Source organism: Rhinolophus sinicus, chromosome 17 (assembly GCF_057876585.1).
Source record: "Rhinolophus sinicus isolate RSI-liver-muscle chromosome 17, RSI-T2T, whole genome shotgun sequence".
Classification (NCBI taxonomy): domain Eukaryota; kingdom Metazoa; phylum Chordata; class Mammalia; order Chiroptera; family Rhinolophidae; genus Rhinolophus; species Rhinolophus sinicus.
Genome location: NC_142517.1, coordinates 61,718,004 through 61,980,000, shown reverse-complemented (window position 1 = coordinate 61,980,000; position 261,997 = coordinate 61,718,004). Strand labels below are relative to the sequence as shown.

The 261,997-nt window shown below is 43.8% G+C and overlaps 3 protein-coding genes across 14 annotated transcripts in view; 1 reads left to right on the top strand and 2 right to left on the bottom strand.

Moving 5' to 3' along the window:
- Nucleotides 1-29,521, bottom strand: part of HSPBAP1 (HSPB1 associated protein 1) — a 39,864-nt gene extending 10,343 nt beyond the window's left edge. Inside the window, exons 1-5 of one of the 5 annotated variants that reach the window (XM_088794599.1) lie at nt 28,663-29,521; nt 19,583-19,750; nt 17,075-17,272; nt 7,956-8,137; nt 1,673-1,809 (exon numbers count right to left, since the gene is read on the bottom strand). In XM_088794599.1, the coding sequence (XP_088650725.1) occupies nt 1,673-1,809; nt 7,956-8,137; nt 17,075-17,225 (470 nt within the window). In that variant the 5' untranslated portion in view covers nt 17,226-17,272; nt 19,583-19,750; nt 28,663-29,521. The remainder of the gene's footprint in view (nt 1-1,672; nt 1,810-7,955; nt 8,138-17,074; nt 17,273-19,582; nt 19,751-28,662) is intronic. The other 4 variants (XM_088794595.1, XM_088794597.1, XM_088794596.1 and 1 more) reach the window with 4 other exon arrangements.
- A 612-nt stretch (nt 29,522-30,133) lies between these two features.
- Nucleotides 30,134-100,361, top strand: SLC49A4 (solute carrier family 49 member 4). The gene is made up of 9 exons (XM_074330911.2): nt 30,134-30,639; nt 40,805-40,898; nt 56,039-56,304; nt 60,601-60,730; nt 68,374-68,482; nt 76,193-76,260; nt 79,422-79,549; nt 91,259-91,441; nt 99,700-100,361. Exons 1-9 carry the CDS (start codon nt 30,276-30,278, stop codon nt 99,813-99,815), a joined length of 1,458 nt encoding a protein of 485 aa, XP_074187012.2. The 5' UTR covers nt 30,134-30,275; the 3' UTR covers nt 99,816-100,361.
- A 26,580-nt stretch (nt 100,362-126,941) lies between these two features.
- SEMA5B (semaphorin 5B) lies at nt 126,942-245,438 on the bottom strand. Of its 8 annotated transcripts, none has more exons than XM_074330886.2 (22): nt 244,978-245,438; nt 166,106-166,308; nt 160,887-160,986; nt 156,106-156,151; nt 145,312-145,374; nt 144,850-144,948; nt 144,106-144,319; nt 143,100-143,385; nt 140,672-140,807; nt 139,298-139,505; nt 138,983-139,190; nt 132,857-132,974; nt 132,539-132,720; nt 131,249-131,392; nt 130,909-131,056; nt 130,540-130,765; nt 130,164-130,382; nt 129,534-129,704; nt 129,275-129,424; nt 128,897-128,941; nt 128,286-128,491; nt 126,942-128,056 (listed from the first exon to the last, which is right to left on the bottom strand). In XM_074330886.2, exons 2-22 carry the CDS (start codon nt 166,257-166,259, stop codon nt 127,898-127,900), a joined length of 3,282 nt encoding a protein of 1,093 aa, XP_074186987.2. In that variant the 5' UTR covers nt 166,260-166,308; nt 244,978-245,438; the 3' UTR covers nt 126,942-127,897. The 8 variants fall into 8 exon arrangements, with proteins under 8 accessions (XP_074186987.2, XP_088649888.1, XP_074186997.2 ...); XM_088793762.1 differs by lacking the exon at nt 244,978-245,438 and adding an exon at nt 244,295-244,467 and having other exon boundaries at nt 139,007-139,190; XM_074330896.2 differs by lacking the exon at nt 244,978-245,438 and adding an exon at nt 244,295-244,465.
- Between the last annotated feature and the right edge of the window lie 16,559 nt (nt 245,439-261,997).

Genomic DNA, 261,997 nt, shown 5'->3' with positions numbered 1-261,997 from the left:
TGCCCCAATCCCTCTGTGTCCAACACACAAGTTACACTGGACCACTCACTCACAGGGTGCTCTGTACACCCCGTCCATCCCCAGGGCTCTGCTCAAGCTGGTCCCTCTGCCCCTCCCATCTGTGTCTTTTGAACACTCACCCATCCTTCAAAGCCCATCACAAAAGGCACGTCCTCTCTGAAATCTTCCCTAATCTTTCCAATAGGAACGTTCTCTCTTCTACTGTTCCGTTCCACAGCTCTGTGAAAGCTTCCTCAAGAGTATGTTCATTCTGCCTTACATCACAGCTCTCTGTGGGCTTGCCTGCGCTCTAACTGTACACTCTGAGGGCAGAGAGGCGTCTCCCTCACGTCTATGTCTGCTGTAACACATGGTACCTGCACAGCAGGACACTCCATGAATATTTACTGAATATTTATTTATTACTTCAGAGCTATATAAGGCCAGAAGACAGGCTCTATTACAAAGTTAAAATAAATCTACGTTAATTTTATATCATGGAAAGAACCTAGGTATTTTTGGTAATGTTTTTCCAACCTGAATTTCTTTGGCTTATTTCCCAATTCAGAACACATGGAAAGTGGCTACTTAAAACGATGCCCTCTCTTACCAAGTTCAAGGTTAGTCTATTAGTTTCACAAGGGCAGGGACCATGTGCACTTCATTTACTGTTGCATCCAGTGTAGGACTGCACCCAAGATTTTCTAGGCCTTTTAATAAAGACTTGATGATTCCAAGAGTGGACTACCTTCTACAATTTTATAGTTTTTCAAAGTAGTTCACATGTGAAATCTATTCACATACTTTCTCACTGTTTCTCTTGGATCCACTCATAATCCTTTCGTGTCTAAAGGGTTTGAGAAGTTGGACATGGTCATTTCTGGTTTTCCCTCTGTGCTGTCCTATAAATGTCCTGAAAGGCCAGGAGAGGAGACTGATGTATCATTAATTTCGGGAAACTAAGACTGCACGTACAACCGCTGGAGTACATCCTCCAACTGGGAGAAACACTTAAACCCTCACATAACTCCTAGAACTCGGGACTATCAAAAGTATTACCTGGCTTAGCTCTTTTATCTCTTAGGGTTCACAGATAGGTGGAGGTAGTAAAAAAAAAAAAAATACTGCATTGTGTCCATAAGTAGGTACAAAATAAAATTTAGAGTTCAAAGAGGCCACAAATACCATCTGGTCTAGCAGTTCTCAAACCAGGCTCCCTAGCATCCCCTCAAGGGCCTGGGGGTAGCAGCAAAGCCTCTTGCTTTCAATAAACTGTGCTGCTCTTAGTTATTTAGGTTTGAAGAAAGGGTGTTCCTGCTTTTAAATAAAAGTTTAAAAACACGAATGCAGGCTTTGGTGTAAAAGAGCAAAGCAGAGAGCTGTCTAGCTGAGCTGGGAGTGGAACCCGAAGGTTCTAGGACGAGCTTTCAGAGGGCGATCCTGAACATGGCTAAGAGACACTCAGGGAAACCACCATTTAACTGTTCTCCTCACGTCACAAAGGAGGACACTGAACTGGAGGTCAGGAGACCTGCCTGGTCATAAGGCAGGCCGTCAGGACAGAGCTGGGACTAAAGCTTGGGGTCCTGCCGCCTACTCAGTACTCATTCCTCTTCCTGCGCACAGACAGCCTCTCTCCCCCCCCCCCACCCCCCACACACGTGTGTATTACCTTCCTTGTACCTGGAATACTAAGTTGCAACCATAGGAGTCCAGATGACAGGGTGTATGGGCCCCCAGGGAGCCGATCCACAATGTACTTTCCCGTCCATTTCTTCCAGGAAACCCGAAGTCAGACCATATCACATCCTATTTTGAAAATAAAGTTACAGTCCATCAAGAACCAACCAAATCCTCTGTATGGCAGTGTTGCACAATTTTACTTGCTCGTCTTGTTTTTGGCTTTTGGAATACTCTCTTACAAAAAATGCTATAGATGGAGGAGGTTAGGTTTCCAGGGCAGTGTAAGACATCTTTTTAACCAATAACATGCCTGAATTACCTCACTAATACTAGTTATTCAACAAATACTTACTGACGATCCACAACATGCCAGGCACTGTTCTAGAATCTTATGACAAATCCAGGAACAAAACAGACAAAAATACTCACCCAAACGAAGCTTACATTTTAAAGGTTAGAGACAGACAATAAACAATCGACGTAATTATGCAGATATCTAGGGTGTTTCAGGCAGTGGGAACAGTGACTGCAATGGAAATAGTATTTCAATATCGCTGACGTTCAACTCAGGAAGACAGAAAGCCATATTCCTTCTACACAATGCAGGTATGTCTGGGCATAAATAATGTATGAACTTTGTGCACTTCGTATGACCACATAAAAGAAGCCTTCTCTTAGGTTAGGGGAATTATTTAAACTATAGATGGTGCCTTAGTTCAAACCTACTAAATCAGAGTCTGCAGGTGAGGGTGCCGCAGCATATCGTTTGAAATACATATCCATAAATGACTTTTGCTATCATCCCAAGTCATGAACTCCTTAAGTGTAAGGAACTTGAAAACAGAGAGAGCACAGCATTCTAGACTTTGCTCTCCTTACGCCTGGCTCTCTGGACAGATCATGACCAATTCAACTACTGACCCACAAATACCATCTGGTCCAGCAGTTCTCAAACCAGGCTCCCTGGCATCCCCTCAGGGGCCCAGGGGTAGCAGCAGAGCCTCTTGCTTTCAACAAACTGCTCTGCTCTAAGTTATTTAGGTTTGAAGAAAGGGTGTTCCTGCTTTTAAATAAAGTTTGAAAACTACAAACATAGTTTGACATAAACCCAAATCCGTGGAATTAAAAATATGTGTAAGCTAGAAAAGAATAAACTAGTGAATGAGACATGAAGGTTTTGTTCTTTTTTTAAAACCTCAAATTTTTTGTACCGAGTTTTAAAAAATGAGACAGAACAAAAAACACTCCTGTGTGCAAAACATGGTCCTAAACGCTGACATTTCTTTTATCCGTGTCTTCAATCTATATTTTCTATTTTTAGAAGCAAACCATTAACAGCTGTATTCAAAGAGAAAGGGGGTTTGGGGGAAACATTTAATAGATGGCTTGGAGGAAAACTAGAAAGAGGATTTTCATTTTTGTTTCACGTGATGAAAATTGCATAATGTGCACATAATGAATGTCTGTCATAGAAGGGGTAGTTTTTGCAAGGTCGGCACCATTGTAAATGCACATGACTCATGTGCAGCAGCTCTAGGGAGTGGCAAAAATCATGCGCCCTCTGGATACAGCCCATAAACTCAACGCTGTGAGCTTACCTCTGCATCTAACACCTAACATAATACTTGGCTCAGGGTAAGTGCTTAAAACATCATCTACCTGGGAAGGAAAAAGAGCCTGCTGGCTGATTATAGGTGAATGGCTCAGGTCAATCTACCTGAATACCTAGGAAGCATCTACCACATACCTAGTAAGATGCTGGGTGTTTGGAATACAAAAAAAATAATGCAACACAGGCCCATCCTTCAAATCTACTAAAGGGAGACAGTCCCATAAATGGACCCTTTCATCATAATGTGGCAAATGCTCTGACAGAAGTGAACAGAAGGTGCTCTAAGATCACAGAAGGGCTCCTGGTCCCAAGCGTGGGAAAGGCTTCCAATTAACCTGGCTCTTGTTGAACAATTCACTACACCTCAGTCTGGAACTTAACTAAAGGAAGCTTAAAGACATGCAGTATAAAAACAAAAAAGTAGGGATTTGCCTTAGCTACAAGGTATAATCAAACAACATGGTGAATGTTTAAATAAAAAAAATTATTATAGTAAAATACACATTGCCGTTAGTCCCCCTCAAATACTCCCCCTCGCTTCAAACACTTATCCCACTGTCCTTGCCACTTTCTGAAGCAGTTCTGGAAGTCCTCTTTTGTGAGTGTCTTTAGTTGCGCTGTCATGGCTGCCTCGATGTCCTGAATCTTTTTGACTTTGGGGAAGAGCCAGAAGTCACATGGTGCCAGATCTGGTGAATAAGGTGGATGAGGACACACCATAATGTTTTTATTTGACAGAAATTGCCGTATGCCAGAAGCGATGCGTGACATGGAGCGTTGTCACGATGGAGGATGATTTATGGCACACTTTAAAACAAACCTTCTATCAACCATACAGCTCTCACCTGACTGATTGCACCGAACAAGTTGAAACTTGTCACACAGTTACTAAGGTTCAATGTGCCACTTCCTGTATTGAAGATCCCTGCCTTTCCACTGGATGGCACTCGGCAGCAGCATTCACTATATTTTGTGACCACAACAGAAAGGCTTCATGTCACACATCGCTTCTGGTATATGGCAATTTCTGTCAAATAAAACCATTACGGTGTGTCCTCATCCACCTTATTCACTGGATCTGGCACTTTGGCTCTTCCCCAAAGTCAAAATGACCATGAAAGGTAAATGTTTTGAATGGATTCAGGACATCGAGGCAGCCACAACAGCACAATTAAAGACATTCACGAAGAGGACTTCCAGAACTGCTTCAGAAAGTGGCAAGAACAATGGGATAAATGTGTTCGAAGTAAGGGGGAGTGTTTTGAAGGGGATTAATGGCAATATGTCTTTTACTGTAATAAGTTATTTCTTAAATTTAAACATTCACCATAGTTTTTTATCACACCTCTTAAGAAGAGGCTGGTTTAAGTGATTCTTAATCTCCTTCTAGATGCACTCCTTTGGGAAGCTAATGAATGCCAGCACCCCTCGCCTCAGAGAAATGCACCCACACACAAGAATTTTATATACACTTTGAGGGAGTCAATGGACTGACCCCAGGTGAGAAACTGCTCTAGAGCACTGCTTCAGGAAGAAGCATAGAAAAAAGATTTTTCTACAGGGTAGGGGTGGGGATGGAGTTACTGTATGAGAAACTGACAAGAGGCTTCCCTGACCTCCTATCTAACACAATAATGACCAAAAAAGGGAAAATTATTTTGGAATGATTAGATCAAGGTGACCTAAATTACCTAAAATTTAGCAGCAAACTGGCTGGGAAAACCAAAGGATTGGCGTGGGGGTTGGGGTAGGTAGACTTGCAGGGAGAGAGAGTCAAAGTAAATGTGTCAGAAAATAGACAGCATTTGAGGTACCTATTTTGTTTCTTTTCTCATAGGCTCTTAAAGAGTTGGGTCTTTCTTGCCAGTTGAGTTCAGCTACTTACAGGTAACCAAATGTTTGAAATCAATGTGGGCCCAGGAGGAATCGGCCTTACGTCTTACTAAAAGCAAGTCAGTGAGACCAACCCAGGTGATCGATGGGGTGATCCATCGATCTCCCCTATTCTCTCATCTACCTCAAGAGTTGGAAAATCTTTAGAAATAGCTATATTAAGAAAATTCTATTCTAATACCACCCCTGAAAAGAGCAATCAAGTGTCTAGTTAACTGCTTACTACAAACACACCATCTGCTTTCTTGTAACTTCCATAAGAAAGTCCTAGATTTGTTTTCTACAGACACTGAGCAGTTTATTTTCTCTTCTTCCAAAAACTGCTGTCCTAAATTATCTGAAAAATTGTCAGGTCTTCTCCATTATCTTCCTTCCTTCCCTCCCTTCCTTCCAAAAAGTTCCCTCTTACTCCTGTACAGTCAATTCGGCTGCTTCCACCCTCAGCCCTTAGCAATCATTGATCTACTCTCTATTATCACAATCGTTTGAAATTGGATTCTTTTAGGTACACATAATAAATAACAATGAGGTTCAGTTTTGAAAATTGCTCAATTAAAAATGTCCCCAACATTTTAAACAAAATTAGAGACTCTAAAAAATCTGGTTGTAATAAAAAAAATTCAAGAAAATATATGCTTCAGTATTGTTGATCATGTGTAATATTCTAAAACTATTACAACATTTAAGTGATAAAATAATGTCAGAAACAGTATTGAACTACTAAAAGCACAACTGATATGCTTCTACCTTAAGGCTCAGCTTCTGCATTTAATATTAAAGTCCCATGGGGTCCCAATTTCATTCAAGTTGGCATCTCTAGTACCTACCTAACACAGTCAGCATAACAAATGATAAAAAATTGCTCAATTACTGATCTAGGTAACTCGATCTATTTTTATCCTTAGTATTGTCTACAGCTGTTCCAATTAACAAGTTAAATAATTGTTGCAGAATCAAACACCATTTTTAAAATGCTGTACAAATTCTCCATAATTTTACAGTTTTAACCAATAACTGGTAAGATGCTTATAATAGAGAACGGTGGCTTTTTTTGGCCTAATCATCAAAATAATTAATGCTTAAGTTGTTTAGTTCTAGAAGATGGTACACCACTTGGTAAAATATGTATTTATTCCTGTGTCACAGATAAGAAATCTAAGGTTCAAACGGGTTATATTGAACAGCTCATACTGAATCTAGGCTCTGAGAGCACCCCAACTCAAAAGTATTTGTTCTTTTACCTACAGCACGCTATTTGGGTAACTTGTGATCATGGTTAATTTGAGTCCATCACATTAAAAGTTGTCTTCTATTTTTCTCCATGCCTACCTAAATCATAAATACTATAGGAAAATTGATTACACATAATTCTGTAATGAACTTATATCTGAACAAGGAAAAATAAAAAAAACCTAATATGGGTCAAAACAACTAGAATGGAACTTGAAAACAATGTAATTAACTATAAATATTATGTAAAACATATAAAGGATAAGTACTTCAATTTAAATTTCAAACAACCCTTAAATGGACATTACAAATTAGTAAGCACTTGAAGGTCTTTTTACCTTAGGAAAATTATCTTAAGTAACATAAACAAAAAAGCAGGTAATTAATGCATTTCCTTTGTGATTTTGAAAATAAAAATATATTTTCAATTAACAGTTATGAAGCAAATGATATATTTTTCATTTTTTTAATAAAAGCAAAATTTAAGTAGACATTTAAAAAATATAATAAAGGAAAGCTACAAAGTACTGACACTTGTATTATAGCAACTGTGTAAACACCAGCATCCACACCTGAGTCAAAGTGAAAAAGAAAAATATAGGCTGAATGAAAAACTAGTCAGGAGTCCGAGACCTATCCGCCTATGTGAGAGGGAAGTACTGAGAGGGGGTGGTGGTGACCATCAGGAGGAAAGGAGTGGGGTTAACAGCCTGCAGTGATGGCGAAATACTTCTGTCCACAACGGATTGGGGGCAGGATATAGGGCTCTAGAGCCTTCACCTAACTGTGGGCAAGGCAGAGCCCTCCAAACAGCTTCCTGGGACTATTCCCATTCCTGTCCCAGGCCTAAGACACACACAGAAAGCAGAGCAGGGAGTTTGCAAAATCACCCCACAAAATAAACTGGCAGTTTGAGGTAGCAAACACTGAAAAGCTAAAAGAGGATATGGTAGTCTGCAAACTCTGCCGTCAGTTATGTGAAAACATGGCAGAGAACTTCCACATTCTTACTTCTGCAAGAGTTCCCACATTTCTGCAGGAGTTCTACAATCATATTCTGGATCCCAGCATCTGACTCAGGCAGTAAACCTGTACTAAACCCCCAGAGCAGGAAAAGATGGAAGCAGCAGCCTGGAATGCTTCTAGGATTCTAGGAGTGCTTCTTCATGTAATCAGCTTTATGCCTCCATCGGCCTCACTGACAGAACACGAACTTACATATAGGTAAGGAGAAAATGAAGTTTTATGCACATCCTATGCTTCTAATATACTCCAAACCAGCTCAGGCGCTGTTTAAACGCACAGGAGGAGGCGTACAGGAAATTTGGTGAGTAGAAAAACAGTGAGAAGGCTACTCATCGGTGTGAGCCAAACGTTACGCTTCTCTTGAGCAAATCTTTTGGATAAAATACTCAACACTCACAGTGACTACTTCTGAGAGGAAAAGACAGTGAAGGACAAAGATACCGACGGAATTCTAATTTGTGATCTTTTCTCAAAAACAATTACCATGATTAAAAGGAATGTATTGACTTACCTGGAAAATATCTGTCTTGTCTTCAAATAGACTGACAAAATATTTATAGTCAGCATAAGCCCAGAATTCGGAATGATCATAATCTCTGAACGGTCCAGAAATACCAGAGTGGTCACAGTTCCAGGCCAGAAACTCTTCAATTGTAGCTTCTACGTAACTACATGTAGTTTCAAACTGAGGAACTGCAATGTAAGAGAATCCAACGTTAAATGTGTATGGAATACAGTTTCCAAATATTGGTGTTTTTTTTAAATGAACACAATTTCAATCAAAAATGTTAACTATCATTTAACATTAATTAAAAGCTAATTTTGTACTTGCCATATAATTAAAACCATTTACAACACTCATAACACCCATGATTAAATACAAAAGTAACAAACACGGTTTTAACTTTAAAGGCACATTCATATTAAAGATAAAAATCTGCATATTTAAGAACTGATTAAATCTGATATATATATATATATATATTTTATTTTTTTTAGATTTTTTTATTGGGGAAAGGGAACAGGACTTCATTGGGGAACAGCGTGTACTTCCAGGACTTTTTTCCAAGTCAAGTTGTTGTCCTTTCAATCTTAGTCGTGGAGGGTGCTGTTCAGCTTCAACTTGTCCTTTCAGTCTTAGTTGTGGAGGGCGCAGCTCACCTCCAGGTCCAGTTGCCATTGCTAGTTGCAGGGGGCGCAGCCCACCATCCCTTGCGGGAGTCAAACCGGCAACCTTGTGGTTGAGAGGACGCACTTTAACCAATGGAGCCATCCAGGAGCTCAGTGGCAGCTCAGCTCAAGGTGCTGTGTTCAATCTTAGTTGCAGGGGGCGCTGCCCACCATCCCTTGCGGGAGTCGAGGAATTGAACCGGCAGCCTTGTGGTTGAGAGCCCACTGGCCCATGTGGGAATCGAATCGGCAGCCTTCCGAGTTAGGAGCATGGAGCTCTAACCACATGAGCCACCGGGTCGGCCGAAATTTGATAACTTTTGAGAAGCACTTAGAACAGTGCCTGGCACACAGTACCCATCAATATGTAGAAGCTCTTAGTATTGTCAACATCATCAACAATTTACCATAACATAGTTTTTTACATAGTTTTTCTTACAAACATAGTTTTTTAACAAACAAAAACCTATGTGGCAAGAAAGCTGCATGATGCTGATAAATAGAAGTCATATCTAAATCATCAGTAAGTTCCAATGTAAGCCTGAAGACATTGCACGGTCTTGCGAGTTTTCACTTCATAGAATTCAACCCCACTGATCCCACTGAATGCAAAAGCCATTACTTGAGCCACTTGCTCTTGGGGTGGACTGGCCGCACTTAAGGCCAGTTGTTAGGCATGTCTGCACTGCAGCCTCATCAGGGGACTTCATTTTCTGTCACAGCTAGTTCTGTACTTTAAAAAATGAAAATCTAAAAATGCAAAAATTACGCATAGAACTGTTACTGTCACAGGGGAAAATTGCAATGAATGGAATGAATGGAAGAGACAGACTTTTTCGTTTACATAGTGATTTCAAAACAGAATCTTTTCACTCCTTTCTGGTAGTAGCAGCACCAAAGGTACTGTTTTCATTTTGCTATCATGACAATGTCTGTCTGGGTAATACAGTTGTTTTCTTTATTTATTTTATGCAATGGAATTGTTCCTTTCTAACTTTATTATTATTGTTCTTTCATTTAACATTGAAGTAGCCTAAGCAGCTGTAAATCCCACTTACTGTCAAAGAATTACGAAGAATCTCAACTGAGTTTAGTTTGGAAATAGTGTATAACTGAGTTTGCTTTTAACTCTCATAAAAGGGAGTCTTAAAGTATTTTTTGTACAACAGGGGAACAAATACTTCTCCATTTTGTTAGACTTCTTCATTCTATAAGCAAGAAACACTGCAAGGAATATAGGTACTGAGTAGGACTTTTGATCATCAATCCACCCCCTAGCTACAAATATTTAGTTATTTCTAAAATTGCTTGCCTAATTACTGCCAGCTGAGTTATAGTGTTGCCACTGAGCACTTCTGTTGGTAAATTTGATCCACATGGTTTCTAAGAGTTACGTGATATCACCTACTTCCTAAAATAAGCTAAGAAGTACATTACATTCAAATACGCTAATTATTATTAATATTATTTCAAGCATTCTAAACCAAATTCTAACCAATGCCTAAAACAGAAATAAACTCAATAGAAAGGGAACTAAGTTATCATTGCTTATAAAATTACATGCCTGTGCTCCTAGAAAACCCACAAGAATAAACTAAAAAACTATGTATACTAATAAGTGGCTGGATAAAAAATAAACATACAAAAATAAGTGGTTTTCATTTATGCACCAATCACAACTAGTTAGGAAAATATAACAGGCTAAAAACATACCTCATGACAGCTATAAAAATTTTCAATGTCTTAAGAAATCTGTAGACCTACATGAAAACTCCAAATCTTTTTACTGAGAGATAAAATAAACTTAATAAGTGAAGATAACATGTTGTATAGAAAGACACAGTAGTATTACAAGGTAGATTTGTTACTGTAGGCAGAAAGAATAGGGCTGCGGGGTGGCGGGGAGAAGGAGGGAAGGAGTAAGTGTGGGAAATGAAGGAGGAGATGAGACCATTCTTAAGAAAAGGTGCAGCTACAGCAAATTGTAATAGATTATAATACTATTAGCATTGCGGGCAGGGAAAAATCTCCACCCCCTGTGTCACCGTGACAGTCCTGATAAGGGCCATGTAAAAACAACGGAATCCTACCTCCCTATGGGAGGGAGTGCTCAACTAGGACCGGCCTGGGAACACCTGCAATGCCACCCCTAAAGCTTGAATATTTCACGCCCTCCTTAGAATAAAATCCTAAGCTTCTTTGTCCATTGGAGCAGTTGCCCTCTTTCGGGCCTGCCCACACCCACTATTTTGGGAGTGTACTCTTTTTCTTTACTTTAATAAATCCACTGCTTGCTTGGCTTTGTTCTCGTGGCTTATTTGTACATCCTAGAATGCCTTCCTATGATGGTACAAGAACCCTTTTTCTCCGGTAACAGATTCTTCCCAAATTAATTTACAGCATTTAATAAATTTTCATTTAAAATCTCAACAGGATTTGTTTAATGTGAATACATTATTTAACTCTAAAATTCATTCAGAGGAATAAAATTCAATAATATCTAAGAAAATACTGAGAAAGAAGAGTAATTTAGAGAGGATGAATTGTTCTTTCAAATATTAAAATATATACCAGTTGCTAAAATAGTTTTTTAAAAGTGTTTTTTAAAAACTGATAGCTCAATTTGTGGTCCAAAAACATGCTAGAATATATGATATAGTAATATAATAAAGATGGTTTCAAAGTCAGTATGGGAAAAAAAGAATTATTCAGTAAATGGTACTGAAATAAAAGGTATTGATATTTCCAACTTAACTATTGGAAAAGTCAGTGAACACCATATACTGAAATAAATATGGACTAAATAAAGAGTAAAATGTAAAAATGAAATCATAAAGTTTTTAGAAGAAAATATTAGGATAATAATCTATTCCCAGGATACAGGAGACATTTTTAAACAAATAAAAATAAGGTTAAAAATGTTAATGAAACATTATTTAATTTGACTATATAAAAAGTAAAAATGTGAAGCAAAATTAAAAGCCAAACAATAGGGGCGGCTGGATTGCTCAGTTGGTTAGAGCGTGGGCTCTCAACAAGGTTGCCGGTTCAATTCCTGCATGGGATGGTGGGCTGCACCCCCTGCAACTAAAGATTGAAAACAACAACTGGACTTGGAGCTGAGCTGTGCCCTCCACAACTAGATTGAAGGACAACGACTTGGAGCTGATGGGCCCTGGAGAAACATGCTGTTCCCCAATATTCCCCAATAAAAAATAAAAAATAATTTTTTAAAAGTTAAAAAAAAACACACCAAACAATAAACTGAGAAACATATTAGTAACAAATACAGTATTCTTAATATATAAAGAATTTTTTTTTAAAATCCAGAAGCCCCCAATAAGGAATAGTCAAAGAACAATTACCAGAAAAAAAAAATACAAATGACTAATAAACATGAATACATGTTCAACATCACCAGCAATCAAAGGACTGTTAATTAAAATCATGAGATACCATTTTTCACCTATCAGCAAGATTATTTTTTAAAAAGCGCTTTCTGCAAAGCATTTGACCATAGTATGAAAGACCTTTCAATCTTTCCCTCCACAAATATCCAAATGTCCACTAGGTGCTCGACCTACGATGACACATGGCCCTCACAAAGGTGACCTTCTTGAGGGGAAGAGAGACTTTAAACAGTTAATACGTAACCAACCATGTGATTATAACTGTGCTAAGGGTTACTAAGAAATATAAGGTGCTCTAAGATAAATAGTCAAACTGCTTTGGGGCGTGGGAGAGGGAGGTGTGGTCAGGAAAGACTTCCATGAGAAAATGACATGTGAGCTAAGAGCTGAAGGAAGAAGAGGAATTAACTAGCACAAGCAGGGGTAAGGGGAACTGGGAGCAGAGAGAATGGCGAGACTACATATGCAAAGGCCCTGAAGTAAGAAGAGCAACCTCTGGAAATACAAAACTTAAGAAATGTATGCTTGGCCTGGGCTCAGGCAGGGGGATTACGTTGAGGCTCACAGAGCTTTCCACGCCACCATGAAAATGTTGGCTCCAGCCTAAGGGTAATGGGAAGCCACTGCAGGGTTTTAAGCTGAGAAATAAGATGCAATTTGCTTTTTAAAAACTGTCTCTGGTTTCAGCATGAAGAATGGCCTAGGAGGGGAGTGCAGGCCGTGCAGAGGGACAAGGAATTTGGCTACTGCCACTATGGAGGTGACAAAGCAGGGTAACCGAACGAGAGGATGGCCCTGGAGAGAGAGAAGCAGGTGAACACCAGATATTTGGGGTGTACGTTACTGAGTCACAGCCACCACTTAGGAGAGGCATTCAGAACGACTCACATGTTTCTTGTGTAAGAAGCTTCAAGGATATTGCTGCTACTGATGATAATAATCAGACCCGTTGACCCAGTCATTGTCCTTCTAAGACTCTATCCTAGAGAAATAATCGCAAGTTGGACAAGATTTATTTTCAAAGATGTTCACTACAGTACAGTCTTATTTATAAATTTAAAACTTCTAAGCAACTTAAAAAAAACAATAACTAATAATGCCAAGTGCTAGAAAAGATGCAAAGCAACTGGAATACTTCATTGATGGGAAAGCAAAATGGCACAGAGACTCTTGAAAACAGTTTTCTAGTTTCGTATAAACATACATTTATTTATACATAACCTAGAAATCCCACTTCTGGGTACTTACCCTAGGAATAAATGCTTATGTGTACTCAGAAACCTATACAAGAATGTTTATAGCAGCTCTACTCATAGGAGAGAGGGGGGGGGGGGGAGAGAGAGAGAGAGAGGAAGAGAGAGAGCGAGAGAGTGAGAGGCACCATAAATATACATTGGCAGGTGAACAGATAAACAAACCATGATGGATAATATTTCATAATATGATGGAATGTTATTCAACAGCAAAAAGGAACTACTGATAAGTGCAACAATATGGATGAATCTCAAAATCATTATGCTGAGTGAATGAAGTCAGACACAAAAGAGTACATAGTGCATAATTCCATTTATTTGAAATGCTAGAAAAAGCAAAACTAATTTATAATGACAAAGCAGCAGATTAGTCGCCTGGGGATTGGCAAGTGGGCGCTCTTTGGAATGATGGGAAAGTTCTATGTCACGATCACGGTAGTGATTGCATGGGTATATACATTCATCAAAACTCAAAGTTGAAATGTTTACATCTTAAGACTTAGTCAGCTCATTTTTAGGTATAGAGCAATAGTTATCAAACTGCTTATAGAGACCTATTATTAGTGAACCATTAAATCAATCTAGTGTGTCTACTCAGAGGGATATTTAACCTAAAACTAATAAAGCTTGTTTCAGGCCCCTCTCACTTACAAACCTTTTTCCAAGGCTTAGTTACTAATTTTTCATTTATAATTCTGTATTATTTTTCTAGAGAGGGCCCTCAAACTATAAACATTAGGCCCCCAAAAGCAGGATCTGTATTTGGATGACCAGAATTTTTTTTTTTTTAATGAAATGGAATAGAAAATATAAGAATGTTTTGTAAAACTTGTTTCAGTTTATATAATGGATCATAAAATTTTATTTTTTTTTACCAGGGTTTGTGTTTAAGAAAATAAAAACAAAATGAAATTTGGAAAACAAAACAAAACAAAATAAAAAACTTCTAAGCAACTAAATAATCAAAATCGAGGATTTTAAAAATCAATTATGATACTATCATCCAATGGACTATTAGGTAGCTATTTAAAAGTCACATTTACTGTCAAGAAAAGCTGCTCCGAATATGTTAAGTTAAAAAAAAGAAGCAGGTTGTGAAAATTAATAAAGCTTTATTTTTAAAATACAAAAAGACTTGCATGGACATACATACACTTTGGTAATAGGAGCAAGTGTCTTTATCTCTTGGTAATAGGACCAAGTTTTTAAAGTTTCTTTGGATCTTCCCATTTTTTCAATGTTCTCTACAATGAGGAAGTCATACCTTTTTAATGATTGCTAATTTTAAATAACATTTGTTGAGCATTTACTATGTGCTAGGCATTGTTCTAAATGTTTTATGCATATAGACGCATTTAATCTTGAAAACATTTCTAAGATACAGAAAAGTTAAGTGATTTGCCCAAAGTCACGTGGTAAGGCAAAATTTGACCCAGTCAGTTCTCTTGTACCACACTGTCCTATTTTGTTTGTGGAAGTATTGCATTTGTACTCAAGTAATAACTTTAAATAGAACAAATTAAGACAACCCACAGAATGGGAGAAAATATTTGCAAGTCATCTGTCTGATAAGGGTCTAGTATCCAGAATATATAAAGAAACCTTTTACAATTCAACAATAAACCAAACAAACCAAAAAAAACCAAAAGCAAAAAACATCTCAGTTAGAAAATGGGCAAAGGATCTGAATAGGCATTTTTCCAAAGAAGGTATCTAAACCAGTATGTCAAAACCATACTGAGATAATACTTTACACCCACACTAGGATGGCTAGAATAAGAGAAGGAATAAGAGTTGGCAAAGATAGAGAAATTGGAACCCTCAGACATTGGTGTGGCAATGTAAAATGGTTCAGCTACTTTGGAAAGCAGTTTGGCAGTTCCTCAAAAGGTTTAAACAGAGTTACTGTATGACTCGGCAATTCCACTTCTAGGTATAAACCCAAGAGAAATGAAAACATATGTCCATACAGAAACATGTACATAAATGTTCATAGCAGCATTATTCATAATAGCCCAAAAGTGGAAACACCCATAAGTCCATCAAATGATGAATGAATAAACAAAATGTGATACATACATACAATGGAATATTATTCAGCAATAGAAATAAATGAAGTACAGACACATGCCACAACATGGATGAATCTTGAAAACACGCTATGTGAAAGAAGCTAGACACAAAAAGCCACATATTGTATAATTCCATTTATATGCTATTCCAGAATAGGCAAATCAATAACAACGGAAAACAGATAGATTAGTGGTTGCCAGATGCTGGGGGAAAGGTAGAATAGAGTGACTGCTTAAGGGGTACTGGGCTTCTTTATGGGGTGATGAAAATATTCTGGAATTAGAATTAGATTAGATGGTTACACAACATTGTGAATATGGTAAAACCACTGACTGTAAACTTAAAATGGTGATTTTTAAATTATGTGAATTTCATCTGAATTTTTAAAAAGGGACAAATTATCTTTAGTTAAAAACTCAGCGGAGTTGCTCACAACTGCAGAGACTTTCTACTTTCTTTTTCTTTTATGCTTAAGTATTAACTTGGAAATGTCAAATGACTGTGCCTCATCTATAAAACAAGATAATACTAGTACATTCTAAGAGGGTTTTTAGAAGATTAAGAGAGTTAATATGTATAAAGCACTCAGAACAGTGCCTGACACAATAGCTCTCAATAACTGTTAGCTATTAGTAATATTATTGTGTATTTGGAGTCTAACCAGAATACGAAAAAAAGTTACAATTTCTACTTTTCCCCAAATTATTGTCTAACAGACACTTCAACGAGTGGAAGATTTATTTCACTACAATCAAAAAGGAAAAAGCACACGCTGATTTTTATGTGGCTGCTGCTGGTCTAGCATTGAATTTTAAAATACAATAACCATTTTGGTCTGTGATTAGAATGAGATGCCAAAGAGTTTCAGGTATATTAGTCCTGATTTACCTGTCATTGGAGTATAAGGGGGTTCTAGACACCGAAAACCAAATCATTCTAAGAGATCTACTAGAAGGTGAACATGAAAGAAAGAAGCTTGGAGAAGCCCCTTCTCGGTTATTAATAGATATTCACAGAGCCACTTACAGCAATACTTGAAACCCTGAATTGCCAGACTACCAAACTTTACCCATATTTAAACAGGTTAAACATACATTCTGAAGCCAGACAATGGTTATGGGCTCCTTTAGATTAGAGACAGCACTATTTCTTTCCTTTAAATTAACTATTTTTAGAGTTAACAGTAATTGTTTTATCTGACTATAAGGCAAAAAATCAAAATGTTACAAGTCTTCAGGGAAGAAGAGGGAGCTGGCAAAATCTAATTGCTTAAGGGAATGGAAAAACAGCTTTCCCTATGCTTCACAGTTATGCAATGCAATGGAGGTCAGGCTGTTGATAAAGCAGATAAAATTACAACCAAGACTGAGCACTATAAATAGTGCTTAAAGCCACTAATAAAAGGACACATTCTACATGAGTCAAAGCAACTATTAGGTTAGTATTGGTCTTTTTCAATCACATGGGTACAGAAATAATAGCACATTAACAAATATTTATTAAGTGTCTACCACATTCAATGAATCAGGATATGTGAACAAATACATTTTTATTTGAGGTTATAAACTACAGACTGTTTATTCTGAAAAGAAAATGTTAATAGAAACTGTCCTACTAAAACTTCCAATAAAATATTCCCTATGTGCAAAGGATTCTCTAGAGATAAAGAAACCACTGCTGGGAATGTGGAAATGTTATTGAAGAGACATGATTATTACGATTACCTGTGGTCCTACCTGTATCTGTGCTTTTCATTCCCATCCTGAATCGTATCTGCTTGCCATGAAGGACCTCAGAAAGGTGTTTAGCAGTCCAGTGTCGTGCTGGCCAATCAAAAACCATGTTACAGAAGATTGCAGGTTGTTGTAAGGACATGACAATTTCTTTTGCTTTCTCTGGCGTAAAAGGTTTGACATATTCACCTACAGAGAGAAATAAATAGAGCAATAGGTAGACAACTATAAAGTTATTTCATATAATATTAAAAAACAGCAATATTGTTTCTATTATGTCAAATCTTTCTGTGTAATTACACTGCATTTTATGCTTCACTTATTACTATTTATATAAATATTTGGCCTCAAAGAACTGTAATTGTTGAATGATTTTTCTCATATTAAATTTTAAATGTTGGAAAATATTTACAATTTTCAATGTCAAAAGTGTTTTTAAAGAAGGCTTGCCAACTATTTAACTTTAAAAGACGCAATTTGTTTGACAAAATTATTTCCCAAATAGAGGAGTATATAAGAAATGCTGATGGAAGCTACTCTAGAACAGTTGGAGTTGCTTGAGTCAGCAACAATTCTACTTGCTATATCACATGTTCATGCCAAAAAGACCACTGAATTAATAAAAACACATCAGTCAATGGGAAAAGGGGAATTACTTTTATTGCAAGATTTTAAAAGATAGAAAATGTGCTAGGATGAGTATCAGTGTTAATCCTTGGCTTCAATTGCACCTACTCGTATAAACAGTGAGGGGGATATGCACAAACTGAGTACCTCACTAAATTTCACAAAAGCATAGAATAGTGATTCTAGATAGGATAGGAAAGATTTGTATTTGTTAAATAAAAGAAAAGTAAGTTTCTCCTTAAAGATATCTTAAGATGAAAGTTTTGGGGGAAAGTTAAAGAGTGCTTCATACTCTGATCCCCAAAACATATAAGGGGAGTACCAAAAAAATGTATACAAGTGGATACTTTGGTCAACGTTGCTCAAGCAGTTATTAGCCGTTATCAGAAGAAACCACTTTGAGCACCTCTATGTAATTGCAGAAGTCAAGCGTGACTTGTATTCATCTTTGGTTATCAATATATATTGAGTACTACAATTTTAATACAATTTTCCTTTCTTAAAATGTATATACATTTATTTTGGTACCCTCTGTATTTATGATTCTCTAGAACAATTAGCTAAACCCTCTATTTCAGTTACCTTATATGTGATTATACTTAATTCAAAGAATTAAGAAGAGCTCATAAATAACCCAAATTCTCTCATCATCTAACTTTCTTCTAAACTTTCTGATAAAAGGAAGAAGGAAAGGAAAAGATTCATCGAGGAACTTGAGTAATTCGTACTTGCCTGAATGTAAGGCTTGTTTTTAAAGAAAATGAAATTTTAAGTCAATCTGGCCTCCTTTCTCAGACCAGGGCAAGAACTCGGGATCCTTTCCCAAACCCTTGGTGAAAGGGAGCAGGCTCTCAGCCCTCTGCAGTTGACATTTGAGACTGGTCTGTCACCTTCTATATAGACAGGGCTTCCAAGTGAGATCAGTGTGGATGCTTAGAGGGAAAGGCCAGGTAAAAGAGCGGGGGACTATGTGAGAGAGGGAAGGAGAAGGCACCATAGGTCTGGATGTAAAAGAAGCCCCAAGTCTTATTTTTAACTGACCTTTAAGTACTAAAGAGCCCAGTTAAGGAAAAGAGGATGTGACCAAGAAGAAAATTTTCTGTCTTTCCTTGGGATTTTTTTTTTACTTTTGATATACATGATAAATTCACATTAAAGACTGAACCCATACTAGCCTATAAATGTAAATACAAGGTTAAGGAAGACTGCAATGCCCCAAATCTTCCTGGACTTTGGAGTGCCTGGATTGCATATGTATGAAAATGGACCAGTTGCATTTTTTATTATATATTTTTAAAGCTTTGCTAGACCATGAAAAGCTATAATACATTCCTGATAATCCTTTGTTGTTTGTGACATATAAATTAGAATTATCCTTTGGGGAACAACTAGGAACATGAAGAAGTCGCCAAGAACCACCCATTAACCTGCTAACTCATGTTATAGGAATTTGCTTTTAACAAAATAATTAATCATAAGCTATATGCATAATCACATATATTATAAATGTATACACATACACATAAAATATATACTACCACAATGTAAAACTCAAAATATAAACAACCTAATGTCTAAAAGTAGAAAAATATGTATTCAATATTTTCCCCATGGTACATTATACCCATTAACAATTAAAATGAGGGCTACATAGAAACGTGTGGAGATGCAGAGAGCTACTGCAATAGCCAAGTGAGACGCGTGATAATAAGGCCCTGAACAGCAATAAGTAGCAGTGAGGAAGGCAGAAGATTGTAGAGATGGAGAAATACTAAGAGAATAATACCAAAGACTGTTACGATCAAAGAGATATGGGGTGGGAGGCAGACGCAGCTGTAAGGAAGACTGAGGTTTCCTTACTTTGTGACTTACCGTAAGAGAAAAGTCAGAAGCAACAGCTGGATATGCTGGGAAGATGAAGCGTTTGGTTTCGAAAATCATCATCCTAACAGTACCATATATATTGTATAATGCATTACTATTTCCCACATATTTTTATATACATTGAAATAAAAGTGCTCATGTGACGCTCTAAGAAGCCTGTAAAACAGAGGCAGAGAAGGTATTTTATTACCATTATCCAAAGGAAGAAATGGAAGCTCAGATGTCAAAGGTCAACACCCCAGTGATGAACTGGACCTATAAGTCAGGTTCCCTGATTCCAAGTCCAGTGCTCTTTCTACCGCACAATCCTACTTCCGGAGAGCTAAAACTGAAGGCCTTACACTAGCACTGAGCACTCAGGAGAGAGTACAACCTGAAAAGATAAATAGGTTCGGGAAAGTTTTAGATCAATTCATAGATAATGAATCCATGTGTGCCACTGAGAGGGAAGAATGCTTTGGTTTGCATGTGCGAGCCTATGTGTGTGTGTGTGTGTGTGTGTGTGTGTGTGTGTGTGTGTGTGTGCATGTGCGTGTGTGTATGTGTGCGTGTGTTGGGAGAAGTACTAATATCTGCAGTAGAGACTGCTAGTTGCCTACCTTACCCAATACCCATTTTCTTCTTCCTTACTAACAGAACTTTGGGCACTGGAAGTGGCTGAAAAATTACATTTCCTAGACTCCTTTGCAGACAGGAGTGGCTAGAGATATGTATCTAGAAGTTGCTGAGTCAGCCTTTTTGCCCTTATTCTCCTCTCCTATCTTCTGCCTGGAAAACATAGTGGTTAGCCATGCTGAGAGATAAAAGAAAGACCCAGGAAACTGCAACCTCAGCTTGCAAAGATGTCCATCTTTGTGTCACTGAGCCAAAACCAGCAAAATTCTACCTCCTGGATCCTTTCACAAAAAACTAACTCTTAGAGTTAAGACTCTGGTATTAGTTCATAACTGGTATAACGTTCTGAGGCTATCATTTTCAAGGACAACCATACTCTCCCTGTTAGAAACAAGACAACAGGCCTAAGATAGAGCTGCTTATGTAAGCCCCACATCACCAAACCAAGACCTACAGTTTCGGCCTCTCTCAGAAGTGGAAACTTAAACCAGTCCGTCAGGAAGCGTCTGTTGAGTACTAGTGCGGTAATCTGCCCAGGAAAACTCTGCCACCCCCTAAAGGAAAATGACCGTGCCACAACTAACCCACTTTCTGCTATAGTATAACTTCCTTGTTCCCATTCCCTTCTGCCTTTCATTTTGTACAGCTCCTCGGAGCTCCTTTCTATCTGTTAGATGGAATGCTGTCCAATTCAGGAAACTTTGGATAAAGCCAGTAAGATCTTGCACAGTTGAATTTTTTTTAAGCATAAATTTTAATAACTATTACATTTAAATTACTAGTTTTCAATCTTATTCAAAAGCATTCAGAAGGTGACATAGAGTAAGCCACAAGTGATAACACAGAAACTCTCCATAGTGACACAGCATGAATGAAAAACTGGGTTCTGGCATGGGGAGCTAATTTATTTCTAAATATAGAAACATGCCTATGATGGCTTTATCAGTCTGACAACTATGCTATAAACATACAAGAAATTTAAAAACCTTTGGAATGGTAGATATTAGGGTGAAAAATAATGAATAACATTGGGGCCATGTCAGAAAAACACGGATGGGATTATTCAAGTATTATTTAACTAAATGACTGCAGTGTTTGTGCTAAAGACTGAATGGTAAAACTTATACCGAAGATAATATTTTATTTTATAGTCACTATTTCAAAATGTCAATACAAACTGGAAAATTCTACTGGAAGTTAGCTTAATAAATAAAATGATGAAGTTATAAACCCTTTGAATTTCAAGATCTCGAAGGTGGTGCCACTGAAGAAACCACAAAAGAAATGCTGAGATGTCATGATGTGAACCGGCCAATACCAATGCTTGGTGTGGTAGTGAACACCCAAGCAGATTCACTTGGGGAAAGGAGACAGCTACATGCTGGACAGCTACCATCCTCTCCTTATCTCCTTACACATCACTCTCGCCCAGCTTACCCAGAAAATTGTCTCATCCTCCTCACTTCAATCCATTTATGAGCCAGAAAATGGCTCCTAAATATTTATAAGTTCAAAGTAATACTGGTTCTAAACCTAAAGCAAGAAAAAGTAAATCCATATTGTAAATGAAGTCAATACTAGAAAGAATGATGTCTCAAAAGCTAAAGCTCTTTAAAATGTTCCAAAGTATCTTCAAAATTTCTACCACATGTTTCCATCTTTTCAGCTTCCAATAAGTAAATTTTCCACAATCCAAAATAAACCGGTTATTTCATCTCACTTGTCATAACCAACAGTGGAACCTGGAACAGATATGGGCACACCTACATTCATAGCAGCACTATTCATAATAGCAAAAGGTAGAAGCAACCCAAATGCACATTAATTGACAAACGGATAAATAAAATGTTTATCCATACAGAGGAATATTGTTCAGTCTTAAAAAGGAAGGAAATTCTGCCACATGCTACAACATGGATGAACCTTGAGGATATTATGCTAAGCGAAAAAAACAGTCACAAAAAAGCAAATACCGTATTATTCCATTTATACAAGGTATCTAAAATAGTCAAATTCATAGAAACAGAAAGTAGAATGGCAGCTACCAGAGCTGATGGGAGAGGGGAAAAGGGAGTTGTTTACTGATTTATAAGGTGCAAAGGTCCTGGAGATTTGTTTCACAACAGTATGAATATACTTAACACTAGTGAACTGTACTCTTAACATGATAAACTTTATGTTATTTGGTTTTTACCACAGTTAAAAAATATTCAACAGTATTGTTTCACTAACGGTCTTCATTATCAAATATAAAGTGTTTTAACCTACATACGAATTACACATGTGCTCTAGAATGGAAATTTTTTTACTTTTTGAGGTCACAGAGGCTTCTGTTTTTCTTTAAACTCCCCTGCTCCCCCCTACCCTTTTAAAAAATGAGAACAAGAATGGCATGGAGAGTATGGCATCTCAACTGAAGAGGAGTAAATCCAGTTAAGTAGGAGTGTCAGCTGTATATGAAACTCAAGTCTGTACAATCCCGGAATGAGACAGTTCTCTGGGAAGGACTGGAAGGACAGTTACAAAGAATTCATCCTTTTCTTCATCAAGGCAGAAACCTGGATATAACTAACGCTATGAGAGCCCAATAGAAATATAATAACCACCGTCTGAAAGACAGAATCAGATTCAAAGAACTGCAATTTTTAAGTTCACCGAAATGCTTCAATCAATGTACGATCCTAGAAGTAACATCTCACACTCAGAATTTAAGTTGATTCTTAAGAGTAAGTAGTTTCATGTTTGTTTGAGGTGATTTTTAGAGTAGTTTTAGTTTTACAACAAAATTAAGAGGAAGATTTCCTATGTACCCCCTCCACTCATACATGTACGCACCCCCCATTATCAACATTACTCACCAGAAAGGTACTTTTTTTTTAACCAAGGATGAACCTAAATTGACACATCATAATCACCCAAAGTCCATAGTTCATCTTAGGATTCACTCTTGGTTTTCTGCAGTCTATGGATTTGGACAAAAGTATAATGATACATCCATCATTATAACATCATATAAAATATTTTTGCTGCCCTCCAAATTCTGTGCTCTGCCTACTCATCTCATGTCTGTTTTTAATAATTTCCAACCTGTAGCTTCAAACAAAAAATATCACATCCTTGAAAGCAAACCTGTTACTTTCATATATTTAGAGCTTTTAGCACAGTGCTTGGGATAAACTAATGCTAAATAAATGTTTCCTGAATTCACACCTTACTATTAGCAATGTATAAAGATTTCTTAAAACTAACCATTTGTTGCCTCCACTTTTGCATAATAAACTACTAAGCACAATCAGAAACAGTCTCAAAACAAAGGGATCAGGTCCACAATTTCATGCTCACCTCTGCAGGTTCCCTTTCCTGGTCCCAACCACACTATCATTGATTCCTGATCACCCTCGCCCCTACAGCAGTCATTCCAAAGCTTCTTCACTCCCCAATCCCAAATCCCTCTCTCCACTTCCTCACTCTAGGTGGTGACTTGCTCGATTTTTCTGAGAAAACTGAAACCTATGATTTCACTCTTTTCACTTCAACATTTCTGGCTCACGTTGCTCTTCTTTGGTCTCAAATAACACAATCTTCCTCCTTTTCACCTGCATACTCTGCCACACTTCCACTCGAATGGAACGAGTCTGTCTCCTCACTCCCCTCCCCTGCCTGCCCCTACATGCCTCCCGCCTTGGGCCTCGGCCTTGGTCTTTTCTCCCCTCACTTTCACTCCTGGCCTCGCTTCACCAGAAATTGCCTCTTTCATTCATTTCCATAGTCAAATTACAGTCTTGAGCCACATAACAATGTTTTGGTCAAAGAAGGATGGTGGTCCCATAAGATTATAATGGAGCTGAACAATTCCTATCGCCTAGTGATGTCACAGTCGTCTTAACATTGTAGCGCAATGCATTCATTACTCAGATGTTTTGGGATGCTGGTGGAAACACACCTACTGCGCTGACAATTGTATTAAAAGTATAGCACATACAACTCGGTACAGTACATAATACTTGATAATGATAACAACTGACTGTTACTGGTTTATATATTTACTATCCTATACTTTTTATCGTTTAGAGTGTACCCTTCCTACTTATAAAAAAAAAGTTTGTTGTAAAACAGTATGCCATGTTACACCAGCAGCCGCCTCATCCATCTCGTTTACCGCCTCTCTTGATCGTATCGTTTTCTCTTGTGCGTGATTTAATCTCATGTTGATTTGTACAGTAACATGCTATGCAGCCTTGTAGTCTAGGAGTAATGGGCGCCATGTAGCCCAGGTGTGAGTAGGCTATACTTTGTGTGAGTGCACCCTGTGTGTGCAAAATGACAAAACTGCCTAACGATACATTTCTCAGAACATATCCCATCGTTAAGTGGTGCATGACTTTATACCAAAATCTTCAAATTACTCTAAGACGCACAGACACAATCCAATTTTTATCAGTTCTTTCTCCTCTCAGCCCCCAAAGCACTTAATGTGTGTAATATTTACATCCCATCTAATTAATGGCTTCCTGCCTTGTGGATACGTCTTATACTACAACTCTTTTTATCCGTGTCTTTTCTCCCCAAACCGTATTTAGAAGCTATTTTGGGGCAGGACTGTCGTCTATCTCACTGTATGAAAGCATCTCCTGTTTATAGTGTACATACAAATTTTTGGATAATGGTGTGGTAATGAATTTGCTCAAAAATAACTTTTCTATGACTCCCATAATATTCATCATTATACTGACCACACTGACCATTTCACAGGTATTTGATTAGTGTATGTTTTTGTACCTTTTATTCATATAAATCTTTTCTAATTTAAAAGAAAGCTTTTATCTTCCAGTAGGATTTTGCTCATTTCACTTACTTCGTAATGGTAATAAGTAGTGACCCCAAACTGGTGTTTCTGGAAAGGATGAGATTAAAATAGGGCTGTAGCTCCACAGATAGGATTCAGAGAATCCTTTAATACAAAAATTTGAAGTCACTTGCAAAAATATGTGTGCATGCTGCATCTTTCAGGGAAGCAAATCCATACTTACATCAGATTTCCCTCCTTAGGACTTCAAGATTAAGAATTACCAGTTTCCTCAAAAAGTTAAATATAGAATTATCATATGACCCAGAAATTCTCCACTTAGATATATAACCAAGAGAATGAAAACATATGATGCTCATACAAAAACTTGTCTATGAATGTTCACAGTAGCACTAGTCATAATTGCCCCAAAGTGGAAACAACCCAAATGCCCATCAACTGATGAATGGATGAACAAAATGCAGTATATCCATACTATGTATGGACCATAAAGGAATGAAGCATTGAGATACGTGCTACAACACAGATGACACCTGAAAACATTGTGCTGTGAAAGAAGTCTGACACAAAAGGCCATATATTCTATGATTCCATTTATATGAAATGTCCAGAACAGGCAAATCCGTGGAACAGAGAGTACATTAGTGATTGCCAGGAGCTGGAAAGAGGGGCAAATGGGGAGTGACCGCTAATGGGCAACAGGTTTCTTTTTGGTGTGATGCAAATGTTCTGGAATTATAGTGGTGATTGCTGCACAGCTTTGTGAACATAATAAAAACTACTGAGTGGTACACTTTAAAAGGGTGAATTTATGGTGTGTGCATACCATTAAAAAACAAAACAAAACACTTTCTCTTCCCCTGCTGCACGTTCGACATCTTTTGCAGCTTCCTTCCAAACGTAAGATACATTAAACCTCAACAGTGCTCTCCCAACCAGCTCCTTTTCTTCATGTTGTTTCTCAGGCTGGATCAATTTCAGATATCTCTAATTTCTTTCCTTTCAGTTTCAACAGCAGTCAGTCACCAATGCCAGCTGGCACTTTCTATTAATAATAAAAATGCTTACCATCCCTGAATACACAATTCTTGCCAGATACCATGTTAGATGATCTACAATTATCTTTAATTTTCACAATAGTCATGCATTTTACAGAGAAGAAAACTGAGACTAAGGCGGATTATGTACCTCGTCCTTCAAGCCTTTCTCCCTCTAAGCTATCCTCCACCCTTCAGCCACAGTGATCGTCCTAAAACTAAATTTGATCATGCTACTCCCCCACCTAAAGCTCTTCAAAGGCTTCCCAATGTCACAGAGTCCAGACTCCTTCACTTGGTATAAGATGCCATTCGGGATCCTTCTTCTTCCACCACTCCGCACAACTTCGTTCAGTTCCTGGGCCATGCCAAGCTTTTTCTTCTCTTGCCTATGGACTTGGCACAGGGTTCCCACAACAAATATGTATTAAGTGCCCACTATGCCTGGCATTGCACTTGCTGCTTGGGCACAAGCCTTAAACAAAATAGATATATGTCCTGACCTCAAGGTACTTAAGATTCTAACAGAAGAAACTATAAACAAGTAATTACAGGTTGTGGTAAGTGAACTGAAGGAAGCAGTGTGATGTCTTATAGAACATTAAGATTAGGGGTTAGGAGAAAACTATAATGACTATTTTAAATAGGATGGTCTGGTAAGGTCTCAGGTGGGAACATACTCTGAAACCTGAAGATTAAGGAACCAGCTATGTGAAAACAGGTAAGAGGAAAGGGTGTGTGACAAGAGATGATCCTGGAGATGACAGCAGAGCTCAGACCAACAATTTTTGTAGGCCATGGTCAGAACTTTGGATTTTAGTCTAAGTTTTAAGGGCAGTGGAATTCAGTAAAGAATTTTAAGGAAGGAAGTGTCACTTTTTGCTGCTGAATGGAAAAGGGATTGGAGGAGTACAAAATAGGAAACAGGGACACACGGCCTGAAGATATACCGTGTTTCCCTGAAAATGAAACCTAGCCGGACAATCAGCTCTAATGCGTCTTTTGGAGCAAAAATTAATATAAGACCTGGTATTATACATATTGTTATATTGTATTATATTATACCCGGTCTTATATTATAGTAAAATAAGACCAGATATTATATTATATAAGACCTGGTCTTACATTATAGTAAAATAAGACAAAGTCTTATATTAGTTTTTGCTCCAAAAGACACATTAGAGCTGACTGTCTGGCTAGGTCTTATTTTTGGGGAAACACAGTAGTAGTCGTTTAAGTGAGACGTGGATAATTTGGACAAGGGTCTGATAGTGAAAGAGGAAAAAACAGATTAAATGCAGAATTGACCAGCCTTACAAAGTCATCAGCTGAAAATGAGACGGAAATGAAGAGAGGACATAGTTTGGGGAATTGTCACTGGAAAAGAAAGTAGGCGTACCACAGAAATGGAAGACCAGAAGGCTCTCAGGCCCATTCAAGACATTGACCATTTTTATTTTACCGTGTCATCAATTTGTCCAGGACTTTTTCCAGCAAAGTTCAGCTATACAGGTGCAGGTGCAGAAGGCAAAAAATTGGGTTCATCCAGAGACGGGGTTTTGCCAGAAGAATAAAAGGCAATGAGGGATAAGAGATAGTGTATTTTCAAGGGAGAGATCATAATGATATAAACTATTACATGCGCTCTCAACTGTCTTGGGGGTACAGATGGACAGAAAATGGAAGGATCAATGAATTGGAGGTACAGATGAAGTTCACGAATTGTCTCCTCGGGGTACATAAGTGAGTTATAAAGGTAGGAGTTCAGAGAGTTAAAAGTTATCATTTGTTTTTTTCTGCTTGGAATGGTCATCTCCTCCTCTAGACAAACACGATTATTTGATCTCCAGCCATATCCAACCTGTGCTTTCCTGCTCCCCGTCTTCCCAGGACTCACCATTACTACCACCTGAGATGGTCACTATCTCATGCAACACAAACGCCCACCTCAAACTATTCTCTCCTTGAAGCATTTATGTTCTCCCCACGGGGATCTCTCTCCTGGTGACAGCCCTCACTCAGTGTGTACTACTGATAGTATCCATGTTACCACGTATATTAGTCATTGTTTTTCCTTTTTAGGCCTCTTTACTCAATTGGGAAAAAACGCTGTTATAAACAGTCAAAGTCTCTTGATCCCCTATAGGTCCCCAGAACAGTTCCCGGAACGGAGCAATCATTCACTAAATGCTAACAAGGATCTCAGGCTCATGGGCCTCCAAACCTCACTCCTTTTCTAACGCAGGGTTCCACCGAATCCAACAAAAGCTTATAATCCCTGTTCCAAAGGTCCCAGATAGCTCCATTTACTTCAAGGGTGGGCTCCAACTTCACAAATTAGTTATAACCCATTGCAGCATTCAAAAACACCGTCATGCGTTTAACAGCACCGGTAGGATGCAGGGATATGGGGCCTGTACAAAGGATCTGGATGCTACAACTTGAGAAAAGCCACAAGAAAACAAATACACGTAATTTTCCTCATAGCTTAATGCAGGGCCAGACAGACTTGGGATAAACGGTAGACCAAACGGTCACATGAGAGATGCCAAGAGTAAGTTGGCACAGGGTCGTAATCATTCATTGGTCTGACTCAGCCTGGCACCTACCTTCCTCCTCTCCAGCTCCAGCTGCAGGGCCCGTATCAGTGGTCGCTCCCGGGCCTGCCGCCATGGCTAGCAGGACGCCAGCACCGCTCGAATCCCAGAAGAGGAGTGGGGCGCGAGTGGGGTCCGAAGAGGATCAAAATCCCCAGTCTGAGGCTGCCACACAAGAAGCAGTCGCACAGGTTGCCGCGCGGCTCTCCAGGAAGAGCCGCTCGCATGAAAGTCATGTGACCGGCGCTGGGCAGGGCCACGCAGGTTTGTTTTGATTCCCGGGTTGTTGAAATGTAAGCACGTGGTCTCGGTTGGGGCGGTTTTTGCCTTCCCCAGAATCTACTTTGCCTTCTTTGAATGTAGTCTTTTCTTAGCTTCATTTCTGCTGCTTCTCGTTTGCCAGCCAGTCAGGTCCTTCCTCTCCACCTTGGCGCTTTCCTGATCCAACTGTATTGGAGTTTTAGGGAATGTTTGGTTTTTTTTGTGGAGCTAGGAGCAGTGGAATGAGTCTCTATGTTCGTTTACTCTGCAGCAGATCTTACTGCCTTGGATCCCAAGAGAGCTCACGCTTCTCTTCCCACTTCTTTTGCAGCAACATGACTCCATCTGGTTTTCGTGGCTGCCAGGGTATATGAACCTCAGGCAAATGTCCTTTAATTGTGTTCCTCATGACTCATTTACCCGCCCAGACATGTCAAATCACTTAGGTTTTCAAGGACACTAACCAACAGCTGTCAGATTTCTGGATTTGTGTATAAAAATAAACAACCGGCTGCTTGATCAAGAGATCAACAACTCTCACCCTTCTCGTTTACTCTTCCTCAGGTCAAAACCGTATTAACTGGAGCTGGATCTAGGTCTTTTGGGGGCAGATATCTTCCAGTCTGAACATATCTTTACTGGTCGCCTATTAATGACAGGCAAAAGAGTAGAAACATATCTATAACTTTTATATATATGAATGTAATTGGCTGGTTTATAATCTCATCCGGTATGTAAGATAAAAAGCTGGTCAAACTAGGCAATATTTACTGTACATAAAAAAAAAAAAAAGCCAAACACCCAAGATTTTCAAGCGGCAATCCTCTGGGTCCCTACTAAGCCTCGATTTTATACTATCTTCCCCCATAATTTCTGAAGTTATAAACCCAACAAAAAAAAGGAAACCAAATATAGAAGCAAACATTAGCTTAAGTGACCGGAGGCCACCAAGTTGTTTATTAGGCACATGATGTAAAACTTGGACACTTCCTCCATCAACACAGGTTCCTTGCCCAACAGCCTCTCCGGGAGTTTCCTTTTCCCTGGGCTCAGCCGCGCTGCTCCCAGCCTTTCCAATTCCTCCCCATCCTCCCTTGGGACGCCGGAGCTATTCCGTCTCCTGCCTCCCGGGGTGTTGGGGGCGGCCCCAATCCTGCTCCCCAGCCTCCTCCTAGCCCCGCGGCACCTGCCGCCCCTCCCCGTCAGGGGCCTTCTCGTTCCGCGCAGGCGTACTAGGCGCGGCCGCGAGGCCGAGGGCGACCGGCGCAGTCTCGGCCTCCACCTCCTCCGGACTCATCCGCGCGGGGCTGGTCGGCGGCCACTCGGATCGCGCTGGGCAGGGGCCCCGCGGCCAGCGCGTAGCCATGGGCTCCGGCTGGAGCAGCGAGGAGGAGCGGCAGCCGCTGCTGGGGCCCGGGCTGGGGCCTGCGCCGGCGACTCCTTGGCGAACCCGGGAGGCGGCGGCGGGGGCGGCGGGGCCGGCGGCGGCTGCACTGCCCGCGGCCGCCCCGGGTCCCGGGCGGGTGTACGGGCGCCGCTGGCTGGTACTTCTGCTCTTCTCGCTGCTGGGGTTCGCGCAGGGCCTGGTCTGGAACACCTGGGGCCCCATCCAGAACTCGGCGCGCCAGGCCTATGGCTTCTCCAGCTGGGACATCGCGCTGCTCGTGCTGTGGGGGCCCATCGGCTTCCTGCCCTGCTTCGCGTTCATGTGGCTCATGGACAAGAGAGGTGAGCGGTTCCGGGGAACACCGGCCGGCACTGTCACGCCTGGGGGAGCTTGCCACCTCACCTGCGCCTTGGGGGCTGTGTGAGATGACAGAGTGTTGCCGGCATCCCATTCCTGACTAGGAACCCTCGGTACCCAAATCGACAAATACGGGAATGCTTTTTTACAGCTATTATGTTTTGATCAGGGCCCAAAGCAACAGCCGGGATTAAGCCTTCTCTGAATGTTCATGTTGATGCATATCGTGGACATCAGAGCACTCCCGTGCACGGGCTGTGTGTGTTTCTTACACCTCCCAAACGATGACTGACGCTTTGACTTCAAAAGGATTTGGGAATGTTCAGGGTGATAGGTCAGAAAATAGACAAATGATGCCCAGATATAAGGAAGTAATGAGTTGGCTTTGAATAATAGATGACTCCAGCCCATAAAGAGCTGTTGGGAAACTTGGATCTGTCTCTTTGGTTTCTGGGAAATGGTGCTCGGCAGCTTTAAAGTGTGTGAATGTGACTAGGTGGATGTGTTAGTTGAAATTTATAACTGGTAAAGCTTGCAGATGAATGAAGACTCTTCATACAGGAAGACTCTGAACAGACATCTCACTTTACAACTTGCCAGTGTGATTCTGTGAGGGCACGAAAAAGGTCATAGGATTGAATGGTAAGGTATTGGATTCTACCACACAAGTGTGGGTAAATGATGCGTGATCGATGTGATGTAGCTGCTGAAAAATGAAGGACAATTTTAGGCAGAGAAGCATAGTGTCAAAAAGAAGAGAAATAATTGGATAGGCTCTACTTCAGTGTTCAGTTCTGAGCATTAATTTTAAGAAGGCCATTGACAAATTTGAGTACTTTAAAAGTTGTGTGACAAGAATGATAAAGAATGTAAAAGTCAAAATGTGTAAGATAAAGGGAACTGGGTGTGTCAAGCTTCAAAAAGAAACTTGAGGCAGAAAATAAAATATGTGGAGATCAAGTAAAAGAGGAATTAGACTTCATGTGTGTAGTTCTAGAAGGAAGAACTAACGCGAATGAAGTCACAAAGGGATGTAACTCAAAGCTGTACAAGGAAGAACCTTCTAACAATGAAAGGCACCCAGCCCTGGGACGTGTGTCATGATTGGCGTGGAACTTCCAGGTAGAGCAAATACTTAGGCAGAGGATGTGTGCTAGATGCTGGGAAAGAGTTTCTTGTGCTGAGGAGGTTTTCTTTGTTTGGGTTTTTTTGTTTGCTCTTAAGTTAGATTATAGACTTCATTTGGATTTCACCAGTTTTACCACTAATGTCTTTTATTCCCTGTCCCAAGGATTCAGTTGAGCGTCCCAAATTGCATTTAGTTGTTATTTCTCCTTAACCTCCTCCAATCTGTGGCAATTCCTCAGTCATTTCTTACAAGTTTGGCTAAATTTAGGGAGAAATGCTATTTTGTTGTTTCTTTTTATTTATCTTTTTATTAGAAACATTTTTCAATATTATACACTAAATTTAGCAAATCTTGTTTTTATGGTAGAAAATTGTTAGTTTTTACCCTTGTTATAATTAGGGACTGCCTATTTGCTTTGTAGAATAAGTTACTTTAGGAGTTCTTTCAGAGTTCCTGTGACTACATGGTGAATTCAATTTTGTATTTTCCATTAATTGAAGCAGCAAAAAATAAATTTAAAAATTCCTTTCAGTAGGGGAAAGCTAATACACTGTCATATGCTGGCTGTCCTGCTACAGAAGTTCTATCTGCATACATGGAGAGTGAGTTCCCATTATCCCTGGGTACTGAAGTATCTTTCTCCCTAGAAGGTAGGTAGTTATTTGGCCTTCCTCCTGTGGTGGGTCCTGGCCAGCTTAGAGTAGAAGACTGCTTATTTCCTGAGATTGGTTTTATACTCTCTCACCCCTTTCCATTTTCCAGCAAGGAGACAAAAAGGATTAATAGTGAGCTAATAGGAGAGCCAAAAGTGAGTGTTCCCTCGAAGTCAAGTGAAGAAAGATTCAAGAAGGAGATAGCACCTAAATGTATGATAAGCACTGGGGAGAGATAGTCCTCACAGAGCATACATTCTAGTGACAAGATCCAGGCACAAAACAACAATAAAATTAAACATTTAGTGTGTCAGATGGTAATAGTGCTTTGGAGAAAAAGAAAGGAAGGCAAGGGAGAAAGGGGGTGTGATTCACTGACACTATATAAGTGTCAGGGATGCCTTACTGATAACATGTGTTTGAGCAGAGTTCTAGACAAGACTGTTTTGGGAAAAGACAAGGGTCCTAAACTTGTTTGGCATATCCAAGAAAGAGCAGTGAGGCCTGTGTGGCTGGACTTCAGTCACGAGAGAAACAACAGCAGGAGGTGAGGTCAGAGGTGGTGGGAGGCTGAATCATGCAGGGCCTCCTAGGCCACTGTGGGGACATTAGCCATTGAGGAGCGAGGAGGGCTGTCTCCACTGGAAGGCTTTGAGCAGAAGAGTGAGAAGATGACTCTGCTGTTGTCTTGAGAACAAGAGCCAGAGCAGGGAGAACAGTAAGGATTTAGTGGAATAACCCAAATGGGCTGATGGTGACTTCCAACTGGGGTGATAATAGTGGAGGATTTGATAAGTGATTAGGTTTCTGATATATGTGGAAAGTAGATTCACCATCTACTAGAAAGTCAATGTTTCTCAGCTTTTTAGCATTAGTAAATGGGAGAATCAAGCTGCAACTTACTGAGATACAGAAGACTATAGAAGGAGCAATTGGGGGGGCAGATGGTGTGAAAATGAGGGGTTCGAAATGCCTATTAGATACCCAAGTGGACAGGTTAAATCGTCAGTTGGATTTATAAATTGGAGTTCAGGGGAAAGGCCTGAGCACTTAATTTGGAATTTATCAACCTATAATGGTATTCAGTCTTAGGGCCGAAGGAGATCACCTGTGGAGATGGGCGTTGTTTCAGGAGAGGGCTGACCATGGGGGCATTCCAACATTTAGAGATTGTGCAGGTAAGGAAGAACCAGCCTGTGATGGCTGACAGTAGAACCTTGGATTTAGCAACGCGGAACTCTTTGGTATCCTTTAAACAAATAGCCTCACTGGAGTGGTGGTGGTGAGTACAAAATAAATTGCAAGATGATTGGAGACAGTGTTTATATTTCTTTCAAGCAGTTATGCTGTAAAGGGCAGCAGAGAAATGGGGCAGTAGCCAGAGGGAATGTAGCTACTGAGAAGGTATTTTTAAAGATAAGAGACGTTAAAGCATATCTCTGTAATGGAGTATCGTAATGGATCTAGTAGAAAGTGGGAATTTAACAATACTGGTGGGAGAGGGAAGAACTACTGTAGCCATACCCTTGAGTAAGCAAGAGGAGATGCAACCCTCCAGAGCACAGGTAGACAGGTTGGCCTTAGATAGAAGTGGTGACAGCTAATTGTCCAGCAGTAACAGAAGAGAAGAGTGTATAGACACAGATGCAGATGGTGGGTGGTAGGAGCTTATGGAAGTTATCTTTGCTTATAGGTCTCAGAAAATAGGAAGCAAAATTATCACCTGACAAGTGAGGATAGGAAAGCAGATATTGGAGGATTGAAGAGAGATGATAAATTGTGAAACTGTTTCCTAGGAAAGTGGAGCACACATGGACTAGGAAATTATAGTCATGCACCATTTAACCATGGGAATATGTTCTGAGAAATGCGTCATTAGGCGATTTTATTGTGCGAATATCATAGAGTGCACTTACACAAACCTAGACTGTATAGCCTGCTACACACCTAGTAGCCTATTGGAGTAGCCTATTTTCCTAGGCTACAAGTCTGTACGGCACGTCACTGTACAAAATAACATGAGATGAAATCAAGCATAAGAGAAAATGATGCAATCAAGAGATGTGGTAAATGCGAGATGTATGAGGCTGCTGCTGCCCATATAACATAGATACTGTTTTACAGCAACCTTTTTTTTTATAAGTAGAACGAATACACTCTAAAATAACAATAAATAGTATAGTAAATGCATAAACTAGTAATAGTTGTTTATTATCATTATCAAGTATGTACTGTACATTATTGTATGTGCTACACTCATATGACTGGCAGCATAGTAGGTTTGTTTACACGGGCATGACCACAAACATGTGAGTAATACTTTGTACTACGATGTTACAACAGCTATGACATCACTAGGAAATAGGAATTTTTCAGCTCCATTATAATCTTATGGGACCACCATACATTGTATATGTCCGTCATTGTCCAAAACATCAATACGTATAGTAGGATTGTTGGGCACTAAGGGCCTTCTTTAAGTTACTGGGCATTAATTTCAGGAGAGACCAATCAGCATGGTTGTGTGTTTTCCTCCAGCCTGTTCTGTCAGGCAAGCACAAGCATGGATAGAGTTGGCAGAGATTTAACCACAGTTGCATTTTACCAGGTGAGTAGGACTAAGAAAGTGCAGAGCAAGAGTAGACAGTTATGTATAGAGTGATATAACAATAGAACATAGAATATCGACTGGGTAAAGGATAAAAGGAAACGTATTGTGTAGATGACACAACATAGTAAGATCCAAAATTGTCATCCCCAATTGGTTGAAGATTTAGAGTACTAGAGGGAATGAGTGGGAAAGAAAGGTCATGGTTGAATAATGGAATGCTCAAAATTGAGATTATGTCATAGATGCAATTATTGTCAAGTTAAGGTCAGACTGTAACCAAGAGAGTGAACAACTAAGGTAGAGTAAAGGACATGATCATGGAATAAGAAGTCAGGGGACCATGGGGCCAGGATATTGAAAGGACCATCTAGTGGATATTGAAGTCACCAGATTTATGAAAGAAATAGTATCCTAAAGAAGAAGAAGAAGCCAGCATATTTTCAGGTAGTGAGGGTGAATGACCTGGAGGCAGGTATGTGGTGGTCTATAGACAACTGCAGCAATGAGTGGTGAGTATTACAGTCAGATAAAATTAAATCAAAGGCTGTTCTGGCCATGATGGAGTAACAGGGACTGGATTTATCCTTCCAGCTTAAAAAACTGAGAACAAAAATCAAAGTTTATGAAACAGTGGTTTTCAGACATTGGACAACAGGCAGAGCAGGTCAGTGATCCCTATGATTATTTCAGCTTACTGCCTGGAGAGACTTTCTAAGCAGCACTGAAAAGATGGGGAGCCCAAACAGAACCCCGCAGTTTTCTTAAGTTAAGGAGACAGTGAGAATTCAAAGAGGACAACATAGCTAGAATTTTTAGGGTAGCATACAGAGAGGAAAAAGCTTCACAGAGAGAAAGTTCTAGATCTACCGTGTTTCCTCAAAAATAAGACCCGGACAATCCACTCTAATGCGTCTTTTGGAGCAAAAATTATAAGACCTAGTCTTATTTTTCTATAATATGAGACCAGGTATAATATAATATAATATAATATAATATAATATAATATAATATAATATATATAATATAGTATAATACCGGGTCTTATATTAATATTTGCTCCAAAAGACACATTAGAGCTGATTGTCCGGCTAGGTCTTATTTTCGGGGAAACATGGTATTGGGAGTTCCTCTTGAGTCTTCATTAGTGGATTACATTAGTGGATACATGTGAGGAAACTACCCAAGTCTAGAGAAATGACCACCAAAAAAGGAGCAGGCAAAACAGTTCTCAAAGATTATACAAGGCTGGGAATAGTTCACTTTCCCAACAGCCAGAATGGAAAAACCTCACATTACATAGGCGGTTGGGTTGACTACCCAGAAGGGCCTCAGTAGTAAAGACAGATGATCCCTAGATTAAAGCTGCTGTGGTTCCACCTAGTAAAGCTTAAAAGTACTCCTTGAAAAGATCAAAGGTGACTTAACTGTGTCCTAGATCATTGTTCAAACGTATTTAAAGAAATGGAAAAAAAAATCCATCACCCAACAAGGTAAAATTCAGAGTGCCTGACATCCAAATCAGAAATTACTACGCATGCAAAGAAACAAGAAAATTCAACGCTTAAAGAGGAGAAAAAGGTATCAATAGAAACAGACCCAGAAAGGGCACAGATGATCGAATTAGTAAACAGGGACATCAAAACAGCTAGTAGTAGAAATATAGTACCGTGTTTCCCTGAAAATAAGACCTAACTGGAAAATAAGCCCTAGCATGATTTTTCAGGATGCTTGTAATGTGAAATAAGCCCTACCATATTTCCCCAAAAATAAGACCAAGTCTTATATTAATTTTTGCTCCAAAAGATGCATGAGGGCTTATTTTATATTACGAGTATCCTGAAAAATCATGCTAGTGCTTATTTTCAGTTAGGTCTTATTTCCTGGGAAACACGGTATATGTATTCAAGAAGATAGAAAAAGCATGAGCATGTTAAAGACAGGAAAAACGAGCATGTTAAAGACGGGAAAAACAGACCAACATTAAAACTTATAGAGATTTTTTGGTCTGAGAAAAAATATATACTGGACAGGATTTAACGGCAGATTAGACATTTCAGAAGAAAGCGTAAGTAAACTTGAAGACATAGCAGTAAATACTATCTAAAATGGAACACAGAATAAAAAGCTAAAACTCCCACAAGCATCAGTGAGCTGTAGAACAGTTTTAAGTGGACTAATAATATGTATGTAATTAGAGTCCCAGAGAAGAAGAGAGAGGTAATGGGAGAGGGCATGGAGTGAGATGAGGTAGAGGGAAAAATGAAATAATGGCAGAAAATTTACCACATTTCATATCTATAAACCCATAAATTTAAGAAATATAAGAATCTCAGGAGAAGAAACTTGAAGAAAACTACACACATCATAATCATATTGCTTAAAACCAGAGAAAATCTTAAAAGCATCAAGAGAAAAGAGACTGGAGAGCTTTAGGAAGGAGAGAGTAAACTAATCTAGAAGTGGCTGGGGAAGCAGTGTCCTCAGGAGAGAGGCTTCAGTGGGAGTTAAAAGGTGAAAAGAATGTTTAGAGAAGACCTTGAGAATATAGGAATTCTGCTCTTCTACTGGTTCTGAGTACTCCAGACAGATTTCAGGAGTTGGGGAGGTGGCAAAGATAAGGTCAGATTATGGGATGTATGAACCATGATGGGATAAGGATGACCTGTGAATCTGGAATCTCTCATGACCCATGTAAACAGGGAAAACAAGTGCAATGTGATTAGTCCTGATGAGGTCTCCAAGGCAAATTGTGGTGGCAAGGATGTGACTTGGAGATAGGAAGACTAGGGATCTTGCCAGGAACAAGCAGTTTGTCTTCAGTCCAACAGATGGAAGTATGCAGCCTGGGAAAGGGCAGTCTTACCAGATAAACTTCGGGGCTATAACTCATTTCCGATGTATCTGCTGTGTGTGTGTGCACGTGCACATGTGTTTAACTTTTGCATCCAAGTAACTTTGCATCCTGATTTTCTAGGCACCTATTGCACAGACTCCATTCCTATAACCAAATAGGTTCCCAGCAAGCGGAGTTATCTCATCCATTGGAAGGAAGTTTCCTGCAGTGTCTAGATGCCATATTTGAATAGAATTTATTTTTATTTTCAATTATGTTTGCTTTCCCCAAATTGTTCTAGTACCTTTCATCAAATGGTTTTTGCACTCACATCCTAATAATCACTTGGGATCTATATATACAAGGTATGATCGAAAAATACGGTGAATGTTTAAATTTTTAAAAATTTATTACAGTAAAAGACACATGGCCATTAATCCCCCTCAGAAGACTCCCCCTCGCTTTGAACACACTTATCCCATTGTTCTTGTCACTTTCTGAAGCAGTTCTGGAAGTCCTCTTTCGTGAGTCTACTTCATCTTCCGTGTCATACATCCCTTCTGGTACAGCAATTTCTGTCAAATAAAAACATTATGGTGTGTCCTCAGCCATCTTATTCACAGGATCTGGCACCATGTGACTTCTAGCTCTTCCCCAACGTGAAAATGACCATGAAAGGAAAACATTTCGAATTGATTCAGGACTTCGAGGCAGCCATGACAGCAGAACTAAAGACATTCACGAAAGAGAATTTACAGAACTGCTTCAGAAAGTGGCAAGAGCGATGGGATAAGTGTATTTGAAATGGGATGGGGGAATTTAGTTTTTGTTTTATTTTATTTAAACATTCACTGTATTTTTTAAATCATACTTCATATATAAAGGTCCCAGATGTCTCATAAGCCTGTTTTCCTGGGGTCCTCATACCTCTCCTTCCCAAAGTCATTTGTTACCTTTTTGATTACATGCAATTGTAGAGTGCTGCCTTGTCAAGATTTGAATGAGACAAAGAAAGCATTCTATTAAAACTGAGCATCAGCTGGGGTGGGTTAAGTAATACTTGGCAACAATTAAAAATAAGCAAGAAAGCCAGAAACTACCTGAGAGGTTGCTTTAATAATCAGCTTTTCACTTCTTTATCCTTAAATGTTTATATTAGCCATTATATTGTCATTTGTTTGATAAAAAGCATAGTTGAGTAGAAAAGTGTGCTAGCCTGTAGTAATAGGTAACCCGGGTATTTGGACCATATGGCAATAAACAATGCTGCACTGCTCACTTGGTGGCTGCTTATCTTAATTACAAACCAAATATTTAGGAAAAAAATAGACATCACATAGAGTATAAGCCTTACAGTCCCAAATCTGTAAAATTTTATTCAGTATTTCAAGGGCATCCAGTATAACCTTATAAGAGCCACATTTTGCAAGTTTAAGGTATTTATGACCATGAGTGTACTTTTTATTAATTACACTCTATTTCCTGTGGCTGTAATATGGTTTTCAAATCTGTGTTCTTTTAGTAGAAGCAGTAAATGAGTAGGATGTATGCATTACTTGTTACCGAGAAGCACAATTTTCTGTGCTATTCCTTTTGCCAAATTGTATTAATCATGTTTGGATCATATAAGAATATTACAAAGTTAACTCAGTTCATATCACAAATCATCCTCAAAGTAGCATGTGTGTGCCTGACCCAGATCTCAAGATTGTTTTCCTTAGTAGGTTTAATCTGCATAGTTACAGTTTTGTTGATTTTCAGTTTCCTTCAAGCAGAGAAGCCCTTTGAAAACCAAACATTTAACCATCTCCCCTTTGCCAAAACAAGACAGGTCTGAAAAAGAAAAAAAATGCATTGTAAAGTTTACGTCTGTTCACTGTGAAATGGTTTCAAAGAGATGTTGAGTTTGGGAGAAATTAGAAGAAATGTTGCTACCTTTGCCACCCACTCAGTATGAGCCACCTCTGTGATGTGGCTGCCACAGGCAGTAAGGTAGTATTAGTTTAGTAGTAACAGAAGTACAGCATGCCAATAGTATTAGGTTGGTGCAAAAGTAATCGCGGTTTTTGCAATTATTTTTAACCCTTTAAACTGCAATTACTTTTGCACCAACCTAATAGGAAGCTATAGCCCCGTTATATTACTCTGCCATAACCTGACTATTGTGTCTATTTTTGGTTACCTTATTTTTATATTCTCTTTTATCTTGTGACCGGCCATTGGTACACATTTTGAAAATAATTGGTCACACTGGGATACAAAAGGAAAAGCTGTCGGATCCACAATATCTTGTAAAATCCTAAACCGCGTTTTTTTTAAATGGCATCATTCTATAAGTTGAAAGCCATCTGATAAGTCAAATATAAAAAGACCATTGTATTAATAATCAAAGGGTTTTAAAGGACTACCACCTATGACCCTATAACAAGGATTCGCTTATCCTAGTTATAACATAATATACATAATTGGCCAGCTGTCATTTTTTGAGAAAACTTATTAAAGTAATAATCTATCACCTTAAAAAACATTTTAGAGGCAGATTAGAGTTTTTGTAACTTGCATTTGAAAATTAAAAATTTTGTATTGGAGATATAAAACTAAAATACCTAGTTTTTTAAAATTATTTTTGGTCTTACATGTGAACAAAACATTCTAGCCATTTACTGTGAAAAACTGGAGCTAATGGAACTTCTTTCTCTATCCTTGATGTGATCATTCAAGTTTTCTATTAAAGTTAGAATAATTTCATTTTGACCATGTAGAGGACTTTTCCCCCCATGTTAGGCATTATAGCCCAAAGCCATAATATTAGAACATAGTATCAGTATGATTGAGTAATAAAAAACAACAACCTTTGTTCTTAACATTGGACTTACTTGAAGAGAAAATAGAAAATAATGCAGATGTTTATGTTTCCTTTTAGGTCTTCGGATAACTGTGCTTCTGACATCTTTCCTTATGGTTTTGGGAGCTGGTCTAAGATGCATACCTGTATCAGACTTAATGCTCAAAAGAAGGTAAATCCTATAAATAACTTAAAAATGTTCCTACATTTTTCCTTTTGTTATGAGTATATTATATATGGTTGGTTATAAACTTTTAGTGAACACTTCCATTTTTAAGATGATCAGTAGAAGGTTGTATTTATAGTAGTATTTATTTTATTCACTATTTGATGATTCAATATAGATATTTATTAGTTGTCATAGGGAAGATACTATACTAGTTCCACAAATAAAAAGAGAACAAGTTCATCTTCATGGTATCCAGCAGCATAATAAGGAAGAGTAATGTATTTAATGCCATAGAAGAGGTATAAAACTGCCCTGAGAAACTGAGAGACATTTTGGCGGAGGGTATCAAAAAGAAGAGTACTTAAGGGAGGTGATAATTAAACTAGGCATTGAAGGATGAGTAGAATTTTAATAACTATAGTTAGGGAAAGGATATTCTGGGGTAGAGGAACAGCAGGAGCAAAGGCATGGAGGCAGGTAAGCATAGGCCTCTTCTGGGATGGGTACTGTGTCTCCCCAAAAATAAGACCTAGCCAGACTATCAGCTCTAATGCGTCTTTTGGAGCAAAAATTAATATAAGACCCAGTATTATATTATACCCAGTATTATATTATATTATTATACCCAGTCTTATATTACATAAGATCCAGTCTTATAGTAAAATAAGACCGGGTCTTATATTAATTTTTGCTCCAAAAGACACATTAGAGCTGATTGTCCGGCTAGGTCTTATTTTCGGGGAAATACGGTAGGTAGTTTCATTTCTGCAACTGGGGTCCTTGGATTTATTCTCAGGGGGTGCAAGGTCCATGAAGATTTTAAAATTTTGTTTTTCTTTTGGTTATAATATTAAAAATTATTTTGCCAGTAATAATCTGTAATTAAAAGACATTTTTATTCACCAGAACGTTTTTTGACCATAATTTCTTAAATTAGTGTTTCTCAAACTGGGATCCTTGGATGTGACCTTGAAAGCCATTGAGAAGTATTTTTCCCTTAAAAAGAACCCATAAATTATGCAAGTTTGGGAGACAGGTCTATAGAATAAATTATAAGAATGGGATATAAAGAGATGAGTGTAGAGCAGGGACTCCAGATTATGAAAGATCTTGATGCTATCCTATAGAATTGTATTTTCCTCACTAGACAGTTGGGAGCCACTTAGGTTCTGAATCAGAGTAGCAATAGAATCAGACCTATGTTAGGTAAACTACTGATTTGAGGTATGTAAGATTAATTACAGATACTGCCAGCAGGAGACTAGGAAAGATGCAATGAGAGCCAAAGCTGGAGTCAATCTTTTATTTGTTTATTCATTTATTAGTTCATTCATTCAACACAATATACAGAGCTCCCACTGTGTGTTCTGGGCATGGGGAATACATCAGAGAACACAGTAGACAAATCCCTGCCTCATGGAGTTTACTTTCCAGTTGTGGAGACTCACAATAAACTAGGTAAATAAGAAAAATATATATTATGTGCTATGGAAAAAAAAAAAGAAAGAATGATTTAAAATGTCAGGGGAAGGATGGTAAAATTTCAAAAAGAATGGCTGAAAAAACCTGGAAAGATCACGTTTTCAGATAAAAACCTGAAGGAATGATGCATATCTAGGAGACAAGAGAGAATAGCAAGGGTAAAGAGTGGGAAGGAAAGAGCACAGCTGGCAGGGAGGCTGGTATGGCTGGAGCTGAGTGAAAGACTTTATGGGAATGGTGGTAGGAAATGAGACCAGAACTAGTATGCATGGTAGTGGGAGTATGAGGCGAGGTCCTTTAAGACTGTCATCTTTTTCTGAACTACGAAACCGCTGGAACCTAGCTCAGTTTTGAGCTGAGGAGAACCATAGTCACAGTCTGCTTTATTGAGAATAGACTGAAGCTAGAGGTCAAGGGCAGGAGTAAGGAGACCTGTTAGGAAACCAGTGCAGTAAACTAAGTGAGAGATGATGGTGACTTGGGCCATAGTAATGGCAGTGGTGGTGGTGAGAAATGGTCAAATTCTGATTATATTTTGAAGGATTTGCTGATGGATTGGATAAGGGGAGTAAGAAAGAGTGGAGCGCTGCAAAGTGGAAAACATACCATAACTTAATAAAGGCCATATATGACAAGCCTGCAGCTAACATCATACTCAAAAAGAGCTAAAAGTGTTCTGTGTTTTCCTTAAGATCAGAAACAAGACAAGACTTTCACCACTTTTATTCAACATAGTTTTGGAAGTCCTAGCCACAGTGATCAGACAAGAAAAAGAAATAAAAGGCATCCAAATTGGAAAGGAAGAAGTAAAATTATCATTATTTACAGATGACATCATAATATATAAAGAGAACCCCAAAAATTCTACCTAAAAACTATTCGAACTGATAAATGAATTCACTAAAGTAAGAGGATACAAAATTAATGTTCAGAATTGGTTGTATTTTTGTACACCAATAATGAACTGTCAGAAAGGGAAATGAAGAAAACAATCCCATTTACAATTGCACCAAAAACAAAACAAAACATAAACAAACCTAGGAATAAATGTAACCAAGTAGGTAAAAGACCTGTACTTAGAAAACTGTAAGACACTGAAGAAAGAAATTGAAGAAGATACAAATAAATGGAAGCACATACTGTGCTCATGGATAGGAAGAATTAACATCATTAAAATGGCCATACTACCTAAAGCAATCTATAGATTCAGTGCAATCCCTATCAAAATACTAAAGGCATTTTTCACAGAACTATAATAAATAATCATAAAATTTATATGGAACAAAAAAAAAACCCAAATAGCTACAGCGATCTTGAGAAAGAAGAACAAAATCGGAGGTATCACACTACCTGGTATCAGACTATACTACAAGGCCATAGTAATCAGAACAGTATGGTATTGGCATAAAAACAGACACAGATCAGTGAAACAGAATAGAGAGCCCAGAAACAAACCCACTCCTATATAGTCATTTAATCTATGACAAAGGAGGCAGGAACATACAGTGGGATAAAGCCAGTCTATTTAATAAATGGTGTTGGGAAAACTTGACAGATACATGCAAAAAAACTAAAGAAAGACACTGAATCACCTTCTTATACCACAAAATGGATTAAAGAGGTAAATGTACTCGTAAGATCTGAAACCATAAATTTCTAGAAGAAAACAGAAAGTAATCTCTCAGACGTGCTCTTAGTGATATTTTTTCTGATCTGTCTCCTTGGGCAAAGCAAACAAAAGAAAAAAACACACAAATGGGACTACATCAAACTAAAAAGTTTTTGCACAGCAAAGGAAACTACCAACAAAATGAAGAGACAATACTGAATGGGAAAAGATAGTCCCCAGTGATACATCTGATATGGAGTTAATATACAAAATTTATAAAGAACTCATACAACTGAACACCAAAACAAACAAACAAATAAACAATCCATTTTAAAAAATGGTCAGACGACCTGAATAGACATTTCTCCAGAGGACATACAGATGGCCAGTAGACATATGGAAAGATGCTTAATGTCACTACTCATCAGAGAGATGCAAATAAAATCCACAGTAGGATACCACCTCACTCCTGTCAGAATGGCTATCATCAATAAATCAGCAAAGACCAAGTGTTGACGAGGATGCAGAGAAAAGGGAATCCTTGTATACTGTTGGTGGGATTGCAAATTGGCACAGCCACTTTGGAAAATGGTTTGGAAGTTCCTCAAAAAATTGAAGCTAGAACTACATTATGACCCGGCAATTCTACTTCTGGGTATTTATCCAAAGAAATCCAAAACACTAATTTGAAAAGATATATGCACCCCTATGTTCCTTGCAGCACTGTTTACAATAGCCAAGATATGGAAGCAATGTAAATGCCCATCAATAGACGATTGGATAAAGAAGATATGATACATACATACAATGGAATATTACTTGGCTGTACAAAAGAATGAAATCTTACCATTTGCAACAACATGAATGAACCTAGAGGGCATTATGCTAAGTGAAATAAGTCAGACTGAGAAAGACAAATACCATATGATCTCACTTATATGTGGAATCTAAAGAACAAAATAAACACACAAACGAAACAGACTCATGGGCAGACAATAAACTGATGGTTGCCGGAGGAGAGGGGGATTGGGGAGCTGGATGAAAAGGGTGAAGGGATGAAGAAATACAAATTGATAGTTACAAAATAGTCCCAAGGATGTAAAGTACAGTATAGGGAATATAGTCAATAATGTTGCAACTACTGTGTGTAGTGCCAGATGGGTACTAGACTAATAGGGTGGGGGGAGGGTCACTGCGTAAGTTATATAAATGTCTAACCACTATGCTGTACACCTGAAACTAATATAATAGTGAATGTCAACTGTAACTGAAGAAAATTTTTAATAAATAAAAATACCTTCTTCATTAAAAAAACAGGAGAGGGAGGGGGAGAGAGAGAGAGAGAGAGAGAGAGGAATTAGAAATGACTACTTGCTCTGGGAAGTTGTGGGAATGGAAAGGACAGCACAGATGTGTAGAGTAATGAGATGAAGAGATTGACGGCAAGATGATTGAAGTTTTACTCCAGAGACTCTGAAATTATTGAATCCATTCACAGAGACAGGGGACACAGAAGTAGGAAGGAGTGTTTCAAGGACAAGATGTTGACTTTTGTCTGAAACAGAATTTTTCAGTTTCAAAATAAATGCTGTTCATTTTCAAATTTTCAAAATGTGTTATCTTTCCAGAAAATACAGAGCACAAGTGTTTTATATTTTAAAAGGAAGACAGCAAAATCATTTGGGTTTCTCTGGAAAGCTAGTCTTCATTTCCTATCCTTCTGAGTGAGGTTTAAATGAGGCATTTCATTATTGTGTTATAGATGGTGTTAATTTTTCAAACATCCAGTTTTTTTTTTAAGTATCTACAGCTTTTAAGTACAACTTTCAGTAAGCTTAAATTCAACAATGCATTCTTTAAAAATGGCTATTAATATTGTTAGCTTTTCTTCTGTTTTGGGCCATCATACTATTACTTCTCTCTAATCTTATATCTTTCCATATATATACTTTCCAGATACATACTTTCATATACTTTCCAGATAAAATTCCAAGAATAACAAAGAGTTGACTCTGCGTTAGTGGAGAAGATGGTATGAAAAAGAAACAGAGTTCATAAAGAAATGTAAACAAAGATAGGAAAGTGAAGAAAGAAATAAAAGTTCAGAGAGATTGACTCCTTCCTAAAAAGAGGATATAAATTGAATTTCAATCCTTGTGTGTTCATCTATAAAGAATGTAGGAATATTATCTCCTTGAGATGAGACTTTATTTTATGTCTATGCAGTATTTAAGTAGTATTATTGACAGTGCATATGCAGCTGTTAAAATGAAAATGCTACAATTGGAATATGTATTTTTGACTAGTAGGTTCAATATGTCACCCGTTTAAAGCTTCAGTCTCCACCTGACACTCAGTGGAAAGGATTAAAGACCTTTAATATGCATTTGCCCAGCATTGAAACAAGCATTTCGCCATTTGTATTTTTGTGCTCCTGTTTTACTTGGAGTTTTTTGAGTTTCTGGGCTCAGTCCTCTGGAAAGGTGTCTTTGTACCCTCGGCTTCCTGTATTTTAGCTTCTGTAAGTCTTAAGACACAAGAATAGCAGCTTCCTGACAAGCGCTTTCCTCAATCCAAACAACTCTTACCACCTTCCTAATGGTGTTCTAGCTCTGCATAATATTATTTCTTTTATGTGCATAGTACCAATGAAAATTCAGGAAAAATTACTTTGCCACTTTTGTCTTATTAATATCATAGATAAATAAGGAACTTAGAGTAATGAACTATAAAGCATTTCTTCTTCTATGATAGAGAAGAAATCACACCAAAAAAAAGTGTAGAGGCAATGCTCTATAGTGTGAAATGTTTTATTGTATGCCCAGTGAACAATTTAAAAATTTCTGAAAGATGAATTTATAGTAAATTATATCTGCTGTCAATCATAAGAGTATCTAGTTACTTCCATAACGCGTGCCCTGTTATCTTTCAATTTAGTGTAACTTTTATTAGTACAAACAATAGATAACATTTACTAATGTGTGTTAAATAAATAGTATGGATCTAGTAAATACAGATTTTCTAGAAATGTACTTCCTTATGAAATGCTTTGCAGCTGGCAAAATTACATTTAAAATGATTATATACCAGAAAAGATAAATTGTGTAGTTTATGGTTTTGTAACAACCGCTTATCTATCTGAAAAAGAAAAATGAAGATGAACCTTAACTCTCTACCTTATCACTTAAGTAAATTTTAGTTGAATCCAAGATTTAAATGTAAAAACATGAACCATAAAAGTATTGGAAAATAAGACTGTTCTTTAAAAACCTTAGAATGGAGGCTTTCCAACTACAACACAAATCCCAGAAGCCATAAGTGAAAGGCTAACTACATTTGACTACACAAAAATTTAGAATATCTGCATGGTTGAAAATACTATAAACCAAAGGGCAAGTTAATAACTAGCAAATGTTTGCAACAAGAAGAAACATAGCAACGCAGTAGGAAAATGCATGACATGAGCAAGTAATGGAAGAAATTAAAATACAAATGACATAAACTTAAGAAAATACTTAACTTTCCATCATAATTAAAGAAATGAAAATTAAAACAGCGATTAGATGTGTGTTTATTAGCAAAGATGAAAACATATGACAATGTGCTATGTTGCTGAGGTATAGAGAAAAACAGTCAACTCTGATGTGTGAGTAGTTCAGGGCATCCTATTTGGAGGGCATTTTGGCAGTTTCACCAGCTTCAAAATGCTCCTGTCCTTTAATCCAATGTTTGCACTACTAGAAAATTAGCTCACATATAAAGCTCTACCAGTTTGCAAGGACAACCATGTTTGTTCAACTTTGCTGCTAATAGCATATGGCTGGATGCAACCAAATGTCTTCAACAGGACTGGTTATGGTGAAGTACTATTTGGTGGAATAGTATGCAGCTGTGAAAAGGAAGGAAAAGTTTTGTAAGTGCTGATATGGAGTAATCTCTGATATATTGCTGAGTTTTATAAAAAGGCAAAATTTACATATTATATACCATATTATCTTTAATATCTTCCTGCATAGAAAAAACTGGTGTGGATATATATGCCATTATTTGGCAAGGACTGTTTCTGAAAGAAACCATTACCTTTGGTTGTTTCTCGGAACCAGTAGACTAGGTGGAAAGGAGATTTACTTTTTATTTTATACTCTTTCCTACTCTTGGGAATATTTTTACTGTATGTATATATTACCTTTTGACTGAGAACACTAGTTAAGTGAAATAATGAGAGCTTCAATAATGAGATTAAGAGAAGGAAAGGCAAGAAAGGGTTAAACGTAAATTTCCCCAGTACAGAAATATAAATCTTTTAATGTAAAAATGAACAATTGGTAGATTTAAGAATTCAAGACTCTTCTCTGTAAAACACATAAGATTCATATCCCCCTAGGTCAGTATTTCTTTAAAAGTATGACCCACAGACTACCTGCTTATGACAACTACAGCACCTTGGGCCCCACTCTAGTCCTATTTATTTAGTCTCTGGAATGAATCCCCAGAATCAACGATTTTAACAAGCTCCTCAAAGGAGAAGATCCACAGCCCTGTCCAATTATTGCATCTGACACAAAATCCAGAATCTCTGGAGTCTGTCAGGCCTTTGTGGCTCGGAAGTGACTCCTTTCATTGTTCTCGTGGCTTTTGGCTTTGTCGTCTGGAAGGCTCTTTTTTGTCCGTTATCCTCAGTGGCCACACCCATGACTATCAGAGGACATGCGCTTTCTTCATGGGGTCTGCAGAGCTTTTGCATTTCACGTTCTGCCTGGTGCTGAGTTGGGGACCTGAGGCTTGCTTTAGGGATCGCAATCTTAAACCTTTCTAGAACTGTTTTGTAGTGTCTGCCCTCTAGAAAGGCACATAGCTGTGCCAACACCTTGATTGTGGCCCAGAGAGACCCACATTGGACTTCTGATTTATAGAACTGTAAGATAATAAATTTGTATGATTTTAAAGCTACTAACTTTGTGGTAATTTATTATGAAAGCAATGGAAAACTAGTACAGCAAGTTACTTATGGGTATATATTCTTTAGTGATACTCAGTGTCAGGAAGGCAGGTCCTGTCAACCACTACTAATGGGAATGTAAATTACTGCAAACCCTTCTGAAAAACAATTTGGGAGTAGGTTTCATAAGGCCTAAAATGTTCATACCTTTGATTTATTGACCTTAAAGAAATAATTTGGAAAGTGGCAAATATTTACATACAAAGATTGTCACAACAGCATTATTAATATTAGCAAATAAGTAGCAAACATTAGGAAAATGTTTAAATAAGTTTTTGTACATCTGTATAATAGACTTCATGGAGCCAATAACAATTATAATTATAAACTATAAAGAATCTTTAATGAAATGAGAGAATGCCTATGATAAACTATAAAGTTAAAATAATTTAGTGCATAAAACTGTATATTCAATATGATATCTGTGGTTACCTATGCTTAAGTATTGATTGAGAGATACATTGGAAAAAAAACTAAAAGAAAAAAAGACTAAAAAATCAAAATATTAGTCATGGTTGAGTTATTTAATTGAATTATTGACTGTATGGATTTTTTTCTTTGCACTTCTTTTCTACTATGAGTATATATACTTTAAAGCTAAGAGTACAAATAAAAGTTTTAAGACAAGAAAAACATTATGAGACAAAGTGGGGGGTGATAGACATCTCTCAGATCTGTCCATTTTTCCCGTGTCTTGCTGAGAGATTATTGCATTTGGCCTTAGTAAATACCCTGCAAGATAGATAGAGTATTTTTGAAGAAATTGAAACAGAAAAAGAATAAGTGATTCACCAAAGATTATATGGTTAATATATTTAGCTAAGACTGGAAGCTGAGTCTTCTGACATCTAATCCAAAATTCTTTCACTGTGTTTTTTATGTACTTTCTATAACCGGTACTTGATAAATTATTATAAGCTTCTTTAGGGCCAAAGCTGTAATGCTCATCTTTATATCCCCTTTAGTGTCTAGTTGCAGGTACCTTGACTATAGTAGATATTTAATAGATATTGTTAATTGAATCATAATTGGCCAAAATTTTTAAAGATACAAAAATGAAATAGATTTTCATAAAAGAAAACTGAAATTACTATAACAGTCTTTAGAAGGCTCATTTCCTTTCCACCATCGTCCGTGTTTCTCCCTTCCTAACTTCCCTTTCCCTGTAATAAATTCATACCATCTCTGACCCTTTTTATTGCCCTATCTTTTCTTGGGTTACATAAAGGAAAACTATTTCTAGCACTTAACGCCATTTTTAATATCCAGGAAATGCTGTAACACATGAATTTAATCTGATGCAAGATAATTAGGAATTGGGAATGGGGAGAAAGTTTGTGAACCATTAGCATATTCTAAATTATTTCATATTAAAAATATATAGAATTTAAGTTAAGACTGCTAAACTTACACTGAGGAAGTATCTGCTAAGTTTCTAAAAAGCCGACTATCTAATGTTATCACCAATGCTAGTCATAATAAACTGAAGGTTTATAAACTAGGTCTATACACAGAATAAAAATATGCTAGCTACAACATGCCTTTGGATCTGAGAACCTTGGGTTATCTTAACAATCAATGATTTTTATCACTACTACTAACAGAGAATGTTCAGAATGAGACCAGGTGGAAGAGTAGAGAGATTTGTGGACTGGTGAAATCAGTTCTAATTTTACTTTCTAGTCCTGGCTTAGCCATTAGCTAGGTTTATAACTGTGGAGCTCCCCCCAACAATTTTTGTTATAAAGGGGAAGTTATAAAATTATAAGTGTGATTTTTAAATGTGTTGTTAGCCTTTCTGGAACTCACTTTTTATATCTATAAAATGAGGAGAGTGGGTTGTCTAGGTGAGGTTTGACATCTTTTCCAGCTATAAAACTTCTAATGCTAAAACATATTATTCTACGTAGAAAATAATTTAAGAACAATAGGTGTTTGTTCCAGGATGTCAGGCAGCAAAAGGTTAGGATATCAGAATATCATTAAATACAAACTGAAATGTCAAGTACAGTAGAAAACGTGAACTATAGGTCTTTAGTTTGAACTTTAGCTATTGGCATTTGTTCGAAAAGCTGTAGTATATTGAACAATATGACAAAAAATGCAACTGTGTGCAAAGCCATACCATGTGCCCTGAGGCCTCAGCCTCTCTATGGGAAGGGGCTCTCACTGGGGCTGGAGGGGCACAGGGCAAGGGCAGGGCTTGGGGAGTCCTCAGTAGGTGCCCCCTGGCCTACCGCAAGCCCCAGCAGTCTGATGCTAGGGGGCAGCAGCCGGCCTTCCTAGTCTTGGCCATCTAGTTCTGCTGATGCTGGAGAACCTGGACTTTTAATCTTTCTCGCTAGGGAAATGACCCTCTCTTTGATCCATTTTCCCACCTGCCTGTGGGGATGGCACAAACCAGGCCTCCAAAGTACGCAGAAGCTAGGTAAGGAGAAAGAAAGAGAAAAGGAAGAAGACCAGAAGGAGGAAGAAGGGGTGGGATGGAGAGGAAGTTAAGGAGTCAGTGAGAGGAGACTGGGATAGAGAGCGTGACAGTTGCCCCTTGGCAGATCTGTCACAGCTTGACCTACAGAGGTCAGACTTGGCAATCCCCTAACTGCGAATATACACTGTCTTCATCAAGCATGAAGTTTCAAGAGAGGAAGCAAGAGTTAGACCCCTGAAATTAGTCAGTTTCCAGAGAGCTCCCTTTCTGCTACAGAGCTGATTGCCCAGGAGACAAAAACTGCTTCTTTACACTCCTAATACCTGCCTACCCTTCCCAAGTCCATTATTAAAGACAGGACTAAAGTGCTGCCTCGCTTTTATCACCCTCAGTGTCTTTTTTAAAAAGCTTTATTTCCAGAATATTTGTTAATCACCTTGTTTTTTGTATTGCTGAATTTAAACTCTTTAAAATCCATTTCAGCCCTGATGTGATGTATGTGTTTAGGTAACTGAAGTTTTAAAGCGCAGGCTAGTTGTGTATTTCAGTGACCCCACTTCCCTCCTTTGAATTAGTCCATGCCTTCCTAGAGAGCCTCCACTCTGCCCTAGCACTTCGTGAATCACTCTGGGGAATTCAGAAGCCCTGGTCCTTCCCCACAAGGAACTTAGCTGTTACATGCAAAACAATACTGCAGCGTGGTACGATGACACAGAACAATAGACATTAAATTACATGAGTTACTTCACTTTACTGAAAATTGTGAATCACTCCTCTTTTGTTTTTCTGTGTTAGTTTTAACAGTCAGCTCAGATCAATAACTATTAATTTCTGAAAGCCAGCTTCTTTCACGAGTGCTTAGAAAGCATTAGGACAATCACGAGTTGCATTTATCTTCCCATAAGTGAAGGCAGAGAGACTTCTTCAGTTCAGACTATTGATTTAAGCTGGGTGTTTTTTCTTTTCACATTGCCAAGCTTATCTACCTAATTTTTGTTCTGGCATCTGTTTCTAACGACTAGAATGAATAGTCTAAATTGAATTTCCATTTCCTCAGGAGACTGACTTCCATCTTCAACATTCGGAAACTGTTCCTACTCAGATCATGAATGAGCTCCTTGTTGCAGACTCCATTTCAGTGAAATGATCTTTTTGTTTGATTTGATGCTATCAACCACTCATTCTTATGTTCTTGATACCTTTCTCTCCTTAGTGGCTTTGGTGGCAATCTTACCTCTTTTATTTTTTTTCTGCCTCTATAATAGCTCTTCTCAATCATCTTTCCAGACTCCTCTTCCTCTATTTAAAAAATATTGGTATTCTCCAGTGTTTGTTCCCCACCTCCAACATATATCTCTTAGCTCCGACCTCTTTCCTTAGCTTCTAACTGATATTAATCCACTTAGTGAACAGTTTATACAGTTATGAGTACACCCCCCCAATAACCATCTATCCGCATGTATTGTATGGCTAGAAACAGTTCTCCAAACCTGCTCTCCTCTGTGGCCCCACTGTTTCTGTCAATACTGTCAAAGCGTCCTGGTCCTGGTCCCCGCCTGCAAGTGTCCCACTCTGGCTTTCCTTCAGCTTTGCCGTTCCCCATGGGCTGAGAAGCGTGTAGGGCCAACGAAATGCACCCGCCCTGCCCACCACCTTCTAGCCGCACCAGACCCCAGGAATCCGTGCAACAGTCTTCTTTCCCAGGCCTGTTCTTACTCCCTAGGCCCCAGGGGCAGCTGTTTGGAAGGGGATAGATGGAGCTCAGCTGGAGCTGGAACTTCAGGTCCCCTTGCATACATGTGAAGCCCCTGCGCAGAGGTGAGAGGAGACGGAGGACAAGCAGTGACCTCCACTGTCACAGGCCCCGTAAGCTTGAGGGACAGGACTAATTATTGTCTTACTTTTCTTTGCATCCCTGGTAGGGTGCTGGTAGGTGATGCTTCAGCTACTTTTAGATTCTTAAGGACAAGGGCTTTAGCTTTTTAATTTTATTTTCCTATGTGCTTAGGCCTATCACAGTGCTTACTCAATACACAGTGAATACTCAGTACATGTTTGTTGACTGAGTTAAGAAACACAGCTTGTATTGAATAATTTATAAAAATTTTATCTCCTTTATTGTCATTATAAAGAGTTTATTATAATGTTTGTGTGGTTTTATTATGTTTTATGGCCAGCATTGTTCCAGAAAAGCATACTTTTAATTCTGCACTACCATTAAATGGGAAAACTAGATTTTATATATAAAACTGAATTTTATTTTTAAATATATTTTTACAAACCTTAATTTCATAAAATAGAGTAAGGTAATGGTGGTGACAGAGAATAGTATCAGGCAAACATAAAAATCTTGATCATACAGATTAGTGTTATGTCCTGGTTACCAGGACAACAGTGCTTATAACTAGTTATATAAGTAACTGCGAAGCCTGAGGGACTCTAGGATACAAGTGTGAGAAGGAGCAGGGCTAAGTTCTGGAAAACTTCAGGCTGCTGGAAAGAACAGGACTGGGTTTCCCTGCGAGGTTTTCCATAAATTCAGAGGGTAACCCCAAGATCCTGTAGGTCTCAGTTCTATAGAGCTCGTTTGTGAGGAGTGTTTGTGTATAATGACTTTTAGTGCAAAAATCACATAGTTATTTAAGTTAGAGTAATTAAAAAATACCAAATCAGCATGTTTTAATTCCTGAGGTGATTTTTCACTATGATAATACATATGTTCTAAGTTGCCCCCCCCCAAGTTCAGTGACCTTGTAGACTTAGAAATGTCCCTAGTATCATACTTGCTTTGGATTCTGCTTTAGCATATGTACCACGCTGTCATGAGAAATATTCTGCTCTGAGAATTAAGTCACCTGGACTTGGATGACACTTACATTACTGCAAGCTCGCATGTTCTACGACTCTGACGTTTGCTGCTTGGAAAACAGTCCATTCGTAATTCCACGGAGGGGTAACAAAGAGCTAAGCCATGGCAATACTTTGAGTTTTATACCTTACCCTGAGGATTCCTACTGTTACATCAAGTTTTTGTTTGGTTTGGTTTTTTGATAGGTTGTTTCTTCCATGTCCTCCTCCTACTCTTAACATATTTAGGCATAATAAAATATACTCATTCCAACCATTCTGCCTTTAGATGAGTCTTTCAGGAACTCCTCATTAAAAGCAACAACAATAACAACAACAAAAGTATTAAGTATCAAAGCAGTTAATCTTTATGAGCCATCATGTACTGTCTGATTGTTGTGCCATCGTGAGTCATGATTAAGGGAGTCATGATTAAAGCCACTTAATAACATTGTTTCAAAAATATTTCTGTGAAGAAATTGCTGTGTGACAGCTTGGGATCTACTGGCTTTGAAGGAGGCATTCGGTTTATAAACAGCTTAAACTGTTTTTGTTATCTGGAAAATAGTTCCCTTACACAAGATTTTAAAATGTCATTACTTTTCCTAATTTAGTAATGATGCTTGGAGCTATTTTGCCTTCAAATAATTTTTCCAACATTTACAAAGATGTGAGCAGACCTAATTCACATATTTCACTTCCCACTCACTTATGCTTCTGTATTGGGGCCCTACCTACCTCTTTCTCATATGCCTGTTCATTACCTCCTCCTGCAGTCAGGAAACTTTTTCTAAGTACCCTGAGGTGGCAATGATTTAAAAAGAGATTTGACACCCACATGGTGATTAAAAAGCAAAACAAACAAACAAACAAAATTCGTAGTTAGTATCATGTATATGTCACATATACTGTCCCTGCCCGTTCCTCTACCTCTGAGGCATAAGAGGTGGACTCACCTCCCTTTCTTGTCTGTGCTTTTTTGGGCTTCTGGCTGCTTCTTCAAGGCTACTCATGAATATGAATATGTTAAGGGAGGAGGAAGAAATGTAGGGAAAGGGTTTGATCAGTAAGGAACAGGATAAAGCACTAAATAAAATACTGAGAGAAGATACCTTAACCTAACAGGTAGATGCTCAGTACATATTGAATTTAATCTCCTCATTTTACAGGAAAAGAAATGGAATCCCACAACGATAGTTAGTTGCAGACCAGTTCCTCTTCTATAAGAAGATACCATAATGACTTTTCTTTTTTATATTCCCATCACTTGTCACAGAGTAGGGACGATATTTTGAACTCAACTATATTTGTAGGACGGGTGGCAATTACTAGGTCTCTTTATGAGTGGCAATCTGATAGGATATGGATTTTGAAGTCAGACCTGGGTCTGAATCTCAGCTTTGCCTGTTAGCACTTGGGCAAATTTCTTAATCTTTCTCAGCCAAGACTCTCCCATCTCGATAGGTGGAGACAATAATAGCTTCCACATAGTGTTGTTAAAACAAATGAAACGAGGTTATTTGGAAGTATTTAGTTTGGTATGTGGCACAAATAAGAGGCTTCAATAAATATTTATGAAATGAATAGGGAGTAGCTATTACTGTATTTGATCTCCCTTATAGAGAATCAACATACATTACCATTCAGGTGTGGCATATTATTTATATGTATGTATTCTTATTGCCCTAGTTAACTGCTATTTGGCTAATATCTTTTTGTCTAGAAAATGCTTCACCAACCTCACAGCCTCTTAATTTGTTTAATTTGTTTGATTCCAGACTAATCCATGGAGGACAGATGTTAAATGGACTAGCAGGTCCAACCGTAATGAATGCCGCTCCGTTCCTCTCCACAACGTGGTTTTCTGCAGATGAACGGGCCACCGCCACTGCTATTGCATCAATGCTAAGTTATCTTGGTGGAGCGTGTGCATTTTTAGTTGGACCACTTCTTGTTCCAGCTCCCAATGGGACGTCACCTCTGCTTGCTTCAGAGAATAGCAGAGCCCACATTAAAGATCGCATAGAGACTGTATTATATGCAGGTATTTTGAAGTTTTATACTTTGTCTTTTATCCCAGTCATCTTCACTCTGCTTTTTGTATACCAGATCACATCTTACAAAATACTTAAGAGGACGACTATATACATATGTATATATGTGCTTTTCTTGTCATTTAATATGGAGCTGTCTACTTGAAACTTACCCTTTCTACGAAGCTATTAAGTTTCAGATGTATTATTGCTACATGGAAGGTGATTTTCTTTAGTTTTCCCATCCATTTACAATTAAGCGCTGTGTAACACATTGTCTGGTGTCTTTTCTAGATATATTATCAGTAGATAAAACTAAACATGATCAGCGAGAAACATTAGTTAAGCAACTATTGGTAGGTGTTAAGCTTGTTTTCTTCCTTGCAATATTTCCTTTATTGGCCATGTTCTCTAACCTAATAAACCTAGGGTACCCACGGTTTATTATTCTCTGCATTTCCTACTCTCTGTGTGTTTAGTCTATTTATAAGGGATATTGACCTTTCCAAACATTCTCTTGGATCCTTTCTCTTTATTTCTAGAGCCAAACCCTAGTCTACGCTTATATTACAGTCTCCTACAAATCTCCTTAAATATATTCCCTCTCCCCATGTGGCTGTTCATTATTTCCTTCTGTATTCAGAAAACTTTTTGTGTTTACTGTGCTCATATACCAAGCACTGTGCTAAGCACCGGGAGTTGGTAAGGTCACTGGTGAGACAATTGTCCTACAAATAGAGACATACAGAGCTTGGAAGGCCTAACTAGCCTGGGTTTGGGGGAAAGTTGAGGAGTCAGGGAAGGTTTTACCAAGAATATGGTAATTAAAATTAAGAATTTCATCGCTTCTCGGCCTTTTGGCTAAGATCAAGTGTAAAATTAAGAATTTCATAGGAGTTCACCAAATGTTCAAGTGAGTTAGGGTATTCTGTGCAGAAGGAATAGCAACTGCAAAGGTAGAAAGGCATGAGAGAGCTCAACGTATACAGGGAACTGCACGTAATTTGGTATGGCTAGAGTAGTGTAAATATGTGTGTTTGGGCGTAGGTAGCACGTGGCAGAAAATGAGGCTGGACAGATAAGGGACCAGATTATAATGAACTTTGTACTAATTCATTTACTCACTTATTAATTTAACAAATACATTTTGAGATCCTATGTATCTGTCACTGTGCGAGGCCCTGAGATAAACATGGTTCCTGCCCTTACAGAACTTACAATGTCCCAAAGGATACAGACAGGTAAACATTCACTTGTAAAACAGGATGGTAAGTGCCATAACCATAGCCCTACAATTGCTCTGACAGCTCAGAGGAAGACCACTTGACTCCGATTTTGGAGGTCAAGTAGAGTTTCCTGAAGTTTATCCTCAAAAAAAGACAAATTTTAGGATGCGAGATTAATATATAAAAATCAATTGTATTTCTGTACATTAGCAGTGAGCAATCTGAACATGAAATTAGGAAAACAATACAATTTACAATAGCCTCAAAAGACAATAAAATATTTAGGAATAGATTTAACAAAATAAGTATAAAAATCTGAAGACTATAAAACACTGTTGAAAGAAATTTTAAAAGACCTAAAGAAATGGAAAGACTTCCATGTTAGTGTGTTAGAAAATTTAATATTGTGAAGATGAATATTCCCCAAATTTATCTAAAATTCAGTGTAATCTCAGTTAATATTCTGCTGCCTTTGTTTCAGAAATTGACACGCTGATCCTAAAATTTATGTGGAAATGAAAGGGACCCAGAATAGCCAAAACAATCTTGAAAGAGAATAGAGTTGGAAAACTCACACTTCCCACTTTCAAAACTTACTACAAAACTACACTAATCAAAATAGCATGGTACTGGCGTAAGGACAGACATATAAATCAATGGAACAGAAGTGAGATTCAAAAAAAATAATCTTACATTTATGATCACTTGACTTTTCACAAGGGTGCCAAGGCAATTCTCTGGGAAAAGAATAATCTTTTTCAACAAAAGATACTGGAATAACTGGATATCCACATACCAACTAATCAGTTTGAACCCCTTCCTTACACCATACACAAAAATTAACTCAAAATGGATTATAAACATAAATGTGAGAACTAAAACTATAAACTTTAGAAGAAAACATAGGAGTGAATTTTCATGACCTTGGGTTAGGTGAAGCCTTTTTTTATAAAGGACACGAAACACACAAATAACAAAAGAAAAAATAGGCAAATTGGTATTTTCAAAATTAAAAACATTTGTGCATCAAATTACACCATCAACAAAGTGAAAAGACAACCCACAGAATGGGAGGATATAGTTGCAAATTATATATCTGATAAAGGAATTTTATTCAGAATGTGTTTTTAAAAACTCTTATAATTGAACAACAAAAAGAAAACAACCCAATTTAAAAATGGGCAAAGGACTGAATAGATAGTTCTCCAAAGAAGATATACAAATGGCCAACAAGCATATGAAAAGATGCTCACTGTCATTAGCCATCAGGGAAATGCAAATCAAAACCATAATGAGATAAACTTCATACACAGTAGGATGGCTATAATGAATAAAATGGAAAATAACAAGTGTTGGCAGAAACTTGAGAAATTATACATTGGAACCCTTACACATTACTGGGAGGAGTATAAACAGTTTGATAGTTCCTCAAAATTTTGGAAACAGTTTGATAGTTCCTCAAAATTTTAAACATAGATTACCATATAACTCAGCAATTTCATTTCTATATATATACCCAAGTGAGATGAAAACATACATCCATGCAAAAATTTGTATATGAATGTTCATCTTAGCATTATTTATAATAGCCTAAAGGTAGAAACAATCCAAATGTCTGTCAACTAAGTAGATTAAAAAATGTGCTGTATCCATTCAGTGGACTATTTGGCAAGGAAAAAAAATAATGAAGCACTGATATATACTCCATTATGGATGAACCTTGAAAACATTATGCCAAGCGAAAGATGCCCATCACAAAAGAGCACATGTTATATGGTTCCATTTATAAGAAATGTCTGTAATACTCAAATCCATAAATACTGAAATTAGACTCATAGTAACCTATGGCTTGGAGATTTGTGGGGGTAATGGATACAGAGTTTCTTTCTGGGATGATGAAAAAGTTCTAAAATTGATTGCTGTGATGGTTGCACAATTCTGTGAATATACTAAAAACCACTGAATTGTGTCCTATAAATGTGTGAATTGTATATTATGTGAATTATATCTCAAGCTGTTAACAAAAATGCCAGTAGAAAGATGGGGAAAGAATATGAACAAGGCAATCACAGAAGAAATACAAATGGCCAGTAAGCATAGGGAAGTTGCTCCTTTATTGTTACTAATAATTTAAAAACTGTAAATTAAAACAATTCATTAACTTTTTGTTGCTCTTCAGATTCACAAAGAAAGACGTTATTTGTGGTAAAGTGTCTTATAAGAATATAGCCCTAGAATTAGAATTATCCTACTGAAAGGACCGCTAGAAATCACTTAGTCCAATCCCTTTATTGGTATAGAAAGAGTAAGGGATTCATTTAAGTTCCAAGTTAATTAATGGCATAGGCAGGTTTATATTTCAGGGCTTCCTGACTTTTCTATGAAATTGGACACAGTTAACAAAAGCTGGGACTTCTAGATGTCAGAACTCTGGAGGGAATGATTGAGACTCCTGGGAACGAACCTTCCCTTCTATGGTGCTAAACTCAGACTGTTTGGATATTCATTTTAGTTCTGATTGTTTAACATTCTACGTTAACTAGTCTTGTGTTTATAAATTTTCTCTCTGTCTCTTGGTTTCTCATTTTAGATATTTTCCTGTTCTGTTCAAATTTCCTGTATAGCCTATAAATGGAGTCTGTCCTGCACTATGCATCAGAATATCGTATCATCGATCAAACCTTCTCCAGTCCTGTTCTTACCAATTTTCTCAATTTCTTTATGTCTGAGGACCATGCTTATTAGATAAGCATCCTAGACCTGTTTCAAAATCTCTTATAGTTCAGTACTGTTCGTTTTTAATGTGGTTTCTCTGTAGAGTAACACTTGTTTACTGCCTCAATCTTTTTCTCTACGTAGTATACCATAGCACGCCATACTTCTTTGCCTTTAGTATCATTTGTTACCTATGACCTGCTGAAATTTATGTCTTTACTTATCCATCTTTCTCACAAGACTGAACTGTTTTGCCTAGGTACTATATTTTGCTTATCTTCATATGCCTAGAGCTTAGTTGATGCTCAATAAATATGTGTCAAATAAATAATACTTGAAATATTGAGCTTTTTGTGTTTCTTTCAGAATTTGGAGTTGTCTGCCTACTATTTTCTGCAACTCTAGCTTATTTCCCAACCCGGCCTCCTCTTCCTCCCAGTGTTGCTGCAGCTAGCCAACGACTGAGTTATCGGCGGAGCTTTTGTAGATTATTAAGGTAAGTGTACTTAGAATCACACTGAGTGTTCTGACTAGCACCTTCAAGATAATTCCACATTTATTTAAGATAATTTAAGATAGTAATTTTTCAGCTACCTATGAATCAGGTTGTAAATAATTGATTAAATACTGATTAAATACTTTAGAAGGACTTATCAGACATCTAAAAAATTACACAAAACAAAAACCTCCGTAATTTTTGTCATCTGTACATACCACCTATACTATTATTTGCTTACTATTTTTAAAATCAAATGTTTTAGTTAAATAGTTTTATTTTATAAGGAAACATGCCACATAATAATATCTGTGAAATCTGGGGTTATATCTGTTTATTTTTTCTAATATGTAAATTCTTTTTATTCATTTTGTATTTCTTAATACACATTAAAATAAACAAGTGCCAGTCAATACAAAGTGAGTAAAATATATAATGTTTATTTATTTACCTCCAGTGGGATCATACTTTGAGAAACAATATTTTAATTTATTGGTATAACTTAAATGTAATTAGATTAAATTCTGCCCTTGAAGGCTCAGATGTCCAGTACTGAATTCAATTCTTTGGATATATAGACCATCACTGGTAATTATGATTTGCAATTGTGCATCTAGAACTTACCTTTTGTATTTTTTCCCCAGTTAGCTGTGATGAGTTTTTAATGATTCATTAGCAACTCTCTCTAGTTGGTTCTTTGTTTCCTAGTCTTCCTCTCCTACCAGATGGTAAGTTCCTGTAGTCAAGAACTATGTCTTTGTGTCCCATATAGAAATTCCTGTCTCATTTGGAATATAGTATGAGCCACATAATAGGTAATTTTTAATTTTCTAGTAGCTTCATTTAAAAAATGTAAAAAAAAATTAATTTTTATACCATATTTTATCTAACCCAGTATATCTAAAATACTATTTTAACATGTAATCCATGTCCAAAATTATTAATGAGATATTTTGCATTATTTTATTCATACAAAATCTTTGAAATCCAGTGTGTATTTTACACTTACAGCATATCACAACTCAGATACTAAGTTTTCATTAGAAATCCTTGGTCTGCACTTAAATTTCATCAAATTAACATTTGATCAGTGTCTTCCATATTTCACCATTTATCTAAAATTAAAAATAAGTACCTGCAATTTTTCAATTTTGTATCAGCACATCTCTGATATTGTTTGAAAGGTCTTATATTTTATAGACAGTTGTTTGGGCCTTAATTGAAGATCTTTCTCTTCACCTCTGTCGAATACATTTTTTTCATAATGGTTAAAAAAATTTCCATAATTGAAATAATTACTTTTACCATGTCTCCATCCAAAAGTGGTTTTATTTTTATGCAGGAACACAAACTGTTTTATAGCCAACTGAAATTACAAGCTCAAATCTGTTAAAAATTATTTTAAAATGTTTGTTGGACATTTAATTCTCTGATTTCGGACAACTAATTTTCTTGATTTTATTTTTTTGCTGTTGAGAAGAAACTTCTTATAAAATTCACCATGTATTTGTTGAACATCTCTTAATATTAACCACTTAATTATCTTAATTTTTTTTACACAAGAGACATCATTTTGCTCTGCTACAGCAAATTGCAGTTGTCATTCATTATGAAATTTGCAGCATACTTTCTTCCAGTCTCTTATTTCTTCTCCATAAAATATTCAAATAAACAAATTACAATGTTATATCATTGCGTACAAAACAAAATATTTGGAATTGACTTCACTGACACCAAGAAGATCAGTGGCAGTTTATAATACTAGAAACAACACATGCTACAACGTGACACTATAATATCTTATCCAGAGCAGCAGTTAAAGTAAATTGCAGTTCTACCAAAAAAATTAAGTTGTAGTATATTTAATGGAAAAGTACTTTACACTGCTTCGGTTTTTAAATTTTGATTTCAATTAATTAAAATGAAGTAAAATTAAAATTTAGTTCTTCAGTTGCACTAGCCACATTCAAATGTTCAAGAGCCACATCTGGCTACTGGCTACCATGTTAGCATAGCTATGTAACATTACTTTTCAAACTTTAGTTCTCACCCAACTAATTTAGTAGGTTGACCCCTTTAAAAACAAAAAAAGTACAATGGAATAAAATAGAATAGAAAATATTACTGCATCACTTGTAGTAATGACACTTTTTGTGACACTTTCGTTTCAGTCTATATGTATGTATGGGTAGGTCACAAAGTGAAAATATGTTTCTTACTCTGGAGTACAGTAAAAAGTTTTTGAAAATCACATCGCTACAGCACCTAGTACATTGCCTTCCACATAATAGGCAAAGAAAAAATATTAGTCAAATTGAATTATTATCAGTGGCATACATTTGTTTTATCAGTATGTTTTATCATACATTTGTTAAATAGTTTTTTTTTAAAATGTTATTTAAGTTTTTCTTTATGCCAAGCCAGAGATTAGATAGCAATAGATAATGCCTAACATTCCTTTGTCTCTTCTCATATTCGTCTGTTCACTCTGCAAGATGGCTTGCTTCTACATTTGGGCTAGCCACGGGAGTTCTTTGGACCTACCATGTCCCATTCCCCTAGCTGACCCATGTAATTTTCTCTGGTCCTTCAAAGAACCCCTGAAATCATACTTCCTGGATCAATCGGAATAACTGCTTTTCTCAATTCTAATTCCATTATCTGGGGGGAAAAAAATCAATGATTATGTGCCAAAGTTTCCACCACAAATTTATTTACTATTCATATGATTCCCATCTCTTAATATACGTTTACCCTGTGTAATCTAATGTAAATGTTTCCCTCCCTTTATATATTGGTTCAATGTTTGATGATAGTGGTCGTTGTTTTTGCCTTTTAAACTTCAAGACTGTAGAGCTGAGTTGAACATGTTCCTTACTTCAGGACACAAGAACACATTCATTTATTTAGTCATTCATTCTTTTATTTATATTTCTCACTCCCATTCCCTTTCCACTCCCCTACCCAGGCCACCTCTCAATGCATTTAATGTGTTATCTGTCTGTGTGCTTTTGCAATATGTGTACTGTTTTGTATGCATCTATGTTTAATTTATCTAAATGATGGCACATTATATATCTCATTCTGTGTGAACTTTTTTTGCTAAACACTGTGGTTTTTCATAACTTTTCATTTTGGAAATTTATAGAAATATGCAGTTACAATAGTATAACCTTCAAATCCCCATAATCCAATATTAACAATTGCCTATTTATAGCTAATATTGTTTCATCTCTACCCACTCCCCCCTTCCTGTATCATGAAGCAAATCCCAGATGACAAGTCATTTCATCTGTAAATATTTCAATATATATATGTTAAAGAGTCCCTATTTTTTTAACATAAATATAGTACCATTATCATACCTAAAAACTTTTTAACAATAGTTTGCTAATATTGAATCAGTGTTTAAATTTCCAATTGTTTCATAAATGTCATAAATGTTTTTTTAACAATTTGTTTGAATGAAAATCTACATTAGGTCCATGCACTGCAGTTGGCTCAAATCCATTATAATCTTTGGTTTCCTTTTCGACTCTCTCTTTTCCTCTTTTATTTGTTGAGGAGCCATCTCTTTTGTCCCCAAGGTCTAGATTTTGTTGTTTGCCTCCTTGCGGTGTCGTTTGCTATGTTTTCCTGTCCATTGTATATCCTATAAATTGTTAACCAGAGCTATGTTCTGATTCAAGTTTTTATATTTGCTTTGGTTTTGGTTTTATAAGACTAATCCATAAGTGATGCTTCGTCTTCCATCTGGAGATGTATGGTATCTAGATAACTCTCCTTTTGTGATATTAGCGCCCTGTTTTCAAGATGCAACTACAACTAGTTCTTTGTATCCCATCACATTTTATCTCCCCACTCCCACTGTGTAACCAGATTGCCTCCAACTCATTGTCATCACAAATACTACTGTAGGGACATCTCATGGGTCACAGTAGACCTCAGAATTTCTTTGGAAAATAGACACCACAACAGGATTGCCAGGTCATAATATAGTTAAGCTTAATTTGCCAAGTGTTGCCAGATTGCTCTCAAAAATACCTGCACTTATCTATACTTCCATCAACAGTGCCCATTTCCCTGTATGCCCACCCAAACTTGGTATTATCCATCTTTTTAATTTCTGCTCTCCTAATAGGTATAAACTAATATATCTTTTAATTTGCATGGTTATTAAAGAGAGTTTGCAACTCTCATTATGTGATTGTTTGTCTTTTAAGTTTTATCTACTATAAATTCCTCTTCATAGTTTCTGCCCATTTCTTAATAGTAGTTTCTGTCATTTTCTTAATGATTTACATATTCTACGTATAAATTCCTTGTTGATTTAAAATTCTAAAAATTCAAATATGTATTCCCATTCTGCCTACTAATTTTGTCCATGAATTCCTTAGTTATCAACTTTCTGGTTTTATCTTTCTTATTTAGGTTTTCAACCTACCAGAATCTTCCTTAGTATGTGATGTTAACTATTAAGTTGGTGCAAAAGTAATTACAGTTTTTGCAATAATTTTTAACCTTTTAAACCGCACTTTTGCACCAACCTAATAGTGATGCAGGTTTGTTTTTGTTTTTCTTCTCCATGAAATGAAGTAGCATCATTTGCTAAAGAATCCTTAGCCCTTTCATTTGTAATGCCACCTTTATAGTGTATTGAGTTTCTGTATCTTAGCTATTTTCCTGCCATTGTTCTCTTTGTTCTTGGGCCAGTATTTTTATTACTTTGGCCATGTAGTTTGTCTTAATATCTGATAGGACAAAGACCTCCTTTTTCATACTGGTGGTGCCAAAAAAATGTGTACGTATTTTAAGAGATGTTATCTGTGTGTTACTTTTCGAAGTTGAATTGAATTACGTTAGCAATGTGTAATTACAGAAGTCAAACGTGACTTGTGTTCATCTTTTGTTATCATTATACTATATTGAGTATTACAGTTTTAATACAGTTTTCCTTTCTTAAAATGTGTATACAGTTTTTGACACCCTCTGTATTTTTTAAGGGTGAGTTTGCTTTCCAAGGACTTTTATTCTTCCGTATAAACTTTAGAGCATAGTTCTTGAGTTTCTAAAAAAAAAAACCAACTGGAATTTTAATTGTGATTGCATTGAATTTATAGATTAATTTGAGGTGAACTGATAGCATGGACTGTCCATCTATTTAGATCATCTTTTGTTCTCTTAATTAGATTAAGACTTGCTTCTTTTTATTTTCCCCCATAGAGATTTGGTCCTTCCTGGTTTATTCCTACATACTTTATAGTTTAGTACTTTTTAATAGTTATTGTGAATGATATCTACTTTTAATTACATTTTCAAAAAATTTTATTGGGAAACAGTGTGTTTTTCCAGGACCCATCAGCTCCAAGTCATGTCGTTGTCTTCAATGTAGTTGTGGAGGGCTCACTGGCCCATGTGGGAATCGAACCGGCGGCCGCTGTGCTATGAGCACTGCACTCCAACCCACTGAGCTAACTGGCCGCCCTTAATTACATTTTTAAATTTAAACTTTTTATTGTGAGACTGTTGTAGATTCACATGCAGATGTAAGAAATAATCCAGAGAGATGACATTGACTCTTACCCAGTTTCCCCCAATGATAACAATTTACAAGATCATAGTATAATGTCAGAACCAGATACGGACACTGATACAGTCAAAATACAGAACCTTTCCATCATCACAAGGATCACTCCTGTTGCACTTTTTTAGCCACACCTACTTCCCTCCCACTCTATTCCTTAACCCTGACAAACACTAATCTGTTCTCATCACTATAGTGTTGTCATTTCAAAAATGTTGTATAACTGGAGTCATAGAGTACATAAAATTTGGGGGTTGACTTTTTCACCCAACATAATTGTCTAGAGAGTCACCCAGGTTGTTTTGTGTATCAGTAGTTATTCCTTCTTATTGCTGAGTAGTACTCCGTGGTATTCGTGTACACAGTTTGTTTAACCATTCACCTGTTGAAGGGCATCTGAGTTGTTGCCAGTTTTCTTGGCTATTACAAATAAAGCTGCTATAAATATTTGTATCACACAGGTTTTTGTGTGAACACAGTTTTCATGTCTCTGAGATAAATGCCCAGGAGTGAAATCGAAGAATTGTATGGTAGTTGAATATTTCTTTTTTTTTTTTTTCAATGCCATTTTCCAGAGTGGCTGTACCATTTTTCATTACCATAAGCAATATACGAGTCATCCAGTTTCTTTGCATCCTCACCAGACTTTGGTGTTATCACTGTTTTTATTTTAGCCATTTTAATAGGTATGTAGAGGTACAATTTCTGCAGAAGGCAATTGGCATTACTTATTAAAGATACAAATACACATAATATATGCCATGGCAGTCGCACTTCTAGAAATCGATTCTCCAAGTGTACTAGTGGACATGTGAAATGACTGTAAGAGCAAAGGAGTAAAATTATATTATTGTGTATAATATATAAACATATAAACATTATATTGTATAAAATATATAAAATTATATATCTATATCTCAGTAGGGTGCTGGTTAAATAAATTGTGATATACATTCCAAAATAATGCAATACTATGCAACCATAATAAAAAAAAGAATGAAGACGCTCTACATGTATTGACTATGGAAGAGCGTTAAGACCTAAGTTAAAAAGGTAAAGTTCAGCAAGTGGTTGTAATGTGCTACCATTTATGTAAAAAGATTGGAAAAAGAAAAAATATATGTATATGTATGTATGTATTTGTATTGGCTTGTATATGTTGAAATATTTCTGTGAGGTTATCCAAGAAAGTCATAACACTGGTAATTGTGGGAAGAGTGGGATTCAGGTAAAAGGGAGACATTTTCCCTATAGTTTTATACTTGTTTGTTTTTGAACCACTTGAATTATATTGCCTATTAAATAATAATAAGACAAATAATAATAAAGTAAAAATTAAAACTACTCTCTGAAAATGATAAAACTGGTAAATTATATATTTGTTTTTAATCTTTGTTTTTTCTCTGTATCTTGTTTATAAGGAAAAACAATATTTTTTAACATTTGAATATTTTTATTTTTCTATCACAGTTGAAATACAAATATATTACTTTCGGGTGTACAACACAGTGATTAGACATTTATATAACTTACAAAGTGATCAACCCAATAAGTCTAGTACCCACCTAAGAAACAGTAATTTATCCTTTCAAATACGAGTGTGTTTTTATTTAACTGAATCTACCTACTCATTCTATGAAATAATGTTGGTAATTCATGCATATAATAAACACTGACAATTTTAAGCAATATGAGCAAAAAGGCTATTCTTATAAAAATAAAGTTTAAGAACTTTGAATTTGTTTATTTACTTATTTTATATGGAAAAATAGTTCAAATAGTCCTTTAAATCAATATAGAAATATGCGAGGACCTACATTGACTCATTAAAGAGCAAGATCTAATAGCAGACTTACAATTAGCCTAATTGTGAGGGAGGGGAGGACCTTAAGCAACATTTTAAGAATCTGAAGTAACTGATGTAAGAACTTTGAATTTATTAACAAACCGACAAATATTTTTTTTTTATTCTAATGTTCTAATTTCCAAATGACTCTTTTCATGAGTAGGAGTTTGAATTCTAAATTTTGAATCTGTAATAATGTTTTCTTTTTTACAGCGATTTGAGATTTTTGATGATTGCATTAGCATATGCAATACCACTTGGTGTATTTGCTGGCTGGTCTGGAGTTCTGGACTTAATTTTAACACCAGTGCATGTCAGCCAAGTAAGCATTTTAATTCTTTATATGTTATAGGTATTTTTAGTTCATTTGAATTATAAATATTGTCTGTATGTTCTTGGTTTTAGCTTCCAGGTCTGGGTAAAACATTATTCTATACCATTGTTGCAAAAACAAGATCTTTGTGAAATAGTTATAAACAATATTGATTTTCTTCCTGGGTTTTGTTAACAGTCATGAATTTCACATTTATTTAGGGGTTATTAATGATGCTAATAAACAGAAAAATCTTAGTTTTGTTGACTCCATCCTTTATCCTTACTTCATACTTTATAAAGAAGATTAAGGTACCATCATCAAATATATGGCTTTTCCTACATCTAATGTCTCACTTTCTCTCAAGTCTCAGAATAAGGATATCTCATTTCTTTAAAAATAATCATTTCACCTATATGCTTGATGCCATTCATTCCTTCTCCTTGCTTCCATATAGCATGGTAGAAAGAGATAGGGAGAGATTTGGAGGGGCAAATGGAAGACATCCAGTATACTAGTATGATATTCCATTGTACGAGGTCAGACAATTAAGTTTGCAAACTCATCCTAGCAAAAGTGCTACATACCTCATTGCTGAATATCACTATGGTCACCTTAGAAGTGCTCCCCTTGGGAAGCTATGCACCAATGTCAGTGCCTAGTCCACCCTTCAAAGCAATTTTGGAACTCTTTCTGGAATGGCCATCAGAGCTGTTGTCATATGGCCCTTGATGTCCTGAATGTCATCAAAATGTCTTCCTTGCAATATTTCCTTTATCTTCAGGTAAAGAAAGAAGTCACTGGGGGCCAGATCAGGTGAGTAGGGAGGGTGTTCCAATACAGTTATTTGTTTACTGGCTAAAAACTCCCTCACAGACAGTACCGTGTGAGCTGGCGCAGTGTCGTGATGCAAGAGCCATGAATTGGCGAAAAGTTCAGGTCATTTTCATCTAACTTTTTCACGCAGCCTTTTCAGCACTTCCAAATAGTAAACTCAGTTAACTGTCCAGTTGGTACAAATTCATAATGAATAATCTCTGTAATATCAAAAAAAGTTAGCAACATCGTTGCAACCAGTTCGCTACTAAATTGTCAGATCTCATATACTATACAATTTTTAAAAATGCCAAAGCATTAGGTATACAAAGAAACAGGAAACTGTGACCCATATTTAAACAAACAAAAAGCAAAAAAAACAATAGAAAGCAACTCGGAGATAGTCTAGATCTTGGATTTAGCAGACAGAGATGTAATGCAAAAGAGATAAATCTTTGCTTGCTCCAAGTTGAAGAATATATCCCCCTATGTTATCTTGTAGAACTGCGTTGTCCAGTACTATAGCCACTAGCAACATGTGGCTATTTAATTTGAAATTTTAATTAGTTGAAATGAAATAAAAATTAAAAATTTACTTCCTCAGTGGCACCAGCAACTTTTCAAGTGCTCAGTAGCCACTTGCACCTTCTGACAACTATATTGGACGTGCAGATAAATTACATTTCCGGCATCACAGAAAGTTCTGTTGGACAGTGCTGTTCTATCCTTACAATGAAACTTTATTGTTATCCCTGTCACATTTAAACCTAGAATTGAATTTTGTGCTAGTTATAGGGTAGGGGTTAAATTTTCCCCCCCACTATAGATATGCATTAACCTAATACCAATTTTTGATAAGATCATGTTTTCCCCATTGCTCACTAGTGTCATCTTTGTCATAATGAAGTGCCCTTATGTGCATGGATATGTTTCTAAACTGTTTTTTCCTCTGATCTATTTATCCATCTTTGTACCAATACCAAATTGTCCTAAATATTCTAGTGTTATAAGTTTTGATCTAGTAGAATATTAGTTTTATTGGGATTTTGATGAGAATTTTTTGAATCTATAGATCAGTTTGAGAATTAACTTCTTTATAATTCTGAATCTTCCAAACCATGATTATTATATTTCTCTTCATTTACTTAGGCCCTAATATCTCTGAATGATGCTTTGTAATTTTCTGCAAAGACTCCTATGTATTTGCTAGGTTTATTCCCAGGTATTTGATCCTTTTTGAAGCTATTGTAATTGATAACTTTGGAATTTTCTCTTGACTGGCATATAGAAGTATAGTTGATTTTTGTGAGTAATTGCAGTACAGCTGATCTTGTATCCAACAACTTTGTTAAACTCACCTACTTATTGTATTAATTTATCCATAGATATTTTGGCCTCTCTACATATATACTCATATCAATTGTGATGAATAACAAATAGATGGAAAAAAATACATTTAATAAAATTCAACATTGAGATAATCCTATGATTTTTCTCTTTTAAACTACTAATGTGGCAAGTTACATTTTTTTATTATTAAATGTTAAACCAATTTGTCATTGATTTGTTATACTTTTTATATATCAGTGGATTCAGTTTGCAGGATTTTTTGCAGATATATTCATGAATGAGATTGGCATATGTTTTCTTTTCTCATCCTATCCTTTCAATTTTAGTGTTAAGGTTTTGCTAGTCTCAATCAAAAACAGTTTAGGAAGTGCTTCCTCTTTTCTTAGTCTCAGAAAATTTTGTGTAAGTTTAGTAGTTTAAGAATTTTGTTTTTCCTTAACTATTTGGTAGAATTCACTGATGAAACTATCTATTTTTCTTTGTGAGAAAATCTTTAATGTGGATTCAATTTCTTTAAGAGTTATAAAAGTATTCAGATTTCCCATTTATTCTATTCAATTTTGATAAGTTGGTAAGAAGCTCTTCACAGTATCATCTTATGATTTTATTAGGTCTCCAAGATAAGTCATTATATTATTCCAGATAATTGATTATCTGTATCTTCTTTCTTAATTTTTTCCTTGAATAATTTAACCAGGGACTCTTTCATGAATTCTTATTTTCTATTTTATTGATTTCTGATTTTATCTTTATATTTTTCTATTTTTTCTTTGAGGGGAGTTATTTTGCTCTCCTTTTTCTTTTTTTATATGAATGCTTAGCTCCTCGATGTTTAGTTTTTCTAATATATGTATTTTATGGCTATATATTTCCTTTTAAACACAGCTTTAGCTGCATTCTATAAGTTTTGCTAAGTAGGATTTTCGTTATTATTTAATTTAAAATATTTTCTAGTTTTCATAGTGATTTCTTCTTTGAACCATGGTTTATTTAGAATGACATTTCTTAATCTACAAACTGTTGAAGATTCTATAGTTCTTTTCTTTTTATTCCTAACTAAATTGCATAAATGTGGTCGTAGGATATACTTTATGATTTCAGTATTTTCAAATTTGTCGACACAGTATATGATCACCTATATTTTATAATTCTTGGGTATCACTTTTTATTTTTTATTTTATTTTTTTAACAAGCAAAAATAACTAAATTTAATATATACATATGTATGGGAACCCCACATACATAAGAGTCTGAGGCCCCACATGCAAGAGTGGTTCAGAGATAGAAAGGAGAATACAGGTATGTAAGACATTCTGAGTGAGGGATGAGTTAAGGTGGCTCGGGGGCTTCAAAAGATCACTGCACAATTATAAGAGTAGATGTTTAGTAAACATAAGTTTGCTCTGCCATATATAAGTGGGTCAAAAAGAGATTATCTCTGATACTCTCCCATTATGGGCAAGGCCCCTAATTCAAGTTCTTCTACATAGTCAATTGAGTGGCAGAAGTTTTTCTTGAACCTAAAGCTAAGATTACCTTTATCTCAAAATAATCTGCATACCACTGAGGTACTGTGTTTTATGTACCATATGTCAGTTAGAGCAATTCTGTTAATTGTGTGTGTTCACATCTTCTATATCTTTACTTATTTGCATTTGCTTGTTCTATCAGTTACTGAGAGAGGTGTGTTAAAATCCTGCATAATTATTATAAATTTGTCTATTTCTCCTTTTTATTTTTGTCAGTATTTGCTTTATATATTTTAAGACCATGTAAGTGATACACATAAATCTAGATTTGAAATCTGACCAGTGAATTGAACCTTTCATCCACATGAATGGTTTATTTCTAGTGGTGCTTTCTGCCTTAAAGTTTATTAGTTACACCAGCCTTCTCTTGGTTAATGTTTGCATGGTCTTTACATTTTTTCACTTTCACACTTTCTTTAGATATACCTCTTGTAAGTAGCATATCTTTTTTTTTTCTTTAATCCAGTCTGACAATCTTTATTGTTTAAAGGGTAGAATTAATATTTTATTCTCATTTATAATCAGATGGCAGTTGAGTATTGTCTTTATATAATAGTTGATCTTTCCTTTTTGTAAATAAAAAAAATTACAAGTTTTCAAGACCCAATGGCTGGTTATGTTTTCAGAAAACATGATTAAATCAATTCATTGAGGGTGGATTCAAGTTTTTCCTGGCCCATGTGGGAATCGAACGAGCAACCCTGTTGTTGAAAGCTCGTGCTCTAATCAACTGAGCCATCCGGCCACCCCAAAGCTGGATATTTTATCTAGCCTTTCTTCCAACTTACTATTTTAGTTTTCAGCTTTGTCTAATATGCTATTGAGCTCATCTATGAGTTATTAATTTCTATTACATTTTTAAGTTATAAAATTTTTGTCTGATACTTTTTCATAGTTTCCAAATTTCTGTAGAAATGCTTGAGCCTGTCTTTTATTTTTTTTGAACTATTAAAAATAGTTATTTAAAGTCTGTATTTCATAATTCCTTTATCTGGATCCCCTTTGGGTCTTTTTTATATTTGTGGTATTCATTGATGTTTTCTTATCTCCTTATGTGTTCTATGATTTTTGACTGAACGCTGGACATAGTATGTGAGAAGTTGTAGAGATAATTTAAACTTCAAGATAATGTTATTTTCCTCCAAAAAGAACTATGTTTTTTCTTGCAAGAGTCTAAGGATCACTTAATCCAGTTTAAGGAACTGAGATCATTTAAAACTGGGCTTCAGTCCGTCAGAATACTGTTCTGTTTCCAGTTCACAGTACTCTTAAGTATAGCCCTTCAGATTCCCCAGCTAAAGGCTGGGGTTTTTTTTACAAGGCCACCCACCCACAGTAAGCCCCAAATTCGTATTTTTTTCTTTCTAAGGTCAACGACACTTCTCAGCCCCTTAGCCACCCTTTCCAAAATCAGCAGACATGCCATCCATAAGGGAAAAGTGTCCCCAAACGCCAGTTTATCTCTCTGGGTTTCTTTTCCATTCTACATCATGGTTCCATAATTCTGGGTTTTCTTTTTGGCTCTATGAGGCCATCAGATAGATTCTCCCCCCCACCCCCCAGATTTTCTAGTTCTCAATCAGAATATTAATCCAAATTACCTAGTGTACCTTCACCATAAGAAGTAAGCCATCCTTTAGTTTCCTAACCTATTTTTATGGATGACAGGTATTCCAAGCATTCTCAATTTCAAGATGGAAAAGTGCAGCGCCTATTTAAATGCTTCTGATTTTGTGGATCTTACTATGCTTCATCTTATAAACCCTGAGAAGTTCTTCCAAGTATCTCTGTCTGTACAAACTCTGAGAGATACAGACACCATGAATCACACCTGGTATTAAATAAAGAGAAATTTAAAATTAAATGAAAGCAAAAATATTAAAATAAAGAAAAAAATAATTAGTTATTAAGTACAATGTTATTAACCAAAGCAAGTGTCATGAACAAAGGAAGCAGAAAATCACACAACAGCCTGAAAGGACCAGGATCCGTATAGTCAGAGGCATAGTGGTTCTTAGCTTGGCACAGGATCCCACTCGCCTGCATAGGGGCTAGATGGAAACGCTTGTGAGCATCTAACAGTGTTAAGTGGGCCTTAGACAGTGGATGCTAAAGGCTCTGCCATGAGAGGGGCAGCCCTGTAGAATAGAGAATTCTCTTGCCCCAAATGCCAATGGTGTAAAAATATTTAGAGATAATTTAAGCTACAGGATGTTCTCTTTCTCCAAAGACCAGAATCTTTGTTTCTGGCACCAATCACTAGGAGAAAAAAGGACTTGTGTGAAGTGAAGTTTTTGTATTACTTAGAGTATACTGCTGTGAGAAGTAGAATCCCAAACTTCTGAGACTTAAGAAGAAATCTATTTCTCGTTCACACAGCAATCCAGGACAGTTTGCATAATGATCTAGGATAGTTGTCCATAGTTTGGACAGTTCTTTTCCTTACACTGATTTAGAGACCTAGGCTGCTTCCGCTTTGCAGCCCTTCTGCCCGCTATGATCTTGTCATTATATTCATGGATGAAGCTGGATAACTACGTACGTGTATATCCAGATTCCAACTGGCAGAGAGGAAAAGCAAGCATGGAGGAAAGCATACAGCTCTGTACCAGGTTCTAGTCTAGAGTGGCACACCTCACTTCTGCCCACTTCCTTTCATTAATGAGAGCTTAGTCACGTGGTCAAATGTAACTGACTAGGGGCTGACACATGTAATCTAGCTAAGTGCCCAATAACATACTTTGGTGGACAGCTGACAATCTCTGTCACAGGTGTAATGGAAAAATATGACTAGAAAAATAATAAGCGGTAGAAGTTAGGTTAGTCAGCTCTCACTCAAGTGCCAGGTCAAGTTTGGACTATATAGCCTCAAGGAAAGCCAGTAACTTTCTGAGCAGGAAAGTGGAATGATTGGAATAATTATTCTGGCATTGATGGGAAGAATAGATTGTGGAGACCATTCATGATGTTATTTCAGGAGTCCAGAATAAGAAATAAGATAATAAGCAAGTGTGGTAGACGTGGGAAGGAAAAAGAGGAGAAAAATGCACCAATATTATTAGGGACACATGGAATTTCAGTGGGAACAACACCTAACATGTATTGGGTACTTTATTAACTCATTTAATTCTCAAAAAAATCTTTATTTTCCCCATTCTACTAATGAGAAAACTGAGACTTAGACTGTAAGTTGAGAGAGAAGCCAAATCATAAGACTTAAAGATACATGTGTGATGAGAAAATAAAGGTAGCATTTGTAGATAGCTCTGAGTAAGTTTGGTCATGAAGGTGGAAAAGAGTTATAATATTATTAGATAGATGGAGAAGCATCATCAGGAATAACAGCTCCAACCTTTATTGAACACTTCCTGTATGCCAACAACTGATCTAAGATCTGTACACAAATTATCTCATTTAGTCCATTTTATAGGTAAGAAGATATAATTTGCCCAGAGTCACTAAGCTAGTACATGATGGGGCCAGAAATGTTTTCTCAAAAGTAGAGCATAGCTATACATTTGAAACTCAGTTCAAATTCTCTTTCTCTATCCAGTCTCCCTAAGTGCTCAGCCCTCCACCCAATATTGCTCCCCTTCATATATGTTCTGTTAACACATTTTCAGTTGTTGCCAAATGTTTTAACACTTAATTATTTCCTAGTATTTTTCTGTATGTTGGCTTTTTAAACTTTTTGAGGTCAATGACTATTGTTTATCCTTTTCCAGTTAACGAGTTCTTAGTACAATGCTAGGTATGTAGAACATATTTGAAAAGTATTTGTTGTGACATTGATTATTTTGTTGATTTAAATGTTCAATAAGTTTTTCAAGGATGTATTTACTTAGATAAGTTTGTTTTACTTAGTCACACATGAATCCTTTTATTTGATTCATTTTCTTAAATAATATTTCATAGATTTGTTGCCATTTAGCCTTTAACATATTGACTATAGAAGATTTTTTTATGCCTTCTAAATTGCAACATGATGATCTTGAATTAAATGTGTCTGCCACTTTCTTCACAGGTAGATGCTGGCTGGATTGGATTTTGGTCCATAGTTGGAGGCTGTGTTGTTGGAATAGCTATGGCAAGGTAAAAATATTTTATGTTAAACATGACAGTGGACAGAAACAAACCAAAAAAAGTCCAAAGGGACAATCAGCTCCCCGAAATAAATTTTAAAGTTCAAGGAAAAGTAAAACAGGCGTAGGTTAGAGAAGAGCACTTGTTCGGGCTACAGGAAAATCGACATGTAATAGGTAGAATTTGCTGCTACAGAAACCTTCTCAAGAGTGGTCTGTCCTGAAATGTTTTTGGAGACTAGAGTTGTATTTTCAGTGTAATTAAGCTGCCTCTCTCCATATTATTAGATAACAACATCTACAAATTGAACCCAAGAAAAGGTGATACAGTAATAAAGGCAAATTAATAGTTATCGAGAACAGAAAAGAATAATTTATAAGAGCATGTGTAGAACTTTCCATGAAAAGGCAGTATCCTGATTAGGAGATCGATTTATTTCTGGTCTTTTTTGGCAGGTATGTCCCTGTGGTTATTTCATTTTGATGAAAAATGTCCATAAAGACTTGCAGTTTCATCAAACTGCCTACGTATGATCTTAACACATTATGACAACACATTTTTAGAATGAGTCAGAAGAAAGAAAAAGTGTAATTTATTCTCAAAAAGGAAAAGAATGAAAATGTCACTCATGTAGGTGTCTGCCTATAAAACTACTCTCTGTGTTTCCAAAGAAATAATATTCCTTCACTTCCCAAAACATTTTACCCTGTTTAATAAAAAACAAAATTAGGCAATCAACTTTATCAGGAAAGGAAGAATCTAATGACATATTTAGGGAGATCAAATAAGATAGGTAAATCACCTCAATATCTAAATACTTAAGGAAAATTGACACAGTATAATATTATATCTAGATCTTAAAGTTTGCATAGTGTTTCTGGGATGGTGAAAGAATAAATTGATGCTGTAATTTCTAAATCATTTTATCTGAGGTTTTTATAAGTTAGGAAAATAGAAGAATAAAATCTAAAAGCTAAAGAAGAGGAATAGGAAGGTAGCTATTTGTAGCAAATAATTACACTGATACTGAAATACATTGACCTGTCACATTTGACAAGAATCATACCTAATTTTTTCTAATTAAATCTCTAAGCTAATTAGAGTGAGTCGTCATTTACCAAATTCTATTCTGAGCACCAAATAAGTAGGAAGGAACTATTACATATCAGAAATGACATCTCACATGCTCCTTTCTCTTTATTTTCTTTCTATAAACCCTTAATTTTAACTATAGAGGGAAAAATCAGAATGAGGACATTTGTGTTTTTAATTTGTTGAAATGGAAGTTCTTAAAGTAAGTACTGCCCTTACTCTGGGGTTTGAAATCAATTTTAGGTATCTCCTAGGCCTAAAATAAAATTTTAAATTACATTAATAACTCTATTTTGGGGATCTGTAGAATAGAACCCCTTTATAAACTTGAGTGCTTTGGGTAATTGTGTTGCTAAATGTCACTACTAAATGTACTACTTTGGTCCTAATAGTATACTTTGATGGTATCAGCCCATTTGAAAGGACTAGGTCCCCAAAAAGCAGACTACAGCGGTCACTTTATTCTTGGGTGGTCTGGCCCTGTGAAACTTTCTCACTGTTCAACTTCACTCAACTTAGATTGTCTCAGAAAACTGTCTTATTCTCTGATACCTTGTCATCTGCCTATCTGACAAGTAAGTTAATAGCAGCATACCAAGTAAACAGCGTACCAAAATATAAATCAGAAAAGTGATTGGTGAGCATGGAATTAAAACAAAGTGTTTAGATTTTCTTGAGGGACATTTCTGTCAAGCTCTGGAACCTTTTTCAGAATTTTCAAAATAAGAATTTTCTGCCTGTGAACTTTCATAGTTGAGAACAAATCTAAGTCATTGGGCAAAGATGCATCCATTTTTCCCACCAAAAGATGGCATCAGCTCTCATAGGAAGTCATTTTAGTCCAGATAGTGCTTACATACATGATTAATCATGTCACGTCAAATAAATGAAAAACAAGAGATAGTATTGAAAGTGTTAAGAAGGACAGTCACATAATTACCACACAAATTAAAATCCATTTTAAACAATTTCAAAGAAAAACATGGTAAATGTCATATTTGAGATGGTATCTGTTTTTCTACAATGGGAGCAGTTCTGAAGGACAGTGAGTTGTGTGTAGGCGCAGCCGGAGGATTGTACCTATACAATCAACAGTTAATCAGCAGATGAGAAAAAGTCATTGGCAAATGGAAAAGGTTTTGGCCATAACTAAATGATAAGCATCTCTACCAGATTCCTTTCAGTTTCATGTTAATTCAAGAAAAAGGCAGGGATTTTAAGAATTTAAAATGCTATGACACAGTAGTCCCAAGCTTTGAACAATAGTATTCACTATTCCAGAGCTACGTTCTTGCTCTCGCAAAGCTTACAGTCTGATAAGGGAGACAGAAAAATATAAACAAATGCAAAAACAGGAGAAATTCCAGTAGTGATAAACGGTATGAAGAAAATAAAAGAGTGTGGAGGTGGGATGGGGAGGGTCTCCTCAGTGAACATGGAGAGCCGTGCTGACCTGCCACCTGAATGACCGGAGGAGTGGCAGGAGTAAGTCATGTGAAGAATGGGGGCGCCAGCATTCCCGGCAGACAGCACAAGTCCGTCTCTGTGGGAAACAACCTTAGCATGTGTGGGAAACAGAAACAGGGCCGTCCAGCTGGAGCATAGGAAGGTAAAGGGAGAGTGGAGGCAGAGACCAGATCACATAGGACGCCAAAAACGCTAGGGGAAGCCTTCTGTTTGTTCTCGGAGTTTGAATTTAGGGAGAGCCATCTTTGCAGGTTTATGTCAACAACTGAGCCTATTTTCTAAAACTAGAACAATATGTACTCATTATAGGATATTTGAAAATTATAGGAAAATATAATGAAAGTAGAAGTGGCATTGAAAAACCTGGAATCCATCCTGTAAGTGATAGATCCTTAACAGAGATTACCTTTTGTATGTTTTATAAGGGAAAACAACATTTATCACAAAATAATATCACACACACACTGTACCAGTTAAAATTTTTTTTAAACTTGGCTTTTAAAAGGATGTATAGAAATTTCAAGAAATTACCATTAAATGAAAATGTGTCATTGATTTAAGTAGTAATTTAAAAATTCAGCTAGAATTAATAGAACGTTGTTTCTTTTCAGGTTTGCAGATTTTATCAGGGGTATGCTGAAGCTAATTCTTCTCCTCCTGTTTTCTGGGGCTACGCTATCGTCCACGTGGTTCACCCTGACCTGTTTGAACAGCATCACACACCTGCCTTTAACCACAGGTGAACACAGACTTTGGAACTTTGAGTAAATATTTTCAGTTCCCAGAAGTGTGTATACTCTGACAGTAGGGCTTTTTCTTGCTTTCTCTAAGTAATTGTTAAATATACAAAAAGGTCTCCCTTGTTCAATCAAACCATGACCCCATCTAAAAAGAGTTCAGGAAATAACTAAAAATATTTTCATTGGTATTTTACATATAGAAAAGAAGTATAATCTTTAAACTAAGCTTATATAGCATGGAAAAGCTTATATTCTTTTAAAATTCATACCAGAGCATCATGCAAAGATTTTTGTCCTCTTTATAGCCATTACATCATTGTGAGACAGTAAGGAACATGAACAAAGGCAAAGCTATGATATTTGAAGTATACTCCAGTAAAATTCTTTGAACCAGCACCTATAGGTTTAGTTTATATTTAGTCTTATTACATCATCTATAAAAAATAAAACTCACTTGAAATACCTGTTGGAAGTATATTAGAGACAGCTTACTTAGCTCATCCAATTGACCTGAAACATTTATAGTTGTTTTTATTGTTGTTATTAGTATCACTTGGGGGTCTGGATTCGTTTTTATGGCTGCTGTATAACAAGTTACCACAAAGGCTGTGGCTTAAAGCAACACTAAGTTATTCTTACATTTCTGTAAGGTTCTAAGTCCAACTCGGGTATCACTAGGCTAAAATCAAAGTGTAGGCAGACTCTGAGGAAGAATCGTTTCCTTGCCTTTTCTATCAGCTGGAGGCCGTCTCCATTCCTTGGCTTGTGGCTCCCTTCCTCCGTTTTTACAGCCAGCAACACCCTGTCAAGTCCTTCTCACATTGCATCATCCGCACCTTTCTTCTCAGGCCACATCTTCCTCTGAGCTCTCATCTTCTGCCCCCTCTTCCACTTTTAAGGATCTGTGTGATTACATTGAGCCCATCCAGATAACCCAGGATAATCTCCCAATTTTAATGTCAGCTGATTAGTAGCCTTAATTCCATGAGTAGCCTTAATCTTTTTTACCATGTAAGGTAACGTACTCACGGGTTCCAGGGACTAACACGTGAATATTTTGTGGGGTAGGGTGGAAGTGGAAGGACGTTATTCTGCCTACCACAGGATCTTTATAAAGTTACTGTGACAAATTATTTTATAAACCAAGAGGGCTCTGTTATTGCTTCTTTCTTTACTTTAACAAAAGATTATTTAAGATGCATACAGTAGGCCCCCATCTTGTCCGAAGGTGTATTCTCTAAGACCTCCAATGGATGCCTGAAAGTGTGGATAGTACCAAACCTTAGATATACTGTGTTTTTTTCCTATATATACACCCCTTTTCACTTAAAGTCAGCACTTTATGGCTTCTCTTTGGCATATCCAAATTGCTAGCATCATTATTCTTATGTTTTGGGGTCATTATTAAGTAAAATAAGGGTTACTTGCACACAAGCACTTTGATACCACAACAATAACTAGCCACTACAATTAATCTAATAACTGAGCTGGCTATGAAGTGACTAACGGGCAGGGCGTGTACAGTGTGGGTACACTGCACAAAGGGGTGATTTACCTCCCGGGCAGGACAGAACCAGAAGGTGTGTGATGGCATGAGATTTCATCACACTACTCAGAATGGTGTGCAACGTAAAATGTATGAATTGTTTATGTCTGGAATTTTCCATTTAATATTTTTGGACTGCTGTTGATCTCAGGTAACTAAAACCTCAGAAAGCAAAACCACAGATAAGGGCGGAACTACTGTATTTTTTATTCCATTTGCAAGTAATATTCAGCCACCTTTTGGAATATGTCTAATTGTAGGATTGTTTGTGGTAAAGGTAGATTGTAGGATTGTAGGATTGTTTGTTACAACAAGCACTTGTATGGGTAGGAGTAAACAACTCTGGCATGTACGGTCCATAGGACTCTTATGAGAGAAAGGTTCCTTTTGTCTACAGATAATTAAGGCATACTGTGCATCCCAATTTGGACTTACACAGTTTACACATCAGAGTTGTCAAATCTTTCCAAGACACCCATTTATTTGGGAGTTCCTGTCACTTTTACAGTAATAATAGGGCAAAGGGATAAGGTTGCCCTATACCCATGATTACCCTACTGCACCAAGCCAGCCGCCCGGGAGTGCCACAGAGAACTCACAAGGGCAGGACAGGTTGTTTTCAATTTCCAAAGGAAATGGATATTCCACATCTGCCACATACTGTGTGAATCTCTGGTTCAAGGAACTTCCCACTTTCAGCACTATACCCTGCTACACTCTTTTTGATGATGTCCTATCTTTGCCCAGTTAGGTTTTCTGTAGTTGCTGTGATAAAAAGCAAATACCCCACAAAAATCAGTGTGGAACAGGAAATGAGGGTGGTGGTGTCAGTCTGGTTCCAAGACTTGAAAAGAAGTTGTGCAGTGCCCATCAGATGCACAGCCCATTGGTAGGTAGTTGTGGTTATTTATAAATGAAATAAAAATGTATTTCTTTCAACATATGGGTATTATTTTTTGAAATAGCTACTAAACTGTTAGGACGTATATATTTATTAAATTGTTTGGACCTAGCTATGTAATTAATAGAATTGTTAGCTATCTCTTTTGGCCTTGGAGCACCACGAAAAAAATCACTGAGACACTGAGGGTGTTGAGAAGGGAGGTTTGGAGACCTCTGCTCTATACCATTGTGCTGGGACTCCTCTGTAATGGTGATTGCTTTTCTTGTGAAGCCCAGTTGTCCAGAGTAATAATTTTTGGATACTCTGTACTTTTTATACACTAACATTCCTACTTTAGGGTTTTGAGCAATTTTGGAAAGTATTCTGGGCCAGAATTTTTAAAACTTTTATTCTAGTATAATTTCATAATTTAGCAGTTGTACGACATTCTGGTAGAACAGTTTTAGTTTACAACTCTTCTTATTCATGGCATTACACTCAGATTTTTTTGTGATACTGTATGTCAAGTATGCATCTGTTAGATCTTACAAGAACATAGTCATGAGTACAGATTTCTTTCCCTTGAATTAAGTGTAGAATATTCATTATAAGATAATAACATGTATTAAATTGTATGTATTTTTTATTTACCATAAAATTGACAGTTTTTCTCTCTGGATGGAGGTACTAGGAATGAATTTAATTTTTTGCCTCTTTTTTTGTCTGAGGTTTGTATAATGAGCATGTTTACTTTTGTAATCAGAAAAAAGGCATATATTTGAAAACAATACATCTTTTTAAATCTTAAAAAAAAGTTGATTTAATTGACCCTGGTCAAGACTATTTCTCCAACTGGTCCTTGAAAATGATTATGTTGAACAGAAAGGAAAGCAGAATTCCAAATTAAATCAAGGACAGAACTGAAAGGTTGAGGTTGATGTGGTCATTTTAACAACTACTTAATTTATAAATTCTACTGTTTTCAATTGCAAGTCAGTTTTAGATACTCCCGAAAGATGCATTTTTATTATTTTATATATTTATATTTTATAAATACACTGGGTTAAGGACTAGATTTATTCACATTCCTTCTCTTAATTATTGTATATTTTGTTCTCTTTCCTGATACCACGAATACTTAATTATACCGGGGGTGCCAAAAACATGTATACACACAACTTGTATTCATCTTTTGTTATCGGTATATATTGAGTATTACAATTTTAATACAGTTTTTTCCTTTCTTAAAATGTGTATAGATGTTTTAGCACCCTCTGTATGTTTCATCTCCCCTACCAGCCTGAAAATCTGGAGCATGGACTTGTGCCTTATAAATTCTGACCTCAACTCCTACCTCAGTACCTACCACAAGCCCTGAGGAATGAATGAATGAGTGAATGAATTCTGAATATCAGTAGCTATGACTTATTTCCAGTAAGAGCAATCATGGCCATTCTTTGTTATGCAGCTTTAGCAGTAGGATGACTTAAGGGCACATTTTAATGGAACAATGGAAAATTTGAAAAAATCTGTCACAGATACTCTTACTGTCTTTGTAAAAATATGACGTAATTCCTTTTAAGTAAAAGAGATTTCATGAAAGGGAACTTAACTACAAAATCTAATTATAGACAAATCTAGACCTTTAGGCTGATATGTAAAGTCAGTAACAGCAAATTCATGTTTCATTTTTTAACCAGAGTCATTCTTTTTTTAATTAGGAAAATAGTATATAGTTTTTTCCCCATTTCTAGAAAACTTGGTATTTCTGTTACTGGTTTTTATATACCAGAAGAATCTACATGAAAAGTGTTTGAAGATATATGCATTAATTGTAACTGATGACATCATAAGTTAAAAGCTAGTTAATTTTGTTCAACCCATATGTTACAAGTGCTGCTACCACTAAAACCTTCTATCAATATCTTTCTGTTGTCCACTGATCTTGATATTATTGTTGCCATCTCTATAGAAGAAAACTGGATCATTCTGTTCTACATAGGCATACTGTTTTGTTATATGTACTTGCAAACATACATCTTCTTGGAGGCTATCAGCAGTATGCTGTATTCCCTTAGGGAAACTCAATATTTAAAATTGCATTATAGTTTCATTAATTGAAGTATCTACAGTAGGGCAAATAAATAAACTCATGACTAGATAATGAGAGTTTCAAAATCTTGAAATTTATGCTTTGTACATTACTCACATTATCTTAGAACTAGATGTCTAGCCCTATTAGCCACAACTCAGTCATTTTTCACAGAACAGATGAATGCTTTGAAAATGGCGTTTTGAAAAATGTTAACACTTTGGTGTTGAGTTTGCTGAAACAATATAATTTGATTTTTAACAGAAGTTGCCATGGGAGAGGTTCTTCATTTAATTCACGTTTCTAGGATGCCATGATGGTGATGTCAGAAACCAGGAGTGGATGGTAAGGAAGGGGGAATGATTAGCTCGACACAAGCCCCTTGAGAGTGACAGCTGACTACAAGCTGACGTCAAGTGATACTTGAAGAAAGAAAACATTTGGTTGTATTGAACGGCATGTGACATGTATAGGCTAGAGAGTAATCCTCTTAATATATTTTCATGTGTTTTATATTTATTAAGATAATTATGTTCCATTTTGATAGCATGCAAAGAAATAAAAACATACACTTGCCCCAAAATTGGGGATTAAATGAGGAAATTCAGAAAAGAATGATGAATGTGATTAAAGAAATGCACATTATTAAGGAAATTAGGGTTTTTAAGCTTTAAGGAAAGAAGTCTGGAGTGACTTAATTATTTTAAATTTTATTAACTAAAAGTAACTGTAATTCATGTTCACAACTGTCTGATCAAGAATGAAAAAGTAGAACGTAGATTAAGAGAATGGATTTGTCAAAAACCTTAAATGTAAGAGTCATGAAATACTCAAAGGGCCTATTGAGGAAGATCATCCCATGTATCAATGTGATTTTCAAGAAGAAATAAGTCTTCAAGAAAATTCAGTGTTTCTGGAAGGAAGAGGACTTGACCAGGTGATTAGTCAGTGTTCCGTGACTTAATAGTCCATTACCTTCTTCAGAACCATAAGTAATTCTTTGGGGACTTAAAAGTTACTGATAAACCTCTATCTATGAAATCTGGTTTCTCAGTCAGTCTCTACTCTGGGCCCACTATTACAAAGGATTATGTGCTTCATTTCTGTGAGATAATTACTTTGCCTTCCAGCCCTTAGACAATGTAAACATAACTGTCAACCTTTATAGGACTAAACTATGCCAATAAAGTGGCTAAACAAGGGACACCACAGATTAATAATACAAAGAAAGAAAATCATCGTCATTAATGAGTATTGCAGCACGATATTCCCCATCCTCTTTTGGAATCACTGTTTCATACACTGGATTTTTAAATTAGTGGTAGACTATGAAGGCCACAGCAGTCGATTATAGGAAGAAAATGTGAGACTGAGACTCTTCTGTGAGACACAGCTCAGTGATACAGAAATGTATATCAGTGTGTGTATATACACATGTATATATTCTGTATATTAAACATGCTGAAAACTATGAAAAAACTATGTAGTTAGTACTGTGGATGTTTACTCTTTCTCTTTATACATCTGTCTTTATTTCCAAAAAGTATTTTCACTTGTAGTATCAAGTTTAGATTGTAGAAATATTTTTAATAAAGGTCTAATTTAAGAATTCCCAGTTAACTTTATCATAAAATAAAAATTCAGTCAGTATGCATAAGAATAAAAATTTATCCAATAAAGTATATTAATATTATAAACCTACTCTTGAGGGAAATTTCTGATTTTGATCTGTAAGGTAATTCATAATAAAAACTTATTGTTATTTTAATAATCCTTATTTCTTATTTATAATGCTTCTTAAGACTAAACACATTCTCTATTCTTATCTACCTAGAAGCACCTATAAGATTTTTGTTTTTAATATCCTAGTTAAGCTCTCCTACATGTATTTAAATTTGTCATTGATGTATTTAAATGAACCTTGGTCGTCACCTGGTATTATCATTCAATAAATGTATCTCTTCCATTACAGTCCAGATATTTATGCATCTGGCTGCAACCTGAATACCTCCCAAAAGAGGAGACACATTACCTGGTCCGTTGTTAGTCAGCTCTGGGTTTTGGGAAATTATTCTTCCTTTTGAGATAACTAATTTGGAACAACATAACTTCCACAGAGCAAGTCAGCTGCCTCCCACTTCCACTGATGGGCCCTCAAAACATTTGAAGATATTTGTCATGTCTGGCCTTAGCTTTTAATCTAAACATCCCCCAGTTCTTACAACCTTTTGTCATCTGACATGGATTCCCCACCACTGACCACCGTGACATAGTCACTCTTCTAAATCTGCCATAGCTTGTCACTGTCCTTCTCAAAATGTATTACTAAAACTTAGCACACTTCCCATGCTGCACTCAGCACCTAATATTGTGAGGGTCTTGTTTTTCGTGATTAGACATAGTTTTTTCTAAGACAATGAAGTATAATTAATTATCTTCTTAACACTGTGCAAATAAATGGCTGCTGAGCCAATAGGCATCTATCATATTCCTTGAGATGAGGAGTGATTTGAAGATGGAGTATGTCCTATTTACTGTTGTAGCATGTTAGCTTACATATAATAGACTCCTGATAAATGTTTTGAAGAAAGGCTTAAGCTAAAGTTTTCCATTTTATATATCTAAGCAATAATTTTTTGGACCTATTTTACACTTACCATGATTAAAGTTTATCTCTTTCTTTGTAACCTTTTCATGCTCTATTTTTTATTCTGTCATCTATCTTATATGCAATCACTCCCAGCTTTGTACAGAATACAGATTTGGGAAGCATGCCTATTGTGTCAATACCATTGAATGAAAGAAATACCAAGCCTTGTTTTTATTTTGTTTTTTTCCAATTTGACAAGAGTGGCTTGCTGGAAAACATGTTAGCTTCTCTAGGCCTTAATTATATTATTATTAGCACTGCTAACCCACAGTGTTTCTAAATAAGTCAGTTTGACTTTCAGCACTTCGGTTAGTTCATCTGTAAAATACTTTACCTGCCTCAAAGAGTTGGTAGGATGATCAAATATGATCATATATTTGAAAGCATTTTCAAAAAATGTTTTAAAAACTATATAAATCCAAGATTTGAAATTGTTATTGTTATTGATGTTATTTTGCGAATTTCAATCAATGTTGGGTGGAAATAGCTCTTATTCTTATCTGAAATGTTGTGATTTGTTTTATAACCACTAATCATCTAAGGTTTGAGTGTTTTGGTTAATAAGAATGTATTCATACATAGTTTTATTTCCTTAAAGTTTAGAAATTCGGTTTGTCATTGGCTGCCAGGGTTGGGGGAGCAGTACTTTCAGGGTTATCATCCAATTCATATTCTTGAAATACATCCATTGTAACTATTTTGTGCTACGCAGGACTTTGTCATTTTTGCAATTTAAATTATGGGCCTGTGAATTTTATTAGCTCTTTTGAAAAAACTACATCAGCATTGTGTTTGTTCCGCTAAATTATTAATACCTTGACTTTTAATTGAGAGGCAATTTGTTATAATTTTAGTATCAGTACTATAGAAAGTCATGGAAATATTTAATGATCATGTAGTTTGAACCCTCTCTGACTAGCAGGAAATTATCTTGTCTGCCTGACTTTTAATAGATGACATTCACCCACTGGATCTGCCAAATGTGTATAAAGATACTGTATCAGACTCTAAACTGAAAACTCAAATGGAAGTCAAATTCAGACTCTTAATAATCGGCTTCTACTTTATGCATGTCCCAGAACACTGGGGAGGAATATATTAAATCAGTCCTGACACAGCTACCTTTCCCCCATTCTGATTATGAAAATCTTAATTTAACCCTTTCCTGTGTAAATTATTTTGATTCTTTGGTTTCTGCAATAAGAAGTGATTTCAGCATATCTCTCCAGGGTAAAACAACCTCTTGGTCATCATTTTTATAGTAATACAAGAAGTAAACATCACGAGTAAGAGAATTGAATGAAAATACTCTCTTTTTGATGACCGGACTCAGCGGTTATGTCCTTCATCACAGCCCACTTATCCAATGTATAACAGGAGTTCTAATAGATGAAGTGGGAATGTTTGTGTCAAGGACCCTGCACTGAGGCCTGCTTATGTGGCTCGCAGGTGTCGACATCGGGGCTGTGGGTCAGCTCACCTGGTGATAACCGTTTCTGAGTCAGTGAGCTAACAAACTTGCATGGAGTGGAGTGAAATCAGTTAGCCAATTCATTATTTCATTACCAATGAAATTTCTCCTTTTTATTTTGTGAAATAGGTAAGATATACAAATAGTAAAAAAAAGTCAAATTCAAATAGTTGATGAAGGGTATACAATGAAAAATGTCTACCTCCTGTGGCCCCCAATTTCCCTCTCTAGAGGCAACCCTGAATGTCAGTTTCTTGGGTATTTGCCCAGAGAGTTCTATATACATTTACAAATGTGTGTGTGTATGTGTATCCTTTTAAAAAATATAACACTTTTCTGTATCTTTTTTACTTATATATCTTAGATGTCATTAATATCAGTACATACATAGTTACTTCATTTTTAATGGCTGAATAGTATACCTTTGTTTGGATGTTTGATACATTTTTAAACAACCAACCCCCTATTGGTAGATATTTAGCTTGTTTTTAATCTTTTCATACTACAAACTATTTCAGTGTGTGTTCTTTATATACTTGTACCTGCATCGCTATAGAATAAATTCCTAGAACTGTAATTTCTGGATCAAACAATAAGTATATTGTTTACTCTAATATGCATATTCAGATTACCCACCAGAATATGAACTATTTACAGTTCCATCACCAATGTTTAATCACAATAGAAAATTTATCTTTTCCAGTTGACAAAGATTTCCTCTTCCATTCCCAGAATTTAGATACTTAGGAAACCAAAATCAGAAGATTTGTAATGAGCATGAAATGAAGCCACGAGAGTGGCTTCATGGCCGTGAGGGGGTTTTCAGACAAGGCCCCTGCTTCACCAAGCTCTACTACTCTGAGACATCCCGTGTGTGTGTGCGCGCGCACGTGTCTTTGTGTGTGTGTGTGTCATGCTAGATAAAAATCAATACAATCAAATCTTTCTTTTCAAGACTCCATACCAATAGTCCCCTTTCCGTGTGTCCTCATCATTACATTATCATTTTTTGTTTTACAACTTGCAATGACTGTTATGTACAGATTATGATTCTTTTTCAGGTATAACACTTTAATTTGCTTGATTACAAATTATATGTGAGTATATTTCCTTCAGAAATATAAGTGTCGAAAGGATTATTTTCATAGTTTCTATAAAATAGTAATTCCATCACTGGTTTGTGAATAATTACTTAGAAGTAGCACCTTCTGGTTCTTAAGAGATTGCTTTTTCCTGTCATTTTATTTCAGTGTTGTCTTACTTTAAACTCCTGGGCTCATCTGTGTTTGGGTCAGTAGCCATTTCTACTCTGATTTCCACTAACTGACCAATAAATTATTATAAAGTGTTTTTGTAGATAGAATATTCTATAAAAGCTACCAGTGATAGTCCCTCCCTAGATTTCCTAATGGACCATTAATGTGCCATGTGTTAAGTAAAACATGTTGATTGATTTACGTGATCTATGTCTAGCAAATATACAGTGAGCATGAGGTGTTAGGTTTTGTTCTGTTTTTAAGGGTCTCTTGAAAATTACTTCACGTTTTAAATGGAATGCATTATAACTATCAGATGCTTCCCATTTAATTCTGTGGATGACTCGGTCACCGCTTTAGCCAGCAGTATGTTCTTTTTCACTGTCATCCTTTTGTTCTCTATTTTCTTATGTGTCTTCTATTCAGAGAAAGTCAAAGTAATCACCAGCTGTTTCTGTTATCAGAATGTACTAAATAGTTTATAATCCAAGAAGGCCAGTATAATTGAAAGAGGAAGCAGGAGTTGGGGTTAATTAGAGAAATTCTATTAGAAAACAGTGGATATTATTGTTTTTACCCCTTCCACGGTGTCATGGACTGTTAATTATTATAATCAGTTGTAAATTCTGATAATTTGATATGTTCTATGAATAATACATAACAGATTTAGGGTAACTCCCTCATTTTCTGCAGTTCTTGTACAGAAATTTCTTTTCCTTAATAAATATATTTATTTAAAATATCTTCCTGGTAACCTTAAGCTTAGAATAAATTCTACTCATTATCATCACTGGGTATGATGTACTTTTAGCCTATAGGGGATGTGTTTTAGATTGCTAAATACGATATCATTTTTTTCCCCATTGGTTCTGTTTTCACCTTCAAATTAAAATTAATGAAGGTTTGTATGCAGACAATAGCAATAGTATAATTATTTGGAGTAGGGTGCATTTCTCTAAACATTCTTCTAAGAAGAATGTCCTTATTCAAAAATTTCACTACAGAATAGGATTAATAGGCTTTTTATTGGCTAATCTAAGATCCTAACCACTATTAATTATATATTTCTGGGTGAATTTTTTTCTGTGTTCCAAAAACGTTAGAAATTTTTAAAGAATTGTTGACACAAAACTCATTCAAAACTTGAAGACTGGTAGAAGAGGGTAAAGGGGGTCAAATATATGGTGATGGAAGGAGAACTGACTGGGTGGCGAACACTAATGCAATATAGAAAATGAAGAAAAAATATTGATTCTGATAATTTGATATGTTCTATGAACAATTCTATTTTAAGTGTTTCTCCAGGAATTATATGCTGAATAATTTTTATTTTATATTTGAGGGCTACTATTAATCAGTCTCTTTAAATACATAATTTTCAGTAACAATGTTTCTTACATTTATTCTTAGATTTTAAATTCTCTTTAAAATTATAGAATTTGTCTAGATTTTGGATTAAGTTGCTATATTTTATCGATCCCTCTGTTTTTCAGGAGTGTGACTAAGGGGGAATAATCCTTTTAATTCTATTATTATGGTAAAATTGTTTCTATGCTTTGGAATAATCCACCAAAAAGATAAAGCAAATAAGCTGGTAATCATCCAGGAACAAAACCTTTTCCTAAGTACTCCACAAAAACATGAGCAAAGAGCTGACAGATATATGATGCTTTATCAAATTTTATCAACTGCCATTGAAAAGAGGTGAAATTGCATGTCAGTAACTTATAGAAGAGAAGACCCAGAAGATCTGTCTGATACTACTCACTGCTGCTACTGGGAAACTAAACTGTTTGTGTTTTTGTTTTAGTGACACTGTATGCTTCCTGTATTCTCCTGGGAGTGTTCTTGAATAGCAGTATACCTATATTTTTTGAGCTTTTTGTGGAAACTGTCTACCCAGTTCCAGAAGGAATTACTTGTGGAGTTGTTACTTTTTTAAGTAATATATTCATGGGAGTACTTTTATTTTTTCTCACATTTTATCATACAGGTAAGAAATTTGACTTTTTGGTTACTGTCTAAATGTATTATAAGAGAAGTTTGTGACAATGCTGTATAGGGAATTTATATGGAGAATCCCCACTAAGGCAGATTACTTTGAGCTTTCACATGACATTAAAAGAAAATACTTTCAGTTGTTTTTTTTGAAATGCATCTTAGCCTGATCTAATGCACCCTCAACTCCTAGAATTTCTGATTTAATTAACCTGGGTAGGGGTCCAGCATTTATAATTTTAAAGCCCCCAGGTGGTTCTAATATGCAGATTGTCATTGAGAACCACTGGTATATTGCTTTTTAAAAAATACTTGGAATCTACAATCTTAACATAAATTAATGTCAAAGGAGTATAGTTTAAAGCCTTAGGAATAAAGGAGAGGTTGCCCCAGGGGTGTATAGAATACACAGAACAGCACTGCCCAGTCAAACTTACGGTCATGGAAATGCTCTTTTTTTTTTTTGAAATGCTCTTTATCTGCACTGCACTGTCCAACACAGTGGCTACAAGTCACTAGTTCCTAGTGCAGCTGAGGAACTGGATTTTTTATTTTATTTCATTTTAATTAATTTTAAATAGCTACATGTGGTCAGTGCAGGTATAGACTAAAAAGAAGGTTGAAGTTAGAACCCAGGAGTGCACCTTTGAAGAAGAGGAAGATCCTTATGAAAGAGGAAGCGATGGGTCCTGAAAACAAGTGGAGGAGTGCGCCTTGGACGAAAGGAGAAAGGGAAGAAGGCAGCGTCAGTGGGCATGGAGGCAGATACCTTTGCTGGGCAGATTGTGGAGAGTTCCTTCTTGATGGCACCACCTTTCTGCTTAGAAGCCAGTTTATTAAGAATTGGTGGGAAGAAAGTGGAGAAAAGGCTTAAGGAGAGAATGAAATTTTGAAATAACTTTTGAGGGAAATGGGAGGGGACGCTGTGGGGACAGAGCCGGGAGTGCAGTTTCCAGGCTCTCGCCCTCATGTAGAAAGGTGCTCGGGTAGTAAATGGCCATCAGCTGTGATTAGATGGCCATCAGCTGTGGCTAGTTGGCTGTCAGCTGTAACCAGTGAGCCATTGGCCACCAATATAACTGCTGTGGCTACGCTGGCAGGAAATTGGGGCTAGCAAGAAGATGGTGGCTGAGCTAGCAAGCATGGATTGCAGTTAGCAGGGCAGATTGCAGCTTGCAGATGAGGTTGGTTGGTTGGCAGAGAAGCGGATGGCAAGTTGCAGATCATGTGGATCCTGCTTCCTGTGTCTCCAACCCAGCTGCCAGCAAGACTATAGTGGTATGACTCCCCTATTTATGGCTCCATGGGGGTTCCTTTTTGGCCTCAGCATATCCTGTGTTCTTATGTGGGGAGTGGGAACTGAGACCCCCCCATGAGTCCCTGCATGACAGACACTGCAGGGAGAGATTGCTGGGCATGTTGAAGTAAGGCTCCACTGGTGTTGAGGTCCATTTTGCACAGTTTGCTTTTCTCTGATATTCTCTCTTCTGTGATCCAGATTCTGTCTTACCATTTCAGAAAATTTGTGCACAATTATCTAGGATTTTTTTGCATGTTACAGTAAGCATTTATACTTGTGATTTTTTTTTTTAATTTTATTGGGGAATATTGAGGAACAATGTGTTTCTCCAGGGCCTATCAGCTTCAAGTCGTCGTCCTTCAATCTCGTTGTGGAGGGCGCAGCTCAGCTCCAAGTCCAGTCGCTGTTTTCAGTCTTTAGTTGCAGGGGGCGCAGCCCACCATCCCATGGGGGAATTGAACCAGCAACCTTGTTGAGAGCCCATGCTCTAACCAACTGAGCCATCTGGTCACCTCTATACTTGTGATTCTTGAATATAAAGCTTTTATTAATTTCTACTAGATTTAGATCCCACTTTATTCCTTCATCTTAAAAAATCTAATTACTACCTTTTTCCCCCTTGTTATTGGTCTCTTAACTACTCATCAAATACCTTAAATTTGCATAATTTGTACATGGAAGAACCTAATTTATAAGATTCAGATGTAAGAAATGCTCTAAAATGTGATGCTCCAAGAAGCCTAATTGTTTATAGGAAACTTTCTGACAGGCTTATAATTGAAACAATAACCACAGTAACCTCCTTGGCTGGAAAATAAATTTTTGAAACTTTCCAAACTGATAAAACACAATCTGCCCTGGGTTTTGGACAAGTTTTGACATAGCACTGTCACCTAACAGCAAAACACACCCAAATGATATATTTATTGTATAATTAACAGCAAACTAGATTATTTCTGTCAATCAGTAATACAGGGAGAGTAGGTCTTAACTGTGCTAAACTTGATGTGAGTTTGGTTTATCATATGAAGGACGGTAATACTGATGAAGTCATACCACTGCTTAATGTCCTCCTGGAAACGTATTTCCATTAGGGGAAATGCCATCACCAAGTGTCGGACTAAGGTCTTTGCTTCCAGTGAGTTTTCTAAACAGAATCACCTGACAATTAGGTTTCAGCCTTAATCCGCTTCAGTTATGTCACAGTTGCAGTTCAGAGGCTCAGTGCCTCTCTTTGCCTGGTCAAGTATCAAAGATGGCTATGTTGCTCCTTCTGGTGATAGAAACAATTTTCCAGCTCATGGGCACAGGTTCGCTAAGTGATTTTTGCAGCCTGGTAGAGCGTGATTTTTCCTGTCTGCTGGAAATGAAGTTTGTCCTCCCAGTATTTAAAAACACGAACAGTAGATACCAGATAATGTTATCAGTAAACTTCCTGCATGTGGTCCCTAGAATATCACGTGTATTTACTGATCCGTTTAAGGCAGGGAATACCTGTAGTACCTCTGCACAGTCTGACTATGGGAGAGCCCAGTGCTCTCCTGGCCATTCACTTGGCCAGGAGAGGGTCTCTGTTACTGCCCTAGGTCCAGTTGCCGCCTTCAGTGTGTTCCAGAGAGCCTGGTGTCTGGCATCAGTCCGGGCTCACTCCTCATTCTGCAAATTCACTCTGACCAGATGTGGGGACAGAGTCCCAGAGAGCAGTTTCCAGAGTCTCGGCCTCACGTGGAAAGGTGCTGGCTCCGGTAGTAGATGGCCGTCAGCTGTGGCTAGTTGGCCGTCAGCTGTAACCAGTTACCCAATTAGCCACTGATATAACTGCCGTGGCTGCGTTGGTTGGTCAGCCAGTTGGTTGGCAGGCAGAGAAGCTGACAGCTGGTTGCAGGTTGTGTGGATCCAGCCTCCACTGAGACTATAGTGCCTCCAGTGAGACTATAGTGGTATGATTCCCCTACCTGTGGCTCCATGGGTGTTCCTTTTTGGCCTCACCATGTCCTGCGTTCTTCTATGGGGAGCGGGACTTGAGGCCCCTCAGGCCGCTCCGCACAATACCAGACACAAGCAAATATTTTTGTTTCTTTGGCATGAGCAGCAGAACACTTAGCACCATTTCTCCTCCTTCCTGTCTCACTGATATAATCAAGAATTTATGCAGGGAGGAAGGTTTCCTTTTTTTGGTTGGTTTCTGATTGCATGTTCTTACACATATCTAGGTAGATGTTAAAGGTTTCTATCTAAACTCCATGATTATTGTGAAAAATGAAACTTTACATAGTAATTAATTTTAATCCAACGAGGTGATTTTCAGGGGGAAAAAATCTCAGCACATTTTGACATTTCAGAGAGTTAATGAGAAGATATATGTGAAAGAGCCTCGACCAGGGCATAACTGGCACTCACCAATTGCTTGTTTTGTTTCCTTCTAGATAATTAATTGGTTGATGTTAGGAATTTAAATTCCTAACATCAGGCTTCTGTTTTAAAGAAATGTTTTTATATGTTTATTTGTGAGTGTGTCTGTAGGGACAGGGCCAAGAGAACAGTTTCCAGGCTCTCGACCTCACGTGGAAAGGTGCTGGCTCCGGTAGTAGAGGGCCATCAGCTGTGATCAGATGGCCATCAGCTGTAACTAGTTGGCCATCAGCTGTAACCGGTTAGCCATTAACCACTAATATAACTGCCGTGGCTACGCTAGCAGGCGTGGATTGCGCTAGTAAGTGCAGTTAGCAAGTGGATTGTGGATTGCGGATCGTGTTGATCCTACTTCCTGTGTCTCGCCCGGCCGCCAGTGAGACTGGGGTGCAGGAAGAACCCTTGTTGGGGTACTGGCAGATGTTTGCTTCTTGTGTCTCAACCAGCCACCAGCGAGACTATAGTGGTATGACACCACTATCCATTGCTCCATGGGTGTTCCTTTTTGGCCTCACCACGTCCTGCGTTCTTGTGCGGGGAGCAGGAGCTGAGTTCCTGCATGACAGTGTCTAATGAATACACAAATAAATCCTACCTCTCTCCAAGGCTAAGGTTACTAGAGCTATGAAAACTGTGTTGAGTTTCTTTCACATATGATTAATTGGTGTTGTCCCAAAGTCCTATAGCAGAAGTCCCCATGCCTTATAACTGAGGTCTGATGACACACATAAATTGCAGATCTGAAAATTCTGTAAAATTATTTCCTAAAAATAACTTTTAATTCCACAGCCTAGTACCATGAACATTTTTCATGATAAATTCCCTTCTATTAGAACCAATGTTCAAATGTTATAATTTTGTCATTTTAAAACTTGAAAACCTCAACCAGAAGTTAAGTTACATGTCAAAATTCAACTATTAGTTACATGATTGGAAGGCCTGATTTTTAATCATCATAAAGATCTGTGGGGTTTTTTTAGGTCAGTTCTCAAAAAAATACTAAACTTCCTGTCTAGAGTTTTTATTTCCCCACAATGTGCTATCTAGTGGTTACGGCCAGCTACTTCATAGTAGATTATATCAGAGACAGTTTTTCAGGGCTGTACAGACTAACCCCAACATAACCACATAGATTGGCTTGCCTAGCAAGGACGGCTCCACTGGTGATTTGCTTGCAGATTACAGCCATCGCCACCAGTGGTAGTGAATGTCACACAGGCTTTGGTACCAATTCCACTGGCTTGTTTGGACCCCTGGGTCCCAAGTCCTGTTTTGATTCTGCTTTAGGTATCTGGGACAGTGTCAGAAGTTTCTTAAGAGTTTTTCTGACTTGGGTTTTTCATCGTCACTTTCAAAAGAAATTGTTATTTGCTCCCTGGTATAAACGTAGTTATGAAACTGAGTTGCTTTCTATAATGTTTGCTTTGAGAATATCAGTGAGTTATTTCAGACGCTACAGTGATGTTTTGCTCTAATAACTTTACATACAAAACCAAGTTGGGGATGCTGTTATATTTTGTATATGCTCTGAAATATATTCTAATGTTCTATTTTAATAAGTTGGTCGCTTATTCTGAAGTTTGTATTATCTGGGGGGTGAAGGTTGTTTTAGGAGCCTCGCAGCAGGTTTTGGCTAAAATCATTAAAGGTTTTTTGTTTGTTTTAACCTCAGTCCTTTTATTTTGAAGTAACTGCCCATGACTTTGAGGCTACATTGTGGCTGAAAAGATTCAGGGGCCTGCCTGGCTGAGGTGGGGAGCTCATTGACTAATTGACTAATGCCAGAACAGGTACAACAGGTGTGGGTTACTGAGAAGTAGTTTTATATCTACAGAGTGAAATAATGCAGTGTGATGGTCAGATCTGTTGGGTAATTCATGTGAAGTGAAGGGAGCAGGGAATTACACTGTGAAATCATGGTGTCAGCTGGCTCCTCCTGAGTGAGAATGGAAACAATTTTGTTAAAGCATCATAATTCTCATTAAATTACCAAAGAAAGTAGGTTGGTTCTGGAGGGGTGGTATCTGGGACCAGACAAGTACTTGAAGGTGGTAGAAACCAAAAGCATGGCATCCTTAAAGAGAAAGATGAGGTGAAAAGTGTAGTAGTGCTTCTGTAAGAAAAAGGTGAGAAGATAAACAAAATCCTAATTAGTTCGTTCCCAGCAGAGCATCAGCATTTGGTGCAGAGCCCACTTCACGGAGTAAAATATAAATTGGCAAAGAAAGTACTCAGGCTACAGTGTAGATAATACATGATAGAAACCAGCAGGAATATAGAGGCCAATTACAGAGCCTTGGTGTATGGATTTATATTTTCTCTAGTTAAGAACAAAGAGAAGGAATGTTTGAAAATTGTGCTCACTTTAAAATATTTAAAGGGTAATAAGAAAATTTCAGTGGATCGGGACTCTTTTGGTTTGATTCCATCGTATGACACCGAGCTCAGAATGCACAGGAGTTGACTTTGCTACTGCTCAGGCAAGTGAAACTGTTAAACAAGCCATTTCCTATTAGAACACCTAAGCTCTGGTTTTTGTGAATGGTTTCCACTGGGGAAAATGTAGAGGTGAAAGGTGGATTTGACTTTTCAGAGAGGCATAATAGTAAAAATGAACCAACAAACCATGACACCAGAGAACGATTATGAGGCATTTTTAAAGATTTCATCTGTACCGAGATAGAAGGAACCATTTTAGAACTCTGATAAAATCAAAGGTCTGCTTTGGCAATAGTTGATTCAGTTTTGCTTTGACAAAAATTTGACTGGGTTTAAGAAGAACAAGGACAAGTTGATTGTTGCTACACGTGTGTTATTCTAGCTCCCCATGAAATACAGTCTCCAGGATCTAGAAAACGTCATTGTACACGACTTTGTCAAGTACTATGCTTTCTTTAAGCTTCTGCTTAAAATTTGACCTTAAAGTCAAAATGCTCACCGCAAACGGTATGCTGTTGTCACTGTTTTGCTGCTTTTTATCTTCCTTTTTTTTTTTCACTGCTTCGTTTTGCCTGTTAAAATTATCATCAGACATTCAGAGAGTCTACGGTTAACATAAAAGCAGAAAACACCTGGTGTGTATTTCAGGGAATATCAGAATAAAGATAAGAGCCCAGAGGTCACAGCCTTCTTGAGGGTTTAGGTTATATTCAGCCCAAGTAAAATAAAGCTCAGAAAACAATTTTGCATGAAAATACCATTGAAATATATGTCTTTGTTAATATGCTATACAAATAGCATGTCTGACTCTTAAAATGTAGAAATTGAGAGGTAGGGAGGCAGCTTTTGTGAGCATATTACAGAAAAAAAGGTATTTCAGCACCTTTTTTTTTACTGATTGGTTTTCTGATTTCCATTCCTGAGCATAAATTGTTCTTTTAGCCATATGAATTATGGATTAAACTAAAGCAGCAGTGTGGAAATCTTGAGGATGAGTTTTGAAGATTAGGGCAATGTTAACATTCTGTAGAAATACAAAGAGAAAATACAAACCTATGGGAGTGCCCCAAAGAAAAAAATGTACCAGGGAACTTGTTTTCCTCATTTGTTTATTTTTTTAATTGAAACTGCTAAATGGATATTAAGCTAGAGAAGTTATTCCTTCACCAGCACCATCAACCTCTTTATGCAAAGAAGCTGCTCACTTCTGCACCCAAAGGCTTAGGATTGACTGGCAAAGGGGGTCGGGGTAGAATGAAGCTGAACTCATGCACAGCTCCAGGGACGTGAGCTGGAGGAAGCAGCTGGAGGCAGCCGCATTCGTAAGGTGTATTTGTAGCCAGAGGCCCAGGACCAGCCTGTGGGAGAGTCTTGAATTCATGAGCAAGCATTTCTGAAGTAGCATGTTCTCAATTCCCTTAAATCATCACAACAATTGCCTGTTTAGATGATTCTTGTAGGTTTTCTGGTGATTGGCATCAGACATAACTATTGCAGAAGAAGCGGGAAAAGGCTAGAAAGAAATACACCAACATATGCACAGGTAGGATTAGGATTAATTTTTTTATGTTTTACTTTATTTTTTATATATTTTCTCATTTTTTTTGTACAATGATTAGTACTTGATGTTTTTGCTGAGAAATAGATGTTTCTGTCCAAAAATATATATAAATATGTTTTCTCAAAACTCAGGTGATTTTCTTATTTGTCTTTCTAATCCTTCAGATATTTCTAAACAAGGACAAGAATGATGGTGATAGAGGGCACTAAAAAACTAATTAACAAACTATTATAACATTTAACGGTGATTGATTTTTTCCTTTGAAGTATTAGATTTCTTTGCCACCAAAGTCAAGGTGGATTAAATTGATAAAAAGTTATTAACAATATTGATTAAAAATATTCCACATGAAAGCCCATAATATATTACATGCATCACTTAGACTCCAGATTGTCACTGTTTATTGACAGCCGGTTTTCAGGCCTTCAGGGGCACATTTATTAGAAGCGCTTTTGAATGCAAAGCAATGTGCTCCCAGCACACAGGTGGTGTTCTGCTAGTGACACATGGATGCTTACAACTGCGTGTTTTTGTCTTACAGAGTTGTCATGGTTCAACTGGTGCCTTCCCGGGTCGTGTTTGCTCAGTCTCCTCCTCATTCTGTGCTTCAGGGAATCCTATGACAGACTCTATCTCGATGTGGTTGTCTCAGTTTAATAGCACAGGCTTGAAGGAGTTTAAAAAGAGACTGGAAATCAGTACTGCATACTGCACATCTGCTCAGAATTACCCATCGAACAGGAAAAAGGTGAAGAGAAACTGCATTCAGAGAAACTGCATTTGTTAGGTTACAGGTGATCACATTAACTTAATTACTATTAGGTAATAATGATAATAATGTGGGATTTGAGTGGTCCTAGGGGATTTAAACTCTCAATGGCGTACCTGTGCCTGATTCTGGGGTTGGAAGTGTGATGTCTCTTACGCAAAGCACTACCTACGTAATACCCTCTGTGTTTTGTGCCAGTGCTAAACTACTGATTGATTAATTGTAATTATGAAAAGAAATAAAGGGTTTCTATCACATGAAGATAACTCCTTCCCTAAGTCACATATCAGAATAGGAAGAAATGCCACTAACTTCTAAAGAAGCTTCAACCCTGTATCCGATTTTAATTATAAAATAGCCAAGAGGTATCTCTATGATAGAAATCAGCCACGTGTACACTACATTTTTTTCTAATAAAGCCATTTCTTATATGACTCCTTATTTTTAATTAAGTCAGAAACCTTTGGCCATCTTTATTACAGTGATCAAGTGCTTTCCAGTGACTTCAGAGCACATACTTTGTGACTCAATCTTAAAGTATCCTTTTTCTGTGAAATACAATTTCATCTACTTGGCTCTTAAATAATTACATTAAAGGTGACTAAATGTTTAATGTAGTCACATTAAATATTGTATGAAAAAATGTAATTCTGTTCTGATGTAGCACTTTGTCAAAAATGAAGTGAAAAATCACACAGAATATTCTGTGTCTTCAGCCCATATATATATACATGGGATGTAAGTCCAGCACCAGTTATTATTTCCTGGGGTTAAATTTTATTAAATGACCCTTGTTTGAAAGTAACAATTTATAACACTGAAACTTTCATATCTATTGAATGATTTCTAATTACATTCTTGTATTTCAGTTCAGGTTATAAAATATTCGATTCTGTATGGAGTCAATATATTTGAGAGGGCAGCATTTTGCCAGTATAAGTTTTCTTTCTGTGGATGATATCTTGGTAAAAAAAAATGAGAGTAACTCATTGGACAGCTCTCAGACATGTCTTTCACTACAACATACAATATGTTCTGGTGGGATTATAATATTACCATTATCCACATATACATAATTCCCCTCACACAGAAACACCAAACATTTTCCCAAAAAAGTCAAGAATAATACTTTGCTTCCATTATTTTCAGCTTCCTGCAACCCCCTCTCCTTTTTCCTCACTTGAAATTGTGTCTTCATTGTCAGCTAAATATATATTTTGTCTTTTTCTGGACAGTGTGTAAACCAGCTCCTTTTATTAGCCAAGGTGATGAAGTATGGTTAAGGAAAATTGGTCAGTACTTAATTCTACGCATCTCTGCATGTGTACATAAACCATCACACACACTCATACATAGTCCCAAATACCCCACTTTTCCCCCTTAATAAGTTCAAGGCTATTCCTTAACTCACCTCAGTCCTAGAGGAGGATTCTATTACTGCTGAACCTTCTAAGATCCTAAATGGTACAATTTGAAAAGTAAGAAAACCTTCAAATTTAACATCTGTCTTCAGTCACCTTAAAATCATTTCCCTTTTATAACCACTCTGCTGACTTAGCAACAAGAACCAAAGGAACTAAGGAAGTTGCGGAAAAAAACAAACAGAAGAAGAACAAAGAAAACTTACGAAAGCTAGGCTTAGATCCAACTAACTCTGTCATTCTTCTTAAGTAAAAATGAAACAAAAGGAAAACAATTCTTGAAGATGATTGAAAGGATATCAGTAGTGCATGACCCAGATGCTAAAATAACCACTAGCCCTTCCTATTTAGAAAAAAGATAGCGGAGGGAAGAATTATGAAGTATTTGGTTTTAGTCAAAACTGTTGTGTTTGAGGACATTGCTGTATAAAATTCTGCTATATTAACAGTATTGATATAGAACATTATAACTGGTTAATTCTAGTTTTAACACAAAGTAAAGAATAACACTTTAAAGATGTTACCTAAATGACTAATTAATTCAAAAACATCCCAGTGGGTAGTGATTAAAAATTATTGCATGTGCCAGACACTAACCATTGTTTTTAGCATATATACCATGAGTCCCTCTCTTGTTTATATCCACTTACCCCTCCAGTAGATAATTGTCCTAATCACAAATTACAGCTGTTTTAAGTGATCAAAATTTCATATACCAAACCTGATAGGAAAAGAACCAAAAGTATTTGGGGTGGGGGAGTATTACACACTATTAATTTACCTGATTCAAATCATACAATCAAATTATTTTATTCTTTTTTACTTCTGGCATGCATCAAAATAAACCGCCTGCTATCTGCACTTTCTAAACAAACATAGAATTCTAATGAAATTTTATAACTGAAAGAAATCTTAACCCTCCACTAATCTAAGCCCTCGTTTTAGAATTTAATACAAACAGTCCCAGAGAGGTAAAGGACCTTGCTGAAGGTCACAAGCCTAGTTAGTGACAAAAATCAAGCTCTAACTAAAACCCACATCTTCTGACTCTCAAAGCAGTATATTTTCCTACCTCACAGAAATTCGACATTTTTGGGATGTTGGTGAAGACTCTTCCATGTTCAAAAACTATGGAGCTTAAGAGTAAACTGCCATTATTTCATGTGAAATTACAGGCATTAAACTGAGGTGATTGTTTGGTTTTTAAGGAAAACCGTTCTATTTTCTTCATCACTATCCTGTTGGTGCTCTAATATCTCTAAGTCTTAGTTTGAAGTGACATGATATAAAAATATTCTATGAATAATTCAATCCTCATAAACCAACTCAACAGCATTATTAAGTGGTAAGGACCTGTTACAGCCTAAATTCCCTGTAGCTTATCAGTGAATACTTCACAGTCTATGGGAAGAAGCATTTTTAATATGATCCATGGTAGATGGAAGGAACAAGGTAATTATACACACAGATGCATTTCACTGGAGGATGGAGCTAATAAAAAAGGGGGGAGGAATTAAGTACAAGAATAATTTTGTATATTTAAGCATATATGGCCTAAGGGCCAAAATTTATCATAGATCACATATTCATGTTTAATTATTGAGAATGTTTACAACTTGTTTTTTATGAAGCCCTTCTAATGAGGGATTCAAGCTAAGAGATTTTAAATTGAAGAGATTAAATTCCCATCTATTTATCTTTTAATTAGTTTTTTACTATTTTTTTCTCTAAAATCTAGGCATTCATCTTGCTGTTTGTATAAGTACAAAGCTTCATTTTAAACTCAAGATCGAATACAAATGCATAGCGTAAATTTGCTTTAAATTAATGTTAAAAAATCACATTAATTCCACATTTGTCTCTGACATAAAGGAACCATTATGATTATACCATATTATCAAGGAAATGCAAAAGCTGTGATATGAAGAAAGTGCCATATTAAAAAAAAAATAGCTAGAGAACTATGAGAAAATTTGATCAGACCTATTTTATAAATTAGGAAAAATAGAATTTCAGTCTAATTTGGAATTATCTAGAAAGGGACAGATAAAATTTATTTCCATACTATCAAACAGTTTGCTAGTATGTTAGGAAATATAAGCAATGTTTCAGGGGAAAAATGTTGGGCCATCCTAGAAGAATAAAACGTGACAGACAGGGAGATCTCTTTAACAGCATCCATTGGGTCTTTTGTGCTCAATAGAAGTGAGTTGTCTGTTTAGTAAGCAGACACCATCTTGTCAATCCTGAGCACTCATTTCCTTTCAGGTGTTCTCCCGGCTCAGTTGGAACCTCAAAGTTAGAAATGAACTAATACCCAAGGCCCTTGAAAGTGATCTCTCTGGTTAGGGGATGGGAATGATAGAGACTGCAGGCAGAGAGCACAGGCAATGTCTCCCCTGAACCTTGCTTCTTTTTATAAACAATTTAAGATTATTCTTGGTCAGGGCTGAAACAGCATCAGCCTCTTGTTTGACTTAACAGTTTTCTGAAACTCTCACTTGTCCTCATTGCCTGGTACCTCAGCTTTCTGAAACCTTGCAGGAATCTGACCTCAGCTCCATCACTGAGATGCTCCTAGAGCAACACATCCTTGAACTGACTTGTTGGCACAGGCTTGTTTGCCCACTCAGCCGCTCCCTAAGCTCCTCGGCTGAAAACCCAGTCTCCTTCCTGACTAGCAGGAAGGCCGTACGCCTAGGCCTCTGTCTCCTGACATTTAACAGGATGGTCAGGACATGAGTAAAACCAGGTACTCCAGAAAGATTTGATTGTTCTTCTCACCTCCAAGACTTAGAAGGTAGAATGTTTCCCTGAAATGGGAATTACAAAGATCTCTAACAGGTTTCTATAGTTATTTGTTGCATTTTAGAATACGGACTGATTAAATTCCCTTATGTTGTCTTTCTGTTGTGCCTTGGAACCTGGTAGCCCTCAAACAATAGCTTTCAGCCCGTACTGAAAAAGAGCAAAAATTTATCCCACCCCGGCTCCTCTGTTCATGCAACAAGGGAAAATTAAGTTTTTTAAAAAAAAGCTAAAAAATGAAACAAAGCATGAAATTCATTTCAGTAACTTTGGTGAAATGATAAAAAAATATATATATATTAAACCATTTTAGCTTTAAATATGCTGTACTTGGTACATTGCGAGGCGTGGGGCTCCAAAAGGATTGCCAAGAGATCAGCCTCACCACACAGCGCTCTCAGGGTTCCTTCCTGGCTCTTCTAGTTTAAAAGGGAGGCTTCTGCAAGTCTTGATGAAAATGGCCAGATTGACTTGGAGACACTTTGAATTTTCCTTAATGTTAGAAAATGGTATTTTTTTTAAGAAACTACAATTTAATTTAGACTTCCTCTAATTCAGATTGGCTTTTTTCCAATTTACCCAGAAAGATCATAGAATTGAAGAGATGATCTAATCCAACCACCTCATTTTTTAAATAAGTAAACAGAAAACCTTTTAGGTGAAATGACGTGGCTAGGGTTTCTTTCTATAAATAATGTGTTAGCCAGAGATTAATTATTAATACTTTAAGTAAATTTTCTTTCTTTTACATTTTTGAAAATAAATACATGAATGAGCACCCATTATAAAATACCCAGTATCGAAGTATAAAGTGTAGTCTACCTTCATACAAACACGTGCTGGCTAATCCATTCTCCTTTCCAGAGCTAATTCCTATGAATCCTTTCAGAAAAAAATGTTTATGCATTTACATACACATGTATGAAAACTTAGAGAGGATTTAAAATCAAGTCATCTAGGGAACTGTTTCTTAAACCATGTTGGCATTAACTTTGGGGACAGAAGCAAGAGTTTCTGAGATTTTAATTTCTCTCCCCAATGAGCCTGTATCGAGTGGAGCAGTGGTTCATAGAGGCATTTCACGTGTACCATCAGGGTCTACCATATTCTAAGGTTTAAAGGTAAATTCCAACATGCAACATTCTGTTTTGCATTTTGGAAATACAGCTTCTGTTTTTATGTCACCAATGAAGGTCTTTGTATGTCAAAGAAGAAAATGAATGATCCACCCCCCAAATCTAAATAGATTTTCTTGATAGGACTTCCTTGGATCACCATCTCAGCAGAGACACGCAATACTGCAGAAAGCAGAAAGTCAAGAGAATAAGCTTGCATGATTCCATTTTTTAAAAATAATAGCTAGTGAAGATTCTAGTAATCCTTACTATTTTCCTGGTCAACTTCCTTCGCTAGCCTATCTTTCAAGCTACTAGTAAAACTGATGAACTGCAGGAGGACGAGGTCTTAGCTCCTCCCATGTCCTCCTTCCCCGCCAGCTTTCCCTTTCTGGTTGTGTCTTCTTACTTATTTTCGACTATGCTTGAAGCAAGTTGTGTGAAACCCAGATTTTCTGACTTGCCAGCGTCAGAGAGGAGAGCTGGCCATGCAGTTTCTTAAAGAACTAGACGAGGGAGGGCACAGAAAAAGCGCCCTGGCCTAGACGCCCCAGGGCCCAGCCTCAGTGTCTTCAGCTGTTTGACCTTGAGCAAGTCACTTCGTTTCTCGTTTATCCACATCTCTGAAAGGAGGGAGTGAACAAAGATGTTCCCTAAGATCTCTTCCAGTTCAGAAACTCAGGCCCCCTCTTATTTAAATATTAGAATAGGATGGAAGTACATGCAGTCTAAAACTACAGAGCCTCGTAGCACCTTTACGTTTCCAATAGCCTTCCTACCAGGCATCCTGATACGTGACAGGTGGGCTATTCCATCGCACTCACATTCATCAAGAAGAAATTACTTTTTCATTGTCTGTGGTACAAGATAAGCTACAGGTGTTGTTTACTTCCCCAAAGGTCTTTATACGTGAAATGTGGGGTTTATTAAATTTACCAAATGCAATAAAGAGAAAATCTGCCATCTGATGTTGAGGGAGCATTCTGGGAGCCAGGTCAGAGTACTGCATTTGCTCACCAGAATCAGGCCAAACCAGGAACCACCTTTGGTTTGATGTGATTCATCGTGAGTCTGCACCTGCAGAAATCAAATTGTCAGATCTGATGGTAAAGCTGATCCTCGAACTTATATCTCTCGAGTTATGGCGCCAAAGAATTATAAGTTGTTTGCAATGATGTCCTCTCTGTCAGATTCTGCCAATAAAGCTGTGAAGATATTTTACAGAGTGAGAGCAGATCTATACACAGGTGTTAGTAAACAAGGCTTTATTGAGACTCTAATTACGGCCAAAAACCTGTCACAGAAATTAGAAAAAAGCAGTCTGGAAGTGCAGCCGCTGAGTATCTTTGGGGCCTTGGGCAGGTCACCTGTTCTCTCTGGACTGCAGCTTCCTCACATCTAAAATAGGAGGGTCAAAGTACATGTTCCTTTTTGCTGGAAAGTTTTGTAGTTCTCTCTATACCTCTTGGTCACTGTGGGGACAGAGTCCCAGAGAGCAGTTTCCAGGCTCTCAGCCTCACATGGAAAGGTGCTGGCTCGGGTAGTAGATGGCCATCAGCTGTGACTAGTTGGCCATCAGCTGTAACCGGTTAGCCATTGACCACTGATATAACTGCCGCGGCTGAGCTAGTACGGGCAGATTGCAGTTAACAAGGGGGTTGGTTGTTTGGCGGAAAAGCCGATGGTGGATTGCGGCTAGCAAGTGGGGTTAGCAAGCGTGGATGGCAGATTGCGGATCGTGTGGGTCCTAATTTCTGTGTCTCGCCCGGCCGCCAGCGAGATGGGGGTGCAGGAAGACCCCTTGTTGGGGTACTGGCAGATGTTTGTTTTTGTGTCTCCAACCCACCTGCCCTCGAGAATATAGTGGTATGACTCCCCTGTCTATGGCTCCGTTGTTGTTCCTTTATGGCCTCACCATATCCTGCGTTCTGGTGTGGGGAGCGGGAGCTGAGTCCCTGCATGACGTGCATACACACTAAGATACACATACTCATGAGGTCTTGTGAGTCTCCTTTCTAAAAGAAATTTGAATTTTAACAAAGACTAAACACCAAAAGGAAAGATTTCTAATGCTGGGACTTGGGCTATCAGCCAGCGAGAGAGAAAGGGGCCTATTTGGGGGCTGCAGATGTTCTGGAAGCCCTCGGGTTTCTCCTCTGTGAGGCCGCCTGAGGCACACTCGACGCCACACTCAACGCACCCCCAATGAAGTCCTGGCCTCCCTCAGCCTTTGCAGAAACCCAAAGAATGCTAAAAGGACAGGTTGTAGTTCTGTAGATGAGTTACTTATTACAGATGTCCCCAGTTCCAAATTTACTTCCCTCCCTGCCAGAAATATGTCATTTTTTTGGAAATTAAGTATTAGCAAAATCCTGCCTCCATTTTACTAAATTACCTCTACAAGTGCCAAACAAAATCACTTCCTGGACTACACACATATCCGTATGTAGGTCTGTGACTCAGAGAAAGTGCCTGAAAGGAGTCATGGGAGGTGAGGGATCCCACGTCACCTGCCATAGGCCGAACAGGGCCTGCCCAGTGGAATCCAGGCCCAGTGGAGGGGTGTGTTGTGGTTGGCGCGTTCTCCTTAGTCCTTCTCTGAACTCACTAATCCACATTGCTCTGCTCTTCCTGATCAGTAAGTTATTGCTGAGGAAATTGCTTCAGTAAGTGATTCAGTAAATGGCTCCCTCTCCGTCCCTCTCCTCCGTGACCCCACTGTCCTTTCAGCTTGTGCCCTAAAATCCTTGCTCCATGTCCCAAACAGATGCAGTTACCCTGGTGGTTGTCAGGAAAAAACATCAATGGATATTTTAGCTTCTTTTTCAAAATAGAGAATCCTCTCCATATCTGTTGTCTTTTTTACTCAAGCTTAATATTTGGGACTCCCCAGTGTTCCAGGCAATGCCACGTTACATTCTGTCGCCTATAATTGTCCTTCCATCTCCTGGGGGAAATTTTCCTCTAATGAACCAGCTACTGATTCCCTTCCCTATTCACTCTTATCAGCATTCCTTTACCAGTAAATTCTTTATCTAGGTCCTGACATTTATTTCATTTTTTTACTTTGATTTTTGCTTACAAAATTGCTTCTTTTAAAAACAGACTGTGATCTTTTTTCCTCTGAGTACTTTATAATAAAATTGAACATAACAACGTTCTAAAATCAAGTCAGGCAGGGATTTCATCAAAGCCAATATTAAATGCTGGAAGAGGAAGATCATATTTTTTTAAAAAAGAAGACGAGGAACTGGGATGGAGAAAGCTGGATCTCATAATTCAACAGTATGTGTGGGCTCCTGCTGCATGCTGAGTATCAGGCTAGGCCTTAGAGAGAGAGAAATAAGACAGCATCCTGGCTTTCAGATTTGTATTCTGATGAGTCCATTCATAAAACCTTTGATTCAAAGCTAGCTACACCACCAAAATGCTGTTGGAAACTTGGTAGCTTATTTTGACAGCTGTCATGGGATCTTACCCTATTTTGAAAAATAGGTTCTAAATCCTGTTTTCTTAGGCTGTTAAAAACCCATGCTTGTCCCTAATCGATTTATAATTATGCATAACTTTCATAGAGTAAAAAATGCCCCTGGACAGCTTTTGAAGGGAAAGGCAGAAAAATCTGGTTTGATAGCTTGACAAGAAGTGGAAAGATTTTAGGGGAAGCTCATAAGCTTCCAAAGCTTTCATATCTGCTAGTATTCTTTCAGCCATGGGATTAGGCAGATAGGAGACAGGGCCATGGAAGGAGACCCAGGAGATCCTAGTGGAAGAGTTAGGGAGAGATTAGCCAGACCCGTAGACATTTGTTAATATGTCTGCTGAGCAAAAGTGGAGAAGGAGGTTTGGAGGCGAGGAGTGTGGTGGAAACAGGTTCTGGAAAACAGAACCCTGAAACTGTTTTGTTCTCACTGAGGCATCTGGTCCAGGCTCCCGCCTCCACGCACATCCTGCCTGCAGCGTGTCTGGCCAACTGCTTTTTTACCTCCAAGGATGGAGGTTCCATAACCTCCCTGTCATCTGTTCCTGAGCCATCCCCCTTGCTCTTAAAAAGTTCTTGCTTTCAAAGAATAGAGACAGGAGAGATGTGGTCAAGAAATAGAGTGACAGAGGGGAGACAAGCAGAACAAATCGGGGCCGAGGATCCCAAATGAAGAGGAACTATAGTGGAAGAGGTGGGAAAGAGTCTCCATGTCTCACACTTCCTTCCCACTCCAGAGGATGTGGGAACCTAGAAGGTGGAGCCGGCCATCTGGGAACCCCGCCCTCACAGATGCGCTGTCTGGCACAATGGAGGTTCCTGTTCTGCTCTGAGAAAGCAGTGAGATCCTAGACACACACCACCTCCCACGAGGAACTGTATTTTATTCCAAAGTCTGTAACTTTCACAATCCCCACCCCCTTTCCATCCTCAAAGGAATGGTCTGTAATTGAAGGCATGCCTTCAGTTCCCTATTATGTTTCATGCACTCTGCCCGAGGAATTACTTTTCATACCAATTCGTAGATGCAAAGAAATCGTGGGTAGTCCAAAAGACTCAGATCCAAGTAAAGTTACCATGTCTCACTCCATTCAGGCAGACCAGAAAGCCTGTCCGATCAAAATCACTATCTGAAAGCCGAAACACTTAGTTGTTGTTCTTCTGTTCTCAATCTATTGTGCTTTTGGTCTAATTCCCCATTTTTCTTTTCTTCGTGGTTCTGCATTATAGACAGATTAGGAGACAAACAGAGGCCAGGGCAGCAGGAGGAAGGAACTAGATGAGGGATGGCTGCCAAAACAGAGCAGAGGCAGCTGCTGGTCCAGGAGCCTGCGGTCCTCCCAGATCCACCGCTCTCTATCCTGGGGGGCCAAACAGGTTCTCCCCTCCCCCATCCCCTGGGGGTCCGAGAGGTGACCCTTCCCTCAGTCTGGGGCTGCCCTCTTGGACTTGAGAGTCATTCCAGTTCATGCCCTCCCCTGTTCCTTCCTCCCTGTCCCAGGCCTCTGACTCCCTTTAAGTCTGGGGAAGAAAAAAGTCCTTTCCTATTGGGACCCAGGTCCATCCTGGGAGTGGTTTTGGCTGAATCTGCTGCAGTGGAATAGGAGAAGTCCTGACTGCCAGCGTGAAGTAGCACTTCAGCAGGCTGCCCAGACACCTGCCTCTGGGACTCCAAATCAGAGAACAGTCAGGACTGTCCCAGAGGACTGCGGATGGGGCACATAATCTCTGGAGATTCCTTCCAGTTCCAGGACCTGATTTTAAAATAGCACCTCTAAGACCCAGGTGATATACAGGTTCTGTGACAGCAGGTGTCGCTCCTGTGACTTGTGTGCCTAGGCAAACTTTCTTCTGGCAGGAGACATGGTGCACGTAGGAATGGGTGCAGGGAGGGGGCTTAGAATCTGCTCACACTGAGACAATCCTGCGGAGGTGTGCAGATCTGCCGGCCCAGCTCTGCGACCTGGTGGGTCTATGCAGCTGTCAACACGTGAGCGTGTGTGTGAATTCCCTTCCAATGCTCATCACGACTTACGAAGTGCTGTGTGCATTTTTAAATAATTCTTACCATGTAAAGGTTGTATTACATTTTAATACAAGAAATTGTTTTGCACTTTACTTTTTTAATATTCGGGGTTTTCTAGATTTTTATTTTATGGCCAAGTATACTTTTGTAAGGACATGTTGAAGTCTTGAGTATTTTTATTCTTTTAAAACTATAGTTAACGTCCACTGTAAGCACCGATAAATATTATTCATATGCAATTTTCCCTCCTTCCCATCGGGTCTTTTTAAGAAACTGTGTCTTGGCATAGCATTTTATTTAAAACTCTGCTTCATTTTACACATTGTGAATACAGAAGATTCTGAAAAATAAAGATGCATTTAAAATCTCTGTGCTGTTACATTGTAGAAATGGTAATGTGCATTGCTTTGCCAAAGTGGTAATTAAATGTTTAATGGTTTAGAACTCCTAGCTCAGAATGGGGTTCTAGTCATTACTCGCAGTGCGGGAGCTTCCATACCAGCCTCCACTTTTTTGAAGAATTCACATTAGAATAGCGATCTCCTGTTCAGTTAGGAAATATGGTTATGTTGACGATATAGTTACTGTGCTGTGCTTTTGCAATAAATGTGTATTGAAAGCACTTGTGATAATGTGGTCTGCATTTTGTTTTTAATCAAACTCCAAATGGTAGTAGAAGTGGAGCCAAAGCTCCCTGAGCATTTGGACGGCGAGATGTGGAGGGAGAAACCTGAGCCTGGGAGCGGGAGAGGCTGGTCCCAACCCAGCTCCTCCACCCACAAACCCTGGGACTTGGGAATGCCATCGCTTTGGGAGATCTTGTGTTCTCATCCATTAAAAATATGTCATTAAAATGAAAGAAGGCGATAATTATTCTCCCCTCACATGGATTTTGTGATGATGAAATAAAATGATGATCGTAAGCACCTGGCACACGTTGGTTGCCTGATAAACGCTGTTTGCCTTCTCCCTTCCTTCCTTCCTGTATCTTCCCTCAGCCTTCATTTTCATTTAGGTTTATAATATTCAAGTTAAAATGTATTGACTTGTGTAAGGAGATAATTATGAAATGCTTACATATTTAATACTGCTTCTAATTTATCATACGAGTTAATTCCCAAAAATGTTGACCATAGCTGGATTGAAAGAGTATTTGGGAAGTGCGGTGATGTTTATATACGAGTAAGTAGACCACATTATAAGTCTACTGGAGATCCAAAGGGATTTGCCTTGTGGAATTAGAAACAAAAGAACAAGCAGCAAAAGCTACTGACGTAGGTCCAGACCCATTACTAAAACATGGAAGCACTTCCTTTTTCAGTTTCAAAGTAAAACACATCCACAGTTAAGCAGGGGGCAAACCCAGTCTTGGAACAACTTGGAATGAAGAACGTCCTTTAACCTTTTGGAGGAAAGTTTTTTTCAGCCTTCCTGGATTAGTTTCCACACAGTCCCGTTCTCCTCTTGAAGGTTCCAAAGTCTTCATTTTAAAAAATACAGAAAAATATAATGTTTTCTTCTCAATGTAAACAATTTTAATATTGACGAGATCATCACTGTGTTTTTGTTTTATAGCTTTAACATTATATCATGAACGTTTACTCACGACAAGGGAAACTTTTATAATTTAAAGCATTTCATTTTATTATCGGACATGAAGGCTGTTTTCTGAGGAGGTGTCTTCTGGGGACTATATTGTTTTATCTCCTTCCTTGTCCTACTTTCTGATTCTTTTTTTAGAAAAGATACCCAAAAGGGGAATTACTTGGTTCAGGTATGAAGACGTTTAGTTCCTGACGAGTATCCGCATATTAATTTAATTATTTAACCTGCCTAAATGGAAAAAAGGTCCTTCTCTGTGTTCGGTGCAGGCATACCTCGGTGATATCGCAGGTTCAGTTCCAGACCACGGCAACAAATCGAGTATCACAATAAAGTGAGTCCCACAAAGTTTTTGGTTTCCCAGTGCATATAAAAGTTATAAACTATAATGTCGTCTATTAAGTATGCAGTAGCATTATGTCTAAAAAAATAATGTACATATCTTAGTGTGGGGGCAGAGCCTCAGAAAGTAGTTTCCAGGCTCTCGGCCTCACATAGACAGGTGCTGGCTCAGGTAGTAAATGGCCATCAACTGTGATTGCATGGCCGTCAGCTGTAACCAGTGAGCCATTGGCCACTAATATAACTGCTGTGGCTACGCTAGCAGAGAGGGAGAGAAGAGGAAGAATGGGGGCTAGCAAGAAGATGGCGGCTGGGCTGGCAAGTGTGGATGGCGGTTTGCGGACAGTGTGGATCCAGCCTCCAGTGAGAGTATAGTGCCGCCAGAGAGAATATAGTGGTATGACTCCCCTACCTATGGCTCCATGGGTGTTCCTTTTCGGCCTCACCATATCCTGCGTTCTTGTATGGGGAGCGGGAGCAGAGACCCCGCAGGCCTCCCAGCACGACAAATGGCACGGCGAGCAGGATCTCCCGCATGACACTTAGTTTAAAAAATATTTTATTGCTAAAAAATGCTAGCCATCATCTGAGCCTTCAGCGAGTCATAATATTTTTGCCGGTGGAGGAACTTGTCTTTAATTTGTAAAAAAACGCCACACCTGTGAAGCTCTTTAAAGCAACGCTCAATAAAACAAGGTAGGCCTGTACCGTGTTTCCCCGAAAATAAGACCTACCCCAAAAGTAAGCCCCAGTTAAGATTGTCAGCCAGACGGACACATTTAATATGTATGACGATGCTCCAGAAGAAAATGACGTGACTGTATTTGAATAAATGTAGATTGTTGTACATGAAAAAATAAGACATCCCCTGAAAATATGCCCTAATACGTCTTTTGGAGCAAAAATTAATGTAAGACCTGGTCTTATTTTCTGGGAAACATGGTACTTCTGACACCAAATGTGTGGGATTTTCCACACGAATCAATTCTCAGCAGACAACAACGACGTAACTCAATTCTGACACTAACCACCTGAAGTCAGGGTAGACCCCACTCGATAAGGGCTCAGCCCCACAGAATTACTGTGTATCCCCAAACGTAAGACCTAGCCAGACAATCAACTCTAATGCGCCTTTTGGAGTAAAAATTAATATAAGACCCAGTCTTATTTTACTATAAGACTGGGAATATAATATAATATAATATAATATAATATAATATAATATAATATAATATAATATAATATAATATAATATAATATAATATAATATAATAAATAGAATATAATACTGGGTCGTATATTAATTTTTGCTCCAAAAGATGCATTAGAGCTGATTGTCCGGCTAGGTCTTATTTTCAGGGAAACACGGTACTTCCCACCACCCCCACACCACCCCCACTACTTCAGAAGCCAATTGCAAGTCCAACTTGTCACCTATGCTTCTGACCAATTAAATGCTATATATCAATCGGTTCTCATGACCCGGTCCTTAGGTTTTATAATTTGCTAGAATGGCTCACAGAACTCGAGAAAACACTTTCGTGTACTAGATCACCAGTTTATTATAAAAAGATACAACTCAGGAATAGCCAGATGGAAGAGATGAATGGGGCAAGTGTGGGGAAAGGGCTTCCATGCCCTCTCCAGGCATGCCACTCCCTCCAAATCTCCATGTGTTCACCAACCCAGAAACTCAGCTCCCTGAAGACCTTCAAACAGGGCTTTTATAGAGGCTTCATTAGTCATGATGGATTAAATCGTTAACCATTAGTGATTAACTCAACCTCCAGTCCCTCTGCCCTCCCAGGAAGTTTTGGGGTAGGGCTGACAGTCCAACTGTCTAATCACAGTGGTTGGTCCTCTGGCAAGCAGCCCGCCTCCTGAGGCTATCCAGGGGTCCCCAACTCCACTTATCTCATTAGCATACAAAAAGACACAACACTTAGAGATTTCCCTGGTTTTAGGATTTGTGTGCCATAAAGTGGGGGCAGAGACCAAATGTATATTTCTTATTGTTTCACAAGCCCCATTAGGGTCCACCAGCAGATGAGTTAGTTTCAGGGATGCTGCTCTGGTGGGCAGACTGACAAGGGGTGACAGGAGAGCAAGTCACACTGGCCTCTCTTTCCACTTCCTATTCTTTTTTTCACTTCTCATAGATAACACACCCTTGACATAGATGGGCCTTGATTAAACCCTTTAGATCTTTCTTACATTAAAACACTGGACCAGACGATGGTTAAGATCCTGTTCAATTCTGAATTCTAGCAAGTAAGAGGCAGAAAGGAGGCAATGTAGGAAGGGATGGAGGGAAATTCTCAAGTTTGGAAAAATGGACGTAAATGGTAGGCCCTATACAGGAGACTTCAGTTTTTCACTAGTGGTGTCTTACAGAGCTGCTTCATGCATAATTTACTGGGCTGGTATCTTTTGTTCCCCAAAGGAAGCTAGGACATATTTTGGAATTTTGTCAACGAAGCAATTTTCGTGAAGCTCAAGACCATATTTGCCATATTTAGTTTGACATACCAGTGACTCAGATTGCAGAAACAAACCTTAACCCCCATGCTTAGCTCAGTAACAATGACAATGATTTTGGGTGCTTGCTGGGTGCCTAATACTGTTCTAAGCACTTCCCATGCTTTAACCCTCACAGCAAACCCACAGAGTACCTTCTATTATTAGCTCTCTTTTGCATAAGAACAAATTGCCCAAGGTCAAATAGCTGGTGAGCAGCGCAGCTGGGTTTGAGCCCTGGCTGTGTAGATGCAGAGCCTGATTCCAACCAGGAGGCAATAGGCCCTGGATAATGCCCTTTCTCTCTCTCTGTCTCTCTCTCTGTCTCTCTCTGTCTCTCTCTCTGTCTCTCTCTGTCTCTCTCTCTCTCTCTTTCATCTCTCTCTCCCTTGTTAATCTTCCTCATTCTAGTAATAAGTAACATTTATTTTAAACCACTGCTCTCTAAAATTTTACTTTACATTTAATATTGTAAAAATTCAACTGTCTCTGTAATGTTTGATGTTAAGAAACATGATCTCTCAGTCTCAAATAATTTTTTAACTTAGATCTTATAGTATAGGAAATTTTAAAAATTAACATTATAATTCATATGCACATTTTAGTTGCAGAGCAGTATGACAGTGTAAACAATAAGAGACTTTTAAACTTAAACATATGTTGCATTAGAATAAAACTCTGTGGAGCAAGTGGAATGATATACATGTTCAAAGGGTAAAAGGAACAACATGAATTTCCAGTTGTTAAAGTAAAACTCTTCCTGTATTTTTTTAATGCTTTTTAAAACGATTCTATTAGTTACATTTAAAGGAATAGTTTTGTGTTTTTAAATGTCAGTATTTATAATATGCCAGAAATTACATGCTTTGTAGCTCTTTAAACTATGATGAAAAATTCTAGATGTCAGTGTGAAAATCTCAGGGTGTAACTAAATTTTTTCAAAATTCTTTCAGAAAGCATGTAGTAAAAAAAATAAAAAGAAATGAAAAATAAAAAATAATAATAATAGCCTTTGCCTTCCCCTACAGTCATCGCATAAAAGAACTAGCAGGTACATGCACGGTGCTCGTGCGTGCTGGGCGTGCTCCTCAGAGGGAGATAAGATGTTTAGGGAGCTGGAGCTCATAGACTGTTTTGGGATGTGGCCCAGGCAGGCAAACATGAACACATCAAATTCCTCTTTTCTCTGAAAGGGAATTTAAAGGTAAAAATCATAAGCTAAGCCAATCTTTCACCCTGTAGGTGGAGAAACTCCTTGGCAGGGTAGTTGAGTGGAGGGAGAAGGTGGAAGAGAACATGGGCCAGGAGAGTGAGTTCCCAGCCACACCCGAAGGTGCCCCTGAGGTAGTGTGCTGCTATGGTTACAAGAATCACAGAGCTGCCTCAGCCATCTAGCAAGGTGAGACGAGTGGAGATGTGGGCTGCAGCCACCTTTCTCCCTATCTCTCCCAGCCTCTCTCTGTGGAGGTTCTGTGTGTCTGCTTCACTCTTCTATTGCTACTGGCCAATCTTATCTTCATTCTTCAACCCAAATCCCACAGAGAGCCAATCTGATAGGCTTAGCTGATTTCCCTCTGGGCTTCCGGGCAGGGTCCTTCGTACCAGGCCACCTGTGGCCGGTGGAGCCAATCAGTGTCCATCCTGTACAAAGACCAGCCTAAGGTTGCTTGTCTAATGGGAGGATGTCTGGTGTGAGGCTGAGGGCTGTGTCAGAGCTTTGGGAATAGTAGACTGGACAGGACCATGGCTGATGTGTCCATTTGAGCGTCGTTCTCTGGGGTTGAGATGGAAAGCTGGTATTCCCCATGCTTGTTTGTCCCAAGCCCCTACTACAAATCAAGTTGAAATAATGGCCTTTATATAGGGACCAAGGTCCTATACAGACATTAAGATGAACTTTCTAAATCCAAAAGATGCCCTGAGCAGCCAGAGGGCCCTACTCCTTACCCAGATGAAAGTGCTGGAAGTAGAGGGTCAGGAGGGAGCCACAGAGGAATTCCAGGAACCTCAGACCTTTTCCCAACTCCTGAAATATGGAAAGGGGTGGAAGAAGGGAGGGTGAGTGTATCCCAGTCAGCTTTGGTGTAGAGGGCTTTGGGAATCCCTCTGCCCAAAATGTCGGTCTCACCTGCCAGGAACCTGATGCTGGGACTTGAAAGTCCCAGTATCACTTACTTCTTTGAGGTTAGGCCTAGAAAGTCTTTATTGTAATGCACTGTCAACCAGTCACATTGAAGGTGGAGTCTTCTTATTCAATTAATATTTTAGACAACAGGATCCTAGGACACCTAGGACATCAGACAGATAGGGTCTGATGGCAAAAGGAGAACAGGTGTGGTGGGGCCCTCCAGGGTGTCTGACTAGGTGCCTGGGGGACCAGGGCCGTGAGGGGAAGAAGGGAGCTCCTCAGGGACACTGAAATCACCTTGACTGATTGACTTTCTTTCTCCCAGAATGAGCCCTACCACTAAAACTGGAGAATTACCTCTGAAAGATAGTGACAGATAAAACTGGAAGGTATGAGGTGATGTTATAGAAGCTGGATACTATCCAAATTTAAAATGTGTATACTCTGAGCAATTCTATTTTAAGGAATTCATTCCGCCCTTATAGTTGCACACACACGGATAGTCTTTGTAACATTGTTTGTAACAAAAGACTGACAACATCCTAAAGGTCCATCTGCAGGGGTTTGGTTAAGAAAATAGTGGTGCGTTTGTTATGAAAAAAGCTATGGAGTGCTCTGCGGGATGATTGGTGAACGGACAGGCCAGTGCTGAGCAGTGTGTGCAGGCGGGCTTGAATGCTGCCCTGCCCAGAAGCGTGCACTGGAGCAAATGTTACCATCAGTATTGGGTTAAGCCTGCGGCCAAAGCCAGAGATCACCATCTAAGAACAAAACTTTTGGGATGCGAGAAATAATCTCAAATTGGGTGGCAATGAATGAAATCATTCTTATAATTCCGTTATTGCAATTGCTCCCCTCAAATGTTAAGTCTGATGTTACTGTGATGGCTCAGCACCATCAGCTGCGGGTTTGGAGTACTAAGTAGGTGCTCCCTTCACTGAGAACAGTAGAGAAGCAGATTGTTTCTTGTTTTGTTTTTTTTGATATTACATTTTCCCGGACTTTTTTCTTTTCTTCATTCCCTCATGTTCTTTATTATGTCTAGATCAAAGGTGATTTGATCTAGATGATTTGGTACATGATTTGGTAATTTTTTCTGCTTATGAAATGTTGAAGTAGGAAAGCAGGCATTCCTGTTTGAAATCCATTTTTATAAGATGTGAATTCCCAAATAGAGTTTATTCTTGAAAGACTCATAACCTAAGTGGAATGAAATACCCAAAATTAAACAATGCTTAAAGGTCATTTTGCTTCACAGAGCGAATGCTAGATACACACCAAACCCGTTGACAAATATTAGAATTATGATTTAATCAAATCTCTATTGTTCTGTATTATTTAAAATTGTTTAACATTTGTTGGCTCACAAAGACTATAATGTTCCTCCTGAAGTTATCCAGCTAACATTCTCTTGCAATGTTCTTTTAAGCTGCAGTCTTTCCCCCTATTTATTTGCTATTTTAAAATGCTTAGCTGTGTTTGAACATAAAATTAGCAGCTTTTACAATCATCATTAATGTGGCACTTTACTCTTACAGTGCTAAATATACATATACAGTTCCACTGACTGGTAGAATTTTAACATACGAAGCATAAAGAGATTTTCACTTCAAGATTCATCTAGACATTTTTTAGCAAGTATTATCTATTAACAATAAATCTAAATGGTGTGCCTTGTGCATACCACTAGCGTTGCCATGCTGCTTCCATGTAACGGTAACCCCATGTAACCCTGGTCAAAGCCAAATTGTAGTGCATTTTAGGTACATGCACATAAACATACATATATGCACGTGTATCCATTGTCCACCTCTTTCTACCTCAGGGAAAAGGGACTTGGAGTCCAGGAATCAAGAATGGGAGACTCACTTTTCACTGGATATCATTTTGTACTGTTTGATTTTTTTTTTACCCTACGCATGTATTCTTTTTAAATACTCACTATGCTTATTAAATAAATAAAAATATATATATATATATATATATGGAAGGAAAGTTGTGAGCTTACTACATTCAAGGAAAGAAATGCTGTTGGTGAAGCCTGCAGATGGTCAGATAGGAATTTGGTGCTACCTGGCTACATCTAGGAGAGCTGTGTGGCAAGAGCTCCTTGGGGCCTGCACCCTTGGGAATCTCGTAAGAGTGGTTTACTGGGGTGAGGGAAATGAACCCTGTGTGTGTGAGAATGTGCAATGCACGGCACAGCTGATTAGGAATGTCCCGAGTATGGTGGGGCCCTGTGTCCCATCAGGCCCCAGACACTGGGGTACAGTCCTAGGGAAAACGTTTCCCTTTTATGGTATTTGGAAGGACCACATGGCTAAGGATGAATTTTCAGTGACTTTCTGAGTCCAGATGCTGAGGCCGGAGCCCCTGCTGTGTTCATGAATACAGTCAACACAGCCCTCACGCTCTGAGCAAGTGTCCTGTTATCAGCACAGGACAGAGAGAGGCTGTGCCTGAGCATGTGTCAGGCTGGACTCAGGGCCAAAGAGTGACCTGAGTGCAGGGCCAGACTGGACAGAAGCAGCTGGGCCTATGGGGAGGCCCAGGGATATGGAGACCTGAGTCATTTGACCACAGAATCATTTGAAAGACTCTCCTTAGGGACTGTCCCAGGTCTTAGGAACTTGGGGCTTTGGACCAAGGCGAGTGACCCATTATTTGATGTTAACAGCTGAGTGTCTCTTCTCTGCTGGAAGCTCCCCTTTTAGAATGTTGCGATTCGGGGAGACAGTACTCATCCAGTTGGCTCTCTGAGGAAGACATTCCCCAGGTTCCTGTGTGAGGACACTGGACTCAGGGTGCCTGATTTCCCCAGAAGATGACCCAGCCCTCAGTAGCACAGCAGATTCTGAGACAAGTTATAAGTGGCAGAGAAAGGCCCAGGGCCTGAGCAACACAAGAGCACTGGGCTAGAAAATCAGTCAGAAAAGAAAAGCTACCATGTATAAGATTTGTTGCAAAGCTCTGAGAATCATAGACGTTGTTGGCAGGGACCTTGGGCCCAACCCTGACATTACATGGGCCAGAAAATGGAAACCCAAAGAAGGGAAGAAATTTACTGAGCTCACACAGCTGATAAGTGGTAAGGCTAGAGACTCTGTGCTCTTGACATTCTGTCCAACATCTGTTCTTGCACACAACAAGTACTCAGAAGAGTACTGTGGACAGGTACTTGCCCGTTGCCAGCTGTCAAAGGAAGTTTGGGTCAATATCCTCTGTCCCCAGATGACATGTACCAAGTCAGACTAAATTTCAATTTTGAATAAAGAGTCTTGAATTGTGCATTATGGCTTTGGAAGCAGGACTTGGAAGCCAGTATCTAGTCAGAGAAGACCTACCTGACCCTCGTCCAGGTGGACCGCCTCCTGTCAACGGCCCTTCCCTGACCTTGTGGGGAAAGGATCTCTTTGCATCATCAATGGCCTCCTGAGCCTTGGATGCTTGCGGGGTAACATGTGACCTGTTCAGAGATACAGCTTGTGATCAAGAGTGTCCTGTACTCTGGGTCCGAATAAGGATCTACCACTGTGGCCAGTCTCTACCACCTGAGACAGGAGCCCCGGTTTTTATTTCTTATCTCAACTTCGCTTGTCCACACAGGTAGAAAGGTCCAGCAATATTTCCTTCTCCCAGAGAAAAGAACCTCTCCATCCATACATACCCTGTTTCTTTTCTCATTCTTAGGCATCCCCCTTCCTCTGGAGAGCATAAGGATGGAGAATCCAAACTGATACCATATTTCCCCGAAAATAAGAGCTAGCCAGACAATCAGCTCTAATGTGTCTTTTGGAGCCAAAATTAATATAAGACTCGGTCTTATTTTACTATAAGACCAGGTATAATATAATATAATATAATATAATATAATATAATATAATATAATATATAATATAATATATAATATAATATAATATATAATATAATATAATATATAATATAATATAATATAAAATAATATAATACCGGGTCTTATATTAATTTTTGCTTCAAAAGACACGTTATTGCTGATTGTCCGGCTAGGTTTTATTTTCGGGGAAACACAGTAGTTCCCCAGCCTGGACCCTGTCTTTATTTGTTTAGGGTAACTGCCATCATGCATGATATACCGGAGGGAAATGTGTTCCCTAAAGTCTACATACCTGAGATTCATGGTGGTAACAGCGAGAAGGCTCCTTACCTCAGGGTCATTCATGCCAAATCAGTACAATTTTCATTTTTTAAAAATCAGCAGTTCTGACTATGTAAAAAATTCAAACATCTGTGTTTCAAAACAGGTATAGGGTCAATTAGAGAAATATTTAAATGCTTTTGACCACGGGTTAATATCTTTTATACACAAGCGCTCCTATAAAGCAATAGGGAAAAGATGACTACCTAAGAGAAAAGGTACAGAACATCCCCCTTAAAAGAAATGCAAACGACCAGTATGTATATGGGGGGGGGGGGGAGGAAATGGTCGCTCACTAAATATTTAAAAATGAAAATTTAAACAATTGTGCTTTAAAAAAAATCTATCAAATTGATAACAAGCACATAGACTGCCTGAGTTAAAATTCTGGTTCCCTCACTCACTACTTGTGTGACTTTGGGCAATAAAATTTATTAACCTCAGTTTCATCATCTGTAAACTGGGCATAATAATAGCCCCTTCTTCTTAGGATTGTAGTAAGAACTGAGTAAAGTATCAATTCATCGCGCTCGGTACAGTGCTTCCAGGGGATAGCACTAATCAGTGTTAGCTCTTAGGGTCAGTAATAATAAAATGAGAATACACTACTGGTGAGATGCATTCCCAACAGCAAGAGACCTGGCCATCGATGTTAAGAGCCTTGACTTCTGGGAATTTATCCTAAGGACATCGTCAGAGATATGGATACAAATGTCCCTAATAGCATTCTTTGGTAAAGAAAATTTTGAAACAAATGACAGTGGTTTAAATGAAGATAAATGTATGTAATAGAATGATACATTTATATAATAGAGTAGAATCAATTTATGTTAATAGAATAGATAAATCTGTGTAATAGAAATAGGATTTATATAATAGAATGTTTTAGGTCAGGATTTTTCAACCATTATGCAAACGTTTTCAGAATAAATCTTCCTCAGTGGTGTAAGCAAATTAAGTATATAAAAACTGAACTTTCTCTTGTTCACGTGGTAGGGATGGGCCATGTCGTTACCTGTGGAGTTTTACAAACAGGGCCATGTCTCCCCTCCCTAACCCCCTCCTAGAACTAAGAGGTCCTGAGTCTCACAGGATTTTTAAGAATGTGGGGGAAATACTGATATAATGCTATGTGTTAAAAATCAGAATAAAAATCATATACGTAGCATGTCTTAATTTTATAAAACACTTTCACACCCACATACAACCCTAGAACAACGCCTGGAAGAGAACATACTAAAATAATGATGATTGTCTCCTGGTTGAGCTTTAGGGCAGTTTTGGTTTCTTTTTATAAGCTTTTTGTTTTTATTTTTCAAAATTTCTTAATGAACATGTACCGTGGTTATAATTGGGAAAAAATTATTTAAAAGAAGTTTTTATTCATTTCTTTCCCAATATTCACCCCAACATTCAGTTAGTACCAGAAATTCAAAGGTTTGTCCCTCCATGATAACAAATTATAATATATCTGTATTACAAATTATGCTTAACTCCATGTAGTGTTTTACTTATTACGATTACATAAATATGGTTGCCCTAAGTGGTAAACGATGATTACATTTCTTTTCCTGTATATTTTTTTGTTTCTCCTGGTGTTAATAATTATCTAATTTTTGGAGAAAGAGGGGACGGTGACAGGGATGAAACAGAACTTTTGTCAAAGTTCTATTTCTTGACCTGGGTGGTCATTACGAAAGTGTTTGCCCTATCTCTACTAAGCTACACTTTTGTGGTCTTTTTCTGTACCTGTGTTTTATTTAAAAATTTTTTAAAAAGTCATGCAACAAGAACCCCCTGAAATACCTTTTTTTTTTTTTTGCTTGGTTTTCTTTGAACCCAAATTTAAGTCTTTCCACACACCTAACAGTTTTGTAAATCTTCGTACAATTTTCCATACAAGCCTGCCAGATAATCTGCCAGTCCAGTTTTTCCTGGGTCCCTCTGGGTACCTGCTAGCCTCAGACACTAATCTGTATCATTGCTCTCTAGGTGTTTTCTGTCAGCCTGATATCTCTCCTCACCATCTTCCTGTGTTAGATCCCCCTTCTTTTGAATCCACATTTTGTATGTTTACTCTTGTTTTAGTGAAACAAGAAGCGCACATGTGAAGTACATTTTTTGAGACTGCGTGTTTGAAAATATCTTTATTCTACTATCATATCACTCATAGTTTGGTTGGGTATACAATTCACAACGAAACATTTTTACTTCAGAATTTTGAGGATAATTTCCACTGTATTCTAACTTTAAATCTTGTTAGGAAGAGGGTTATCCCATTCATACGCCTAATCTTTGTTGTCTGATGTTAGAATCTTCTCTTCAGGCTTGATGTTTTCAAATGTCAGGTTTATGTGCCTCAGAGTAAATCTTGCTCATCATGGTGCCAGGTACTGGGTGGGCCCTTTGATTTGGAGACCTCTTGCTTTGGTTCTGGCAAGATTTCCCATAGTCCTTCTATGATAATTTCCTCCTCTGAGTTTTTTAATGGGCTGTTAGACTTCCTGGATTGATCCTCTAAATTTCTTATCTTTTCTCTCCTATTTTCCATCACTTTGACTTTTTGTTTGACTTTCTGGGAAATTTCCTTTATCTTTAAACGCTTACACTAATTTTTTTCTGCTGTCGTATTTTTTAATTTCTAAGACCTTTGTCTTTTTTTTTTTTTTTTTTAAGATTTTATAGGGGAAAGGGAACAGGACTTTATTGGGGAACAGTGTGTACTTCCAGGACTTTTTTCCAAGTCAAGTTGTCCTTTCAATCTTAGTTGTGGAGGGTGCGGTTCAGCTTCAAGTTGTCCTTTCAGTCTTAGTTGCAGGGAGCGGAGCCCACCATCCCTTGCGGGACTCGAGGAGTTGAACTGGCAACCTTGTGGTTGAGAGCCCACTGGCCCATGTGGGAATCGAACTGGCAGCCTTCAGAGTTAGGAGCACAGAGCTCTAACCGCCTGAGCCACCGGGCCGGCCCGATCTTTGTCTTTTTTACTGCATCCTGTGTTACTTCATGAATGCAGTATCTTCATTTACTCTGAAGAATTATGATGACTTTGGAAGGTTCTTCTCTATATACATACTGTTTCATTTTCATTGAGTTCCTCTTTATCTACGTACTTGTTTTGGTCTTTCTTTCATGTTGGTGCTTTTTCTGATGTCCGTGCCCGTTCCTATTTAAGAGTGAAGCACTAAAAACTGACTACAAGCTCTGCTTATTAATGAGTATACTTAGTTGTAGGATGATTAGCTGGCTTATTCTCTCACAATCCGTAGGCTTCATTTTTTCCCAAAGAATTGTCTTCCAATCTCCTGCCTGGAGTGGGAGAGGGAGAAAGCTGGGTGCCAGAGTCTTGGAGTTAGCTGGAAAAGGCAACTGCTAAATCCTCATCGATAATCATATAGTCCATTGAAAATCACAGTCCCCAGGTGTCCAAACAGGCTATCTCCATGCACTCAGCTCTGTGCCTGTTAGCCCCATATCCAGGGCTCTCTGATTCAGTGTCTCAAGGGAACATACATATTGCTCCCTGTGCAGACAGAGAAATGGTGACCTAACTGTAAGGGTTGGAAGTGAAGACAACTTGAGCTGAACTTTACAGAGATTTCAACCAACCCCTCTTTTCACACTCCCACCTTCACTAATACCTGGTTCCTCTAATTACTGATTCTTTCTGACATTGCTTGGGTGCTTCGGCTTGACCCACATCCACTCAATGAATGCAGTTCTTCCATCTGCTTTCTGTCTTCATGTATTATGATTTCAGATTACAGATACATCCTAGTATTATTGAAAACAGTGACAGAGCTTTTGTTTTCTTTGCTTTTGGAGTGTTGTTGAGAGAAGGTGGAAGAAATGTCTTCACACCACCTTTAAATCCCTAAGTCTCTGCCTTGCTTTTTAATATAACTGTGATTATATATATTTGGTTTCTCATATTCTCTAAATTTTCTGCCATGAACATGTGTTACTTTAATAATAACACACACACACACACACACACAGTTATTTAAAGATAAGAGGGCCCAAGAAGGCTTAGGACACCGAATCCTGCATCTTCCTCCCCCTCTTGCTTAGCCAGTTGGGCCCATGAAGCCCCTTATCTTTCACACCTCAGCTTCCTGACACCCACAGCCATCTATGTGGCCTAAAGTACCTGCCAGAGCACCACACCCTCCCTGCCAAGGAGCACATTCCCGGCTTCCTCATCGCTTGGCCAGGGCTGCTTATGGAGTAGCCTTTGCCAACCATGCCAGCTAATTTGCATGCCATGTGCCTCCCTTCACGCATTCTGAATGGTCATGCCTCCAAAACCACACATTTTTATAAAAAGAAAAGTGTGTGTGTGTGTGGTGTGTTTTGTCCTGGCACCTATGGGTTTCTTCCCATTGATGTTATTCCAGTCAACAGGGGTGGGCATTACCTGGGAATTTTCTATGACGACTTCCTTACAGACCTGCCTAGTCCCTCCACTTGGACATATATGAGCAGCCCTTGTGAAGTAGGCACACTAGGCCCCCAAACACTCTTGAATGTCACTGGCTCTACCATGTCCAAGGGAATCCAAGACCCCAAGATCTAACACACCCCACAGACCCTCACAAGCTCTGGACTCACGGGGCTAACAGCAACCCAGTGAGAAATCCCAAAGCTGCAGAAATATTCTTATGAGCCCTGAGTGCTCTCTGACTGGGCTCCACTCCACCTTGGCCTGAGGACATTGCTATTTCAGTTGTCCCAGTAAGCTCAGGGATTCCAGGACACGAGGTCCAGGAATACTCTTTTCTTCCTCCTCTACCACTAGGATCACAGGCCATAAAGCCTGACCTACAAATGGATTTTGCTGGGAATCTTATGGGAATTGACCCAGCCAATTAAGTCAGGAGATTGCTCTCTAAATTTAACAGGTCTACCATTCTCATCCAAAATAGTAGCATTCTTTAGTGGGTTGAGGTTTTGAGGTTATTTTTATTGAATCCAACAACTGCATTGGACTTCCCCCACCTCACAGGTTTAACTCATTTCTCAGTCAATTTTGGTGTTATTAACTCAGCAGTGTAAAAACACCTCATAAAATAACCCTTGTCAATACTCCCCTGCTGGACTCATATATGTCTGTAGCTTGGAAGAGCAGCTGAGGGAACGAACAAAAATCTCTCCTGTTGTGTTGCCTTTGGTGTATCTTGTGTTTCTACTTGTGGATTTGCTTGTCTCTAATCTCTTTTCCAAAACAAAGGGGGGATTTAGGGCAATGTGTGTGTATGAACATAGAATCACAAATGGAAAGATATCCTCTATTAAGTCAGACTCTACTCGGGTCATTTCCTCCACCCTGAGAGGACCATCTGTCACCCCAGTGCATTGCTCTAAAGCCAAGACGAGCCCACGCGCATATGCACAAAGACAAAGTTACATTCGGAGACTGGATATCATCTTTAATTAATAATGCCACAGCCCAACATCTTTTTTGTTGCTATAGTAGGTTGTGATTCTGTGTGTGTGTCTGTGTGTGTGGGTGTTTGGGTGTGTGTTCCTGAACAGATGAGGCACCAGCACAGGCTCCCAGGCAGGTGTCAGCCAACAGCTCTTTTAAGTAGCAACTGGAAGACAGTCTCCAGAGTGGCACGGATGCTGGGCTCCTGCCTCCCTTTCTCCTGGGCCACCTTTCGTGCATTCTGAGGGCAAAGCTGAGGCCTGTGCGCACTCAGATTAAAGGGCTTCTCAGCAAAGATAAGAGTTCAGGCCCCCAGCCCTCACTGTCTCTGACTAGAGGGATGCCCCTGGGCAAGGTACACACTGCTAGGCACAGGTGGACAGCCTGGGCCAGCCTCAGTCCCTCTGTCACACGGGGACAGCACCACAATGGCCCAGCCCTGGGCAGAGAATCCAGAGCTTCTGGAGCCATTTGATTAGTTCCTTTCACAGATAATCAGGATGTAGCCCAGACCCTTCCTGGGGCCAGCCAGAGAGGGGCAGTCTTGGCCCATGACCGCCACACAGCTGTCATTTCCAAACCAAACCTAAGAGCCTGCTCTCCTGCCATCTCCACTCTCCAATTCCTCACATGCCCAGTAGGTCCAAAGCCCAGACATGGCAGGGGAGGCTTGCATGATGCTGAGTCAAAAGGAGGCCATGAGAGACCTGGGAGGAGCTGGAGCTGCAGCCACGTGCCAGCCTGAAGCCAGCCCTCTCCCGCATGGACACCTCCAGCCAGAGCTCTCGGAAGCCAGATGGGACCCCACAAGGCAAGGCAGCAAGTTCTGGGCCTAGTACAGAAGGACAAAACCCAACTGGCTCCACGCTCCCATCTCCACCTGCTCTGTGCCTTAGGAAGGCAAGGAGCCCACGTCCCCAGGACAGTGGTATCAGCTGTTGGGGAAGCACCGTTGTCCAGGTGAGGCCTCGGGCCGGAAACTGTGTTTGTTCAGTGGGCTGGGGTAGTAGGTGGTTGTGTACACATTGGTCTGCTGCAATGGGTAGAAGCTGGCTTTGTCATCGGGGATCAGGTTATTCTTGTTCAGAGTCTGTGGGAGAAGGAAAGAACCATAGAAGAAGTGGTGAAGGGAGTGATGGGGAGAGGGGACATACCAGGGCAAGATCAGGAGCCAGTCAATGAAAGAACATTCTAACTGCTGACACAGTGTTCTGTTCACGACCCCACTGCTCCCTCCCAAGTGCCCAGCCCAGTATGCTCAGCTCAGGGCAGAACCACTGCCCCCATCGCCGTGCCCCGTGCACCCATCATACTCCCACCTTGAACTCCATGGGTGTGTACTTCTCATTCTTGGGGGTGCCTCCACCCTTGTACTGCAGGTGGTTGGGGGTGGCAGGATGGACGAGTGTGGACTCCTGGGACTGGCGCTGGCAGTGCTGACAGGACAGGTACACTGCCAAGGTTAGCAGCCCCGAGCCCAGGAAGCAGGAGACGCCCGTCGCTACTAGGTGGATGAGACTGAACCCTGGGGGAGGGAGAGGCCAGTGGTAAGGAAAGGGTCACTGGGCAGAGGAGAGCCACCCGACTGCCTCCCAAGGTGCTTGAGACCACAGACAATGGAAGCAGGGAGGCTGGGCAGCCCGTCACCCAGGGCCTTTCTCACAAGACCAACTGTGGCTTGGGTCAGAGGACATGGAGTTGAGTGGCTCTTCTTGAATACAGATTTGATGACGGCCTCCTACTTGGAGGGCGTGGAGGGAACTGCCTAGACACCCCTCCACATGGTCTAAAGCAGTGGAGGACGTCGACAAGGTTTGTCTGTCTGGAGCAGGAGATGGACAGACTCCCGATTTTGGAGCAGGGTGGGTCTCCTCCTTGAGGAGGAGGGGTAGAAGGACAGTGTCATGAAGGGAGGGCAGGTTCCTTTTACCTCCACAGCTGGTGGCCTCCTCCACACTGGAGGCAGGCAGGATCACTGCAGGGAGACAAGCGGATACGGTGTTGGCGCAGGGAAGAGAGGAGATGGGTCCCTCTCGGGCTAGGTATGTCTCTGAGAGGACCCCTGGGTCAGCACTGAGCTATGAGATGGGCCTGGGGACCGTCACTCCCCTCTGTCTCCACCCAGACTCCACCTCTAGGGAGGGTTGGCCCACTTCTTAGATGAAGCCTGGCAGAGGCCCAAAGTGTGTGTGCCCCCCCCCCTCCCTGGTGTTTCATCCTGCGTCCCACAGATGCATGCTTCAGAAAGGCAAGGAACTGGGGGGTCAGTGGGAAGGGCTGGTGTGAAGGTGCTGGCTTGAGGACCTACCCGGAATCTCGCTGTAGGGGCAGGGGCGGCTCTGGCTGCTGTTTCCAGCACAGGTACTGGGCTCTGGGGCCAGCTCCTCACAGCGCCGGCTGCGGGTTTGGACTCCATCTTCGGTGCATGTACTCCACTCAGACCACAGTGACCAGCCTTCTGTGGGTTGTGGGTTGTGGGTTGGGACAAGGTTAACCACCCTGGGATCCTCTGGTGGAGCTAGGAGGGCTCCATGATGCTCCCAGCCCCAGCCAGAGGTACTTAGTACCTGGGCAGGCCTGCGTGGCACACAGTGCCTCCTCCGTGTGCAGCCCCAGACAGATGTCCTCGCCTGGGGAGGGCGCGGGACTGGTGCAGGACCGAGTGCGTTGATAATGGCCACCACCGCAGGAGGCTGAGCACGGGGACCACGAGGTCCAGCAGGACCAGGCACCCCGCACTGCAAAGGGATGGAGTGTGTGAGGGGGATGCAGGGGCAGGCAGGACCCTACAGTCTTCTACTACGTCCCAGGCAAGGCCACTGTCCTGGGCCACACTGACCTCAACACCCTCCCACCCCACAGCTCACTGTTAGGGAATGACCCTTCCCACTCGGGGTGACAGTGGGAAATGCAGGCTGCAGAGGAGTCATCAAAAACCAGCTCAAAACAAGCTCCTCATCTGACTAACCACTAGAGGAGAGAAAACAGGGAGGTTGTGGAAAGGTTCTGCTCTGTGGGCGTAGCTGCTGTGTGCATGTTGGGGGTAAGAAATTGCTCTGGGGCCCCTTGTACAGAGTTGGCAGGGAGAAGAGGTCACCTGAGCATGAGATGTAGCCGGGTTAGGCCTGGGAGTCTCTTAAACGGAGGTTTCCCTAGGTGGGGTTCCCCTGGGCCCAGATTCCTCTGCGCAGGGTTACCTGGACACGCCTGGGGGTTGCAGTCCTGGTATTCCGCGGCGTTGCCCACGCAGGGTAGGCCCCCGTCGCGGGGCTCTGGGTTGGTGCATGTCCTCTTGCGGACTCGGAAGCCCAGCTCACAGTCCCGAGAGCAGGACGACCATGGGCCCCAGGGGGCCCAGCCCCCGCTCACCGTGTGTGGGCCGGTGCCCCCGCCGCGCAGGAGGTCCTCCACCAGGGCTGGGTGTGGGGACACGGGCCTCAGCGACAAGGGCTTCTTCCAAACCCGACCTCCCACTCGCAGCCACTCCCGCCCCTGCTCCATCTCTCTGAACCCGGAAGGGACGGTGGCGGGTGAGGTGAGGTGACGGGGTGTGGGGAGGGCGCGGGGCTGTACCGTCGGTGTCGCAGGTTCCCGAGCCATCCGCGGGGCAGGTTCGGGTCTCAGTCCTCCTCCTGCCGAACTGCAGGCCGTGGGGGTCTGGCAGGGGCGCACGGCAAGTGAAACGGAACCGCTGCTCCTGTCGCGCCCCTCCCTGAGTCACGTTCACTGGCAGCCACGGCGTCCACGGTGTGTTGCGCCGCACTTCCGGGCAGCCCTCGGGGTTGCACGTCTTGAACTCCTTCGGGATGGGAGCGGAGCTGTTTCATAGCCTCGCAGCCTCCAGGCTTGCTCTGCGCTCCCGCCTCAGCCTCCCCTCCCCTTGGCTACAGGTCCCAAGACCCGTGTCCCGATCCCGCTGGCTAGTCCGACCCTCGCCCTCACCACGCTGCAGCCCGGGCAGGAGTTGCCGTTCTCGCAGGTCCGATGCCGTGATTGCACGCCGCCCCCACAGTTGCTGCTGCACTTATTCCAGGAGCCCCAAGATGCCCAGAAAATGGGCACTGGGCAAGGCTTGTTTTCATTACAGAACCTGAGGGGTATCAAGGGAGGGGGCCATCACTCTAGGGAGAAGATACCCCCCTTCCTTAACAAGAAGTCACTGGGAATGCAAACGGGGAAGTCCACTAGGTCACCCAGAAAATCCCGATCACGTTTTAGGGGCCCCAGAAAGTTTGGGGCTAGCTTCTCTGTCGCAGAAACCCCCAATCACAGCCTAGCTCACCGCTCCTCCCGACTCTTGCCCACGCAGACGCGGCCCCCATGGCGGGGAGCGGGGTTGCTGCAACTTCGCTGGCGGACCTGGAATCCGATCCCACAGGTTGTGCTGCACAGAGCCCACGATGACCACGCAGTCCACGCCCCATTCCTGGCGGGGTCGGAGGGACAGACAGATGACCTCTGAGCCCTAGCTTCTCAGATCTAGTCTACATCTGGGCAGATGGAGTGTGTTGTTGTCAGGAAGTGTCAGTGACACAGAAAATATCAGCTCCTAACCAGGCCATCTCAGGCAGACATCTCATTCCTTCATTCCTTCATTCATTTCTCAAACATATATTGAGAGCCTTCTTGCATATATCAGGCTGTGCCCAGGGCCAAAAGTACAGACATGGGGCATGGCCTCTACTCACAGGGTCCAAAGGACACATTCTCTAGAGAAAGCCCGAGTTGCCTTTCCAATCTGCAACCTTCCTTTCAACCTTCTTGGTTGGCGGAATCTTACACTCAGATCCTCCCCTGTTCGACCACTGCACATGCTTTGCTCCAACCTTAGGCACCACTCACTCTTGTCTACTTTGACTCCAATTTTCAAATTCTGGCTCTATCACTGACTGGCTGTATAAGTGCAGGCAAGTTACTGAAATCTTCTGTGCCCCATCCTACTATTATCTTTCAAGTAAGGCTAATGATTGTATTCCTACCCCCATGAGGCTGTTGTGACAGTTAAATGAATAAATGTATATAGAATTAAGTTATTTTAAGGGTGTCCTGAGTTGTGGGTTAGTTGTTATAACCACTTTATGGAGTCCCTAGGTACTAGGCAGTGTGCAAGCACTTGATATATAAATTATCTCATGTAATCCTCTCAACAGCCCGCAAGAAAAACTCAGAGTTTCACTTAGAGAAACTCAGAGTGGTTAGGTGACGTAGCCAAGGTCATACCTCCAGATAGTAGCCATCCAGGATTGGTACCAGGTCTGCCTGCCTTACCACCATCCCATGTCACCCCTCGTCTGGGACAGCAAGATTTATTGAGGCTAAAGTCTGTCTAGAGGTGACTCCCATGCCTGTTCATCCTTCATCTTTGTATCAAGAGCCCCCACAAGACAGAACTTCTCTCACACTAAAGTAGAAACTTCCCCAGGCCTCATGTTTTCTCCCTCAGACCTTAGCTACCTATCCAGTCTGCTGCATAGTCCTGAAGTAGTTTCTATCCCTTAGTGCAAACACCTGGCTGGGGATGCCCCACTCCAGTCCAAGGCAGCTGCTGTGTAAGCCCTATATCCTCACACACCTGGAGCAGTTGGCGATGTGGATGGCTGGCCCCAGGCAGTCACGGCCCCCACAGCGGGGTTGGGGGGAGTTGCAGACTCGCGCCCGACACAAGCAAGAGCCTGAGTTGTCCCCATCTAAGTGCTCACATGGTTGCCATGGTGACCACGGTCCAAAGCCTCCATCCCTAGTCATATTCCGCACCTGCAGACACACATCGGGCACAGGGCCGTCATACAAGGCAGGGATGGGGAAGGCACGAGGTCCGGGGGATGTAGGGATAGAGTGGGGAGTCACAGCCTGAATTGGCCGGAGACTTGGGGGTCCAAAGGGGTCTCACAGGACATGCTGTGATGTTCTGGGTCCAGAGGCTCATGTTGGAGCTGTCCTCGAGTGTGCTGCAGCGTTGTTGCTTCCCGTCCCAGCCGCAGTACGGGTCCCGTGCCCCCAGGCATGCCCTGCCAGACAGAGGTCCTGAGATTCAAGCCCACTGGCTTCCTGGCCACACTGACATCCCAAGAACACACCTGACCACTCCCCTCCGGGCACCGTTGTGCATCCAATTGCCCTCCACAATAAGAAGTTCATCGCATACTTACTGCGTGCCTGGCATCATTTTAAGTGCTTCAGAAGCATGAATGAATTGAATACAACCCAATGAGGAAGGCACTGTTATTGTCCCCATGTGATATGGAGGAGACCCAGATCGCTGACCAAGGACTCAAACCCTTGCCCTCCAGAGCCCACACACAGAACCTTGCCTCCCCCAGACTGGGTGCCCCACACTCCTCATCTGGGGCTGCAGGAGAAGAAGTGGCAAACAGAAATCACTGTGATGACAGAAAACATTACGATGGAAAGGATCTTGGAGATGATCTGGCCCAACAGTTCTCAACCGAGCTGCATATCAGAATCGTTGAGGAGCTTTTAAAAAATACGGATACCCAGGCCCACCCCAGACAAGAATCTCTGGGGCTGGTGAGGTTTTAAAAGCTCCTGGGTGGTTCTAATGGGAGCCAGGTTGAGTATCACCGGGATTCACAATAGGACCACAGACAAGGGAAGAGGAGTTTCCCCAAATCCTACAAACTGTACATGGCAGCGCTGGCACTAGAACCCAGATTTCCTAACCACGCTTTTCCCCTCACACTCCTGTCTCCTGGCTGGAGGATATGTCTGCCTTCACACACCAAGGAAACATGGGCCTAGACCTCAACACACAGGCGCAGGCTCAGGGGACACCTAAACATCGTCCTGGGTCACCTGGGGTATCCACGTGCTCGTGCTGGTGGCAGGAACCAGAGTCCAGAGCGTTAGCATCAGGATAATGAGCTCAGGCAGCCAGGAGAGGGGTCACATCCCAGGTCCCCCTTCCCTGGCCCTCAGGGCTGCTCTACCTGCCGTGACCTAGGAAAGGTAATGCTTCCGCACCGAAGCACGCCCCAGACACTGCCCCTTCTTGGATTCTAGGGCTGCTCTCTTCCCTTCCTCCTCTGACTCATTCATTGGATCCTTTACAGTTTGTAATAACAACAACAAACAACTGAATCTCTACTAGTAAGACTCCAAGGAGGAGAAAAAGAGTATGGTAATTATGGAATTACGATTGGCTGTCCATCGCTAAGTAAACAGAACATTAGATGCAGGAGTCTGAAGGAAGTTGCCTCCAACAGCCAGACAGCTCAGACAACCTCAGGGGATATAAACCCTGGGCTCCTTCTGCCTCCTTTTCCCACTTTCCTCCCCTGTGAAAGCTGGCTGCTCCACAGCACAGGGCCTGCTGGAGAGAGTCTAGAGAGCATTGACAACCAGGGCAGACACTGGAGGTTAGAAAGCAGAAGAGGCTTTGGATAAAGGCGGTGCTGGACTGTGAAGATGGTGGGGGCTACATGCTGTGCCATGACCCTGCAGAGGGATTTTCCACTGGCCAAAGGGGCCAAGGATGCTGAGGGCTGGAGGGATCCACAAAAGAACCAAAGGGTTGCCCCTTTTGGTATCTCTGGGATAGAATCTTTCTTTTTTCTAGAAGCTTTAGGGAGAGTCACCTGGCAAATGAATTCTTTATGGTCAGTGAGTTAAATAGACCATGTCTCCTGACCAGCCTCCAGAGAGAAAAGGGGTTTTATGAGAGACCTTATGGAGAAGTGGGTGCGGCTTCCTCTTCTCACCAGCGGAAGTCAAAGAAGACTTGTCCCTTGTTCGGGCAATAAGGGGGCCAATGCTTGGGGCTTCAGTGGGTGAGGGCCTCACTGGGCCCCAGTAAGCCCACCTGGGAATCCAGAACATTCATCTGTTACTCAAGAATCTGTTTCTACTTTATTCACTCAAGGACAATTTGTGTAAATCGTACAGCATAAGTATTCTCATATTTTCTTCTGGGATCAATGGTTTGATTTGGGGGTGTTTCACCAGCAGAAATCATCAAACTAGACATCATAGGACTGAATACAATACATGTGCAAACATAGTCCAAGCAACATGAGGTTTTGAGATTCTGCTCACCGGCTGACATTTGGACCAAACTGGCTGCAAGCAAATTCAACCAATCAGAACGCAGTAAAGGCCACTCCTGAGTGTATTTCCCTCAGCTCTCAGAAAGGAGTGCTAACCTCTAGAAGCCACTGATATTGTCCTTTATAAGCAACATAAATTAAAAAAGAACTAGCCATGACTAGTGATTAATAATAATAATAAGATCCTATCTATCAAAAACAAATGTCTGTCAGCATAGAAAATGCATATGAGCAGAAAACTTGAATCAGCTTACACAAGATAAAAGCAGACGATTTTGGAGGAATGAAATTTGCCTCATGCTACTTCTTTCATCCAGGGCCTAGCCAGTTCTAGAACTATTGTTCCCAGTCTTGACTGCAAATTAGAATCTCCTGGGACTCTTTTAAAAAGCTTAAGCCAACAAAACAAAAAAACCTGTCTTTATCTGGGCCTTTGGACCGGAGTAGGCCCAGACACTGGAATCTTTTAAGCACTCCCCAGGTGATTCTAATGAATAGCATGTTTGAGAACTGCTGTTTCAGGGCCACTTTTGTCAGGGTTCCCAGGGAAAGAGATGAAGTGCCTTGCCTCTCCAACCCATGACAGAGTAAGAAAAGAGGGAAGGAAAACTGCAGGGTACGTGCGGACTCCACGCCCCCACCCTCAATCAGCCTCCCTCACCCTCTCAACCTCTCCTATTTCAAGGACATGCCTGCCCTGGCCTGGCCCTGGCCACCTGAGGGGGCCTTCTATACTTCCCTGGGGCCAGTGCCTGAGCTTTCGTTCACATTTGCTGCTTTTACCAAAGGTCACCCCAAAGGTTACTGAGCAGAGAACATTCTTAAGAAAATTAAAGCGCCAAGCAAGGAAGAGTTAAAGTGTGTCTCTGACTGTAGAATTGGGTGGCAGTTTAGTTTCTTTCATAAAAGCAGCCATCGGACCAATCATATATCACCAAGTCTTTTTTTACTGCAATGTCTTGAGCAGCTATTATAGAAGGGAACAGGTTCATTCTATGGGCTCCGAGACAGGACAGAGATGGATGGTGGAAGTTGCAAGCAAGCAGTTTCCAGCACCATGTAGCAAATCTCTAAATGGGAGCTGTCCAGGGTAGAAATGGTGTCCCAGGAGCTTGGGAGAAAGTGGCCATTAAGTACAATGTCAGCAAAGAGGGGCTAAGGCCCCCTGGCAGGGAGGGAGTTTGAGAGGAGATACGCTTGAGCCTTCCTCCCGAGTGAGCTGGCGTAGAGGGCACCCCACTGCAGTGCGGCCTGAAAGGCATGCTGGAAGGAAGAAGGGGCCGTTCATGCATAAAACACCAGCTTTGCAGAGGCAGTGAGCATTCATTCCCTTTGTTCCTCCTCCTGTCTGTGAGCCCTGGTCTCTCTGACCAGGCCAGGGTCCTGGTCGTGCTCCACGGGGCTGAGACTCGCCTGAGTGAAAAGAGAGGGCTGGAGATGAGCCCCTGGGTTTTGAGCAGAGGAGGGGACCCAAAGGGGCTCTGCTTACCCACCCTCATCCTCCTGCCAGCTTTGGAAGGAATGAGGAACAAAGCATGAAATGCCTCTCCTAGGACACAATAAAACTCTGTGACAACCATCCCCACACACAATAGCACAAATTCTGATATAGTATGATAGGCAAGTTGGCTCCAAGGCTCTGGAGTGCATGGCTTGGTGGCTGCACGGATATACTCTGGTAATTTTATTAACTTTGCAGTAATGAGACCTCATATTTTACATTTTTACATCCACCTGTCGCTTTATGGCAGAGTCCTGGAGAGCAGGGGGTTTTCATTGTACACATCAAGGGCTCTTATCCCAAACTCAGGATGCCAAATGGGATGACAGTTTCAGACGCCAACTGACCTCTTTCTACCTTACTGTTCCACCTCGCCATGCTATGCAACCTCCCTGCCCTCTCTCTGCAGCACCATGTGAGTGGGGACATGTCCTGGCGTCTTGCTTCCCCTCCTACCACTGCAGACCCCACACTTCATACCTGGCTAGAGCCACACTAGCTCATGCTGGTCGACCAGCTGCCCACCACTGTCTGCTTGATCTTCGTAAAACACCTATTCATGCCGCCTGTCACTCCATTCCCCTCTCTGCTCCAAGATCACTTCAGTGCCCACTGCCCAGGATTCAAATAAAAATCATCCCTTGGCATTCTTAGCGGGCCTCAACCAATTTTCCAGTCCCATTCCTCACTCCTCTCCTAAATCAACCTCCTCTCAGGCCAAATCATCAATTAACTGAAGAAGGATTAATCATGTGGGGAAAGTCACTTTGTGCCTAGGGCTGCGTGTGGCCCCCTGGTGGAATATAACAAATACTGGGACACTGGGTTATAAATCCCTTCAAGGATTTCACAAGGCACATGTGAAAAGGTTAATAATACAAGAGTTAAAGAACACAAGATATGGGGGAAATGCCGCCAGCAGGTACCCTGTGATTCATTGCCAAGCAGTGCTGTCTGTATTCAAGGTTGCAGAGTCTAGGCTCCAGAGAGCCCAGAGGCTGAAGGGCCCCTAAATGCATTTGTGGAGATAAAAACGGAATAAGGACTAGCTGCCGCTTATGACTCACTGGACTAGACACTTCATGAATATCATTCCCAATTTTTACAACTCAGCCAAAATTAAATATCATTTGCTCCATCACAATTTCCTCCTATTTTCCCAATGAGAAAGCTGAAGCTCAAAAGGTTAAGTAACTTGCTCAAGATCATATAACTAGTAGATGATGGAGCTGACATGAAACCCCAGGTGTGTCTAGTTCTAGCATGTGAGCCTCTCCCACTACCCCCCCCCCCCCACCGCCGCCCCCTGTCTGTCCCACACATCAGATATAGGCCAAGGTTTCTCTCCCTGACCACATATCCAGACCTCTGAGGGAAATGAGAGTGTTTTAGACCATTTCACCTCATCTCCTTCCTCTCACACCGACTAAAGCACTCTGAGCATGGTTGAGCTGAGTACATGTTTGGTATTTCATTAATGGAGCCATGTGTTGGGGCTGAGGGTAGCTTGAGTGTCTGCCCACCGTCCTCCCCACCCTCCCCAGCTGCCACATCAGGACCGGCTCCCCTCTTTCCTTGCCCTCCAGGCCTCTGCCCAGGTCCCAGTACACCTTACTGGGGCTAGAGAACAACTCTTGGCAGCAGGGGCATGACTTGTTTCCCAAATCTCGAGGACAGATGGGCACAGCCGGGAGGTCTCTGTGTTGCAAAGGCCCTAGGACCCCGTGTGGCTGTTGCTATGCCAGCTAAAGGCAGCTTTCGATTAGCTCAAAATTAAGGAGGTGTAGCTCAGAGGAGGCTCACGTGGTCAGAGTCTGAGCTCCATTTCCATTTGGCTTTGGAATAAGCTTTCGCTTCACCCTTAAATGTTGTGAATCCACTTGAAGCTAAGGTATGGAGAGCTGATCTCGGAAGCAGCTGGGAAAGGAACGCATGTCCCCACATGGTTCCTCACCTCCACCCCACCCAAGCCAGGCCTCTCTGTCTCTTCTAAGGAAGAGAAGCCAACGTGGGTGGCTGACTCAAAGCAGTTTCCCTTCTGCACCCACGGCTGGAGTCACAAGCGCTGTGGTTTCAAAGAAAAGACCACGCTCTGAACAGAAGGGACAGAAGAAATTAAGTGGGCTACAAGGGCCAGCAGGCCCTAACTATGGGGCTGACAACAGGGTAACAGCCACCATCATTTGCTAAACGCATAAGTCCCCCAGGCAGTGATAAGTGGTTTATGGAGATTATCCCAATTAACCTTCACAAAAACTTTGCACAGATTTTCTGAGGAGGAAACCACAGTTCAGAGCGTTAAATGACTTGGCCTAAGGCACACAGCTGGAGACTGTACCAGGATGCCACCCCAGGTCTACCTGACTCCAAAGTGCCCCCACTGTTAAGCTCCACCTCCCGAGTACGATTGGTGGGGCTAAGCCTGGGGGGTCCCGCCCTCGACCCCACTTACCCCTGGCTGCGGTAGGCAGCGCACCTCTCCAGCGGGACGCGCAGCACGCTGTCGCTCAACCCCACGAAGAGCGCGCGGGCGCTGTGCAGGATCCGCAGGCTGCGCAGGGGCTCGTGGCGCCCGGGGGGCAGCACGTGCAGCTCCTCCAGGTAGCAGCCGCGGAGGCTGCGGCTCGCTGTGGACAGTGCCTTCAGGATGGTCCCGGACTCTGGAGGGACCAGGTGGGGGTAGTCTTGAAAGCCCTGGAACCTCACCGCCCGGTCCCCCGCTCCTCCACTTTCTCCCACTAGGAGCCCAGACGAGGTGGGGCCTCACCTGTGCCAATGTAGAGCACGTGGTAGAGCGTGTCTTTGGCCTGCACAAGGTCCACCACGAGATGTGAGAAGCGCACGCTGTCCTGAGTGACACAGGGCTCGGGTGTCACCGGCTGCACCGCCTCACTCATCAGGAACAGACGCTGTGCGTCCTGCAGGCTGCGCTCCGTCAGGTTCTCATTGGGGCCCACCTCGGACAGGGTGCCACACTGCGTGGGGAGATGGGTCACACGTGCCCAGCCACTCAAGCTGCCCGATGCTCCATCCCCCCACCTTCTTCACTGTTACCCTGATTCTCCAATCCGCCTACCCCCAAGATCGGCTGGGTCCCCTGCACCATCTTCCAGGAAGAAATGCCTTTTCTTTGGGAACTAAGGAAACTGAGGCTGGGAAGATGGGGGAGGAGGGTCCAGCTAGGGCTGGGGAAGAGGAGGGGGAGATGCAACGGGGACTGGATTATCTAAAAACGGACTATTTGAGTGTGGCTAACAAGTGTTCTGTGATCTAATGCTGTTGCTATAGGTGCCCGCTCTCTCATGTTAGGCCAAGCCCTGCTTTCCCTCTCCCGTGTCCCTACCAGCTCAAGTTCTTACGCCTTCCAAACCCAAACTGGAAAGCGACTACCATTTATGAAATACCTACTATATTCCCGGCTCCATATCAAGTGGTATCAACCCTCACACATATCTAGAGGTCAATGGAATTATTCCTACATGCCAGATAAAGAAAAAGAGATTCGAGAAGATTGGGTGACTTGCCCAAGATCACACAGAGGGAGGGCTAGATCAGGGTCAGGATTGTTGGACCACAAATCCTGAGGTCCTACCCTGCTCCAAACTGGCCCTCGGCCCAAAGTCAGATGGATATGAAAGTCTAACATCAGTAGCTTTCTTTGCCCCATCTCTCTTTCCCTTTCTCCATCACAGCACTGGGGGTGCTCACACCACCCAGGGCACCCAGTGCTCTTAACACTCCTGATGCTCAGACACCCTCCAGGCATTAGTACCCATGCTGGGTAGACTACAAGCAAACTCCAGCTAAAATCCCCACATTCTAGCCAGGCAGCGCGTGCGTGCTGCCCTGGTCCGCTCCACTGAATAGAGCTGAGATCCGACCTCCCGCCCTGGAGGTGGGGTCACATTTAGAGATGGCTCAGAGCATACTCCCTTGCTCTGTGTCCCACCTACTCTCCCCTTCTTGTTCCACAGTCTTAGATTTTACCATACTCGTAGGGGACCATTGCAGACCCCTCAGATGGGCATAGACCAGCAGAGACAAGTTTGGTGTTTGCACTAAGCAGTCGGGAATCAGCTTGTGGCTGGTAGTCTGGAGGAAGGCAGTGTGTGTGGAGAGGGAAACGGAGGAGAAGCTATACCTGGAAATTGGGGATGGGATTGGCGATGGGGAGCCAGGCAGCCCTGGGGTTCTCCTGGTAGCGAAACGGGCCATTGAAAGCCTGGGAGATGGCACTGAGGTTGAAGGCGCAGACAGCAGAAGCGGCAATGCTGTTTCTGAAAGGCAAGAGATGGCAGATGCTGCCCCCTCCCCCACAGGCCTCAGCACCCTCCTTAAACCCCACAGCCAGCTGTCAAAGCACAGCCTGGCACAGCTCCAAGGCTGATTAAGCACCTTTGATGAGCCTGGTGCCTGGTAATAGGGGGGTCACAGAAAGCGAAGATGCTCTGGAAACCCTCTGGGAAAGAAAGACCCACTGATAAGAAGCACTGGTGGGTTCCTCTATACTACTTCTGCATTCCCTTCCCTTCTCCCATGGGAGGGTCAAATAAGGTCATTATTTTCAAACGTTTTATCCATGGCCACTGTAAGAAATATATGTAATATTACAACTCAGATTAACACATCTATGCATACACACACATCTGCAATGAATTTTCATGAAACAACACTTACTTTTACTAAATACATTATACTCTGATATTTTTATTCCAATCTATTCTCTTCTATTTATTTTAAAAAGAGCCAGTTTGCCAAACCACTGATATATGCCCACAACCCACGACACCCTGAGCCAGATGACCTCTAAGATCCCTTTCGGTCCCAGAGTCTGACATTTCTATGAGTCTGATGTGAACAGTTCAGACACAATACCACTACACCAAATGTTTCCGGTTCTGTTCTCTGCATTTAGTCCCTCTCCCAAACGTGTCCATTTCTCTCTCCCTCCAGGGAAGGCTGACCCCATCGTCTTCCCTGGAGGCTGCACTGTCCTACTGGCTGGTGTCCCCACAGCCTGCCTAGTCTCCTCTAATCTATTCTCCACACAGCAGCCAGAGCAAGCGTTTCAAAATGCACATCTGAGCTAGTTTCTGGCCTGCTTCAAGCCCTTCAATAACTTCTTGCTCTTAGGATAAAGATCAAAACACGTAAAGCAAGGCTTTCGGGATATAATCCTCCCAATCCTCACTCTTCAGCCTCCTCTCCTTCCTGTCTTTCTCCTCCTCACTCCCCAGGCTCCTGCCACACTGGTCTGGTTCAGTTCCTCAAACATTTCTTCTGACCCAAAAGCTTTGCAAGCTCCCTTAGGCTGGACCAGTCCTTTCCCCTAGTTAATTCCTATTCATCCTGTAGGGGTGTCACTTCCTACAGGAAGCCTTCCCTGATCACCTCCCTTCCATACTGTTAGAGGTTTCCCTGCACACTTCCCTTTCCCTTCGTAGCATTAAAACACAATGAAAATTGGGTGTGTAATAACCACCTTCTCTAAAATGTAAGCTCGACGGCAGAGCCAGGTCTGCTCTTGCTCTCTGGTACCCATCCCCCACAACCCACCCACCAAGCACCTGCCATGGAGAAGGCACACAATGCATAAACTATTTAAAATCTACACTAATGTCATCATTTCCCCTTAATGTCTCTCCAGTGGCTCCTGTCCTTTGCTGACCTTCTGGTGCTGACCGCCAGGCTGGTCACTAAGTCCTGGCTGTCAGCTCCTGGCCTGTATGGGCTGTGTTGATGTCTGTCCCCCTGGCTTGGATGGCCTTTCTGCTCCTGCTTCCCAGATTTACTCTTACCTCTGTCCAGACCCTCAGACTATCCTCTCTATAGCTAGCCTGGCCCTCCAATGCCTGCTACCTGGGGCCCAAGCTAAGCAATCTCTATGACTCATGTGTTTCTGATGTTCTTACAAAGAACCCTGCACAGCTTCCTGTACAACAAATGTTTTCTTGGTCTCTGCCGCCCATTCAGCATTCTCTATGTGAAAATCACGTGAGTGGATTAGCCTTAATACAGAAGGAGGAGGCGGGAGGAGGACTCATGGTCTCTGTGAGGGCTACCCGTCCTTACACCTAGGAAATAGAAGGGCTCTAATTCCCAGTCCGTGTTTTCCACTGCACTCAGGATTGCCAGAAGACAGCTGGTGGGGTTTAGCGGGATCGTGGAGTCCTGATGTTGGAAGGGACCGTAAGGAACCCCCTCAGAACTTCCCCAACAAGCTGCTGCCAGACCCGCCCAGGGCTGCCACCCCCTCATCCCAGGCAGGCTATTTCACTTTCATCACCAGCAAGTTCTTCCTCATGGAGCTGCAATCCAGTGCCTTTTATTTCTTCCTATCTGGCCTAGGCCTGCCCTTCCAGCAGCCCAGAATAAATGCTGATCACTGCGGAGACAGCAAGTCACAAAATCCTCAGAAGACCCGGTGCAGAAGACATGACAAGCCCCATTGAACAGAAAGAGAAACAAGGGCTCAGGGAGGGACTTGCCCGAGCCCACCAGGCTGCAAGGCCAGATCAGAGCGCGTCCTTGGTATCACAGGGAAGGGGCGGCGGAGGGCAGGGACTCACACGTTGGTGGTGAAGACCCCGTAGATGAGGTCCTGCTCAGGCAGGTGGAAGGCACTCTGCAGCTCGTTGTAGTAGAAGGGGACCTCGCCGGGGCGGGAGCAGTTCAGCCGGGCCTTCATGAATGTGGTCCACGTGTCCTCCAGCAGAAAGCGGCCTCCCACGTCATTCTTGCACACGCGGGCCACGCGAGAGTACACCGTGCGCCCGCAGTCATGCTCCACCGCATTCTCCCGCAGGAAGAAGTATGCAAACAGCCCAATGTCGTAGGCTGCCACGAAGTTGGGCTCTGGGCGGGGGCAGCGGGTGGGGCGGGAGGGGGACAGAAAAGGAACAAGGGGTTGGTCAGGCCAGCAGGGAGGAAGGGGGCAGGCATAGGAGTACTCGACTACTTCCGTTTTTCCACATGGGCATACTGACACCCCTCCACCAGCATGGTGACCTGGGGACTCTAACTAACCGTGTTCCCACCTCCAATGCAAAGTGCAGTTATAATAACAGTTAACATGCATTACTGAGCACTCGCTGTGTACCAGTCACTATTATGAGTACTTTAGATGGATCAGCCATTGGATCCTGTTAACCTATGAGGTAAGCACTATGATTAGCCCCATATTGCAGATGAGAACATCGTGGCACAGAAAGGTCAATAGTTGCCCAAGGCCACACAGGGATTCAGTGGAGAAGCAGGGATTCAACTCCAAGGGGCAGGAAACTCATACCACCCTCTCCCAATCTCTTCTTTCCTATAGCCCTTCATCCAAATCCATTCCTAACTCTTTCTCTCTCCTCATCGCCTGCTCTCCATTTGTTCTGGGTACTTAGGACATCCGTGACTTCATCCAGAGTCCATCTCCGACTTGCTATGTCCTTGGGCAAGCACATGCCTCATTCTGGGCCTCTCGATGAAGCGTGAGCCCTTTCAGAGGTTGGGCAGGAAGGAGGGGGTCTGGGTGTGCCAGTGGGTCAGAACCAGGGGAACCCCACCCTTGGGGCTGCGCCTCCTTACCATTGAGCCACTTGGAGTTGTACTGGGCAGTGCGAAGGGGTGGCCCGCTGCCGAGGCTTCGGTAGATGGCAGGGTCCCGACCTGAGAAGTCAATGACGGTGGCTGCATAGAGCTCCCCCTGGGAGGAGATGACGGCTGTGGAGTTGTGGCGAGGGTCATAGGGGCAGCGGGCCACGCCATTGATCTTCTCCATAGTCCGGCTGAGGTTCCCTACCTGGGGATGATGGGGAGATGGGGGCGCTTTTCCCTGAGACCCAGGGGCTGCCTGTTTGCCCCCCACCCCGGAGTTTGTTTCCTCCTGGGCCCCTGGTCTCTGTCGGCCTCTGCCTCTCTCCAGCCTCCTCCTCACTGCCCACCTGGCCCAGTCCCTCTGAGAGAGCAGCCATCATGGAGGGAAAGGTTGTGCCAGGAGGTCCATCTGTCTCTAGCCCCTGCCCCCTAGTCAGGACCCTCCAGCATAAGGTTGATCAATAAAATACAGGAGGCCTAGTTAAGTTTGAGTTTCGATAAACAATGGATAATTTTTTAGCATAAGTATGTCCCTCCCAAACTTGGCATGGGACATGCTTATGCTAAAATATCATTTGTTATTTATCTGAAATTAAATCTAACTGGGCATCCTTTCTTGTTTTGGGGTTTTTGTGGTTTGTTACTTTTGGCAACGCCACTCCAAGACTGTGCCTGAGTGAGGGAACCCGTTGGTGTCTGTCCCCTTCCGGCCGCCCCACCCCAAGCGTCCCCCACCTGTCTGCTGGAACACACTGGGGAAAAGGCGTTGGTCCCACACATGAACACTTTCCGGCCAGCGACAATCAGGACCCGCACATAGTTCTGACACTCCTCCTGAAGCGAGAAGGGGAAGTAGAGGGACACGCTCTCGCGGCCGTGCTGGGTGTCTTTCCCTCACAGCACTGTACCACAGATACTGGGAAGCACTCCTGTGTCCCAGCTCCACCCTGCTCCCAAGTTCAGGTTGCATCTGTGGACACTCCCTGCCCCCGCACCTCCCACCCAGGCTGTCTCACAGTGGCATCACTGCCCACTCAGATGCTCAGGGCTGATCCTCACCTGCACAGGAGCCCCTGGCTCATCCAGGCCGGGCCTCCGTGCAGGCAGCCTCATGCCCACACCCAGCCCTTCCATCCCCGAAACCAGAAACCTCCTCCCCGCTCCAGGCCAGGTGCCCAGACCATCAAGGCCACATACCTCAGTCTTTCCTTTGCTTTGGCAGGAGCGGCGTGTATCCTCGTTGGAGGCCCACTCTGTGGCCTGTGGGATGAGCACACAGACATCACACAGCTGTGCCACTCATCGCCAGGGCAGGCAGCTGCTGGGGTCTGCAGTGGACAGGAAGCTGGGAAAGGGTCAGGGACAGCTTGCAGGGTAAGTGTTCCTCTCACTACATCCACGTGGACCCAGAGGACCGCCAGATCTCCTTACCCAGAGACCTTTAAGGAGTGGATATCCCCTCACCCCACACCCTCCCCACCGGCTTGGGTCATGGGAGGCTGGAATAACAGCTTCCTCATGCTTCATTCCCATGCAGCTCTGTCCTAGGCCCTCCCCAATCCTTCCGTCCCTGGGTCAGCCAGGGAGCTAGAAGTGGCCAAGCAGAACCTTCAGGACCACCCCAGGCCTGAGTAGGGACAGGAAATGTGCCTCCACTATGCACCGGATGTCCCTTAAATGAGTGGAAGTCAGGGAGATAAGAAATGCTAGATTTCGCAAACCTTAGGGATAGGAGATCTATTTGATTTTCCCACTATAACCCTGCAAACATGGTTTTTTTGTGTGTATTTTTTTTTCTTAGATAAACTCGGGTTCTGTGTTACTTGCCGCAGGTACATGGTAGAGCAGGAATTGGAACCCACATTCCTGATTCAAGAGCTCTGTGTGGTTTTCTTTCTCTATCCAACCATCTCAAGGACCCAGGACTTCCACTTTCCTAATTGCTGGGGGGAGGGCCCCCCAGCTCTGTGCTGTCTGCTTACCTTCTTGTTTCCCTTATAGCATCACTCATGTTCTGTCATGGGGTAATATGTTTAGGGACACAGCTTACACTCAGGGATCCGGGGGATATGATCATGTTCCCAAGTGCCCAAGGCACCAGGAGAGGGCTGTTCCCCACCCAGGATCCTCCTTTCTCCTTTATCTATTCTGTCTCCACTTTCTGATGGTCCCTCCCAGCCTTTGAAAGAGCAGCTGGAGGGAGATGTGATACCCTTCAGGTCCAGGCAATGTCAATAGACCTGATGTGTGGCTCACTAGATATTTCTGGGTCACATGTATAAATATGAACTGTCTACCTGTCCTGGGAGAGGGAGCCCTGAGCAAGCAACTCTCCCATCTGAATGGGGAAAATAAAAAACCTCACTTGCTTATAATTTCTAACAAAGCTCCTTCTAGCTGTGAAGTCATTGTCTGCAGAGCTCCAGGGTGTGGGAGGGCAAGAAGGGTGCCAGGGAGGGAGGGCAGGGCTGCTGTCTGCTTTCCAGACTCAGTCCATCTATAGACCCAAGGTGGTTGCTTTGTGGGGCAGAGAGGGAACTGACTTCTGCAGACTGTATTCAGGAGCTGGGTGACAAATTTGGTCATGTCTCTGTCACACCTATGAGTAGGCTGGGCTCATCCTGCCATGCCAGGCCTGGGGCTCAGGCCTCTGCTCCCAGACCTTGGAGAAGGGCAAATGACCTCTGACATCTAGCCCCATTGCTGTGGGGTTCATTTGGATAGAAACAATGGAGCCCCCTCAGCTCCCAAGCTGAGCCTGATGTGAGAGGAAAAGAGGGACATAAACAAGAAACCTCAGGGTCTTTGGGGGCAGAAAAGAGCAATGCCTGCAAACGCTGCAGATGTCCAGGCCTAAAGCTCTGGACAGTGGGTGGCTGGGGGGTGCTGTGTGGGCAAAGGGCCTCGCTGCAGCCTAGCGGTGGGGGGCAAAAGGCGTTAGATACAGTTATACTGAGCTGAACCCCGGGACAAGCACTATGCATGGACTTGTCACACCTCTCTTTGATCCTCACCACAGCCAGTGAAACATGTAGCCTTTTGCTCATTTTACAGGTGAGGAAAATGAAGCTCAGAGAGGTTGAGCAATATGCCCAAGGCCACAAAGCTGGTAAGCAACAAACCCAAGACACAAACTCAAGATGCAAACCCAGACCACCTACACCAGAGCTCAGCTCTCCCTGCCATATCCTGCAGCCTCTCATAGCCAATAGATTTCTCAAACCAAAAGCTAGAACATATGGCCTGAAAAGAATATGCATAATGATAACAGCACAGAACGGGCTTGAGTCATTTTACTTAAAAAATTATTTATATCAAAGTGATGCACAGAGTTGAAAAAGTTAAATAGTATGAAAAACTTATTTTAAATAAAACCCCAGGAACATACTCCTCCCACCCTCTAACCCCCTTTGCTAAGGACAACTACTTTCAACACTTTTAGCTATTTCTCTGTGTCTGTGTTTTTTTATTGAATTTCTCAGAATTATGTATCACTCTCAGACTTCATCTTCTGACTTCCGGTTATGGAGGTGAAAATTTTCCCCACGCACCCACCTCCATTCTCCTCTACATTAAAACACACATACATTCCTCCTCTCCCCAGCTTCCCATTATAATTATGTAATATTAATTATTTAATCTTTTAATATAATTAAAATTATAATAAAATTATAATTAAAAATAAAGTTTTAAATTAGCTTAGTTTAAACTAATATTTTAAAGTAAAATCAATATTCTTATTTAAATTATCACTATGTAAAAATTGTTCACTACTACCAACCAGTATCCCAAATTTCACTGAATGTAAGACACCATCAGTTGTAATATGAATCACTAAAAATATATACATATATATTTGCTGTACAATTTTTATTATTTAAATTTTTAATGTAAACTTATTGAAAGTGTTATTTAGACATACTTTTTGTCATATATCAATCTTGTGCATACAAAAAAGGAAAATGTAAGCAAAATTAAGTATCCTTAAACCTTTGAATTCGTAGTTCATCTCTTCTGAATCACTTTTTTATTCAGTTTTCGGTGCTCATTTTTTTGTTTTGGTTGTAGTTTGTTTGCTTATTTTAGAGTGTCATTTTTTTAACCACCCAGGGTATCAGTGGTACAGCAATTCTTAAAGAGTATTCCACTCTGGTCTCCAGAATTTTCTTCCAAGCTATTGACCACACTTTGCAAGTTTGGATGCTGGCACTTTGTTGATCTTACCAGAAGGTATCCACAGAAGGTTTTCTGAAAAACCAGTACTTCTATTCCCTCTTCATAGGCTCCTTAAATTGTTTGTGGACTGACATGTTCATTGGTTGTTGTAGAATCAGAACACTGGGGCAAATGACCAAGTTCAAGCACAGGCACTGAGAACTCCATCAGGACTTCAGTCTGGCAGACTGCACGATGCCTTCAACAGAAAGACGTGCCTGACTTCAGACTTATTAAAAATATGAAAACACGTGCATCTGAGAATCAAGGAAATATGCCTATTCTGAGGAGGTTTCCTTTCTTGACCAACTTTTTGTTTTTCCTGAACTAATAAGTGTCTTGATTTTCTTCATTTGCTTATTTTGCAATTCAAATTACTAATTTTTCCCAAATGGCCAAAAGGTGTCACAAATCCCTTTCGATATCATTTGCTAACTGTACACACAGATGGCTCAGATAATCTATGAGTTCCCATCCTCTTCTTTCTTCCCCAGTATGAACTGGTTGCCCTTGAGGCATTCTGGTTGGCAGTTAACCTGGGACTTACCTTCTCTCCTCTCCTGTTCGCTGAATCCCATGATTCCCTCTTTCTTGATCTACTTGCTTATTTTGGTGGAGCACATCTCCAGTATCTTCCTAAGAAAAGGAACATGGTAGATCAATTTTTTAAAAAATTCTTGCATGTCTGATTCATTCTATCTTCATACTTGATTGACAGTTTTGATATAGAATTCTAGGCTGAAAATAATTTTCACTCAGAATTTTAAAGGCATTTATTCAACTCCATTATCTTCTAGATTCCAGTGTTGCTATTCAGAAGTCTGATGTAATTCTTTTCCCCATCTTTGGTAGTGACCATTTTCTTTCTTTTCTTTAGGCTCTAGAAGCTTTTAGGATCTTCTCTTTAGTAACAGTATTCTGAATTCACACTGATGTGCCTTAGTGCAGGTCTCTTGGAAACTCAGTCAGCTCTTTCAGTGTGAAGACTCATCCTCTGTTCTGGCAAATTCTGTTATGTTATTTTATCCTTAATTTCTTCCTCACCTTTTCCTCCATTCTCTCTCTCTCTCTCTCTCTCTCTCTCTCTCTCTCTCTCTCTCTCTCTCTCTCTGTCTCTCTCTGTCTCTGTCTCTCTCTCTCTCTCTCTTTCTTTTCTTTTTCTCTTCTTTTTTATTTTTTTTTTGTAACTCATTAATCCAGTCCACTCTTGCCCCTTGTACATTGATCCTCTAGTTTTCTGTTATTTCTCTCCTGGTTTTCATTTCTTGTTTTTTGTTGTTCTAATTTTGGGGAGATTTTCTTCAACTTTATTTTCTAAATTGAAAATTTATTTCCCCAATCACATTTTTAATTTCCATATTTTCAATTTAATGTTTTATAAACAAAATATATTTTTATATCTCAGAAGAGTCTATTTTTTTCTAATTAACTTTTTAAGTGTTTTCATTTCTTCCACTGTCCCTGTTTCTTACAGCTTCCTTTATTCTTTTTGTTTTGATCTCTATCTTCCACTATAGAGGCTTTCCTCAAATGTCTGGTGATTTGTGGTTATTTATATTTGAAAACAAATCACTAACCATTTCCCACTGAAAGGGACCAAGACTTCTCAGCGAAATGGCTGATTCCAGGTCTGGGGTTAGGAAATGTACAGTGAGCCTGAAATATTTCCTTACATCAAATAGCAAGGATGCCATAAAAAATGACTCAAATCATTATGTCAAAGGACTCAGGAGCCAACTTGAAGAGGCCCCTACTTGCAAAAGATGGGATAGTCATGAACGATAACTTCAATGGATAGATAACAGCAATGTTTAAAGCCAGAAGTCTGTAGTAGTAGTACCGTGTTTCCCCGAAAATAAGACCTAGCTGGACAATCAGCTCTAATGCATCTTTTGGAGCAAAATTAATATAAGACCTGGTATTACATTATATTATACTATGTTATATTATATTATATAAGACCTGGTCTTATATTATAGTAAAATAAGACTGGGTCTTATATTAATTTTTGCTCCAAAAGACACATTAGAGCTGATTGTCCAGCTAGGTCTTATTTTCGGGGAAACACGGTGGTAATAATAATAGTAATAATAATAGAATAAAATTAATTGATCACCATTGACAGATACTAACAAACCAGCTCATTATTTGAAAACTGGTAAATAAAGACAGAGTATCAAACATTTATCTTGCCTTTCCTATATGATGGTATCATTGGGTAACCAAATAGTGGATGAGGAGAAGTTTCTCTTTGCAGAAGTAGTCCAGCTAATACATGATAACACCTAAAGAATTAATGGATCTGGGAAACAATCATCAATGGCTGCTAACATTAAAAAAAACACAGAGAAAATCAGATACTATGTAACTCCATAAAAAAAGTACACAATAACACCTATAAAGTAATCTTGCTGGAATCTAAATTGAATGAAGTCTTTATATCTAATTTACAGATGATACAGGGAATAGAAAAACATATTAAGTTATACCACTTGGATTGCAATCAGCAAAAGCCAGACCATGGGAAACTGTAAGACAAACAACCAGATTTCTTCAATAAATAAATTGTACAAAGAAAGAAAGAGGAAAAACATTTCTCTAACGCCATGCCCCATCAGTGCCCTCACCTTTCCTGTAGTCTCCAAATTTGGAACCTCACCATTTGGGTCTTTAGAGGAAGGGTCTTAGTCTTCCTTTGTTGGGAGAGGGGGTAAAATGGAGGAAGGGCTTGCTATTTGGGATGGGACAGGAGACCACTGAGAATTTAAATTAAACTGTCAATTTAAAGAACTAGAATAATTTTCCCCCTTTAGTCTTGCACTCATCCTCCATTCTACAATACCCGACACACCAATTTCTGAGCAACCTGTGGGTCCGCTTGTTTCTCTGTCATATCCCCCTCTAGATCAGTTACGATGGCCCTATGCACACTCATCTCCCCAGAATGCATTTAATCTCTCCTCCACTGACATCTCTTTGTCATATGCAGTTGTACCTTTAAAAATTTTTCACTGTCCTTTCAGTGGGGTTTTGTGAAGGAGTAGAGACAGACATGTATGATCAATCTGCCATGCATAATGCTTTACACCAGGACTGTGCCAGAAGTTCCAGGATGGCAATCTCTAGTAACAGAGTAATTACATGGTGTTTTACTGTGGAAGAAAGCAGGTGAGACAGCCAAGAACTTGATAATCTTGTAGACTCATCAACAACGCTGGACACCAAAGATAATGAATGGCTGAACATTAAAACATCTTCCGAGCATTCAGTCCACCACGCAGAGTTTCAATTTCAGACAACTCTACAGCTGCTGGACTAGCTTAGAGAATGTGGCGATAACTAAAAGAGAGCTGAGAATCATCCTCACCGTCTGCCCAGGCCCAGACAAAGACCCATATGTGTTCTGATGCGTGTGTGCACGAGTCCTCATTTCTGTACTGCAGGACATCTGATAGCCTGAGATCATAAATACACTGCAATTAGGTCTCTAATCAAGCCATTCCCTGGTTGCTCATCAGCAACTAATTGCCAAGTCCAAGTTGGCTCGTTATATAGCAGCCCCCTGACACTGTCGACCACTTGCCACCTTTTCTTTCCCAAAACCAGTTTATTAAGTTACACTGATAAATAACCATCACAGGTGAGCTGATTTGATTTCCCCTTCTCCCTCCCCTTCCCTTCTGTGTACACCCCCCACACACACACCATCCCCGTGCTGCTACCTGCATCTCCCCTCCCTTCAGTGCTTGGAGAATTGAGAAGGAGGCTGGGTATTTCTATTTTCCTTAAGAAACAGTCTATAGTCTAAATAAATTGTTTAATGAGGGTTAGGTACTTAGAAATCCTTTTAATGGACACTGGTTTTCATAACTACTTGCTTTTAGATTTTTCTTGAAGGGATGTTAATTATTTAAACTATCAATAAAGCACTGACTTTTAAATTTGCTTAAATTGTACCCTGGGGCCACGTGGGAGGATCAGTGTCTGTCACTGAGAGTTACAACCTTGTGTGTCCCCAGGCAGTAGGGAGAGTAAGGGAGGCTGAGCTGGGGGGGGGGGGGGGGTTGTGGGAGGAGGGCCTGGCTCTGCCTCCTCCTGATGCGAAGTGGAGCAGCTCAGTTTCAGCATGTGGGGGCAGAGCCCCAGAAAGTAGTTTCCAGGCTCTCGGCCTCACATAGAAAGGAGTTGGCTCAGGTAGTAAATGGCCATCAACTATAATTGGATGGCCATCAGCTGTGGCTAGTTGGCCGTCAGCTGTAACCAGTGAGCCATTGGCCACTAATATAACTGCCGTGGCTACGTTAGCAGGAAAATGGGGGCCAGCAAGAAGATGGTGGCTGGGCTGGCAAGCGCGGATTGCAGTTAGGATGGCTGGTTGTGGACAGTGTGGATCCAGCCTCCAGTGAGAGTATAGTGCCGCTAGCGAGAATATACTAGTATGACTCCCCTACCTATGGCTCCGTGGGTGTTCCTTTTTGGCCTCACCATATCCTGCATTCTCTTGGGGAGAGCGGGAGCAGAGACCCTGCCTGGCACCCCGTACAACACAGCATTTGTTTGTCGTGAGCCACTTGTGACAGCAGATGTTGAGGACTGAAAGGACCTGGAGCCCCAGATACGGTGATAGAGGGGTGCTTGCTAAAGTCGGGCTTTTACGGTGAAAAGTCAGGACCTTCTCACCAGGCCTGACGACAGACCAGGCAACCAGCCGAGGTCTGCTGCCAGCCTCGTTGAGGGAACACTGGACGGCCTACTCCATCTTCTCTCTCATTCTCTCCCCTTCTAGCCAGATGGGACTCCCTACGGGGGAGAGGGCATCCATCACCCCATGAAATGTATTTCTTTCTCTCCTTAATTCTGTCACAAACAATTCTGTCTGAGCTGCAGAGGTCAGGCCCCAAAGAGACACCCTGGGAAAATAGGAAAGTTAATTTCTTGTGCACTTGTGGCTGGTTTATAGGGCCCCTTGGAGAACCCCCTGACACTGAGCTCCTGATGCAAGCGTGAGTTCCGGGGCTTGCATAAGATGTGCTCCCACGGCTGAGCAGAGGTCATCCTGGGGTTGGATGAACCAAACGCCAAGCTGATGAGCTAACATCTGAAAAGGCATGGACATGAGGGCCAACTGTCAAGGACACTTGGGGAAGCCAAACCAGTCGTGCAGCATCTATGAAAAAAAAGGCTTTCTTGATATCCTACAGCAGTGGTTCCTAAATTTGGTTGCACTTTGGAATCACCAGGGAGCTTTGAAAAACTCCAGTGCCCTGCTGGACCCCAGACCAATTAAATCAGAATCTCTGAGGATGGGACCCAGGCATCAGTGTTTTTTTAAGCTCCCCTGATAATTCTAGCAGGCAGCCCAGGGAGAAGCACCCCTAGAGTCAGATTAGCTCCATTTCCATCCTGATCTATGCTACCCAGCTGTGCAAGCCAGAAACCTGGGTAGCACTACTGTAATCCAAGCCTTCCTAAGCCCTCCAGGGCTGCCCACTTCCCCTACGCCCCGGGTCACCTTCATGCAGAAAACAGTGTGCCTGGTGCTCCCTGGAGCTGTGTGGTGCTGGGGACCTGTACAATTCTGCCATCCTAAGATCGCTTCCTCTCTTTTCTCTCCATCCCCACTCTGTTGCCTTAGTTCAACTCTCCCCATCACTAGCCCAAACTATTGAAGTTGTCTCCTAACTGGTTCCTCCACTAATCCATTCTCTGTGCTGGGCCAGGTGATCTATACACCAAATTTGTTCATGCCACTTCTCTGCTTAAAACACTTGAAGGAGCCCCTACTGCCTTCAAAATAAAGTATGGACCTCTCTGATCAGCAATGAAGACCCTCTGCGATGTGGTCTCTCTCTCTCTCCTCAGCTTTATCTCTCACCTTCATCCCACTCATACCGTGTTCCCTCCACGCTGGGCCCCTTGATGCTCCCTGCTATTTTAAACACCTGTGTTGCCACCGTAGCTACCTAGCCAACCCCCGTCCTTTAAGCTTCAGCCCAAGGGCAGCTCTCTGGAAAGCCTTTGTAGATCCCGCTGAGTCCAATGGGCTCCTCGTGCTTCTGGGTCGGGTATGCACCCCTCCGTGTGTGCTTCCCATGGCACTGCCATTATTTCTGTGCATCTGTCTGTCTTTTTCCCCTTTGGACACTGTGTTGATCCCAGAAAACCTTCATTTGCAGACCATGGGAACCTGATAAAAAGCCAATTGCCTGAGCTCAGGGCACGAGCCCTGGATCCCTTCCTCCCACCCACTTTGAATTGCCTCCGCACCGGCTTCTCCCCGACCCTGACCTGCTGGGTTTGGCATCTTGGCTTCATTTTCTGCAGATGCCAATAGAAAACTCTGGACGGGCTGCTTGTAACCGAGCTGGCAAGCCATGGGATGTTTCCTCGGGGGACTTGCTCTGCTTTGCTTTAGTCCAGGCCCTAGGAACCTGCCATATGGGGCCCATTTAGGAAAGGGAATCAGTTGTGATCTCTTATATGGTTGCTCCTTGAAGCAAGGGACAGAGCCTGATTCCCCTTTGGATCTCAACTGCCTGGGACCGTGCCTAGGACGATCTGGGCTGTAAGTGCTCAGTAAATGCTTATTAGGGGGTGGTTGGATGGATGGGTGTATCGATGGATGGATGGGTTGGCTGGTAAGGGGATGGACAGAAGGATAGACAGATTGATAAATGGATGGGTAGCATTTCCTTTCAATTTGTTCTCATTCCTTCTAACGGGCACACACCTATTCTGCTTCCTTGAACCTCCCCTCTGGAAACCAGGCCCCTGGGGTGTAGACCCAGGTGAGGCTAGAAGAAACCAGACCAGAATGTCACACCAGCTTCCCCAACAGCCCTTTACAGTGAAACCCTGTACCAACTAGCCCAGCACCTGACCAGCTCCTTGTACCACTCGCTAGTTAGTTATATGTACCGCTCATCAGCTTTTCCTGGCTATAGGGTGAGCCCTGCAGGATGGACGCTCTGCTTGTCTCACGGCGCCTCCACCCCCAGCTCAGTTCGGATATACAATAAGTGCTCAATGAACGCTGATCACTGGGAGCCCAGCAAGCCTCCTAGACACAAGGACCGAGGGTCTTCGCCCATTGAAGAAAAAAAGATGGCCTTCCTTTCTCTAGAATGTTCAGCTTCTGCAGAGATGATTTGGCATCTGTTTCTCAATCTGGGGTAAATGTTCTGGATCAAGGAATCCCATTAAAATGCCTCTCAGAGCTCTTAGGGAATTACGCTTGGGGAGTCCTTCTTGGCAGCAGATAATAAATCAATCACAGCTCAGCGAAAATGCTAGGTTAGAAGGGGATCACTCAGGCCAGGTTAGGAAAAAAATCAGGGACACCCTGTCCCTTGAGGCCCAAACTCAGAGACCCTCCTGTGGGTGTAGGTGCTGGACTTAGAATGACCAGCCATTCCACTTTGCCCCGTACGGTCCCGGTTTTAGCACTGAAACTTCTGCATCCTATGTCCCAGGCAAACAGGGACAGTTGGTCCCCCTGACTCTGGCGCTCCTCTCCTCCCCTCCTTGGCAGCTCCTTTGCACAATGCAGGAGCCCTGTATGTGCCTCCATGTTTACGCGGCCACAGACCACTTCCAAATATCTTCCCACAAGTAACCTCGATAGCCAGTGAGAGTTCACTGTCAGTGAAAAGAGCCTGGGGCTCCTGTTTTCGACCCTAGGGGCTGAATTCTGAATCTTGCTTCTTGTGCTACCATGGTTGGCTCCCAAACACCAGGGAAATTACAGGGAAGGGAAAGGAAGGGAAGCAAATGTACCTGAAGGAGGGAGACATTGGCAAGGCTGAGTCGGAAGAGGTAGTTCCTGCAAAAACAGAAATGAAAATCACAAGTCAAATTGGTTCTGCAGTCAGGTCCCCAGGAAGCAGTTTCCTGGCTCCTGCCTCATGGGGTACCAGGACTGGGTGCCGATGGCAGAGTCCCTACGGTGGGCTGACTCCTGGGGAGAGCTTTACCTCTGTTGGCTCATTTAATCTTTACAGCAACTCCATTAGAGAGAGAAAACTCCACTGCAGATCGGGAAACAGGTTGGGTAAATGGCACAAGTCACAGGGATAGTAAGTGGCGGGATTAAAACCCAGACTTGTCTATTTCTGAAGCCCACACTGTCTCTGCTTCCCAGCCATCCTGGCAGGCCCGGGAAGGAACCCCCACCACCTTTCCCAAGAGGGGAACCTGTTTCTGTTCAACTTAAAGCCTCCTGGAGCTCTTGCAGACCCAGACAGGCCATCTTGCTCCTTCCCTCACGTGCCTCCCTGAACCATTCACCTCCTCAAACAGGCCAGCTGTCTCTACTGGCTCCACACCACGGGCGCCTGGACTCCTGTTTGCTTCCTCATGTCCTGCAGCCCTTCCTGTCATTAGTGACTCTGGAACACCTGTCCACCTCCCTGGACCTCCTCTTGTTGCTTTTGCCCAAATTGTCCTCTCTGCCACCTCATGATTCTTCTTCCCCACAGTCTAGTCGACACAGGGCTGCCAGACTCAAATGCTTCAGACACCATTTTCATCACATCAGCCTGCTGCTCAGAAACCTTAAATAAGGAAACTTATGTCCACTCAAAAACCTGCACATGGACATCTAGAACAGCTTTATGCATAATTGCCAAAACTTGGAAGTGCCAAATGTCCTTCAGTGGGTGAATAGATAAACTGTGGTACATACAGATAATGGAATATTATTCAGTGCTACAAAGAAATGAGCTATCAAGCCATGAAGAGACATAGATGGATCTTAAGTGCATATTACTAAGTGAAAGAAGCCAATCTGAAAAGGCTACATACTGTATGATGCCAATTATATGACATTCTGGAAAAGGCAAAACTATGGAGACAGTTAAAGGATCAGTGGTGGCCAGGGGTTGGTGGTAGGAGGGAATGGGTGAGGAGGCAGAGCACAGAGGATTTTTAGGGCAGTGAAAATACTCTTTATGAAACCATAATAATGGATGTATGCCATTATAAATTTGTCAAAAGCCAAAGAATGTACACCACCAAGCGTGAACCATAACATAAACTATGGACTTTGGGTGATAATGTGTCCATGTAAGTTCAATTGTAACAAATGCACCCCTCTGGTGGGAGATGTTAATGGCAGGGTAGATTGCACGTGTGGGGCAGGGGTATATGGGAATTCTTTGTACCTCCCCATCAATTTTGCTGTGCACCTAAAACTGCTCTAAAAAAAATAAAAATAAATGAAGTCTCAATTTAAAAAAAAACCTTAAATAATAACGATGCTGATACTACTACCACCACTACTATTACTATTATTACTACTACTATTAAGTACCACCGCCACCACCACCACCACCACCACCACCACCACCACCGCCGCCGGCCACCTACTGAGCACTCACAGTGTCAGGTACTGCTGAAATTGCTTTGCCTGGACTCTGGAGCCACAAGACCACTATGTATGGACTCGAGGGGGGCAGAACCACTGGTCAGGGTGCCACATGAAAGTGACTGCAGGTCCACAGAGTGGACTCTGTGGCAGAGAAGGGAGAATTCCAGCTCAGCCATTTGGTAGGGGCCTTCGGAGCTGCTCAGTGTCTGCATCTGTACAATGGATGTGCCTGTCTTCCTTCTTTCCCAGGACCACAGAGACAGGGGAATGGTGTGATGCATGTTAAAATGCTTTATTCACGTCAAAGCAGATGTAAAATTTTGGTTTTCCCTAAGAGTGTTCTTTCCTTCTTACATTTCCTTTGGTCATTCCTCTTTACGTTCCTGAAGGTTTTAGGAATAATTGCTTTAGAAAGTTCTGGACTACCTTAGCTGTGCTAAGAAGAGAAATGAGGGGAAAGGTTGTGGTGGAGTAGGTCAGAAAGAGAAGGGGCCCTGCTGCATGAATCTAGGACTTGAAGGAGACACCTCAGGCTGGAGACTTCTCTTCTCCAGCTCTGGCTCCAGGCCCAGGCCACACTCAGCTTCCTTGGTCTCCTGGCAGGCCTGGCCTCACTGGATGACCTCGGCTGCAAGCCTCTGATGACTTTCCCCACCCCCACCCTCCTGGCCCAGGGACAGATGGGCTCCGCTTATGGCTCTGCCCCAGCTGTCTGCTCAGGTAACACAGGCATCTGCTCATAGCTTTAAGAAATTAGGGGAAACACTGCATCACTTTATTCATTTTCATCCCATCAAAAATCATTCATCACAACATCATAGTCTGCTCTTCTGGGAGATGAGAACAGAGAGAAATCTCTGTAGCCTGACTCGCCCTAAATTTCGTATGGAACAAGGCAGGGTATGAATGAGTAAAAATTGTCCCCTAGCCTGAATTCTAGAGGCTCAGGGGGGCAGAAAGAAGGGGTAAATCTGACTGGTAGAAGAGAAGGAGGAAGGAAAGTGACCTAGAAAAAGAGGGAGAAGAAAGCTGAGGACTCACTTCATTTGCTCCAAGGGGTGTAAAGGGCCAAGTCCAGGACTGAATTCCCCCCCTGTTCCCTGAGGGTATAGCTATGTTCAAGGACCCAGGAAAAGGTATGTCTCCACCTAAGGGGGCGAAGCCCCCTGACTGGGTCAGGAAGAGCAGTGTGACCACAGGCACGTGACATACCCTTCTGGGCATCAGTTTCCTGGTCCATACAGTGGGCTTGGAGAACCCACATCCCGGGGGTTATTGTGAAGATTAGATGATTTATTACATGCTTGATTGACTGCATGTTTTATATGCTTTACTGCATATATGGTACATACTGTAAAATGGTGCCTGGCACATGGCAGGTACAGAATGAATGGCAGCTTTCAAGATGCTTCCACAGGTTCAGAGGGAGGCATCAGGATTTTTTAAAGTACATAAGACAAAACGGGTGGCATCTGAACAAGGTAGAAGGACCTTATCAGTCAGCTTCCTGATTGTAGTGTTGTACTATTGTTATGCAAGATGTTACCATAGGGGGGAAACTAGGTGGAGGGTACACAGATTGGATCTCTCTGAGTTATTTCTTACAGCTGTGTGTACCTCTATGATTACCTCAAAATAAAAAGTAAAACAATTATTTACTTTTAAAGAGCTGGGAAAAATTAAGTCCACATTCTTACAGACTTGCATACGTACAGATGACCTCTGGCAGGACACACAAACGTACCACAGGCCGAGCCTCCAAGAAGGGGTCCGGCTTGGAGTATGGAGGGGTGGCCCTGCTTTTCACTGTCTACTCTTTTGTACCTTCTGAATGTTACACCAGAACCTGTATCACTGATGCAGTATAATTAGTTAATTTAAAAATAAAAATAAAACGCTTTCAGCCCAGTGTCACCACAGCCTGTGATGCTGGCAGCACAGAGACTGCAACCCAGACTCTACAGATGAGGAAACTGAGGCTCAAAGGTGACAATCACCCAGCACAAGCACGTAGCTCCTCTGGTCCCAGTCCAGGGCTCTGTCCTTGGCTTGCTTCCTTTTCATACCTCACATAAGGGGATGCAGACACTCAGAAAAGCCCAGAGGTCGAGGATGGTCAGCTACCTCGTGTAGCTTGGAGGTGCCCAAGCCCGGACCAGCAAATCATAAGGCCTGGGTTAGAGAGAGTCTGAAAAACACCACTGCAGTGGGACGTGCTAACATGGGGGCACGGCAGTGGGACGGCAGAACAAACTCTAGCCCTGGACTTAGGAGACCTGGGTTCTGGGCCTCATATCTGTTGTCACTTGGCTATATGACCTTAGGAAGGTCACCTTCGCCTCTTCAGGCGTCTGCCTCTTCACGTTTAAATCAATGACAGGTAGATTAGAACTGCGATTCTCAAACCTGAGTGTGCATCAGACTTGCCTGGAGGGGCTGCTGAAACGCAGGTTGCTGGACCCATCCCCAGAGTTTCTGATTCAGCAGGTCTGGGGCGGAGCCCAAGGACTTGCACGTCTAACAAGTTCCCAGGTGCTACTGCTGCTGCTGGTCCCGGGACCACTCTTTGAGACACTCTGGAATCAGCCATCTCTAAGCTCTCTTCCTTACCAGCGTTGATGGTCTATGATTTTGCAAGAATTATCTCCTCCTACTTCACCCCATATAGTCCCCAGAAGTCCTCACTAGAGCATATTATCCTTTGGATACTGGACCTAGGCAGTGGGGCTAAAGGAGGTCAGGCAACAGGGAAGTGAGGTCCTGCACGAGGCCTGAGTCCCGCATCCCAGCTGCAGGTGGCCAGCTGGCCAGCAGGGGGCTCCTGAGTACCTTCTCTGCACTGAGCTCCCAGGGACACGCCAGCGAGGCCGGTTCAGGCAGTATGGCAGGGATGGGGGTAGGAGGTGGCCAGTAGGGGGTAGGAGGTGACCAGTTCCTGCTTTCAGTAACTGCCAGCCACTGAGGTATGTGGCTTGCTGAGATCTGGAGGTCTAAAGGTCACTTGTCCACTCCCAACCCCAAATGTTTCCTTCTGTGGAGGACAGACATACAGACACAGAGAAGGCCTGGCAGAAAGCAACAGGGGTCCAGGACACGGGAATGTCCATAGTAGGCTCATCCCAAATAATATTCCCTCTTCCCAATTCTAAGCACGCGCACTCCTGGCCCCAACCCTCCTGCACCTCATTACCTGGCTCCCACGATGAGCTGGTTCCTAGAGGGATCCAGAGCGAGCTGGGAGAAATCTTGGGCTCCAGGATAGGTGAAGTTAGAGACCCAGGGCTTCAGGTCTGGGGGAGGGAGAGGCAAACATTTGGTTACTGCTGGACCAGGGGCTCCCAGCTGTACCAGCACGGGGCCAGAGAATTTCAGGCAAGGGGTGCCAGGAGACATGTGAGCAACCAGCTGGCGGCTTGAGTGTGTGCTGGGGGTTATCACTATTCCTGCTATGTTCCCTAGCTCAGAGAAGGGCTCTACCTGTTCCTCAGCTGCCTAACGGAAGATCTGTAATCACCCATGACTCCCTCAGACCCTCACCAGCTTCATGAAACACACTGGCAAATCCTGTCTGTTCTATCTCCAACTGTCTAAAATCCATCCATCTTGCCCTCTGCACTCCACCCCCATCCAAGCCACCAGCATCTCTTACCTGGACTGGTGCCAACGGCCTTCTAACTGGCCTGGCTTCCATTTCCTGGCCATCCAGTCCATTTCCCACAAGGCAGCCAGAGTGATCTTTCTAAAATGCAAATCTGGTGGTGTCACTCTCTAGCTTGGAGCCCTTTAAAAGCTCCCAGTTACCCCAAGAAAAAGTCCTAACTCCTGAAGGCCTTTGGGCTCTGGCCCCACTGTGCTCCCAAGTCAGATGCCTGGCATGTTAATTATTTAGTGATCCATGGAAAGAATGATGCTTCATCACTTACACCCCCCTGAGACTCTCCACCTCAGACACACTAAACTAGAACACTGCACTTTTCCAGATCTATTCTACACTAAATTTTCACACTTCTGATCTCGTCAAAGGAACAGTTCCTATTCACCCTCATCCCCACACTGCCTCCTCCAAGAAACCTTCCCTGACTCCCACAAGCCAGGGTGAGGGGCTCCCATAGACCTCTACTTTACTGCCATAAAAGCCCCCATCACGTTGGGTGTCTATCCCAGGAGGTTGTCCTAGGGGACAGGGAAGATCTCGCTTCTTGGATCCCCAGGCCCCACCTAGCACTTGGCAGTGTTTGAGTGAATGTACGAGTAAACGCTCAACTCCCTTCTGTACGAAAAGAATCAAATTATCAGACAAGGCTCCACGGAGGGTGAGTGATCAGTATCCATCCTTGTTTCCCAGGAAGGAGCTTCCCAGCCAAGGCCAAAGCCTTTCATGGGCGTTGGGTGGGCAGAGAGGAGACCTTGCAGCCCTCTGGAGGGATGGGCAGTGGTCTGCGGAGGGTACATCTAGGGAAAAGCACCCAACTGGCTTTCTTTCCTGCTGGAGACCCCTTCTCCCATCTTGGTGCATAGCCCCTTAACAGCTCCCCCTCACCCGTCGTTCATGGATAGGAGGGAACTGACCAGTAATGAGAGAGCATCAGATAGAGGAACATTTGTGCCAATAGGGATAAAAATGAGGGCGGAATGTGAGGCTCTGTGCTTTCTCCCCACAGTGCATTAGCGACTGCCTCACAGAAGGCCTAGAAGTGTGTGTGTGTGTGTGTGTGTGTGTAATCTAAAAGAAATAAATCATTGCTCATTATCCCTTGACTACAGAGTAAGAGCAGCCCTTCATATCTGCACGACAGGCAAACACTTAATCGCTCACTGGAGAACTGGAGGTTTTGCGAGTTGGATATTTTTCAGAAAACTGTGATATGCACAATTTAAAAAAAGAAGAACTTCTGCAGCAAAATGGAACAAACCCCCTGGGTCTGCCTCTGTCCCCAGCAGGTGTCCATGGGTTGGCAATAATTGTCACGTAGTTGCAATAACATTTGGGTAATATCGATATAAGGAGTAGATCTGGAGTTGGATAGGCTAGGTTTTTAGCTGAACTCAAGGCCACTCTTTGAGATCCTGGTAGGATATTCTAATACCTTAGAGACTAAGCCAAGGGTCCACTTCCTCCAGGAAGCCTTCCTGGATTACTACCTCTCCAAACAATCTTATTTTGTTCCACATTCTCTCTGCCCTTTCTGTTCCATTCACATTGTATGTTATTGTCACTCTCAATGTGCTCAAGTATATTTTCTGTGGGGGTGAAGGGGAGGGTGTGAGAGGCTTGCCTGTCCCCATCAGACTGGGTGCTCCACAACAGTAGCAATAGGGTCACACTTTAATTCCCTTCTTCCCTTCTGACAGAGGTATTCCAGATGTGGGCAGTCGAACAGGGGGGAAGGGGGCATGACTGGTCGGCAGCAAGCCAGGAGAAACTCAATCTGGGAACTTCTCAGCTCAGTCTTTGCTCTGGCCCTTCCTTGGGAAGAAGAGGAGAGGGAGAGGAAACTGGCAGGAGCAGAGATGACAGTAGGGAGGTAGGGGATGGGGAAGTAAAGGGTGGAGGCCCCTTTTAGTTTCTGTCTCTCTCCCTTTGCACGGAAGGGACAAATATGGGCAAGGCGGAAAGGGAGAGAGGAAGAGATGTGTAGCCCAGCGGTCCTGGGGGAACTGTCTTGGGAAGGGAGCCAGTTTCCTCTGATTAAACAGGCAAAGAGGACCAGAGGGGAGGTTGTTCTTGAAAACACCAAGCACGTTCTGAGCTCCATGTGCAGCGAAGGCTTTGGACAGTGTCTTTAAGAGAAAAATGACATTCTCCATGACGCGCCTGTGATTTTAATTACGTATAGTCAATTCAATTACCCACTTTGTGGATTAATCACTCCCAGTGTTAACTCCATATTGGCTTTTCCCTGCTGCCTAGAAAGGCCATGCTGTGGCAGAAAGAATAACATGCAGGGCAAGGAGAAACACAGGAGGATCTCCCTTAAAAGAAACCTATAGCAAAAAATCTAACCTTACAAAACAGGAAAATATCTGTCAGATTCTGCCACTGGCTGCTCCTCGGGGGTATTTAGAGGTTATCCACAGATGAGTCAGATGTCAGGGGAGAGGGAAATTCATAGTTACAGGGCTGGAAACTTACAGACCGGTCAGAAATAAGGTGTAACATATGAGGGGATCCTGGAAGGTGGGGGTTGGTGCTGGGCTGGAACACAGAACATAGTCACTTAACATGAATCCAGTCCTTCGTGTGTCCTCATTGGTGCTAAAGAATGTGGGGAGACCAGAAGGCGAGCCTGGTCCAGGACCAGCTGTGCTGGGGGGCCAAAGGGGGTGACTGTTAAGAAACAGCAGAAGATGCCTGACTACTCAGAAGAAACTCTTGCTCACTCTGAGGCCCCACAGTGTGGAGCTCTGTGCCTGGTGTGAAACAGGGCCCAATAAAAATGTAGTGAATAAACCGGGAAATCCAAAGCTGTCAGAATGGGGAAGTAGGTAAGTTGGTGGAGGCCAGGAGGGCGGGGGAAGAAAAACAGAGGTGACGCCACTCTCCAGGGCTGTCAGTCAGTCTAGGATGACAGACCTCCTCTACTTGCTCAGGTCTACAGGGATTTCTTAGTGACTCTGTGACAATCACGTATGTCAACCGGAGTCTCCTTCCTTCATTCTGAAAGGGGGGGTGGGTGGCAAGTCAGTTTCATTTAAGTAATTTACGCGGGAAGATCAAAAATTATGTCCAGGAAGCCGGACACCCAAATAACACATCTCCCACCTCTCCATCCTTCCCTAGTTTGCTCCAGTACAGACCAGCCTGGCAGGGGATACTCCTGCTCTGCTTTCATTGTCCCTGTCCCCAGAAGCAGCCAGGCCAATAGCGCCCACTGTGAAGTCTCTGAGAGGACGTGTTTCATTAGGAGCTGCCAGAGTGGCCCCCAATATGAGGAAGACAGCTCTCAGCCCTTAGAATCCAGCTCCCTCATTCCTCCATGTGGTCTTTCCCTTCAGTGACAGCTCCCCTCAGAGCTTCAGGAGCCGTCAGAAGTCTGAGAGTGTGTACATGTTTTGTACGCTTAAAGATATTGCTAATTTACTTTAATCCACTTAAGCCTTCAAAGCCTGGATCCCTGCTCAAACGAGGCAGCACAGAGAAAATAGCTGGAAACCCTCCTCCCCGAGACGGGAGACAGGGGCCAGCCCACAGCTGGGAATTCCACACTTCTAAATGCCCCATGTCTCCCACCTCACAGCCCCCAACTCCAATTCATCCCATCCCCCCCACCCCACACCTCCCAAATCCCATGCTTGCCTCAGACTCATGGGTTTATTTTTCCAGTCTGGTTTCTATTTTGCCCGTCTTGACTAGCTGTGTAGAATCCCAGATGACAGGTTGTGCATCCTCCTGCCCAGGACACCTGAGGGTGGAGCCCCTGATCACTCTGCCATGCTGAGTGGGTCAGAATGCTCTGGCAAGCCTCTCCAACCCTCTCCACCTCAGCCCGGCTCTCATTTGTAAAAGGACGTGATTGCCTCGTCCGGCCTCCCTGCCAGAGTTATTGTGAAGGGGAAATAGGGAAGGTCTTTATCAGACTTAAGAGCCTGGGGACCCCTGAGACTAAATCTGCAGATCCCAGTGGGAGCTGCCACAGAGGCAATGGACCCTGACGTGTCAGTGTGATCATAACACCACCAGCGACCCCCTCACTGGCTAACAGGTCATGGAAGAGCATCCAGGAAGCTCCAGTATTTGTGTTTTGTTTGTAGATTATCATCCAATGTATATACTACTTTTAGAAACTCTTATTGATAACTTATAAACCCCTCAGGATATGTCCAGTGATTCACAAATCCCAGATTGGAAAACACTTTCATAGGACACTCTCATGCCCTCCCTTGACAGAGAAGGAGACATTAGTCCTCAGGGCCCCTTTCCTTGGGGATTCCTAGGACCCCAAAGATAGGCAGGCCTGCAGCAACTTAGAGCAGAAGGAAGCTTTCCAGAACGAGGCAGTCTAGTGATCTCTTCACTCTAGGTAGTCCTCTCCAGTCTCCCCCCAAGGGAAGCCAACAAATAGAGCTCATGCTTCCAGAAAAGCTAGAGCTGAGACGACCAACCAACCCTTGGCCAGCCCGCCCCAGGCATCCACACCTCGGTCTCTAGCAAAGGAATCCCAGAGAAAGACTCCTCCTCCCCAGGTAAAAATAGAGGGAGGGCCTGAATACATTGTCTGGAAACTAAAATCAGACCCTTCCAGCCCATGGCTGCTGTCCTTACATCTATTCCAAAGGAAGAGTCTCCAGACCGTACAGGAAATGACCATCCCAGGACTTCCAACGGCCACAGCGACCCTGCTGAGGTCAGACCTAAGCCCTTCAGGACACCATCATTGCACAAAGGGCTGAGTGGGAGATGGCTCTCACCTGCAAAGGCCACGGTGGGGTGTTCCCTCAGGGCACACAGCTGCTGCTCACCGCTGGGTTCACGGGCGACATCCTGGGAGCTAGAGAGGTGGCACAGCAGCAGCATGAGGCTGGGCGGCAGCAGGGTGACAGCCAGGGTCCCCAGGATCACCATGGTGAGTCGCTCTGCAGTCCTAGCTCCTGGCTGTGAGCTGCGAGACGACCTGCAATGCAAGTACTCAGTCTCACTACGTGCTCCCTTGGCAACGCCCACTTCTTCCAAGTTCCTCTTGGTGGTCAGCAGCCCCACGGGTTGGTTTGTTTGTTTAAATAAATTTATATTTTATTTATGTTACTTAGAGCTTTATTATGCTCTAGTAATGCGAAGTTGTAGATCATATCTTGAAAGCTAATTTCCCTTGGAATGGCTTTCTACACAAAACTGACAAATTACAGAGCTTTTTCTATTATGACCCCAAATGACTTAAAATTAGTTTTAATGATAAAGGTCATATCTTAAGGATTTTAATAAACGGAGCTAGGACAAGTACATAGACATTTATAAAAAGATAAATTTGGATCCATAACTCACACCTTATACTAGGAAAAATTCCAACTGGATAAAAATTAAATGCTAAGAATAAAACCATCAAAATACTAGAAGAAAATGTGGGCAGAATTCTTTATAACCTTAGGGTGGAGAACCATGACTCAAAATCCAGAAGCAATTAAAGCAAAGATTGACAAATTTAACCGCATAAAAATCACAAGGGGCCGGCCCGGTGCCTCAGGTGGTTGGAGCTCCATGCTCCTAACTCCGAAGGCTGCCGGTTCAATTCCCACATGGGCCAGTGGGCTCTCAACCACAAGGTTGCCGGTTCAACTCCTCGAGTCCCGCAAGGGATGGTGGGCTCCACCCCCTGCAACTAAGGTTGAACACGACACCTTGAGCTGAGCTGCCACTGAGCTCCCAGATGGCTCAGTTGGTTGGAGTGCATCCTCTCAACCACAAGGTTGCCAGTTCGATTCCTCAACTCCTGCAAGGGATGGTGGGCTCCACCCCCTGCAACTAAGGTTGAACACGACACCTTGAGCTCTCAACCACAAGGTTGCCGGTTCGACTCCCACAAGGGATGGTGGGCTGTGCCCCCTGCAACTGGCAATGGCAACTGGACCTGGAGCTGAGCTGTGCCCTCCACAACTAAGACTGAAAGAACAACTTGAAGCTGAACAGCACCCTCCGCAGCTGAGATTGAAGGGACAACGGCTTGACTTGGAAAAAAGGCCTGGAAGTACACACTGTTCCCCAATAACGTCCTGTTCCCCTTCCCCAATAAAATAAAATAAAAAATAATCACAAACTTCTGCATGCCTCCCTTTCCTCCTACCCGCCCCACCCTGAAATCAAACATCAAGCAAAACTAAAAAGCAAATGACATGTACAAAAAGAAACATTTGCAATTCATATCACAGACAAAGGGCTAATATTCCTCATATGTAAGGAACTCCTGGGAATCAAGAAGAAAAAGATCAACAATCAAGTAGAAAAATGGGCAAGGAATATAAATGTAAACAGGCTTAAAAATATGAGTGACACTTATTCTAACTCATAATAAGAGCAATGCAAATTAAAACTCAGACTGAGATACCGCTGATCACTTATCAGTTTAGCGAAAATCCAAGTTAGACAACACACTCTTGGTGAGACCGTGGGACACGGGGGCACGCTCATATACTGCTAACGGGTATGCAAAAATGGTACAACCCATGGAGAGGAATCTGATAATATCTGACAAAATGACAGAGGCATTTACCCTTTGACCTAATTTCTGGGAGTCTAGACCAGTGCTATTCAAAGTATGGTCCATGGACTAGTGTGGATCCACAAACTGATGACTTTGGGGCAAGATAAATGCAGAAATTCAAGAGTGAGTGTTTAAAAACAAATTATAGTCATTTGACAGAGTAATTTTTATGTCTGTTGGATCTAATAACAAAATATGTGGGTTTGTATTTTGCATAGTTTTTTTTTTCAATTCACTTCTCTAGTGAATCACTTTTATTAAATTTTACATAAGCATCCACCTGCGACAGACTATAAATTGAAAAGTAAAACCTGCTCCTTCACCAAGGATAATTGAGAAACAAAAATAGACGACAGAGGCACCTGCACATGTACAAAGTGATTTATGCACAAGATTATCCCCGTGGCATCCTTTGAAATAACAGAAAACAGGAAACAACCAAATGTCTAGCAACCAGAGACTGCTTAAATAAGCTACAGTATATATTTGGAATGGGATAGATACTATGGCGCTCTAGAAAAGAATGAGGGTTTTCTCGAGATTTCGATGTGGAGAACTCTCCAGGGATATTAAGTAGAAAAAGCAAGGTACAAAACAGAGTAATAGCAGGCTACCTTCTGTGAAAAAAAGAGAGTAAAAATAAATATATTTGTATTTGCTCACCTTAGCATTAACATACACTGGAAAAATAAACCAAACTAATAAAAAAAAGAAAAGTTTACCTGTAAGTAGCAAAATGGTGATTCAGGCTTTTCAATATACACATTTTTATATTATTATTGTTTTTGAATATTAAATATGTTTCATATGACCTAGTCCATAAAAAATGTTTAAACCTTTTTAAAAACTCATTTTGGTGCTCTAAAACTTCTCATATGGAACAGCCCAAAAGGTCCCCCGGAGGCCTGACGCACAGCTTCGGAATCAGCTCCCGCCTCTCTCCTTCCAAGGCCCATCCACTGTGTCACCAAGCCCTGTTGACCCCACTTCCCTCACAGGTCCCTAACCCAGTGAATGACCTCCTCATTGTCACTTTCCTCATCTGTGAAGTGAAAGTAACTAGCTCAGGGATTCCAGGCTGGGGGAGGGGATGAATCAGAGTCACTTCTTCTGGGGGTGGAGGCCTGGGGCCAGCAGGCGAGTCATCCCCAAGGGGATTCTGCCAAACTCCCAGAGGGCTAGAAGCCCCTGGGGTTCCATCCCCCTCTAAGACCCTTGGCTCCCAAACCCTCCTGTCTTCCCTTCTTACTGCACTGCCTTACCTCAGGTCTGGAAAATTGCAGTAGGATGCTTTTCTTCCTGCCTAAGTTCCCACTTATGTGTGTGAAATGGGACAATACCTATCCTTGCATTGCTGCAAGGCTTCAAGAAAATACCCCCATGGCCACCCAGTATGTGTGCCCAGCAGAGTCCCCCCTTCTCCCTTACCCTGCTCCATCCTGTACCCCATGGGGACTAGTCCCTAAAGCACCTCTTTGCTCCTCTCACGGGAGAGCCTGGCCATCCCTCTGAGCAGAGACATTCTTTAAGGGAGGTTTGGCCCAAGCTTACTCTCTGGAGTGATTTGTCACACTGCTGTTCTCATGGCGTTAGTCCTCAGTGCTCAGCTGCCTGGGGCTTGGAACTGCTGTCCTGTCCCAGGTGCTCACATCTCCTTTCCCGGACACTCAGCCCTGGACTTGGGGGAGTGAGGCATCGAAGGTCAGGGCCAACCCTCCAGAGCCAGTCAACCTGGGTTCAAATCCCCACTCCCCTCCTTACCAGCTGTGCCACTCTGGGAAAAAATGCTTAACTTCTCCCTGCCTTAGTTTCCCCAAATTGGGAGTGAGAATAGCAAACTCAACTCCCTTAGCAGATGTAAGTATTAAAGGAGTTACTATCTTGAAAAGGCCTGAAACAGGGCCTGGCAGACAGTGAGCATTCATAAGTGAGGTATTCTGGTGCCCTGGAGGAAGTGGGGGACCCTGGGGGGGGGGGTTCGTATTGTTCTTTGACCCCTGTGCTGGATGTCTTCTATTTGTTTCTCCACTCTCTGTCTCTTCCTCCCTGCTATGTGCCCAGGCTGCATCCAGGGACTCATTCCCTCTGTTTGGCCAGTGGGGGGGGGTGGGGGGGGAAGCACTGGCAGATGGAGGAGGGAGAAGAGGAGGAAGCAGCCCCGTGAGCTTCTGTCCTACAGGTTTCTCTGCCTCCAGGTTCCAGCCATCACTACTTCCCCCACCCCACCTTCAGGCCTAAGGGTACCCCCCTCCTTACCAGCCTAGGGGTACCCACAGTGAGCAGTCCTGTATGGTTCCCAAATCCCTCCCCACCGTTTTGTAAATAGTTCCTTTATTAAACTGCCCTCCCAGTTCCCAATTTGAGTGTGCCACATGTTTCCTGGGGGGACCCTGGCGGATATAACACCTACTTGGTGATATTCGACACATATACAAATATCTTTTTAGACCTTAGCGGGGCTTTTCCTCTACCAACTCAGGACATCTAAGTTGTAGGAAACTGCCCTCCCCTCATATTCCCAATTCTCCCCCTCCCCCCTACTCCCTTCCCAGCCTCCCGGCCTCCCCACCCCCACAGCCCCTAGGCCTGAGCCCCTGTGTGGCCAGAGCCTGAATGCTGGGACCTGAACAAGGAGCACATCCTAGGCCTCCTCCCCTCCCCCCAGACCTCAGGCCTTAAATCTGTAATTTCCGAAGAAGTTCCACTCAATTATGGTTTTTATATAAATATGTCTTCCAAGTCCCTCCTGAATCAGTAATTGCTAGATTAATATCACTCCCTCCACCTAGCTCCAACACAGCGCGTCTGCCGTTGGAGGAGAAAGGAAGGTAACACAGAGCATGAATGGGAGCCGGAAAGGACTGAGGGCAGGACCTGGATTCCGGTTCTCCTCTATTCAGCTGAGGGAGGAGGAAAAGAAGACGAGAGCCAGAGCAGCAGATGGGTGACTGGACGGACCACACCGACCACACCGACCGGAGACCCCCCCAGACAGGGACGCTACTCAGGGAGGAGAAAGGAGAAGCCTTTTTTCAGGTGAGCATCTAATCCTTAGGAGTGCAAGGGTGGGTGGAGGGGCTGACTTCGGAATCCCACCAGGTCTCACACACAGGCCTGTTTTGCCATCACCTTCAAGGACCTCCTCTGTCCTTGGCAAGGAAGCCAGTAGACCCTAAGAGGGGGGCAAAGGAGGGACAGAAGGAGCAGGGCAGCGAGGAAAATGACGTTGAAGTGTGGGGTGTTGATGGTCAGGGCAGGGCTCAATGAGCCAGGGCTTACAGCTCTGCAAATGCCAGCAGAACAGGACGTGCCACACTGAAAAACGACGAGCAGTCAATTCCTACAACACCAAGGGGGTGACAGGGTCTCACTTTTTGAGCAGACTTCTAGATACTTGGCAGGGGGTGGGGGAGTGACTTCCCAACTCCCAGGAATTCCTCATCTTTGGAATTGTCTCCCCTCCACCCACGGGGCAAAGGGGTAGGCCCCTAGCAGCCTTATACACACACCTTATCCCCATTCCATCATATGTCGCTGCTTGTACCAAGGACAATCATGTGGTCAAAACAGACCAATCAGATGATCTCACATGGCAATTTGGGTTAATAACATCTCTCACTCCCAGGGCCACGTTAGTCTTTGTAGACGGACCTGGAACATGTAATGTGGGCCCCGTGGGATGGCCATCTCCCACCTGTCATGTGGGCTGAGGAGAGGAGCAGAGATAATCTGAAGACAGAGACCAGTGACAGGAGACACACAGCAGAAACTCTCTGGGATGCTCACAGCTCCAGCCCTTTCCCAAGGTCTGACTACATTCTACTTCCATGAGCCACCCCCTCCTGGGTCCTTGTAATAAAATGTCCCCTGTTGTTGCTTAAGCCCGTCAGAGCTGTGTCAGACCAGGAGTTGCCTACGAAGTGTCGCCTCCTCATGTCCATTCCTCCTTCCTAAAGGAGCCTCTGAATCGGTGTGAGCAATGTGCCCTGCTCAAAGCGTTCCTAGTCTTCTGTGCAGGGCTTGCCAGGGAAAGGCGTGAGGACGTCGTTGGCGGGGCTTGTGGGGACGTGCTCTAAGAGGGCTTTGCTTCTTCCCTCCTGGCCTTCAGATAGGACAGGTTGTGCTACATTAGCCTCTGCTGCTTTAAGGGACCTTTAGCCAAGTGATAAGGATTGTGGTGCAGAACGATAGGTGGAACCTGGGATGCTGCGGACAGAACAGCTCTGGTCTGCCTACTTCCAGGCTGCTTTCCCGTGTTTGACCATCACACTTCTATGCCTGTTTCCCTGTCTGTGAAATGGGGAGAATAATAACCCCTACTTCAAAGACTTGTGGCAAAGGTTAGAGGAGAGATTTTTGTCAGACAGGCTTAGAACAGCACCTGCCACAAAGTAAGGCATCGTATAAGGGTTGGTTATTATTATTGTTGTTGTTGAATAATTCACTGCTAATTTGTTTAAGATCTTGTTTTCAGCTCTCAGTTATCCCAAGCACCATTCCTATCCCATCGAGTTTGGTTTCTTATACTTATCACCAATACACCTAAGACAAACCGGAATTTCTAATATGTTTATCTGATCTGATGATAAAATACTTCCAGAATTTCTCCAGTGGGTAGAAGAGGCCGTGAGATCTTCCCATGTTGTAGAGTATCACAGAAAGTCCTGAGCTTGGGAGGCTGCCAGACCTGGGTGCAAATATTAGTTTCATCACCTATAAAATGAGGCTAATAGTCCCTTGCCTTAGGGAGAATACTTGTAATGCCGCCAGAACTAAGTCTGGCACAGCGTAGGCCCTTATGAAATCCATGTGTATAAATGTATTCATATACATAGAACATTCGACTAGTTACCCAAGTGTTTGTCCCAGGTTCACCATTCACTCACTTATACAAAACTTCACTGAGCATTTACTGAATATCTACGTGTGCTGGACCCCGTACAGATAGGGGAACTGAGAAGCCCACATGATAAAAGCATGGTCCCTGCCTTCCAGGAGCTTACAGTTAGTAGAGGATAAGAGACATTTCCCCAAGGAACAATATATCACAAGGCAGAGACAGTGACCCACTGGGACCTGGGGTCTGGATGGGTGGGGGGCACAGAGAGCCTGTGCTTTGCCCTGTCTCAGTGCCTACTCATGGGCACTGTGGTAGGCTGCTTGTTCCAGGAGCAGGGGGAAGGGAGGCACAGCACCAGGGGACTCCTGCTATTTTGGGAAACCCCCAGTGATAAGGAAAGCATTTTCCCAAATCATCGGCCAGAGCTTCTGTTGCCTTCTCTCCCGCTGCTGCCCCAATTCCCCAAAGTCCTCAATATGGGGTCACTCTAATGGTGCCTGGAGGCGTGTGAATGCATGTGCGTGTGTATGCAAGAGAATGCACACCCACGCAGGCACCCCCTCGGGGATGCCTCGCCTTCTATGGGACTTCTCCAGGGCTCACTTTCCCAGCACAGATAGTGGAGAAGGATTAGCTGAAACTGTGGGAGGGGATAAAATTGCCGCGTGAGAGAGAAGGGCAGAGGGCCAGGCCAGAGCTGTTGGAAGGCCCACAGTTATAGAGGGACTTTTGCTCTTCTCTCTGGGGCAAAGGATGGGGTGGAGAGAGAGAGAGGGAGAGGGAGAGGGAGAGGGGGAGAGAAAGAGAGAGAGAGGGAGAGGGAGAGGGGGGAGGGAGAGAGAGAGAGAGAGAGAGAGAGAGAGAGAGAGAGAGAGAGCTGAATCACCCACAAAGCCCAAACTGGCTTCCCAACAGGCTCTCCCCTGCACATCCATGCTCTTCCCTGCTTGCCAGAGAGCCGATGGCTCAGACCTTCCTACAGTGGGGAGAGGCTGAATTGCCACACTGAGGACCATCAAAATACTTCATCATTCCCTTCAGTATGAGGATGAATACAGGGGTCCCAGCGCTCCTGCCAGTTCCAGTCCTACAAAGGAGACGGAAGCATGGGTAGATGAGCGGGAAGCAGATTGGGAGGGGTTCTGAAGAGAGGTGCAAGATGCCCTGGGGCAGGGAAGTGACAGGAATGCCAGTGGGAGGGAGGCCTAAGGCGCCTCACCTAGAAGACAGGGCTCAAGTAGGGCCTGAAGGAAAGAAGAAAGGAACTTCCCCAGCCACTGGGACAAAAACCCTCCAGACTGAGGGCAAAGGGCACAGGCAAACACTTGGCCCTGGACCATCTTCACATAATCCAGTGAGACTGGAGAAACGGGCAGAGGGAGATGGAGAGAGAGATGAGTCTGGAAAGGACGACTGAGGTCAAATCGTGGGAGACTTTAGTGCAAACCTAAAGCATCAGGAGGTTTTCTTTTGCAGAAAAGGAGGACCTTTCAGTGGTTTGGAGCAATGGAAGGATGTGATGGGACATGTGCCGAGCGAGGGAAGGTAGTGGCAGCAGGCAGTGGGAAGGATAGGTTAGAGCGGGCCATCCATCTGCAGGGCAACTCTAAGACCTGGAATTGGGTGTCCCTTCCTCCAGAAGAACCCTGCCCCACAGCCAGAACAAGACTGAATTTCAGCCCTCACTGGCAGCTCCTGGAGAACAGAGCAGCTCAGCTGCAGGAGGTGGCCGTGGCTAGAAGCAGGGAGAGAATGGAGGGCCAGGTAGGAGAGCTGAACCAAGGCAGTAGTAGAGACCCCTCAAATTACTGCTGCCAGGGGTCCCTTCCAAAACAACCGGGGACCTCTTTTTTTCTGATTGATAAAAAGAGTGTAAACAGAAAGGAAAAGACCACCTATGACCCTAAAAGATGAGGGCTTGAATAAACACAGCTGTTGTGTATTGAAAATGTGCCAGGCCCTGTGTTAAGCTTTCTCTGCAAGACCTCATGGCGATTTGGCAAGAAAGCGAACAAATGCCTTCGTGATTGCCATTCTCAGTTGATAGGAAGAAATGAGGTTAGCGGGGCTAAGGAACATGCCCAAGATCCCAGCGCCCCTTGATGCCAGGGTTGAGATTTGAACCTGAGACTGTCTGCTGCAGAAGCCCATACATCTTCCTTCCCAGAGGAGACAGACCCCAGCGCTCCTGGCACCTTCTGCAGCCCCAGCTCTGCGCACACTCCAAGCAGCCTTAGGAGCTTAATTTGGTTTCCTGAGTTGGCTTTCTGACCAGGGAGAGCGCTTTATGGCTATAAATTATTAAACTGACTTCCTGCGGCAAATCAGTCTCCTGTGAGTTTGGGCTGTGGGAGCCAGTTTTTCCAAGACCTGAGCGGCTCTGGATAAAGAAATTCCAGTGGCTGCTGATGGAAAGGGAAGAGTGCAGAGGCCTGGAGCCAGCACACAGACAGCCGCCTGCGAGCCTCCGGCAGCCCAGGCCTGACAACCAGGGGCCAGGCTGGGTGGAGAACCAGCCGCTTCCTTTTGTCCCTACCTCAAGCTTGGCCCTTGAGCCCTTGAGGACCTTGGGGAAGGGGGCTCAGCCGTCCTCCTTCCCGGGCCCCCTCCCTCCTTGACTCCATTCAAAGTCTCCACTTGGCTGCCTGCCTGGGAAAGAGGGAGAAAAAGAGAAGGAAAAGAAAAGAAGAGGAAATAGGAGGGAAACTAAGAGCAGGAAAGAATGTATTCTGTCCGAGGTTTGGTGGGAAGGGGAAGGCGTGAGGGGTGCCCCTCACTCCCCCACCCCCACTCAGAGCCACGAATGCCATCTTCCCACCCACCCATCACTCACTACTTGGGGGGCAAAGCTTAGCCAAGCTCAGCACAAAGATAAAATTGAGATGCAGATTCCTTCCCATTGCTCTGAATAGAGCAGATTGGATACGGATTTTCCTCTTTTCTTCCCATTTAGACCATCTGGGCGACTGGGGCCCGAGGGAAGGTTGGGACCAGGTGGGGGAAGGGACAGAGGCTCAGAAACACTACCCAGCACTTTTCAGCACTGGAACCTGGGGGTGAAGATGTGGATGCCCACCCATCCTCACCCCCTTTCCCAGGGGTAAGTTCACTCCCTGCCTTTGCACTCTGTTCACCGGCTGGGCCAGCCAGGCCAGGTTGGGTTCTCCTCTTCTCTGTGTGTTCCCAGACGACTCCAAGTCGTGCATTTGTCCCATCAGTGTCCGGCAGTCCTTCCTGCAGTCCCATCCCCATCCCCCAACTGCAATTAACAGGAAACATGTGATCACAGAAAGTTTAATAAGACAAGCTCTCAAAGACCATTAGGTTCAACCCTGTGTTTTACAGATGAGGAAACTGAGGCCTGTGGGAGCGTGTCTGGTTCAAGATTGGGCAGGGTGCTGGTGGGAGAATCAAGACCAAACTAACAACAACAAAGGTCATGTTATTATGGATCAAGCAGTGTTCTATGTTCTTTATATTATGCCACTTAATCTTCACGATAACCTTGTGAGGCAGGTACTAGCCGATTCCCCATTTCATGGATGGGGAAACTGAGGTACAGACCCGTTAAGTAACTTGCATAACGTCACACAGGTAGAAGCCAGATCCAAACCCAGGCAGTGGGGCTCCAGAACCCGCCCCCTGCACCATTTCCGTGCACCACACAGGAAAATGGCATCATTTGACATAGACCTGTGAGCGGAGTCCTGGCCTGGTGGGCAAGCATTTGCAGATGGTGAAACCTCTAAAGCACAGTCCACAACCATTCTATATTTATAATCGTGGACTCTGGACTTGCTCCTCTGAACAGCGTGTGTCAATACAAGGTCAGAACTGAAAACAAGAAAAGAAAGAGAATGTTTCTATCACTTGGGAAAATGAGCAAGCGTAAACCTTGTGAGGGAAACTTTGTAGGAGATAACACGCATGTGGAGGAAGATGACCAAACAGATGAGGAGAGAACGTCAGAGAGAGAAGCCATGGGTTGGAACCAGCACGCTGCCTCATAGCTGTAATGCAGCTGTGATGAAATAAGGTAAATAGCATGTCTGGTTCATGCCTTGCACTGATAAGTATTATGAATAGTGCTGGTTGCACGAAGGTGGTTTGACAATGATTAAGGATTTTTTTTCTGTTTTCCAAGCTTTCTGCAATATTTGATTGTTTTTGCAATGAAAAAGAAAACAAAGGAGACTTGCCGACTTTAATTGCTGGAATTAAATGCTAAGGATGTTGCCAAACACAAATCAAGCTTATCGAGGCATTATTAGAGCGACCTCCTTTTTCTCCTTCCATGGGTGAGCTCTCTCTGTGGAAACATTTTGCTATCAGATATGCAGTTGCTATGTGACATGAAAACTGCATTTGAAAACATGCCTACCGCTCAAAAACAGACGGAAAATCCAGCGAAAGGCCGGGCTTTCTTGGGGTTTCAGTGCCAGATTCACTTGCTCAACATCAACCTTTGTGGGAGCTCCCTTTTCCCTGCACTCTCCTGAGGATGGCTCCTCAACACCAGGAAAGCTGGTTCTGTGATTCAAAGAGCCGCTAAAGAGATGGACGGTCTTCATGGCGTCACCACAGTGGGAAGGTCCTTAATGCCACTGACCTGTCCGTTTAAAAACAGTTAAAATGGGTTGGTGGGAATGTGAAATGGTACAGCCCCTATGAAAAAAGTATGGTGGTTCCTGAAAAAATTAAAAATAGAATTACTGAATGATCCAGCAATTTCACTTCTGGGTATACAGTATGTCCAAAAGAACTGAAAGCAGGGACTCAAAAAGATATCTGTACACCCTTGTCCCCAGCAGCATGATTCGCAATAGCCAACAGGGGGGAGCAACCCAAGTGTCCACCCACGGATGAATGGATAAACATAGTGTGGTCTATACACACAATGGAATATTATTCAGCCTTAAACAGGAATGAAAGTCTGACACGTGCTACAACATGAATGAACCTTAAAGACATTATGCTGAGTAAATAAAGCCAGACACGAAAGGACAAGTATTATTGTATAATTCCACTTATATGAGGTACCAAAAATAGTCAAATCATAGAGAGAGGAAGTAGAATGGTGGTTGTTGGGGGGCTGGTGAAGGGGAGAATGGAGAGTTGTTATTTAATGGGTACAGAGGTTCAGTGTCTAAGAGGGAAACAGTTCAGGAGATGGGTGGTAATGACGGTTGTACAACAATGTGAATATACTCAATACTACTGAGTTATACATTGAAAATTGGTGAAGATCGTAAATTTTATGTTATGTGTATGTTGCTACAATGAAAGAAAAAGAGCCCCTAAAATCCACTGGCCTGAGGAGTACCAGAAGGTATGCCGCTCACACCCCACAAGATGGGGTCTTCTCCCACGTTTCCTGCAGAGTGGGGCCCACTGCCAGCCCCGCACCCTCCTCCAGGGCATGCTTACCCCCTGACCAGTGAGTGAAGTGAGCCCAGCCCTGTATTCGTTTCCTGTTGCTGCTGTAACCAATTTCCATAGACCTAGTGGCTTCAAACAACACATTCATTCCCTTACAGTTCTGTAGGTTAGCAATCCAACACGGACCTCAATGGGCTAAAATCAAGGTGTTGGCAGGACTGCTCTCCTTTCTGGAAGCTCTAGGGGAGAATCCATTTCCTCGCCTTTTCCAGCTTCCAGAGGCTGCCCGCATTCCAACTTCTGGGCCATCAACACAGCTTCGCTCTAACCATTCTTCCATAGTTACACCCCCCTCTATCGCAACTGGGAAAGGTTCTCTGCTTTCAAGAACACGTCTAAGTACATTGGACCCACCCAGATAATCCAGGATGATCTCCCCATGTCAAGGTCCTTAACTGAATCACATCTGCAAAGTCCCTTTTGCTACATGAGGTAACATAGTCATGGTTCCAGGGATAAGGACATGGATGTCTTTGGTGGGCCATTATTCTGCCTACCACACGCATCACACACACTCCCACCCAGTCAGACACACGTGGCAAATATTTCTGGCATCGAGACATCCACACCTGAATTTCTGAAGAAGGAAGAGCAGTCGCTGGCAGGTCACAGCCACACAGTCTCAGGGAGTAAAAAGAGGCCACCGCTGAGGGGACAGTCAGGGAGCATGATGTGTGTGCCCGCGGAGGTGGGGAGAGAGGACCCCAGATGGGAAGATGACGAGCACAGGGAAGGGGACAGCATGTCCCATGGGAAAGGAGACGCTCACAATATGCAAAGGGGAGCTCGTGGGAAAGACCTTACAGGTGAACTGCACGCCAAACAAAGAAATTCAGGAACACTGGCACTAAAGTTGTGCCAAATGGGGATTGTTATTCACTTTCCAAAAGTATTTTCCTAAACATTCTTTAAGTAAGGAGTTCTACTGTGTTCTTAAAATAGGATTTACACCCAATTTTTCAGCAACACATAAAGGATGCTTGTAAATCTATTGAAAGGAAGTGAGACCAGTAACATCTGCCACCTTCTGTGCTGGGGGTGTCGGAGGGAGTGGGAAGGAAGCACTGGTGGGGGTGATAGGCTCAGACTCAAGTCTGGGCCCCGTGAAAGCCATCCAGTTAATCCTCCATGTGACCTTTTCTCATCTCCCACAGGCACAAACCAAGCGTAGAGAGGTGAGGGAAAGGAGAACAACAGGTCAGGAGCTAGCCCCAGGGCTCTCTGACCCCGAGGCCCTGTTCCTTCTGCTTTCTTTAGAGAGGGTGGCATGGAGTTGTATGTCTGTGTCAGTAACAGAGGCTGTACCCCTCCAGTGTTCATGTCTGGAACGATACTGAAACTTTCAATTAGGGGCAAAGCCAGTCATTCTAAAGTTATTAAAGAATCCCGATGGCCTGAAATAGGTAAAATTGCCATGATGTAAATAAATGGTTGATTTCATGTCTCTTTGGGGAGCCAGCAAACACAGGGGGCTAAAAGGAACCAGGGCTTCAGCCCCATTTCCCTCCCTCTCTTGGCCACAGAGCCTGCTGGGAAATACTCCTTGAGCTTCAAAGCAGAAAACATAGAGGAAGATGCCATAAAAATCTCGGGCACCACACCTATTTCTCTGCCATTCCACTGTCCAGGTTCCTTCCAACTTCTCAGTTGATCCTCCACCTTCATTTTTGGTTCTTTCTCCAGATATGTGGTTCTCCACGTTTCTCTTCCCAGTCATCTCTTCTCTCACTCTCACTGTTCCCAGGGCGGCCTCAGCACCCACCCACTCCCTCTTCTACTTCCACCCTGGCTCCCTCAGCAACCCAGGTCTCCAGCCCTCTCTTCTGGACTCCAGACCACAGAGCCATCGCCAGCTCACTGTCACCCAGACATCGCTACTGCAGGCTGCCCCACGTACACGTGGCATCTTTCTCCCTTAACGTGTTCCTCTCGCATCCCCCACTTCTGTCAATGGGACTATAATCCCCCGGGTGTTCTGACTCATATCTCAGCATTCCCAGACTCCCTTCTCCTTCATCTCCCACATCCAATCCACTGTTGAGTCCTGGCTCTTGTACCTCTACACTGGATCCCCACCCAGATGTCCTCAGGACTGGCAGGTGACATGTGAGCTACGTGAACAGGGAGGGCCAGGAGAAGATAGGAGGGCAGGTGCCCCATTTGGACACGACAGCTGTGATTCAGCTCTCCTCTTTTCCAGCTGACTGTTGCCTTCTCAGGATGCGGGCCCAGATCTGTCCATTTAAAAAGAAAGTCTATAGTCTAATTCATGTGACATTCTCTTATTTTTAAATACTGGCAATTACTTGCATTTTTTGAAATCCCTATTTACACCAAACAAAACATGTCTGTTTGAGACCTCAGGGCTTCAGCCTCTCTCCCACTATTCCTTCTCTCTGTTCCCAATGGCAATGTCAATATATCCATGATCCCTCCTGGACAATAAACCAGTTTCTCAGAGCCACTTTCTCTATCTTCCCTGTGCTGGTCTCAGGCCCCACAGAACGTTGGACTATTCAGCTTTAGATTCGGGTGCTCTCGACAGGGAGAGAACAGTGAGGGTGAAGGAGACAGAGAAGAGAAGGCTGATGCCACTCAGGTTGACAGAGCCATTAATTAACAGAGTTAAACATCTGGTGTTTAATTAACACCCTCTCTCCTCTTTCATCCTGCCTCCTGTTTTCCCTTTCCCGGAGGGGCTCTGTGGTGGGTGAAAGAGGAGCAGAAAGCTGGAGGGCAGACGTGGGCCATGGGATGGAGCTTCTGGCTGGAGGCAGGGCAGGGGAGCAGCGGGGCGGTGAGGTGCCCATGTGTGAAGAGAAGAGGACAGGTTAGGAAGAAGCAGGTTTATGTTTCAGTCAGAGAGACTCAGACGGGTCCAGAAGTTTCTTGGGGAGGAGCTGGGGGCAGAAGCTCAGTGTGTAGGATTGAACAAGGAAGTCCACAGCTCTCCTGTGGCAACACTCCTGGTTGCCTCCTTGATATTCATTCCGCCGAAGTCGTCCATTGATAACAACACCGCGCTGCACAGAGTTGGCAGTGTTCCTAGCCCCAGGTGACAGGCCGTCCCAACGGCTCACACCGTGAGGGGTGGTCATGTGCATCGTTCTGGCCAATAAGAAATAAGCAGAAGTCAGCTACAGACTCTGGGAAAGGGCTGCTTTCCTCATAAGAGAACAGACTCATATGGCACCAGCCCCTTTCCTCCTGTCACCTTCCTGCCTTGCAGAGAAATGCGAAGTCTTGAACTATAGCAGTCATTTTGAAACTATGAGACAAGAGGCACGAGAGGCCAAGAGGGTCACAGAATCTCCTGATGGTGTTGAACCAGTGTGCGAAGACCAGCAGCTGCTGCCACCTCTAAACCCCTTGTAAATGATTAAATAAATCCCTGGGTGTCAAGTTATTGTAGGTGGTGTTTTCTATTCCTTGCAGCCAGAAGAATTCCTTAGTGATGCACTCTCTCCTCTCAACCCTCTATTCTCCAGGGAGATAACAAACCGACCACTTGTTGAATTAGATTTGAGTGAAGTCAAAAGCAGACCCTGTTGCTCAGAGCATCTCCCAGCCTGGAAAGCCCAGGACGTGGGACCAGGAACCGGGAAGTAAACAGCGGTGAGGGCACGGCTGCGTTAAACGGTGAGCTCCGAGGGGTGCCCTCTCGTCACTGCATCCCTAGCACCAAGCACAGAGCCTGTCATGTAGTGGGAGCTCATCTGACACGTCTTGAGTGAATGAATACATGAGTGGATGAATGTGCCACTGCTTGGCACAGGTGTCCCAGTGACAACCAGCTGGCAGGAAGGGACTCCCTAGTAGCTAGCTTGAATCTAGCTGATTCAAGACCCACTCTTCTGCGAAGGCCAGCCTGGAATACCTCTTCCCTTCAGAAGTCCCCACCCCAGTTCCTATGATGCCCCCTCTGCCCTCTTATCTGGAATTTGGTCAAACTTCCCTGTTTGCTGTGCATCTGGCTTCCTGTTTAGACTGAAAACCCCTTAGGTAGATGCCACGATCCTTTTTAAGCCCCCAGAACCTGCCAGTGTCTTGAACACTGAAGATAGTTGATAAATGCTTTCATTTGACATTGGTGTTTCAGAGGGATGCTAAGAGGTTTCTGATATAAAGAGTTGCTCAAAAAAGAGATCCCCTGAAAAGAATAGTCCCCGGATGTCTGTAGTACTACCTGAAATTTTACTATTAGACATGGGCTACTTTGATTAGCTAAGTCATCTTAAGTAAAACACTTAATCACTCTGAGCACAGTTTATATAATGGGGATAATAATAAAACCTGTGCCATAGTGCCACTGTGAGAATCAAATCAATATGAAAGTACGTTGTAAGGATGTTTGTTAAAAGCAGCCTTTAAATGTAATTAGTCTTGGAAGCATTATCCCAGCAATTATTCACTTTTGAATGTAATCTTGCAGTTCTTCAGATGGAGAAGAACCTCAGGCCTCCCCCTGCCCACCACCTCACAAATGACCTCTATACTGTCTTCAGAAGCATGTGAGGAACTTCTTGAGTTTAGTTAATGTGGCAATTCATGGGAGAGAAAGAGGGAAGACGATGTGGCGGAGGAACAGCTCTGTGGCAGGGACTGTTGGCGCCCTGCCCAGAGCCCTGTCCCATCCCCAGCAACCTGCTCAAGAGGCCGCCCTTAGCCTATGGCAGTCTCCTCACCGATATGCCTGGAAGACTACAACCCTCACCCCCACTCCAGGGCCACGGGCAATCACTGACAGATGCAGGAGTACGAGTCTAAAGCCCCCGTCTCTGTGTAACAACTTCTGCAATGCAATTCCTGCTCCAGAGATTCCCGCTGGATCAGGCAGGCTTCCCCAGACAGCACATCTTCAACCCGCTCTGTCTTCTGTCCTGCTTCCCTCGCGCCCTGCCAGGGGATTTGTGTGGCACTCCCAGTCAACCACTTGCAGAAGAATCCCAGCCCAGGCTCTGCTTCTAAGACAAGCCCTTAGGAGGCCTTTGCAGAGGAAGGCTGACAAGGAGCTGGTGTCAGGACCACACTGCACAGCTCCTGGCTGGCCCAGGGCTCTTCCCCCTCACTCTGTATGCAAGACCAAGTGTGGGGCAGGTCCAGCCCTCATCTCCTCCAGGGCTGGCGCCTTGACCAGAGCTGGTGTCTGCACCTCCATCCTCTCCTGGTCTACTCAACACCCTCTTTCCTCTGCTTGGAAAAGTGTGAATCCTCTCCAAGCCCCCACATTTTCCTGGAAAGCTATAAATCCAAAAATCAATTGGTCTCCATGTCACAAGATTATCAACATGGGCCCCCAGGAACATTTTGAATCAGTGTTAGTGGAGAAAGGGCCTTGGGAGACAGTGTAACTCCTTCTTTACAGTTTAATTTGGATTATACTTCTGCATCCATGCTCTTCCCTCTCATTACAATTGTGATAATGATGGTCTGCTTTATTCTCCTCTAAACTGTTTACACAGCTGGACAGAGTCAGAAATGCATGGATACTAACACCCCACCCCAGGCCCTATTTTCAGGACTGGTCTCCCCAGAAGCAATGAACTTGAGTCAGAAGGGTGGTGGTCCTGGGGGTGATGGAGCAATGGGGTGCGGTGGTGGTTGAAAAGGGCCTGAGGGGCCTAGCCCCCAAGTACTATGCCTCTTAGATTGGAAAGGGAAGGCAGCTATTTGCACTACTGTGTACCCCATCCCTCCACAGCAACACAATTGGAAATATTTCTTTATAAGAAAAAAATGGGGAAATAGGTTCATTTGGATCTTGCTGAGGTTAGACATCATCCTATCCATTTACCCAGGCTCCAGGCAAGCTGGCTCCTCCCCACTCCAGGGGAGATGGATTTGGGTCAGGGAGGGGTCACTTCATGTCAACCACACTTCTTAGTGACATCATCCCTGTCAGGACATTCTTGCTTCTTTTCTGTTCTATGAATCAACATTTATCAAGGGCCCTAATAAATGCCATGGGCCTCAAGTACTGGGGAGGACACTGTCTCCCTCTTTGGGGAGCCTCTCTTTTGAGAATTCCATGGTCTTCTGCTTATATATTAATGCTCACCTCTGACCCCAACTTGCAGAATCCCAGATACGAATGAAAATACATGGTCTTTCTGCTTTCTAATAATTATATCTAAGCTTTATTGTGTTCTTCACTGTATGACAGACAGTGTGTTCATAGTTTTACAAATGTCTCATTTTATCCTTACCCTATGACTATAAAATGGACTTTATTGCTTTTTGACAGGTGAGAAAATTGAGCGGTGGGTCACTTGCCCAGGGTCACATAGGAGTGGCCACGCCAGGATCTGACCTCAGGGCCATTCGGTGCCAAAGCGCAGGCTCTTAGCCAGCCTGCTTCCCACCTCCATACAGTGCTGCTGTAGAGATGGGTTCCATCAAGAAGAAAGGGGGTGGGGGCTGGGTGCTCTTTCCATCTGTGGGGGTGCAGAGCAGGAAGCTTCTCGGGTCTCCTCGCCCCTGTACCCGAGGCTGAGTTCAGCTCAGTTCCTCTCCCACCGTCCAGAGCTCCCTCCTTACGACCCATTGCATGACAGGTTCTGAATCCCTTTTCTTCATCTTTCCTGGCCGGGAATGCTGCTGCTCTCAGGGCCTTCGACCATACGATCTGTTTCAGCCTCTGCAAGGAGAGCTCCCAGCTCCATTCCCAGCCTGCTCCACCCTCAAGCCATCCCAGCCCCTGGGTCCTCCTGGCCTTCCTGGCGCCCACCTGTAATGGTCTCTAGGGTAAGACAGTCAGTCCCCTGTGCCCCACTGGGCTGCTCCCTGCTGCGGGAGCGGAAGCCACTGGCTCCTGCAACGCCACATTAGCCATCTCTTTCCAGTCATTGCTCATCAGCTGGGCTAATGGCGGGGGTGGCCGAGAGCAGCGAGGCAGATAATCCAAGGTAGTGGGAATGTAAAAATCATCTCTATGTGGCTGTAGAAGGTATTTTTGGACCTACAGTTGAATGTGGGTGGGTGTGATGTGCTGGGGATTCACAACACTTCAAACCAAATCCTGAAGAGAAACCAGCAGGGCCCGACTGCTGGTTTTAGGGATTAGAAAACCATCTGCCCTGTTCCTCTTTCCTGCTGGGCGGGGCAGCTCAGTGTCTCACACTAGCTGAGCTGCTCCCTCTCTAGAAATCAGACTGACCTACAGCCCTGGCTGCAAACACAGAGGCTGACGGGGGCTGGGCAGCCAAGTGAGGTCAGGTGGTGTTAGACAGAGGGAATGGCAAAGTGAAGACTGTCACTCCTTCAGGTGGCATAGCCACTCCTCAGGGGCAGGCAGCTGCTACTCAGCTCCAGCTGATGACAGAAGCCAAATAAAACACATCTGTGAAAGGATGTGGCCCACTGACCACCGGTTTGCAATCTCTAGCCCACTGGCATGCATCAGAATCTCCTGGAGGGCATGTTAAAATAGATGGCTGGGACCTATCCCTCGAGTTTCTGATTCAGTTGTTCCCAGGTAGAGACCAAGAATTTGCGTTTCTAGCAAGTTCCCAGGTGATGCTAGTGCAGGGCCATACTTCCGGGGAACCCTGCTCTCACCCAGGGGCTCTACAATTGCGGAACCTGATACTTCCTCACATTTTAATATTTGCTAGTCTTTTTCCAGTAAGTGTCAACGCAAGAGGTAACCATGTCCTTAAGAAGTAGAAAGTAAGATGGACACTGAATGAAGGGTGGGCACTCCTTTATTACATGTCAACTACGCGTAAGAAGCTTTCATGAACAATATCGCATTTAATCATTGCAGTATCCCTGCAAGGGGAGTGTTACTGTCCCCACTTTACTGCTGGGGATCTAAGGCACAGAGCTATTCCTCACTTGGTTTAAGTTACACAGCTAGTTAAGCGCCGGTTCTGGGACTGGACTCCACATCAGTCTAACTCCAGTGCCCCTTTTCCCTAGCCATCACACTCTATAGTGTCCTCTTCAAAATACGCCCCCTTTCTGGGGTTGAGCAGAGTGGCCTCTTCTTTAGGGGCCCTTTCAGTCTGTCCATCAAGGCAACTCTCACAGGAAGGGCTGGATCAAGAGCCAGGAGACCTGGAGAGTTATAGGTAGCCTTTGCCTCCGTCCTTGGGAACTGCCCAGTGGCCTATAATTCCCAGAAGACAGGACAGGCCAAGTCTGGGGCAGCACAGGGCCCTAGAAAGGCCCTGCCAGAGGAAGCTACTCCTGAACAAAGCACCTTAGGCCTTTGGAGTACATCAGAGCAGCATGGGGGCATGGTCTGGTTAATGTTTGTAAACTCCTAAGGACGGGAACTGTGTCTGTTTTGCTCAGGCTGTGTCCCTAGCTGCTAATACAACACCTGACATGTAGTAGACACCAAATTATGTGTTGAATGAGAAAATGACTGAATGGTGGAACAAAGAAAGGATAGGGGATCTTTGCTCTTATCCAAGGGGACTTTGGATAATGTGCCCATGCATGGTTGAAAGTTTAGACCCTCATAAAGCGGCCAGCCTTGAGAAGGAAGTCGTGGGCAGGAGATAATTCTGCTCAAGGTAATTGATCAGAAATGTTTTCCAGATCCAGGGTGGGCTGAGAAGCAAAGGTATTAACAGGTCTGCTGAGAGCTGACAAAAACTTATTCACCTATGGATCCCCAGCCATATGTCTGTTGAATGAATGAATGAGTCTCCCGTCCTGAATGTCCAGCTGCTGCGTGGGTGGTGGCGTGCCTGCAGAGGAAGCCAAGGAAGGGAGGTGGGGCCTGGTGAGGAGAATGTGGGCTTTGAGTGGAAAGCCCTGGCTCTCTCCCAGAACTAGTCAATAGATACAATCCCAGTGGGAGCAGTGCTGGGCACTGGTGCTCTTCATCACTGGGCCCGCCGCCCCCTTCTCCTTAAAAGAGGGATAATGGTAACAACAATAGCAACAACAATGGCTTCACAGATTCGTTGTGAAGATGAAATGCTTGTGAAAGTGGTGACACCATGAGTAGAATAAGCATTCAGTGAACGCCTGTTGACCGAATGAGTTCACCGAGACTCACTGTGGCTGGGTCACTTCTCCAACCTGGATAGGTTTGAAAAGGGTCTCTTACCTCTCCAGGCAGAAAAATATCTAACTGTCTAACTTGCCTTCCTCCTAAGGCAACTCAACCGTTGGCCCCTGTCCATGGTGACACAGTAGGATGGCATTTGGTGGGACCTTTCTATGATACTGGTTCTCCAGTATTTCTAGGAAACCAGTGGTAACAGACTCTGAAGTCACGCGCTAATGTGGAGAGCATGCCTTGACTTGATGTATGATAGACCCCATCAATGCAAATCCAAACCACATGGTGACACGCAGGGTTCTGCTGCCCCGGATGCAACATGCCGGCCCTTTTCCCTGCCATCCAGCACACGCTGGCTCTCCTTTCATCCAGCTGTGTGTGTGCACGCAGAACTCGGCCTGGACCAGTCATCCCCAGAACTTGAGTCAAATAATAGTCTTCCTTGGATTACATACTGGTTAGCATTACCTGTGCTATGGTTTCACTTTATTCAGCTCTTTGTTTAATTCACTAGCTCCAGCTGATGCTCTTAGGCAAATGGGCCAGCGCTGGGGAGAGAGGCCCCCACGAGTTGGTGAGAGTGGTTAGGATGTTGGGCTGGGTGCTGATGAAATGACTCAACAGAAAGGTTAGTGTCAGGAATCATGCATATCCCCCCTTCCCTTTCATGGGCTCTGCTGCTCTTCACAACAAGGACCCAGTCAGATCCCATATGAGGTCTGCATTCCATTTAACAGGGGAGAAGTCAGAGGCCCTGAGAGCCGCCACAGATCCAAACACTCAGGGTGGGACGTTAACCCAACCTGCCCTTCCCGGCTGCGGCTCTTGTACATTCCCTGTCTCCACAAGTCAAGTCTGGATGGTTCACACTGAATATGGTTCCCAAAAACTTGGGGCTGGGAGCCTGAAACTGAGAAAGCCCTACTGATGGATGACAGGTCATTCAAAGTGCCTACATACCGTGCTTCAAAAATCTGGGAGCTAGAAATTACTAAATCCCAAAGTCCCCAGAAAAATCATTCTTAATACCCTCCTGGGGAGTGAGCACTATTGAGACTGGGACGAAAGAGAAATGATGGCTACTCCTCCCAGCCTGGGCCCCCGGCCCCCCCTGACTGGGAGCACCAGCCTATATTCAGGTTACATTTCTGTCCTTCTCTCTTCCCACCCCCAGCTTCCCAGTCAGGGGTGCCACGTGGGCCTGTGTCCCCAGACCCCTGAGGGAGCCAGCGGATGAGCTCTCAAGCCCAGGACACATAATCTGCTTCAGCTCAGCTTCTGAGAGGCAGCCAGCAGAGGCCGGCACCCCAAACCCTTGTGATGCAGGCGAGTCTCCTTCCGGCCTCCAGGTGAGTGAGGCAGAGCCTGGCAGGTTGTGGAAGGTGCTGGAGTCTGCCCCTTTCCTCCCATAGAGAGGGAAACAAAACAGGGGTGGGGAGGGGCGGAGGAGAACGGAGGGAGCGGTTTAATAGGACAAGCACCCAGGAAACAAAGACAAAACTGTTCATCTGTTAAGGGTGTGAAATAGGCGTTTTTTTACTTTTGGTTTATGTTACTACTGTTCTGATGGTGTTCACGTAATAAATAAAACAGGGAAGGGATGAGAGCTGGAGTCTGCTGGAGTGGTGTGGTGCTGCACAGTGTGGGCTACAGATTCCCAGGGAAGGCACAGTGTGTGTGTGTGGGAGGGGGGGGAGCGTATTCCCGGATTCCTCAAATCTTCCAGGGTTTCCACCTGGAGGCTTAGAGTTTTCTGCGCTAGGCTCAGTTCCTGGTGATCTGGGTCCTGCCAGCACAGATTGTAGAACATCCACGACGTAATTGTGTCCCAACTCATGGGGCAAGGCCATGGGCCAGGTGGGATTGGCTGCCATTCCCCAAGCATGCCGCGTCAGCACCCAGACCCATCTGGCAGCAAATGGTTGGCTGAGGGAAGCCAGGAGAAAGAGCCAGGCACACCATTCCCCCATCTGCTCCCCACACATGCCGCACGCTGTGGTCCGGGAGGGAGAAGGTTCACAGGTGGTTGTCTGATGGGGAGGGAAGGCTGGGACACAACACAGGGCACAGAAGCCCCGCTGTCCAGCTCCAGCAAGAAGACTTCCCCGGAAACTGCTCCCAGCCCCTTCCCTTCCAGATAAGCCCCATCTCTCCTGCACAGACAGGTGAAAGATGGGTTTGAATGAAGGTCAGGCCTGGGACAACCCCATCACCACTGCTCCAAACACAGCCCCGCAACATGCAAATGTGCACATCGGTACACACTCATCTGTGCTCACGCTCACACGCTCTGGTGCCTGAGATCCAAACTCATTCTTACAAGTCTTCTCCTGCAGGTACAATAATGTAGCCTCAATGCTACCCTAGCCGTTGGCACCTACAAGGCAGGTGACTGGTCCTTTTAGTTTGGGGGTGGGAGGCAGAGCGGGGCACGTGCTGAAGGACCTCTCAGGGGACAGTGTCTAGTTGGTGAGCAGGCCTTGGGACCTGGTGGGGGTCAGAACAGAGTTTCAACCCTGGGCCAGGAGATGGGAGGAGAGAGGGAATCTTTAAAAGAAGTACAGTGAGCTCTTTCTGACTCGGTATAAATGCAGCCCTTCTTAGAGACAGAAAGATGGTCAAGATCTGACAAAGCCCTTCCAGTGCTTAATGAATGTCTCTCTTTAAACCTGGTCATTGGTGCCAAAGCCCCTTAAGCTCTGCATTCATGGAGCCCAGTTATAGTAGAAATAACAGCTAACAGGCCTTCTATTTGCAGGCATTTTTCTATAAGGACTTTCTCTGTTACTTTCCCTGCAGGTCCTACCCGACCTTCCATCTCCTTTTCCATAATGGAACTGCTTGAGTATAGCGTGGCCATGGTAGGGCCTGATGGAGGAACGTCCGAAGTGCAAGGATTCCGGGGAGGTGCCTGGAAGTGTCCTCTGCTCAGGCCCAAGGATGGCAGCGACATAGAAAAGGTCGGGAAGCAATGTTATTTTTCTCCTAGAAGCTTTAGTCAAGTGCCTGCAGGTGTGTTCTGCAGGCAGCTGCGGGGAGTGCTGGACCCGGCGTTAGGGTGGACGGAGGCACAGCTGAGCCCCTGCCTGCCAGGAAAGCAGCCGCTGCCCACTGGAGGGGAAGGAAAGTGGTGGATGCTCCGCCATCCAGCTGCGCTTCTCCTGGCTCAGGCCTGAGACTTGGCAGGAAAGGACAGTGAGGTTGGGGCCAGGGAACACTGATGACTGCCTGCGGAGGAGACCAAGGCAGGGACGGGCAGGCCTCCTCCCCGCCCCCCCCACCCCTCCCTGAGCATTCACCAAATGCGTGGCCCTGGGTTCAAATCTCAGACTTGGCATCCCTTAACCTCTCTGAGTCGGTTTCCTCATCTATAAGACCACGCAAGGCAGTGGCGAAGACTAAAAAAGATAATGTCTGCAAGAGCACTGGCTGGCACCTAGAAAGCATTGGATACATGTCAGCCATTATTTGATCATCATTATTAGTGTTGTGATTGTGTGAACCGTCCACATCACTCACTCCAGACGCTCGATCCATTCTCTCTGGGCTGCCAGAACAAGTCTACAGCAATGGTGATTATGTGGTCACATGATTCTGCTGCTAATAAACCTCCACCAGCTCCCCACTGCCTACGAGGACATGATCAAATTCAAACACTCTTTCCATCTGGCAAAAACCACCCTTCCTGCCTCCTCTCTGACATTCCCTCTCCATCCCCACCTCCTCAGCCCCTCCCAAATCATGCACTTGCCCACCTCTGAGCTTTTGTTGCTACTATTTCCTCCCAGCAAAATGCTCTCTCCTCCAAGGAAACCTCCCCGTCCTTCAAGGCTCACATAAATGCCTGCTCTTACGCAGAGCCTCTTCTGACCCTCGCACAGCTCCTGGCTTCCTCTGCTGACGGAGGCAGCGTATGGCTTATACTGCTCTTAGCCTCAGTCCACCCTGGGTTTGGCCGTGTCTGTGAGGGCTGTACTTCTCAAAGTGTGGTCCCTGGACTAGCAGCATCTGCATCCCCTGGAAACTTGTCAGACAGGCGAATTCTCAGGCCTTCCCCCAAACCTCCTAGATGAGAAAGTCTGGGCATGAGGCCCAGTAATCTGTTTGAGCCAGCCCTCGAGGCTCTGGTGCACTCTCAGCTGGGAAACCACAGATGTAGGGGACCTGTACCCTAAAAAGATGCTGAAACGATACTGTTGCCTGGGCCTCACCTGCAGAGATTATGATTTAATTGGTCTGGGGTAGGACCTATGCATCTACGTGTTTTTCCTCCCAACCTTTTATGAATATTTTCAAACATACAAAGCTGTTAAACGATTATATGGTGAACACCTGTGTACCCACCACCTAGCTACTCTCATCAACACTTCGCTGTTTGCTTTAACACATATCTGTCCATCATCCCTCTACCCATGCATGCATTTATTTTATTTTTTGATGCATTTCAAAGCTGCAGACATCATACACATCACCCAAATACATGTCAGTGATTTAAAAACCCTCCAGGTAGTTCCACCGTGCAGCCAGGGCTGCTCTGATCTCAGCTGGGAACTTCTGACAGACTTGTAGCTCAGTTCCCACTGTGAGATGAGGATGGGGATGGGGATGAGGATGGGGATGGGGATGGGGATGGGGATGGGGATGGGGATGGGGATGGGGATGAGGATGAGGATGCCTGCTCTGCCTTTCCACAGTCGAGAGGATGGAATGAAATCACACCTGAGAAAGCCTTTGGTAAAGGGCTTTGCAATTAATAGGAAACAATCACTGACTCCAGGCCGGAAAGAAAAGTGTCCAGAGCTGTCACAGGGCTGCCAGATAAAATACAGGATGCCTCGTGAAATTTGAATTGCAGATAACAAATAATTTTTTAGTACAAGTATGTCCGAAATATTGCATAAGGCATACTTATACTAAAATATATTTCATTGCTTATCTGAAATTCAAATTTCAAATTTCACTAGGCATCCTGTATTTTGATTTGCTAAGTCCGGCCACAAGAGCGAAACCTTGTCTTGTGGAGGGCAGCAGGGTCGGGACCCTCCACCTAGAGAAGAATCAGGGCTGGGCAATGGCAACTACTGCTCTGCGCAGCCAGCCCCCAGTTCCTTTGGTATCGTGGAGCACGTGCCTGCAGGGCCAGGGCTGGCTGGTAAGCAGGGCCATGGGTCTGCTCTAAGCTGACATCTGCCCAGATGTGGCTATGATGGCCAGAGCTTTGCACATAAGAAGTACAGTGAGCTCTTAGCAAACCAGTGTGTTAGTCAGGGTTCTGTTGACAAACAAAACCAATAACATGGGGGTGTGTGTGTAGATAAATGGATAGATAGATATTTATAGAGGCTGGCAAGTCCAAAATCTGCCAGGTGGGCTGGTAGGGAACAGCAGATCTTGCAGTTCCAGTCTAAAGGCCATCTGCTGGCAGAATTCCCTTTTGTTTGGCGGGAGGTCAGTCTTTTTCTATTCAGACCTTCAACGGATCGAATGAGGCCCACCCACATTATAGAAGGCTATCTACTTTAGTCACAGTCCAGCAATTTAAATGATAATCTTATCCAAAAATAGCCACACAGTAACCTCCAGAATAATGTTTGGCCAAATATCTGGGCACCGAGGCCCAACCAAGTTGACACAAAATTAACTATCACAGCCAACAAGTCTCAAACATGAGGGCACAAAAGTATCACTTGGAGGAACCAATTAAAATGCAGATCCCTAGGCTCCACCCAGAGATTCTGATGCATTAAGTCTGGCATAGTGCCCAGGAGCCAGCATTTTAACCATCATTCCAGATGGTTCCAATCCAAAAGCTCCATGGGCCCACTTTGGGAAGCACGGCAGTTGGAGCTCAGTAAATATTTGCCGACTAAAGGAATGCTAAAAGCAACAGTGTGGGCAAGAAGGTGCCCAAGCCAGGGCCAGGCCACGCCTGCAAGACTGAGTCTGGGGGCTCTGTGCGGGTGCAGCCATGGCAGATGGGGAGGGGAGCCTGCCAGCGAGTCCCACCCCAGGCGGGGATCCACAGCAGTGTGTGCAGACAGACACAGGAGACAGAGGGCAAGACATGCACCTACACTAACCCTGGCATTAACCTGAAGGACGAAGCCCTGACCCCACTCGGACCCTAGTGTGCCCCTCGATCTTCCGTGGAAGTTGGTGGACGTGCTTGAGCTCATGCGAGGCCGATGAGATCATGGCTTAGGAATCTGTGTGCAGTCGGTTGCCCCTGAAAAGAACCACTCACTCAGCTGGGGAAGCGAGCAGAGCAGCTGAATGGTGGCAGGGGCGGCAGGGGGGTGAGGGGCTGCGGGGCCCTACAGCATCCCAATCACCCGCCAGCCGGCATTCTTCCTTTCCTGCAGAAAGGAGAAAAATCGATCGGGGACAGTAGAAGCCCATTATGACACAGCTTGTTTTTTAATGGACTCCCATAGACCATGGGTCAAAGTTGCGTCCCTGAGAACCTAACAGCTAAATAGGTAACAGCCTGGGGGTGGTAGGTTAGGCCTGTCTCCCAGCATCGGCCTTGCAGTGTAACACCGCATTAAGGGGACGTTGGCCTGGGCCCAGGAGGCCGAGAGTGAAGCTCTGCTTCCTAGACAGGAAGGACGTGCTTTGTGCTGGAAGCCTCCCTCATCCTCAGCACGCTGCCCTGCCTAGGGAGGACACAGGTGCTCCACAAATGCATGTTCAGATCAACTGAGCAGAGGGTGATAAAGCCCAGGGCAGGAGAGGACGCGGATTGCCATTCCTTCTTCCAGGCCCTTTGGGTACCTGTGACGGGTCCTGCAGGTCTGGGCTGCTCTGTTCCCACCCCTTTTGTGTGAACTCAAAGCCACCATGCTTGCTTCACCCACAGTCATCCTGCCCAGGTCCTGGTGACCTTCTTCAGGCAGCCCTGTGATTGTGTGGCGGCTGGGAAAGGGGTTCAGAGAGGGAGATGTGAGGTGCAAAGAACTCCTTGAAAGGATGAAAGACTGGGATACTCTAACCTGGGCAAGGGACATAAATATCAGTGGATGGGAGGTGAGGAGGAAATCAAAATCCTCCGGTCTCTGAATGTGCCACCTAGAGGGAATGACCAGAGATGCCCATTGCTCCAAGGACAAAGCAAGGCAGACAGAGCATGAGGAAATCAGAACTGAATCCTGGAGGCAGACCTGGCCCTCCGGCGTCCCAGGAGGAAAGGCAACATCACCTGATGACACTAGCCGGCCAGCAGCCCGGCATCCCCCGACCACCCAATAATGGCTGTCATCATGAACATTTCCACACTCTCCCTGAGTTTATTCCTATATTTAGCTTAAGCCACCTCTGGGGGTTATAAGTTCCATACAAGTTTACTACCTGCTGTGTAAATAACACTTACTTTCATTTGTGCTAAAGCTGCCTTTTACCAGCTTCGAGAGCTGCCCTCCCCCTCGTTCTGATTTCAGGAACTTGAAGATCAAGTCCATATGTCACTTCAGCCACAGCCTTAATAGGGAGAGGGGATTCATAACTAGGATGGCCCCACCTCACTTTGTCCTTCCTGTACTGGAGTCCTGGTAGATTTTTAGTCTCACCTCAGACAGTCCAAGAATGGAAATAGGCCATATGTGTCTGGTTTTGTCAAGGTCAGAACCAAATGCCACGTTGTTTCCAACTCCCTCACTATAATGCCTGGTCTTTGTGGCCAAACTAGCACACCGGGCAAAACCTTTAGGGGGACATTTCCAACAGCAACCTAGATTTGCTGGGCTGTGTCAGACTACTGGTAACTCCCAACTTGTGGACATGGTTTTACTTATTTTTCCCTAACTGTGTGGCCTTACATATCTGGGGTAAAGTGAAGCTGACACTGTTTGGGGCCACACACACCAGCTGACCTGATAGTCCATCACTTGGAAGCTTTTGATGGCATCACATTTTCTTTTGGACTCTGCTGCTGCTTCCCTCATGCAAAAGAAGTATCACTTCCCTTCTGTTTCATTCCTAAGCCCATCTCTGACTCATGACACAAAACCCTTCATGTCCCAGGGTAGCTAATTGTGGTGTGGACCTAAGGGACCCAAGGAAGGTCTTCCTGTCTTCGGGGGTGTGGCATGCTGGGCAGGGCGGGGGTAAATGCAATCCCCCCTTCCCTGGAAAGCTTCAAGGCAAGGCTGGTCATTCTGCTTAGCAGAGCTCTTCCTGAGACAGACAATGGGCTAAATTATTCTAATTTTTTATTGTGGCAAAATATATATAACATAAAAGTTACCATTTTAACTATTTTTTAAATATACAGTGGCATTAAATACATTCACTGTGCTACCATCACCACTATCCATCTCCAGAACTTTTTCACCTTCCCCAACTGAATCTCTATCTCCATTAAACACTAACTCCTCCTTTCCCCTCCCCCCCAGCCCATGGTAACCACCATTCTACTTTTTGTCTCTATGACTGTGACTATTCTAAATTCCTCATATACGTGGAATCATACAATATTTGTCCTTTTGTGACTGGCTTATTTCACTCAATATAATGTCCTAAAAGTTCATCCATGCTGTAGCACGTGTCACCAAATTATCTTTAAGGCACGTCATCAGCTGGCACTTTGAAAGAGGAGTGGATGCAGTTACTGGAGTGGCACACATAAATGTGGACGTGTGCACACACTTGGTCCATGAGTTTATAAGCTCGTGTGCTTGCACACTCCCCTCCACACAGCCTCCACGAATCCCAGAGGGCAGCCCTCACACCCTGGAGGAGCAGTTCTCAGACCTCCCTGCGCATTAGAAACGCCTGAAGAGCTGGTCATGCAGATCCCAGCCTCCGAGGAGATTTGTTTGGGCAGGGTGCCGCGGGTAATGCTGAAGCAGGGGACTGGGAGCCACACTTTGGGAGACATGCCGTCACAGGGGCTGCTCCATGTGCAACAAGGGGAGGACTTGACCCCAGCCTGGGTTCATGTGCAGCCAGTCTGCACTGGAAGGCTTCTCGGGAAAAACTAACAGGTGAGGAATCTGTCAGGAAATCGAGTCATCACATCCCGCAGGGCACGCCTGGCCTATGACAGTCAGCTCTACTTCCTATACCCTTTCCAGGGCAGGTTCCCATTTTTATCTATTCAACCTACCCCTGGACTGTGCACAACAAGGTCAAGGCAGTGTCAAAGGTCAAGGTCAAGGTCAAAGCAAGATGTTCCCAGGTGTCTGGGTAGAATGAGACAAGAACATCAAGGCTGTCACACAGGTAGAGCTTGACGTGAGCCATGAGAGAAGTACATCAGCTACTGGTTTTCTGAGTAGAGAGAGAGAGTACTTTTGGAGCAGGGATGGCTCCTCAGAGAAGGTGGCACTTGATATTGACAGAATCCTGAGAGTAGATACAGAAGGGGCAGGAAAGTGAGGTGTGGCTTTGGGAGTCAGCCAGGACCCAATGTGACATGGATGGATGGAGAGCCTCTTGAGTCAGAATTCTGGGTACAATTCCAAGTGCTTTCATTTAGCCGTGTGACTGTGGCCAGTCACCAGGCCCTGTAGGCCGTTGTTCCTCATGTCAGAAGCATGGCTGGAGCATGGATGGGACAGGAGGCTGGGACCGTGCTATGCAGGGCCTTGAACACACTTAATTCAGCGAGAAGCTGAAAGCCACTCAGTGTTTTAGAGCAGACTCATATTCTTTTAGCTGCAGACTTAAGGGGGGGGGGGGGGGGGCGGCAGAGGGGAAGCTTTTGACCTGTTCCCATCCCATGAGGTTGGACGGGTTAGCCTGACCCCTCCAATCTCTTCTCCGTATCCCACTTCAGGGATTCCCTCCTATGAGTGCATACTTCCTGGAGGAGGGTTTCCTTTGGCTCCTGGGAGGACTTAGAGCCCTTCCCCGCACCACTCACAAAATGAGGAAATGTGAACTCTAAATAATTTAGAAACACGTTAAATAAGACTGGGTCTAGCCTTGATCCCTGGGGAGCTCGCTGTTAATACTTTCCTCATTTAACATCAGCCTGAGCCAGACATCATTAGGAAGGGAAAGCTCCTTTGCTCGCTTTTAAAAACCATGTAGCTTAAACGGTTTGGGATTATTTGCTGCTTTGAATCATTCCTGTCACTGCTCTCTCCCATTACAGGGATAATTAAGAACTGACTATGGTTGGCAAAAAGCATTGGACAGCCAACTTTGTATTTGGTGTTTCAAGTGTTCCAGTCCTCCCTGCCCACCCCCACCCCCCAGTTTTCCTTTTCTTGTCCCTGCAGCCTTGCAGCCCAGGTCCCCCAGTGTCCCCCCTCCCCACCACCACCATCCAGGTCGGCTGCCTATAAACATGCTTGGGGCCCCATGGAAACCACACACTGAATGGGAGGAAAGCAGGAGACCATTCACTTTCCTCTTATTCCACTGCCCCACTTCCTTGCCTGGTGTCCCTTAGGCCCAGGGCCAGAGTGTGTTTGTTCGGCTGCCCTGGTCACCCTGGAATGGGGTGGGCTTGGATCCCAGGCCTGTCCCCCAGCTGGTCATTCTTTCTTTCAAGAGTCACTCTCTCTGAGGAGCTAAGGCAGGATTAGAGGCTTCAGGAGGAAGGACTTGCCTCAGATCATAAAAGCAGGGGTTGCCGACTGGGCAGACCTCCAAGGCTGCCAGCCAGGGCCCTGTGGGATGAGCTGCCACCTGTCCCCATCCCTCCACCCCCACCCAAAGAGGCTCCTCAGTCTCCTGCTGATCAGAAAAAAACGAGGGGCTTCTAGTCTAAATCTTTGAGGGCAGCCCCAGGACTGGGGTGGTCGCCTTTATTTCCCTGCCCCCAACCAGAACCATATATAAGTCACCACAAGGATATTTTTTCCTTTCTGTCTCCATGTCACTGATTTCTAGTATTCTGAAATCAAAATATTCTTTGTACAGTCTAACTGAAATCGTTCCTGCTGCAGGTTTGATGCATTGTCGGTTGTTCTGGGTTCAGGAAGTTGAAGCCCTTTGTATAACAAACCTTCAAAAAAACAAAAACAAACTAATGACACATAAGGAAGTCAAGCTACCTTTGAAGGGAGATTGAGATTAGAATGAAGAGAAGGTTCTAGAACGAGTGACTGCCCAAGTTCCCTTTCTCCACCGCAATTGTGGTGTAAGGAGCTAACCTTAATAGAAACCTGTTACTAAAACATTTATTTTGTAGTTTTCTTTATTTGTTTTATAATATTACAATTTAAAATGAAAAGGGAAAACTTAAGCGGGAAAAAACAACAACAGTGATTCTGTCAGTGCCAGTCAGTGTGTCGTCACTCAAGTCCCCTTTGCTATGAGCTTTGCTTTGGGAGGAACAACCCCAACTCCTTTAGCATCTCCTCCAGGGTTCAGGACCCCTGCACCAGATGGTCAGCCAAATCCTGTGACAAGTGTCTCAAGGGAAACTTTCAAGCCAAAAAGACAGAGAGCTGGGACCTCCTCAAGCTTCCAGAACAGGTTGTATAACTGTTGTAATAACAGTTATGCTTACTAATAAATATCTATATATGAGAGAACTTGGCCTGAGACTGCCTTTCATGGTAACCTGGAAGAGAGTGGGGTGGGGGAGGCCCATAGCCCTCACCTCCTCCTAAAGGTCAGAGGGTACTGAACCTAAGAGCCTAAGAATCAGGCAGGACCTTGTTGGCCAGTGTCAGTTCATCTTAGCCTGGCACCTAGTAACTGCTCAATAAATGTTAGCTTTGTGATTCTCCCATTACCATTGCTGTGAAGGGGAGGAAGAGGGTTGGCAGGGAACAGGTAAGTGAAGGGAAAAGAGGAAGGAGAGAGAAGCAAGGGAAGGTCCCCCTCAGTGTTTGGCCTTCAGTAAGACATTAATTCATCAGCCTCATAATTGGTTCTGCTGCGAAGAGGGGTAAATAAATAAACAGCTAGCAGGCCTGCTTGAGGCCTCCTTCACCTTCCTACAGTGATTCGCTGAAGAGGGTTTGCCTGTAATTCTCTAGCTAACCTTCCCCCTTCTCTTCTCATTGGCTGCCTCCCCCAAGTGGCCTCCTTAGATATTTTGATTTATAAGATATATATATATATATATATATATATATATATATATATATATATATATATATATATATGGTCATCTGAAAGACTGAAATATAAATTTCTCATAGATATATTTGTTTTCATCTACAGTTTCTGGCTCACAGCTACCCAAACCTTTGGAATTTTCTAAGTGATGAGAGCATAACTGTATCCTTGGTTATTTAATGAGGTGACTTTTGAAAAGCACCTAAACATGGGAGCTGGCTGCCAGGGGAACCAACCTTGTGATTAGAGGGTTGGAACTTTCAGTCCCCCACCCCCACCCCCTACCTCACCACCTGTAGGTTGAATCAATCATCAACTGCCAATGATTTAATCAGTTAGGACTCGGTAACAGAGCCTCCATAAAAAGCCAAGAGGATAGGGTTGCGAGAACTTCCAGGATGACAAACACATGAAGGTTTGGGAAAAGTGGCAAGTCTGGAGAGGCCATGGGAGCTGTGCCCTTTCCCCCACACCTTAGCCTGTGTGTCTCTTCCATTGGGCTGTTCCTGAGTTACATCCTTTTATAGTAAAGTGGTTATCTAGTAAGTAACATGTTTCTCCAAGTTCTGTGAGCTGCTCTAGCAAGTTAATCGAATCCAAGGAGAGGGTCACGGGTACCTCTGATTTATAGCCAGTCGGTCAGAAGTACATGGAAAAGCCTGGACTTGAGATTGGCATTCTGTATTGGAGGAGGTCATTGGAACCTGTAGCCAGTTGGTCAAAAGCACAGGTAACAACCTGGGCTTGTGACTGGCATCTGAAGTGGAGGGTGGGAGGGGAGACTTGTAAAACTGAACACTTAACTTGGGGGATCTGATGCTCTCTCCATGTAGATAGTGTCAGAATCGAGCTGAATACTTTGACCCTCTGCTGGTGTCCGAGAATTCCTTGCTGGTGTCGAGGAGCCTCCACACACGCTGGAATTGTGTCTGGGAACCCTTTTCACCCCCATAGACTCGTTCACAAAGGGCCATCCCCCAGGTATTGGAAGCTGCAGGTGTCGGTCTAAAGGCCCAGAGGGGGCCCTCCCTTCGGGTCTGCCTACTCAGCCTCCCACCCTCACAGCTAATGAAGATGCCCTAACAACTCCCGTTACGGCCACGGGGATGGATTCATTGTCAGGAGAGTGTCTGGGTTTGACACTAAAGTCTTTTTTCTTTGTCTCTTGTCAGTTGGGGGCTGTCAATCTGTCCATGTCTCTGTCCATCTGTGGTCTTCGATTTGGGCCCATGTCTTTATCTTTTTGCATTTCCCCTCTCTGATACTCTTGGGCTTCCTGCTCCAACCAAAAGCCATGGTGGAATTCTGGGCACATCATAAATGTTTTTCTTTAAGAATAATGGCAAAGGAAGCTACAGAGGAAGATTTTAATTCTAAATGTGTTCAACACAGGAGATCCCCCAGGGACAAGACTGAAAATGTGAAGGCCCAAGAAAAAAACACGTTAGGGAAAAAAATAATTTTTCCCTCTGCTTGGTCCCAAGGACTTCCTTGAAATAAATTATTTCAAATACACTTCTGTATTCTGAAATGGTTTAGAACGAATAAAGTGTTTAGAATGGGGTGTTTTCACATTCCCAAACCATTTCTAAAAATTATGCAATAGGATTTTATGTTAAACAAGCTGCATCAATCTTTTTGTCTGCATATAATGATGCACCTTGTTTGACATTCCTTTCTAAATGACCTACAGAAAAATCAATTGTTCCTGGGAATCCAAGTACATTTCCTGTTATAAGTACAGAGGGAAGTAAAATAAATTACTTTAATGTCAAGTACGGGAAAATTTTGACCTCAGCAACTTAAGTTGTTCAAGTACTGGATCTAGGATTCAGAGGCAGATCCGCAGAGGTGAGAGGGGACTGGCCACTGCATTTAATCTACTAAAACAAACACAAAACATACGCCAGCTGCTCGATGCTGCAGGCGGTGGACATCTTTGGCGTTTGGGTCTAGAGAAAGCTGGGGGGAGGGGGGAGTCCCCCAAGCAAATCCCATCCAACATGGTGGCCACACTATTGTCTGGCTCCAATCTGCCCCAAGTCTTCTGCATGTGAAAGACATGGAGCCATATTTAGAAAAACATGGTGTAAATCAAGAGATAAATTAACATGTGAAAAAGGGGGGAAGCTCCTCCCAATCTAGGCAAATCTTCAGCTTTCAGGACTCTGGGAAAATGATAAAAAGGAAGTGTTAGAAGAATCAAAAATGACTCAGGTGATGGCTCAGAGAATGAGGCTGATTAGACAAAGTTCTGTAGGGCAAATTGTGTTCAATGAGCTTTAAAGTTTCCTCCTTTCTTTCCACGACTCCTTTTCTGAAAATAAGTGCTTTTTTGTTTCTCGCCAACACCAAGTCCAGAAACCATAATACTGTCTCTTGTCTTACTCTAAGTATATTGTAGATGGATTCTTCCATTCAAGGTTTTTGCCTACTTCTTAAAAACTGTCAGAAGAGAAGGGATGCTAGACGTCTGAAAGGGCAGGCACTTCTATAAGGGGAATTATTAGCAAAACAAGCTGTAACATACAATTTGATATATACAACAAGCTAATTTTATTTTTTTAAAAATCAATTATATACAACCACACCAGATCTTGTCCCTTTCACCCCATTTTTAGAGCAAATCACACACAAAAAAAGTTTTATACAGATGTCCATTTTCTTTCTAATACTTGTAAAAACAGTCTCTTTTTCCTGTGCTTCCCCAATTTCTGAGAATGTTTACATTCAAGATAAGATACTCCTGGTGCTCCCCAAAAGGCAGAAGGAGAGGCAGGATGGGGCGCTGGGAAGAGACGCAGGCTCCAGACACATGTGTGCATGTGTGGGTCCCTTTGTGTGTCTGTGTGTGTTGGCCCTCCCCCTCCTCCCTGCAGCAGCTGAGGTTAACCCCATAACCCTACATTCGCTCCACCCCTCTTCAAAAGCGATTTGAAATTCTTTCCCAAACTTTGCTGCACTTTCCATGAGAATGGGGACGTTCCTGCATAAAACATGAGTTTGGGAGGGCAGGGGGCAAGCAGGACAGGGGTGGGGGGCCTGCAGGCTTGGGGGAGCCTTGGGGAATTGGGGGAGTGGGCTAGGAGAACAGAGAGGTGGGGGGAGGGGAGGGAGGCTGTTTTCTCAGGCTGCAATTCTTGCAAGCTCCTTGGAGACCGGAGACCAGAGAAAGGAAGGGAAAGGTCTCAGCTGGGGCCCGGCCACTCACTGAACCAGTGGAAAGCAGGATGCTGAGCCTGACCCAACAGGAGTTTGAGGACCTATAGGAAACCTATGCCAGCAGTGTGCACCAAGGAAAGAGAGGGGAGTTTGTGCGAGGGGAGCAAAGGCAGGAGGGAGGAAGCAAATATTAAACACTGAGGATCCTAACACTGTCCCCTCCTAGAGGGCTGGTTCACACTGGAGGGCAGGGACAAAGGTTCTATTTCTTTTGGTGTCATCACGGAATCTAGTCCAAGGCCAGGCCTTTTATATTCTGTTTTGTGAATGACTGCAGGTGGCCAGATGGGATTCTTAGCCGGTTATCAGCACCCCAGCAAGTAGGATTTAGGGGTCTGCAAGAGGTCTTCACACCAGCAAACTGGTTATTAGTATTGCTTGAATTAGCTCAGGGATGGGCTAAATGCCAGCAGCAGGAGAGAGATGTTAGGGCATTCTGCTCCTCTGGGGAGAGGCAATGCTCTGCCCAGAGGCTCTGAAAGAGCAGGTCTGTTTACACTGCCGCTGCTGCTACGGGGAGTGTGTGGGCAGGATCAGAGCAGAGGATCAGAGCGGGGCATCCTGTGAGGAGAGGCGGGTCCTCAGGTCCATGCTGTGCAGCAAGATGCCCTGTCCCCTAGATTGCAGGCCCGCCCCTGCAGGCTCCTCCCTCAAGGGTCTGGGATGGAAACCACCTGAAGTCCTTTCTGGGAAAAGCCAGGGTATAAGGAGGGAGCTTTGTTTTGCTTTGTTTGGAATTTTGAGAATTTAATGACGACCTCGAGATAACTGCCATTCTCCAGAATGTGGCTACTGGATTTTTGCAAGTCACTAGTGACTTCAAGGTGGGAATTGATGAGGGCTGCAGTTGGAAAGAGCCCCCCGCCCCCCGCCCCCCCCCCGAAGTTTTCTAGGGCCATGACCCTCAGCATCATGCTAAACACAGGTCGCTGGTCCTCCACCCCAGAGTATCGGATTCCGTGATCTGGAGGGAGCCCTGAGCATCTGCATTTCACACAAGTTCTCAGGCGATGCTGATGCTGCTGGTTTAAGGACCCCGCTGTGAGGACCCCAGTTCTAGGACACCTCTTCATGTTATATATGAGGAACAGGCACTGGGGCTTTCATAATAGAGTCAGGTACTAAGCCCCTTTCCCTCCCCCACTGGTACAGGAGAATGTGGAGGTGAGTCCAAACGGAGAGGAAAAACACCACAATTAAAATCAAACACACTCTCTCTCTCTTCCCTATGTGTTCAGGTAGGGTCTAGAGAAACACCAGTCACCTGGGTCCCACTGGAGGGTCCGAATGGACAACTGGGGAGTAAGTGATTCATTCCAAAGTCAGAAAGGCAGACAGCAGGAGGAGGAGAGGGAGAGAGGACGCAAACAGATTGTGGAAAGCAATTAACCCAGAGATGTTGACTAGAGGGGCACTGGGGAGCCTCCTGCCAGCCCTGGGGGGCAGAGTTTAACAAGCTCCTCTAGGACTTGGCAGTTTGGGAGCAGCCCCACTACTTCCAACTGTGACTCGACCTCCACAGCTCAGTTATCTGCAGAAAGCGTTAAGATGGGGCCTGGAAAGCTCTGCTGGGAGAATAGCCAGAAAACCAATTAGACTGGACCTCCACTGGGCTCCCACAGCTGTGCGAGGGCCACCACATCTCAGGCAGCCTTGATCTTCCCCTAGACTGTGAGCTTCCCGAAGCCAGAGACGGTGTCATCTCGCACAGGGCAGGTATGCAATCAATAAGAGAATGGATAAAGGAATGAATGCAGCCCTCCTGCTCTGCCTTCAATATAATTCCTCAAGAGGAATCACATCTGCTTAAGTTTTCAGTGTAAAGCTCCCAGGCTGCGGTGGCAAGCGGGGCTCCTTACTAATTGGCATGTAACATACACGAGCAGAAGTCCCCTTCTCCAAAATGCCCTCTCCACAGCTGTCTGCTTGCTCCACTAGGGGAAGAAAAATCCTTTCTGACCAGCACACATTTTAACAGAGTCAACACCCCTATGTAGGATCTGGGCTGGGAACCCCTGAACCTATCAGAAGCTTTTCATGCCCACCCATCCAGTTCCCAGGCTCACAGCCCCATTTCCCAGCAGTTACACAGACGCCGCTGGTGGTCAAGAGGGGGCTGAGTTTGGGTCGCTGCCTGGTGTTGCTCAGGCTCAGGTGGTGGGAGAAAGGTCCCTCCTGCAAAGCTGCACCGGGCTTCTCCCTGTAATCTGACCTTGAACTGGCCCACCAAGGCCCGGATGGGTTTCCTGGTCTGTGCCTGGTCTCATACACACATGCTTGTGCCCGCTGTGGGGGAACATGAAGGCCTCTGGCCCTGTAAGTGACCTCTCTGTCCCTGTTCCATACTGGGTGAGTCTCATGTCAGTCCTGGAAGTTACGTGCACCCAGGCCTGGCCCTGTGCTGCTATATGACCAGCCAGCCCAGAACAGAATAGACACATGGTAGGTGGGCACCCAGCTCTATCCTGGGACCACGAAACTGCAGACCTCAGAGCATTCCCACGCGATGGGAACAAAAACTGCAAATCACAGAAATGTTTATTGCCCCAAAGCTGGCCATATAATGAAAACGTTCTCTGCTTTTCCAATGCCCATCCAGCTTTTCAGACAAAACTGGCACATTGAAGGAGATTGGGCCAGGAAAAGAGGGGAAGGTCAAAGGCTCCCAAACAGTTTCTGTGGAAAACAGATTCTGTGTAGTTAGGCAGAGACCATGGAGACTCAGGGCCTACAGGCAATATGCTGTGGCTTATCTGGGGTGACTCTAGATCCCAGGCAGTGCTGTGCAGCCTCTCCTCCCATCCCTGCTCTTGAGATGCTGTTTGTTTGGGGATTGTAAACTTAGCCACCAGAATCAAGCATTATTAGGAGATAAAAATCTGCTGCAAATGGATCACACAAGGCATTGCAAAGCCCAGCAGGCAGATTAAGAGATGATTTGCTGGTTTGTGCCACCTGAAGCACCTCTCTGCTCTATTCCACAAATCAGTATTTGGCAATAATTTCTCTGTAACACAAGGCTTCCTGTAAGTGCCTCTTCTGTGCTGGGGGATGGGAGAGCCTGCATACTAGTCTGAAGACAAATTTCAGTTAGAGTAGATGGGAGGCAGGAAAAAACGGGCTGGCACCTACCTACTCAAGGAGGAAAGAAGGGCACTTCTTAGCCAACTTCTCTACCTGCCCCCCAAACTGTCAGGAAAAGATGTCTGAGGGCTTCACGCACACGCATGCACACACATGCACACATGCAGGCATGTACTCACACACACATATGCAGGCATGTACTCACACGTACACACACATGCACACATGCAGACATGCACTCGCACACATGCACACACATGCAGGCATGCACTCACACACGCACACACATGCAGGCATGCACTCACACATGCACACACATGCAGGCATGCACTCACACACACATGCACACATGCAGTCATGCACTCACACACGCACACACATGCAGGCATGTACTCACATACACATGCAGGCACGTACTCACACACACACATACACATGCACACATGCAGGCATGTACTCACACGCACGCACGGTGCTGCCTCCCACACACATTGTAGGTTGTAAAACATCTCCTTCATGAAGCCCTCTTGGATTAATGAAGAATAAGACCACCATGACCCCACAGAGATTCTGCTAAACAAGAGACTCAAGAGGCTCCTCCTCCCGGTTTGCTCTCCCTCAGAAGTCTTTTATCTAGAAGGATGAGACGTAACCCAAACAAGGCACAGAATCCTCTCAGTTGGTTGGTTTCTTTCTTTATTGGTGCATAATAGAATGTCTGTCTCACTCTGCGAGCTCCCCAAGGCAGGGCTTACCTCCATTCATTCGGCACAGGACCCAGAAAGCTATAAGCAAATGCTTGTGCATATATGCACACATGTGCTCACGCTTGCATATGCCTTGGGTGCTGAACCCACCCTGGCTTCCATGCCACTTTTGGCTTTCGAGCAGATGTCAGGAGGGAATGGTGGTACCTGCAGTGGATTTTCCTTCCCAGATCTCATCCCCTACAGATGGGGGCCTTACCCGGGCTCCCTGAGCCTCACCACCACATTTCCACCAGGAAGACCCGGACGTTGACGTAGGCTGGGGAGGACTAGAAGTGATTCTCTGCCTACATTGGATGGGAACGTGAGCAAAATCACAGGAGACCAGAACCCAGGTGTCTGCACTCCTAGGCCAGAAATGGCTATACTTTATTGGCTACGTGGAGACCCAGTCCCATGAGGCCAAAGGTCACCTGAGATCCAAAAGAAAGAGTAGCAGCAGCAGTGTTAACGGAAACCAGGTTCTCAACCTGAGTAATGTTGCCCTCGGGGGGCCATTTGGTAATGTCTGGAGACATTTTTGATCGTCACAAAGGAGGGTGCTCCCAATGGGTGGAGGCCAGGGATGCTGCTAAACATCCTACAAGGCACAGGAAAGTCCTCCACTACCACGAGCTACGCAGCCCCAAATGTCAGTGGCGCTGCTGTTGAGAAGCCCTGCCCTAAACACTGCTGTTCCCCACCCGACATCGTGACATGATTTCAGAATCACAGCTCAGAATTCTCCAATGAGTCTAAATCACTGTCCTCCATCTCTGCCTTGGATTTCAGACAGGCCCCAAAGGATCAGGATATACTGAGGGAGTGGGATGCAGAGCTGGCCCCACACAAACCCCTGGAAAGTTGGAGATACTCCCCAAAAGGTTGTCAGAAGTCAGCACATCCAACCATCCTTATTGTATGAAACTTATACCATGTTTCCCTAAAAATAAGACCTAGCCGGACCATCGGCTCTAATGCATCTTTTGGAGCCAAAATTAATATAAGATCCGGTCTTATTTTACTATAAGACTGGGTCTTTAATGTAATATAATACAATATAATATATATAATACTGGGTCTTACATTAATTTTTGCTCCAAAATACGCATTAGAGCCGATTGTCCAGCTAGCTCTTATTTTCAGGGAAACACGGTAGAGACATAAGCAAAGACTACAAGCACAAGGGAGCAGAAAACACCATCACAGACATGTTTGCAATGCAAGACAGATGGGCATCCCGTGAAGTGACACAAGAGAGTTAAGAGCCCCTATGAGAAGCATGACTTCATTCAGCAGGTAGGCCCTCCCCGACTTCCTTACTCCCTGAGGCCGTCCAGGCTAAGGACATAACCAGAACGACAAGGATGACGGTTTAGATGGGTAAGCAGGGTCCCTGAGTCCCAAGGGTTGTGTCTCCCCCAGCCTCATGGTGTCTCATTTTGCACACTGCAGGTGGGGGCGTGCCGCTGCTCCAATGCCCTTTCCTGGTAGTGCTGGCAGCAACCTGGCCCTCAGGGGCCCAGCAGCCTAAGGTCTGAGGAAGCAAATAGAAGGACTTGAAGAGCCCTTAGTGGCCTCAGGATGATGTCAGGGTGGGAGGAAAAGAAAAGGGCAAGTCACTGTATCTTCAGCCCTTCAACCAACAGGGGTTTGGCAGCAAGGATGCAACTTAGCCCCAAATGCTGAAACACCTGTAAGTAGTGGGCGTTTCGGGGCTGCCTACCTCCACACACGCTAAGGCACACCTGTACCCAACCAGGGGAAGGAAGCGTGAGAGAAGCTTCTCCTTCCACGTTCCCCTTGCTCCTGAGAAAAACACCGGCAGCACCAGTTCCCTGAGGCCCCACTTACTCACCCCAAGTTGGCCCTGCTCCCTATACCTTCCACCACCCCACCCACCTAGCAAGGGGGAGGCAAACTAATGCCCAGTCTCTGAAAATAAAGCTGCAGAGCTAGTCCGCTGTGACTTACATGGACACAACCAGCAAACATGGAAAGGGGTGTCTGTCCAGTACTCACCACTAGCAGCTCAGCCGCGGGGTGGGAGAATCAGACAGCGGCAGGCAAGAGAAGCAATCCCGGGGAGGCGGGCGCCGTCGGCCCAACCTTCCAACAGTCTGTCACAGCCATCAGAGCCAGGGAAGCAGCAGGGCTCTCCCACTCCTCACCACCACCACCCCACTCCCGCACCAGCGCTCAGAACCCCAGCCCCCGCCTGGGAGCAGTCCCAGGTCTCTGCAAGGGGCCAGGTCCTTCCTCGGACTGATGAGGACTCGAGTCTCTGATCGTGTTTTTCAGTCCAGGGAACCAGGACTGCTGCTACTGCTTTCAGAGAGAAAACACTTCCCTGTACGATCAACCCAGACTGCTGCGCTAAGGTTAGCAAGAAAACATCTCCATCCTGTCTGGTGGCTCCAGGTGACTGAGTCTGGCTGCAAAGAAAGCAGGATACACGCAGCAGCCCACCCGGAATGGCTCCAATTGTCCCTCACATTGCGGAGCCTGCTCCCAGCACCAGACAGAAGCGCTGGAAACAGCTCACAGCCCCAGTGACACACCAATCAGACTGTCCTCCGACTGCCGAGCCCCAGCCACCCCACCAAGGCTGGCTTCTTCTCCTGAGTTTCCTCAAAGGCGCCTGAGGGTAGTTGAGGATGATATATGCTCATGGAGTGGCTTGCTCATCCCAGAAATAACTTCAACTTTGGCTGGACCAGAGAGCAGTGGCATAATGCCCTGGCTTAGGGAGAGGGGGAGAGATCTGCCAGAGTTTGTGTGTGTGTGAGCAGGAGAGGAGCATGAGAGGCAGGCTGTGTGTATCTCCCTGGGGTGTCTGTCCCTCTCTGATCTCCATCCAATCGCTCTCTCTTCTGGATTTTGAGGGGGTGGGGGAATGAATGGTGAGAGATTCACAGATTCCAGAGCAGGCAGGAGACACCATCTCTTATGCCTGGAGGGTGATAATGCCACCCCTCTAGTTCCTGCCACCTCCACAGCTGCTGCTGTCAGCCGTCGACTTCCTCTGCTGAACACGCTCTGGTAACAACTTTGGAAGAAGCAGTGTTTCCCAAAAGCGCCTGAGGCACAGTTCCTCTTTTTTCCAGCCTGGGTTCTTTCCTGTCCCCATTTTGGTCACTGCCCTCCCTGCCCTCCTGTCCCAATGCCCATTCTCCGGAAAACAGAGAGCCCAGAAGCCTATCCCCACCTGCTCCCATCTCAGAGCCACGTCTGTCTTCACTCCATTCCTGGGGTCCTGCGCTGACGGGAGGAGAAGCCGGCCACCAAGGGGCTTCCCATCAGCGGGGCTCCAGTGAGCCACAGACTTCCCTCACTTTCCTGTACCGCAGCCTCCCACCAGGATGTGTCACAGTCACAAGGGTGGGCGGTCACCACAGGTTGTCGGCACATTTGGTTCTGATAGAAAACAGGACTGGAGAGAGTGGCAGCAAGGGGTTCAGGATATTCCATGGCCTCTTGTCCCCCCCCCCCTTCTATAAGCTGAACCACCAATAGGTCTGAACATCTCTCTTTCACGTCCTGGCTACCACAAAGCAGGACTCCCTCTGTGGGTTTGGCATCACCACCAGGCCGTGCTACCCCAGGCCTCTGAGGAATCCCATTAGCTTGACCACGCAAGGTGACCACCTCAGCGCGGGGTACTGTGGGGTAACTGCCTAGGCTCACGGGTTAGGCAGAACCAGGACTTTAAAACAGTAGCTGTGTGATCTTGAGCAAATTGCTAAATCTCTGAGGTTCAGTGCCCCTCTATAAAAATTGGGAAAGTTAATACCTACATCCTAGGATTGTTGTGAGGATCAAATGAGATAAAATATGTAAGGTGCTACCCACACGCCTGGCTCCTATCAGGCCGTCAGGGAACGTTGGGTCCTGGCTTTTTCCTTTGATGGAATCCAGAGATGGATGTGATTGTTCCTGCAACGGGAAGCAGCCATGGGTGGGCTGCTTCAGGAAGAAGAGCCCAGCTCTGAGAAACTAAGAGAAGCCTTGAGAAGGAGCACAACCAGGGTGTAAGTCCAGGGAGGATCGGCTGAGGGGTGACGTGTTGGAAAAGGGAGTCCAGCAGAGGAGGCAGGACATAAAACAGGGCAAGCCACGCTGGAGAACAAGACTCCTGCAAGGGCTGGAGGAATCATTGGACAGAACAGGGCAGCATGTTGGGGGTGGAGAAAGCCCCTCCCCCAGGAGAAATGTCCGTCTGGGGTTTTCTGGAACAGAATCCAGGGACCATGGCAGACAGTGGCTGGATTAGTACCTACAATCAAAAGCCAAAAGGGACAACCTGAGGCCTAAATAGAAGAGAGCCAAGTTTCTCCATAAAGCAAGAGGGACGTAAAGCAAATGGCCCATGCTCTACCAGAAAACCCTTAATAACTACCAATGCCCATAGGGATGATGGGTAGACCACAACTCAAGGCTCTGGAATGGGAGACAGCCCCTGGGCAGAAGAGACTGCAATCATGTGTTGACCATGGAGGTCTCTCTCATTTCATTCCTAAAACAGGCTTGCCTGGGCCACACATGGGTTACATCCTAAAGCTCCCTCTGGCAGAGGAAAGTTAAGAAAGCATGGCACCCAAGCTTGTGAGATAGGCCTTGCTCTTTTGGGTAGTGAGGGGCGGGGGAAAGGGAGCCCTGCTGGGGTAGGGGAGAGGGGTGGGCCATGAACGCACATACTAGCACCTCAAAAGAGGCAGCCCACTATCATGGAGAGATGGGAGAGCCAAGAGGATTGGGTTCTAATCCCCATTCTGCCAACAAGGGCTGGGCTACTGGCCTTCTCTGGCCCTCTGTATCTTCCTCCTTGAAATGACACTAGATTTGTGGTCTTCAAATTTTTATTTCAGCAGCGGAACCCATTCTTCAAACGAAATCTTATCTAGAACATCTATATCTAGATCAGACAGAAGCAGAGGTACACTGGTGGGTAGGGGGCTGGACCCTGGACGCTCAGCCTCTCTCGGCAGTTCTGAAGGTAGCTCAGAGGAACCCCAGAGCGCCCCAGAACACAACATGAAACTACAACACTAGCTGTCGCTGAGGGCTTTTCACATCTCTGATGTCATGGCTTTTTATCCCCAGGGAAAGCTAAGTATACACCAGCTTGGATGGGCACCAGCTGGAGGGCCCAGCATGAGAGAGTCCCAAGGGAGGGAAGAGACTCCCCCCACCCCGCCCCCAGACACAGCACCTGTCGAAACTGCAGGCCCTGCAGCAGAGGTTGCTGAAGGTGGGAGCTGAGGCTACAGATGGCAGAAGGGAGACCAGCCGGGTCCCAGGCTCCACGGTGACAAATGTACTACACAGAGAGGCCAGATGGATGGCCCTGCCTTTGGCATCGAGGTTTCTCAAGGAAACACTGGGCTGCTTTTCATGCCCTGGATCGTTGCAGGCTCCCTCTCTCCCCAGCCCAGCCAAAGGATAAATCTCGCCTGCCAGGGGAGCTGGCTGCCCTGACCCCAGCCCTGTGCTTACCCCCCACCTACACCCCCCATCACCGTCGGCCTCACCCCATGCCAAGATGGGGGTCAGGCCCGAGCAGCAGGAGGGCTATGTGTGGAGCTGGGCCCTCATGGACTCCGGGGCCTGTCTTGGTTTGGCTTTTCAGGATGTTCTTCGTCTAGATTGTCCTCTTTTTGCCTTTTGAATCCTTCCCTCCTCCTGTCCAGGATTCTACCATGGGCCTTTGCCGTGTCCCCATCACACCAGAGGTATTAGTCTGACAGAAGCTGGCAGGTTCCAGGACACCTCGAAGCCCAAGACTGCCTTCTCCCTGCCCCGGGCCTCTGGAAAGGAGCAGCCTTCCGCCTGCTGCAGCCCTTCTCCACTGTTCTCACTCATCCAGGCAAAGGCTCCTCAGCGGGACATGCAGACACGGCAGGCCATCAGCGCCCCCACCGCCAGATTCTCTGTCTCCCAGGGAGGATTTTATTTCTTCTTTGGTCCATCTTTGGTTATTTCTTTCCCACTCCCGCCCTGTCTCCTCTAGCCACTTCCCCAGGAAAGGAAAAGATCAGAAAAAGGTCTCCCCTGGTTCCCCACCCCCAGCCTTCTCAGCCTCTCTTCTCGATGCTTTTCTGTGAATCCAGCACATTACTTCATGTGGCACTTTATGGTTTGTAACCTGCTTGTTTACCCTTCATGACAGGAGGGTGGGGATCCCCAGCTCCACGTTTTAGGGGTGGGAGCCAAGCTCAGAGGGTCCAGCTTGTTGGTGGCAGAGTGTTTCTCACTTTATCATGGCTTTCTTCTCCTCACCTCTCTTCAGCTTCCCTCACTTTCCCCTCCTCTCCTCTATCTCTCCCCTCCTCTCTCTTCCCCTTTCTTTCAGGTACCTCTTCTCAATCCTTCCCTTGCTTCCCCAAAAGATCTCCAGATCTGAGATCAGAGCAGGTGGGAACCTCAGGACCAACTCATCCTATTCCCTGGTTTGCAGGTGAGGAGACTGAAGCCACCTTAGCTGGCTGGGTCCCCAGGCCCTTCCCCTGTGTCTACCAGGGCACGCGGGTGGCTGTGGGGGGCCAGGAGGGGTAATGGATTTCTTAAGTCATCCTGATTTTATTACTTGAAGTATTTCTAGGACAGGACTCAAGACAAATGCTCACTGGCCTGTTCCTTCCCTCCTTCTGCTGCAGAGATCCTTCCTCTCTGCCCTGTTTCCCTTGGAAGGGAAAGGTCAAGGTCGTGTTGCTGCAGGCAAAGTCACCAGCAGGGGGAGTCTTTGAGAAGTTTACCAGCTCCCTGCCCCCTCCCTAAGTGGTGCTGTCCTTATTGGCTCTTCCTCAGACAGATTCCCACCGCCTCTATGGGTCACCCTTTCTCATCCTCACACCTCACATTAGGACATTCCCCTCTTAGATGTGGGAGCATACTATCTAAGCATACCATGCTGGCCATGGTTTTCAAGACGGCTCCTCGCAGGAGCCTCCGTGGGGGCCCACTGACCACAGATTGGACCCCCCCACACCCCACACCAGCCTGACTTTCCCATTCCCAGGGCTGGTCCCTCACAGCCATGTCCCAGGGTGTTTTGGCAAACCCTCTTGGAGTGCCCTGCATAAGCAGGGAGGCCTGCTTCAGCCGAGTTGGGGTCAGCTGCTCAGGGCAGCCAGCATATGTGGCCAGCAGGGGGGAGGAGCTGGCTGGCTAGAGCAGAAAGGACAGGGGCTTTGGAATCAAGAAGCTTGGGCTGGATTCTGAGCTAGCACTTACGAGCTCCTTGACCTTCAGAGAGTCACTCCTAAGCCTCCACTTCTCATCCGTTAAATGAGTGGAATAAAAGTTCCAAGCTTATCTATTTCACCAGGTGTAAGAGAATTACAAGGACAACGCAGGTGACCATGTTCTGGAAATGGAGGTAAGGTAGGAGAAATGCTATTCCCCAGGTCTGCAGAGCTGTCAATATTCAACTTCATCTGCATGGCTCCAAGACTACCCTGCAAGGCGACTCGTTTTGTTTTAGGTCAGTGCCTAGCTTTCCCTCTGTGTGGCTTTGTTCCTAACTCCTGGCCTCCTAGAGTCCCCAGGTAGGAGGCTGTGACTCTATGCTGCCTCATCCCAAGGGTTCCATTTGGTGAAGACACAGTCCAAATCGCATCTGCTTAAGTCATTACAAGTGAAGAGATTTACTTCTGAGGCCTTCATTATCACCTAATTGTGTTCTCACTAAAAATTCATTAATTAGCCATTCTAAAGCTGTCAGCACATTTAAATAGACTCATAGACTTACAGCCTTTTAGAGTTGGAAGAGAACTTCAGCAAGTTTAACCTGTTCAACCTCCTCATGTTAGAAATCAGGTGAGGCCCAGAGAGGTTAAACGACTCAATCAAGGTCATACAGCAGGCTAGTAATGGAAGTCAGGGTTAGAAACCCAAGCCGTTGAGTTCTAGCTCAAAGACCCTCCTTCCTAAAGAAAAGCAATGTCACCCCTCATTTTCTATGATCTATCCTTTTCCCAAAGGATATAACCCTAAGAAAATATAAATGTGGAGTTTTAAATAGATTAAAACACAAAACAAAACACTAAGAATGATGATATATGTACCTGAGCCAAATGATCAGCTGTAACACGCAAATGGGCCGTGTGCCTCCTGGGGCGAGGGCAGCAACAACCCTCCCCTTCCTGGGGGAAGAGCAGACATACAGACGGGACCTACGGAGCCAGACGCTAGCTCTGCGGAGACCACCCGCAGCAGATTAAGTGCGGATTCTAGCCTCTGCCTGGACATCCTGATTCAGTGGAACCCAAGAATCTGCATTTCAGAGTAGCATAGGCTAAGAGTTTCTAAACAAAACAAAAAACAACAACAACAGCAAACATACGCAACAACTGCAGAGGCAGAGAGGAAAAGAGAATGTGCCGTGGAGGTGGACGCCTAATAAAATGAGCAGAGGAGCAGCCCTCCGGAACGCTCTAATGGAATGCAGGCGGGAGGGAGCAGTTGGCCCGAAAAAGGGTCCAGGTAGCACAGGTACTGAGAGGGGCTCAGGTCCAGGACCCTGGGCAAGTGCCCAAACCTGGCGCCAAGGTTCTCAGTCATGGTGGCCATGGGCCCAGCTGTTTATGAGGCAAGTGTCTGCCAGGACAACACTTTCAACACAAGGCCAAGGGGCTGGCCCTGGAGGCCCAGGCCAGAATCACGAATGCCTCTACGGCACTCAGTGTGCAACAGGTACTGTCCCAAATCTCTGTATATGAATCAATCAAATCCTATTTAAACTCTGTGAAGTGGGGGCAGTGCTATCATCCCACAGTCCGAGGAGGACACAGGCTAGAAAACTAGCCACAGGGTCAGTAAGTGGCAGAGCAGGGACTTAGACCTTGTCTGACTGCTCCACTCCTCCTGCCTCCGGAGCAGATCAGAAGCTGGTCATCTGGCCCGGGGTGCACAGTATTTCTCGAAGGGGGAGCCTATGATCTGTGTTGAGGGTTGCACCTTCCTTGTGCTCTGCAGGGGTTCGTGTCCCTGGCCTCTGCCACCAAATGATAATGAGGTTCCCAAGTCACCCTGACAACCAAAAACAGCCCCCCACACACCTGTGAGTGTGGTGGTATGTCCAACCCAGGAGTAGCACTGGAGGTGAAAAGCAAGAATGGAGTGGGAAGGGGGCGGCCAGTTAGCTCAGTTGTTTAGAGCTCAATGCTCTTAACAACAAGGTTGCTGGTTCGATCCCCACATGGGCCAGTGTGAGCTGCGCCCTCCACAACTAGATTGAAACAACTAAGTGACTTGGAGCTGATGGGTCCTGGAAAAACACACTTAAAACAAATAAAAGTTAAAAAAAAAAAAAAAAAAAAGAATGGAGTGGGAAGATGCACTGAATCCCAGAGGCTTGGCCTTGCTCTGCAAGGGACTGCACTGGAAAGGGAGCAAGCCGAACCACAGGAGGGGCCCCTGGGAGTAGCACGGTAGATTTTGTATCCAACAACCCCTCAAAGCTCAGGGTACTGTGCTGCTGCAGGAAGAGTGAGGAAGGGTGATGCTGGAGCAAAAAGCAAAGGCGTGAGAACCCATAAACTCAGACACCCGAGGCTTGAAACGGAAACCTCAGGTGAGTCTGAGTGGGGGATTCGCCTCCACTGCCTTCAGTTGACTTCAGCATCTCCGTTTTCTCTCACATGTTGGCAAAGACTGGCCACAGCTCTCAGAATCTCAGAGGGTGAGATTGTTTTCTACAGAGGCCTGGGTAGCAGTAGGAGTATCGTGGAGAATAAAGGGAACAAGCTGAGAACTCAAGCCATAGACTTTAGACAAGAAACTTATCTCCTCCACCCACCATTTTGTTTTTAACCTTGGTGGGTGGCAGCAGAAAATTCATAAAGAGCTGCTGCAGTCCTCAATGGGCTGGGAGAGCCCTCTGTGCCTTTTTGTAGGGAACCCCTTGCATCTCCTCATCAGATGTGGCGTCAGGGCAGGGTGGGGAACCTTCAAACTTTCCTCGTGTAGTAATCAATACACCAAACTGCATCCAACTCTTCTTTTCCCACCTCTCTCCCCTTTAAAATTTCCAGGGACCCAAAACCCAGAATGTATTTGCAATGTGCTGAAGAATACATTTAGACAATATAACCTAAGTTCCACCCACTCATTCCTTTAAAAGTCCAGGCCTGAAGACGTCCCATTCATTAGAGGCAGAAGGAGTGAGCACAGATAATCCATAAAGCAGATCACTAAGACGCGATGACATTCCTTGGGTATTTATTGGGTAACTGTCCTTTGAAAACTCCGAAATGCTACACTAAAAGGTAAATGCTAGATGTTGTACATCATGCAAGAGCAATGCAAAACATAATCCTTGCCCTCCAGGAAACAAGATATAAACACTGTGTCATTTTCTAAACAATGTCAGAATAAGTGTTTTACACAATTTCTATTGATGTTTGGAAGTGGAGAGATTGGCTCAACGGGCTGTGCATCCCAGCGTGTCAAGCCTCATTAGAGACGTCCTGGTGGGAGAAATCCAAGTTCAGGAAAACAAAAATGGGTTAGGTCCATGGGGCAATAGGGAGGGAGAAGGGGAGGGGCGACTTGAGAGCATCATTCTTGGGGCTCTGTGCTGGGTCCAGGCAGACAGGCATCATGGCTGGGGAATGTGGGAGAGCTACCTTTTAAACTATTCAGTGAATCAAGTGTGTGGTATACTGAAGGAGCCCTTCACATTTTTGATATATACATGGGAAGGCATTCCCTCAGAAGCAGACCTACTTCAGTCCTCCCAAACACGCCTTTGTGTGGATAACCATTGTGAGACATGTCTGAAGCAAGACACATTCAAGTTTCACAGTTCATTTTTAGCTGCAAAACTTGCAAGAGCAGACGAACAGAAGCAAACTCCTGCTTCTCTTCCATTGGAGAGAGCAACCCAATTTGGAGAATAAGCACCAACTAGCTACATGCAGAGCTCAAGCTGTGAATCCTGAAGAGCTTTAACCTAATGGCAAATTGCAATTCTTCTTCGGCAGTGGGAGGCAGGGTCAACCCCATCCTGATCCTGTTATGTATGTCTCTTAGCGACCATCGGAGCACCTGCTTCGGAGAAGTCTTATAAGACTTCTTTTTGAGCACAGGGTTATTTATTGCAAAAGAAAGTGCTTTGAAGAGTACAGCATTAGGAATAGAGACAGTGGAAATGTAATGGCTATGGGCGATGTCAGAGGGGTAGTGGATGGGGGAAGAGAGGTTGTCACTGTGTGAGGGATATAAATGATAAATGTCTAACTACTACATTGTTTTGTGCACCTGGAACCAATAAAAAATGTTAAAAAAAAATAAAAAAGAAAAAAAAGAAAGAAAGTGCTTTGGATGCCATTTCAAAATTAAATTTGTTAAGAAATAATTATGAAATTAAGCTTCATGTAAATCCACTGACCTTTGGTTTTCTTACCTGTGAAATGATGATGACCCCAGCGCTACCTATTTCTGAGATAAGGATAAGGTAGCACTTTGTAAGCTGGAAAGCACTGCAAAAGAAAATGACTAAAGTCGAGAGTTTGTGGTATGCTTTTAACATCCTAATAAACCTGCTAGGGAAAGAGCAACAAGTACGCATTATTGCCAACAGGAAGGAGAAAGCACCACGCCGATCCAGGCAGATTGCTGAGTTTATATGAGTTTAAGAATTCTTGGAATGTCCAGGAAGTACGAGGTACCCTGAAAAGCACAGGGGGTACAAAGGGGAATGAGAAGCAGTCACTACCCACCTGGAAAAATCTCAGGAAGAAATACGCCCCCACACATATCAAAATGAAAAGCAAACTTCTGGGAAACCAAACCAGCGTAACAAAGCACACGTAGTAAAACCTTCAGGCTTCCGCCAGAACCCACTCACTATTAGTTCACGTATTTCATATGTATTCTTTTAGATAAAAGTAATCAGAACCCAACTCAATTCAAAGGGGCTAAACCGAAGAAAATCTAATCACTCACACGAAAGGAGGTTTAGAGGTTCAAAGAGGAAAAAAAACAAAAAACATCCAGTTGACAGTTCCTTCCACCTCTCCACTCTGCCAGCCTCTGTAATTCCATATCCCACTCTGCCATCCCTAGAAGGCGTTTGCCCAAAGAAAGTTCTGGAAGTTATAATTTGGTTGCCAAGAGCAATCAGGGCTGTGTGTCTCCTCATGTACTTTCACTGGGAGAATGATTTCCTGTGGGTCTCCACTGCTAATGAGGAAGAGCTTTCCCAGAAATCAGCTGAGAATCTCTCTTCAAATCCCATTAGTCAAAATTGTGTCACATGTCCATCTATGACCCAAACACGGACAAAGGAAAAGAGTGTCCCCTTATACTAATCAGGAGTACTTAGGCTGAGGTCAATCCCAAATTTCATTGCTGCTACTCAGGGAAGGGGTGTGCAATGGATGAGGGGAAATTAACCATGAGATGCCCTACTCAGTTATAAGGACTTAGGTTATCCATTCGCCAAGCCCATATAATAAACGCAAATTAAAAGTAAAGAGACATTTGCTTTAGGCAGGTATATTGTGTGTAGCAAGAAAGGGACATCAGTCAGCAAGCACCGCTGGAAAAACTAAAACGCAGTCCCAACAACTTGAAACCTCAGGGTGCCATTTGGTATAAGCAAATCGTCCTATAAGCCGCACTGAATTATAGCCCAGTCCATTAATTAAAGTTCCTAACATACCCTTGGGACATCAAGAAAAGGTTACATTTATGCTTGCATGACTCTATTTAAAAAGGCAGGGACGCATGTAATACATTTTATAGAAAATCACAAACACAATTTTTAAGTGTTGTTGCTTAAAGGGACAAATCTTAATGCAAGTTTAAAAACTTTGAAATTTGGAATGACCCCCCCACCCACCCACCCCAGCTTCTCTGGAGAGCTGGGATTTAATGTGCAGACTGCAAATATGTCACACCACATGCAGTAAGATGTCATGGCAGGCCTTCCCCCAGGCTCCTTCGCTGATGAAAATTGACTGTCCCTCATTTCCCAACTGGGTGGCTGATTACCAACGCCAAACAAATAGTAGGTATTTGCTTTGTGATGTTGCTCTTCTAGAACAAATAATCAGACTCCCAGCCCCACCTAGACCTATCAAATCAGAATCTCACAGGTGTGGACCATACTCTGTCTTTCCTTAAAGTTCCCCTAGTAAATCTGATGATGAGCCAGACCAAACGTCATAATATCTGTCTAAGAATCCAGAGTGCTCTGTAGGAAAAGCCCTGTGAATAAGGGAGCAGGGCCTCATGCAGCTTTACAAGGTCATCTCTTTTGTACTCCTTGCCTCCTGGAAGACCAGCATGAAACATCAGAAACAGGATGCTCTGAGCACTCACCCCTTCCGGGGACAAGCATAATTCCACTTCTCCAGGTACAGGTCCCAGCAGTGCCTGACATACACCACCCACCAAGTAATTCTCTTGCTCAAGAACCACAGCCACTCTGCCTCTCAGATCCAACTGCTCCCCCTCCTCAACCTGTTCCTGCCGAGAGCCTTCCCCCAACTCCAGACTGCACCCCAACAGCATCAGGGTGCTGGAGGGGGGCAATATCATCCCTCCCCAGCAAGGAGAGACATTCTTGGTCACCTGTTAAATGATACCACTGCCAGTTTCTACTTCATATGCCTTTGTCATTGACTCGCCACCCCATCCTGTCTCATTTTTCAAAGACATTCCTCATGTTAGGTTTAGTCCCTCTCCTGCAACTGGCTGAGGGCTGGGGGAAAGGAAGTAGAATAGGGACTCAGGACTCCTTGGTCACTAGAATGTGACTCTCAGGGACCAGTAGTTGGTTGGCCTGAGGGGGTGATATATACTCTTCACTGTTTTCCAGGCAACAGAGAGAGCAATGTCCTAACCGTTGAAACACTCCGGCCAGGGAGACCAGGTCCCAGGAGGCTGCCCTGCGCCACGCGGATCACCACATCCTACAAGTCAGCCCTCAGCCTCTTGGACACTCCACCTTCCCAACTCCTGTGACCTTTCGTTACCAGCCTCTGTGTGACCAGAGATTACGGGCTTGACCATTACCCGAAAGGCTCTTCCAGTCCTGGTTCCACTGAGCACCACCTGTCTGACCTTGAAGATACCCTACAACCTCTCTGAGCCTAGCCTCCTCTTCTGGGATGGATGAGGATTGTCTTGGCTCATGTGCCCAGTTCTCATAAGGCTTAAAACGTACAACAAACGTGAGCATGCTCCATCAACCAGACAGCACTGTTCACTCATAAGGGATCACTGTCCACCAGGCTCACAGCATCTCCAGCCAGGAAAAGTGTTTCATTCATCTCGTGTCTCCAGTGATGGTGTTGGCAAATGTCTCCTGAGGAATGGCTGCAGGGTGGTACATGAATGGAATGAGGAGGGGGCATCGGAGGAGAACGGGAGTGCCTGACATGTCAGGACAGTGAAAATGAAGAGTCAGAAGAAATGCCCCTTTCCTACCACCTCCAGTCTCCAGGCACTAACAATGCCCCCTATCTGATTAGACAGCTAACTTTTTTTTCCCTCAGCAATATGTATTTCTTGGTAATTCCTTAAAGACGGCTCAGTAGCAATAAGCACATCTAGTACCCAGATTGTGTGGTCTTTAAACACCAGCGTTCCTTGGACTAATGAATGATTCCATATCTGGGGTGGAGAATATACAAGATGACCTTGAAATATTTGGTTGTAATAGAAAGCAAGAAAACTACTAAAGATAAAGGGATTCTGTTAAAGGGACACAGAAGGGAACACAGAGGGAATCTCTTGGCCAAATTTGAGACAATTTGCACATGAAAAAGAATAATGAATGCAATTGATTTTAACAGATTGATATACAAAAATTCCTGTGTTCATAATGTTACTTAAGGTGGCAGGGAAGACAAAATAGAAAACAAATCCACAAAGAACACAATTGGAAGCAACTAGGGTATAAACCTCTTAATCAGAAAATTGACAAAAGAAAAGATTTAAATATTTATCCTGTCTTTCCTTCATAAATTATATATATACAAATGTGTGTGTGTGTGCGTGTGTTTGTGTTTTACTGATAGGGCTTCATGATTGGCCCTTGAACCTCTACGGCTCTTCTTATTTTTTATAAAGATTTTTATTAAAAATATAGATAACATACAATATCATATTAATTTCAGGGGTACACCATGTTATCCAACATTTATAACTAAAGAAGTGATCACCATGATTGATAAATCCAGCAGCCATCTGACACTGTACCATGCTATCACAATATTATTGACTATATTTCCCATGCTGTACATTACATCCCCATGACTTATTTGTTTTATACCTGGAAATTTGGACCTCTTATTCCCCTTCCTCTTTCCCCTCTCTTTTTAAATTTATCAATTACAGTTAACATTCAGTATTATTTTATATTAATTTCAGGTGTATAGCATAGTAGTTAGACATTAATATAATTTAAGAAATGATTTCCCTAACTAGTCTAGTACCCACCTGGCACTATACATAGTTATTACCATATTATTGACTATATTCCCTGTGCCTTACTTTGCATCCCCATGACTATTTTGTAACTACCAATTTGTACTTTTTAATCCTTTCAGCTTTTTCATCCTACCCTCAACCCCCTCCCATCTGTCACCCCGATAAATCTAGTACCCATCTGACACCATACATGATTATTACTATATTATTGACTATATTCCTTATGCTATACCCTCCATCCCCATAACTACTTTTTAACAACCAATTTGTACTTCTTAATCCCTTCCCCTTTTTTCACCCACACCCCCAACCCTCCTCCCATCTGGCAACCATTAAAATGTTTTCTGCAAGTTTGTTTGTTTTGTTTGCTAATTTTATTCTTAGATTCCACATATAAGCAAATCACATTGCATGTGTCTTTCTCTGTCTGACATACTCCACTCAACACAATATCCTAAAGAGCCATCCATGCCGCCACAGATGGCAAGAACCCATTCCCATCCATGGCTGAGGAATATTCCACTGTATATATGTACCACCCCATTTTTATCCATTCTTCCATCGACGGATACCCAGGCTGCCCCTATATCTTGGCCATTGTAAACAGTGCTGCAATGAACACATGGATGAACATGTCCCCCTGAAGTAGTGTTTTGGGTTCTTCAAATAAATACCCTAAAGTGGAATTACTGGGTCCTTGTTTGTCTGTTGTTATAGCCTTCGTTTTAAAGTTTATTTTGTCTGGTATAAGTGTTGCTACCCCAGCATTTTTTGTTTGCATTCTCATGGAGTATCTTTTTCCATCTCTTTACTTTCCATCTGTGTGTGTTTTTTAATCTGAAGTGATTCTCTTGTAGGCAGCATATGTAAGGGCTTTGTTTTATATCCATTCAGCCCTCCTGTCTTCTGAGTGGAGCATTTAATCCACTTACATGAAAGTAATTGTTTATAGATATGTAACTATTGCCATTTTATTATTCATAATTTTTATCTTTTTTTTCCCATCTGAAAGGAGTCCCTCTGACATTTCTTATAATACTGGTTTGGTGGAGATCAGAGCAGTGGAGCTCACCAGGCCAATAAGATTCAGATTTGGCCTGTGGGGGGGCGGGCTAAACACAAGCAAGATGGCGCCCGCTTGCCAGCTGCAGGGACGGAGCATCCCTTACTGGGAAAATGCTGACTGTCCTCCGGTCCTCCCTCCAAGCCACACACCTCAGTGTCCCCCTCCAAATGTCTCGAGGCCCTCCGAGTCACTGTCCCTCCGCTGGAACCCAAGGTGAGTACCTGCAAGTGAGTCTGTGCACGGGCCATTTAAGAGGATGTCTGGGTTTCCCGCATCCTTCCGTCCCACCCGAACGGTTGGAATCCCCACTGTTTTTCACAGTCAGATGTTGTGGGGGCTCCTCTTCCCGACATCAGTACTCTGGGGAAGCTGTTGTGGGGGGCTGGGGTCCCTCGCTCCTCCGAGGGGAACTCTCCACAGCCTAGATATCCCTCCTGATTCTCAACCACCACTTGGAGGTTTGGGGCCTGTTCCGCATCTCTGCTCCTCCTACCTGTGTCGTCATGGCTTCTTTATATTTTTAGTTATAGGACTTCTGTTTGGCTAGACTTCAGATGGTTCTCCAAGTTGATTGTTCTATGATTTAGTTGTAATTTTTTTTTTTTTATAACTAGTGTGATTCTCTTTTTTTTTTTTTTTTTTTAAGATTTTTTTTATTGGGGGAAGGGGAACAGGACTTTATTGGGGAACAATGGTCAAATTGTTGTCCTTTCAGTCTTAGTTGTGGAGGGTTCTGTTCAGCTTCAAGTTGTTGTTCTTTCAGTCTTAGTTGTGGAGGGCGCAGCTCAGCTCCAGGTCCAGTTGCCGTTGCCGTTGCTAGTTGCAGGGGGCACAGCCCACCATCCCTTGCGGGAGTCGAACCGGCAACCTTGTGGTTGAGAGCCCGCGCTCCAAAAAACAACTGAGCTATCCGGGAGGCAGCTCAGCTCAAGGTGCCGTGTTCAATCTTAGTTGCAGGGGGCAGAGCCCACCATCCCTTGCGGGACTCGAGGAATTGAACTGGCAACCTTGTGGTTGAGAGCCCACTGGCCCATGTGGGAATCAAACCGGCAGCCTTCGGAGTTAGGAGCATGGAGCTCTAACCGCCTGAGCCACCGGGCCGGCCCATTTAGTTGTAATTTTAATGTGTTCAGGGAAGGACACAGGAAGTGTTTATCTACTCCGCAATCTTCTAGACAGGTAACTTTTAAAAGTTACTCTAACTCCAAATAGAAAAGGATGTTATTAAAGCTTTCCCAGGCCGGCCCTGTGGCTGAGGTGGTTGGAGCACCGTGCACCTAATGTGGAGGTCGCCGGTTCAATTCCCACATGGGCCAGTGAGCGGCATCCTCTACAGCTAAGATTGTAACAGCTCTCCTTGGAGCTGGGCTGCCGTGAGCAGCCGGAAGTTGGTGTGAGCTGCCGTGGGCTGCTGAGTGTTGCCGTGGTTCGTAGCCCTCTAAGGTGCTTGCCTGACCCAGCTGCTGCTGCACTGAACACTGAGATTGGGAACTTGGGGGTTTGGAAGCTTGAGGTGGGACCTTGGAGGGCAAAGCCTTCCCCTAACTCCTCACTGCTTTGGTTTCCTGGAGGAACAGGCCCTCAGGACGCTGAGAGAGCCAGGATGGCAATTGGGTATTTGAAGGGAGGATATGCTGAGCCACCCCAGTCCTGGGAACCCACAGGACAATCCTGACCCCCCTTCATGAGCTCTGCAACACGAAATACCCTACCACTACCACCCCAATTCTCAGAACAAAAACAGCCTCTTAAGAGGTGAAAGGGTAGCTGCTTTTCACCACACAAGAGTCTGAGCTGCATTTTCAGATATTCCCACCTCCGCCCCTTTGCATCCCCAGGCCTAAACTGTAATGGGATAATTGGGATAAGATATAAAGGAGAACTCCCCACCCAGAAAAGCATGCAGAATAAGAGGGTGATAATTTTTAGATATAAAAGAACTCTCCCTCAATGTTACCCCTGCACTTTGAGCACGGGAGCAAAATGGCAAGCCAGCATATACTCTTGGGCACATCCCCACCACACACACACACATGCACACACACTTGCTCTCGCCCTCCATTTCCTTCCTTCTCACTCAATATTAGAGCTGGATAGGGCCTTGCTCCCAGGAACAGAGGGTGGCCAAGGGCTCTCTAAATAGCCCCAAATCCACAGTCTGCCCCACCCTCACTCTCCAGGCTAGAGCACAGGGAAGCCAGAGCACAGGTAGGCCAGAGCCTGCTTTGGGGGGGGAACCTGCTTTGGCCATCTCCACCCTCACTCCAGAGCTTATGACATCTGCTAAGCACTCCTCAACTTGAAACCTGGATTCTTCCCCTTATAGATACCAAGGCAAGTATGAATCCAAGTCCACATACATCTAATCAGTGCCAGGCAGTGGAATGAACTAAGGGAAAGGTACAGGAAATGCATAGGCCACTGTCAAAGTGTAATTTCAAAATGCTGTCATATAATTATTTCAGTCATTAGCGAGGGATGGTAAAGCTGGCTCAAAAGAGAATTGGAAGAACAAGGGTTATATATACATCTAATTTCATAAAGTCCAGCCCCTAATCAATAGCAAATTGAAAGTCAAGCAAAAGTACATTCCCAGAGAGAATGAAATAATCTTTGGTTGAACCTGGTAGGTGGGAGTGTGAGGTTGCCAGGACATGCAGTCACCTTTTTGCCAGGTTTCCAAGCTTTCGGTGCCTTTTCTGAACAGCACAGTCCTTGCCCTTCAAGGGGCTTTCCAACACATCGTGAGCCAAGACTGTCACACACAGTATGGTTAAACAGTCCCGGAAGAATTATTGTTCATTCTGTTAGGCATGACAATGGCACACTGGTTTATGTACAATGTAAATAAATCCCTAACAGTCGAGATGCACACTGAAGTATCCATAGATAAAATGTGATGTCTGGGATGTGTTTACAAATATCCCAGGATACACAAAAATTGGGAGGAGAATAGATGAAACAAGATGGGCAGAATATCACTGTTGAAGCACAATTGAGGGGTACATGGGAATTCATACATGGTTCTCTCTACTTTCGGGTATATGCAAATTGTTTTCATGCTAATAGTTAAAACAAGACAACATCCTGTCACAGGCTTATCATCTTCTCGTATACTATATGATTGACTGTGTTCACCGCTTTTTCTCTGACCCCTGCTTAGAATATACACTCCAAGGGGGCGGGGCTCCTTGTCATTGCTTCCCCTGCCAAGCACTAGAAGAGCATCCAGCACCTATAGGCACCGGATGGGTATTTGTCAAAGAATTATTTGGAACGACTCCACCAAGGTGGGAACTGCGGAAGGAAGTTAGATGCTGCAGGTAGAGGCCATACATTTGAAAACCTGGCAGCGGAGAGAAAAGGCAGAGACAACTCAAGCAGCCAAGCTGGGTGCGGGTTTTTGGAGAAGGGCCACATTGGGCCTGTTTGAAGCCAGGAGGAGAGAGGCAAGGCCATCCAAGAGGCAGATAGGATACAGACCAACAGGGCAGGGGTCTCCGTGGGCCCCGGGTTCAGGAGCCAGAGTAGGGGCTGAGCCTCCAGCTGGAGTGGGGGTCCTGCCGCTGCCCCGGGCTGGGTGTCACTGGATGGCCTGTGGGGCAGCACTCTGCCCCGCTGCAGGTGCACTTTGATGTGGCTCAGGCTGCTGGGCAGAGGAAACCCAAGCTTCCCAGTGCTGTGCGCTGCATCAATGCCACCCAGTTTTCAATGAGGCTGTAGAAGATGTGGGCCTCTGGGCCCATGAAGGGGCAATTGCTCTGCAGACAGAGTAGCTGGCAGGAAATCAAGGCACAGCATTTCGTCCAGAGATGAAAGGGAGTTTTTACCCTGACTCCTCTCAATGCACCCACACTCCATCTCCACTCCCGGGGAGGTGTTCTCAGTGTGACAAGTACAGGCTTAGAGACTTCTATTTTTTCCCCCAGTTCCTCACCTCCTCCAGGGGAAAAATACACAGTGGGGGTACGTGTAAGGAGATGGCCTGTGGGCTCAGAGAAGGGTCTGTGTTATCTCTGCAGGTTTCAATTATCCAAACGTCCCCTTTGCAATCGGACGAGAGAAGGGTCTGTGAACACACCAGGTATAAACACAGCACAAAATGTGTTCCCTCACCCCTGGAATATCATGTCCTGCCCAACCCCAGCCCTGTGTTTAGAGATTTCCTGCCTCCATTCACATGTATATTCCTGTGTGTGCGCGACAGACAGAGACTGAGAGACAACTGAGAGAATGCAGTTCCATGGCTGCCCCACAAAGGACCCTGCACACGTCCCCTGCTCTATTTCTAGCCCCTGAGACTCACCAGTGACCTTGAAATCCTGCAGGGATTCAGGGCCCTACTGTTTACGCCACACAGCAGATATAAAATCAGGACGCTTTGTGTGAGAACATGCCCCAACTATGCTTTTGAGAGATGGGGGTGGGGGAACCAGGATGTCTTCCCACATTAGCTGTCTCATTAAAAACTCCACACACATTGGCTAAGGTCCTGATGCCAGGCATTGGGCTGGGCAAAGGGACACAAAGATACACGCAGCTCTGTACCCTGGGAGATGGAGTTCAAGCGTGGAGACCATCGCATCACTGCAGCTGTACAGGTGGCTCCAGGCACTGAGGGCAAAGCAGAGAGAGGTGCCTGGGATTCTCTCCCTGGATGTCCCTAAGATTCACCTGGGGAGCCCTAAGATAAATACCAATGCCCAAGTCCCACCTGGACAGATGGAATCCCTCTTTGGTGAGACCTGGGCTTCAATAGTTTTAAAAGCCACCTCCAACCCCGCCCGCACACACTCGCCCCGTACACCCCCAGTGATTCCAATGTGCTGCCAGGGAGGAGAACTGTTAAATTATATGTCCTCTCCCAAAATGGGCACAACAAAGGAAAACGGGAGACGGCCCAAGGGAAGTGCTACAGCTTGAATTTGTGCCTCCCCACCAAAGCATGGCACAGCAGGTATGTGGGGCAGTGACATCCCTCCTCCAGCCAATGCAACCCAGGATTAGAAGGGAGTCGCTTGGGCTCCTTTCCCCACAACCTAGACCGCTAGACAGCAGAGGACCAAGAAGTTGTGCTGCCCCGGAGCCCAGAAACACCCTGTCCCTCTCTTCCTGACATTTCTTCTGAGCTCTATTCTTGCCTTTTTTAAAAACACCCCAGTGTCCAGAGGGATGAGAAGGGACGCACCCCCACAGAGTGCTGTAGGTACTCAGGGAAGGGAAAGGCTGCTGCTGCTAATGGTGGGCCCTCTAGCTGGGGGGCTTCAAGGCCAACCGCCCAGGTCTGAGAAGAGAGGCAGGGCTTACCCTGGAGGAATGGGGAAGAACCCAAGGAGGCTAGCTCTGCTGGGTGTGGGGCAGGGAGCCCTCGGCAAGCCCGGAACCCCAGGGCTCAGGGCCAGGGCATCGAGAGTCCCAGGCTCCTCACACTGACCCCAGAGGCTGTGCACTGACAGGACAGAGCATGGAGTCTGCAGTTGGAAACAAGGGTTTGAAACTGCCTCTTAGTAGATGTGTGGCCTTGGGCACATTCTTTCCAGAGAATTCCTTCATCTCCAAAATGGGTATAACAGTGCCAGACTCAGAATTGCTTGTTACGGGTGTCAGAATTCAATGAGATCATGTACAAGAAAGCAATTAGAATGGTGTCTGGCAGAGGATTCAGTGAATGGAAGTTGCAGCCTCTGGGAGAAGAAAATAAAGATGTGAATACTCCTCTGCAACAGTAAAGCACGCCATTAAAAATGGGTTGTATCAATACCGTCATCATCATCATTTAGCCCAGAGCAAGTGAAGGTGCATTACCTGGGACTACAAAGTGTGGGCAAGCAGCCGAGCCTGTTCCTGGAGACATGGCAGACCCTGTAGACATGGCAGGCAGAGGTGTGGGCAGGGCTCAGCAGACTGCACTGGGACTAACTGGCGTCCTGCCCCTCCCAGGAACCGTTAGCTCTTAGAAGGCAAGAGCTACGCATTATTCACCCCCATCTCTCGAGCAGCCAGCACAATCCTGGCCCATGGTGAGGGCTCAAGTCTACAGTTGTGATTATTGGTCCTCCAGTCAGTCCGAGGTAAAACTGGAGAGGCGGATAAGCAGGTCAAGGAATTGAGTCTGTGAACTCGAAGAAGGTTGCGTCTGTTACACTACGGTGAGAGCTGTTAGAGCCCGAGGACTGAGCAGGTACCACCACCGGCGGCCCGATCCTGGGCACCAACGCCAGCCTCCACCTTCTCTTTCCCACTCCGACTCTTCCCTGCTGAACATGGGCCCACAGGTGGCTGCAGGAATCCTGTCACAGAGATGCTGCCACGATTCTCCACTTCACTGCAAAGATTTTCACCCACAGTGTAAACATTTCGCAAGGTTTTAACTAAGAACCAGGCAGAATTTTGGCACAGCCCCCGCAGAGCAAGCCCAAACAGGAGAAACACTGGTTTGTTTGGTGCCTCGAAGGATGGATCACCCTTGCGCACAGGCCACCCAGCAGCTCGAAGCCCAGCCTCCAACCACTGACCGCCACACCCTGATAAAAGGCACCAGGTTGAATCAGACCCATAAAATGGGACTCCTTACCACAGATAAAACAATCGGAGACCTGCAGTGAGTAGCGTTAGCTTTCTATCTGTGCTTTTGAGACGTGAGCTTCTGCAAATCCTTTCACCAACCTCATTACCCCACATCTCTGACACAAATACAGGGTAGGATTCAGGCTGTACATCTGGGCTGTGCAGCCACGGACGCCAGGTTATTCCCTCAAAGATGGGAGTAGGGACACCAGTCACATGGACAAGCTGTCCTGGGAGCCTGTCCTCAAGTGGGCAGGCCCAGAGGTCAGTGTTGAATGCACAGAAGGGCGTGGGTGGCTAGTAAGCCCCTCTCCTGGAACTGCTTGGCCCTGTCCACTGCAAGCCCTCACCTGTCAGGGCTGCAAGGGAACGGAGAGAGCCAGTGAGATAGGGAGTGTCACCTGGAGCCAGTTACTTAACTTCCAGAGCCTCAGTTTCCCCATACATAAGATGAAGGAACAACTCTTGGGATGGTCCCCTAGGGATGAGGAAGCACGTGTTTAGAGAGCAGCATGTCAGGCCTATTGAGCATCCAAGACACAGTCACCCCAATCTAGCCCCCTGGTCACACATGAGCATGCTCAGGGTTGTGCAGGCCCAACACAGGGACTGTGGGACATCCAGGGTTCAGCCCGGCCACTGATTTACCCAGATGTCCTGTACATATAAGAACATAGGAGGTGGAGTCTGGACTTTTGCCCAAGAATAGGGGGTCTGAATTTAGACCAGGATGAGAGGCGAGGCCTTCATAGGGCGGCAGACTCTGCTTCAGGCCTCTGTGAAATGAACCTCCCACAACCACCCACCCACCCCAACATACACAGGCACACATAGCCTGTGACTCACAGTGAACACATCCATCCTGGGGCTCCGAAAGAGCCCAGGACACAGGCTCCTGACAGAGGTGCGGGCCTTGGAGCAGTCCCTGGAGGGCTCAGGATGGCACTGGAGGCTGTGGCCCCAAGGAGGTCACAGAAGAGGGACCGCCTAGGAACCAGCACAGGGCTGGGCAGGAGGATGGGGGGTGACCAAGGTTGTGCCATGGAAGGGTAGGATGGCTTCCCAGAAAAGCTTTCCCACCACCTCCTGAGGACACAGAATGACCCAGAGAAACCCAGAACCCTGGGCCTCCCGGCAACGACAGCACTTCTGAACAACATTCCATCAGAAAAACACTACATACCCAAAATACTTGAAACCCCTAGTTTTCAACCTCCTTTCCATCATCAAATGCATTTCCTTGGTCCTGTCTGGCACTCCTGATCTATAGGTGCCTGCAGGCAGGCATCTAGCTACTGGGAGAGGCCCACTGTCCTGTAGAAAGAGCCTTTGCTTTGGCTTCACTGTGCCTTGTGTTCAAATCCTGCCTCCACCTCTACCTCTATGTGGTTGGACAATGTTACGGAAGTTTCTTAACCTCTCTGAAGTCTTTTTCTAATGTGCAATTGGGGGATAATCTCTCCCGATAGGCCTCCCTGAGAACTGAAATGAGAGACTGGTGCATAGTAGGTCCTCACACGTGGTAGCTGTCCTTGAGACTACAAAGCAGATCCCTCAGCATGTATCCCTGGGGCGGGAGCACTCATCCACCTCAGGGCTGCCTGTGCCTTCTGCCCCTCCCCACCCCCAGCCCACCCAGGCCCCGAGCCGATATGGAGCCCTCTCCCCGGGTCCTGCCCTCTCAAGGAGAGGAGTTTCTGAAGTGGAAACTGCTTCAGACATTTAACCCAGTGTGACAGTCTCGGAGCAATCCTCTCTCCCAGCAGGACCAGGCTGTGGAGTGTAATTAAAGCCATGGGTTAATTAGGAGTGGCAGCCATCTTGCCAAGAGCAGCCCCTCGCAGCTGCTCATCCTGCATCCAGAGTCTCAGACGTCCAGGATGCAGGAGCCACAGCACCGCCCCTGAGGCCTTGGAGTCGTTGTGTTCTCCACCCCTCCACCCCCGTCCATCTCTAGCTAAGCCACGCCAGAGTTGCCGTCATCAGCTGTGATAATTTCCCTGGCAGTTCATACTCAGGAAGCTTTTCCTGCAGTCTAACTTAAATTCTTCTGTCTACAGCTTGACAGAGGGAGGGGGGAGAAGCGACACGAATGTGAGTTTGGGCTTCAAGGAAGGGGCCCTGAGAAGTGTCCCTGAGAAGGGCAGAGCCTTGAGGCCTCCCGCTCCAACCGTAAGGAGATGATGGTGGGAGCTTCCTGCAGGATGGAGCCAGGGGTGGTGGAGGCAACGTGATGGATGAGGGGAGAGGGGGAATGGAGAAGCGCTGAGAGGCAGCTGGCCCACGTGGGTGGGAAGCCTGAGATTAGCTTACTAGTTACCTAATATCTCTGTGTCTCAGTCAGCCCATCTGTAAAATGGGGGTAAAAACTCACACCTATTCTTAGGGCTTTCATGAATTAAAACACACAACAGCTTTTTAAATGGCCTGATACAATATAAGTTCTCAGTAAACTCTAGGAAATCATAACATTCCATCCTCTTTTGGAAATTGCTCAGACTCCTAGGACTGCTTCCTTCCCCGTTTCTCTCAGACGCACTCCTTCTTCTCCATTCCAATGGCCTCACTGCAGTCCTGGCCCTCGTCCCCATGTGCTGGGCCCAGTTTGTGACCTCACCTCCCCACCCTCCCCCTGGGGCTCCATCTCCCCCACTACATCACACTCCAGCTCACAGCTCACCCGTCCACTCTACAGAGGACCGGTTTGTTTGGCAACAAAAGTACCTCAGGCTCTTAGGTACTTTTCCAAGTGACCTGCTTTACTAAAAGGAACTCATTTAATTCAGTTCTCACGACGACCCTCTGAAGTAGGTACTATGGCCACTTTACAGATGAGGAAACTGCGCTTCAGATAGGAGAAATAATTTGCCCAAAGTCACGCTATGAGCAAAGGGTAGAATTCAAACGCAGGTCTGTGTGGCTCCAGGCTGCCTTCCAACCAGACTCCTCAGCAAAGCATCTGAAGCCTTCAGCACCGAGCGCCTCTCCCTGCCCCCGATCTCGCCCGATGCATGTGCCCGCCCACAGCCAGTCCAGACCGATGCATGCTCCTCACCTTCATATACACAATCGCCTTCATGGAGTCAAAGAGCAAGAATAGAGAGGAGAGAAGGAGAGACTTTAGGAATGAGAGGAGTTTGGGAAAGAGAGGAGCTGGAAGGGAAAAGCATGCTGAGAGGGAACTAACGTGGTGTCCACACATTTGGGGGACTTCTCTGGCGGGCCCTACGGCTCTGTCTCCAGCGTGCCGTGGGATTCCACAGTAAAGGAAAGAGTGAGAGGAGGCCCAAGCCAGAGGCTGGTGAAAGGACTGCTAAAGCTCCAGCTGCTCTGAATGAGTTCAAGCCACTTGGCCCCGGCCGCACATCCCAGGGACCCGGAACATGCAAATGAGGCTGAGAACAGCTGTGGGGAACTCGCAGGAATCCTGACAGGATCCTGGCAAGCGCTGGAGGGGCCGGGAGGCCTCAGACAGGCCGCACAGTCCTCCCTTCCAGAAGGGGTCTGAGGTGGTTTCTGCAAACCACAGAGAGGGACAACTCGAGGTGCCGCCTGAGGAAAATTTCTTGAAGAGACTACAAATGAAGGGTGGTGGGCACTTGTGAAAGGCGGCTGAGATCACAGGCAGACAGTGTGTGTTCAGTAATAAAGTCCTGTCAGGCAAAGCTCATCTCCTCTGTTGACAGGGTCACCAGACTGGCAGACAAGGGAAATGGGGCCCCATTGATTTTGAAAACATCTGACAAGCTCTTCCTGAAACTGTTGCGTACAAGCGAGAGAAAGGAAGCTAGAAGGTGGTAGAATTAATGGGCCGTGTAGCTGGTCGCACAACAGTACCCAGGGGGCACTTACCAGAGGATCAAGTCCCCTTGGCAGGAAACGTCCAGGTGCGCATGGTAAGGTGCTGACCTAGCCCACTACATGCAACATCTTATCAAACCCTTAGACCAAAACATGGGAAGCACTTGCCGCTGGGGGCATCAGCAGATATACTGGAGGTCGGACACAACATCCAAAATATCTCAATCAGCTAGAGAGATAGACTGAACTTAGACAGGATAAAATGAATTAGGGAAAAATGCAGAGTCCCAAACATAAGAACAAAAACGCTACGGCACTGTTCTGGGTTGAACTGTGTTTCCCAAGCTCATACATTCAAGTGTTAATCCCCAGTACCTCAAAATGTGACCTTTCTTGGAAATAGGGTTGCTGCAGTTGTCATTAGTTAAGATGAGGTCGTACTGGAGGAGGATGGGCCCCTGATCCAATATGCCGGGTTTCCTTGTCAAAGGGGTAAATTCGGACACAGACTAACACACAGGGAGATTGCCATTCACAGAGGAACACAGAGATCAGGGTGGTGTTTCTACAAACCAAGGAATGCCAAAGATTGCCAGTAAACCATCAGAGACTAGGGGACGGGCAGGGAACAGATTCTCCCTCATATTCCTCGGAAGTAACCAACCCTGCCGACACCTTGATTTCAGACTTCCAGCCGCCAGGACAGTGAGACACTACATTCCCGTTGTTCAAGCCACGCAGTTTGTGACACTTTGTTACGGCAGCCCTAGCAAACTAGTACAAACACAAGGTCAAAATTGGAAGATAGGGCTGAGTCACAGATTATGTTAAAGAGACCTGGGGGTATTGGTTGGCTGTAAGATCAGTAAAAGTCAGCAGGGCCAAGTAGTTGCCAAAAATAGCCAGGGCAGAATGGAGGCTGCATTAATAGCGGCTGTGGTACCTGTGTTGGTGAGGGCGTGCTGGCCAGCATCCCCTGAAGGATGGGGTTTTGTCCTGGTGTCCTCAATTTAAGGCCAGTGGAAGGGCGTTCAGAGTCCTGTGCCTAGAGATGATGATAAGTCAGAGGAGGACAAATGGAAGTAAGGAAGAGGTGGAAGGCAACTGGTCTCCAATGTTTGAAAAGCTGTGGCATGGACATGCCTGGGTTTGCCTGAAACGGAGGAAGAGGGGAAGCCAATAGGGAGAGACACAGACTTCAGAGAAATATAAGAACTTTCTATTAGACATTGTTGACTAAAAATTGAATGGCCCAGCTGTGGGCAGATGAGCTTTCTGTCTCTGAGGAACTCAAGACCCCACAAGCTGACCCCTCTGTAGGAACGTGTACGGGTGACTCCAGTGTCCTGCAGTACCAAGAAAGGGCCACTCCCATTCCGCACCTGGCTCGACAGCAGCAACTCAGGCTTCTTTCCCATTTAAACTGAGAGGCTAGCACAAGGCGTTTTAGCCCCAAGGCCTTTCACTGATGGCTTTAGCAAATAAAATTGCACGCTAAGGGCAATGAGTCTAGACTCGGTTTGGTAAGAGCCGAGTCCACTGGAGGGACGAACCTGCTCATGCTCACAAGCACAGGGGTCCCAGGAGGATGAGGGGTGGCAAGGAAAGTGGCCCTGGCTCTCCACTGTCCAGGGATGGAGGGAACTGGCAGCCCAAGAGTTAACCGATCCCTCACTTGAGGGAGCACCGCGCTGGTGGGTGCCATGAGGGATACAAAGGAGCCTACAGCCAGGCCTGTCTCCAAGGGGTTTGGGAAGACAAGCTTCTGTAGGAGAGGCAACTCGATGCTAATGAGATGGTTCTTCCCAGGAAGACCTGCAGCACAAGCAGTGAGCATCTACCTTAGCTCTGCTACTTCATTTCATCCTCCCTCAAACTCATCCTCCCTCCTTTTGCAGTACGAAAAGGAGACACGGAGAGGGAAAGGAACTTACACAAAACCCACAACCAAAAACCAGTCCAGCTGGGTTTGAACCCAAGTCTGTCTCATCCCCAAGCCCACGCTCCTTCCAGGTTTCTACACAGCTTCCCAGGAAAGGACTGCAGGTTGTAGAAGCGCCACGAGCACCCAGCCACAGAAGGACCCTCCCAGTGAGGTCTAAAGCAGTGTCTCAAACTTCAACATGCGCCGGAATGGCCTGGAGGACTGGTTGCGGCACAGGCTGCGTGACCCCACCCCAGGAGTTGCTGAGTCAGTAGGTCTGGGGTTCAGCCCGAGAACTGTCGCATTCCTAACAGGTTCTGGCAGTGCTGGCAGCTGCTGGTCAGGGACCTCAGTTTGAGAACCACTGTTCTATAGCAATCAGGAAAGGAAGCCGTATCCTCCAGACTCAGAGCCAGACAGAGGCAGAGGTGTGCAGCTGGGCTGATGGTGTCCCCGGGCAGGAGGCCCCAACAGCGTCTCAGGCAGCAGGACTGCCTGCCAGGACTGCTTCACTAGAACCCACCTGGATGGGGAGATGCTCATTCTGAAAACTCCAGCTTCCTGGATTTTCCACCCTGGAGTCTCCTAGTTCTCCCAGGCTGATGTGTTCTCTTCTACAGGAAGTTCTGCTGCTTCTGCAGTCAGCCCTCAGGACCCCCCCCCCCCCCCAGGGTTTTCTCCCTCCTTCAACAGTCTGCTTTCACCAGACCTTCTGTGCCTGGGTTTTCCAACCCCCTCCTCATGCTGGACGCCTTCCACTGAACACACCTGAGTTGGTCAGGGTCCCTCTAATATCCATGCCCAGAAATGAGGAACAATGACCAGGGGGAACCTAATCTGGGCACTGCACTTCTCTCAGTGCCCTATAAGCCTATGAAGTCTGCGCACAATTAAACCCCTCAGATCTTTTACTCAGGATCTGCAGCCAAATCAAGGCGGCCCCACCCCCTTGTGAACTTGAGTAATTAATTTCTGCAATCTAAATGCAACTTTCCATCTGCCCGTTAAATTTCATCTTGTTGGTTTACACCCAGCATTCCAGTCTGTTGAGATCATTTTGAATATTCCGTCTTTTATAGGAGCTGCCCGTCATAGCCTTGTCATCAACAAATCTGATAAACTCGCTTACTCTAGTTTCATCCAAGTCCCGGATAAAATGTGCAACTTCATTTTTCAGAATCTCACCTGCCACAAACCATCTTCCCCCTTGGAATCGCTAATCATATCATAATACCCAAAATCAGACTTCCTACAGTCTAGGGAAGGTCTCTGGGCATGTCATTTCTTTCCTTGGCTGTTATTAACACCAGGCTGACATGGTGGCTTTCATCTGAGCACTGTCGCATGACCACCTAGTTGTTGGTCATGGTCAGAATCAAATCACAAAGACCATTCGGTTGCTATTTCTTTACCTTCTAGGCAATGACAATGTTACAGAGACAAGAATGCAAAAATGTATCCGATTCTCCACTTTAAACAGTATTTGACATCCAGCAGAAGTCAGGCTGCCTATCCCCCCATCATTACTATAGCATGCCGCCCTGACAGCTTTATAATCCAGACTGGGAAAGTAGCATCCAAATTCTTCCGACTGGGTGGAGAAGCTGTCATAGGGATATGTCATAACTTGGACCTGCTCTGTTGCAAGGCATGCTGGGATCTTGGCAGCTGGTCAGTGAGGAGGCAAGAAATGTTTTCTGGCATGGGGTCCCGGGAGAAAGGGGTGAGGACAGATTCAAAGAAGTGAAAAGGAAAAGGGGGCCTTGATGAATAGCATCCCCATTCTTCCGCCATTCATATGTGAGAACTGCCCTTCTTCTGCTGGAGAAAGGCACAGTACATGTCCACGGGGTGCTGATGGAGTATTTGTGAACAACTCGTTAATACCATGAGGCCAGGATTGAGAAAGGTACATGTAGTGGTTAAATGTGTAGGCTCTGAAGCCAAACAGTCTGGATTTACATCCCAGCTCTACCACTTACTAGCTCTGTGACCTTGGGCAAATTGTTTTTATCTCTCAAGGTTTCAGTTTCCTCATGTGGAAAGTAGAGACAAAAATAATACGTGCATATAAGGCACATGAGGATCAAAAGAGATAACGCATGTACAAAATTTGGCAGGCTGTCTGGTACATAGTAACAGCTCAATAAATAATAGCTGTTATTATGGAACAATAGCTTGAAGGCACTGAGTGCTGTTCGTTCCGGGGCTGGAGGAACGAAGAGGAAAAGGCTAAGAAGGTGAAGGTGAAGGAAGAAATTAAGACGCTGGGGGTTAGGGGCAGCAGAGCAGTGGAGCTCACCTGAGGGGCAAGGCAGCGACGTGTGGAACAGACCTGAAGGCGGAGCCTAGGCACAAGGTCAAAGATTCAGACCTTCAGGTCAGGGAGGGAGAAGCAGCCCCTTTGAAGCCGCAGAAGAGGTCAGTGAAAAGTTTGTTTCTCAGCTCTGAATGCAAAATTTTTTTATTGATATAGGAAGTCAGTCAAAAATCATCTAAATGGTCCATGTTAAAAGAAGCATAAATACTCCACTCCTGGCAACTTGTTTTGAGCGGAAAAAAATCATCCCTCACACAAAGGTTTACATACAAGGATGTCTGCTGCAGCATTATTTATCGTAGTACAAAAATGACTCACAAACTACATATCCAACCCACAGGGGATTCACTAAATAACTTACAGAACAGCCACGTGATGGAACACCAGGCAGCCATTAAAAAGCCCATTTTAGAAAAATACTTAGGACTTGGGAAATTATCACAATATATTATTAAATGAAAAAGGATGGTTGCAAAAGAGCACAGACGGTGCAATCAATTTTTGTCGTATACATATCTAGAAGGAAATATGCAAAAATGTTGAACGAATGTGTATTATTAGGTTGGTGCAAAAGTAATTGCGGGTTTTGTCATTTTTTTTTTTTAACCCTTTAAACTGCAATTACTTTTGCACCAACCTAGCACTTTTATAAATGTTTTTTAAGAAAAATGACCACAAAGAAGTGATACAAGAAAGGAACTCCCATAATCTGCTTATGATAGAAAGTGATTACATGCAGACCACAGGACCACAAGCAGTAGCTATGATCTGAACGTCAGGAATGACTGGCTGTTGGCGAAGAGACTGCACTGCCACTGGGGTGAGGCCAGGTGGAGCCCAGGGAAGATTTAGGACAGTGGCTCTCAACCCTGGCTGCGTGTTAGAAGCTGCAAAAATACCAATGCCCAGGTCCACCCTCAGGGATTCTGACTTCATTACGGTCTAGGATGGGACTGGTCATCTCTATTTTTTTCAAAGCTCTTCCAGTGATTCTAATCGGAGCCAGTGACTTAGTGTTGAGCTGGACCAAGTTCCTGTTACCTGCATAGAGGACCTTGCTCTCTAGATGAAGCCCAGTGTGCGAAGGGAGACTCACTCTGGAAGCTAGAGAGAAGCTGAACGGGAACAAGTGGCCCCAAGGCCCTTGCTCTATGCAGGAAAATGACACTTAGTCGGGGACATTCACAGAAGTGCTCCTTAGAGCTGACCTGTTTGGGAGCTTCTGCCACAAGGACACGGCTCTCCACTTAGACTCCTGATGGGGCCAGCTGACTCCACAAACTGCAAGTGCAGGTGGCTCAACAAAAAGGAGAGGGGAAGGAAACCAGGATCTTGGGAAATCTACAGGGACCAACTCTGCAGAAGCCTGAGCTAGTGGTATTTTCCTCTTCTGTCCTGCTTTTGGGCAGAAACACACTCTGGCCAACAGAGCCATGTGTCACCCTTATAGGCAATCCGCTTTGGGTGGATGAGGCCTCTCAGAGGTCTCCGAGTTTCCCCCAGGCGCCTGGCGGGAAGAGGAGCAAGAGGGAACATGCTGCTGGAAACAAAAGTTTGTATTAAATGATAAGATCTCCCCCAGACTTTCACTGCAGGTATAGAGTTACTCAAGGCACCAAAAGAAGGGAAAGAAGAGGCCTGGGCCGGGTGCTTTACACACTGGATGCATCCATTCCTGAATAATTAAGAGCCAACTGCAGCTCTTTTGTAATTCTTAAAGTGGGTCTCCTGACTGGCCTTCAGGACAATGACCAGGGCAGTATGGAGGTAGTTTTGACTCAGGAGGACCGGTGGGGTTGGCAAGTACAGATGGATCTAAATTGTTACTCCACCGGTCATTTCCCTGACATTTTCTCCCCAGGGGCAGCCTCACATCAACTCTGGCAGAAGAACAGAGCTACAGATAATCCAAAATACTGGATTCTCAAACCATAACACAGCTTTGCAATGCGTTGCATCTATGTTTATAGGTGGATGCATGTCAGTATATTTACCCACACACACACATACACGTATAAAGCAATATACAGCAGATGTACCTTCCAAATGATGTTTGGCTCACATGAAGGCTAAAAGGAAAAAGCACTCTCTGAAGACGATGTGACTGGCAACCAGGTGGGTTACCAACAGGAGGGCTAGATGGTAACTTGAAACTAGCCTGAGACTAAACACCCCCCATAAAGAATCCACAAAAAAAGGGAATGAGCCACTCTTGGAAAATCTCCATTCAAACCACTGGCTTTGAGGGCCAGAAAGGGCCTTTGGGTTCATCGGACACCTCATTTTCATAGGTGCGAGTATGAATTTGGCAGAAGCGCTCCAGTGGGGAAGGCTCCCTCGGTTCTAACCCAGCCTCCTCCTTGGGGAATTTAAACCTATCTCCTCTAATTTGATCCTCAGAGGACTGGCAGAACAGATGGTCACCAGTCATACTCCAGGACCAGCTCTTCCTATCACAGAAGAGGCCAGCCAAAGATATTCTTGGTTCAAATGCAAAGATACTCCGATAAAACTGACAGGACTTCAAATTCAAATGAGTTCCAGGTGCACATCTGATTAAGTCACCCTCAATAAACGCAGATCGATGAGGGCAGTGTCACGGCAGGACTCAGCACACACAGCACTGACGGCTACGCTTTCATTTGCTCAGGAAAAAGCCCAATGGAACCCTTGTCCTGTAGTTTTAATTCAGAGAGTGGGGGAGGATGAGCAGCCCAACTGCTGGGAAATGTCCTCAAGGTCACTTTCCCAAACCCAGTCTCTGTCCCAGTGGTCCCTCCTCCAGCTTCCCCCAGTGCCCAGCAGCAAATTGGATAGGAAACCATCTTTTTTCCCTTCTGTTCCACTCCAAAGCTACCAAGCGTAGCAATTTCTTATTGGTAATCCCCTGACTAGTGTCAGAATTAAAGAGTGCATTCTGCAAGGTTTATTTTTCATCTCTTATACTCACGAAAGCAAAATACTAAAGAAGGGAGGGAAAGTGACATGGCAGAGCCACATAACATTCAGCACCACCTCCCCAACCCCCCTTCCCTTTCGGAACTCTGCTCCCAGCTGGAACTTTTCCCTGCCACTTTCTGGCATTCAAGCCTGTTTGTTATATGGGAGATTTCTTCAGAAAGAAAGTCTTGGAGATTCCTCCATCAGAGACAGAGAATGGCATACACAGAGATCCCTTTCCAGCTTACCCATCAGGGAGCCATCTCCTCAGCTGAAGCAGATTGTCATTAAACCAAAAGTCGGAGAGAGGGAGGTTCACAAAAGTATAGCACTATGCTAGTGAAATTCCGGGGTTGCCCACACACACTGTAAAAGAAAGGCTCATTCAGTCAATTCAGTGCAACTCCATTAGTCAAGATGCTTGCTTTGGCCTCTTGTCATACATTACAGACCAAGTTAGTTAAGCTTTGTCATAAATTTGAGACCCACTTAGTGATGGCTAAACTCAAATACAGAGATCTGAATGTGAAGAAAGCCCATTCACGTGATGTAGCTATTTGCAATACACACTCACACGTACACAATACACACAGAGTCACCCGTTGATGGAGACATAGGCTAGTAATCAAGGTGACTGGATGAGGCAAAGGATGGTTCCAGGACCCACTGGGGTTCAGATCCTGAAGTATAAATAACCAACACTCCCTCCCAACAGTTCTCACTCCCAGATCTTCGGGTGCCTGGCTTTGCCTCTGTCCACACCACAGAGACAAGGCACTAGCCCTCTCAGCCCTCCCCGCCAAACCCTAGACCCCAAGTCCTTTAGGCAACTCCACGTTAATTGTCAGGTCACCTAGACAAACCCACCAGGGAAAGCAAATAAACAAAAAAGACAGTCAATTCCATTACCGAAATTGAGGCAACGCTAGTAATTGTGTTCTCCTGGTCATGCTGATTCACCTACATCCAGGGAGATCAGAGACATGTCTTGTCTGCTGTTGTTTCCATTGCTTTTAGCGCAGTGTCTGGCACATAGTAGGTACTCAGTAGATGAAAACATGTGAGTTTATTGTCAATGTTGGTCTCATTTACCTCGTACTCAGGCAATGACAAAGCTAACACTTTAGGACCATTGGGGAACATCTGACTGCTGGGGATATGGGTGGTGGAGCATCCGAGCTCAGCCCTGGGTCTTTTAAAGCAATATGACATGGCGACAAGCATTTCTAATCAAGGATCTTGTCTTTGGCCTTCTGTGTCCATTCTATCACCTCAGTCCTCAATGGAAGTAGTGAATTGGTCAGAGTTACTATCTTGACTTTCCCTGTGGGATATAGGAGGGCGACCAAGACTAAGTAAAAACAGGAATGTCATGGTCAATGTGGAGAATTACTGGACCCGACAACATCTTCTTCCCAAGCACACATATACTCCATCCACCAATCAGCCTTGCCAGGCTGCTCCTCCATAAATGTCTGCTATCCCTCTGCCCCCCTGCCAGGGGCTCCCCTTCCCTTTTAGACCCACACTGGCTCAGGGCTTTATATTCCTTGGGATCCTCAAACATGCTAGATGAGCTTCTAGTCTTTTCTCATCCAATCCCTGCATAAAGCTTTACTATATTAGGGGGAAGCAAAAAGTCATGGTTGGATTTTTTTTTCTTTTTTCTCTTTTGTAAAGAATAAAATTGGCTTATAATCACTGGGTTCCAGGAGTGGAGGTGGTGGGAGGAGGGGCAGGAAACCTGAGTGCCAGTCCTTGTTCTGCATCTGGAACCTTGTATCAATTGATGTGAGATGCTAGATTTCTATAAGACAAGATGGCTCGGCGACCTCAAGGAACTCATCATCTCATAGAAGAATCCTAGTGGGTCCTGGGAGTAAGGGTGAGCTGGGGAGTCCACCAGGTCAGAGGTAGAACCAGCCTGTGGAGTGTTCCAATCAATCCCCAAGGAGACCTGATAGTAATGTACACACAAAGAGATGCGATCACGTCTTAGAATTGTAATTTCTTGATTGGTAGGTATAGGAGTTCAGAATGCTCAAGGGCTACACATTGGTTTTGTCAGGACCATTTAATTGACCAGTTTGCCTTTGAACACCAACTTGTCCCCAGGCCAGCCACTCTAACAGTCAGCACACAGTTACCTGCCTGCCCTCTGTAGGCACTGCAGTTTGTGACTCCCCTGACATATCAATCTCCAAGCCCTCTTACAGCTTTGAACCTCCATAAGTGACTAACAGAGGGGCTTTAGAACAATCCAGGAAGGGTACCCCAAGACACAAAAGCTTCTGTGATTCCTCCAATCCAGCTAAGAGGTGGCAATCCACAGAACCAGCCTGGGTCTTTTGGCTTCTCTGCCTTTCTGGTCTGGCTCTAGAAGCAAGCGCAGCTCTCAGTCCCACCTGAGGCAACAAGCTCTCTTCCCCGGGTCTTCTCCTAAGCCCTAGGTCACCATTTGGCACTTAAGCCCTTGCTGGCTTGTACTGCCTGTGCATGTTTCTGTTCATGTTCTCCCTCCCCAAACACACACAAGCTGGGGGATGTAGCAGCCTCTCTGTGCATGGGCCTCCGCACTGTATCTACCAGCACCCAGCACAGCACGTTACACACACTAGGTGCTTAAGAAGTGTTTGCCGTCCACAGTGATGAAAATGCTGCCTGTTGTCAGGTCTGGAGGAGGAAGGCTCTGGCATGACTCCCTGGAAAGAGAACAGAGATGGAAGATCTGCCACCCCCTCCCAAACTGGTGGTGGTAGCTATTGATTTGCAGAAAGGAGTTGCCTACGCCCACACATACACACACCTTTCCCAACCTGGCACAGCCAGAAGCAGCCCTTCTTCCTGTGCAGTCTCCCAAAACAGTTCTTCCTGCCCTATGGGTGACTCACTCTCTCTCTTTGATATTTTATCCCCCTTCCTCCTCCGTTGGGAATCTAGATTTGGGGCAGGGTACTGGAGGTTTTTTCCAAGCTGCTTCTAGATTAATCTGTCCCCCCTTTCCTAGCGAGGTCCATTTCTCAGCCTCAAGTTCCCCTCTGCCCCTTCCTCAAGGTCATCTATCCCGGTTCAGATGAGGTGAGAGGCTACTTTTGAATGTCAAGAAGAAATGGGGTGAGGGGGTGAGGAGGAGGGGAAAAGAATAGCCTAAAAGATGAGGGAAAGTGGGGGTGGGGAAGACTGGGAGGCGGACATGGAGGGCTCTGAAGAGAGGCGCCTCTGCCTAAGCAGAAGAAAGAGGCCCAAGTGTGGGGGGTGGGGGGGGGGTGCCTGAGAAATGTGGAAGAAGATTGGATTCTCTAAGGGAGGAGGGAAAATATGGCGGGTGAGGCCAAAGAAGGTAGGGTCGTGTTGGGGTCTAGATGCAGGCAAGCTTTCAAACCGCCCCCCACCCCCACCCCCGCCTGGCCAATCCCAGTTGCGCTGGCTCCCGCAGAGCCAGGAAAGAGCGCGTCCCGAGGGCGGGCAGCCCCTCCCGGCTCACGCCGCTGTCGTTCCCACCGCGTAAAGCCTGGAGGGGATCGCAGGGTGGGGCACGGTCCGGCGATTACGTCTCCGCATCCAAACTGGGGGCTCACTGCAGCGGGGCGGAGCGGGCCCAATGACCGAGGACTGGGCACCGGGGATGGCGAGGAGGCAGGAACCGCGCTTCAGGTGGCTCCTCCTTGTAGTTTAAAGTTTGCAGCAGCCTAAGGAGCCGACTCTGCCCTCCCTCTGACACTGGCCCGCAGCTCCGCTCCGCCGGGTCGCTTCAGCTTCGCCCTCTTCCTCCGCGGGTCCAGCCCCCACTTCCCTCTGGGCTCCCGCCCCGCTCGGGTCCTAGATCCCCTCTCCAGTCTCCATCCCTCCCTGTGCCCGAGCGCCCCCCGCTCCCTCCCTCCGAGCTGGAGCTCCAGCACGACGTGAGCGGAAAGTAAATGGGCAGCCCCAACCACAAAGACAAATTGCCATGAGAAAAATAAATCAAGAAATCACCGTTCGCGTCCCGGTTCCCGCCGCCGCACCCCTCTCCACTGGCCCAGGCGGGAACGCCCGGCACCGGGGCGGCTGCGTCTGGGGCCTGGCAGAGCAGAGTTTGGACTCCGCAGGGCCCTGCCACGGGAGGGGGACGGGGAAGAATCCCGGCCGGGGCCCCACAGGCAGCGGCGGAGCAGGGATGTCCCGGAGCGCGAGATTTCACACGCGCGCAAGCCATGCGTTCCCACGCGCCTCGCCGCCCACACTCTCCCTCCACCCGGTTTACTCGCGGGCTCTCGCTCAGCCTCCATCTCCGCGCCAGTATCAGCGCCTCCTCCCTGCTCTCTCCCAGCCTTTCATTCGACCGTCCCCTCCTCCAGGCCCGGGCCCGGGTCCCCATCGCTTCTGTAGCCCAGACGTGCCGACCGCGGCCATGCGAGGGCCCTGTGCAGCCCGACCCAGAGCGAGCGGGCGGCGGGAAAGCGGAGTGCCGAGGGCGCCCAGGCCGAGGTGGCAGAGGGCGGCGCGGAAGCCCAGGGACCCCTCTTTCCTACCGCCCGCAGCCTCGTCATCTAATTCCAACTTGTCAGCCCTTCTGGGTCCCCACTCCCTTCCCACGCCTCTCCCCACTGAGTTGCTGAAGTTTGCAACTTGCAGCCCCAGCCCGCGCAGGGGAAGCTCCCCAGGCTCCCGAGACTCACCTCCGGGCTGCGGGCGCAGGTGCCCGGTTCCCGGTGGCTCCCGGGTCCAGGAGCGATGGAGGCGAACCAGGAGGGCGGGCCGCGGGTCTGGAAATGGGGCGGCCGCGCAGAGTCGGCCCCCCGGCCCTCGGCTCGGCGCTCGGGTGCAGTCCCGACCTGGGTCCGCGCCCACTACTCTTGGGTATCTCCAGCAGCCGCTGGATGCGCGGCTGACCCGCCCGGCTCCGCGGAGCTGGGCTCTTGCAGCAGTCCCCGCGCTCCAACTAGCTCCCCACCGGGTGCGCGGGTGAGAGCCGGTAGGCGGAGACCTAGGCATCTGGAGAGAGGGAGAGAGAGGCGGTGGGGGAGGAGTTGGGAGTCAGAGGAGAGGAGGGGAGAGGGAGCGAAAAGGAGGAGGGGGTGGAGGAGACCTGCCGCGGCGGGCGCATCACCCGCCAGCCCCCAGGCGCGCGCACGAGCGCAAGAGGGCGCCCTGCATCTCCAAGTCTTCCGCTCGGCGGGATGCTGGGCCCTCGCCTGCCCAGTGTGTCTTATCCGGAAGATGGACAGAAATCCCGCTCCTCAGTCGGCAGTGGAGCTCGAGACCCTGGTCTCCGAGCACTTGCTACCCTTTGCCACATCCTGCCTTACGGTCCTCGGTAACCCCCATCTCGAACATGACTTCCTCCCGGGGTCAGCCTACCCGAACCCTACCCACCCAACCTTTGGGGCCTGAAGATAGTCTCCCTTCCCCACCCCAACCCGGGCCCCCCGTTCCCAAATTCCCCAGCCTGGTTAGCTAGTGACTATCTTCCTGCCTGTGTATTTGAAGGAGGAAAGAACCGCTTACAACACAGGGGAAATACGGTATAAACTGCAGTTGAAGGGAGTGGGCTAGGCTGCTGGGCTGGACTGGAAAGCCAGAACCGGCCGGATTAGGGTTAATTTTACAAGCTGCACGACCTTGACTGAACCTCTCCAAGCCTCAGTTTCCTCCGCTGTAAACTACAGTTGGTAATACCTAACCTACAGACCGATTTGAAAACCAAGTAGGGGCTACCTTGAGTAAAATAACACCAGGAACATTGAGGGGTGGGGGGGCATCCAAGAGATTAGCGATCCTGGGAGGCGGTGACTGCTCTGAGCTGAGAAGGGAAGCTCCGCGCAATCACTTCGAGCAAGCCTGCATTGTTGACTAGTTTAATATCAAGTGTTTCTGATGGCAAGAAAGCGGAGGGAAAGAGAGGGGCAAGCTTCAAATCCTAGCTGCCAGAGCTGAGAAAGAGACATAAAGGGAGCCCTCTGCTGAACAAAAAAGGTATTAAAATAAAAAAGGTGACCTAAGCAAAGAAAATGAAAGAACGAAGGAAAAAGACAAAGGACCTGAAAAATTAAAGCCCGAAGAGGTGTGATTTTAAGAGATAAGCAAGAACTGTGAAATAAAAACAGATAGCTTGGAAGAAGGAAAACACGAAAAGACTCTCTACAATATGCCAGAAAATGAAGAATTAGTGAAGCACTTTACATAGCAAAATTCTGGGTAACGGAAATTCCAGATAAAGTAGAGACAGTAACAGCCTCAGAGAAACACCCCCCAATACACACACACACACACACACACACACACACACACACCACTCTGAACCAAGGTGAGAAGCAGTTTGACCAGGATGAAGAGAGAGAGAGAGAGAGAGAGAGAGAGAGAGAGAGAGAGAACATCTAAGCAGGGAGTTTATGAGATACTCTAAAAAGGAAAACCGTGCATGATCTCAGAAATAAAGAGTTTCTAGGGCAACAGAAATGCTGAAACTCAATATGTGCAGAATAGAGAGGAACTTGCAAAGGTAAGGCACACTCTGGACCAGAGGAGAGAGATGTAAAGAAGAAAAAACAAAAGGAAATAGGTGCGTCAGGGCATACCAGCCAGTAGCAGATCCATTTAATTAGGGGTGGAAATCAAGTTGGAAGAGGTAATGCAGAGCATCCAGTCCAGACCTGTCGTTTTACAGACAAGAGCAATGAGATCTAGAAAGGGGAAGCAACTCTCCCAGAGTCCCAGGCTGGGGTGGGGGCAAGTCTCCTAGTCCCCAGTCTGGGACCCTTCCACTGTTGTGAGTGCTGCCTCCCCCATCCCCATTCCTATGGAATCATGGGGACTGCTTTTGTCATTGCAAAAATGTAAATCTGGGAGCACCCCATTGGCTCAGTTGGTTAGAGCCCAGTGCTCATAACACCAAAGTCATTGGTTCGATTCCCACATGGGCCAGTGAGCTGCGCTCTCCACAACTAGATTGAAAACAAAGACTTGACTTGGAGCTGATGGGGCCTGGAAAAACACACTGTTCCCCAATATTCCCCAATAAAAATTAAATATATATATGTAAATCTGTGCCTTACATGTGAGTAGACACCTTTTAATTAATACAAAAACGGGAATGGAGAGTTTCCCATTTGTCTGGTTGGGAGCATAGACAAAATGCCTTCTGACTGGTTCTGTCAGTAGCAACTCTCTTGAAAGGCAGTAAAAATCTTCTCCATCCTTCACCATATTCTCTCACCCTTCCTCTCTTTTCCCACCATGTTTTGATGGTTTTATCTTTCTTCCCTTCCACCATCATTTCATGCCCCTTCTTGGCTCTCCCTCTCCACATTATGAATGGGGGTAGGTGGGGGGGGGAAGGACTTGGTGTAGGAAGAAAAGAGAGGAGACCCCACCAGCAACCCGTCTTTTTCAAGGGAAACAGGAGCCAAGAAGCGGAAACACCCAAGAAGACACAGACAGAGGAGCAGAGCTGCTTGGGATACTGGGCTAATTAGTCCTAATTGCACCCTACAGCATTGTATTGATTAATAATGACTACTTAAGAGCTCTCAATGCAAGAGAGCTTCAGAATCCAAACCTCAGGAAGCGACATTTGCTTTACTAGCCTGGCTTACCACCTGCTTCAGGCACCCCTAGAGTTTGGCAAGCCCAGTTTCATTAGAATCTCTGAATCATTTACTTGAAACAAAACCTGGAGCGTTAACCCCATTGTGACAGACTCACCATCACCTCCTGTCACCTTCCTTAAACCTTTGTGATAACCTATAAATTATTCCTTCTATTAGGAACAATTCTCTACCTATTGCAACAGTGTTAGTTAAGCAGAATGTAAATACAGTAATTAATACAGAATTATCCAAAACAAACATGCTAAAGAGCAGCAAACACAGGGGGTGGGAAGTTCTTAGAATTCACTCTTGACCTAGAAATTCCAAACTTACCTTGAACTAAGGTGCCAAGAGGTTAAGAAGTAAGTCCAAATTCTCATCTCCCGGGTGACAAAACTGGCAGTCTCCTACCTCCTACCCCACCTGAGGGCATTTTCTGGGAGAACTAGCTACTTCTGAAAAGCAAGAGTGTAGCCTCTCCCAGGAGTGTGTGTGTGTGTGTGTGTGTGTGCACCTGTGCATAGCCCATGCACAAACACAAGCCTGACCTTGCAGCAGAAGGCACCCAAACACCATTCACTGCCTGTGGATAGAAGAGAGAATTGAAAAGAAGGCAGCAATCACTTCTAATGTCCTAAGAGTTTCCTGATCCCAGAACCACCTGCCCCTTGTGCCTAGGAATGGAAAAGAAAAAAGAAAATCCCCGCCTCAGGAGTCGTGGTCAGTCTGTGAACCAAAAGCACACTTAGGTCAGCAGAACTGAAGTGTCTCTAAACGGCAGCTTTGCCATTGTCCTGAGCTGATATGAGAGAAGAGACCTTCCTTCCTTCCTCCCCAAACATTTAAGTGCCACTCGCTATGGGAGGTGGAGAGGTCCTAGGAAGAGGAGGAAGCCAGAGCCTCGCAGGCAGGGGGAAGAGGCAGCTATAACCACAGCAAAGTGGAGGGTTGATGAGCAGCTTGACCAGGCAGGGCAAGGAAGCCTTCACAGCACAGAGCCCTTCTAGCTGGAAATGGAAACAGGGCAGGCATTCGCCAGACAGAGAAGCGGGAGGAGGCAGAGTATTCCAGGCAGAGGAAATAGCATGTATGAAAGCACAACGTGATATAATTAGATTTCTGTTTGGGAAGAATTGCTTGGCCCTGGTTAACAGATTCAGAGAGAGCCAAAGCAGTAAATGTGAGCAGGAGCATTGTGTGGCGGAAAGAGCACCGCACCAGCAGGCAGGGCTTCTCAGTTCTGGGACCAGCTTGGCCACTCACCAGCTGGGTGTCCTTGCACAAAACTCTTACTTCTCTGACCTCAGTTCCTCGTGGATAAAATGAGAGGGCTCAATCAACTGGTTTCTGAGGTCCTCCTTGCACACACATGCTAGCACTCTAACTCTTCCAGCAGGTTCTTCTTCAAAGTTATGTTCTTTCCCATATATATGCACTTCATCCTTTCCGGTGTGTGTAGCACTTTACAGTTCACAAAAGTATTTCCCATACAATGACTTGTGATCTTCACACCCCTGTGATGGAGATGGCAGCACTGCTGCTCTACGTGAGTTCACCCCTCCCTGTGACTGGAAACGCCATTGCTATGCTGAGGGCGTCCAAGTTCTGTCGTCCTGACCTCTCTCTTAAAACCCAGATGCACAGAACTAACTGCCTGCTGGCCCCCCTCCACATGGACATCGGAGAGGTGTCTCAAACTCAGTATGTCCAACGCTTAGCTCCTGATTTTCTTTCCCCACACCAGTTTTCCTTCCAACTCCATCCTAGTCAATAAAAACTCCGTTCTTCAAATTCCTCAAGACCAAAATCTTGACGTCATTTCACTCTGCCCATTTAACCCATCAATAAATACCATTGTTTCTATTTGTGAATTGTTTTCAGAATCTGACTACTTCTCACCAGCTCCTCCACTAGCGCTTCAATTCTCCTCTTTCACTGAGCTATCTGCTCTGCCTGCTTCCACCTTTATACAAACAGTCTGTTGTCCACACAGAAGCCATCCTAAGTCAGAGCCCACCCCTTCTACGCCCAAGAACCTTCTATGACTCTCCAGCTCAGCACAGGAAAAGCCACATTCTCATCAAGTGTATCAGGCCCTTTCCTATGTCACCTTAACCACTCTCCTTTCACTTCCTCTCAGCATCACCAAACTGTCCACTGTTTCCCAAACACCTGCGACCACTGCAGGGCCTTTGTACTTGATGTTCTCTCTGCCTGAAAAGCTCTTCTGTCAGATGTCCACCCAGGTCATTCACTTCCTTCAGTCTCTGCTCAAATATCAGTTCATTCGAGAAGCACTACAATCCTTTTAAAAACGACAAACTGCAGTCAGTCTCAATCATCACCCAACATTGTACATAGTTATTTAATGTCTGCCTCCCCTGACCAATGTATACATTTCACAAAAGTGGAGACATTGCTGCTTTGTTCATCTTTATAATCCCAACCCACAGAATGGTGCTGGGTAAAAAGCACACAATAATGATTTAAGGAGTGATTTATTATTATCATCCCCATTTTACAGATAGGGAAACTGAGACAAAATTTAAGTTCAAATCTCAGCTCTGAAAAAGACACAAGTGGTCATTTTTGGAGCTGAGATGTGAACTTAAATTTTTCTATATCAAATTGTTCTCTCCAATTAATTATTCGTTCACATCTATACTTTCACTTAAAATTTGTTTTAATAAAACACATAGTTGTTTTCCACTCAGTTAAACATATGGGTCCACTGACTCACAGAGCAACTCTCAAAGTCACAACAGAGTGAAAAGTTGGTCCTGAAAAACAAACCTCTAAAGTGGTCACCATATACACATTCATCCTGGCATCATTTTTGTTTCTTGCAGTATAGTTCCAGTTTTTCTTCTCAGTTCCTAAAAAATATAAATCCCCTTCCAGGCCTTCATATAGTTACCCTCACATGTTATCTCTGGCAAAATGTATAAATAAATGTACACACACACACACACACACACACACACACACACACACACTATTTTTGTGTTTCCTAAACCAGGGGCGTGATGAGAGAGAAGGAAGGTTGACTTTGTAGCTTGCCCTTGGACTGACACCCAGGAGCAATCACATCTCTCTCCCCAGGCACTCGCACGCCTCCACTTTCCTCTTTCCTGTTGTCCTGGCAAATACTGTCAGATTTGGGCTGAGGATGAGTCAGGAGGAAGTGAGCTATGGGAGGGGTGTGAAGATCAAAAGGAAGGACAGAGAGAGGCACAGCTATGACACCAGCCTTCCTGGTACATGAGCTAGATAAAGGACCAAGTCAAATGCTCACTTCCAGCCTAGGCGAGAGGAGAGGGGTCTCTCTCAGGACGTTTGGACGCAAGGGAGAACACAAGGTCTGGTCACCACGCTTGAAGACATTTGAAAACAAGAGATCTATGTCTGTGATTCTCTCCCAGGACCAGGGTGAAGCCACAAAGGTCTTGGATGGAGCAGGACAGGACAGGTGTTGGCCAAGGAAGCCTAAGGCAGGGAGCCCGTCTTAATCCTGTTAAGAAGAGGATTCCCCCACCACTCCCCCACCCACACACATTGTAACCAAGGCCCAGGCACAAAAGAGGATCCCAGATTGTAACCAAGGCCCAGGCCTGGCACTTAGAGGGCTCAGCAGGACCAGATCTTAGAACAGGAGATAAGAAGGAGCCTGAAGGAGACGCTGCTGCCTCATTTGGGGTAGAAAACCACTAACATGGTTGAAAAAGACTCCTTTGCCCTGACCAAAATGTCTCTCCTTAAGAGATATTCCATGTTCCATGGCCCCTGAAATCCTCGTGGTGGGGGAACAATAGGTTGGCATGATGTCTTCTCTAGGCAAGGAAATCATCCATACGCTAACAGTACCTTAGCAGGGGTGGGGGATAAACAGTCATTCCCTCCGAATTATCTACTGAGCACACCAGGATGCTGGGACCATACAACACACCCAGAGCCCTAGCCCATGGCGAGGACTCATTCGCTCCATCATTATTGATTGAATGCCTGGAGGGATAGAGTAGGGGATGACGCTGGACCATGAGAAGGCCTTGAACGCCATGGAAGGGGGTTGGATTGAATCCTACAGGGCAGGCAAGGAGAGTGAGCCCCAGTTTGGAGCAGGAGCCTGACGTAGTGAGATGGGGGCAGTGGGTGGACTTCAGGCAAGGAGGCCAATCAGGAGACTGGTACAATAGCCCCTGCAACTCGCTGAGACCTTGATTAGGGCAGAGATGACAAAAATAATGAAAACCCTTTATCCACCTTAGCTGCATAGGGTAGCAACCTATGGTATTGGAATACAGAATGGGGAACTCAGATGGAGAGGAGTAAAAAAATAAGAGCAGGAATATGGGTACCCAGAAAAGTTCAGGGTGTGAGCCAAGGGAATAATAGTAAGGGAGGTTTTGATGAAAAGAACTTTGCCTCCCATCAGTAGGACTTAGCACTGGCTCTGCCCCAAGTCTGGGAAATGGAGGGGCCTGGGATGCGCCCTTCATACATCCTAGTGACGCTGCAGGCAGCTCGGGTCTCAGACATCAGCCGGGAAGCACTGATTCTCAGGGAGAGGCAGCAGGCCCTTCATTTCAACTAAATAAGAAATTTTCCACCTCTGTTATTTGCTCAGTTCTGCACTGAGGCTAGAGAGGACACAGGTAGCAGATGAGCAATGCTTAAGGGACCATTATTTTATTGGGAACATGCAGTGTATGCAAAAAGTAAATAGCAGATAAATGCCAGATTGGCAAGTCCAGGCAATAAACACCAGACAAGTCCGAGAGAGAGGGAGCCCACGGAGCTGTGACCGGGAAGGCTTTTCGAAGGAGGTCGGAACTTCCCCGGACCACACAGAAAATGTGGGAGTGAACAGGAACAGGGAGCGAAGTCACACGTGGTGGAGTTCTTTGAGAAGGTAAAAAAGGAGATATGAGGGAGAAACAACTATAATCTACTTAGACTTTCTAAACTCTGACAAAGTTCTCCAAGAAAGTCTCTTTTCAAGGATTGAGTCACCATGGGGTTAAAAAGGGAATATTGTCTCTTTTATCAAGATTAGCAAATGGCTTAGATACAGAAAACAAAAAGTACGAGCAAACTTTGGCTTCTCTAGAGGGTGCACTGTGAAAACTCCCTCCTCCAGAATCTATGCAATGCATGGATAAACAAAGTGTGATGTAGACAGACAGTGGAATGTTATTCAGCTTTAGAAACGAAGGAAATTCTGACACATGCTCTAATATGGATGAACCTTGAAGACATGATGCTGAGTGAAATAAAACCAGACACAAAAGGGCAGATATTGTATAATTCCATTTCTATGAGGTACCTAGAATAGTCACACAGAGAAAGAGAGTAGACTGGTGATTTCCAGGGACTAGGGTGCTAGGAAAACGGGGACTTAGTATTTAATGAGTATAGAGTTTCAGTTTGGGATGATGAAACAGTTCTGGAGATGGATGGCGGTGGCAGTTGCACAGCAACGTGAATGTATTTATGCCACTGAACTGTACACTTAAAAAATCATGAAGATGGTAAACTTTATGCTATGTGTATTTCACCACAATTAAAAAAGAAAGAGAACAATATATGTAGAACAATCCGGTTTATATATTAAAAAGTAAATATTTTTAAAAAGTTAATAAGCTGAATGTTATGCATACATCGCCACCACCATCACCACCACAATCAGAAAAGAATCTATGCCAAGACTGATCAGATCTGACATCTTTATAAATGTTCTGGAGGGAAAAGTCATGTGACAGACCTCCTGGTTGCAGATGACTAAATGTGTTCTTCTGGGTACAGCAGAAATAAATTGACAGGCTTGGACAGTAGGAGGCAGCAGAGCAGTGACCCTCAGTCCTGGATGGACAATAGTGTTGCCTGCCGGAGCTTTTACAGATATCTGTATCTGGACCCCAGCCCCCAGAGAGTCTCATTTAGCTGCCCTGGGGTGGAGCCTGGGGGATTGATGTTTTTCCAAAGTTCCCAGGTGATTCGCATGTATAGCCAGGGTTAACTGCATGGAGCATTAAGGCTGAAAATCTCAGCCTCCCTCGGCTTGAGCTAGGCTCTGCCACTTGCCAGCTGTGTGATGGTCAAGCTGTTTCTTAATATTCTTGTCTTCAAGATTGAGTAATAATAATCCCTACCTCAGAGGGTTTCGGAGAGGAATAAGAAAAATACTGCACAGTGAGCATAGCGCCTGGGGCTCACCTTATGCTAAAATGAATGTTAGTTATTTTTGTTATCAACTGATTCTGTATAAATTGGCAGAAAGGGGGCAGATGAATTTAACATGGCATGTGCAAATATGTTTAAAAATAAACAAATCTAAACTTTGTGACTAACATCTCTGTCAAAAGCCAGGAAAAGGCCCATGTCTTTGGAAGCATTTTCCCTTCCAGTTCATAAGTTTGAAGAACTGCTTTGCTCCAAGGCCAAGAAAACACACATCAGGCATCAGCCAGGGGTTGGGGGAGACTGAAAATAACTGAGCCCACGCCCTTGCATTTTTCTCTAAACACAATACATCCTCCTCCCCCCGTTGATTTGTGGTGAGTTCTAGTCACTGAAGGAATATTCTGACACTGGAGGAAGAATAAAGATAGAACAATTGAATGCTACTGAAGGAAGACAGGCCGTAAAGGCGGGAATTCTCCAGACTGAAAAAGGCGATGGTGCAAGTCAGTAAACTCATCAATAACCAGGAAAAGGTGAACAAGGACTTATTCAATCCAAACACTTGCTGGAGGGGAAGACGAGTGAGTGAGAAACAGAACACATGAAAGAAATGGGGAATAAATTCATGAAACACATTGCTCCACAATGTAGTACCTGACGGACATATAAATGAAGTCACAAGGGTCTGGGCAAATTACTGTCAGAGATATAAATGGATCTCCAGGGGCGCTGACATATGCCCAACTTGAAGGTCGCTATCAGGGAAAGCAGTGGCCATGTCCTTCCCAACAATGGGCTGGAGAGACTGTGGTCTGACCAGGGCGTGCATTCCAATTTTCTTAGTGTCCCCATGGAGGGATTTGGCAAAGGGTCAGGAATGAATATGACGTGCTATGTTCAGGGACAGTGAGAAAATGGGTTTGGCTGAAGTAAAGAGGCTGTGATGTGAAGCAAGGCGGGGTTTGTCTGTATATGAAGGACTGGGTTAGATTACCAAGAGTACCCAGAACTGGGGCTGAGGGACTGCAGTTTGTACAAACATCACAGAATGCTGTCGTTCTTCTCGCCCATTGCCTTCCTTTCAAGGACGAAAAACTCAAGCTCAAGGAGATAAGTTCACTTGTCCAGGTCCTATAACATGTTAATAGCAGAGCAGAGACGAGAATCCTGAGACTTTTCCACTACACTGCACGGTGGACTAAGTGTGGGCAGGACTTTGGAGAAAGACCGTTACTAAATCAGTAACCGTGAGCAAGTTTCTTAGCTCTTCTGAGCCTCTGTGAAATGACATAACCCTCCCCAGGCCACAGCAGCCTGGGGGTAAAGGAGAGACTTGGCAGAAGTCACAGAACTGTATTTCTCAGGCTCCACACCCATCACGACTGTGGGAATTGTAGCTTTTCCCTAATTTTTCCCAGTTAATCCTTGCAAGCCCCTCCATAGATCTCAGCCAAGTTCTGGGCCCAGTTCTATCAGCTTCCCTGGCTTTGTCCCTCCTCCTTGCTTTGGTTGTGGGGTAATGTCCCCAGCTTCTACTGACGCCCCCTTCAAGTGCTCTCCTGGTGTCCCACAATATCGCTGAGTCGCATCTTGATGTTGACGCAGGGGGCCTGGTCTCCCAGGGTGCAGAAACCACTGGCCTAGGGTTTCTCTCACTGTCCTTTTTTATTGTTTCTTGACAAAGGAACCAAAGCAACTTTCAGTATTTGTTTGTTGTGTTGTGCAACTGTCACGCCTTAGGACTGGGGTCTGGGCTACATGACAGTCAGAGTGGCATACACTTTGTTACACTCAGAATTCATTCTCCTCCAAAATGGGTTCATTGCCTTTGAATTTCTCACAATGGTCTCCCCAGTGCCCAGCACAATATTGGGTACATTGTAGGTGTTCAACAAATATTTGTTGAATGAATTAGTGGGCAAATGTCTCTCTTCCAGTGGATTCTCTCTTCAGACAAAGACAATTTTTTCCCCAGGAGGCTCAAACCAGAACCTTCATCCTTGCCGTCTCATCTTTCCTGCAGCTGCCAGATGGGCTTGTCTGAATATGGCGTACGCTCCGGCTAGGACCTGATAAATCTAGGGTGCGTGCAATGCGATAATATCGACAAACGTGTTCAGCATAGAGCCCGAGACATCATAGATAACTCAATACTGTAATTTCTTTTCTTTCTTTGGCCTATTAGGATCACTGACTCAGAAGGTGGGAAAACATCAAAGGCTTCACATGAAGAAATTGATTCAAAATGAAAGCAATTTGGCGTCAGGAAAATTATGGTGCATACACATCTGTCATAATGTGGGTAGTTCTACTCGTTGAACCTTAAAAGGGCTACAAGGATTTTATTTATTACAATCTTACGTTAGACCTCATCTATTTCCAAAGAGAATTGAAGGCAGGTAAAAAGGTTAGAACACAAACACTTGTGTGAAGAAAAGAAGGAAAAGAAAAATAAACGTATCAACGGGGGGTCAGGTTTATGTGATTCAAGAATTTAGAGAATGAAAAGTGAGGCTAGGAACAGAGTGGCAGGTCCCAGGTGCAGGGCCCGATGGCCCGGGAGGGCAGAGACGGTTGTCAGTGGAGGACCATGTTACAGGCCGTGTGTTTGGGATGGAAACCAAAGCGGTCCATCTGTGGGAGTTCCTGGGGCGGGGGAAGTATTTGGTGTTTCTTTGATCAATCTAAGAAGTACAAAGCTGGTTAAATGGCAACAAAAGAGATATACTAGTAGATTTTAACTCGGAAATGAAAAATAGTACTGTTCTGCAGGAGGCAATTTGTGCTGATATGACAGAATGATATTTAAGACGTTAATCACTGTGTTTTTTTCTTCTCCTCCTTTTCCTTTTCTCATCTCAGTTTGGCCTCAAGGCAAGGGAAGCCCCCTGGATTTTCTAGAACATCTAATTTCTATGAGTGGGGAAAGGGGGAGAGAGAGAGAGAGAGAGAGAGAGAGAGAGAGAGAGAGAGAGAGAGAGAGAGAATATAAATGAGCCCGCCAGAGCAAGCTGGAGCCTCAGAGGAGTGTCTCAGGACGAGGGACATTCTCCCGAAGGATGTGGTCTGGACCGCCTCCACAGTGAGTCTGATGGACATGTGACCACCACTCAGGGACCCCCCCCCCCCAGGACAGTGCAGTCTCCATTCAAAGGAGGACTAAACATTACTCCAGCCAAGGCCAACTATGAGGCCTGTGGAAACTGCAGGCAGACACCACCATCCACCTGTAACACTACTCGGGGAGAATTTGCAGAATACCACACCCAGGGGGAAAGGGAAAATCATCTTGAATTGACGAAATTTTACATAAAAAAAATGGTTCAGAAGTACGGAATTTTATTAAGTTGACGTGAAAGTGACTGGAATGCATTTCTTGCATCAAGCAGAAAAGGGGCTCAGGTTAGACATTAACTTGAGTTATAAGAAAATGAAGTTACATGTTTGCACACCATAGTCTGTGGATTTGAAATTTGTTCTGCTAGTCTATGTTTCAGTGTCCCTGTTGCCATAGTAACACCTCAATTAACCAGAGCTTTAAGCTTTAGGAATAGCCCCCAAATGGAGATGAAAGCTATTTCTAACGGCAAATAGTCCCTGGACATGGAGCAGCCATGAAAGCAGTAAAAGTAGAACAAGTCTGAAGAGCTCACGGGAGACAGATTGATGTGTATATGCCAGAAGCCATTAGATTCCCTTCTGTCTTCCACCACTTCTAGGTTGCGTGATTGTGGACAAGTCATGTAACCTCTCTGAGGCCGAGACCTGAGGTGGGAGAACTGTGAACATGCTTGGGAAACCATGATGAGCTGTACGTTGCAATGCCTAATTCCCCGATCCGCTGACTACTTCAGGTTACGCTGGGTTGTAGTTTTCTCTGAGCCCCTTATACCATGTTTGGATGTGCTAAATGTTCCTTAATGTGTGTTGGACTGAACTGAATAGGTTGACGACAGCTAGAAAGATCAAAATGCTCCCTGGGAAAATGAAGACTACCAGACGAGGAATACAGAGAGGAAGGAGATGAAACAGGGCAGGAAGAAGGGCAGAAGGAACAGAACAGGAAATGGTGGAAAAGTCAGGTAGGAGCATTCCAGAACCAGCCCCACTAACTGTGTGACGTTGGGCAACTTAATTCATCATCCTGGGCCTCATCTGCCAAATGGGAATAATAATAGTACCCACTTCATAGGATTCCTGTGAGGACTGAGTTAGCATAAGTAAAGTAACACAGTAAAAGCTCTGCATTCATTATTTCTATTACCCTGTTTCCCCGAAAATAAGACCCAGCCGGACAATCAGCTCTAATGTGTCTTTTGGAGCAAAAATTAATATAAGACCCTGTCTTACATAATATATATTATACTAAAGTAAGACCGGGTCTTGTATTAATTTTTGCTCCAAAAGACACATTAGAGTTGATTGTCCGGCTGGGTCTCATTTTCAGGAAAACAGGGTATTAGGCAATCCACAGGGCATATGAAATATAGGTACTCTCATTAATAATTAAAGAATGCAAATGAAAACAAAATACCATTGTCACCTGTTGGCAAAGATTGTTTTAAAAAATTATTTACAATTCTTGAAACTTTCACATTCTATAAAGATATAAATGAAATTGAGGAGATAGTGATTGAGGAGGAAAGGATTCTTTAAGAGGATTTCTTTTCTTTGCGAGAGGTGTGCTGAGAGTTGTATGTGCGCGCAGGCGTGCGCACACAGACACACACACACACACACACACACATCACGGGTGGGGTGCCAGTGCCTATCCCTCAACTCAAGCCTAGTGAAGGGGGATTCAACAGGACTGCCCAGGGTTGCTTGGGCTGAGAGCAAGAGTTGCCCTGAAAGAGACACAGCAGGGAAGTCTCAGAAAAATGCATGAAAGTGCCCAGAAGAGAAAGAGCCAGCTTTAAATATTTGCTGTGCTAAGAAGAGCACAAGGCCATTTTATGACAGTACCAGTTAAATGAAAATTTTCTTTTCCTCCATCCCACTCCTTCTTCCCCTGCTGTGACCACAGAGGGGTGAGAAGCAGCAGGTAGTAAGAAGAAGGAAAACTAGGCTGACCGGTCTCATTGCCAAAGGCAGACAGCTTGCCTGAAACTGATCCCAGTTGGGAAAAGGAGGGGAAAAGTTTTATCTTTGAATGAAGATTAAAGTGCTAATAGAATTAACCTTCTATTACTGAATTTAAGATTGTGTCTGCATCTTACAGGGATCATAGGCTGTCTGTTTCTTTTAAATTTAGAAGTGAGTCCAGTTTATACATTCAGGGATAGGAAATAGATTTCCTTTACTAAGCAGGCTTAAAGAGACATGGGAAGCCGAAACAAAGTTGTTTTATTATTTCTTCCTATGAGTCCTGTTTACTGATTGGGCTTTGTTTCAGGCAGTGCTCAGTTATTGCTGGGGTTGGTTGCATTCGCCTGCGAGCATCCAGCCCCTTCTGGTAGCAACACCCTGGTTTCCCTGTGGGGAATGACTGCCTCCCACCCACCATGCTGAAGTTTTGGTAGCACATTAATCCTGGCACCCACTCCCTCTGGCTAAGAAAAGCACATGTACCAAAGCTAAGCCAACTGGACTTTCTCTCTAGACTCTGGGACCGTGAGGGCAGGGCTGGCGTGCTGGAGTTAACACCCCAGCAACTGTGATTGGTTCTTCTAGCAGCTCTCTGGAACTTCCCTGGATTCTAGGCTTCCCATGGCCTTCAAATAAATTCCTTTTCCACATAAAACAGCCATTGCCAGTTTCTGCTGTTTGCAACGGGAAGATCCTAAGTGTCAAACTAGAGGGACACCATAGGTACCAGGACAGAGCTGGTGATGTGACAAGTGTCATCCTATCAGAGGAATGACAAAGTTCAGCTAATGAAAATGTCACAGAGCGCATCTCAGCTTTCGTGGAATATGGACAGTTATAAATTGTGGCAGGTAGATAGGTAATCAATTGCCAGGCACATAGGTAGATATGGGTACAATTTTTATTTGTTATATCACATAAGTCATCCTCTCTCTGGCCTGGTGCCAATTGAAATGGCAAATGGATCTGAACGAGCAAGTGTGGTTGATGGAGTCACGTCTTTTCTGAAGGCTGCCTTTCAACATGAGATGCAGAATTAGAAGATTATACCAAGTTAGTGAAAAGTAATCACTTTGTCGTAAAGCTGTAGACCAATTTTGTGGCTTTTTCAAGGAACTCTTTTCTGAATCCTGTCTCTCCTGAGCAGTTTTATAGTCTTTCTGAAACCTGTTTGGTGTTATGTGAGGCTTAATGAGCTCTATCCCAGTAGGTGAATCAAACGTCCTGGGGTTTAAGCAGAATGAAGTAGATTAAAATTAAGAAATGTGTGTTGAGCCCTGTAGCAGACATCGTTGATGGCCTGCCAAATGGCCAAAATGGCCATCTCCTCCACTACTTCTTTGCTAATGGGTTATGTGCCCTGTTCAGATATCAGGCAGTCGTATTTCAGGGATCGGTCACCCTAGCCCCATTCCAACAGACAGTCATTCAAAATAATTCTATTTGTTTTGCTAGTGATTGGCTTTGAAAAGGACTTGTAACTGAAGTCTGTCCAGTGGAACATTAGTGTCCATTAGTTGGGCAGGATGTTCCAAGAGAGGTTTCTTAGCCTTAAACAGACGCACAAGAAAGAGATGGTTCCTTTTCTGCCTCTGAATGGTGGTGTGTGAGGATGCAATGCCCGGAGACAGTACAGCTCTCTTGTGCTTATGGGAAAGCTAGCTAGTGGACTTGGGATGGCGAAAAGGAAAAATCGACAGAATTTGGATCCTTAATAACGTTAAGGCAATTAATCGACCAACCCTAATACTGCCTTACCTCTATCCTTCTTGTTATGTGAATTCATGGTAAACCCCTTTGTTGTTTCAGTGATTTTGAGTTGTTTTCTGTTATCTGAAAGCCTTTTCCTGTGGGGAGTCTGCAATGTCTTTTCATAATTTTACGAAATGAATTTTCAAATATATGGCATCATTTGCTTTCAGAAAAAGATATTTTTCCGAGCTGGTGCTAGCATCCTTTTGAACCTTATATAAAAGATTACTTGAGAACCACAGAACTCTCTAGGTAAGCAAAGCTATCCTATTACTAGATAATTATAAAATGTTCCCTGAGGTTATGGTCTGATAATGTTTTTACCAGCTTCCTGCCCTCCCCGGTCACCCTCCTCCTCCATGTTACATCTCTGATCTGACCTATGGACCAGGGGGACATTCTGAATATGAAGTATTATTACAAAACAAATGTCATGAGCAAGCTGCTCTATCATGTTGATACTATAGAGGATTTCTTCAACCTTAAGACAATATTAAAGCTACGGCTTTCATATTGCTTGGGCCTGAGAGTCTGTAAGAAGTCAAACATTAAAAAGAACTTGAGGAAATCATGACCAGTGGCATATTTGGAAAAAAGTGTCACCTGATGAGGAAGACGATGATAATATGAATGATGTTTTGAATAAATTGGTGTCAAAACACCTGTACAACTGCTTGATGATGGCAAAAGATAATTTTCCTTCACATGCAAACACAAACCTCCTACATGGGAAGGCACAGTGGGTCCCAGTCTAGTTTATGGAGGTAGAGACTGGGAAATAACTGATCCGGTTTCCATAGCAGCTGAAGGGTTAAAAGATATGGATGGCCACAGTGAAGCAGGAAAAGCTATTCTGGAGGACCCAGAAATCACGGGGTGGGGTGGGGTGGGGGGGGTGGAGGTTGGGAGGGGAAGGTAGCTCTGACCTTTGATTTGCTAATTAATTTTCAGTACGTTGGCCCCAAGAGCAGACAGGATACGACCTTCACCTAGCTTTAGGAGAGAGAAGCAGATACATAACCAAAAAGCAAGCTGACTTTGGGGCTTATCCAAGACAGCAATTTGCAGCGCGTTCCCTGGGGTCGGTGAT

What these genes read in the sequence shown, in the direction of transcription:
- SLC49A4 (XM_074330911.2), top strand. Translation starts at nt 30,276, where the DNA reads ATGGGCTCCGGCTGGAGCAGCGAGGAGGAGCGGCAGCCGCTGCTGGGG. An exon ending in GTTGGAATAGCTATGGCAAG is followed by an intron (nt 76,261 to 79,421) that starts GTAAAAATATTT and finishes GTTTCTTTTCAG; the next exon opens with GTTTGCAGATTTTATCAGGG. An exon ending in TCTCACATTTTATCATACAG is followed by an intron (nt 91,442 to 99,699) that starts GTAAGAAATTTG and finishes TTTGTCTTACAG; the next exon opens with AGTTGTCATGGTTCAACTGG.
- SEMA5B (XM_074330886.2), bottom strand. Translation starts at nt 166,259, where the DNA reads ATGGTGATCCTGGGGACCCTGGCTGTCACCCTGCTGCCGCCCAGCCTC. An exon ending in CAGCTCATCGTGGGAGCCAG is followed by an intron (nt 156,152 to 160,886) that starts GTAATGAGGTGC and finishes CTGTTTTTGCAG; the next exon opens with GAACTACCTCTTCCGACTCA. An exon ending in ATCCCATCCCCAATTTCCAG is followed by an intron (nt 139,506 to 140,671) that starts GTATAGCTTCTC and finishes CTCCCCACGCAG; the next exon opens with TGTGGCACCCTGTCCGAGGT.